A 221,817-nucleotide genomic window follows, 5' to 3' on the forward strand; every position below is an offset into this window, starting at 1 on the left:
CTAATTGAGGAACACATCTTTCTTCCGGGACCAGAGTCGGGGAGGAAGGTGGGCATCCTGAAGCAGAAGGGGTGTTCCTGTCCTTGTTAGTCCTGCTTCACACCACTTCTGCCCCCACCCCCCACCCTCGGAGTCCTCAGGGACTCAACTGCCCGTGGCACATTACCCACAGGCCTGCTTCTCTTCTCAAGGGGGGCATAGGGCTCGGGCAGCGAGGGTGGGGGAAGCTCAGGAGCTGCAGGAGTGGCGCAGGTGCAGGCACAGGGCGGGGTCTTTGTTCTTTTTTTCATCCCTCCCCTCCCCCTTCCTCCCCGGAAACCAGAGACTTTGCCACCACCAGTATTGGGGATGCTGAGCTGTGGGGTACAGGCCTGAGGAGGGGTGGGAGTAAGAAGGGCTGTGGAAACTGTCAGGCCATGAACCAGGCTGACCCTCGGCTCAGAGCAGTGTGCTTGTGGACTCTCACATCAGCAGCCATGAGCAGAGGTGACAACTGCACGGATCTGCTGGCACTGGGTGAGCTGGGCGGGGCAGGGGCTGGTGGGGGAGGGGTCATGTGGCCCCAGGTCCCACCTGCTGGGCCCTGGGGATTGGGCGGGACAGTTACACCCCCCTTCCTTTCACATCCACAGGAATCCCCTCCATAACCCAGGCCTGGGGACTGTGGGTCCTCTTAGGAGCTGTGACGCTGCTATTTCTCATCTCGCTGGCTGCACACTTGTCCCAGTGGACCAGGGGCCGGAGCAGGAGCCATCCAGGGCAGGGACGGTGGGTGAGGGACAACAGGGATGGGTTGACTGAGAGTTCTCTCTTACCGAGAAGTCCCCACTCATCCCCTAAACTGTGTTGCAGCTCTGGAGAGTCTGTGGAAGAGGTCCCGCTGTATGGGAACCTGCATTATCTACAGACAGGTAGGGAGCTGGCAGAGAGGAGGGGCGCAGAGGCCAGGTCCTGGGTGGCTGGGATGGGGGCGTGCAGGAGGAGGGACAAGTTGCTGACCAGATTCCTGTTCCCTGTCCCAGGACGGCTGACTCAAAACCCAGAGCCAGACCAGCAGGATCCAACTCTTGGAGGCCCTGCCAGGGTGAGTCAGCTGCGGCTGGAGAAAAGGGGGAGGGAAGGAAGTGGGGGGCTTTTCGGGCTTTTCCGAGAGTCCAGTGAACTTCTAACAGCCTTGCATCTCCAGGCTGCAGAGGAGGTGATGTGCTATACCAGCCTGCAGCTGCGGCCTCCTCAGGGTCGGATCCCCGGCCCTGGAACCCCCGTCAAGTACTCGGAGGTGGTGCTGGACTCTGAGCCAAAGTCCCAGGCCTCGGGCCCTGAGCCGGAGCTCTATGCCTCAGTATGTGCCCAGACCCGCAGGGCCCGGGCCTCCTTCCCCGATCAGGCCTATGCCAACAGCCAGCCTGCAGCCAGCTGAGATGGAGGGCCTGGCACAGCGGGGCGTGCACTGCCCCAGCCCCCCGTAGCAGGGGCATGACTGTTTCCCAACCAGCACCCAAAGACGGGCGCCATTGCCAAGTCACAGGATGTGATCTACCCCGGACTTCCTATCTGAGCTTCAAGGGAGACATCTCAAGGCAAAGCTTTCGTGATGGAGGAGGCAAAGACAGTAGCCCCCTCCTCATTTCTTTTTTCTATCTGTTCCTCTTAGCCCCCAAACTCCCAGGTTCTCACTTCCTTCTTCTGGAGTTTAACCAGATCCTCCCCACCCCCGCTCCCTCATAGTCTACCCCCACGCCTCAGTGTCTCCTCAGGCACAGGAAGTGGGCAGTGGGGGAGGGGTAAGGGCCTGACAGTGGGTGGGTGGGTATATTCCTCGGGAGTCCACAGACTGGAGCGGACCTGGAACTTAGAGACGGGAGGGACCCGAGCCTGGCTTTTGACCTAACAACCCTAGCAGGAGAATATAGTCTCCATCCTGCTGTCTCTGTCCTGTCCCCAAGTTTTCAAATAAAACTTTCCAAAAAGTGTTTAGATTTTTACCTAGAAGGCTGAAGACTTGCAAAGGGCCCCGCAGACGGGGGTGTGAGCTTTGCTGTCTGCACGGAGCTCTTTCTGGGGGTGTCTAGCTGGGGATGAGGGGCCAAGAGGGGCCGCGGCATCAACACTGCAGAGGTGGGCGCAGGGGTGGAGGGCCAGAGCCCAGCTTGTCGGCTGCTCTTGCTGCTGCTAGAACACCCCCAGGATCTGCACTCAGAGCCACTGCATTCCCCCTGGGGCTGCAAGCTCACAGTCCTGAGCTACTCTCCCCTTGACCTCTATAACTGCCATCACCTCCACAACCTGCCAGCCTGGTTCCTTCATCAAGTCCCCTAACCTGACCTTCCTCTGTCCGCTATGAGTCCCACCTATACCCCTGTTTTGACATCAGTAGCCTTATCTGCACTTAGTCATCGTATACCCCTAGAGGCCTTCTCCTTACCCCATCACTATGGCAGTGGTCCATCTCCACTCACTCTCTCCCACCCTGGCCTCCCAAAGTGCTGGGATTACAGGCATGAGCCACCGTGCCCGGCCTTCACTCTCTCAGTTGTCACCTGCAGTCTTGGCAACAGTTTTGCTTGTCACCACTTTCATTTTAATCCCCATCTAATTTGTCCTGCCTGTCCACCCATCACCTGCTGATTCTTAACCCCAGCCTCCTGCCCCATATAGCATGCTACATCAGCCAGTTGGCACAGAGATTAAGACTTTGGGCTCGGGAGCCGGACTGCCTGCATTCAAATTCCATGTCTACCACTTACCAGCTGTGTGTTCTTGGGCAACTGTGCCTTGGTTTCTGAATCTGTAAGATTGAGAGGATATTAATGGTGTTTACTTCAAAAAAAGGTAGTTGTGAGGCTAAATGAGTTACCATTTGTAAAGCACTTAGAAAATAAATGCTCAATAATGCTAGGCATTATTAAAATAAGAGAAATACAGGATCCTCTATGGGAGCTCATAGGTGAAGTGACTTCTAGGTAGAGACATGACACATAGTAGGAATCTGCCAGGAGAAGCGAAGGACAGAAAATGCTCCAAGGCAAAGGGAATCACAGGCAAAGGAGAGGCTTATTCAGAGGACCTGGCAGAAGTGCATTAGGCACAGCCGGAGGGTAGAGTGAGATGGGGGCAATGGTAAGATGAGGCTGGAGGGGCAGACAGAGCCAGATCACACTGCGCCCGTAAGTCATGCCATGGAGCTTGGGCTTTATCCTGCAGGGGAGGTGAAAGGGAGTCACCGAAGGTTTTAAGCGAGGGATGAACACAGTGAGCTAAAGGCTCTAACTCCACGGGCTGCTGTGCTGATCTAGTGGTCAACAGTCTGGAGTCAGGTGGCACCTTTCAGAGGCTGTTGCAAGATTTAAGTGACAGGGGATGGCAGCAGTAGCGGTGGGGATGCAGAGGAGGGATGGATTACAAAGAGATGTTTAGGGTTTTCTTTTTTTTAAAAAAGGCCCCACCTATCACATCTTCCAGATTTCTGGTTAGAGCCTGTAACATCCCCCAACCCAAATCCTCATCATAATAATACAGCATAGCTCCACGTTGGTTTCAGCTCATCACCTTCCTCACCTGGCAATCTCTCTCTCTCTCTCTCACACGCACACACCCTCCACCCCTTAAGCCCATCTGCGATCCACCTCTCTAGCAAAAGCTCCAACTTGTCAAACCTCTTCTAGGATATTTCAAGGTCTAGACCATCTCCCCAGGGCCTCTGTAGAGGCGGGCAGCGCTTGACAGATCTTTCTGAGGTTTGAGGGGCTGAAGAAAGAAGCTGAGGCTTTCACTTCCAAGCTTCTCTTCTTCGCACTTGGAGTGCCACAGGAAGCCACAGAGGAGGAACCCGTGCGCCTGATTCCGGCCTGGTGGTCCCAATTTGAAAGGGACCACCATTCCCTTAAGCCCACCCCCCTACACACCCCACAAATGCCCCTGGGTCCCTGGACCTCTGAGGACCCCACCCTGGGCCTCCCCAGGAGAGGCCCAGGTCGCGGTTAAGGGCAGGTAGCTGGGGCTGCGGGGGAGGGAGGGAGGGAGGGAGGCTTCGGGGGCGGACACCGGATGCGGGGAACCACCGGCAGCGGGATGTGGGGTTCTGAGGGCTGCGGTGCTTCTGAAGATGGCTCAGCGTCGCGCCAGGTGGACGTGAGAGCTTTACCCTGGAGGAGGCGGGGGTTGGGGTCCCGCCTACCCACTGGGACGAGCCAAGGGCTCAAACGCCCCCAACCCTGCCCGCAGATCTCCCCGAAGCACCCGGTTCTCCCGGCCCGCCCAAACCCACCGCACTCGCCGCCTTCCCCCGCTTAGGACTGAGCCCGCAGCGCCGCCTCCTGGCGAGGGGCGGAGTTGCCACCACGTCTGCGCAGGCGGGATGCAGCCTGGCCCGCGGCATCCCGGGAGTTGTAGTCTCGACGCTTCGGGGCCTCCCCAGGGTCTGGTCCCTGACCACGCGCAGTGAGGGCCCCGCCGCTCCCCCAGCAGTCGCCTCCCAAGTTCGCAGAACGCAGCTGACCAGCTCCCTCTGGAGTGGGTGACACGACTGCTCACAAGCAGTCGTTTGTAAACTGAGTTTCTGTAAAGCAATTTTATTTTTCATGTGTGACTGTAGCGGGGTATGATTTGAACTTTGTTTTCCGTCCCCCAGCCCGGATTCTCTGTCTTCTCCTGTACCGCCGTTCCGTTTTCTTACCTTCTTACCTCGACTCTGTCACGGAGGCCCTCAGCCCTGAACACTAGGACTGGGCAGCTTCCCTATTGATTCCTGAACCTGGAACTTAAGACATCTTCCGAGGGCCCCCCTCGCCACACCCTCTAGCTGATCGACTCACAAATACCTGTGATTTCTCTCCCGGTCTCCACCTCCAGGTACTTCCCTAGTGGACTCCTTTCCCTCACCGGTGTAGCATTCCAGCCAGAAGGAGTGCCCGTCCCAGCGCCCCGTTCCCAGGGACAGACCTTCAGGGGGAGCCCCTAGGGCCCCAGCTGTCCCCCCTCTTTCTTAAAGCCCAGCTAGGAGGATAGGGACACACTGAAAACGGAAGAGGGAGGGTCTCTGGGACAGTCAAAGGTTCAACAGCAGGAAGTTCTTTTTTTTTTTTTTTCTTTTTTTTGAGGCGAAGTCTTGCTCTTGTCGCCCAAGCTGGAGTGCAATGGCACGATCTCGGCTCGCTGCAACCTCCGCCTCCCAGGTTCAAGCGATTCTCCTGCCTCAGCCTGCTGAGTAGCTGGGAATACAGGCGCCCGCCAACACGCCCGGCTAATTATTTTTGTATTTTTAGTAGAGAGGGGGTTTCGCCATGTTGGGCAGGCTGGTGAACTCCTGACTTCAGGTGATCCGCCCACCTAGGCCTCCCAAAGTGCTGGGATTACAGGCTTGAGCCACCGAGCCTGACGAGGTTCTTAAGAAATTACTTATAGGTGGGGAGGGTCTTTGGAAGCCACCCGGGCAGGGCCCCTCCATCTTTGGCCCTGCTCTGTAGCCTCTCAAAGATGGGTTTAAACTTCCAGCTTGGTTTTGTTACAAGGAGGGAAACAGCTGGGATGTGGAGAGAGACCAAGTGTTTTTTAATTCTTAATTTTTATGGGTACATAGTAGGTGTATGTATTTATAGAGTACATGAGATATTTTGATATACGCATACAATGCATAATACAGACCAAGTTTTTTTTTTTTTTTTGAGACGGAGTCTTGCTCTGTTGCCCAAGCTGGAGTGCAGTGGTGCAACCTTGGATCACTGCAACCTCCACCTCCCGGGTTCAAGCGATTCTCCTGCCTCAGCCTCCCTAGTAGCTGGGATTACAGGTGTGCACCACCATGCCCTGCTAATTTTTGTATTTTTAATAGAGACGGGGTTTCACCGTGTTGGCCAGGCTGGTCTCCAACTCCTGACCTCAAGTGATCCACCCGCTGGGATTACAGGCGTGAGCCACAGCGCCCGGCCCAGACCGAGTCTTAATGACTTCATTTGAAACCTTGAATCTAGACATGCCCATAGCTATATTTGCCTTCTGAACTTTTTGGCTATGTAAGCTAATGAATTCCTTTTTTTTTTGAGACGGAGTTTTGCTCTCGTTGCCCAGGCTGAAGTGCAATGGCGAGATCTCGGCTCACTGCAACCTCCGCCTCCCGGGTTCAAGCGATTCTCCTGCCTCAGCCTCCCGAGTAGCTGGGAATACAGGCATGCTCCACCACCCCCGGCTAATTTTGTGTTTTTAGTAAACGGAGTTTCTCCATGTTGGTCAGACTGGTCTGGAACTCCCGACCTCAGGTGATCTGTCCACCTTGGCCTCCCAAAGTGCTGGGATTACAGGCGTGAGCCACTGCACCACTGCACCCGGCCTTTTTTTTTTTTTTTTTTGGCTTAAGTCAAAGTTATGTTTTCTATCTCTTGCAATCACGAGTTCTGACTAATTCTGTGGGGGAAAGATGAACAGACCAGAGCCAGCTGAAGATGCTGAACCTCTGATGTCTTCACTTATTGCCCAATTCCTCCATGAACCACCCTCCTCTGACTTAAATGTACTGTCATGCCATTTGGCCCTAAGATATTTCTCCTTAACGTGTGAGTTAATCAGATCTCTTGTCTAGCTTATAAATTTCTAGAATCATATAGCCAAAAGGAGGCTGACAGATCTGGCCCAAAGTTACACCCACTGCAGGAACTGCCCTATGATTTCTTCTTGAATACTTCCAGAAGCTGAACCTCTCCTTGGTAAGGACCTCACTACCTTTCCAAGGACTCTCTTCCAATCTTTCTTATTGATAGAACTTTTAAAATTTGGAACCAAAGTCAGCTTCCTTTTTACTTGTCTCACTGGTTCTGTCAATACTGGTCTGACAACCCTGGAGGAACTGGGAGCCAGTCCTTACAAATAACCTAGGTCTTTTTTTTTTTTTTGAGACAGAGTTTCACTCTTGTTGCCCAGGCTGGAGTACAGTGGTGTGATCTTGGCTCACTGCAACCTCTGCCCCACCCCCGGTTTCAAGCGATTCTCCTGCCTCAGCCTCCAGAGTAGTTGGGACTACAGGCGCTCACCACCATGCCTGGCTAATTTTTTGTATTTTTAGTAGAGATGGGGTTTCACCATGTTGGCCAGGATGGTCTCAAACTCCTGACCTTGTGATCGACCCACCTCGGCCTCCCAAAGTGTTGGGATTACAGGCGTGAGCCACCATGCCTGGCCTTTCGTTTTTTTTGTTTTTGTTTTTTTCCTTTTCAGGAGAAGCTTTCTAAAGTGCCTTCTACAGTTTATTTGTTTGTTTTGAGACAGAGTTTTTCTCTGTCACCCAGGCTGGAGTACAATGGTGTGATCTTGGCCCCACTGCAACCTCCACCTCCAGATTTAAGCAATTCTCCTGCCACAGCCTCCCAACTTCTGGAGTAGCTGGGATTATTGGGGCGTGCCAATACACCTGGCTAATTTTTGTATTTTTAGTAGAGACGAGGTTTCACTATGTTGGCCAGGCTGATCTTGAATGCCTGACCTCAGGTGATCTGCCTGCCTCCGCCTCCAAAAGTGTTGGGATTACAGGCATGAGTTACCGAGCCCGGCCTCTTCTACAGTTCTTTTACAGACTTTATTTGCAGCTTACTCATCACTCCCTTTCAGCTTGATCCTTAACGTATGGCACTAAGAAGTGAATCTAGTACTGGGAACACATAGTGGGGGGCCATCTCTTTGACTCGGCGCGCTAAGTCTACCAGGCCTTTGTTTGTAAGGAATCAACTCTTTAAGTGAAGCGGTGTTTATTGTAAGGACACATGGGGCAATCAGGAGGCCTAAATGGAATGGGAATCCCAGAACAGTGGCTATGGTGTGAGTAGACCTCTGCAGACTGTTATTGGATCTCAGATCTCTGCAGTGCTGGGGACTGTCACGTGCGTCTGTGATGGTCCAGGGGGCTTCCAAGGCGATTGGGCAGTGTCAGTCTTCAGCTGCTAAGCCGAGGAGATGTGGGAAGGAGTCAGCCAAGGAACATTGGGTTTGAGCTCCAGGAGCTTTAGGAATGGCGGCGATGTGAGTCGGACAGTCCGACCTCCAGTGGGGGCCCATACAGACAGGGCACGGCCTAGGAGGAATCCTGGGCTGTGGGCATTCTGAGGCCCAGTGGCCAGGCTTTTGGCATTTGAAGCAAGGTCCACGAGGAGGTTTTGAAGGAGCCCCTGGGAACTGTGGCTTGGATGTTCTGAAGTTTTTGTATGCTGGAGACGTGGTTGTGGGTTGTCTTACAGCGGAGGCAAGTAGCTGTAACTCAGAGATGTGTTGTCACTTGGCTGCCTCTTCTCTATTATTGTACACCTTGAAGGCAAGGTTAATTAAGTCCTGTTGTGGGGTTTGAGGGCCGGAATCCAATTTTTGGAGTTTTTTCCTAATGTCAGGAGCAGATTGGGTGATAAAATGCATATTAAGAATAAGGTGGCAACCCAAAAGCAACTAAGAGCGTTCCTTGGCATAACAGGCTTCTGCCGAATATGGATTCCCAGGTACAGCGAAATAGCCAGGCCATTATATACACTAATTAAGGAAACTCAGAAAGCTAATACCCATTTAGTAAGATGGACACCTGAAGCAGAAGCAGCTTTCCAGGCCCTAAAGAAGGCCCTAACCCAAGCCCCAGTGTTAAGCTTGCCAATGGGGCAAGACTTTTCATTATATGTCACAGAAGAAACAGGAATAGCTCTAGGAGTCCTTACACAGGTCCGAGGGATGAGCTTGCAACCCGTGGCATACCTGAGTAAGGAAATTGATGGAGTGGTAAAGGGTTGGCCCCATTGTTTACGGGTAGTGGCAGCAGTAGCAGTCTTAGTATCTGAAGCAGTTAAAATAATACAGGAGATCTTACTGTATGGACCTCTCATGATGTGAACAGCATACTCACTGCTAAAGGAGACTTGTGGCTGTCAGACAACCGTTTACTTAAATATCAGGCTCTATTACTTGAAGGGCCAGTGCTGCGACTGTGCACTTGTGCAACTCTTAACCCAGCCACATTTCTTCCAGACAATGAAGAAAAGATAGAACATAACTGTCAACAAGTAATTGCTCAAACCAATGCCACTCGAGGGGACCTTTTAGAGGTTCCCGTGACTGATCCCGACCTCAACTTGTATACTGATGGGAGTTCCTTTGTAGAAAAAGGACTTCGAAAAGCAGGGTATGCAGTGGTCAGTGATAATGGAATACTTGAAAGTAATCCCCTCGATAATGGAATACTTGAAAGTAATCCCCTCACTCCAGGAACTAGTGCTCAGCTGGCAGAACTAATAGCCCTCACTTGGGCACTAGAATTAGGAGAAGGGAAAAGGGTAAATATATATACAGACTGTAAGTATGCTTACCCAGTCCTCCATGCCCATGTAGCAGTATGGAGTGAAAGGGAATTCCTAACTTCTGAGGAAACACCTATCAAACATCTGGAAGCCATTAGGAGATTACTGTTGACTGTACAGAAACCCAAAGAGGTGACAGTCTTACACTGCCGGGGGTCACCAGAAAGGAAAGGAAAGGGAAATAGAAAGGAACCGCCAAGCGGATATTGAAGCCAAAAGAGCTGCAAGGCAGGACCCTCCATTAGAAATGCTTATAGAAGGACCCCTAGTATGAGGTAATCCCCTCCAGGAAACCAAGCCCCAGTACTCAGAAGAAGAAATAGAATGAGGAAACTCAAGAAGACATAATTTCCTCCCCTCAGGATGGCTAGCCACTGAAGAAGGAAAAATACTTATGCCTGCAGCCAACCAATGGAAATTACTTAAAACCCTTCACCAAATCTTTCACTTGGGCATTGATAGCACCCATCAGATGGCCAAATTATTATTTACTGGACCAGGCCTTTCAAAACTATCAAGCAGATAGTCAGGGCCTGTAAAGTGTGCCAAAGAAGTAATCCCCCGCACTGCAGGCCATACATTTCAATCCATGTATCTTTAACCTCCTTGTTAAGTTTGTCTTTTCCAGAATTGAAACTGTAAAACTACAAATGGTTCTTCAAATGGAGCCCCAGATGCAGTCCATGACTAAGATCCACCGCGGACCCCTGGACCAGCCTGCTTGCCCATGCTCCAATGTTAGTGACATCGAAGGCACCCCTCCTGAGGAAATCTAAACTGCACAACCCCTACTATGCCCCAGTTCAGCAGGAAGCAGTTAGAGCGGTCATCAGCCAACCTCCCCAACAGCACTTGGGTTTTCCTGTTGAGAGGGGGGACTGAGAGACAGGACTAGCTGGATTTCCTAGGCCGACTAAGAATCCCTAAGCCTAGCTGGGAAGGTGACCGCATCCACCTTTAAACACGGCAATTAGGCAAAAACAGGAGGTAAAGAAATAGCCAATTATCTTTTGCCTGAGAGCACAGCAGGAGGGACAAGGATTGGGATATAAACCCAGGCATTCAAGCCGGCAACAGCAACCCCCCTTTGGGTCCACTCCCTTTGTATGGGAGCTCTGTTTTCACTCTATTAAATCTTGCAACTGCACTCTTCTGATCCATGTTTGTTACGGCTCGAGCTGAGCTTTTGCTCGCCGTCCACCCCTGCTGTTTGCCACTGTCGCAGACCTGCCGCTGACTCCCATCCTGCTGCTGACTCCCATCCCTCCAGATCCGGCAGGGTGTCTGCTGTGCTTCCGATCCAGTGAGACTCCCATTGCCACTCCCGATCGTGCTAAAGGCTTGCCATTGTTCTTGCATGGCTAAGTGCCTGGGTTCGTCCTAATAGAGCTGGACACTAGTCACTGGGTTCCACAGTTCTCTTCCATGACCCAGAGCTTCTAATAGAGCTATAACACTCATCACATGGCCCAAGATTCCATTCCTTGGAATCCGTGAGACCAAGAACCCCAAGTCAGAGAACATGAGGCTTGCCACCATCTTGGAAGCGGCTCACCACCATCTTGGGAGCTCTGTGAGCAAGGACCCACGGTAACACTAAGAGGGTCATGGGAATCACCAAATTTATAGCTAGTTGTTCAGAAGTGTGGGTGACCTGGGGACCCCCAAAGTACAGCTGGAATCTGAAGTAAGAGAAGATTTGTGAAGGATTAAGCCCTTAACTTATGGAGTCTGCACTAACTGTAGATGGTCAGTGCCAGAAATGACTTTTAGTACAGCAATTTTGGTTGAAACAGAAAAATGTCACAGAATGAAAACCATTTTAGTAAACAGCAATAATTCAGTCATTTTTGGTGGAAATTCTTTGATGTGATCTAAACCAAAATGAGATCAGCTTTGCTTCAAAAAGATTTTGCCAAATAAGAGAAACTGCTGAATATTTAACGTTTAAAATATCAATTTCTATGCATTTTTTCCTTTTTCATAGTGTTCAGGAATTAATTTTGTTAGCAGTCAAGCTTGCTTAATCCTCAGAGTTACATTTCCATTTTGCAAAGTAACAACTGGTTGGTTTTTACTCTTAGTTTCCCTTTCCCCACCCAGCATGTAAACAACCTGCCATATTGTTGCAAAAAGGCAAATAGGGTTAAAATTAGAGACAAGACTTCCATCATTTTTGCCAAACAGAGAGGGAAGAACTCAGCAATCACATAATTCTGCTCAAACTAAGTGTATCTGAGAACTATTCAAATGTTCACAGGAGGACATATGACCTCTTTCTTCCCCATTTCTCTTTGGATGTTACACTTTGTCATTTGTCATCAAAATTGGCCTTTTCCTTTATCTCTTTGTGGTAAAGCTTGATGGCATCTGAATTTACACTGTCTCCTTGACAGTTGTGCTGCTTCTGCTTCTTTCTGGCAGTTTCTACTTTTCCTTTCATTTTATTATCCTGCTTTTTATTTCAATTTTGTTTTTATAGTCTCTGTGTACTGTCTTGACCTTTAGATAGTCTTACCTTCAATACGGCAAGGATGTCACACTACCACGTACAAATAACAATGTGCTTTCTTAGCTCATTTCCCTAGCATGACTTTTTTTGAGACGTCAAAAGCAAGTTTTTGAGAAACCAATTGCATTTTTATTTTGCTCTAAGGGTTCTTAACCCAATGTCTCTTCTTTTATTCTTATTTTATTACCCAAGGGAAAAAAATTTACTTAGTTTATTTGTTTAAAGCCAGTACTTTGCTCATCAATTAATGTTTGTTGAATTTATTCCCACTGGATGAGTAGTTGTATTCTTTTGAAATAATGTGTCAAATCTTTGTGCCTAAAGATTAAAAAAATAAAAGTAAAATACATCTTAAAAAAAAAAAAAAGAATAAGGCGGCCTTCTGGCCCCTCCGGGTCTAGGGCGGTAGAGCATCTAAGGGTTGCTGCTAAATGGGTCATGAACTGGGCTGGGTTTCTTCTTTACCTTGGGTAGCTTCCTTTAGCTTGTCATAATTAACAGCTTTGTGTGCTGCCTTTTAAAGCCCTTCAACTAGGCAGGAAATCATGTAATCTTGCCTAGCTATACCTGGGGAATCTGCCTGATAGTTCCAATGGGGATCCTCTCGGGGAACTGCTCTAATGCCTTCATGGAGGTCTGGCTCATGAAGCCGGTGGTTATCAGCGTGAGATTGGGCTAGAGAAAAAACTCCTTCCCATTCATCTGGGGAGAGAATAGAAGTTAGGATGACATTTAAGTCACTCCAGGTTAAATTGTAGGACAAAGTTAGATATCGGAATTCCTGTATATATTTAGTGGGGTCTGATGAGAAAGAGCCCAAACACTGGCTGATTTGGGAAAAGTCTGATAGAGAAAAAGGCACATGTACTCAGACTATGCCTTCAGCTCCAGCCACTTCTCTAAGAGGAAATTGTTGGGCAGGTAGGGGAGAGCTAGTCACAGAACGAAACTATAAGCCAGACCGGGTGTGAGGAGGGGAGGTAATAGAAGGGTTATAGGGTGGGGGAGTGGAGGCTGAAGAAGAGTTGGAGCCTGATTAGCCTGGCGGGGAGCGACCTGAGGAGGAGCAGTCTGGGGAGGAGGGGAGAGGTCAGATGGGTCGGTAGAAAAGGAAGATTCAAAAGACTCAGCGACACTTGGGGTTGGGACTGAAGGGACAGGTGGGAGGGAAAGAAGGAGGATTTGGGACAAGTCGCATTGGGAACAGAGACTAGGGAGGGAACAAAGTGTGAAAGATGCCCGGATGTACGGCACCTCAGACCATTTGCCCATTTTTCGACAAAAATTATCTAGGTCTTGTAGGATAGACAAATTGACGGTGCCATTCTCTGGCCACTTGGAGCTATTTTTGAGTTTGTATTGGGGCCAAGCAGTATTGCAGGAGAAAATAAGGCATTTAGGTTTTAGGTTAGGTGTGAGTCAAAGGGGTTTTAGGTTTTTAAGAACACAGGCTAAGGGAGAAGATGGGGGAATGGAGGGCGGAAGGTTGCCCATAGTGAAGGAGGTAAGTTTAAAGAGAAAGGTAGAGACACGGAGCAGGGGGTGATGAGCAGCCCTGGGCTGCAATGTCGGTGAGCAGCCAAAGCAGGCGTCCCCGCAATTGACTCGCCACCAAGGGAATGTGGGTGAATGACCAAGGCAGGTGTCCCCATGGTGATCAGACACCAATGAAATGTGGGTGAATAATCAGGCAGGCGTCCCTGCAGTGATTAGACACCAAGGGAAGGCTGTCTTCCCGAGTCAGTGACCAGCGCCAGAGTTTTGGGTCCACAGATAAAATGTGTCTCCTTTGTCTCTGCTAGAGAGGAAAAAGAACTGGAATTGGAAGGACAGGGAGATTGAAGGGTAGCAAGAGAGGGAGATTGAAGGGTAGCAAGAGAGGCTGGAGAAGAGAGTGAAAAGACTGCTTACCCAATTTGAAATTGGTGAGATATTCCTTGGGCTGGTTGGTCTGAGGACCCGAGGTCATAGGTGGATCTCCTCACAGAGTTAGGGCGAGGACAGGGGACCCGTCTCCCAAAGAAGTCCTCCTGTCCCGGGTCTTCAGCACCAAATGCCATGCACGTCCGTGTGAAGAGACCACCAAACAAGCTTTGTGTGAGCAATAAGGCTGTTTATTTCACCTGGGTGCAGGCGGGCCGAGTCCGAAAAGACAGTCAGCAAAGGGTGATGGGATTATCATTAGTTTTTATAGGTTTGGGATAGGCGGTAGAGTTAGGAGCAATTTTTTGCAGGCAGGGGGTAGATCTTCTTACAAAGTACGTTCTCAAGGGTGGGGAGAATATTACAAAGTACCTTCTTAAGGGTGGGGAGGGTGTATCGTACAAAGTATATTCACAAGGGTGGGGGAATATCACAAAGTACTTATCGCAAGGGTGGGGAGGGTGTATTTTCACAAAGTCAATTGATCAGTTAGGGTGGGGCAGGAACAAATCACCATGGTGGAATGTTATCAGTTAAGGCAGGAACTGGCTATTTTAACTTCTTTTGTGGATCTTCAGTTGCTTCAGGCCATCTGGATGTATCCGTGCAGGTCACAGGGGATATAATGGCTTTTCTTGGGCTCAGAGGCCTGACAGGGACCTCAGTGACAGGAGTATGTGGGACTTCAGGATCCTGCTCTTCTAGTTCCAAGACTCAGATACTCTCTTCATTTCTGACCTCGTGATCCACCCACCTAGGCCTCCCGAAGTGCTGGGATTACAGGCTTGAGCCACCGAGCCTGACGAGGTTCTTAAGAAATTACTTATAGGTGGGGCGGGTCTTTGGAAGCCATGCGGCCAGGGCCTCTCCATCTTTGGCCCTGCTCTGCAGTCTCTCAAAGATGGGTTTAAACTTCCAGCTTGGTTTTGTTACAAGGAGGGAACAGATTTAAGCGATTCTCATTTCTTCATTTCTACTTCTTTTATTTATATTCAATTTCTTCCCACTTTGCTAACTTGCTTCCCTACCCTTTACTGTATATTCTCTACTTAGTTGTTCTGGTTCCTTATAACAGCTTCATATTTCCTCTTCTGTCTTGTGACCTCAGTTAAATGTTTAATTATAGAAATAACGTGCACGTGGTAAAAAAAAAAAAAATCAAATAGAACCAAAGGCTACACAACAGTGGTTCTCAACCAAGGGTGACTTTGCCCCCCACCCCCTGCAGGAAACATTTAGGGCATGTCTGGAAACATTTTTGGTTTTCACAACTGGGGAGGGGGTGGTAGTGGAAAGAGGTCAAGGATGCTGTTAAACAACCTACAAAACTCAGGTCAGCTACTCACAATAAGGAATTTCTCACCTAAAATTTATAGTGCTGAGGGTGAGAAATCCTAGCATGGGGAAAAAATAAAAGTAAACGGCTCTCTCCCCCAATTCCAATTCCTACTCCCAGTCATAGTTCCCAGAGGTAACTACTTTCAACACTTCCTGGCTTTAAGTGTTTTGGTGACTTGGTATTTGTTAATAGTGATACTTAGACCTCTCAGAGCAAGGGAATTCTAGGAAACTCAAGTGAGGTTCTCCATTCCACACCCCCTCTGACAACTCCAGCTATAGGTGACAAACTTTAAGTGGGCTCCTCTGGGCTCCAAGCAGAGAGAATTCCTTATAGACAAGTTCTGGAAAACAGCCTCAGAGCCAAAAGTAAGGACTTTCAGGAAGAAAGCAAGTCTGAGAGACAGCCTGCTTCCCAAGGACAATCATGACTCTTCTGGGTCTTAACTCCCAGCAAAACTAATAGTGGATTTAATTTCTCAGCCCTTGAGGCTGGGAGAATGCAGAAAAACCAGAGGGCAGAGGAACCTGCTGGCAGAGACAGCTGAATCCCTGACAGAAAAAATGAGAACCTGGAAGAGATATGTGTGAAGCTCAAACACAAAAGATTTCCTTGAACTAGAAAATGTGATCTCAGAACTAAAAATTTCCATTGATAAATCAAAGGAGAGGACAGTCATTGCTGAAACCCCAAAATAGGTCTAGAAAATTAAATAGAAAAAAAAGTGTCAAAATCTAGCACAAAAATATAGAATTGCAAATATGTGGTAGAAGGTAGAAGCCTGGAACAGATACAGTAGACTTAACCTGCAAATGCTGTGGGTTCCAGGAGAAAAAGGAACAAGAGAGGAGGGGTCATAATTAAATAATAGATGAAATTTTTCTAAACTGAAGAAAGACTGATTCCAGCTCCAGTTGAAATGAAAAGACACACACTCAGCTACATATAGGCAAAAATTCTAAAACTCTAAGAATATAGGAAATCTTACATACTTTAAGGCAGAAAGCAAGTTATTTTTTCTCATCTGCAACCCTGAAAGTTAAAAGAACCCCAAATGGAATGTGGGCTAATGAAAGAAAAGGCCTGCAACCTATACCCAGCCAAGGAAGAAAAAAAGATTTGCAAAAATCACTGAGTAACTCATCTGAGAAATACTTTTGAGAAGAGACTCTAATAAACAACAAATGAACCCTAACAGAGACTTCAAGACAGGGGAAGAGAAGAGGCAAGAAACCAGTGGGGAGCAACGAACCATGTCTGTTTATGAGGTGTAACATACATGCTAAATAAGGACTCTTGAAACAGATGGAACACACTATAAAGGAAATTCTAATGAGGACTAAATTATCTCATGAAAACTGTGGAGTCAGGCGGTGGGGATAAGGGGAAGGTAAAAGTGTTCCAGAAATCTAAGGCAGGGAGAGGTGGGGAGGAAAAAGGGGAGAAAGGAAGGGACGTGAAAGTAATCTAAAGATCACATTTTGGCCAGCCGCGGTGGCTCACGCCTGTAATCCCAGCACTTTCAGAGGCCGAGGTGGGCGGATCACCTGAGGTCAGGAGTTCAAAACCAGCTTGGCCAACATGGCGAAACCCTGTCTCTACTAAAAATACAAAAATTAGCTGGGCCTGGTGGCGGGCTCCTGTAATCCCAGCTACTTGGGAGGCTGAGGCAGGAGAATTGCTTGAACCCAGGAGGTGGAAGTTGCAGTGAGCCAAGATCGTGCCACTGTACTCCAGCCTGGGGAACAAGAGTGAGACTCTGTCTCAAAAATAAAAAAGATTACGTCTCAAAAATAAAAAAGATTACATTTTATTGGGATGGGGAGGAAATAGAAGATAATTAAAGTATTCTGGAAATAGTAGCTGTTGTTTTCATACACTAGAAAAGTCATGTGTATCTATCTGAGAGCAGGGACAGGGATGGTAACTATTAATAGAATGACAAACTCCAAATTAATGAGGAGAAAAATTGAATGAGTAGTAATTTATTTAATCTAGCAAAGATTAAAAAAAGAAGAGTTAACAACAATATAAAAAAACTTTAAAACAAGTAAGATGGAAATAAGAAAATCAAATACATCACTCATTACAGTAAATACAAGTGGACTGAAATCTACCATTAAAAGACTGTCAGATTTTGTTATAAATCAAATTTAGGTACACATTACTTAAGAGAAACACACTTAAAGTGATAAAATTTTAAAATAAAGACATGGAAAGAGATACCAGGCAAATATTAAATATTATTTTAAAAACCAGAGGCTATATACAGACAATGCCCGACTTACAATGGTTTAACTTAGGATTCTTTGACTTTACGATGGGTTTATCAGGGTATTAAATGCATTTTCGACTAACATTACTTTCTACTTATGATGGGTTTTTCGGAACGTAGTCCCATCGTAAGTCAAGGAACATCTGTACTGATATCAAACGAGAAATTTAAGTTACGGGCTGGGGGAGGTGGGAGAAGAGTGCCTGCAAAGGGATAGGAGGATTTTGGGAGGGATAGGAATGTTTTGTATCTTAATTGTGGTGGTAATTACACAACTGAAAACACTTGTCAAAACTCATAGGATTGTACACTTAAAATGGATCAATTTGTTGTATATAAATTACAATGCAATAAAACTGGTTTTTAAAAAAAGAATGAAAATACTATGTTCACAAAATAAAAATGTGAAATGAGAAAACAGCATAACATGAGAAACTCTCTCAATTACCCTGTATTATATATTATACTGTCAAAAAGATAGCAAGCTTTAAACAACACATGCACAGGAAAAATAAACGGAGCACTTATTTCAAGAAATTATAAAAAGAATAAGAAAAGAAATCAAATCAGAAAATAATAACTAAAGCTAACACTAATGAAATGAAAACAAAAAACACAAAAAACAAAAATACTAAAAAGGCCCAGGCACAGTGGCTCATGCCTGTAATCCCAGCACTTTGGGAAGCCGAGGCGGGAGAATCACTTGAGTTTAGGAGTTTGAAACCAGTCTGGGCAACATGGTGAAACCCCATCTCTGAAAAAAAAAAAAAAATTACAAAAATTAGCCAGGCGTGGTGGTGTACGCTTCTAGTCCCAGCTACTTGGGAGGCTGAGATGGGAGGGTAGATTGAGCCCAGGAGGTGGAGGTTCCAGTGAGCTGAGATTGCACCACTGCACTCCAGCCTGGGCAACAGAGCCACACCCTGTCTCAAAAAGAAAGAAAAAAAAACTAAAAAGGATAAATAAATCCAAAAAAATTGTATTTTAAAAGAGCTAATAAGGCTGGGCACAGTGGCTCATGCCTGAAATCCCAGCACTTTGGTAGGCTGAGGCAGGCGGATCACCTGAGGTCAGGAGTTTGAGACCAGCCTGGTCAACACGGTGAAAACCTGTCTCTCCTAAAAAATACAAAAATTAGCAGGGTGCAGTGGCGGACATCTGTAACCCCAGCTACTTGGGAGGCTGAGGCAGGAGAATCGTTTGAACCCAGGAGGTAGAGGTTGCAGTGAGCCGAGATGGTGCCACTGCACTCCAGCCTGGGCGACAGAGTAGGGCTCCGTCTCGAAAAAAAAAAAAAAGAGCTAATAAAATAAACCTCTTGCAAGCCAAATTAAGGGGGGAAAAAGAGAGAAAGATTAAATAGACAAGATTAGTTATGAGAAACAAAACATTCTTACAAATAGAGGAGAAGGCCGGGCACAGTGGCTCACGCCTGTAATCCCAGCACTTTGGGAGGCCGAGGCAGGCGCATCACGAGGTCAGGAGATCAAGACCATCCTGGCTAACACGGTGAAACCCCATCTCTACTAAAAATACAAAAAATTAGGTGTGGTGGTGGGCATCTGTAATCCCAGCTACTCTGGAGGCTGAGGCAGGAGAATGGCGTGAACCTGGGAGACGGAGCTTGCAGTGAGCCAAGATTGCGCCACTGCACTCCAGCCTGGGTGACAGAGCGAGACTCCGTCTCAAAAAAACAAAAAACAAAAAACAAAACAAAACAAAAATCAGAGGAGAAAATGGAAGAATTATAAAACAGTACAACTGAAAATCAACCAATTTGAAAATTTAGAGGAAATGGATATCTTTCAAGAAATATATAAATTACCAAAATTGACCCAGGAGAAAGAGGAAAGCTTGAATAGCCCAACTTATTTTAGAAAAGACTACAATAGGAAGGTGATGAGAGACTCCTTTTGGGAAATACTGCATTCACGTGGCACCAGATATGAGTTTTTTCTAACCTTAAATAATAATTTCTATGCCATTTATTTATTTATATTTATTTATTTATTTTTTTGAGTGTAGTCTGGCTCTGTAGCCCAGGCTGGAGTGCAGTGGCTCGGTGATCTTGGCTCACTGCAAGGTCTGTCTCCCGGGTTCACGCCATTCTCCTGCCTCAGCCTCCTGAGTAGCTGGGACTACAGGCACCTGCCACCACACCTGGCTAATTTTTTTTTGTATTTTTAGTAGAGACGGGGTTTCACCATGTTAGCCAGGATGGATCTCGATCTCCTGACGTCGTGATCCGCCCACCTCGGCCTCCCAAAGTATTGGAGTACAGGCATGAGCCAACGCGCGCAGCCGTTCTATGCCGTTTAAACTGGTCAAGAGTATAGAAAACGAAGAAAGGCTCCAAGATTTAATTGTAAAGCTAGTACAACTTGATACTATTCCCAATAAAAACTCTAAGTAAAAAAGAAAAAGAGGAAAACTGCTTAAATATAATAAAGACTAGTTACTAAAACCTAAAAGCAAATATGGTTCTCAATGGTGAAACACTGAAACCACTTCAATTAAAATAAAAATTTAGACAGAAATGCCTGCTATTATCCTTATTATTTGACATATCTTGGAAGTTTTACCAAATTCAGTAAAACAAGACAATGAATTGTTACGCTCATCTGAAAAGAAATTATAATATTATCTTTTTTGCTGCTGACATGATTGTACCAGAAAAACCAAAAGACTAGTAAAAATAAAAAACCATAGTAAAAAGCAATATAATTTGGAGGGCTGACTGGATACAAGATAAATATAATGAAAAAAAATTGTTTTTACTCTAGCAATAAGCATATTGAATTGAAAATGGAAGCAGTTTCAATTTAGAGTTACAAAGTTATAAAATTCTTAGGATAATATATAGATAATGAAGCTACTCAGAAAAAAAAATTCTTAGGATAATAATGATAGCCACCATAATTCCATGAACTATTCTGAGCACTTTGTATCAACTCAATCAAGCCTTACAACGTCCTCTTGAAACAGATTACTATTATTATTATTATTATTTTGTATTTTTTGTAGAGACGGGCGTTTTGCCATGTTGCGCAGGTTTATCTCGAACTCCTGGGCTTAAGCAATCCACGTGCCTCAGCCTCTCAAAGTGCTGGGATTACAGGTGTGAGCCACTGCATCCAGCCACTATAATTATTCTTATTTTATAGAAGAGAACACTGAGGAACACACAGATTAAGTGATTTAGCCCCAGATTACTATTAATAGCTGGTAAAATCTCAGAGCTGGGATTTGAACCCTGGCAGTTTGGCAGATACTTCCCTTGTAACCACTATGATATGGTACATACATTTATTCATATTTAATCAAGAAACACATAAGTATTCATATGAATAAAGTTATACAGTAAAATATTATTAAACACTATAAAACAAGATGGGAACAAACAGAAAATTAACCATATCCTTTTGGGAAGAGAAAATATCATAAAAAGTGTCAGTTCTCAAAAAATTAAAGTGTATAATTCCAATTAGTAAAACAAAGAACAAGCAAAAAAAAACTATTTTTTAAAAATACAAAGATTTTGATAGGGAAAATAGTGAGAAAAAAATAGAGAAATTCACTTTAGTGGCCGGATGCAGTGGCTAATGCCTGTAATCCCAGCACTTTGGGAGGCTGAGGCGGGTGGATCACCTGAGGTCAGGAGTTCAAGACCAGCCTGGCCAACATGGCGAAACCCCTTCTCTACAAAAATACAAAAATTAGCCGGGCGTGAAGGCACATGCCTGTAATTCCAGCTACTCGGGAGGCTGAGGCAGGAGAATAGCTTGAACCCGGGAGGTGGAGGTTGCAGTGAGCTGAGACGCACCACTGCACTCCAGCCTGGGCGGCGACAGGGCAAGACTCCCATCTCCAAAAAAAGAAAAAGAAAAGAAATTCACTTTACCAAATATGATAACATATTTTAAGGCCACTTAATCAAATGAATAAAGCAAAGGGGAAAAATTAGTCAGTGGAATAAAACAGAGAATCCCAAACGAGGTGATTGTATATACAAAAACATGACAATTCAAGTCATTGGGGAAAGTGGGCTGACATAATCAATGGAACTGAACATCCAGCTCTCCTTACTGAGTGCTACCATGTGATGGGACTGTGCACTAGCAGGGCTTGCATACTCATGTAGCAGCAGAGCATGGTGGGTAAAAGCACACCTTCTGTGGCAGGACATTCGCGTCATCAGAGGTGGAAGCGGGGAGAGACTGACTTGGGTTCCAGTCTATGTTCACGGGTTCTGGCTTATCCTTTTGCCCATCTGCCCTTCCTGGCTGCCTGGCCTGCAGAATCCGAGCTCCAGCAGCAGAAGCAAAGACAACACCTTTCAGAGACTGTTGAGCTTGCTCCCACAACTGCATAATTGAGCAATTCTCTGTACCAAATAAGAGCAATTCTGTGTACTAAATCTCTTAATTGAAAAAATATGTATGTGTGTGTATGTATATATAAACATACATACATATGCATATGCTAGTGGTTTTACTTCTCTGATGAGCCTTGACTGACATACTAAATGAAGGATATACAAGTGTTCATGATATTCTTTCAACTTTCCTTTAAGCTTAAAATGTTTCAAAATAAAATTCTGGGGGGATAGAAAAATATACACAAAGGATTCTAACCTCAATTGAAGAGCTAATCCAAATGGTTAAGAAACGTGAAAATATGCGCAAATTTACTACGAATCAGGGACATGCAGCTTAAAGTAAAAATGAGATGCCTGCCGGGCACGGTGGCTCATGTCTGTAGTTCCAGTACTTTGGGAGGCCCAGGCAGGAAGATTGCTTGAGCCCAGGAGTTTGAGACCAGCCTGGGCAACTAGAGAGACCCCCATCTCTAAAAAAAAAAAAAAAAAAAAAAAAAAATTAATTAGCCAGGCATTGTGGTACATGCCTTTAGTCCCAGCTACTTGGGAGGCTGAACTGGGAGGATCACTTGAGCCCAGCAGGTTGAGGCTGCAGCGAGCAGTGATCATGTCACTGCACTCCAGCCTGGGCAACAGAGCAAGATCCTGTCTCAGAAAAACAAAAAACAAAAAAAGATACCACTTACATGCATGGTGAAAAACTGGAGCTTAAAACCAGTGGGGAACTCTGAGAGCCAGTGTAGATACATGTGCCCTCACAGTTACTCTCCCACTCCCGGGGTGAGGTTGCTGGTGTATTCATACACAAGTTCCCACCAGTCTTTGTTTGAGAGCTGCTTTGTTGGGGGAGGCATGGATTCTCCAGCACTCCTGGCCCTCTGCTCTGCTCACCCACCAGAGAAAAGCTTCAGGCAAGGAGCTGCAGGCCTGCCCTTAGCCTCTGGGCTTATGTGCAGCCAGCGGTGAGGCCTGAGGAGAAATGGCTGAGGCACTGACAGTATCTGCCGAGCAGCGAGCATCGCTCAGATCCACTAATGTCTTGTGTTAAATTCATGCTGTCACTGTTTCTTACCACAGGCGCCTGCCACCATGCCCAGCTAATTTTTTTTGTATTTTTAGTAGAGATGGGGTTTCACCGTGTTAGCCAGGATGGTCTCGATCTCCTGACCTCGTGATCCACCGGCCTTGGCCTCCCAAAGTACTGGGATTACAGGCGTGAGCCACCATGCCCGGCCCAGGTCATAGTTTCTTTAAAAAGGAGGAGGAAGAAGAGGAATAAGCTGGCCCTGGTAGCATGTGCCTGTAGTCCCAGATACTTCGGAGGCCAAGGCAGGAGGATTGCTGGAGCCCAGGAGTTCAAGTCCAGCCTGGGCAACATAACAAGACCCCTGTCTCTTTTTTAAAAAAGAAAAAGCCAGGCAGAGTGAGTCATGCCTGTAATTTCAGTACTTTGGGAGGCTGAGGCAGGAGGATTGCTTAAGGCCAGGCATTCAAGGCCAGCCTGGTCGACATAGCGAAACCTTGTCTCTACAACAACAACAAAATTAGTCTGGTGTGATGGTGAGTGCCTGTAGTCCTAGTTACTTGGGAGGCTAAGGTGGGAGGGTCACTTGAACCCAGGAGTTTGAGGCTACAGTGATCTATGGTCGAACCACCGTACTCCAGCCTGGGTGACAGAGTGAGACTCTGACTCTGATTAAAAAAGAAAAAAAAAAAGAGGTACAAAAACTTATCATAGGAGCATCAGTGGAACAAGCTAAATCCCCAGTGCTGTGGTTGGTTCTGAGACTGCAACTGACATTCTTCATTTTCCTCCCCTTCCGTCCACACTAGACTCCCCTCACTCTCAAGCAGTACTTCTTGCTGGACTGAATTACTTGCCCAGTGGGTGAGCCAGACCTTCATTTCTGAGCCTTCTGATAACTGGGTTCTTGCCAGGCTGTGGTGGTTAAAGTTGCCCAATATATCACTGAGCATGGAACACCAAGGGGCACCCATAAATCCCCTAACATGCAGATACAGGCATACTTCAGAGATATTGTGGTTTCACGTTTGAGATCACTGCAATGATCACAGGATTTTTTTTTGTTTCCCAATGTGTATAAAAGTTATGTTTAGCCGGGCGCAGTGGCTCTTGCCTGTAATCCTAGCACTTTGGGAGGCCGAGGTGGGTGAATTGCTTGAGCTCAGGAGTTTGAGACCAGCCTGGGGAACATGGTGAAACCCTGTCTCTACTAAAAATACAAAAAAAATTAGCCAGGCCTGGTGGTGCATGACTGTAATCCCAGCTACTTGGAAGGGTGAGACAGGAGAATCACTTGAACCCAGGAGGTGGAGGTTGCAGTGAGCTGAGATTGTGCCACTGCACTCCAGCCTGGGCAACAGAGTGAGACTCCATCTCAAAAAAAAAAAAAAAAAAAAAAAAAAAAGGCCAGGCGTGGTGGCTCACGCCTGTAATCCAATCACTTTGGGAGGCCGAAGTGGGCAGATCACGAAGTCAGGAGATTGAGACCATCCTGGCTAACACGGTGAAACCCTGTCTCTACTAAAAATACAAAAAGATTAGCCAGGCATGGTGCTGGGCACCTGTAGTCCCAGCTACTCGGGAGGCTGAGGCAGGAGAATGGCATGAACCCGGGAGGTGGAGCTTGCAGTGAGCTGACATTGCGCCACTGCACTCCAGCCTGGGCGACAGTGCGAGACTCCGTCTCAAAAAAAAAAAAGTAATGTTTATACTATACTGTAGTCTATTAAGTGTGCAGTAGCATTATACCTTAAAAAAAGTAATACCTTAATTAAAAAATACTTTATTGTGAAAAAATGTTAATGATCATCAGAGCCTTCAGTGAATCATAATCTTTTTGCCAATGGAGGGTCTTACCTTGATGTTGATGGCTGCTGACTGATCAGGATGGTAGTTGCTGAAGGCTGGAGTGGCTCTGGCAATTTCTTAAAATAAGACAACAATAAAGTTTGCCACATTGATTCTTTTCACAAAAGATTTCTCTGTAGCATGCAATGCTTGGTAGCATTTTATGCACAGCAGAAGTTTCAAAATTGGAGTCAATCCTCTCAAACCCTGACACTGCTCTATCAACTAAGTTTATAGAATATTCTAAATCCTTTGTTGTCATTGCAACATAATCTTCACCAGTAGATTCCATCTTAAGAAACCACTTTCTTTGCTCATTCATAATAATCAATTCCTCATCTGTTCAAGTTTGATCATGAGATTGCACCAATTCAGTGACATCTTCAGACTCCATTTCTAACTGTAGTTCTCTTGCAGTTTCCATCAGAGCTGTAGTTACTTCCTCCACTGAAGTCTTGAACTCCTCCAAGTCATCCATGAGGGTTGAAATCAAGTTCTTCCAAACTCCTGTTAATGTTGATATTTTGACCCCCTCCCATGAGTCATGAATGTTTTTAATGGTATCTAGAATGGCGAATCCTCTTCAGAAGGTTCTCAGTTTACTTTGCCCAGATCCATAAGAGGAATCCCTATGGCAGCTGTAGCCTTACAAAATGTATTTCTTAAATAAGGTCAAAATTACTCCTTGACCCACGGGCTACAGAATGGAAGTTTGTTAGGCGTGAAAACAACGTTTATCTCCATCAGAGATCTTGGGTGACTAGGCACATTGCCAATGAGCAGTAATATCTTGAAAGGAATTTTCTTTCTGAGAAGTAGGTGTCAACGGTGGGCTTAAAATATTCACTAAACTATGCTGTGGACAAATGTGCTGTCATTCAGGCTTTGTTCTTCCATGTATAGAGCACGGGAAGGATAGATTTACCATAATTCTTAAGGGCCCTAGGATTCTGAGGATGGTAAATAAGCACTGGCTTCACCTTAAAGCCACGAGCTGCATTAGCCTCTAACAAGAGAGTCAGCCTGTCCTTTGAAGATTTGAAGCCAGGCACTGACTTTTCTTCTCCAGCTATGAAAGTCCTAGATGGCCTCTTCTCCAATAAAAGGCTGTTTAGTTTGCATTGAAAATCTGTTGTTTAGTGTAGCCACCTTCATCAATGATCTTAGTTAGATCTTCTGGATAACTTGCTGCAGCTTCTACATCAGCACTTGCTGCTTCATCTTGCACTTTTATGTTATAGAGATGACTTCTTTCCTTAAACCTCATGAACAAACCTCTGCTGGCTTCAGATTTTTCTTCTGCAGCCTCCTCAATTCTCTCAGCCTCCAGAGAATTGAAGAGAGTTAGGGTCTTGCTCTGGATTAGGCTTTGGCTTAAGAGAATGTTGTAGTTGGTTTGATCTTCTATCCAGACCACTCAAACACTCTCCATATCAGCAATAAGGCTGTTTTGCTTTCCTATCATTTCTGTGTTCACTGGAGTAGCTCTTTTAATTTCCTTCAAGAACTTTTCCTTTGCATTCGCAACTTGGCTAACTGGCATAAGAGGCCTAGCTTTTGGCCTATCTTGGCTTTGGACATGCCTTCCTCACTAACCTTAATCCTTTCTGGCTTTTGATGTAAAGTGAGAGATGTCCAACTCTTCCTTTCACTTATACACTTAGAGACTATTGTAGGGTTATTAACTGGCCTAATTTTAAGATACTTGTGTCTCAGGGAATAGAGGGACCCAAGGAGAGGGAGCAAGACAGGGAACAGCCAGTCAGTGGAGCAGTCAGAACACACACAACTTTTATTAAGTTCAGTGTCTTATAGGTATGGTTCATGGTGCTCCAAAACAAGGACAATATTAACATCAAAAATCACTGATCACAGATCTCCATAACAGATACAATAATAATGAAAAAAGTTTGAAATATTTTAAGAATTACCAAAATGTGATGACACAGAGACACGAAGTGAGCACGTGCTGTTGGAAAATGGCACCAGTAGACTTGCTTGCCACAGGGTTGCCATAAACCTTCAACCTGTAAAAAACTCAGTATCTGTGAAGCATAATAAGTGAAGTGCAATAAAATGAGGTGTGCCTGGACATTCCTACAGTATGTAGCAGCAGCCCTAACCCCTCATGATAATCAGGCAATCAGGTTCAGTCACCTCTGCCAGGGTAATCGCTCCCCACTAAGTATGTGAGCTAGGAGTAGCCAGGCATGATCGCTAGGTATGGAGAACTCTGTGGGTCAAGGTAGACGCTCTCTATACATCCTTTCATCTTTAACTCCCACTGCCAACTCAGCGGTCATCTCCATATTTTCCCACTTAAATTCCTGAAAATTGGCATTTGATAAACTCATCCTGATGTCCATCCAGGTCACTGGCTTGTCCATGGACTGGCCAGCCTTAGGCAGAGGCCCACTTGCTCATTTTATATTTTTATTAAATTAAATTAATTATTATTATTATTATTATTTTTTGAGACAGAGTCTCCCTTTGTCACCCAGGCTGGAGTGCAGTGGTGTGATCTTGGCTCACTGCAACCTCTGCCTCCCAGGTTCAAGTGATTCTCCTGCCTCAGCCTCCCGAGTAGCTGGGATTACAGGCATGTGCCACCACGCCTGACTAATTTTTGTATTTTTAGTAGAGATGGGGTTTCATCATGTTGGTCAGGCTGGTCGTGATCCACCCATCTCGGCCTCCCAAAGTGCTGGGATTACAGGCATGAGCCACTGGGCCTGGCCTTTATAAATTTGTCTTTTTAACCCATTTTTTTTTGAGACGGAGTCTTACTCTGTCACCCAGGCTGGAGTGCAGTGATGGAATCTCGGCTCACTGCAAGCTCTGCCTCCTGGGTTCAAGCTATTCTCCTGCCTCAGCCTCCCGAGTAGCTGGGATTACAGGCATGTACCACGATGCCCAGCTAATTTTGTATTTTTAGTAGAGACGGGGTTTTGCCATGTTGGCCAGGCTAGTCTTGAACTCCTGACCTCAGGTGATCCGCCTGCCTCGGCCTCCCAAAGTGCTGGGATTATAGGTGTGAGCCACTGTGCCAGGCCTCACTTGCTAATTTTAATCAGCTGAGGTCAAAGGGGTTGGAGGTCACAAGACACAATTTCTTGGGACTAGGGCTGCCTCATCAGCAGGGGTTTGCCTGCTTAAAAAGGGCTATAGGTAGTATTTAAGTATGGGATAAAAAACACAAAGTAAAAAACAAAACAAAAAAAGGGCTATAGGTGTGGCTGGCACAATGTTTGATGTATTTGGTTAAGGGGGCTACATTTCTATGTGGCAGCCTTTTGTCACAAGCTTCTTTCCAGTCACTGGGTCAGTTTATAAGGCGCTTACAGCCTGCTGAGTCCAGTTTCCCAATTTGTAAAATAAGCAGGCTGGGCTCTCTAAGATCCCTTCAAGTGTAAAATAATAACTGCCTTTCTCCTCAAACTTTTTTACATAAACAATTGTTAACCCAGGACTCCCTCCATCCTATGCTTATGCAATTTATTTTTTTAATTCCAAATTTCATTTTTCAATAAATGCTTGCTGTATTATCTTTTTTTAACTTTAATTTTGGTTCATTTATTTTTTGAGGGAGGGTTTCACTGCTGCCAGGCCAGAGTGCAGTGGCACAAACATGGCTCACAGCAGCCTCGCCCACCTGGGCTCAAACAATCCTCCCCACTCAGCCTCCCAAGAAGCTGAGACCATAAGCGTGTGCCATCACATCCACCTAATTTTTAAATTTTTTGTAGAGATGGGGTCTCGCTGTGTTGGCCAGTGTGGTCTCGAATTCCTAGGCCCAAGTGATCCTCCCACCTCAGCTTCCCAAAGTCTTGGGATTACAGGCATGAGCCATTGTGCCTGACTTTGCTGTTATTATTATTATTATTATTATTTTTTTGAGACAGAATCTCGCTCTGTCACCCAGGTTGGAGTGCAGTGGCACCATCTTGGCTCACTGCAACCTCTGCCTCTGGGTTCAAGCGATTCTTTTGCTTCAGCCTCCCGGGTAGCTGGGACTACAGGTGCACGCTGCCATGCCCGGCTAATTTTTGTATTATTAGTAGAGACGGGGTTTCACCATATTGGCCAGGCTGGTCTCGAACTTCTGACCTCGTGATCTGTGCACCTTGGCCTCCCAAGGGATAACAGGCATGAGCCACTGTGCCCGGCCTGCTGTTATTATTTTTATGACATTTCATTCTGTGGTTTGGAGCCATCATTTTGCCTTGTTGCAAGGCTTGAATCTTGAGTTGGCCTTTTGATGTATTTGCTTTTCAGCTCTGTGCCATTAGCACAGAGAACGTGCTTTCTGTGTCACCATTTGAGGCAGGACCAAGGAGAGGCCTGGGGCAAGTCACCGAAGACCTATCTGTACTCTTTGGCTTCAGTGATCAAAGAAATCCAAGTCTCCCTCATGGTGCAATCAGGTGACCCATTTTTCTCCCTCCTGACTCTGAAGCCTTTGTGACAGACTTTTAAAGAGGCCTTTGTAAAGTCCACACCTAGTGTGTCTCCAGCAATCATACTCTTGATTGAGGTCAGACTATCTTGTATTTTACAGATGGAAAACTGTGACTTGCCCAAAGTCACATACAGTGGCAAGGCTGGTCTCTTTAACCAGAGTCTCCCTATTCTTTCTATTACATCATGCTTCCTCCACAGTTCACAAAACTCTTGCTGCTCTAATAAATTACACACTTGGTGGCTTAAACAATACAAATTTATTATCTTACAGTTGTGGAGATCAGGTCGACACAGGTCTCACTGGGCTAAAGTCAAGGTGTCTGCAGGGCTGGTTCCTTTCTGGATGCTGAAGGGGAAAATCTGCTTCCTTGCCTTTTCCAGCTCTCAGAGGCTTCTTTCATTCCTTGGCTTATGGTCCTTTTCGTCCACCTTCCAAATCAGGACCTATGAGTTGAGTGTTTCTCCTGTGGCATCTCTCTGGCCCTCCTTCCCTCACCGAATCTCTTTCTTCCCATGATGGGAAAGGTTCTCCCTTTCAAGGACTCATGTGATCAGAGTGTGCCTACCAAGATAAAACAGGATAATCTATCTAAAGGACCTTAATTAACATAGTCACATCTACATTTTGTCAGGTAAAGCGACATATTCACAGGTTCTGGGGATTTGGGTGTGAACATTTTTGGGAGGCCATTATTCTGGCTACCACACCCTGTCAGTAAACTAGGGCTTCCCGGAGGCCAGTGGGTTAAAGTAATGAAGACAGATATGGCCTGACTTTCAGAGTCTTAGGAGATGCTCCCGATGTCCTGACATAGACTGTATCAATGACACAAAGTTGATCAGGTGAGCCCCCTTCCACATGGCAAATTCTATCTGACGCCCTCATGGTTGGGCCCCCTCCTCTTGTCAAACGTAAATACCCATTCCCTGTAATGAGTAGTGGGAAGGCCAGGAGAGGGCAAAACATGGGTGTTGGTGTCTGCCCTCCAGGCTCTCAGATGATGATATTATGGTTCTGGAAAAGCTGAAATGTACAGCACTGACCCCTCAGCTCTTAAAAGTTCCCTGATATTTGGGCAGTAGAGGTACAGCTTGGAATTACAGGTATATTTTCTGATGTCCAGCCTCTAAATGTAATGTGAATGTCAAAACTGTAAAGACCCCAAGTGACACACATGGGGCAAGGGGAAGGATCCTACTCTCTTACCCTGTTCACAAAGGAAGGCTGCAAGCTGGCCTAAGACAGAAGCGAATGTGGCCTGTGATGAAAAGATATGTAAGCATCACCAAAAGAGCTAAAGAGGAGAAAAATATAGAACAAGCCTGGTTAAGACATTCAGGATAATGGGGTGTGCAGTTCCATCTGGGGATCCCTTTCTTTTTCTTTTTTTTTTTCTTTTTGGAGACAGAGTCTCACTCTGTGGCCCAGGATGGGCACAGTCTCGGCTCACTGCAACCTCTGCCTCCCGGGTTCAAGCAATTCTCCTGCCTTAGCCTCCCTAGTAGCTGGAATTACAGGCACATGCCATCATTCTCAGCTAATTATTGTATTTTTAATACAGATGGGATTTCACCATGTTTGCCAGGCTGGTCTCAAATTCCTGACCTCAGGTGATCTGCCCACCTCAGCCTCCCAAAATGCTGGGATTACAGGTGTGAGCCACCATGCCTGGCCAGGAGATCCCCTTCTTAAGCCTCTCCACAGGTCAAGTTAGGCAGCAAGCCCATGTATTCCTTTTTTTTTTTTGAGATGGAGCTTTGCTCTTGTTGCCTAGGTTGGAGTGCAATGGTCCGATCTTGGCTCACTGCAACCTCCACCTCCTGGGTTCAAGCAATTCTCCTGCCTCAGCCTCCTGAGTAACTGGGACTACAGGTTTGAGCCACCACACCTGGCTAATTTTTTTGTATTTTTAGTAGAGACGGGGTTTCACTATGTTGGCCACGGATTCCTTTTTGAGTGCAGACTAGAAGCTTGGTTTTGGCATTTTACCTGGCATCTACATCATGTTCACCTGTGTATTGGATCTGAAAACTGGGACATTCTACAGTTTGTGGAACTCCTGCAAATGTTCCTGCAATTGATCTACTCACACACTGCCCACACCCACCCCCTGTACACCACAGGTTCAAGTATTTGACTCTTCCCACCCCACCCACCACTGCCACCAGCTGCTCTATACCCTCCCACTCACTCTCAGGGCCCCTGAGGCCCCCAGGGAGTCACCACCACATACCACTCTCTGTATCTGGGGGAAGGTCTAGGTTGTTGGAAACTTTAATCAAGCAAGGACAGTTAACAGCTGCAGAGGCACCTTAGGAAACAGTGAGCTTCAAAAAGGAAATACTTGTAGGATCTCTTGTGATGACCTTTGACGACTTTTCTGAAAATGACCCGTCATTCTCTGCCATGGAAAATAACAGTGATCACAGGCAGCCTTCAGCCCACAGAAGGCTTCCTCCTCCAGGCAGGCTCTGACATAGCCGCTCACCTCACAGATGCCCTAACAGGCTGCAAAGTCCTGGGAACATGTGTATCCATGCACACACATGCACACGTGCCTCTCTACAGGTACATTTTTGAGGTGACAGCTTTGCCTCAGTGGCCACTTCCTCTAGGGCTGGCTGGGCGGAGCTATTGGCAGAGCTCTAGGGTCCCTGGCAGTGTCCTGCCACACACCACCAATCATCCGAGCTGTTGGCATGTGGTGAGGACCTTTTCCCCCTTCCTTTTTCCTCCCCACAGCTGCAGGAGGGGGATTCTGTGGGGCGGATGTCACTTTGCTAGGGGTGGGTTCTTCCCACCCCCACACTACATCTTGTTCTAGCTCCTTCCTATCCCAGATGTAGGCCATTTTGGGGTTCCTATTAGGGGTCACATCCTGGTAAAAGAACATTAGGGAGCACCTTTGGGCACCCCTGCTCAGCAGCCCCCTTTCCCCCAACTGGTTCCCTCTCTCCTCCATCAGCCAGACCCCACCACCTATGAGGGTCACACAGTCCCTGGGTCCTCCGCCACAAATGCCCCCTTTTTCCTTGGGGCTGGGTGTGAAGGGACAGCTTTGGGACTTTTTAAAGAAAGAACTTTGCTAGGAAAGTAAGAGAAGAACCAAAACCAAACCAAGAAAATGTCAAAACTTCTGCTGGTCCAGAATCTGCGCTCGGCCTCTGGCTCTGTTCTGCTCCTCTGCCTTGCCTTCACCTAGGAAGCTGCAGCCCTTCTTAAGCCCTCTGCAACTCCCTTGCTCACCTGCTCCCTGGCTCCCCATGAGGGTGCATGGGGGGCAGTGCTGCTGCTTGCCTTTCCAGGGGTGCTGCAGCCATGGCTGTTCATTACCTTCACCTCTGGCCCAGGCCTGTTCCTGAACCCCCAGTTACTGGAACCCCCAGTTACTGGAAACCCCAGGATGATGAGAAGCGAAGGATGCAAACCAGGAACCCCCAGTCTCATGGGGAGAATGGAGCCTCACCCTGGAGCTGGGGAGATCGTCTGGGTCAGTGCAGCTCCAGCTACACATCATAAGCCCCAGTGGACAAGGCAGCCAGGAGGAGGGTGGGGCAGATCAGGGCAGATAACCAGAAGGACCGAGTTTGGGGCCCAGCATGGCCCATATGGGTCTAAGATGCATGGAGAGGAAGCACAGGGAGGACATGGGGACAGGCCCAGCCCTTACCCCTGTGCTCTGGACCTCAGTGTCCCCTCCGTGGCCCCTCTGGCCCTGGCCCAGGGATACCTTCTGCTTCATTGAGCCCATCTGTTTGAGACTTGCTAACACCTTCCTCTTTTGTGACTGAAAGTCACCGGGCCAACTGCTAAGCCGTGCAGTCACAGAGGGAACACAGAGCCTAGTTGTAAAGGGACAGAGAAGAGAGGGGCAAGGGAGGACGGTGGATGACAGGGAAGACGAGTGGGGGCAGAGCTGCTCGGGACCATGGCTGAGGCCATCACCTATGCAGATCTGAGGTTTGTGAAAGCTCCCCTGAAGAAGAGCATCTCCAGCCGGTTAGGACAGGGTAAGGGGGATGAGGCCTCCCCTTGATCCTACATCCCCACTCCCCACCCCACAGATCCCATTCCCAAACCCCACCTTGGTCCGTTTTCTCTTCTCTCCAGACCCAGGGGCTGATGAGGATGGAGAACTCACCTATGAGAATGTTCAAGTGCCCGCAGTCCCAGGGGGGCCCTCAAGCTTGGCTTCTTCTGTACTAGGGGACAAAGCAGGTCTGGAGAGCCTGGGGGATGTGTGTTTGTTGGGGGGCTGTGTCTTGAGCTGGGGAGTCCACAATGTTTTTGTTGTTGTTCTTGAGACAGGGTCTTGTTCTGTCACTCAGGCTGGAGTGCAGTGGTGTGATCATGGCTCACTGCAGCCTCGACCTCCTGGGTTCAAGTGATCCTCCTGCCCTGGCCTCCCAAAGTGTTGGGATTGCAGGCTTGCGCCCCCACACCATGGCCCACAGTATTCTTGAGAGCACAATACCCTGGGGAAAGGAGGAGGGCGGTTCTTAGGAAACAGAAGAATAGAAACAGGATAAATGCGACCCAGGGGAGGAAGAAAGATTCCTCCGGTAAGGTGGAGACCCCAGTCGGGGAGATAAGGGCTGCGGAGGGATAGGGCAGCCCTGTGGGGGATGAGTTCTATGGGAAACGGGGAGCCATGGGAGGGAAAAGAGGTGATGTGAGATGGATGAGAGCAAAGGGGGAGAGAGTTTGGAGCCGACAGATAAGGGGCCTCTGAGGAAACGATAAAGGGAGAACTAGGAGAGATGAGGGGGTCCCGGGAAAAGATACAGTGAGACCCAGGAGGAAGCCGAGAGAGTCCCGGTCAGAGGAGGAACTCAGGAGAGTGACACGGTGTCCCAGAGCAACTCTAGCGGGCAACGTGGGGCAGACTGGAGTTTCCTGGTGGCGAGGGCGAAGCGGGTGCGCAGGAGGAGAAGGGGCAATTCTCGGGGCTTCCCGTCTCACACTGGATGCTCCCCTCGACAGCGGTCAAGTCGGAGCAGCCAACTGCGTCCTGGAGAGCCGTGACGTCACCAGCTGTCGGGCGGATTCTCCCCTGTGAGTGCCTGTGCGGGGCGGCCGCGGGGCCACGTGCTCGCGCCTGTCCCGGCTGCGGATGGCGCTGGGCCCCGCGGGGTGCAGCTCTTTCCGGGATGAGCCCGGGCGCAGCCCTTCCAACCGCCCGGGCTGCCGTGCCACATTGAACTTCAGCCGGTGCGCCCGAATCCGACGTGCACCGCCCCCCTGCGGATGGTCCCAATTCACCTACCTGCCCCCCTTCCCTTCTCTCAGTCTGATATTTCCTTCCCCTTCTCCCAGGTAACGCCCCCGAGTCCTCACCAGCACTGATTCTGGAACACCCTCTCCCCTACCTGCGAAACACCCCGCTACCCAACAGAAACCACCATGCTTGCCCCCTCAGCTCTGCACCGCCTTCCTCTTAGGGATGCCTTCCCCAGGGGTCTCCCCCACCGACCTGTTCCCTCCTCTCTACATTTTTTACGGAGGCTGACTGCCCGCATCCATCCCACTGTTCCCCTAAGGCCGCACAGCCTGCCTGCGATATCTCCTGCTCGGCCTGTTCCTCACCTGCCTGCTGTTAGGAGTGGCCGCCATCTGCCTGGGAGTGCGCTGTGAGTAAGGCTGTCCCCACTTCCCACTTACACCGAACGACTTTCGTCCCGACTCTTGCCCCAAAGCTGATCTTCCTCAGCAGGGATCATAGTCACTACTACCACATCCTTAGCTTTGGGTTTGGTTTCCAGCCAGGGCTGTTGTCTTCCTGAATTGTCCTCACCTAATCCAGTACCTCCTTAGGCTTTAGGCAGTCAAATCTTGTATTTTAGCCTGTGATGCAAAGAAGCAGAAAAAGGGCTGATGCTGCAGTCTCAGGGCACTAGGGCAGGGCTGGAGTAGACATCCACCAAATCTCTGTGGCCAAACAGATCTGCAGGTGTCTCAGCAGCTCCAGCAGACGAACAGGGTTCTGGAAGCCACTAACAGCAGCCTGAGGCAGCAGCTCCACCTCAAGATAACGCAGCTGGGACAGAGTGCAGAGGATCTCCAGGGGTCCAGGAGAGAGCTGGCGCAGAGTCAGGAAGCACTACAGGTGGAACAGAGGGCTCATCAGGCAGCCGAAGGGCAGCTACAGGCCTGCCAGGCAGACAGAGAGAAGACGAAGGAGAACTTGCAAAGTGAGGAGCAACAGAGGAGGGCCTTGGAGCAGAAGCTGAGCAACATGGAGAACAGACTGAAGCCCTTCTTCACATGCCGCTCAGCAGGTGTCCGCTCTGGGGAGAGGAGAGAAGGGAGGGATGGATTGGAGCAAGGAGATACTAGTGGCAGGGGTCTATCACCCAGGGACCTGTGAGGTGTTCAGGAAAGAGGCAGTGAACCAGAGTGGTGGCTGACATGAGCTGTTCAGCCTTGGCCAACAGAGAGAAGGACCAAGCTGCATACTAGATTTAGGAGGACCCACCCAGCTCCAAGGCTCATCCTGTAGGGGAGAGGAGGATGGCAGCCAGTAGTCCAAATCACATTGTCCAAGGTTTCTTCTGGTTGATATCAGTGACAAGGATCTGGGAATGCCCCCAAATTTGGATGTGAACTTGGCGGTTTGCACATCTTTCTAAAGACAGGGACCTCATTTTTAATTAATTTTCGTTATAGCTGAGATCTCCCCAAAGGGTAAGACTTACTGGCTGACATGGAGTGCAACCTGGTGGTGGGGCAAGGCAGTGAGGCGCTCAGCACTCACAGTGAGGTGGAGCTGGGAGTTGTGGTGTAGGGAACTAGGATGGGGTGTCCATTCATTTTGAAAGCAGGACCCCAGCCAGTAGGTGGAGATGGGTAAAGGGACACATAAAAGAGGCAAGGCTGTATCAAAACACGCTGAGGGTCTAGGCAAGGTGCCAGGCCCAAGGGGACTGGAGTGTTTTAGGTCTATGATCAGGTTTAGGCTCTGTCTAGCTTGGGGGTCATCTGGGTGATCTCCCCAGGCATAAGACAGCAAGATTATGTGCAGACGCCCCTTGCCCTCATTTCCTTAACCTTACCCTCTGTGACCATCAGTTCCATGCCAGGACTGCCCATTCTCTTGGCAGCACCTTAGACCTCTACCTCCCAAACTGCTCTTCTGGTGAAAGGATGGTTTCAGACTTCCACTCTGATCACAGCTGCCCACCACTCCTGCAGGTTTTCCCCACACTTTTTTGATCTCATTGAGGCCTCCAATCTGCTGACTCCCCTTTTTCTCCTTTCCCATCAGCTGAGGCCTCCAATCAACTGACTCCCCCTTTTCTCCCTTCCCATCAGCTGTCTCCTGTCCACACTTCTCTCCCTACCTATCATGGGTTTGAAGCCCATCACTTCAACTACTCACTTATTTTTTTAAACAGAGACAAGGTCTCACTATGTTTCCCTGGCTGGTATCGAACTCCTGGGCTCAAGCGATCCTCCTGCCTCAGCCTCCCAAAGTGCTGAGATTAGAGTCGTGAGCCACCACACAGGGCTCACTCACTTCTTTGTTCCATTATCCTTCTAGTGTACCTGATGGGCAAAATTTCAACTCTGGATGAACCCAACTGCCCATGGTCAGCATCAAGGTGTGACAAATTGTGGAATCATTCTGCTCAGTGCCACTGAGACTCTAGTCTCTCAGCACTGCCTGGCAACCTCTGCAGTGGTCAGCTTGCTCTCCATAGTAACTCCTTCTCCCTCACTTTCAGCAGATGCCCTCATCTTCCACTCTTTCAGAGAGGAATTCCCTTCACTTTCCATCACCAAGTCTGTATATCCATTTGGATTTTTGCCCATCCTCATCTTTTGCAAGGATACTTGCAACAGCTTTCTAAATGTTTTTCCTACTCACTCCTCTCCCTGCAGTCCATTCTTCATATTGGAGCCAGGGTAATCTTTTACAAACAAAAATCTGACCATGTCACCCAATCTAGAGCATTCCAGTTAATTGATTACATAAACAGTTATGGAATACATAACATATAATATGTCCTAGCACTGTGCCCAGGCACTTGGGATATAGCTAGTGAACAAAATTCCTCTATGTAAAACCCTACACTGACTTTCTCTTCCTCATAATATAAAAATAAGAATCCTTAACATGGCTTCCAACACCCCTGCCTGCCTTTCAGTGTGCCACTTATCTCCTCACCCTCTTCCATTTGGCCATACGGATTTCTTTTTTTCTTTTTTTTTTTTTGAGGTGGAGTCTCACTCTGTCAGACTGAAGTGCACTCCCAGGCTGGAGTGCGGTGGCGTGATCTGGGCTCACTGCAACCTCTGCCTCCCGAGTAGCTGGGATTATAGGCATGCGCCATGGTGCCTGGGTATTTTTTGGTATTTTTAGTAGAGGTGGGGTTTCACCTTGTTGACCAGGCTGGTCTTGAACTCCTGACCTCAGGTGATCCACCCTGCCTCGGCCTCCCAAAGTGCTGGGATCACAGAAGTGAGCCATTGTGCCCAGCAGGGATTTCTTTTTGTTCTTTTAAGTTGCCATAGGACAGTAGGTCAAGGGAGTTAGCAGGGTGGGGACATGAGGATATGTAGAGAAAAGAGAGGGAGCTAGTGGAGAGGGAATGATTTTTGAGTGATGACGGTAGGACTGATGGAACAAAGCAATGGAGAGAGGTGGCCTGGGATCAGAAGTGCAGATTGGGATGCAGGATATCGAAGAAAGAGGGATATTTATGTCTTATGGATAGTCAGGAAAAGAAGAACAGAGAAGAGAAATGTTGAGGTGGAGAGAAGGGAAAAGGAGAGAGCTCAGTTTCTGCAAAACAGGACCCAACATTTTCTGCTTGTAGGAAATTGGAGAGGGAAGGAGGGGGCCAGTGCTGGAGGAGTGGAGGATGTGCAGTGGGGGGTGCTTTATGGAGTGGAGGAGATGGGCCCAAGAGATGTTAGGTAAAGTGTCAGGGTGGACTGCAATTGTTCAGAAATTGGGGTAATAAAATCAGCCCTATTAAGACAGACCTCCCAGATTGCTGAGAAGTAATGTTGTTGAATGTTAAAGTCTTTTTACTAAGTAAGGACAGGTATGGTGTTTCCAGGAGATGCAAAAGAAAGAAAGATTGCAAAGATAATAGAAGTCCATGAAGGTGCTGAGATTAGCTCTAGGGGAATATTGTTAGCAAAAGATTGCTGAGTAGTCACTTTCATCCCAACTGTTGCTGCTATCACATTCTTTCTGCTTTTTAGACACCTGCTGTCCGTTGGGATGGATAATGCATCAGAAAAGCTGCTTTTACATCTCATTTACTTCGAAAAATTGGCAGGAGAGCCAAAAACAATGTGAAACTCTGTCTTCTAAGCTGGCCACATTCAGTGAAATTTCTCAACAATCAGTAAGCATATCCTTACTCACAGACTGCAGTGTGTACTATTAGGTAAAGGACATATGTCATCAAATCAGGAATGGCAGTGCACACATGGCTGGGGTGGCCATTCCTTTTCCATGGAAGAAACTGAGAATCACAATACTCTTGACCTCTGAGCTTGGAAACAACCTCTGCATCTTCTCAGCACAGTGGTCCAGGCAGCCCCTAGTAACTGATTAGAGTTGGCATGAGAGTGGAAACTTAGGAACCATATCTACATTTTTTTTTTTTTTTTTTTTTTTTTTGAGACAGAGTCTCACTCTGTCACCCAGGCTGGAGTGCAATTGCATAATCTTAGCTTACTGCAACCTCCGCCTCCTGGGTTCATGCAATTCTCCTGTCTCAGCCTCCTGAGTAGCTGGGACTACAGTCACATGCCACCATGCCCAGCTAATTTTTGTATTTTTAATAGAGACGGGGTTTCACCATATTGGTCAGGCTGGTCTCTAACTCCTGACCTCAGGTGATCCACCTGCTTCAGTCTCCCAAAGTGCTGGGATTATAAGTGTGAACCACCACGCCCGGCCTCTACTTTAATGTGTATCTCATCTCAGCTTGCTGGTCAGCTCCCTGGGCTGCTTGACAGGTTCCTGGACTCTTGTGGCCTCTCAGGCAGAGAGGTCCCACATCTGGTGGGCTGGATTGTAGGGATTAGTTCCTTGGGGCCAGAACAGCACACAGAATGACTCCCCTCCGAAGGCTGGCAAAGATTCTTACTCAGCTGGAAGGCAAATTTAGCAGTGAGCCTGCATCTGCAGGGTGGCACTTGATGGATTCAGGGACAAGTTACCAAAGAGCTGTCATATATACAGCCCCCTTGCCAAAGCTGAGGCCTCCCTAGGGTGTGCATTTTCTTCCATATTTCTCATCACTCTCCACGTATCTCTGGTCTCTCTGAATCTCCCCTCAGCACTCTTACTACTTCTTAAATTCGCTGTTGCCAAATGGTGGTTCAGGGAATTCATATTGGACTGGCCTCAGCTCTAACAAGGATTGGAAGTTGACTGATGATACACAACACACTAGGTAAGTTTGTTAGGACTTCTGGGTATTTGCAACTCCATAATCCCCTCCATAAAGACATGGTAATCAGATTTCCTTCCCACCTGGTCCCCTCAGAACTCTCCCATAAATCAACACTGTAATTGCCTATTTGTCTGTTTCCTCTATTTGATTAATAACTTCTTAGGGCAATCTTATTCTCCATTCTTTTTCCACCTAGAAGTCCCTGGCACATGCTTTTTTGTTTCAGTAACTACTAGGTTGGGACCTACGCTATCTTTTAGGGGGAGACATTAAGGATTTAGTTAAGGCTCCACAGCTGATGACAGCAGCGTTTCTCCATCGTTCGACAAGGCCACCCAAACTGAGATTGTACTTTCTCAGTAGCGGCCACTTGGGGCACTAGAGCTGCCTCAGTGAAGTAAGCAAGGGAGCAGTGGGGGTATCATCAAAGCTCCACTTCACTGTGATCAAGGGAGCGGTGGGGTACCATTGAGGATCAACCCTAGGGACCCTGAAACAGGGTGGCAACCTCCTTATGTTCCCCAATTGGCCTTCCCTTTTTTTTTTGAGATGGAGTCTGGCTCTGTCGCCCAGGCTGGAGTGCAGTGGTGCAATCTCGGCTCACTGCAAGCTCCGCCTCCCGGGTTCACACCATTCTCCTGCCTCAGCCTCCCCACCAGCTGGGACTACAGGTGCACGCCACCACGCCCGGCTAATTTTTTGTATTTTTAGTAGAGACGGGGTTTCACCGTGTTAGCCAGGATGGTCTCTATCTCCTGACCTTGTGATCCGCCCCGCCTTGGCCTCCTGAAGTGCTGGGATTACAGGCGTGAGCCACTGTGCCCAGCCTGGCCTTCCCATCTTTAAGACCTCGAGTGACTTTTCCCTCTGCTGGTTCTAAAGCCTGTTTTAGTTGAACTCCAGACAGCTGTCCTGAACCATGCCCAGATGTGGCCTTAGGCAGGCAGGGCGAGTTAGGACTTAGGTTTTATGCAGGGAAAGGGGAGAGAAGGGAGGGTGGGATATGTCCAGAGCATATCCCAGCTCTACCTTACTACTTTTTAGGACTTACACTCAAAGCTCAAAATGTACCAAGGTACACAAAACTTGGTCGTGGACTTGGATGGCAGAGTCAGAGGCATGTAGAAATTCTCTTCCCTACATCTGTGAGATGACAGCTTTCAGGTTTCCAGATTAGGACAGCCCTTTGCACTGAGCTGGTAAGAGTGAGGGATGGGGCCGAGGCATGGGGAGTCCAGGGGCAGAGGGACTCAGAGCAGGGGCCCAGGGGCCCGAGAGAAAACTTGTACCTGGGATGAAAGTTCCTCCACAGCTTCCAGTTGCTTGGTCTGCTTGTTAGGGTGGGGTGGGCAGGGAGGGACAGGTAAGGCCTACAACTTATGGGAGGCTGGTGGTGTGGCTGTCAAGAGCTGAGGAGGAGATGGGGTGAGTGGGATGAGGGTTCAGTTAAGTCAACCGTGGAGCTCACCGATACTTTACTTTTCCAGACACTCATGCCAACGAGAACCTGTGCCCCTCCTTCCTAACCTGAGGCCTGCGGGTCCTCAGACCATCTCCCTCATTCTGGGCAGTGCCCAGCCACCAGCTGATCCACACCTGACACTTCCAGCCAGCCTGCTGCCTGCTCCCTCTTCCTGAGACTGGACTGTTCCTGGGAAAAGGGTGAAGCCACCTGTAGAAGGGACTTTGGCCTGCCCCCAAGAACCTCCCATGGTAGAATGGGGTGGGGGAGGAGGGCGCACGGGCTGAGCGGATAGGGGCGGCCCGGAGCCAGCCAGGCAGTTTTATTGAAATCTTTTTAAATAATTGCACGTGTTAGTCTCATGTGTCAGCAATGCTGTGTCTGGTTCAGTGATCCCCACGGGAACGCGAGCCGGGGGTCGACTGGAAGTGCTCTGTCCCTTGAGTCCATGCTGGGGCTCCCCTACACGGGCAGAAGAGCCGGTCAGCCCATCTGGAACTGGCACTGTCCAGCAAGTGTGCTCTGTTCTTACAGGGTGTCCTGAAGGCCAAAGTTGGAGGCCTGAGACCACAGGCTCCACTGCTAAGAGCGTGCCCCAGGCAGCTGCAGGCTGGGTGTGGGTGGCTTGGCGTGGTGCCCTCGGTGGCAGAGGAGACTGCCCGCCTCACAGTTCAGGTTGCGGTAGCGGGCAACAGCTGGTGTGGGGCGGGGGCACATGGACAGGAAGCCAAAGCTGAAGGGGCCGAGGCAGCAGCCAGGACAGGGCAGCCCCTCATCGGGCTCCCGGGGAGCTGAAGGGGGTGGCGAGGGTTCTGTCCGCTCCAGGGCTGCCGCCCGGGGCAGGCTATGCTGGGCCCGGTTCCAGGGTTCCCCAGCCCAGCCTTGTGGGGAGTTCACCACCACAGCTGGGGGATTGTTATTGAGGACGGGTCCTGATCTAGGGGACCAGGGTTGGGAGGCCGAGGAACAGGTGCTGATGAAGTTGTCTGTGGCCACAGCCAGAGGCAGCTGGGGCGCTGGTCCTGGAGGTTCCGGCTCAGGGCTGCTGCCCTCGCACTCCATCTTCTCTTCAGCCGAGGGGCCCACGGGGGGAGGGCCAGGACCTGGCAGTGCTGTCTCCATACGGCGGGGGAGCTCAGGGGATGAGGGTAGTGAGCGGCAGCGGCGGGCAGGTGTTCCAGGCTGGACCAGGGTCTCCGGAGTGGTCACCAAGGGCAGCTGAGTGGATGGGAATGGTGATGGTGGCACAAGAGGCAGGACTGGCTTGCTGGGTGTGTCCAAGAGCTTGATCTTGCCACCCCTGAGGTCTTCCCGTAGTGAGAAGGGGTTGACTCGAGTCAGATTGTCCCCCCAGTTGGGGGGTGATTCTGGTGATGGGGGCAGGAAGAGGTCTGACCGGCTTCGGGAAAGCCGGGGGTCTGGCCTGGGAAGCGTGGCAGAGGGACCCCCTCTTGGAACAGAGCCTGTAGACACAGAAGTCTGGAATCACTGTCCTCAGCATTTGATCACAGCTCCTTGAGGACCTCATTATTCTCCAGGAGGCTGGTGGGACTAGAGCTTGAAAAAGGGAGTCCCACCTGGTGCTTTCAAAAGGGGCGATGTCATCTCCAGGCCCCTTTTACTTCTTTCCCCTCCTCTCCCTCAAGCTTTAGCATTAGGAAACTGTCTTCTTGGAGATGTCCTCCCATCCTATCCCAGCCCGACCCCCAGCCTTTTCAACTAATAAATATACTTAGCCTCCCCCATGTCACCTCTGAGTTCTAAGGAGGAGAAAGGCCAAAGGACTCAAGCTGGGTCAAGGTCATGCTCACTTACCCTGATTGTGTATCTGCGCAGTCCTGGTGAGTGGGGCTGGTTCAGGCAGCTGCTCCAGGATCCATTCCAGGTGCTGGGTAATTTCGGTGAAGGGGGCACGGGTGCTGGGTTCCAGCTGATGGGTAGAGATGGGAACGGCTTCACTCAGTGCTCCGAAAGAGGGTCTCTGAGTTTCTTCCCATCACCTGGGTCCCATAGGGCAGCCATGGCAGCTTATGGATGGGGGCAGGGTGGGGCAGGAAGGAGTGTGAGGCTCTTACGCTGCAGCAGTGGATGGCCAGAAGCAGGAAAGGCAGTGGGCAGTCATCCCCCACCAGAGTTCGGAAAGCAGGCACATCCAGGCCAAAGTCCTGTGGGGACAGAAGGAGGGACCTCCAAGTCAGCTTTTCTTGGGTTCTCCTTCTGCTCCCCAGTCAGAACCTCAACCTCTAGGGAATCCTCCTTGGTTATGAGCCAGCTAGTCTGGAGTTCTTTCTTTGCAAACCTAGAGACATTCACCTCAGTGCGTGGTAGGTAGTCAGGGTCTGCAGGTACTCGGGCGATGAGCTCACAGAGGACAATCCCGAAGGCAAAGACATCAGCCTGGAGGTCAGAGATAATAGTGTTGGGGAAGAATTAACAGTTTTCATTTCAGAATTTTGACAGAATATAGCAGAATTTGGTTGAGGGTGGGGGATCTTGACAGTTTTCATGTGTTGGAAGGGTGCCTGTGAGGGGCAAAGGGATCCTGGGGACTCCTGAAGATCTGGTAGGGTTGTTTTGGGGATGGATGGGGCTTTATGAGAATACCTCAAAGGTCTCGGAAGGCCTTGGGGATCTGAAGGGTTGATGTCTCACCTTCTCATCATACAGCTCACCCCGTAACACCTCTGGAGCCATCCAGTACGGGGAGCCCACCACGGCCAATGGCTCCTTCCTTGCCCCCTCCCTGCAGGGGCAGGGGTAGGGTGGTCAGAAACATCCTATTCAGGCATCCCCCCCCGGCAAAAGGGGATGAGGTGAACTCCCTCCGTTCCCCAAGGGAAACATCGCTGGGGCTCTGGGGACATCAGATAGGGGCACTCTGGGAGATGTGGGGGGAACAGGGACATTCATCTCACCTATACACAGGAATCTTTTCAGCCAGCCCGAAGTCACCCACGACAGCGGTGAAGCCTCGATCTTCCCGTCGGACTAGACAGTTCTGACACACACACACATAGTATCCCCACGCACTCATCACCTTCTGCTCTCTGGCCTCCCAATGTATAACCCAAAGCCCTGTCACTCCAGCATAACTCCAACCCTCTCTGCTCTCTCAGTTTTTCAAGGCACTTCAATATTGCAACATCATCCAACACTCCAAACACAGGGTGCTACTCAGTCCCTCGGAGCACTCCCCTCACCCTGGTCCCCCAATATTCTCCAATGCCTTGCCACTCCAACATCCTAATATATCTGTTATCCACATTCCAACATCCACAGCCCAGTTACAACCTAATAGTCTCAAACCCTCTTTCATGCCTCCACCCACCCTGCTAGCCTACCTTGGATGTGAGGTCGCGGTGAAATACACCTTTGGAGTGCAGGTACCGCAGGCCTCGGGCAATGTCCAGGGCCAGGCGGAGCCTGACCGACCAGGATAGGGGTTCAGGGGAGCTGAGCAGCTGTTCCAATGTCCCCCCATTCATATACTGGTGCATAGGAGGAGAATGGGAATAGATGTCAGACTTCAGTCTGTATTCTAGGTCCCCCAGTTACACGCTAGGGGACACTCCGGAGGATCACAGAGGTCATAGGGGTAAGACTGTGCTGTAGGACCCCCCCATCCATGTTCTAGGGTTGCCCTGTTCAACTCAATAGCCATTAGCCATGTGCAACAATTTAAATAATTTAAAAAATTTTTTATTTAATCAAGTTGACCCACAAAAAATAATCTAAACAATGAAAATAATTTAAATTTAACCACATGTGGCTAGTGGCTACTGTATTGGACAGCACAGATAGAGAACATTTCCGTCACTGAAGAAAATTCTATTGGACAGCACTGTTCTAGGGGATACAGAGAATAAGACCAGTTGAGGCCTTTTATATGTGGTTTGCCTAAAGGGAAGTTCAGGAAAGCCTCCCCTGGGAGGAGATCCTGTTGCCTCTCACTAGTCCTCCGTAGATCCACCAGGCCTGTTGACTCCCTTTTCCTTGGGGGTGAAGGGGGGTGGGGATCCCTCCTTCCTGGCCTATTCTCACCTCTGTAAGAGCGTGCAGCTGTCCCTGGTGCACACAGACCCCCATGAACCTGCAAGAGGATGGGGAAGATAGAAGGGTAGGCTGTTAAGGGCCTCAACTCCTCCTCAGTTCCACTTTTCCCGCGGGATCTTTCCCTTTCTCTCCCGCCCAGCAAGCTGCCCAGAGACTGGGGCCGCTCACCTTAGGATGTTGGGGTGCCTGAGCCGGTTCATCAGCTGCACTTCCCGTAGTGTGTTGCCCCGGTTACTGGGGAGCTTGTTCATCTTCAGCACCATGACTTGCCCTGACTGTCGGTGCCGAACCTGGGGGCAGGAGCAGCCGGCGAGGGCCGGGCAGGTCGGGCGGGTCGTCGGAGTCTGGACTCTCTTCCCCGCACTCCCGGCCCCCTAGTTTCAGCCTCTGGTTGAAGCCTAGGTCCCGCCCCTCTGCCCTCTCGGCCGGTCCTACCTTGTAGACCTCAGAGAAGAAGCCGGCCCCGATCTTCTCCGCGCAGTGAAAATCGTCCACACGCGCCAGGCTAGACACGGCGCTGCGGAGAGCCCGGTAGGAGGAGGGGCGGCCCCGGCCCGGGCCTCCGCCCGTGCCCCCCGGCCCCGGGGGCCCCTCCCCCGGCACCTCTCCAGGCCCGGGCCCAGGGCCCCGCAGTGGGGGCCGTTCCCCGGCCATGGCCGGGCCCCCAGCCCGGGCCTGCCTCACATGGCAGGGTCCCCGGGGCCCGGGCAGGCCGCGCTTGCCATGGGCGCGGGCCCAGCCCGATCCCGGGCGCCCGTAGTCCCGCTCCCGCCCTGAGAATGGAAGATCCGCCGAAGATCCTGGACCCGCCCCCGCCGCGCCGGCTGGCTGGGCCCGGGTGGACGCCGCGCCGCTCCGCTCCGCGCAGGGCCTGGGCTTGGGCCTGGACCGGGCGGTGGCGGCGACGGTGGCGGCAGCGCTCCGGGGCGCCGGCGGGCTGGCTTGCCGCGGGCGGAGGCGGGCGGGCGGGCGGCGGCTGCTCGGCTTAGCCGCCGGGGCTCAGGCTCCGCGGCCTGCCGGGGGCGGGGCTGGGCCGGGCCTCCGCTTAACTCCTTCCAGCCCGGCCTCCCGGCAGCGGCCACGCCCCCTCAGGTGCGCACCCCCGCCTCCCCGCTTTCCGGCCGCGATGCCCTCGGCCGCCCGGGTCAAATAAGCTCAGGCCTGAGCTTGAATAACGGAAGGGAATTAAGGGCTGATGGTGCACATGCGAAGCTTAGCTGCCCAGGGAGTCCCCTCTCCTCCCTGGGTTACTGTCCGTTGAGGGTCGGGCTCAGAAACCTGCGGGATTCCTGGGCTCCAGGGACCAACGGGGCAGAAAGGTAGGCCCCTCAGGCCCAGCCGCAATCAGAGGCAGCCTAGCAACCTGTCCACCTTCCTGGCCTGCGCCCCGGCCCAGCCTGCCCATTTCCCAGGTCTCTTCGACTCCGACACCTTGAACCTCTGGCCTCCCTAACACCTTCTACCTTCACGGGAGGTTGTGATACCCCGGGGCTATAGGGAGCCTTTGGCCGGCCCATACCCAGCTTAGCCCCGACTCCTCCTCACTTCATCCTGCCGCCTCCCAATAAAAGAAGAGAGTCCAGGTCCTCCGCCCTGTGACCACCCAGCCAGGACCTCCCTCTTACTACTTTGTCCAAAAGACTCTAAGAGAGAAGCCTCCACCTGCAGGGAAGACCCTCCTTCCGCAGGGAAGCCCCTCCTTCCGCAAGATCCCACCCCCTCAAAGAACGCTGTCCCTCGGAGACCCCTCCCTTCCTCAGTGAGACACCTGCCTTTCGGGGGCACTTTTCCCCAGTGTGGCACTGCCACCGTCAGTGTGTGTCAGAACCCCTCAGTGCCGCACCCCCTTGCTCTGTGTTCCTCCCACGCAGTGAGACCCCACCTCCAAGTGACTCCAGTAGTCATTGTGACCCCTCCTCTCAAGGTGACTCCTCCCCTCAGTGTGACCCAGCCCTCCTCAGTGTGAGGGTTCCGCCCTCCACGTAGGAACACTGTCTGCCCCCTCAGGCCGGAGGAGGGGCTGCAACTGGCCTCTTTAAGTCGGCGCGGTGCCTGTGTGCGCACGCAGACTGAGGACTCCGTGCACTCGCCGTACCAGACGCTTCCGGTTCTGCCGCTGGCTCCTCCTCCGGCCTCGGCGAAATAGCCAATCATCGCCAGGGTTGGGTGGTGACACGCGACGCCGGCGGTCCACTCCGGGGCAAACGGTTTAAAAGGGCGTCGTTGCGCCGCCTGCCACCTAGCGGCGGAACGGTGGGCGGCGGGCGTGAAAGGTGCGTTCTCGAGTGCGGAGGCAGGCTGAGCGCTGAGGAAACGAGGCTGAGTCCTTCAGGAATTCTCAAGTACTGTATTAATATTTCTGTAGTAAGCTTAAAAGAAAATGCATACAAGCACAGTCCGTATCGCGTGGGGTTACTGTCTTCCAATGGAATCTGGTTACACGTTTATGAGACTTGGAGCCGAGAAATACTACTCGCTTGTCGAGGGCTACTGAGAAAAGAATAAAGACGGTCATAAATGATACATAATGCCTTAGAGTCAAGAGAAGGCCAGATGCTGTCTTGGTGCGCCGTACAAGGGAAGGTATTGCACAAGTTTGGAGCGAGAGGAACGGGAGACTTTCGCAGTCCTTCCACAGCCGGGGGAGGCAGGCCAACTTCACAGAATTGCCCGGGGCACGTGCATCCTGTTCTTTTTTCTGGAGGCGTTTGGTCTTAGCACACGCTCATTCATCACATTAATGTTAACATCTACAACTAATTTGTGAATTTGCTTTTTATTGTATGACATCTGTAAACACTAGGAATTTATGCCTCATTTTGTTTAATATCATAGATCTTTTAACCGACACTGGGTTCTGGCCCTTTATCACGTTTGAGAATTACTGTAGTAGTTGGTGATGGTAATTCCAAGCCAAAGAGCCAGGTGCCTATTTTTTGTAAGATGATTGCGGTGGTTGTATGGAGGCAGGGAGACTGATTAGGAAGGAGGCTGTGGCTGTGGTTCAATCAGGAGATGAGACCAGCCTGGCCAACATGGTGAAACCCCGTCTCTACTAAAAATACAAAAAAATTAGCCTGATGAGGTGGCGAGCGCCTGTAATCCCAGCTACTCTGGAATCTGAGGCAGGTGAATCGCTTGAACCCGGGAGGCGGAGGTTGCAGTGAGCCAAGATCGCGCCATTACACTCCTATCTAGGCGACAAGAGCGGGACCCTGTCTCAAAAAAACCTTTTGTTGTTGTTTTTCAAACTTTTTATGGTGGAAAATGTCTTAACGCATACACACATACACACACACACACACACACACACACAGAGAATAGAATAATGAATGTTTATTTACCTTGGATTAGTAAGACCATTTTGTTGGAAACCCATAGTGCAAAATTGGCTTGCCTTTGCCTCAGTTGTACTGTTGCCATATTTGACCTGGCCCAGGTGAAAGTACCTACTTTCATTTACCCTTCTATGCCAGTGATTCTCCAATGAGCAATTCATGGCCAATCTTGTTTCATCTACACCCGTGCCCTCTTCCCCACTCCATATTTGTGTATATTTCTGACATTTCATCCTGTAAATGTTTCAGTACGTTATCTCTAAATGATAAGGATTCTTCTTTAAAACCAAATCACAGTATTGTCACACCAAAAAAAAACAATAGTTCCTTCATATCATCAAGCATCCAGTTGTTTACATTTCCCTCACTGTCTTACGTTTGATTTTTAGAAATTGTTTATTTGAATCAAAATCTAAATTAGGTCTGTACTTTGCAGATGATATGTCTGCCTGTCTGTCTCTCTCTCTTTTTGTGAGACAGGGTCTGGCTCTGTCACCCAGGATGAAGTGCAGTGGGTTGATCTAGGCTCACAGCAACCTCCACCCCCGAGGCTCAAGCAATCCTCCTGCCTCAGCCTTCTGAGTAGCTGGGACTACAGGTGGGTACCACCACACCTGTCTAATTTTTGTATTTTTGTAGAGATGGGGTTTGCCACATTGCCCAGGCTGGTCTCAACTCCTGGGCTCAAGCATTCCATCCGCCTTGGCCTCCCAAAGTGCTGGGATTATAGGTGTGAGCCATCACACCCAACCATATGTTTCTTAAGTCTTTACAGATCTATGCTTATTCTCCATCTTTTTTCTTACTATTTTTTTAAACTGGTTCAGTTGTCCTGTAGAGTTTCTTAGAGTCTTGATTTCTGTTGTAATTTAGTATGTTCCTCCATCCTCTGTATTTGATATAAATTGGTAACTTAATCAAATTTGGATTTATTTTGGCAAAACTAATTTGTAGATGGTTTCAGCACTTCTATCAGGAGGTATACAGTGGTGGTCTTTTTGTGATGTTAATAACTGATATTTGTTTCTCAACCGTGGCACTATTGATATTTTGGACTGGAAAATTCTTTATTGTAGGGGGCTTTCCTGTGTATTGTAGGATGTTTAGCAGCATCCCTGGCCTCTACCTAATGGATGCCTGTAGCACCTCCTCCCAACTGTAACAATAAAAAAATGTGTCTAGACATTGCCATTTGTCCTCTGGGGGACAAAATTGACCCTGAATAAGAACCACTGGTTTAGGTTCATTAATAGAGGAGTTAAAGCTGGGCATGGTGGCACGCGACTATAGTCCCAGCTACTTGGGAAGTTGAGCCGAGAGGGTTGCTTGAGCCCAGGAGTTCGAGTCCAGCCTGGGCATCATAGCAAGACCCTGTCTCAAATAAAAAGTTAGAAAATAATATTATCTTTCCTTCTTTGAATGAATTCCTATAGAAGTATCAGATAGAGTAATTCTATAAGGAGAAACTTTTCCACATTAACTCTTTGTTACACAGAGATACATTTCCTAGGAAAGGCATCTCACTTATTTTACCAGCTTTCAAAGTAATGAGTTGGTTCCCCAGCATCTTCCAAAGTTGACCGATGAGGTTTTTTTAAAGTACCATTATGAACTCATAATTTAACACATATGTGATGTACTCAATTATTGCTAGTTATCTTTTTTTTTCTTTTTGAGACGGGTCTCACTCTTTCAGGCTGGAGTGCAGTGGCACAAAGCTCACTGCAACCTTGACCTCCTGGGCTCAAGTGATTCTTTCATCTCAGCCTCCCAAGTAACTGGGGCTACAAGCACGTGCCGTCTCACCCGGCTAATTTTTAATTTTTTTGTAGAGAGAGGGTCTCACCATGTTGCCCAGGCTGGTCTCAAACTCCTGGCATCAAGTGATCCTCCTGCCTTGGCCTCCCAAAGTGCTGGGATTACAGACATGAGCCACTGCACCCAGCCCAGTTATTGATCGATTGATTGATTGAGATGGAGTCTTGCTCTGTCACCCAGGCTAGAGTGCAGTGGTGTGATCTTGGCTCACTGCAAACTCTGCTTCCCAGGTTCAAGCGATTCCCCTGCCTCAGCCTCCTGAGTAGTTGGGATTACAGACACCTGTCACCACGCCCGGCTGATTTTTGTATTTTTAGTAGAGACAATTTCACCATGTTGGCCAGGCTGGTCTCAAACTCCTGACCTCAGGTGATCCTCCTGCCTTGGCCTCCCAAAGTGCTGGGATTACAGGCGTGAGCCACCGTGTCCAGTTACCATTTTTGATGTTTGTCCTGTTGTTACGGGATCTTTGGGGTGTCCTTTTTCTGGCCAGAAACCTCTGTGGCTGGTGGTGCCTTTGCCCCAGTTTTGCTCAGGCCCTCTGGGCTCGTTTCGCCCACCCAGCCTGGCAGCCTGTGCTTGGCTCACGCTACCAGCCTGGGTCCCATGCCTGCCAAGGGTGAGACAGGCGTGGAACAGTTAGGGGTATGTGAGTGAGCATTGGATCCAGCCACTGTGCATGGTCAGATATTCCGGGTGCTGCAGCGGGGCGGGCAGTTCCAGGTGCCAGCATGGCACCAGCTCCCTGCAAGCCTGCGGCCGGACCAGGCACATGGCAAGCAGCTTCCACAGCTGGCATTGGGGGACACATTGGTGCCTGGAAGCTTGGAGATGCCAGGAACAGCAGGTCCTCAAAGAGGAAGTCACAGCCCTGGCTTGGGGAGCTCCCAGGGCTAGGCTTCCTGAAGGGCTGCAGCTCTTCTTTCCTTGCCTTCACTCACAGTGTGGCAAGCAAGGGTCATGTCTCACCCCTGTTTGTTACAGCTCTTTTAGCCTCACCATTTGGTGGGTCCTGAGTTCTTGTCCTGCGACAGGAAGAATGAGGTACGCAGACAAGTGAAGAGTGAGCAAGACAAAGAGTAGCTTTATTGAGCAATAGAACAGCTCAAAGGAAACCTGCAGGGGGCAGCTCCTTTCCCTAGCAAGGGTGTCCTGAGGAGTGTTCAGCTCCTAGCGGAGAGGGTAGCTCCTCTCTGCTAGGCAAATCGTCCTGACAAGTGTTCAGCTATCAGCAGGGAGGGTAGCTCCTCTCTGCAGCTGGTTGTCCTGTCATCTGTGCAGCTCTCAGCAGAGGGGAGGCCCTAGAGTGGGTGGCTTCTTTCTGCAGGTATGTCATCCTGTAGTCTCTGCAGCTGTCAGCAGAGAGGAGGCCCGAAAGCTGGTTGCTCCTCTCTGCAGCTGGTTGTCCCAACATCTGCAGCTCTCACAGAGAGGAGGCCTTGGTGTGGGTAGCGCCTCTCGGCAGCTGATTGTCCTGACGTCTGCTCAGAGCCTGGGCTTTTATGGGCCTTAGAGGGGAGGAAGTGCATGCCAGTTGGTCCGTGGGCAGCCATGGGTGGGCCTGGAAGTGTCACCACAAGTTCCCATTCCCATAGTGGGATGGGCAGCCCGGTCCCCAGCCTTCAGGCCCTCCCTGGCCTGAAAGTGGGGCCTTACCAGGGACCTGGCCCGTCCACCCAGAAGCCTGTCTGCCTCCTGCTGCCATTCATGGTGCCCAGGCTGTAGGTGCCAAGAGGCACCTGCAGGCCAGTGCTGAGCTGCCTTCAGACCCCACTTGGCTTCCCTCCTATGCTCACTGGCACCCAAAATCTGTAGGGCACCGAAGCAGCAGGGGACTGGTGTGTTAGCACTGCTCCGAGTATGTGCACACTCGGCCAGGCTGTGACAGTGCCTAGGCTCTGCTCTGACTTTGCTCTGAGATTGGAGTGGGCACCAACAGCAGGAAGAAGCCAGGCAGTGGGAGCAGGAATTTCTGAGCCTGTGAGGCCTTCTGGGGCCCCAAGAAGGCAGGGATTCCTGAGTCTGCAGCCACTCTTTGAGTGGCTGCACCTACACCTGGCGGGGGCGGGGCTCCTGCCTGCTCTGCTGAGCAGGAGCCTGAGTCTGCAGCTGTGGTTTGGGTGGCTGCAGCTGTGCCTGGAAAGGTAGAGCTCCTGTCTGCTCCCGGCCCTGAAAGCACAGGGATGCCTGGGTCCATGGCCATGGCTTGGGCGGCTGCAGCAGCACCCAGGGAACTCCCACCCCAACTTGGAAGGGACAAGGATGCCGCTTGTCCCCAGCTCCTATTGGCTCCATGGAATGTGCAGCCCTGGCCATGCCTCCCTGCTGCAGCTGGCATGATGGCAGCAGCCACTGCAGACAGTCTGCTGCTGCCATCACTGTTTTGTTCCCACTGGCCAAAACTGTCCTATTTTGGCCAGTGGGAACTTATTCAAGTTAGTTCCTGAGTCCTTCTGACATAAATTTCCAGTTTTCTTGCTATCTAATATGATAAAATGTTCTGGGCTCATTTTGTGCATATCTAGACCAGAGCTGGTATCAGCTACTTTTTTTTCCCAGTGATTCATGGTCTTTTTTAGTGGGAAATGGTGTTTGGATACCACAACCTGGGTATTAGAGGAATATAAAGTTATTGACCTTAAAAGCAGTTAAATGAATGTGGTTGATTACTCATTATTCTCAAAATAGTATCCCCAGGTTGGGCATGGGTGCTTATGCCTGTAATCTCAGCACTTTGGGAGGCTGAGGCAGGAGGATCACTTGAGCCCAGGAGTTTGAGACAAAGTTGAGCAATGAAATGAGGACCCTCTGTCTACAAAACATCAAAAAATTAGCCAGGAGTGGTGGTGCATGCCTGTGGTCCCAGCTACATGGGAGGCTGGGGTAGGAGGATTCCTTGAGCCCAAGAGGTTGAAGCTGCAGTAAGCCATAATGGTGCCACTGCACTCCAGCCCAGGCGACAGAGCAAGACCCTGTCTCAAACCCTCAAAAACGGTCACCCTAATCTCTTATTATGAAAAAATTCAAACATGCAGAAAAGTTGAAGGAATGCATAATGAACACCTGTACATCATTCATCTAAATCCAACAATTGTTAACATTTTGTCCTATTAGTTCTCTCTAATATAGAATAGGTATAATATATAATAGTAATAATACAATATAATTTTTTTTTTTTTGAGACAGAATCTTGCTCCGTTGCCCAGGCTGGAATGTGGTGGCACGATCTTGGCTTACCACAACCTCCGCCTCCTGGGTTCAAGTGATTCTTCTGCCTCAACCTCCTGAGTAGCTGGGACTACAGGCACGTGCCACCATGCCCGACTAGTTTTTGTATACTTAGTAGAGATGGAGTTTCACTATGTTGGCCAGGCTGGTCTCAAACTCCTGACCTCGTGATCTGCCCGTCTCAGCCTCCCAAAGTGTTGGGATTACAGGTGTGAGTCACCGCACCCGGCCTATAATATAAATCTTATTGTAGCATTTGAAAATATGTTGAGGCCAGGCGCGGTGGCCCACGCCTGTAATCCCAGTTACTCCGGAGGCTGAGGCAGGGAATTGCTTGACCCCGGGAGGCAGAGGTTGCAGCGAGCGGAGATTGTGCCACTGCACTCCAGCCTGGGCGACAGAGCAAGACTCCGTCTCAAAAAAAAAAAAAAAAAAAAAAAAAGTACGTTGAAGGTGTCATCCTCATTTCAAAATCATTAGCAGTGTCTCCTAAGTTCATTTTCTATGAAAACATAATACCATATCTTGAATCACTTTCTTCATTTGGTTTCTTGATTCTCCTCATATTTCACTGGCTCCTTCTCCCAGGTCTCTTTTGCTGGTTCTTCTTCAGCTTCCTGACCTCTAAACAGTGGAATACACAGGGCTCTGTCATTGGACCTCTTCTCTTCTCCCTCTACGTACACATTGTGGGTCATTTCATTAACTCTAAGGCCTTAAATGCTATCTACTTGCTGATGACTTCCATTTTCTCTCCCTTGCCCAAACCTTTCCTCTGAACTCTAGATTCCTGTATTCAGTTGCTTACTCATCATTTTCTTTTTTTCTTTTTTTTTTGAGATGGAGTCTCGCTTTGTTGCCCAGGCTGGAGTACAGTGATGTGACCTCGGCTTGCTGCAACCTCTGCCTCCCGGGTTCAAGTGGTTTTCCTGCCTCAGCCTCCTGAGTAGCTGGGATTACAGGGGCTTGCCACCATGCCTGGCTAATTTTTTCTTTTTTAATTGTTAGTAGAGACGGGCTTTCACCATGTTGGCCAGGCTGGTTTTGAACTCCTGACCTCAAGTGATCTGCCTGCCTCAGCCTCCCAAAGTGCTAGGATTACAGGCATGAGCCACCGCTCCTGGCCATCATTTTCACTTGGATATATCTAATTGGCTTTTCAAAATCAATGGGTAGAAAACATAATTCTTTTTTTTTTTTTTTTTTTTTTTAAACATTTTTGGAGGTGGTCTTACTTTGTTGTCCAGGCTGGAGTGCAGTGGTACAATCACAGCTCACTGCAGCCATGCCCTCTTGGGCTCAAGCAATTCTCCCACCTTAACCTCCCAATAGGTGGGACTACATGCATGTGCTATCATGCCTGGCTAATTTTTAAATTTTTGGTAGAGACAGGGTCTCCCTATGTTGCCCAGGTAGGTCCTAAACTCCTGGGCTCAAGCCACCCTCCTGCCTCGGCCTCCCAAAGTGCTGGGATTATAAGCATGAGCCATTGCACCCAGCCCAAAACAGAACTCTCGATTCCTGCCCCTCTTCTCCACCTTTTTCTCTCTCTTCCCTATCTCAGTAAATCCAATGCAGCGGCCGGGCATGGTGCCTCACGCCTGTAACCCCACTACTTTGGGAGGCCGATGTGGGAGGATCACCTGAGGTCAGGAGTTCGAGACCAGCCTGGCCACAGTGGCAAAACCCCATCTCTATTAAAAATACAAAAAATTAGCCGGGTGTGGTGGTGGGCACCTGTAATCCCAGCTACTCAGGAGGTTGAAGCAGGAGAGTTGCTTGAACCTGGGAGGCGGAGGTTGCAGTGAGCCGAGATTGCACCATTGCACTCCAGCCTGGGTAATAAGAGTGAAACTTTGCCTCAAAAAAAAAAAAAAACAATAAATAAATAAATCCAATGTATTAGATGCTCAGGCAAGAAAATTCAGAATTATCCTTGACTCTTTTCTTTCTACCCCATAGCCAGCCCATCAGCAAAGCATATAGCTGTACCTTTGGAATCTATGCATAACCTGACTACTTCTGACATTTCCACTACCTCTGACCCAATCTAAGCCATCAGGTCTTTTGCCTGGATTGTTGCAGTAGCCTCCTTTTTGGTCTTCCTGTTTATGCCTTTGCCCCCATTCAGCCTATTCTCTACACAACAGTCAGAATACTCTTTTAAACATGTAAGTCAGATCATTTTACCTCTGCTCAAAATCCTCTGCCGTCACAGAATCAAACGTAACATCTTTCCTGTAATTTTATTTCTTTCATTCTAATTTTTATACCTTTAATTTCCATTTCTTTGCCTAAGATCTTCAATATAATTTTGAGTGAATGTGGCAATAGATACTCTTATCTTGTTATATTTTGAGACAGGGTCTTGCTCTGTCACCCAGGCTGGAGTACATTGGCATGATCTCAGCTCACTGCAACTCCCACTTCCCAGGCTCAAGTGATCCTTCGACCTTAGCCTTTCAAGTAGCTGGGACTATAGGTGTGTACCACATGCCTGGATAATTTTTTTTGCTAGAGAGAGGGTTTTACTGTTTTGCTCAGGCTAGTCTCGAACTCCTGGGCTCAAGTGATCCACCTGCCTCAGCCTCCCAAAGTGTTGGGATTACAGGCATGAGCCACTGTGCCCAGCCAAATGTTTTTAATGGTTTACTATTAAGTATGATGTTTACTGTTTCTTGGTCACTACCTATGCCAATTAACTGTTACCACAAGAATGCCACATAACTAACCATATCAAAACTCAGTTGGCTGGGTGCAACGGCTCATGCCTGTAATCCCAGCACTCTGGGAGGCCAAGGCCGGTGGATCACTTGAGTTCAGGAGTTAAAGACCAGCCTGGCCAACATGGTGAAATCCTGTCTCTAATACAAAACAAAAAAAACAAAAAAAACACACACACACCAAAAATTAGCCGGGTGTGGTGGTGCATGCCTGTAATCCCAGCTGCTGGGGAGGCATAATGCTCAGGAAAATCACCTGAACCTGGGAGGTAGAGGTTGCAGTGGGCCAAGATCATGCCACTGCATTCCAGCCTGGGTGACAGAATGAGACTCCATTTCAAAAACAAAACAAAACAAACTCAGTAATATGAAACAATCATTTATTCTTATAAATCTGCAGATTGACTGGAGTTGGCATTCTAAATGAGAATTGGCTAGAGAGGTTTTGCTCTGCTCCATCTGTCTGTCATCCTCCTCCTGGCACCAGCAGGATAGCCGGGAATGATCTTACGGTGATAGAAGAAGGGAAAGAAGATAAGCACAGTTGTGCAACTGCTTTTCATGTTTTTGGGTCACATCATGCCTGCCACCATTCCAATGATCAAAGCAAGTCGTGTGGCCAAGCCCGAAATATACTCTCTCTATAAGGTGTTGGAAGGGAGAAAATATTTCTAAACTATGGTACATTACATTTTCTCAATTTACATCTTTTTATGTTGCCTGTATTTCTAACCTATGGTACATTACATTTTCTCACTTTACATCTTTTTATGTTACCTATCTCTTAGCAGGTTACTGTAGTTATTATTTTGGATATATTTGTCTTTTAGTCTTCCCACTTAGAGGTATGAATGGATCATACATCACAATTATGAATTATGATGTTAAAGTTTTTTTTGTTTTTTTTTTTGAGACAGAATCTTACTCTGTTGCCCAGGCTGGAGTGCAGTGGTGCAATCTCGGCTCACTGCAACCTCCCCTCCTGGGTTCAAGCGATTCTCCTGCTTCAGCCTCCCAAGTAGCTGGGATTACAGGTGCATGCCACCACGCCCAGCTAAGTTTTGTATTTTTGGTAGAGGCAGGGTTTCACCGTGTTGGCCAGGCTTGTCTCAAACTCCTGGACTCAAGTGGTCTGCCCACCTTGGCCTCTCAAAGTGCTGGGATTACAGGCGTGAGCCACCCTGCCTGGCCACAATATTAAACTATTCTGAATGTATCTATGTACTTACTTTTACCAGTGAGTTTTTTGCCTTCAAATGTTTTCTTTTTGCATGTTAGTATCCTTTTCTTTCAGATTGAAGAATTCTCTTTAGCATTTCTTGTAAGATGGAACTAATAGTGATGAATTCTTTCAGCTTTTATCTGTCATATCTGAAGGAAAGTTTTGCTGGGCATAGTATTCTTGGTTGACAGTTTTTTTTTTTTTTTTTCCCTTCAGCACTCTGAATGTGTTATCCCACTCCCTCCTGGCTTGTATGGTTTCCTCTGTGCACCTGGGTATATCTTTCTCTAGGTTTGGCAAGTTTTGTGTTATCATTTCTTTGAATAAGCTTTGTACCCCTTGCTCTTTTTAAACTCCCTTTTGAACACCAATGACTCTGAGATTTGCACTTTTGAGGTTATTCCTTATATTCTGTAGGTGTTCATTGTTCCTTTTCATGCTTTTTTTTCTGTTCTGTGTATTTTCAAATAGCCTGTCTTCAAGCTCAATTATTTTTTTCCTCTACTTATCCATTCTGCTGTGGAGAACCTCTAATGCATCTTTCAGTTCAGCAAATATATTGGTCAGTTCCAGGATTTCTGTTTATTTATTTATTTATTTATTTGAGACAGTTTCGCTCTTTTTGCCTAGATTGGAGTGCAGTGGTTTGATCTTGGTTCACTGCAACTTCCACCTCCCAGGTTCAAGTAATTCTCTTGCCTCAGCCTCCCAAATAGCTGGGATTACAGGCATCTGCCACCATGCCCGGCTAATTTTTTTGTATTTAGTGGACATGGGGTTTCACCATGTTGGTCAGGGTGGTCTCCAACTCCTGACCTCAGGTGATCCACCCGCCTTGGCCTCCCAAAGTGCTGGGATTACAGGTGTGAGCTGCTGCACCCAGCCTCTGTTTAATATATTAAAAAGTATTTTTTTTGTTGTTTTTTCAAATCTTTATTTTATGTACAAAGAACTATCATGGTCTTTCATTGAGTAGATGCCTTGGATAATCCTTTGAAGGAAGATAATTTAGTCCAACTTAATGAAACTGATATCCTTCGCGTACTGACAGAAACACTGGCGGCACATATTGAGGCCTTATTTCCGGATCAGACCGTGCTGGTTTGAACAGACACGACAAGAGCGAGAACCCTGGCCGAATTTTCGCGGGTGGCTCCAGTATAGCTGCTGGTGACCCATCTTGCTCTCAGGAGTGCAACGAGGTAAAAGGTTAAAAAGTCTTTCTATCTTTTAAGTTTCTCTGATAAATTTCTGAATTGTTCTTCTGTGTTATCTCAGAGTTCACTGAGTTTCCTTAAAACTGCTATTTTTAATTCTTGATCTAAGAGTTCAACATTGCTGTCCCCTTAGGGTTGGTCACTGGCTCCTTTCTTTGTTTGGGGAGCTAGGGGTTCCCTGTTGGCTGTTGTTTTTTTTGTGGATGTACATCTATGGCTTTGCATTAATGGATTGTTATTTATTCTAGTCTTCACTGGCTGACTTGTTTAGGTCTTTCTAGGGTATGTTTGCTTAGAGGTTCTTTGCAGTTGCCCAGTGAGTCCCCTTATTCCTAGATCACCATCTCCTTTTTGGTAATAGATGGTGCCTTAAGCCCAGGTTTGCCTTGGCTCTTGCAAACATTCAGAGCACTGCCTGTCTTAAATGGGGTTGTGGGGGGAGGTCCCAAAGGGGATGTGGGAAGGCTAGCTAGGTGTTTGTGACCGGAAAACCTGTGGAGTATTTCTCTAACAGTGTGGAGCTATTGAGAAGTCACTTTAATTTGGCATCTCCTTTGGCTGAGATGAAGAACAGAGTTACATGGGCTAGGGTTGCTAGTCCTATCTCCTCTCTTTGTTTCTAGCTGTTCTTGGGGATTTTTTCTTCCTACAGGCACTTGAGATGCCTCCTGTGGGTTGAGGCAGGAATGGTTTTCCTGCAAGGGAATGCAAGATGATGGGAAGGCTGGTTGTCTACCTCAATCTCACATTTTCTGGTGTAGAAACTGTGAACCTAGGAGCAATTTTCCACGTGTGGTGCCTGGAAAACTGAGTGAGGGTTGTCACAGATAGAGAAGTCTGTTTCTCTTATTGTCTGCTCAAAGTTTTTTTCCACTTCTGTGTCCCTGGGTATTGTCTCAGCCTCATGTTTGAGTTCTGGGATATTGCTGATGATAATTTTGGTCCTGGATATTTGTTTTTTGGTTTTCTGTGGGAGGGAGTGAAGCCAGATTACTTCTACTCTGCTATTTTGGTGGCATCAGTCTTCTACATTAATTAACTTTCTGTTAAACCAACATTGCATTTATAGGATAAATATATCGTTATATATATTTAATAACTTCCTTAGTGGTTGCTGTAGGGATTACAATAATAATCACTGGGTGGGGTAGCTCATGCCTATAATCCCAGCACTTTGGGAGGCTCAGGTGGGAGGACTGCTTGAGCCCCGGAGTTCAAGACCGACCTGGGCAATGAGAGTGGGACCCCCAACTCTATAAAACTTAAAAAAAAAATTAGCCAGGTGTGGTTGCATGCACCTGTAGTCCCAGCTCCTCAGGAGTTTGAGGTGGGAGGATTGCTGGAGCCCAGCAATTTTAGGCTGCAGTGAGTTATGATCCTGCCACTGCACTCCAGTTTAGGTAACAAAGCGAGACCCTGTCTCTAAAAACAAAAAAAGAATAGATAAATAAAAATTAAAAGCAATCAGTCAGACAGTTGAATTACAATTTTTTTTTTTTTTTGGTCGAAATGGGGTTGTTCTATGTTTCCTGGCTGGTCTTGAACTCCTGGGCTCAAATGGTCCACCTGCCTCAGCCTCCCAAAATGCTGGAATTACAGGCATGAACCACTGCACCTGGCCAAAGATAAGATCTTGAAAGTAGCAAAAGAATAATGACTTATGATCTACAGGGGAACAACAATATGATTAATGGCTGACTTCTCAGGCCAGGAGGCATGTATGTTTAACTTTTTGAATGAATACCAAACTCCTTTTTTGTTCACTTAATTTCAATTTCTGTTATTTATTTTTTTTTATTTCAGTAGGTTTTTGGGGAACAGGTGGGTTTTTTTTTTTTTTTTTTTTTGTTACGTGGGTAAGTTCTTTAGTGGTGATTTCTGAGATTTTGGTGCACTCATCACCTGAGCAGTGTACATTGTATCCAATGTGTAGTCTTTTATCCCTTGCCACCCCCTACCCTTTCCCTTGAGTCCCCAAAGTCCGAAGTATCATTCTTATGCCTTTGCGTCCTCGTTGTTTAGCTCCCACATGTAAGTGAGAACATACGATGTTTAGTTTTTCATTCCCGAGTTACTTCACTTAAAATAATAGTCTTCATTTCCATCCGGGTTGCTGTGAATGGCATTATTTCATTTCTTTTAATGGCTGAGTAGCATTCCATGGTCTATGTATATATATATATATATACACACACACACACACACACACACACACATATGTAGACACATGTGTATATATATACACATACATAGACATATATATACACATATATACATACACATATACATATATACGTACATATAGGAGTGTGTGTATATACACACACACACACACACACACACGTATCACATCACATTTTCTTTACTGGTTGATTGATGGGCATTCAGGCTGGTTCCGTATTTTTGCAATTGCAAATTGTGCTGCTAAACATGCATGTGCAAGTATCTTTTTCATATAATGACTTATTTTCCTCTGGGTAGATACCTAGTAATGGGATTGCTGGATTAAATGGTAGTTCTACTTTTAGTTCTATAAGGAATCTCCACACTGTTTTCCACAGTGGTTGTACTAGTTTACATTCCCACCAACAGTGTAAAAGTGTTCTCATTTCACTGCATCCATGCTGACGTCTAATTATTATTATTATTATTATTATTTTGAGACGGAGTTTTGCTCTTGTCACCCAGGCTGGAGTGCAATGGCATGATCTTGGCTCACTGCACCCTCTGCCACCTGGGTTCAAGTGATATCTCCTGCCTTAGGCTCCTGAGTAGCTGGGATTACAGGTGCCCACCACCACGTCCAGCTAATTTTTGTATTTTTAGTAGAGACGGGGTTTCACCATGTTGGCCAGGCTGGTCTCGAACTCCGGACCTCAGGTGATCCACTTACCTCAGCCTCCCAAAGTGCTGGGATTACAGGTGTGAACCACCACACCAAGCCCACATCTATTATTTTTTGATTTTTTAGTTATGGCTATTCTCGCAAGAGTGAGGTGGTATTGCACTGTGGTTTTAATTTACATTTACCTGATAGTTAATGGTGTTGAGCATTTTTCCCTATGCTTGTTTGCCATTTGTATGTCTTCTTTTGAGAACTGTCTATTCATGTTCTTAGCCCACTTTTTGATGGGATTGTTTTTCACTTTTCTTTTTTTTTGAGACGGAGTCTTGCTCTGTCACCCAGGCTGGAGTGCAGTGGCACAATCGGCTCATTGCAATCTCCGCCTCCTCGGTTCAAGCCATTCTCCTGCCTCAGCCTCCCCAGTAGCTGGGATTACAGGCACACACACCACTAGGCCCAGATAATTTTTGTATTTTAGTAGAGACAGGGTTTCACCATGTTGGCCAGGCTGGTCTCAAAGTCCTGACCTTGTGATCTGCCTGCCTTGGCCTCCCAAAGTGCTGGGATTATAGGTGTGAGCCACCGTGCCCGACCCTGGGATTGTTTGTTTTTTTTTTCTTGATGATTTGTTTGAGTTCTTTGTAGATTCTAGATATTAGTCCTGTGTCAAATGTACAGACTGTGAAAAATTTTTCCCACTCTGTGGGTTGTCTGTTAACTCTGCTGATTATTTCTTTTGCTGTGCGGAAACTTTTTAGTTTAATTAAGTCCCATCTATTTATCTTTATTTTTGTTACCTTGGCTTTTGGGTTCTTGGCCATGAAGTCTTTGCCTAAGCTAATGTCTAGAAGAGTTTTTCTGATGTTATCTTCTAGAATCTTTATGGTGTTAGGTCTTAGATTTAAGTCTTTTATCCATCTTAAGTTTTTTGTATAATGCGATTTTTGTATAACGTGAGAGATGAGAATCTAGTTTCATTCTTCTACAGTTGGCTTGCCAACTATCTCGGCATCATTTGTTGAATAGGGTGTCCTCTCCCCACTTGATATTTTTTGTTTGCTTTGTCGAAGATCAGTTGGCTGTATTTGGCTTTATTTCTGGGTTCTCTATTCAGTTGCATTGTTCTGTGTGCCTATTTTTTTTTTGAGATGGAGTTTTTGCTCTTGTTGCCCAGGCTGGAGTGCAGTGGCACAATCTCGGCTCACTGCGACCTCCGCCTCCCAGGTTCAAGTGATTCTCCTGCCTCAGCCGCCCAAGTAGCTGGGATTACAGGCACCTGCCACCACGCCTGGCTATTTTTTTGTATTTTTAGTGGAGACAGGGTTTCTCCATGTTGGCCAGACTGGTCTTGAACTCCTGACCTCAGGTGATCCACCTGCCTTGGCCTCCCAAAGTGCTGGGATTACAAGCATGAGCCACCACGCCTGGCCATATGTGCGTATTTTTATACCAGTACCATACTGTTTTGGTGAGTATGGCCTTATAGTATATTTTGAAGTCAGGTAATGTGATATCTCCAGATTTGTTTTTTTTTTTTTTTTGCTTAATCTTGCTTTGGCTACGCAGGCTCTTTTTTGGTTCTATATGAATTTTAGGATTTTTTTTTTTTTCTAGCTCTGTGAAGAATGATGGTGGTGTTTTGATGGGAATTGCATTGAATTTGTAGATTGCATTTAGCAGTATGGTCATTTTCACAATATTGATTCTACCCATCCATGAGCATGGGATGTGTTTCCATGTGTTTGTGTTATCTATGATTTCTTTCAGCAGTGTTTTGTAGTTTTCCTTGTAGAGGTCTTTCACCTTCTTTGTCAGGTATATTTATAAATATTTTATTTTATTTTTTTTGCAGCTATTGTGAAAGGGGTTGAGTTTTTTATTCTCAGCTTGGTCACTGTTGGTGTATAGCAGAGCTACTAATTTGTGTACATCAATTTTGTATCCTGAAACTTCGCTGAATTCATTTACCAGTTCTAGGAGCTTTTTGTATGAATCTTTAGGGTTTTCTAGGTATATGATCATATCATCAGTAACAGAGACACTTTGACTTCCTCTTTACTAATTTGGATGCCTTTTCTTTCTTTCTCTTTTCTGATTGCTCTGGCTAGCACTTCCAGTACTATGTTGAATAGAAGTTGTGAAAGTGGGCATGCTTGTCTTGTTCTAGTTCTAAGATGGAATGCTTTCAACTTTTCCCCATTCAGTGTAATGTTGGTTGTGGGTTTGTTGTAGATGGCTTTTATTACCTTAAGGTATGTCCCTTCTGTGCCAGTTTTGCCGAGGGTTTTAATCATAAAGGGATGCTGGATTTTGTCAAATGCTTTTTCTGTGTCTATTGAAATGATCATGTTTTATAAATTTGGGAACTCCAATGTTAGGTGCATATATATTTAGAATTGTGATATTTTCCTGTTGGACTAGTTCTTTTATCATTATATAATGTCCCTCTTTGTCTTTTTAAACTGCTATTGCTTTGAAGTTTGTTTTGTCTGACATAAGAATAGCTATTCCTGCTTGCTTTTGGTGTCCATTTGCATGGAATATCTTTTTCCACCCCTTTACCTTAAGTTTATATGAATCCTGTGTACTAGGTGAGTCTCCTGAAGACAGCAGAAATTTGGTTGGTTAATTCTTATGCATTCTGCCATTCCGTATCTTTTAAGTGGAGCATTTAGGCCATTTACATTCAATGTTAGTATTGAGATATGAGGTACTATTCTATTCGTCATGCCATTTTGCCTGAATACGTTTTTTTATTGTGTTATTGTCATACAGGTCATGTGAGATTTATGCTTTAAGGAGATTGTATTTTGGTGTATTTTAAGGATTTATTTCAAGATTTAGAGACCCTTTTAGCAGTTCTTGTAGTGCTGGCTTGGTAGTGGCGAATTCTCTCAGCATTTGTTTGTCTGGAAAAGACTGTATCTTTCCTTCATTTATGAAGCTTAGTTTTGCTGGATACAGAATTCTTGGCTGATAATTGTTTTGTTTAAGGAGACTAAAAATAAGACCCCAATCCCTTCTAGATTGTAGGGGTTTCTGCTGAGAAATCTGCTGTTAATCTGATAGGTTTTCCTTTATAGTTTACCTGATGCTATTGCCTCACAGCTCTTAAGATTCTTTCCTTTGTCTTGACGTTAGATAACCTGATGACTATGTGCCTAGGTGAAAGTCTTCATGCAATGAATTTCCCAGGTATTCCTTGAGCTTCTTGTATTTGGATGTCTAGATCTCTAGCAAGGCCAGGGAAGTTTTCCTCAATTATTCCCTCCAATATGTTTTCCGAACTTGTAGTTTGTTTTGTGTTATTTTGTTTTTGAGACGGAGATTTGCTCTTGTTGCCCAGGCTGGAGTGCAGTGGTGTGATCTTGGCCCACTGCAACCTCTGCGTCCCAGGTTCAAGCAGTTCTCCTGCCTCAGCCTCCCGAGTAGCTGGGATTACAGGCATGCACCACCACACCCAGCTAATTTTGTATTTTTAGTAGAGACAGGGTTTTACCATGTTGGTCAGGCTTGTCTCAAACTCCTGACCTCAGGTGATCTACTTGCCTTGGCCTCCCAAAGTGCTGAGATTACAGGTGTGAGCCATCACACCTGGTCTCTAGAGGGTATTTAAACCCCAGAAAATTCTGTAACTGATGCTCTTGAGCCACTTGCTTGAGCCCACTCCTACCCTATGGGGTGTGCTTTTACTTAAAATAAGTCTCTGCTTTTACTGCCTTGCTTTGTTTGTGTGTTTTGTCTGATTATTTGTTCAAAATGCCAAGAACCTGGACAACTACCCTCAACCAGTAACACTACTGCTCATTTATTTCTGGTGTTCTTGGGTCTTACGGGGTTATAGACTGTGTGACTCCTGGAGGGGAAAGGGTGGCCAACATACAGTCACCTCTGTTTCATGTTTTTGATATACAAGGGAAAGCTACTCTTAAAAGAACAGGTGACTCCCCAGGGAGTCAGGAGTGGTTACAGGGCATGACTTCTTCCCACTCATGGCCACAAACAAAAACAAGCCCAGTTGGAGCACAAACAGGGGCCCTATGGGGTGTGATGCCTACCCTTTGCTGTCAAGTTATGTCTATAGAGATATTTTTCCCTGTTCTAATTAGGGTGGTTGAACAATCTTTGTTTTCCAAAAGGGGAGGAGGTACTCCCACCTTCCCAGACTAAATAGTTGTTTTTCTCCCATGTGTTCCTTTTTTTTTTCTCCTGTATGTTCTAATCCAGGAGAAGGAACCATAGATGGTCTCATTGCTTACAAGTTCTATCCCATTTACTTTGCTGTGGCATTGGGAACTTGGCAACTAAGGCTGGATCAGAGCATTGCAGGAAACGTGGCTTTTGTGTCATTAACACAACACTGGGTGCCAAAGATAGACTCATTAGTGCACTAGAAGTATAGATACCCAACTTTCCAGGTACACATAATAGCAGTGAGGGGGTTCAGGTGGAACCCATTAAGTGGGGGAGAGTTCCACCTAACAGGTAATAGTCTGGGGAGAGGCAGTGAGATTTTTCCGGGTAGGCCTTATGGACTTGCTTTTCAGTCAGCTGTAACTCTGCCTCAGCCTCCTTTGTTAATTGTTGAGGGCTAGTGAGACTAGGATCTCCTCTAAGGATAGAAAATAGATTACTCATGGCATAGGTAGGAATGCCTAGAGCAGGTCGTATCCAATTAATGGTCTTTAGTCATTTTTGAAAGTAATGTTTTCAATTGATCTCTACATATGGTTACTTTTTGTGGCACAATTGAAGTGTCATTTACTAAGGTCCCCAAGTAGGAGTAAGGAGTAGTAGTCTGAAATTTGTCAGGGGCTATAATTAAACTGGCATGAAAAATCAAGTTTTGCAAGTGATCATAACATTGGAGTAATATTTCTCAAGTGGGGGCAGCACAAATTATATCATCTATACAATGAATAATGTAACACTGTGAAAATTTTTTACGAGTAGGTTCAATTGCTTGCCTTACTTAAGTCTGGCAAATTGTTGGACTGTTTAACATGCCTTGAGGCAACACTTTCTAATGAAAATGCTTAGCAGGCTGCAGGTTATTTACTGCAAGAATTGTAAATGCAAACCATTCAGTCTTGCTTAGCTAAGGGGATAGTAAAGAAACAGTCTTTTAAATCTATGACTACTAAAGACCAGTTTTTTGGAATCATAGCAGGAGAAGGCAGTCCTGGCTGTAATGTCCCCATAGGTTGTATAATTGAATTAATGGCCCTTAAGTCAGTTAACATTCTCCATTTACCTGATTTTTTCTTAATTATGAAAACTGGAGAATTCCAAGGGGAAAATGTTGGAGCTATGTGTTCTTTTTCTAATTGTTCAGTAACTAAGTCCTCTAAAGCTTCCAGTTTCTCTTTACTCAGTGGCCATTGGTCTATCCAAATTAGCTTATTCGTTAACCATTTTAAAGGTTTAGGTTCTGGAGGCTTAAAAATGGCCACCATCAAAAATGATAATCCTAAACCTTGGTGGGAACTTTGTCTTTCCGCTTGAAGCGGTTCCTTCAAACTTTGCAAATTTTTTCCTAGTCCCGTACCAGGAACATACCCCATTTTATGCATCATACGTTGACTTTGAGGGCTGTATAATTGCTCTGGAATTAGAACTTGTGTTCCCCACTGTTGTAATAAATCTCTCCCGCATAAATTTATAGGTACAGAAGTTATAATTGGTTGAATAGTCCAGGTTGTCCATTGGGCCCTTTACAATGCGAAATATAACTACTTTGATATACTTCAGGGGCTTTATGTTAACTCCAACTATGTTAAATTGAGTGGGTTGAACTGGCCATGTGGACGGCCAGTGCTGTAGAGAAATGATTGAAACGTCCACTCCTGTATCTTCCAAACCTTTACATTTCTTTCCCTGAATAGTTATTTCACAGGTAGGATGTTTATCAGTAATTTGATTCACCCAATAAACTGCTTTGCCTTGTTTATTTGTGCTTCCAAATCCTCCTGTTCATTTAATTTCACTTTTCCCCATTTCTACATATGGTACAATCAGGAGTTGTGTTATATGCTGTCCTGGCTCTGCTTTCCAGGGAACAGAAATAGATATAACAATGTGAATTTCCCCATTGTAATGTGAATCGATGACTCCTGTTTGTACTTGCACTCCCTTTAAATTTAAACTAGACCTGTCTGAAAGTAATCCTATTGTCCCCGCTGGCAAGGGTCCACAGACCCCTGTTGGAACTTTTTTGCAGAGGTTCCTCAGGCAGAAGGCTCCACAGCTTTTGTGCAGCATAAATCTACTGCGGCACTACCGGCTGTGGCAGGGGACAGACATTGTATAGGGGTGAGGGAATGGACTGAGCCGGAAATGCCCTGGTTTGGAAATGGACCCCTCATGGCATTTCCCGAAATTAGGTTTCCATCCTTATCAAATTTAGAATGATGCTGATTGGCCCAATGTTTTCCTTTTTTACACTTGAGGCATATACCTAGTTCATACTGATTGATAGCCTGTTTAAACTCTTTAAGTAATTTAAAGGGAAGAGGCTCAAATATAGCTATAATATTCCTCTGTTGATCTAGGGGGTATATCCTAACAGGGAACTGCCAAGCCTCTATATCACCCTCTTCTTTTCTTTTTTTTTTTGAAACGGGTCTCACTCTGTCACCCAGGCTGGAGTGCAGTGGCACGATCTCTGCTCACTGCAAGCTCTGCCTCCCAGGTTCACGCAGTTCTCCTGCCTCAGCCTCCCGAGTAGGTGGGACTACAGGCACCCTCCACCATGCCCAGCTAATTTTTTTAGTATTTTTAGTAGAGACGGGGTTTCACTGTGTTAGCCAGGATGGTCTCGATCTCCTGACCTCGTGATCCGCCCACCTCAGCCCCCCAAAGTGCTGGGATTACAGGCATGAGCCACCACTTCCGGCCTATATCACCCTCTCTTCTAGCTTGCTGGATTCCTGCCTGAATAGAACTGACAGCAGTCACTCGAAGAGCTGCTCAAACAGTCACTGGGGCAACTACTTTTCGCCCAGTGTCCTCCAGAAAAGAAAGATCTGGAGGGTCAGGCCACTCTTTTTCTTCAAAATAAGGAGGGGGTGCAGAAGGGTAGGGATGAACTCTTCCTCCTTTGCCTCTTTAGCTGGCAATTAGACCTGCTCTGTTACCTCTTCTGTTACTTTGTTATACTCTCCTTCCTCCTCCTCATCAGTGTGAAAAGGTTCCAAGGTGGAACGAACCAGAGCCCACACTTGTCCCATTGTTACCCTGATGCTTCTGAGCTCCTCTTCTTACTCACTACAGGGATTGCTTAAGAGTACTTCGGTGTCCTCCAGCTTAGTTCCACACTCTCCAACCATTGCTCCGGCGACCCTTTGACCTAGGTTTGAGCCCCACTTGCTGAGACCAGCTCCGTCGTGGAGACCCTAACCCAGCGGTGCTAGAGGAATTAAAGACACACACACACAAATATATAGTGTAGAGTGGGAAATCAGGGGACTTACAGCCTGCAGAGCTGAGAGCCCCAAACAGAGTTTGACCCACATATTTATTGACAGCAAGCCAGTGATAAGCATTGTTTCTATAGATTATAGATTAACTGAAAGTATTCCTTACAGGAAACAAAGGGATGGGCCGAAACAAAGGAATGGGCTCTAGTTAGTTATCTGCAGCAGCAACATGTCCTGACACGGATTGCTATTGTTTGTGGTTTAGGAACACCTTTAAGCAGTTTTCTGCCCTGTGTGGGCTAGGTGTTCCTTGCCTTCATTCCAGTAAATCCACAACCTTCAGTGTGGGTGTCATGGCCATCACGAACATGTCACAGTGCTGCAGAAATTTTGTTTATGGCCAGTTTTCGGGTCAGTTTATGGCCAGATTTGGGGACCAGTTCCCAACACATGGCTGTAATCCCAACTGCTCAGGTGGCTGAGGCACAAGAATCACTTGAACCTGGGAAGAAGAGTTACAGTGAGCCAAGATTGCATCACTGCACTTTAGCCTGGGCAACAGAGTGAGACTCTGCCAAAACAAAACAAAACAAAACAAAAACAAAGAGTACCTGAGACTGGGTAATTGTAAAGAAGAGAGTTCAATTGACTCACAGTTCCACATGGTTGGGGAAGCCTTAGGAAACTTACAATCATGGCAGAAGGCAAAGGGGAAGTAAGGCACATCTTACATGGCAGGAGAGAGAGAGTAAGGGAGGAAGTGCTACACACTTTTAAATCATCAGATTTCGTGAGAACTCACTATCGTGAGAACAGCCTGGGGGAAATCCGCCCCCAAGATTCAACCGTGTTTCTCCCCCAACATTGGAAATTATAATTCAATATGAGATTTGGGTGGAGATACAGAGCCAAACCATATTATTATTATTCCGCCCTGGCCCCTCCCAAATCTCGTGTCCTCCTCAAATTTCAAAACACAATCATGCCTTCTCAATAGTCCCCCAGAGTCCTAACTCATTCCAGCATTAACCCAAAAGTTCAAGTCCAAAGTCTCATCTGAGACAAGGCAAGTCTGTTCTGCCTATGATCCTGTAAAATAAACAAGATAGTTCCAAGATACGGTGGGGGTATAGACATTGGGTAAATGCTCTTATTCCAAATGGTAGAAATTGGCCAAAATAGCCGAGTGCAGTGCTTCATGCCTATAATCCTAGCACTTTTGGAGGCCAAGGTGGGTAGATCACTTGAGTCAGGAGTTTGAGACCAGCCTGGCCAACATGGTAAAACCCTGTTTCTAGTAAAAATATGAAAATTAGCCAGGAGTGGTGGCACACACCTGTATTCCTAGCTACTTGGGAGGCTCAGGCAGGAGGATCGCTTGAACCTGGGAGGTAGAGGTGGCAGTGACCCAAGATCATGCCACTAGATTCCAGCCTGGGTGACAGAGTGAGACTTCATCTCAAAAAAACCCCCCAAATAATAACAACAACAAAAACACAAAGGGGCTACAGGCCCCATGCAAGTCCAAAACCCAGCAGAGCAATCATTAAATCTTAAAGCCCCCAAATAATTTTCTTTGACTCCATGTCTCACATCCAGGGCACACTGATGCAAAAGGTGGGCTCCCAAGGCCTTCGACAGCTCCACCCCTGTGACTCTGCATGGTACGGCCCCCTTGGGGGGCTTTCATGGGCTGGGATTGAGTGCCTGTGGCTTTTCCAGGCACATGGTGCAAGCTGTCAGTGGATCTACCATTCTGGAGTCTGGGGGACAGCAGCCCTCTTCTCCCAGCTCCACTAGGCAGTGCCCCGGTGGGGAATCTTGTGGGGGGGGCTCCAACTTCACATTTCCTCTCCACACTGCCCTAGTAGTGATTCTCCATGAGTGCCCTCCACTGCAGCAGAATTCTGCCTGGACATCCAAGCATTTCCATACATCCTCTGAAAACTAGGTGGTGGCTTTCAAACTCTTGCCTTCTGTGCACCCACAGGTGCAACACCACATGGAAGCCACCAAGGCTTGGGGCTTGTACCCTCTGCGGCCACAGCCTGAGCTGTACCTTGGCCCCTTTGAGCCATGGCTGGAACTGAAGTGGCAGGGTACCATGTCCTGAGGCTGCACTGAGCAGTGGGGCCCTAGGCCCAGCCCATGAAACCATTTTTCCCTCTAGGCCTCTGGACCTGTGATGAGAGAGGCTGCTGTGAAGATCTCAGAAATGTCCTGGAGGCATTTTCCCCATTGTCTTAGTGATTAACATTTGGCTCTTCTTTACTTATGCAAATTTCTGTAGCCAGCAGCTTGAATTTCTCCCAAGAAAATGGGTTTTTCTTTTCTACCACATAATCAGGCTGCAAATTTTCTAAACTTTTATGCTCTGCTTCCCTTTTAAACATAAGTTCCAATTTCAGACCATCTCTTTGTGAACACATATGACTGTACACTGTTAGGAGCAGCCAGGTCACATCTTGAACACTTTCTTGCTTAGAAATTTCTTCCACCAGGTATCTTAAATCATCTCTCTCAAGTTCAGAGTTCCACAGATTCCTTAGAGCAGAGGCACAATGCCACCAGTCTCTTTGCTAAAGCATAGCAAGAGTGACCTTTGCTCCAGTTCCCAGTAAATTCCTCATCTCCATCTGATCATCTCCATCTGAGATTACCATCTCAGATTTCCTTGTCCATATCACTATCAGCATTTTGGTCAAAACCATTCAACAAATCTATAGGAAGTTCCAGACTTTTCCCACACGTCTCTGTCTTCTTGTGGGTCCTCTAAACTGTTCCAAACTCTGCCCATTACCCAGTTCTAAAGATAATTTTCAGGTATCTTTATAGCAGTACCCTACTCTTGGTACCAGTTTTCTGTGGTCTGTTTTCACAATGCTATAAAGAAACTACCTGAGACTGGGTAATTTATAAAGAAAAGAGATTTAATTGACTCACAGTTCCACATGGCTAGGGAGCCCTCAGGAAACTTACAATCATGGTGGAAGGCAAAGGGGAAGCAAGACACATCTTACAATGGTGGTATGAGAGTGAGTTAGCAAAGTGGGGAAGTGCTACACACTTTTAAACCACCAGATCTTGTGAGAACTCAGTCACTATGATGAGAACAGCATGGGGGAAATCCGCCTTCATGATTCAGTCACCTCCCATCAGGTCCCTCCCCCAATATTGGAAATTACAATTCAACCTGAGATTTGGGTGGGGACGCAGAGTGAAACCATATCAGGAGGGTAGTGGGGAACTGATGGGGGAGGGTGGGGATGGTGAATGGGTACAAAAATAGAATGAATTAGGCCCATTATTTGATAGCACAATGGGGTGACTATAGTCAATAATTTAATCGTATATTTTAAAATAAAGAGTGTAATTGGATTGTTTGTAGCTCAAAGGATGCTTGAGGGGATGGGGACCCCATTCTCCATGTTGTGCTTATTTCACATTGCATGCCTGTATCAAAACATCCCCTGTACCCTAGAAATATGTACACCTACTATGTACCCACAAAAGTTAAAAAGAAATTCTGAAATGCCCACCAGACATTGGCATTCAATAGATGAGAACCATTCCACCATTTTAGGATTTTAAACCTCACATTAAGCTCACTATTTAAGCATGTATTCCATTCATATATACTTAACCTTTTTACTTTTAACAATTGTATGTAGCCCACCTCCCAGAACCAAGATACCATGCAAAGCTAGTCACTATTTAAAGCCATTTTAACCATTTTAAAGCCTATGAACATCAGTGATTTACCTATGTAAAAATTCTTAAATTTTAGAAGACACAACATTCTCTTCAAACTAATAAGCTTAGACTAGTCTTGTTTATGAGTGCTTGTTTATTTATAAGCCAATTTGATAGCATGCTAGACACAATGCTCATCACAATACCTGTATATACACCTAAACAAACACATTAAATAAAACGACTTATATAAGACAGCTGGATTCAAGTTATTTACACAATTGGAACCCATCTACCTAGCCAAATGTTGTTTGCCCAGATAGGTTTGGAAGACAGGAAGAGGCAGGGAAGGGGATCCTATAGCATCAAATAAGGAAGGGACGGTGCAACCTGCATTGCTCAAGGGGAGATTCTGGAGTCCCTGAGCTGCTGGAGAGCTCACCCAGCAGCCAACACACCAAAGAAAAATGTTTGGGCAGCCACTTATCTGCCACTGTGGGAAGCTGTCAGGCCAAGGGGCTGAGAACTTTAGTAACCTTACTTGAGCAAGCAGCTTGTTGGGGCTAGTGGAAGAAGGTTAGCTCTACTATTGATAGAGAACCTTTTCCTCTCTCACCAGGGGATGGTTAGGATGCTGTGATTGCCAGTGGCCTTTTTGCTTATAGTAGACACACTGATCGTGGCCCAGGGACCAGTGAGTCGAGGGATCTTTTCTGGGCATCCCAGATGCCGTTCTCGCAACGCTTTCTTGGGATGGGTAATTCTGAGATGGCAGGGGGCTTAAAGCAGCTGTTAACAATTGCACTTTTTGGCTCTTTCTTTTTCTTTTTTTTTTTTTTTTAACCTCTTTTGCTTCATCCCTATTGTCGTAAACTTTAAAGGCCAAATTTGAGTTGGCTCATAGGGATTTGAGGTCCCATTGCTGCTTTCTGTAGCTTCCTCCTAATGTCAGGGGCAGATTGAGTAATAAAATGTAACACAGGAGAGCTTGCCCTTCTGGGGAGTCTGAATCTGCATTAGTATATTTCCTGAGTGCCTCAACAAAACGACCCTGAAACAGAGTGGGATTTTTATCTTTTCCCTGAGTTATTTTTCTAACCTTGTCATCATTAGCTGGCTTAACCACATACTTTTTTCTCCACTTTTTTTTCCCCATGGCACAACAAGCAGATGACAATACTTGCAAGTCATGACAAATTAAATCAAAGAACATGGTCAACTTAAAACTCCTCTGAAAACTGGCCAAAGTTCTCCTTGTATAAAGCCAAATTAGGCATAAAAAATGGCACATGCGCTCCAGGTGTTCCCCCATTTCCATGGGCTACCTCCCACAATGGACACAGTTTGACTTTAGGGGCAGCCCCACTCCTGGTGGTACTGGTTGGGCGTACTTTCTTGGGCAGTTGGGGGTATAGGCTGAGGCTAGTTGGAAAAGGGGGAGAGGTACCTGATGACCTTGGGATGGAATCCTTTGTTAGAGAACTGGTGGGACCCCCTCACAACTGGGGGACTGAGGAAATTCCAGGGAGGGCATAGACCTCCTAGGGGGAGCAGCTAGGAGGAGATCCCTTAGATGCGGCTTTCTGGTGCCTTAACTAATGTGAGCCAGTAAAGGGTCATAATAGCCCTTTACTGTACATAAGGGACCTGTTCCGTTTTCTTTCTTTTTTACAGAATAAGTCCAATTGTAAAATATCATAGCATATAGAACCATGTTTAGGCCATATTTGTTGGTTTTATAATTTGTATTGAACCCAAACAGTTTTGCAATAGAAAATGAATTTTTCTTTAAGCTGAATTAGCCTGAAGGGTGTCCTAATGCTGAGTTATCTGGAATACTCATCATTGTCCCCATGACACATGGATTTTTACTCGCACAAATTTTTCTAAGCAAGAGGGAAAGTAACTAGGCCCTTGTTATTTTTCCCTTTTAGATTCCCACTCCCTGTAGAGAAGGTGTAAGTATAGGTAGGAAGGCATTACAAAAGTGGATTACAAGCCACAAAAGGGCAGTGGAATGTTGAGCTTCAATTCCACAAAGAGTGAGGGTTGTTCAGAGAAGGTGGCTAAACACATGGAGACTGTGGAAGAGAGGAAGGGAAGGGGATAAGCAGCATTGCCCGAGGAGAGACCGCAGAGGCCCTGACTTGCCAGAGACCCTTCCCAGTAGTGGAGACACCAAAAAAAAAAAAAATAATAATGTTCAGGTGGCCACTCGTCTACCGCTGTTGAGTGGTTGTCCATCAGGCCAGGGGCCTGGGAACTCCTGGTCCGTTTGATGTAGAGGGGCTTGAGCAAAGCATTTCTAAGACAGAACACAGTAAGGGGCTTGCAACTGGCTGTCAGGAAAACAATAACTTCTAACTTCAGGGCAGAAAAAGTTGATACCAATATTCCCGTAGTGGGTGGGGCTATAACCTATAATCCTAGAGGGAATGTCAATCCTGAAAACCCCAGAGCATCTGGGAGTGGCCTACCATACCAGTGCTGGAAACCCAGAGTGTCTGTTTCAGCCAATGAGGGTCCCCTCACCAAATGCCAAAAACCTGGGGGCACCAAGGGAGTGGCCAACAGTGAACCCAAGACCAAGTTGGGGTCATAGAACAATGTGACTTTGGTGTCCCAGAGTTGATGCAACAGAGCACAACTAAACGTCCTGCCTTAAACAATTGCTCAACTACAGTTAACAGAAAGTCAAAAGGAAACATAACACTTCAAATGAAACGTAAATTTTTGGACTCGAAATAAAAATAAAATGGTGGAACAATAAAATGGAGTCAGAGAAGAAAGGACAGGGGGAAGAAGTCACAAGGATGTGCCTCAGGGCACTCAAACTGTGGGAGACTTTTAACCACTTAGCCGAAGGCTTTTTATTCCCCAGCTCACTAGATGTTATGGAGTAGGGGGAGAAGGGACACTTACCCATCCATAGGAGCCAAATGGCACCAGCCAGTCTTTCATATGGGACCCTGGTGAAGGTCCCTCCAGGACCCCCCAGCTTGGGTGGGCTCAGCTGTCACACAGGGGACAAGCATAGGGACTGGTAACCCACTGGCCTGCCATGGTTGGAGCTCACATGAGGCAGTGACATTATGGCCATTAGTGTGTCTGCTTGGCCCTGCCGCCTGCCAGGGAAAATGATGGCTCTGAAAAGAGCCTTTGGTTAGTGTTAGCAGCTCTTTATTGTTACAGCCTCAGTGTTATAGCTCTTGCAGCCTTGATCACAGACTGCTTTGCGGTCTCTCGCTGTCTCTGCTTGGTCTTGTCAGTCTCTCACTGTCTTGCCAGTTGCTGTCTCTCACAGTCGTCACCTCTCCACTGACCGCTGATTGCCACCATCTCTGCTGTCTCACCATCTCACCTGTCTGCTGACTGCCATCGTCTCCACTGACTTGCTGCCTCTTGCTCATTGTCTTTTTCCTTTCATTGATCACCAGATGATGGGAGGGCAGGTGAGCCCCCAAATTGGGGCTTAGCCTGGGAAGGTTCTTAGCTTTGCCCAGGAAGGAAAATCCAAGGATGAGCCAGTGGTGTTAGCAACTTTTATTGAAGCAGCAGTGTATACTTAAAAAATTTGGTAACAGAGTACATCTTTGTTTTCCCATTATGCTCTTCTAAGATCCTAATAAACCTGCAGAGGTACTGGTCCTTGTGGAGCAGGGCTATCCCATAGGCAGTATGCTCAGAGCAGCACCTCAAAGGCAGTGCTGCATTCAGATTTATACCCACTTTTAATTACATGCAAATTAAGGGGTGGACTATGCATTAATTTCTGTATGTAAAGGGTGGTAACGTCCAGTTCATTGGGTCATTGCCATGGAAAGGGGTGGTAACTTCTGGGTGTTGCCGTGGCAGTGGTAAACTCACATAGCACACTGGTGGCCATGTCACATGGAAAACCACTTCTGCCCCATCCCTGTTTTAGCTAGTCCTCAATTTGGTCCGGTGCTGAGCCCTGCCTCTGGAGTCCAGTCCCACCTCCTACCTCATTATCTTGATAGTATTTCAGACTACTCAGGTAGAGTGAATTCCATCTGCAAATCACGCATGAGCCAGCTTGTAGTTATGAAGTTTTAGGGGAAATATGTCCCCCTTTTTCACTTGGTACCAAGTTTTGAGATAGGCAGTTTTCTTTGTAGTCCCCTGAGGAAGGAGTTGGGGGGCAGATGGATTTCTAGTTCACTTTAAGACTAAAGGGGCAAGGTGGGTTGCGGTGACTCACGTGTGTAATCCCAGCGCTTTGGGAGGCCAAGACAGGCGGGTCACTTGAGGTCAGGAGTTTGAGACCAGCCTGGCCAACATGGTGAAAGTTAGTCTCTACTAAAGTAAATACAAAAATTAGCTGGGTGTAGTGGTGGGCGCCTGTAATCCCAGCTACTCAGATGGCTGAAGCATGAGAATTGCTTGAACCCAGGAGGCGGAGGTTGCAGTGAACCGAGATTGCACCACTGCCCTCCAGCCTGGGTGACAGAATGAGACTCCATCTCAAAGAAAAAGAAAAAGAAAAAAAAGACTAAAGGGGCGTAACTTGATGCATGCCAGTTTTATGCAAGAAAAATTTTCTGTTAGACTCTCCATCTTGGGTGGTCACTGAATTTTATCTCCTTTTCTCTGTACTTCATGAACCTGTGAAAATGAACCCTCAAGTTCATGTGGCTTGGCAAATGCCATTAAGCCAAAAGTGCCTTCTATCCTTTGCCTAGTTTTTGGCCTCTGATGATTTCCCTTTTTTAAAGATCACTTTATTGACATACAAAAAGTTGTACAGCAGGTTCTCAAATGATGTTTCACTCACTGTTGTTTCTTTATAACATTGATAGGAAAAAATATTTTATTTTTATCATTTTATTTTTATAGAGACAGGGTCTCTGTCACCCAGACTGAAGTGTGGTGGTGTGATCATAGCTCATTTACAGCCTCAAACTCCTGGGCTCAAACAGTCCTCCCACCTCAGCCTCCTGAGTGGCTGGGACTACAGGTGTGTACCACCTTGCCCGGCTAATTAGTCCAGATCATTACTTTTAATTAAATTAATTTTTTAAATTTTATTTTTTATTTTTGTAGAGATGGAGTCTCCCCGTCTTGCCTAGGCTGGTCTTGAATCCCCGTGCTCAAGTGATCCTTCCACCTCAGCCTCCCAAAGTACGGGGATTACAGGCGTGAGCCACTGCACCTGGCCAGGGGACAAAAAAGGTTGATTCAGGCCAGGACCACTGTCTATATGGAGTCTGCATGCTCTCCTCATGTACGGTAAACTTTCGTACACATCATTTCACATCATTTCGGTACACATCATTTCACTGAAAGTTGCAATTTCCAAGAACCTATTGACAATACTGAGGACTTACAATACATATTTAGTGTATACAGCTTGAACTTGGAGGTAAGTATAGAACCATGAAACCAGCACTGTAGTCAATGCCGTAAACATATCCATCATCTCCAAAAGTTTCCTCCTGCCCAATTTATTTAGTGATAAGAACACTTAATATAAGATCTACCATCTTTTGGTTTATTAGTATCTTAGAAGAGCATAATGGAAAAAAAATCTACCCTGTTAGCAAATTTTTAAATATACATTTTTCAGTATAATTTAAAAAAATATTTTATAATAATACAATATTACTAACTATAGGCTCTAGGCACAATGTTGTACAGTAGATGTCTAGGACCTACTCCTCTTGCATAACCAAAACTTCACACCCTTTGACGAATATCTCCCCCTTTCTATCTCTCCATAGCTTCTGGTAATGGCCATTCTGCTCTGCTTCTATGAGTTCGACCTTTTTTTTTTTTTTCCTTTGAGACAGTGTCTCACTCTGTCACCCAGGCTGGAGTGCAGTGGCGTGGTCTCGGCTCATGCAACTTCCACCTCCCAGGTTCACGCAATTCTCCTGCCTCAGCCTCCCCAGTAGCTGAGATTACAGACATGTGCCACCACCCCCAGCTAATTTTTGCATTTTTAGTAGAGACAGGGTTTCACCAGTTTCACCATGTTGGCCAGGCTGGTCTTGAACTCCTGACCTCAAATGTTCCGCTTGTCTTGGCCTCCCACAGTGCTGGGATTACAGGCGTGAGCCACCACATCTGTCCACATTTTATTGATTTGTTTTGTGTTATTTTTGAGGGGAAGGTATGTTCTTGAAGACTCCTTTCTTTGTGAGAGCTGCAATACCTCACATGACCTGTGTAATATATAATTGATTGCTGCAGATAATCTTCTGAACTATTCTGCTATAATGCTGGAAGTGGAAGTCCTCCAGTGTGTCATCTAACTGGTAATGCTGCCTAATAAAGCTATTGATATTTGAATATATTTTTCAAGTAATAAGCATCTTACAGTACTCTTATTAGTTCTCATTGTTCTTCAGTTGCTTCTCAGGATTTTGTAGTTAGGCCGATGATGATTCTTTTCTTTCTTTCCAATATTTATGGTTCTTATTAATTATTTTTGTTTTATGCATTGTCTATAGTAACTTTGAATAGTAAAGGTGATAATGAGCGTTCTTGTCTTGGTTCTGACTTTTATAAAGTGAAGGACTATGACTCCGACATGCTGGCATTCATCTTATGCCCATGGCAAACAAACATAGTTGATCCTTAGTACCTTTTCCTGCTAAGCTATGACCCTGTTTCAGAAGCTCCTCAGTAACATTCCCATAAGTGACTATAGCTGATTTGATTTGGTATAACAGATAAGATTTATTTCCCAGTCCTGTCTCTGATGTTTCTCCTGGATGTAGTTTGATATTGGCTATTCATTTCAAATATTCTTTATCATGTTTATATTCCTGGTTTACTAAAAGTTCTTTTTAAGGAGAATCACAAGTGGATATTTAGTTTTATAAAATACCTTTCCAATATCTGCCAAGGTGATCAAATGGCTTTTATATCCTTTGGTTTATCATATGTTAATTGCACTAAGAAATTTTCTAGTTTAATCACTGTGGTAGTTCTAGAATAAATCCTACTAGTCTCTTTTTTTTTTTTTTGAGGGTCTCGCTCTGTTTCCCAGACTGGAATGCAGTAGCACAATCATGGTTCACTGCAGCTTTGACCTCCTGGGCTCAAGCAATCCTCCCACCTCAGCCTCCTGAGTAGCTGGGACTGCAGGAATGCACCACCACATCTGGCTAATTTTTTATTTTTAGTAGAGACGAGGTCTCACTGTGTTGCCCAGGCTGGTCTCGAATTCCTGGGCTCAAGTGATCCTCCTGCCTTGGCCTCCCAAAGTGCTGGGATTATGGGCATGAGCTACCACACCTGGCTCTACTAGTCTTAATGTATATTATTCTTTTACAATATTACTAGACTTGTGTAGTTCATACTATGTGCCAGACACTTGTGCTTGATGCTGAGGATATAATCATGAACAAGATAGACAGACATAGTTTCTGCCCTTACTGAGCTGTCAGTCAATTCGGGGTGATAAAGAGCAGAACATTGGCCACCTCTCCCCTCATCTGAACCTTTGGCAGAAATCACTCAAAACATGCTGTCTTGCAGAGTCTTAGAAGATCTCAGAAAGGGGACTGGGATCCTTTATTGGCATCTGCTATGAATTGGAGGAAAGATGACAGTGATAGTAAGCATCCTGCTTTTTTGCTGTTGCTAGTTTGATGTTTTATTTGGTGGCATTTTTTTATCTGTAGAACTTGTGTGAGGTTTGTTAGGTATTGAATTTGTTGTCTTGAATTAAGTTCTTGCTAATTTTGTAAATCAAGTGAAGTGTGGGTCTTTTGGTAGGGGCATCTACTTGACCACTTTTTCCATTCTTTCTTTTTCTTTTTGAGACAGGGTCTCTGTCACCCAGGCTGAAATGCAGTGATGCAATCACGGCTCACTGCAGCCTCAGCTTCCTGGGCTGAGGTGATTTTCCCACCTCAGCATCCTGAGTAGCTAGGACTACACGCCACCATGCCTGGCTGATTTTTAAAAAAATTTTTGTAGAGATGAGGTCTTACTATGTTGCCCAGGCTGGTCTAGAACTCCTGGGCTCAAGCAATCCTGAACCTTGGCCTCCGAAAATGCTGGGATTACAGGTGTGAGTCACTGCACCTGGCCCAATTCTTTCTATTGTTATTTTATTCAGATGTTCCATCATTTTGAGTTGATTTTGATTTATATTTTGCAAGACAATATTCAATCTTATTGACATTTTCTAGTTTATTTATATATAGTTTCACTAGTATTCTTTTGTAGTTAAAACACGAATTCCCGGCTGGGTGTGGTGGCTCATGCCTGTAATCCCAGCACTTTGGGAGGCCGAAGCAGGTGGATCACGAGGTCAAGAGATCAAGACCATCCTGGCCAACATAGTGAAACCCCGTCTTTACTAAAAATACAAAAATTAGCTGGGCGTGTTGGCGCACACCTGTAATTCTAGCTACTTGGGAGGCTGAGGCAGGAGAATTGCTTGAACCCGGGAGGCGGAGGTTGCAGTGAGCCGAGATTGCCCCACTGTACTCCAGCCTGGTGACAGAGCGAGAGTCCGTCTCAAAAACAAAAACAAAACAAAAAAAACCCCCACAAATTCCTATGTGCCTGTTTTTAGCCACTTCCTCAATCTGTTAGGGGTGTTGCATAGTCTTTCTCTTGGCTAACTTTGCCAGCAGTTTGCTTATTTTGTTGTTGTTTTAAACAACTCTTATAACAGTTCAATTGTTTTTCTGTTTTCTGATTTATTGGTTTCTGTCAGTTTCATTCTCCTATATTTATTAGCTTTATGACGTTCTTCTTTTTCTAGCTTCTTGAATTGACTGCTTAGTTATTAGCTAGTTAATTTAGTTAGCTGGCTAGTTGCTTTTAGACTCATTTGCCTGGCTAGTCTGTGTGCAGCCTGTCCTGCTGAAGCCATCATGGTCTGCACACATGCCCTCCTCCCTCCCCAGCTGCCTGGTTGAGGTGGTGGCCTCTTCATCTGCAGTGAGGCCAGGCTGAGAGAGATGAGTGAGGTCAGGATGATGATGCTCACCTGTGTCTGTTTCTTCTTCCTTCTGGGACGCATGGGAGACTATACTTCTGAGTTGCAAAATGTGAACAACTGGTAAGTCAGGTAAAAGTGACATTTGTCTTGCAACTTTTCTATAGGTTCGATATAGAAACTCTGGGTAATTCTGCAGCACACTCTGCTTAAGAAATCACTATTGTAGAGATGATGGGGGATGTGGGGTGTAGAGGTTTCCTGATGAACACATGCATACCAGAGTTATCAGGGAGTAGAAACTAATAGTGACAAATCCATTTGGAAAAGGGAGCGAGAGACAGATAGAGACAGATGGAGTTGAGCGGATGTGCAGAGAGAAGCACCTGGCCCCAGGTGAAAATAGCTGCCTCAGCTCCTGTTCACTTGCACATTCTCAATTCCACTTTAACGAGGCCTTGCTATATGGCAGGCTGTACAGTGTACAGTTCCTTCCTTGGATACTCAGGAAATCTATCCGTCCTTAAGATATCCTCTCTTCCTTCCACTCTTGGCTCTCTTCTTTTACTTGGACCAGCCAAAGTAGGCAATTGTTTCTTAGAGCAGCTCCCACTAGAACATTTGTTAGTAATGATATTGATAGTTTATTTATTATTGTGCTTTACTGTACCGTTTAAGTTAATCCTTACACTATTAGCATTTTCATTTTATAGAGGAGGGAAAAAGAGATACGGAGGGGTTTGCTAACTTGCCCAAAGTTGTACAGCTCATAAGTGATGGAGCCAGAATCAAGCCTATATTTTTTTTAAAATTTTTTTTTTTTTTTTTTTGAGACAGAATCTCTCTCTGTCACCCAGGCTGGAGTGCAGTGGCGCGATCTTGGCTTACTGAAGGTTCCACCTCCCGGGTTCACGCCATTCTCCTGCCTTAGCCTCCCCAGCAGCTGGGACTACAGGCGCCCGCCACCACGCCCAGCTAATTTTTTATATTTTTAGTAGAGACGGGGTTTCACCATGTTAGCCAGGATGGTCTTGATCTGACTTCGTGATCTGCCTGCCTTGGCCTCCCAAAGTGCTGGGATTACAGGTGTGAGCCACCGTGCCCAGCAGGATCAAGTCTATATTCTTAATCATGAGGCCAGTATGTGTTTGAGGCTAAAAGTTGCCTCTGAATTCATCTTTGATTGAATTCTCATTTATTTATAAATAATTGTGTATAACTGGAATTTTTTCTTTGCCCCAAGGGTTAAGGTGGTTTTTTTTTTTTTTTAATTTTTATTTTTATTTCTTTAAGAGACAGGGTCTCGCTGTGTTGCCTGGGCTGGAGTGCAGTGGCTATCCACAGATGTGATCATAGCGCCGCCCTACAGCTTCAAATTTCTGGGCTCAAGCCATCCCCCTGCCTCAGCTTCCCAAGCAGCTGGGATTACAGGAATGCACCACCACGCCCAGCTCAAGGGAGTATTTTTAAATGTCTAAGTGTTAGGTTAGTTGTTTGTTTAGCCTATTTTAAAATTTTAAAATTGTGTTTGTGTGAGGAAATGTGGTTTATTTGTGCTTCTTGGAATTTTTGAGATTTTTCTTCATGGCCTATTATAAGATCAGTTGTTTTTGTTTAAATCTTCATTGTGGTATTTATTTTATTCTGCCTTTCTCTGTACCTCTGTCTCTTCTTTAAAGTGGTTCAATCATTGAGGTCAGGCATTGTCTGTATTGATCTATAAGGCAACTGCCTAGTAGAAATATTTAATAAGTAGGCTGAATAAATGAATATTGATCCTTGTGGATTTGAGGAATGTTATATACATAAAAAATCCAGGCCAGGTGCGGTGGCTCACGCCTGTAATTCCAGCATTTTGGGAGGCTGAGGAGGGTGGATCGCTTTAACCCAGGAGTTCAAGACCAGCTTGGACATGGTGAAACCCTGTCTCTATAAAAAAAAATTACAAAAATTAGCCGGGTGTGGTGGCATGCACCTGTAGTCCCAGCTACTTTGGAGGCTGAGGTGGGAGGATCACTTGAGCCCAGGAAGCAAAGGTTGCAGTGAGCTGAGATCATGCCACTGCACTCCAGCTTAGGTGACAGAGTGAGACCCTATCTCAAAAAAAGAAAAAAAAAAAAATAGAAAAAGGTAGAATAGAGGCCAGGCCATTTCCTTTCCTTTGATCTCTCCAAATGTCATGATTCCTTGTCATTTCTACTTGGATTCCCTCCACCACACCTCTTTGGACCTCAAAAGCATAGATTTCAATTGTCATAATCTTTGATTTGGCACATTCTCATCATTAGTTCATACTTTGTTATAATGTATGCATTATAAGCATTTTTTTTTTTTTTTGATACAGTCATGCTCTGTTACCCAGGCTGGAGTGCAGTGGCATGATCTCAGCTCACTGCAACCTCTGCCTCCTGGTTCAAGTGATTCTCCTGCCTCAGCCTCCCAAGTAGCTGGGATTACAGGTGTGTGCCACCACACCTGGCTAATTTTTGTATATTTAGTAGAGATGGGGTTTTGCCATATTGGCCTGGCTGGTCTCGAATTCCTGACCTCAAGTGATCTACCCACCTCAGCCTCCCCAAGTGTTGGGATTACAGGCATGAGCCACCGCACCCGGCCCATTATAAGCGTTTTTGAAAACATCATCCCAAACAAAAACTGAAACTTTGACAATAACATACATCTAACTATGTGGTTCCCCCTTTCCCACCCCTTTTGTTTCTCACCATCTGAGGTGAGCATTTGAAACCCATTTTTATTATTCCCTTGCTTTCCTTTTTATGCAGTTTTATGCATCTGCATGTATTTTTTAAACTAAAAAAGGTTTTGTGTTGCATGTAATCTTTTGGAGTTTATTCAATTCTTGTTTCAATTTTGGTGGACTGTTGATTTCAGGAATTTTTTCAAAGGTCCTATGATTTTCTTTTTATTCATCCTTGCAGAGGGGATTTATGCTTGCCTAGGGTTGACATACAATCAAATGATTGATTTGGGATCTGTATGAAATTTTATAGCAGTTCCTGGTCAGAATCAAAGGCAGAACAGAAGGCTGTAGGCTGCCATTGTGGGGACCCAGCAGGCTGTGTGGACTGAGTGGGGCGCTGTCTCCAGTTAAACATTTTCTCTCCACTGCCACATCCCACACTGGCCACTGGGTGTGGCAGCTCCCATCAGAGCAAGTTGTGGTCGTGTTTCTGTGATGTCTGTCCCTGGAAGGAGGCACAGAGGCAGCAAGCATTCCTGTGGTGCCTCAGCTGGCCCCGTCACTCCTTTCTCAGATGAGAACACACTTCAGGGATATAGAAATATTCTTTATTCAGATGGAAACAATCATAGTAACAGGCCATTCTACCAGTTGGATAGAGCTGTTTCTTCATAAGCCATAAACCTAAGACTAATCCTAATCTGTTTCCTAACTTGTGTTTTAATGCATACCCGGATTCTAACTGCCATGGTCTTTTCTGCAGAATGTGTTCTAGTCCCTACATCCTAATTTATACCCCAACTTCCATTCAAACCTTTCCCTTTTTCAATTTCATGAACTCTTTCCCCTGAACCTCTAACATCTGTGACTGCTCCCAGCTCCTTTCCTTCCTCCCATTCCTGCCAGATGCTAGCCATGAACTGCTATTTAGTTAGCACTTACCGTAAGCTACACGCTGGGGTCATTGCTCATTATGTATCATCTCAGCTAGCTGATATCCTACTCTATGAGATGGTAACATTAGTTTTTCCATTTTACAGATGAGAAAACTGAGGCTCAATGAGATGAATTTGGACAAAGTCCATATCTCTGGTGAAGCTAGGATTTGATCTAGTGGTGTTTGTTTGTTTGTTTTGTTTTGTTTTTGAGACGGAGTGTCACTCTGTTGCCCAAGCTGGAGTGCAATGTATGATCTCAGCTCACTGCAAGCTCCACCTCCTGGGTTCATGTGATTCTCCTGCCTCAACCTCCTGAGTAGCTGGGACTACAGGTGCCCACCACCACGCCCGGCTAATTTTTGTATTTTAGTAGAGACAGGATTTCACTATGTTGGCCAGGCTGGTCTCGAACTCCTGACCTTGTGATCCTCCTGCCTCGGCCTCCCAAAGTGCTGAAATTAAGGATGTGAGCCACCGTGCCTGGCTGTTTTGTTTTTTAAAGTTATGATGCCTTTGGCTCTAAGTGAAAGAAAAGTTAAAGTGGCCTTAATAATGCAATTTACTATTTCACATAAAAAGGCTGGTTAATTCCATGGCTTTACATTACCCTCAGGACCCTGGCCTTTCTCCTCTACCATCCATCCTTGATGTGTCCAGGACTTGTCTCCAGGTTAGCTTTCCACAAGGCTTCCACATGCCTGCCAGCATTCCAGCCTCACATCCCCCAAAAGTCTAGGCGCAGGAATGGACATCGTTTCGTCTTGTGCATCTCTGTCTCTCACTTGCTCTAATTTGATGTGAATCTTTTCTTTAAGAGCAAAGAAACTTTTCCCAGGACCCTCCCCTGCCCCAGCAGATTTCCCCTCATATTATCCAGAATGCTGGAAGCCCGTGCCTAAGCGGCCATGGGGAAAGAGCATGGGACCACGCTTAGACTAATCCAGCTCATTCCTCCAGGCTGGCTCTCCAAGCCTCCCTGATGAAGTTTCTGGCTCCTCGGAAGAAAGGAGATGGGGGTCAGGAATAGGTATAAGCTGTGATAGTGTCGTCTGTCACAGAATCCCAAGTCTGGTTGTTAAGCTTGACACGCTGCTGCTATTCTGGGCTTGCCCCTCGGCTCCCATCCTTACTCTAACATATTTCCTCAGCTGTGAGGTAAGTCCCTACAACTCTAAATGACACATTCTAAGGCCGTCCTTGGCAGAACAGTGAGGAACATGAAATGTGTGCCTTGGAGCCCAGTGCTCTTATGTAATTCCCCTGGGATGTCAGTGCCGTCCTTGGTCAGCGCATGCATGGTCACTGGAGGTGGGGAGAGGAGCAGAGCTCTGCCTCAGAAACGTGGACCCTGAGCCCTCAGCCTGGCCCTGACCCAGCCCCAGAACTGTTTGTTTTGTTTTGTTTTGTTTTTTGAGGTGGGGTCTGGCTGTGTTGCCCAGTTTGGACTGAAACTCCCGGACCCAAGTGATCCTCCCACCTCAGCCTCCTCAGTACCTTGATGTGAGCGTGGCTGCACCCGGCCCAGAGTTGGGTTTTAATCATGTTTCCCCCTCCTCTGAGATCTCATCTTCCTGGTCTGTGCTTTTTCTTCTTTTAGAATCCGAATTTTTTTTTTTTTTTTTTAACAAATTCTAATTTGCCCCCTAGTGTTACCGCCCCCCCACAACAACTTTATCCTGTTTCCTTCCCTCAACCCCCACAGCTTTTCTGGCTCCCGTGGAGCGCACACTCGGCCACTGTGGCCGGAGCCTGGCAGAGCCTGGCTCATTTGTTGAATGGATGACTCTGATTATAGCAGGTATTCAGTAAGCCACTCTTGTTAAATTATTGAAAATAAACGATGTTACTCCCTAGAGGTGTCTAGGTTCCTTTTTTTTCCCCATCACCTGTCCTCTTTCACCTCCCCTCTGGGCCCTGGCTTCCCTCAAAGATCCTTTCTCCAGGTTCCCCATCTCCTTTGATGAAGACTCATGAGGAGCACAGTGTCCACCTCTCAGGCAGGCGCTCAGGAAGGAAGTCGCTGAGACAGAGCTCAGTGGCCCGAATGGTTTCTGCTTCCTCACCTCCCACGTCCCACCTCTGGGCTTCCTTCGGTTCAGGCCCTGCCCCACGATGCAGGACCACCTTTGTCCTGGACAGACAGACCTGCTAGCCTCTGCTCTACAGTTCTGCCGGCCTTGGCCCTGGCTGTCCTCACACGAGTGCCCCCTCCCTTCTCTCCTCCCTTAGCCCCGCCTCCTCCTTCTAGCCCCGCAGCCCTGGACACGGTACACACAGACCAGAGCCTTGGCTCAAAGGCAAACAAAAGGAAATGCCCGGCTCCCCATGGCTGTGGCCAGCACCTTCATGCCGGGGCTCAACCCTCAGAACCCTCATTATATCCCTGGGTAAGACTCCCACTCAGCGCTCCCCGCTTGCTGCTGGGAGTAGGGGTATAGGGTGGAGGAATTAAGCTGCTTAGAGCATGGGGCCAAGCGGACAGGTTGGTTTGGGAGGCTGAGGTCTCTATGGTGTTGGATGGAAAAGGAGAAGCAAGGGACTAGTGAGACCCTGGGTCTGCCCCAAAGCTTTGTGGTGTTCTCTCCATGGGAACAGGGTAACAGCAGAGGAAGGATTGAAAGCCCAGGCAGAGAACTTAGAAATGCCTGCTCCAAATATATACACTGCTGAGTCCAGAAAGATCAGGGCTTCAGAGGTCTCTGCTTCTGCCTCTGGGGATGGCGGGGCAGGGCGATTCTGGTGAGTGGGAGAGTCTGTGCTGCAGGTACACTGGACACTGCCCACTACTTCGGTTCAGCATGGGCCAGACCTATGGGCAGGTGACTGGTCAGCTACTTCGAGGCCCTCCTGGCCTAGGCTGGCCCCCTGTCCACCGCACACTTCTGCCTCCCATTCGGCCTCCAAGATCTCCTGAGGTTCCCAGGGAGAGCCTACCTCTCAGGCGTGGGCATGAAAGGCTCAGCTCCAGCATGATCCCTGGGTACACAGGTTTGTACACAGGTATGCACAGGTGCCCCCTCCCAGGAGCATGTGTTCCAAACACTAACGAGTCTTCCTTGTCCCCGCCTGCCCAGGTTTTGTACCCCGGGCACAGTTCATCTTTGCCAAGAACTGCAGCCAGATCTGGGCCGAGGCTCTGAGTGACTTTACTCACTGTGAAGAGCTGCCAAAGGAGGCCAAGGGAAGGAAGGACACAGAGAAGGAACAGGTGCCAGAGCCGGAGGGGCAGCTGGAGGAGCCAACACTGGAGGTGGTGGAACAAGTGAGACCAAGAAGCTGGTGGGGAGTGCAGAGGGGTGGGAGTGGGGGCCTTACTGTGTGTCTGGGCGGTGGGGGCGGCATGAGTAGTGTGGCTGTGGGTTCAGGGGATGTGCTCTTGATTGTCAGCTCCACCTTCCTGGGAGATTGTGTGAGAGCACAGGGGCTTCTCTCACAGGCATCTCCCTACTCCATGGATGACAGGGACCCTCGAAGTTCTTCATGTCAGGTGAGAGCTGGGGGGTCAGGATCAGAGGCGTGGGGAGGCCCCAGGATGCCTTGGCTCAGTGTCCCCATCCCCAGGCTTCACCGGCTACGTGCCCCGCGCCCGCTTCCTCTTCGGCTCCAGCTTTCCTGTGCTCACCAACCAGGCACTGCAGGAATTTGGGCAGAAGCACTCACCAGGCAGTGCCCAGGACCCCAAACATCTCCCCCCGCTTCCCAGAACATACCCTCAGAACCTGGGTCTTTTACCTAACTATGGGGGCTACGTGCCAGGTGAGAAGAGCCCCCGGGGAGGCTTTGGGGACTGGAATGTTTGTATGGGTATGGGGTGGGTTGGGTGGTTTGTGGGGGTTGAAACTAATAGATATGGGAGGGCTCAGATCATGTGGTTCCGCTTTATTATTAGGCAGAAAAGGAAACCGAGGTAGCTACCCACAGTGGGGAATTAGGGCCAGATTTTAGAGGGCCGTTTGGAGGTCTAGCCAACTGGCTGAGAATTAAATGGCTTTGCCATGCTGCTTGCTACACGTGACAGACTCTCTTGGCCATACAGGGTATAAGTAAGTTCCAGTTTGGCCACACATTTGGCCATCTCACCCATGATGCTCTGGGCCTCAGCACCTTCCAGAAGCAGCTCTTGGCTTAGGCCGCTGGACATCAAGTTCCCTTCCCTTTTCATCCTATCCCAGCCATCCTTTTGGAAGGGAGAAAGGTGGGTGGGAGGGTGGGGGAGCACAAAGAGGAAATGGTCTGGAGGCTGAGCACCTTTTTTATTAATAGGTATAATAAATAAATAAATAAATACATAAACAGACGCCTGGGCTCCTCCTCCCTCTTCTGATGACCAGGCACTGGCCACAGCCTATTTACATACAGCTGGGGGGCTTTAGGGATCTGGCCCCAATACTGTTACCCATCCTCATCTCCACCTGGCCTAGGGAACCCTGTGGATGGCTTTCTGGGCCACCCGCCTCCAGGGGGACTTGCTTGTCTTCACCCATGGAAGGGTTGGCCCAGACGGGCCAGGGGAATCCTGGCAGCCCGGTGCTGCGTCCCGTCCCTCCTTTCCTGGGTGGAGGTCTGGACGAGGTCACTGGGACAGTTAAGGGGGCGTAATTAATACTGAGCACAGGGAGCAGGTGCCAGCACAGGGATACATGGCCCCAGCTCTCAGTCTACTCTGCAGCCAAGCCAATGGCTTGGGAAGGGCTCTCAGGCTCTGAGTCTGGGGGTTATGAGGGTCCCTGAGGCCACCAGCATGCACAGGGCCTCAGTTTTGGCTGCTTCCAGGGGTTGGACTTGGAGTTGGGGTCAATGTCACGTAGGCCAGGGGCACCAGGCCAGAGTCGGGGCCGTGGCTGCAGCGCAGCCAGTCTCCTCCAGCTCGCCCCAGCACTCGTAGGATGTCTCCTTTGTGGAAGCTCAGCTGTCCAGGGCCGGTGGCCAGGTGGTGGCACAGTGTCTGCACCTCACTGGGGAAACAGCACATGGAGGTCAGAGAAACCCCATCAAAAGCCAACTGCAGCCCCTCAGCCCCTCAGCCCTTCCGTTTCCCCAGGCTTACTACGGAGGACTGGAGGGCAGGGCTGGAGAGAGTGGCTCCTGCAGGCTCTCCTTGGGCTCTGGCTCCCGGCGGGAACCCACTGTCTGTGCCACTAGTTGGAACATGGACTTGTCCAGGCTCAGCCAGTCCGAGGGGAGCCTAGGGACAGCAGCTGGACTCAGGCTCTGCCCAGGATTGGCTCTGCCCATGCCCTGGCACAGCAGGCTCCCTACTCCCTCCATCCCTACCGTGGGCAGGCTCTCACCTGTTTGTGGGCCGGGGCTCCCGCTGGGCTTTTCGGGAGCCAAAGAGGTGTCCCCACTTGATGGCTCCAGGTGAAGGCTCTGAGGCCCCTTCCTCATTTTCTGCTGGCGGGGCAGCGGGCCCTTCCCTCTCCCGACTGCGCCTCAGCTCAGCCAGCACAGAGTCAGGGGGGCTCCCCATCCAGAAGGGCCAGCCCCTTTCCCGGCCCAGGGCCTCCTCAGAGGCAGGGCAGGCCTCAGCCCCCTCCACTACTCCCTCTCGGGGTGGTGGAGCCTGGGGAGGCCCCCCACCTCCTGCCCCTTTCTTTTTCTCGCTGCTGCTATTGCTGCTACCACGAGGGAACCTGGAACCCTCAATGGAGCCATCGATGTAGACCTGGGAGCTCTGCATGAGCTGGTACCACCAGCCGGCCTGCCCACCTCGGGCCCACCTGCCACGCCCTGAGCCCCCGGCTGCCTCTGCCACCTCTTCTGTCTCCTCTTCTTCCTCTTCCTCTTCTCCACCTTCTGAGGCACCCACACCCTTCACCCGCTCCCCTTGGGCTGCCCTGTCCACGTCTCCAGGGCCCTCCTGGCCCCGGGCCCGGGCCAGCTGCAGTGTGGAGTGGGCAGACAGCAGCAGGTCCTGGGACACCCGCAGCAGTTCCTTGTGCTGCCGCTGCTGCTGCCCACTTTGCAGCAGCCGGTGCTGGAACAGCAAGTCGAGGCTGAAGGGCAGCAGGGCCAGGGGCTGTAGCAGCAGCAGCAGCTCTTCAAAGAGGCCAGGACACACAGTATGAGCTGCACTCAGGAAGCCCCAGGGCTGGTAGTGGGTCTGGATGATGTCTAGGGGAAAAGAGAGAGGGACTGATCCACACAGAGAAGCAGAGCCTGGCCCAAGTGGGACTTTGAAAGACAGCCTGGGCAGAGCTGCTGCAGACAGCGGTGCAGGCTGTGCACTAGTCAGCTTGCATGTACTAAGTATAAACGCTGCTGCCCACAGCTGTGCAGTGCCTAAACTCTCCAACCCCAGGCAGTGGCCCTGAGTTTAGAGGAGTGAGATGCAGGGATTCCTGGCCACCCTAACTCCCAGATTTCTGGAGTATCCTGCTGGCTCCAAGGTTTTTTGTTTTGTTTTTTGAGACTGAGTCTCACTCTGTTGCCCAAGCTGGAGTGCCGTGGCATGATCTCGGCTCACTGAAACCTCTGCCTCTCAGGTTCAAGCAATTCTCGTGCCTCAGCCTCCCGAGTAGCTGGGACTACAGGCATGTGCCACCACAGCCGGCTAATTTTTGAATTTTTAGTAGAGACGGGGTTTCACCATGTCGCCCAGGCTAGTCTCGAACTCTTGACCTCAGGTGATCCACGTGCCTCGGTCTCCCAAAGTGCTGGGATTACAGGCATGAGCACCGTGCCTGGCCCAAGGTTTTAACTCAAGCAGAGGCTGGGGAAGGCCTTGGGTGGAAGCCTGAGGCTCTGAGGATGAACACTTGTGTGGCCCCCCTCCCCACCTCCAGCAATGAAAAGACAGCTCTTCCTTCCTCTTTTGTGCCTCTGAATTCTGACCCATTGAGTTTGACCTGCAGGGTTCTGGGCATTACCTTCGTGGTTATAGAGGTGATTAAACCAGAACTCCAGGGACCGGATGCTGTAGGGAGACAGGTGAAGAGAGTTGAGTCTTGTGTGAATACAGCCAAATAAGGAGACAGATCCAGGCGGTCAGGCACAGGAAGAATAGGTGAACGCGCCCTTCCATGGCACGATTCATTTCACCTAATTCCAGAGAGTCACTGGGGATGTGTGGAGGGAGATGGACATGTGATTTACAAGCCAATTGCTTCCTCCTGGAGTGGAGTCAGCCTGCAGTAGACCTAAGAAATCAAGTCAGCTACTGTGTAAAAGTACAGGCAGCTCAGGGCCAAAGGGAATGGCCTGGGCGCATACCTGAGAAAGCATGTTACTAGGATGTGGGTCCCAAGGTGGATTTAGGGTCAAGCAGGATTTGGAAGTAGTGCTGGAATGGAGAGGATCAGGGTTTACAAGGTCCAGAGAAATTAAGAAACCCAACTAATTTCCAAATAAGCCAGGTTACAGATTTGTAAAAGCAGACCACGTTGGTGACCAGTGACAGTCATGGGCACAGTGGGAAGGCAGTGACCTACTGAGAGGCCATAGCGGGCTGGGGGGACCCTCCAGATCCACCCTTTCTGTCTGTCCAGGGAGTTGTTTCCTTGGTGCAGGCAGAGCCCGGGGATGGGGGGCAGGGCAAGTTGTTTAGGGGATCTTGCCGCCCTGTGCACTCACTTGAGCAGGCCGAGGATGAAGGCGTTGAAGCGCATGGTATGACTGGTGAGCTCTGGGAATTGGCTGACTTTGTTGTAGAGGCCATGCAGGACCTTGGTGGATGGGCCTGGGAGGAAGCCAGGGTTGCAGGTCACATGACCAATTTCTGGAACCCTAAATTCAGCCCCGGGTCCCAGTCTGGCACCCAGCACCTACCTAGCTGTGTGGAAGCCTCAACCACACTCCATGGCATGTTCTTACGCTGCCCGATGATGACGTCCAGTACAAAGGCCTTGAGCCCATCCTCCAGCACGGCGCGGACAGCAGGGCACAAGTACTTCAGAACCAGGTGGCCCACATTGGGGCTCACAGAACTGTTTCCCAGCTTTGCCTGTAGGTGTGGTAGGGAAGTACAGGAAACCCCCTCAGGCCTGACCGTGGTCCTCTCGTAGTGGGCCCTCATGGTTCCCCTCTTGCCATCCCCATTCCTAAGTACCCACCCCTGGGCTGTAAATGCAAGACAGCAAGGGAAGGTGGCAGTACAGGACAGGTGAGGGCTTGCAGGCAGAGCTCAGCTCTCCACATTTCCTTGCCTACCTTCACCCCGGGATCCCGGCTTGTGCCAAAATGAGCCACAATGAGGTCCACAGCAATGTTAACAGCTTTTACCAGCCCTGCAAGGAAGAATGTGATGTGACAGGTCCCTGAGCAAGTCCTTAGCCAACTCAGCTGGGGCTGAAACCTCAGCAGGGGTGGGAAAGGGCTCTCACACTTACTCAGTCTCCACATCTGCACGTGGGTCTCATCAAAACATTCAGGCCTGGCCCTTTTCTGGTTCTGCCCAGTTCTTAAGCTTTTCCTGTCTTTACTTCCCAGCCTGGAGCCACCTCAGTGATGCCATTGTCAAGCCTCTCAATGTCCTCACCTCTCAGCCCTTATTCCAATCCTGGGTCAGGCCAACTGTCGGTTTTCTCCACTCTGAGAAACCAGGCCACTGACCTGAAGAAAACCCAAGTCCCTCACCCCAGTGCCAGTGCCAGACAAGGGCGGTTCTTTGACACGTGCCTTGTCAGCACTCTCTGCCATACCCTTAAGTTGCCATGTGAAATCGACACCCCTCCTCTCAAGCCCTTGGTTCTGCTTCAGAGAACAAAGGCCCCTAGTTATAAACTCCTTTAACTTCCCTCTGCCTCCAAAATCCGTAACAATCTCATATGTACATCCCTCACTCCCCTGCCCACTTGCATCTCCTTTGCGTCCTGGAGGAAGGTGGCTGTTTCCCTTCTTGCCTGAGTTCTTTCTCCCTGAGCTCTGTTTCTCCCCTTTCTGCCTTCGCAAGGAACTTCAGCTCTCTCTCCGCAGGCTCATCTTCAGCCCACAATTATGCTCAGTTCTCTCCATCTCACTAAAAATGTTCTTAGTTCAGTGGTCACTTATTTGCTAAATACTGTGGGTCTTGTCAGTCTTCATCTTACTAGATGTCACCAACACGCTTACCCAAGCTGCTGGGCCCTCTAATACCTTCACCCACCCCTCCAAGAGCACTGAGGCATTTTTTGATGACATGGAAGCCTCCTCATGAGACTTTGCTCACTGCAGGAAGGGACTGGAGCGCGACTCTGAAAGCCTCTGATGAATGACCCTTGCTCCCTCACATGCACTCATGATACAGAGCACACAGCTTCCTCCTCTGGCCCCAGAGCCTGTGTGCTCCAACTCCTTCCCAGCACCTGGAGATTTGTTTGTGGTTTTCTTTTGAAAAGGAGTTTTCAGTTTTGTTGCCCAGGCTGGACTGTGACGGTGGGATCTCGGCTCACTGCAACCTCCACCTCCTGGGTTCAAGTAATTCTTCTGCCTCAGCCTCCCGAGTAGCTGGGATTACACGCGCCCACCACCACGCCCAGCTAATTTTTTTTTGTATTTTTAGTAGAGATGGGGTTTCACCATGTTGGCCAGGCTGGCCTCGAACTCCTGACCTCATGATCCACCTGCCTTGGCCTCCCAAAGTGCTGGGATTACAGGCGTGAGCCACTGGGCCCAGCCAGCACTTAGAGATTTAAGCCTGGCTAGGTAGTAGGGCAAGTGTGAGGAGGTAGTGACAGCAGAGTCCCTGGCCTGAGCTGGGGGTTATATACACCTTTTTTCTGAAGCAGGTCAATGGAAATGGCCTCTGAGCTGCCATCTGGGGATAGACAAAACTCAGCTGGAGGCTTCTCCGTCAAGGAAAAGGGGTCCTGGAAGTCAGGGCAGGTCAGTGGTAACGGCTTCACTGCTTGGCCTGGAAAGAAGAGAAAAATCAATCCTGAGCAACTCTCAGTGCAGGAGTTCCAGCCCAGTTCAGTGCCTCGTACCGTCTGAGACACGTTCCTTTGGGACTGACCCCTTCTCTAGCCCTTTCCAGCCATGGCATAGCCTGCCCCGGGTGTACTGGGGACCCTGCTCACACACCATTCAGCCGGCAGTTCAGATGGCTGGCAGCACTGAGGGAGCCAGGGAACTCAAAGATAGGGTTTCTTCGGGCCAGCCGAGCTTCTTGTGATCTTCGGTCTAGGCTCCCTGACAAACCAGGTGGCCCTAGTGGGTTCTTCCTCCTGTATTCCCGCCACTTGAGGGCTTGAGGGGATAGGTGGTTGGCTGGAAGCAGAACAGATTAGCAGAAAGACAAGAGTTGGCAGGAGACAGCGAGACAGTTTCACATCCACCCAGTGGGCCCATATGAAACACTAGATTATCTGTGGATATTATCTACAGATGCTGGGGAAGGGATGCAGACATCCTAACCTCTGGCCCCAGGTGAGAGTGGAAGCAACCACTCAAAGGGGAGGTGGTGGAAGTGCTTGCGTGAGGTGGCGGGTTGGGTAGGGAGATGCTGGAGCTCGTACCATTACTGGGCCTGGTGGCCATGCTGCCCTCACCACCTCCCCGGGCCAGGCTCTCTGCTCGGCTGAGGCCAGATCGCCAGGAGCCCAGAGGTGGCAAGCTTCCTGTTCCATGGAGCCGGTACTCAGTCAAGGTCAGTATCTTCTGATCCTCCTTCTGTGGCTGCTGGGAGGTGGCAGGCCGGACAGCAGGAGGACAGGAGTGGCTCCATGGGGGCAGGCTTTCTGTGGCTGTGGGCTGCTCTGGGGGAGGGGAGCACGAAGTGGAGGCAGAAGAGTCAGTGCTGGGCCCAAAGGGGCCAACACTCCGGATGGGGGAGTAGCTGCCCAGGGGCGATGGCCGAGAGGTCTCTGGCTCAGGCCCAGCTTTCCTGGCACCTCTGCCAGTGACTCGGGGAGTGGATGCCTGCGGTTCCCCTGAGGGAGCTGGGACTGAGACTTGAGCAGCAGGGGCAGCCAGTGGGGCAGGCTGCTGTGTACGGCTGCAGCCTGAGAGGCTGTAGAGCTGGGAAAGGCTGTGGAGGGCCCGGGCCTTGGCCAGCTGCTTGGGGAAGTGGTGCTGGAACACGAAGGGCTGGATGGGCAGCGTGGTTGGCCTCTGTTCCTTGCTGTAGCGAAGGACTGGTCGGCTCTCGGTGCCACCCCCTGTAGCAAAGGGATGGAGAAGAAATCAGTAGACAGACACTGGAACCCACATGAGAGAAAACCCAGAAGCAGAGATGGGAGAGGGGAGAGGGGCAGGGACCTGGCTGGCAGGAATTGAATGGGGTAGAAGTTCGTGGAATGGGACACTGCTCCCCTCTTTTGTAAAACGTTTCCTATTGTTTTTATGGTGCTGGACTGTCTTGTACCTCTCTGCTGTTCAGTCCCTCTTCATTTTCTTGACTCCAAAGGTGAGTGTATCTTAAGGCTAAACTCTTGCATCTCACCTTACACTTTATTTATTGCACAGTTTGAGTTCAGACTTCTACAGGATGACTCCCAAACCCACAGCTTTAGCCTGGACCTTCTTCTTGATCTCCAGATCATTCTGCTTTATAGTTCTGCTTTCACTTAAAATGTGCTATAAGAGCTCATCCATCACCTTTCTCCTTTTTTCCGATGACTTCCATTTCTGTCAACGGCAGAACCATTTTCTTTGTTTCTAAGTCTTGGAGTCACAGTCACACACATTTTCAGTGATTAAAATGTTTCAGATGTTATTGACTTCAAGCTTTTGCTCATTATCCCATCTCCAGTCATGCCGGCACATTTCATTCTTGAGCATATCTAACCATAGTAAGATATTTCTTTACTTCCAGCCTTCCTGTTATCCGTATCTACCCCCACTCCCACTCTTCACGATCCTGGCATTGGAACCTCAGAGTCCACATTTGCTCCCCCTGAACGAAGGTATGTTCCCCAAGGCTGGGCCTCTCCTGTTCTTTCAGGCAGTCTTCAGGTCAATGTCCCTTAAAACATGGTGCTCAGAACTAAACACAAAACTCCAGGACACTGGAGTGGGACAGTGGATGGACTGCACTTCCAACAAAACACTGTAGATCTCCGAATAAACGCAAGATGGCGCTATAAGCACGCACCCGGCCTAAAGCCCTGGTGAAAGCTCACCAGCAGGGGGGCTCACTAGCTCTGTGAGGCAGGAATTAGTTCTTACTTGACATATTAGGAAATGTGAAATGTAGACAGATTAAAGCACTTGCTCAGGGTCAAACAACTAGGAAGTGGCAGAGCTAGAATTCTGCCTAACCCAGAGTCTGATTTCGGAGCCACTGTTCTTTTTACCACATTGTACTACCCGTGAAATTGTATCAGGCCAGGTTTTCCTATCCCTCATCTTATTTACATCAAAGAGTCGCAGGGGATGGGGACCACAATCCCATCAGGGAGGTGCTTCTGAATCACTCCCAGGGGACACTTTCAAGCTCCACCCTCCTGCTATCCCCAGTCACTGCTTACACAAACTCTGCATTCTCCCTGGCCCACTGTGCTCCAGCCACACTTCCCCGTCCTTAAACACACCAGATGCATGAACATCTCCGGGCCTTTTGCACCTGCTTTTCTTCCTGCCTGAATCTTCTCACCATTCAGGCATCAGCTCAAATATCACCCCCTCAATAAGACCTTCTCTGACTACCTCAGCCCCTCTGGCAAGTTGCTCTCTATCCCATTACCCTGTTTCATTTTCTTTTCAGCATTGTTGAACTTTCCAGCAATTAAAAGTTGTCCTTTTAATGTGTTTATTGTCCATTACTACTCCTAAGAGCTCCAGAAAAGTGGGAATTTTATATTGTTCACTGCTGGATCCATAATGCCTGGAACAGAGGCTGGCACACAGTATGCAGTGAATAACGATCTGTTAAATGAGAGAATCTCCACGGTCACTCTTGATTCAAGCCAGTCTCACTACAACCAGAAGCTTCTTACATACACCAACTAGCTTCTGAGATACAAATTTTATCTCCCAGAATAAAGTCTAATCTTCTCAGTGAGCTAGGTGCCCACACCTGCTACAAGCTAGGCTGCTCTCCCTTCAGACTTCCACACCTGCCCCCACTGACCCTACTCTTCCCAGTCCATCCCTGTCGTGAAGCCCACTGCTTTTCCTATCAGGAGTGTGTTCTTCCTTTCCGCCTATTTAAGTATCAGTTTTCAAGGCTGAGCTGACTCTGGCTATTGGATTAGGTCATCCCAACCACAGCTTTATTATACCCCCTATACAAAGTATGTCTGAATTAGACTGCTTATTCCTACCCTTTTAAAACTCCTCTCTGCTAAGTTCCCAGGATACAGATTGAGGCAGAGGAATAAGATCAGGTAAGAAGGGGGCCCCTGTGGGGAATGGGTCTTAGTTCTACCCTCAGGGAATACACAGAATAAGTTTTCTCACTTTTCTATGTGACATTCGTTAAGAAAACCAGAGACAGAGACCGTATTCACCCGAGTCAGTTTTTCTCTAGGTTAAATAGCCCCAGTCCCCCAGTTCCTCAGTTCCTTCTTAAGATGTGGTGCCCAGAACTCAATGGAATACCACTGAGCACTCACTGGTTCGGAGGAGTGAGAGACTATCCACTCTTTCTTTCTGGAGTCTATGAATGAATCCAGTCATCTTAACTTTTTGGAAGCTCTTACCAACTGCTGACTCACTCTGAGTTTGCAATCAAATATTCCAAATCAACTCAAGTGCAGGTTACATATCAAACTTCACATTGGTCTCTGCTTTATTAGTTTTGTTCTTTCAAGATTCAGTAAGATCCCTTTAAATCTTGATTCTGCTGCTCAGTATCTCAAAGAGCCGTCTCAGCTGCTTTTTATTTTTATTTTTTAATTTACTTTTTTTTTGAGACAGAGTCTCACTTTGTCATCCATGCTGGAGTGCAGTGGCGTGATCTCAGCTTACTGCAACCTCCGCCTCCCGGGTTCAAGCGATTATTGTGCCTCAGCCTCCCGGGTAGCTGGGACTACAGGCGTGGGCCACCATGCCTAGCTAATTTTTGTATTTTTAGTAGAGATGGGGTTTCTCCATGTTGCCCAGGCTAGTCTCGAACTCCTGGCCTCAAATGATTTGCTCACCTCAGCCTCCCAAAGTGCTGGGATTACAGGCATGAGCCACCACACCTGCCCTACTTTAATTTTTTTTAGAGACAGTATCTCACTTTTTGCCCAGGCTGGGATGCAGTGGTGCAATCATAGCTCACTGTGCCTCAAACTCCTGGGCTCAGGCGATCCTCCCGCCTCAGCCTCCCGAGTAGCTAGGACTACAGGTGTTTGCCACCACTCCGAGCTATTTTTAAATTTTTTTTTCTTAGACACAGGGTCTCACTATATTGCCCAGGCTGCTCTCTAACCCCTGGCTTCAAGTGATCCTCCTGCCTCAGCTTCCCAAAGTGCTGGGATTATAGGTGTGAGCCACCATGCCCACCCGACCTTCTCAGCTTCCTATACTGTCATTCCTAGATTGGATCAACCTGTCCCTTCTTTTGTCATTCAAAGCTTGATGAATTGTCATTCGTTTTTGATTTAGAAAAAAGCTGTACAGAATCAAGAGAAGACTGGAGACTTATGGAACAGAGCAGCATCTTGATATGTCTTAATCTGATAGAGAAAACACTTTTTAACACCTCTCCTCACATCTCTGACCAGGATATTTCTTGCCCTCCAAACGCCAGTCATAGTATCCCATGAGATGCACCCAGCAGACAGACACTGCACTCTAAGGAAGTGGGTTCAAAGGACCCAAGCAATCCTTGCTGTTTCTGATCCTGCCCCTTCCCTAGAGATCTCCGTTCCATGTCCACCCCAAGGACAGCTCTTCCGTGTATGTTAGGAACATGAAGTCTTCTGATGGACTGTGATCTCCCTGACAGCATAGATATCATTTATGGTTTTAAAACATTTTCTTTTGTGAAGCCAACAGACCCAACCTAAGGCTACAGCACAGCTGTGAGCCTCTGCTATCCCTGCTTTACCTCCCTTTCCTTCTAAACCCTCTGAGATCTGGCTTCCACTCTCACTACTCCCGAATGTTGCCTTCAGGATTCTTCATTATCTTAGGTGATTTCTCTTTAGAACTCTTTTGGTTCAAACTTTTTTTAAACTTTCTCATCCTTTGGTTCCTGTGACTTCACTCTCTCCTGTTTTTTCTTTTCTTTTTGAGACGGACTCTCACTTTGTCACCCAGACTGGAGTGCAGTGGCATAATCTTGGCTCACTGCAACCTCTGCCTCCCAGGTTCAAGCGATTCTCCTGCCTCAGCTCCCATGTAGCTGGAACTACAGGCACCCACCACCACACCTAATTTTTGTATTTTTAGTAGAGATGGGGTTCACCATGTTGGTCAGGCTGGTGAACTCCTGACCTCAGGTGACCCGCTCACCTCGGCCTCCCAAAGTGCTGGGATTACAGGAATGAGCCACCATGCCCGGCCCCTCCTGGTTTTTCTTCTGTTGTCCTAATTCTTCTGTCTCTTTTGAGGGTGCTGCTCATCCCTTAAGTCACAGTATCCCCTTCTTCCCTTTATAACTCCACACATTCTCCCTGGATCCTCTCTCAGCCACACACATAGCTTCAGCTACCACTTTTGTTTTTTATTTTTGAGACAGAGTCTCACTGTTTCCCAGGCTGGAGTGCAGTGGCGTGATCTAGGCTCACTGCAACCTCTGTCTCCTGGGTTCAAGCGATTCTCCTGCCTCGGCCTTCCACATTGCTGGGATTACAGGCGTGTACCACCACACCTGGCTAATTTTTGTATTTTTAGTAGAGATGGGGTTTCACCATGTTGGCCAGGCTGGTCTTGAACTCCCGAACTCAGGTGATCTGCCTGCCTCAGTCTCCTAAAGTGCTGGGACTACAGGTATGAGTCACCACGCCCAGCAAGTGCCAGCTACCACTTTCATTCCAATGACTTTCCAATCGACACAGTGCTTTCTGCTGATTTCAGGGAAGACACCCCTTCCAGTCCATCTTCTACCCAGACAACCAGTGGTCCAATTACTTTTTTTTTTTTTTTGAGGCGGAGTTTCGCTCTTGTTGCCCAGGCTGGAGTGCAGTGGCGTGATCTCGGCTCACTGCAACCTCCGTCCCAGATTCAAGTGATTCTCCTGCCTCAGCCTCCGGAGTAGCTGGGATTACAGGAATGCGCCACCATGCCCAGCTAATTTTTGTATTATTAGTAGAGGTGGGGTTTTACCATGTTGGCCAGGCTGGTCTTGAAAACCTGACCTGAGGTGATCTGCCCGCCTTGGCCTCCCAAAGTGCTGGGATTACAGGTGGGAGCCACTGTGCCCAGCCCAATTACTTTTTTTTTAAAACAAGGCCTGAAGGAACAACCAACCAGTGATCTTTCTAAAATGCAAATCAAAACATATAATTAAGCAGACAGAAAAACCAAACCAAACAAAAACAAACAAATGCCAAAAGCCATTTCTCTGACTAAAATCTTTCAGTGGTTCCACCTGTGTTCCACTATGGCTACACCAAATTATATGCAGTTCCTAGAAAGGGTCAAGCTATTCTGAGCCTTTGTGGTTTTGTACAGACAATCCTGTGAGTCTAGAACATTCTTCTTACAAGTCTTCACAAAGCCTAATCCTCATCATCTTTCTAGATTGGACTTAACTGTAACTGCATTAGCAGTTCCTCCACGACATTTCAGTCTGATTTAGATACCCGTCTCACTGGTCAGTACGGAACACTGCCATCTCTGCATTTTAATGATCAACTATGTTTTCTGCTTCCATCCTTAGTTGGAATCCTTGAAAACAGAGTCATCCCTCTCATCTCTCTGTCACTAGCACCACCTTAACACACTGGTATAAAATATTTATTTAAAATGTAACAAAATAAATAGGGAAAGAGCTGGCCTAGGGAGGCCACTGCGCTCCAGCCTGGGAGAAAGAGCAAGACTCCGTCTCAAAAAGAAAAAAAAAAAAAAAAGTTCACTGACGCCCAGTGCGTGTGTGTTGTTGTTGTTAGACATATCCCTTGGTTGCCCCTTAGGCACTGCAAATTCCTAAAGGTCCGAAACTGAACTTATGTCTTATCCCTCTTCCAGGAAATCTCCTGTGATTACAGCCCCTATCCATGGCCTCATCTTTCCCATCATCCAGGTTCAGAATCAGTCTTCTGAATCCTTCATTTCCCAATATGTCAGCCTAAGTCCTGCTGATTTTGTCTCCTCAGTGTATTTTTTTTTTTTTGAGACAATCTCACTCTGTCTCAAAATCAGCACTCACCCAGGCTGGAGTGCAGTGATATGATCTCAGCTCAGTGCAACCTCCGCCTCCTGGGTTCAAGCGATTATCCTGCCTCAGCCCCCTGAGTAGCTGGGATTACAGGTGGGTGCTACCACTCCTGGCTAGTTTATTTTTTATTTTAGTAGAGCTGGGGTTTCATTATGTTGGCCAGGCTGGTCTCAATCTCCTGACCTCAAGTGATTTGCCTGCCTCGGCCTCCCAAAGAGCTGGGATCACAGGTGTGAGTCACTGCACCGGGTCTGCTCAGTGTATTTTTGAGTCCTCTTTCTCCAGTGAGCCCATTCCACTGTAGCTGTGGGTCCTGCCCTGGCCTAGGATAACAGATCTAGGATGTGGAACCTCTAGTGGTATGGATGGGGTGGTCTGGCAGGGACCTGTCATGGAGGTGGCCATGCATATCCTGCTGGTGAATAGCCACATATTTGCTAACCCTTAGGCTCCTTACCGTCAGCTCTAGCTCTTGCATCCCTCTGGGTATGGCTGTTGGCTGGGCTCCCTGGGAGAGCAGGCCCTGGATCCATCAGCTGAGCCAGGGGGCCTTGCCCAGTAGCTCTGAGGCCAGCAGGAGGCATCTCACTGGAGTGGGGTCCCTGACAGACCTGGGTGGACCAGGGTGGACTTGGCTCTGGGCCAAGTAGGTCCATGCCTGGCCCCAAGGGCATGGGTGGCAGGCTATGGCTACAGCGAGTGCCCTCATCCAGTGGGGCCCCCCGATCTTGCTGGGCTTCTTGGATGGGTGAGAACTCCTGGGAGGAGTCCCCAACACTCACACGAAGTGGGGGCGAGCCAGAGCCTCCAGTTTTCTTCCGGCCCTTGGCCAGCTCGGCAAAGGAGGTGACCCTCCTGGGTGGGGAGCTAGGCCCGGCCATGGCTGCAGGGCCCTCACTCAAGCGCACTGGGCAACTCAACATGCGTTCCAGCGAGCCCAGGCGGACAGGAGGGCTGCGCTGCAGGCTGCGATCATAGCTGCGGGAGCGCTGACGTCCAGTGCTGAGGTTGGGGGGTGAAGTATTCGTGTATACTTGCCCCTCAAGCACAGTGGGGCCCACAGCAGCTGCTGCTTGGGTGGAGGAACTCACTGCTTCTTGTTCCTCTGGCTGGACTTCTGGCTTCTGGAATAGGTAATACTCAGAGGGCTGGCTGGGGCCTGGGTCTGGGCCAGGGCCTGGTGGGGGACTTATCTTGGTGTGTTCCTCAGAGCAGCTAGTGATGGAAGAGCCAGCAGGGCTTGGGGATGATTGGGAAGATAGGTCACAGGTGACAAGTTTATAGTAATTTTGTGTGGCCACAACAAGACGGGCCTGGCTTTGGAAGCAGGCTGTGAGGTCAGCCACTGCTGGGCACGGCTCACAGTGTGGGCGGTAGGAGTTGCAGTTGGCATCAAGCTCAGGAGAAGAGGCATGAGGGCAACCATAGCCCCCTTCCCTTCCTCCACTTTCAGGGTGATGGGACTCATAAGACATCTTAGACTCAGCTGGGGAGGGCTGCAGATCCAGGTAGAAGGCGCCAGGGTCTGAGTGGCTGCAGAAGGAAGAGTCGCTGCAGGACTGTGGGGCAGAGTTGAGATTGGCACGGGGGGTGCCATGCATCTTGTTGTAGAGGGTGCTGAAGGTGACCAGCACACCATCTGAACTGTTGCAGGAGGAGTCGCTCACATAGCCCATGGACTGGTCAGCTGCCTCGGACTGACTGGATGTGCTACTGCAGCGGCAGTGCTGGGCCCCTGAGCCGGAGCATCCAGGGTTCCTTGGGGATTCATCTGAACTGAGCTTCCATTCCTGGTCAAAGGAAAAGCCAGAGGTATCGCTGGCTGCACCCCCACTGCCACTCCCACCAGGTCCCCCACACTCATCCAGCTCCATAGTCTCTGCTTCCAGCTCTGGCCGGCAGCAGTGGCTGGTGCCGCACTGCTGAGTATCCAAGGTCATCACTGGCCCCTGTTCCTGTCCTTCCACCACTCCAGCCCGACTGCGTGTTGTCCCCCATGGCCTGCCCACTCTGGGGCCAGATGGTGGCAGCTGGAAAGAGGATAGATGAAAGTTGGGCTGGCCAGTGCCATGCAGGTGGAAGGACTGCTGGGTGGCACTGTCACCAATGCTGTCATCATACAGGTCACCAAGTCCTGGCTCACCCACACCCTCCTGCAGCAAGAAGGGGTTGTGTCGTTTGGGGGCTCCAGGGCCTCTTCCATCCCGACTCCTACTCTTGGTGCTGTCTATAGACCGTGCAGTTCCTCCTGGAGCAGAGTGCAGACTGCTGAATAGCAGGGAGTCAGCTTGTCCTAGGTCTTGATCGGGCTGGGTGATGCCCAGCTCAGGTGGGCAGAAGGGATTAGGTCTTGTGCTCCCACTACCTCCACCTGCCCCTCCACAGCACTGCCTGTCTGGGACTTGGCAGTGCACCAAGGGGATGTGATGAACGATGAGGGTCTCTCCAGTCAGCTTTGGGGGACTATCCATTCTGGAAAGTTCGAATAAGGGCTTCAACAGCACCAGACACTGTCCCTGGAGCCCAGTGGGGCAGAACACATTTCATCAGGAGAGCTTGGCACCTGGAGAGAGAGGGAAAGAAAGGGAACCTAATGTCACCTCCCTGGAAGTCAGGGGCATGCCCTTCCCTACATCATTTTCAGACGGAGAAGAGCCCAGGAAGAGAAAAGGCTTGAGTCAAGATGGAGCTTGACCACACAGCCCAATAGGCAGGTGGGGACATAACCATGCTTTCTGCATTGCACAGGTGCAGCACCTGAGGTACCCCTTAATTTTAAGGTCACCATGCATCAAATTATGACAAAAGGCCAAGTCCTTCTAATGCCACATATGAAGGTTTGGGCAGTACTTCCCCTTTCTCTTTCAAGGACCCTGTCCTTGGCAGTAAACAATGACTAGTCCTTAGCACAAAAAAACTATGAATAATGACAATTAAGAAAAAACCATCTAGGATGTCTAAGGCTTAGACACAGCTATAGCACACAAGTTTACAGACAAGAGGGAAAATCATGAATAATATGAACTCATAGCAATAAGCTATAATTTTGCAAGAAGCATTTTAAAATATACGGTATCATCTGACCAAGTGACTGTTATCTCTGATCCCCTTTCTCGTCCTACGAGCCCCAGAATATTTGTCCCTTTCTGATGACTGTGGGCTAAGTATCCTTACTATCGTCACTGCTGTACTAGAACTTCTTGAATGCAGAGACTGAGTTGGGCATTAGGGTGACTGCAAGTATGACTGATGTCAACCTCTTCCTCCTCAATGGGGGTGGGGGGGACCTAGTTTTATGTCTTTTGTATCATTCTAACACATCACATAAGATAAACGTGAAAGGCATAATACATTCTTAACATGTGTCTAGCTCAGGATACAGACATCCTGAAGTGCCCAAATGCTGCCCAGTTTTAGCTTAGAACCTTCACTACTGGGATCCACTAGAAAGTCTTCTCTTCCCAGTTTTACCTCTTATAGGCTAAAGCAAAGTTCTCTCTTGTTCAAGGTCTCCTGGTGCCAAGGACACAGAACCCATCCTGAGCTTCTCTGGTCTCTTGGCTGCACCGTGGCAGTGTGGCCTGCTCAAGTTCTAGTCTCCTGTGTTTCCACGTTCAGGTCGCAACAGTCTTCATTCCCTTCGACTCCTCACATGTAGTGTTCCAAAATTCATTCATTTCCCTTCTCTTTTTATTCCTATCATTTCCTTTTCACTCACCCTGAGTCTAAATCCCCCATTGCCTTTCTCTTATTCATCATTTAACTGAATCCTTGACATAATCAATTTCTTAAAATTTAACTCATTTAGAACACAGGGTCTTAGCTCGTCATGTGGAATGTGGTAAAGGCTGAGGCAAGTCACATATACTCAAGGACATGAATAAACAATGCATAAAAAATATGACTAATAAGTATACGTATGAGGGACAAGGTATTAAAATATAATTGTGTTAAATTTAAGCAGCAATTATTTACAATCTTGCTTCCTCCTCCCCTTTCTGAGAGGAAGGTAGGCTCCTCTGTTGAACTTCCAAGCCTTTGTGTCTTTAATGGGCTAATGGGTAGAGATGTAGAAGGGCAGATATTAAGAGAGTCTGAGCTACAAGATTAAGGATTACAGAAGAAAACATAGGAGTAAATCTTTGTTATCTTGGATTAGGTGATGGTTTCTTAGATATGACACCAAAGGCACAAGTGACAAAAGAAAAAACATAAATTGGACTCCATAAGAACCAAAAACTTTTGTGCTTCAAAAGATACCACCAAGAAAGTGAAAAGACAGTCCATAAAATGGGAGAAAGTATTTGCAAATCATATACCTGATAAAAGACTTCTAATCAGAATATATAAAGAACTCTTACAACTCAACAATAAAAAGACATACGAGGCTGGGCACGGTGGCTCACGCCCATAATCCTAACACTTTGGGAGGCCAAGGCGGGAGAATCACGAGGTCAGGAGATAGAGACCATCCTGGCCGACATGGTGAAATCCCATCTCTACTAAAAATATAAAAATTAGCTGGGCGTGGTAGTGCATGCCTGTAATCCCAGCTACTTGGGAGGCTGAGGCAGGAGAATCGCTTGAATTAGAGAGTCAGAGGTTGCAGTGAGCTGAGATCATGCCACAGCACTCCAGCCTGGCGACAGAGTGAGACTCTGTCTCAAAAAAAAAAAAAAGACATATGATCCAGTTTAAGACAGGGCAAACAGTATGAATAGGCATTTCTCTGAAGAAGACATACAAGTGTCTAACCAGCACATGAAAAGATGTTCAACATCATTAGTCATTAGAGTAATAAAAATCACAATGAGATACTACTTCACTCCAGCTGCGATGGATAAAATAAGAAATACAGACAATAACAACTAGCAAATGTTGATGATGATATGAAGAAACTGGAACCCTGAAACATTGCCAGGGGCATTGTAAAATGGTGCAGCTACTTTGGAAAAGTCTGACAGTTTATCAAAATGTTAAACATAGTGTCATCACATGACCCAGCAACTGCACTCCTGGGTATATACCCAAGAAAAATGAAAACATATGTTCACACTAAAGCTTGTACACAAATGTTCATAACAGCATTATTCACAGTAGCCAAAAAATTGGGCATAATCAAAGCCAGTCACAAAGGGCTTTTATGATGTTGTATGATTCCATTTATATGAAATGTCCAGAATAGGCAAATCCATAGAAATAGAATGTCCTGAAATCGGGCCAGGCATGCTGGCTCACGCCTGTAATCCCAGCACTTTGGGAGGCTGAGGTGGGCGGATCACTTGAGGTCAAGGGTTCAAGACCAGCCTGGCCAACATGGTGAAGCCCTGTCTCTACTAAAAATACAAAAATTAGCTGGGTGTTTGTCACCATTTTTGTAAATAAACATGTCTGTATGCATAGAAGAAAATCTGTAACATGCGACAAACTGTTACCAGTGCCTATCTCTGTTGAGTGATTTGGATTATTTTTAATTTTATTCTTTTTGCTTCAGCTGTATTTTCTAATTTGTATGTAATAAATACCCATTTTGTGCATAATTTAAGCAATTTTTTTTCTTTTTTTTGAGACAGGTTCTCACTCTGTCACTGAGGCTGGAGTGCAGTGGTGCGATCATGGCTCACTGCAGCCTCAGCCTCCTGAGTAGCTAGGACCACAGGTGTGTGCCACCACGCCTGGCTAATTTTTGTATTTTTTGTAGAGACATGGTTTCTCCATGTTGCCAAGGCTGGTCTTGAACTCTTGGGCTCAAGTGATCCACCTGCCTTGGCCTTCCAAAGTGCTAGGATTACAGGTGTGAGCCACCATGCCGGGCCTAAACAATTTTTTTTCTTTGAGGGGGTTTCTCCTTTCATACATACTAGGTTTCCCCTGGAGTCCTGGCCATAATCCCGAGTCCTAGACTAAAAGGAGCATGGAGAACTTTCTTACATAGATAGCAGTAATTTTAGGAGTACCTATGGGTTGCAGCCATCACTGACCTTCAATGAGTACCTTTTCTTCCTTTTTAAAGCATTTTCAAGAGGCATTCACAAGTATCACATAAAAGAATGTATGATTCTGCCCACAAAACCATTACTAGGACATACATGCATTAATATGGAAAAACTGATGTACAGATACAGAATGCAGAAAGCTGACTCTCTAAATCAGAGATGAAGGACACACGAGCGTGGGGGATGACGGAGCCCTTGGCTGGAGGGCACTGACAACTGTATTGTAATGTGATGTTGACATATCTATCTCCCAGACTGGAGCACAGTTCTGAGGTTGGAGACTGCAATACAGTGAACTCTGTGCTTGGAACACAGTAGGTGCCTGGTTATTTGTTGACTACTTTTCCCATTAAAAGAACCTGAGTTGTTAGTCTTTTTATGATTGAATTATAGGAGTTTTAACATTTATTCTGGATACAAGTCCTCTGTCAGATATATGTCTCATGAATATTTTCTCTCAGCCTGTGGTTTGTCCCTGTTTTCTTAACTGTGTTTTTTGATAAATAGTTTTTAATTTATTAAATTTAAATTGATCAGTTTATCAGTTTGTTTCTCTATGGTTAAATCTTTCTGTATCCTAAGAAATCTTTACCTGTCCTAAGACCATAAAGAAATGTACCTGTGTTTTCTTCTAAAAGCTGTATAGTTTTAGCTTTTACATTTAGGTTGTATTTAATCCTACTTTAACTGTCAAGCTCTTTCACTGATTGATTTCATTTTATTTTGTACTTTTGTATCTCAGAGAAGATCTTATTCCTTTCCGATCTCCACACAACCAAGAGAAAGGCCCAGCAATGGCTCCTCCATAGACGATTCCAATTCAGCCATCTAAGGGGAAGTTCTCCAGGCATCTCATGAGATTTTGTACTCATGCTTTGCCCACCCCGTTCACATTTACTTACAAGGCACTTTTTATGTATGTCATATCTTACTGATCCTTACATCAACTTACCAAAGGAGGCAGAGCCATCTTCATTTTTAAAAATAAGGAATTATTTTTATATTTATAAAAATTTTTAAAAATGTTATATAATATAAAAATAATTTAAAAAATTTTTATATTATATATATAAAATTTTAAAAATAATTATACACCCAGAAAAATTAAATGACTTGCCCAAGACCACTCAGTAAATAAATAACAGAATTAAGATGAGACTCAGGAATCCTAACTTTTGACCTTTTTTCTTGATCAGTTAAGAATATAATGAGAGTAGACCTAGCATGGGGGCTCACACCTGTAATCCCAGCACTTTGGGAGGCCGAGGCAGGTAGATCATGAGGTCAAGAGATTGAGAACATCCTGGCCAACATGGTGAAACCCTGTCTCTACTGAAAATACAAAAATTAGCTGGGTGTGCTGGCACGCTCCTGTAATCCCAGCTACTTGGGAGGCTGAGGCAGGAGAATCACTTGAACCCAGGAGGCGGAGGTTGCAGTGAGCTGAGATCGTGCCACTGCACTCCAGCTTGGGCGACACAGCAAGACTCCGTCTTAAAAAAAAAAAAAAAATGAGAGTAAACTGTACATATGACACCACAGAGGACATTTACTGAGAGTGTATCTCAGGCTCCTTTCCTGGGAGTGACTTTTTCTACATCAAGACAAATGGCCCATCCCCTCTAATGATGATGAAGAGAAAACACTGAGCTGGAAGAGCTCATTTCAGACTTTTTCTGCCCTGACTAAATGGAGAGACAAGGAAGATGAGGATGGGGAAGAAACAGAGGATCCAGAATAAGAAAAAAGTAGAAGACAGCTCTTTCAGAAGATGAGCCCTCTAGCTATGCCTACCAGGTAGAGTGGAATGGTGGGCTCAGCCAGTATAAAGTTATGAGGTCGTGCTCTCCAAAATCAGGAAAAGCTTTCTATTAGAGCCCTTTTCCTGGCCCTTGTCCCAAATGGGTGTCTCTTGTCCTATTATAATACTAGAAGTGATCATTTATTAAACACTTATATGCCATTAATTTACATATATCATCTCTAAATGTACTGTAACATTTTTAAGTAGGCATAATCCTTCCCATTGTAAAGATGAGAAAACCAAAGCTTAGAGTGTGTAAGTAATTTGGCCACATTTACACATCTGAGATGGGATTCAATCCCAGGTCTGCCCAATTTGTAAATTATTTCCACTACAACGGCCTTCCAAAGAAAATGATCGGGGCCACACCCTCTTCCAAAAGTCCTTGCGATTACTCTGCTCCCAGAGCAGCTGCTTCCTACCTGTCCTGGGCAGACCCACATTTCAGCCTCCATTTACACAGGTTATGTCTACCTGCCTCTCTATTCTATGAACCTACAGTCCCTTTCATACTGTCCCCAGGCTATGATAACACTTGCCAATCCTACCTCCTGCCCCAGTTCCCAGCCCTCATCTCCCTGCCCCATTCATGGTCTCAAGGCTCATTTTTCCCTGCTCTTGTGGTTCACATTCCTAGACACTTCCTGGGAACAAATACACTCCCATAACTATCCAGCGTATTCCTCAACCATATATTTGCACAACATGGCACTACTGTCTCCTATTATCCTATGTTTTTGAACCCTCTACCAAGGTGGTTATTAAAAATGGGAATTTTTTTACAATTATTTTTTACAGACAGAGTCTAGCTTTGTTGCTTAGGCTACAGTGCAGTGATGCGATCATAGCTCACTGCACCTTGAAATCCTGGGCTCAAGTGATCCTCCCACCTCAGCCTCCTTAGTAGCTGGGACTACAGGTGCACACCACAATGCCTGGCTAATTTTTAAATTTTTTGTAGAGACAGGGTTTCACCATGTTGCCCAGGCTGGTCTCAACTCCTAGGCTCAAGTGATCCTCCCACCCCAGCCTCTCAAAGTGCTGGGATTACAGGTGTGGAAATGGGAATTTAGGGAACTCTTTCTACCTGCTCAGCAATGGAGCAACTCTGGGAGGGAAAACCCCAGAAAGAAGGTTTCCTCTAGCTTTGGTCATCAGTGTCTTTCTGCCAGTCATAGAACCCCTTCCCTCTTTTTTGGCCTTCTGAATAAAGATGGGGAACACAATGGTCTTCAATTACTCTTCTCTAGCAATCTGACCTTGACTTGAGATCCTGATAAGGTGCCTCTGTAGGACTGATAACCCTTTTCCTGACTGGTCCTCTCCTGGGTAGGATCAAAGGGAGAGGGGCAGGAGGGTAGATTTGGGAGTGTTAGCTTATGCTTAGGTCTCTTCTTGAAGGCTTATTATAACAGATCAGGTGCCCTAGGCATTACAATGACTGTCCCTGCCCCTGCCATACACTGTGGGGCACCCTGGCCAATGTTTTCTTACTCTACCCTTATCTGGAGCCTGGTGGCTCCCATAGCACCAGAAGATATGGTATGTGTGTCTATGTGCATGTATAGCTATGTGCATGTATGTATGTATGTATGTATGTATGTATGTTTGTATGTGTGGAGAGAAAGGTTTCCCAGTCCTCCTCTTGAAAGCTGCGTGGATCCTTGCATGTTCTCCATCATAAACTTACAGTAGCTGTAGGGGTGTCTCCTCCTATTAAGCCTTTGTTTCTAGATCTGACTCCCCCATCGCTGACCCATACTAGAAGCTTCATTAGAAATGCCCAAAAAGGAAGAATGAGATCTGCTTCTTGACAAAATAGCATAAGTGGCATTAGCCCAAGCCTTGGCTTTTCCCCATCTCTGCACCATAGCCCAGATGTATGCAATGAGCTTGTCTAATGCTTGTGCTCCCGCACGTTCCCCCCTTTATCCCCCCTGCACTGCCCCCCTCTCCCTTTTGGAAAGACAAAGCCAACCCTCAGAAGCCAGGGCCCAAATGTGCTGATCGGTATCCTAGCATCTCTGCCCTGCCCCTCCCCCAGCTCCCTGAGCCATACCTCTGTCAGGAGCCTTGAGCTGGACCCCTGATGCGTCTGTCCCTTTTGCACTCCGACCAAGCTCTACCCCGACAGTTCCAGCTGAGACACTGTTCCACGGGACCACACAGGGGAACTGGACTGATTTCCTAAGATCTGATTTCTGCTAATACAATGGCATCGTTGCTAATGCAGGGAGGCTGCGCAATCCCAGCCCCAGTCTCTGTGCTGCTGCCGCGGCTGCTGGTGCTGCGGTGACGTTGCTGCTAAGGGAAGGGGGAAGGGAAAGGAGCAGGCAGGCCCACAGCACAGCCACTCAGCCTCCCTCTCTTCCAGTCCCTGTGGGCCCTTTAGCCTAGGGAAGGGGGAGGGTAGAGAAAGGAGCCAGCCACAGAGGGCAGTCAGTGCTGGAAGATGCAGAACTCTTAAGACAGCAGAGGAAAAATGGGGAGAGTTATGTCTAGCTCCTCTTTTGTCCTTAGGCATCTCAGGGAAGATGTCTGGGCAGAGCCTTGGAGCTTCCTTCCTTCCTTCCTTCCTTCTTTAGGCTCCTCCTTTTATATCTTAACCAGAAACCTCTCCCTCCTCTTTTTGCCCATTGTGAATGACTCTCTGTTTTCCAGCTTTTTCCTCTAACCAGGATTCCAGACTAGCCTCAGGGTGGGGCAGTCAGCCTGGGAGGGGATTCCTGAAGCCCAGAAGGGAGGCTGCAGGGACCAGTCACCATTCTGCCAGCAGTAACTTGAACTCAGTCCTGGTGGATGGCCCACGAGTCTTAGCACTGGCCTTCCTAGAGAGACGGGGCGGTAGGCAGGCTTCTGTACACTGGGTGGTGGTAAGTCTTAAGGACCATGGAGGCTGCAGGCCCTCTTCCTAACACAGTATTCAATTCAGTTCCCTGGGTCTTCAGAGGTCTACTCGCTGTGGCTGAAGTAGAACTGGCCCCTCTCACATACATCAGTTCTCGGTCAGTGCTCAGCTGGGTCCAACTGGGTTTGTGTGAAGACAGAATCCCTCTAGCCAGGCTGAGAGGCCAGGAAGCTTATCTTCCCAGGGAAAGGGAGGCAGGGAACAGGGAGTGGTCTCTCCTAGGCCACAGAAAAATCTCAGTTCCGCCTGGAGACCTACAGAGTCCTCTGCTCCTTCCCTGCTCCACCCTCCTCAGGTTCTGGGCCAATTCTGTGGGAAGAAGGAAAAAAGGGAGAAACTGCAGCTAGAGCCAGTTGTACAGGAAGTAGCGGTGAGGTCTCCGTCCACTTTGTGCCACTGCTCCCTGCTGCTACGCTTGAACACAGAGATAGTCTCAAGCAGGGCTTGGTCCCCAAACACTAGCCCTGCCTAGGGTTCCTCCCAAGGTGACTACTATCTGGATTCCACAGCCGTGCTCTTGGATTTAAGGTCCTTAGGAAAGAAGCCTTTGGAGAAACTACTGGCCAAGACCGTAACAGCTATCCCTCAGGATCCGGAAGAGATGTAACTTTTCTTTTCCTTTCTTGTTTCTCCTATTCCCCGTGACACCCATGTGTGCACTGACACCATGCTGAGCTGAGTCAATTGTAGAGAGAAAAACAAAAACACACAAAGACACAAAGACCCATCTCCAGCCTTGACTTGTTTGAGCAGCCATGGCCCCTTGATCCTATAAAGCAAGAAACAGTGAGGAAGGGAAGGAAGGAGGGAGGCTGCTGTTCATAGCCAACCATTAGCGGTCCTCTCAAGGAGGCTGAAAGGTGAGGAAATGGTGTCACTATGTTTTCCTCTCACCTAGCTGATACCACAAAGCGGGGTTGGATAAGCATCTGTAGGTTAGGGCAAAGTCAATCTTCATGACCAAGCATTTGGAGTTCGAGCTTCTTACCATGAGAGCTCTGGGCCCAGGGTCTTTGACTCTGAAATTTCTGTGGGGCTAAGTCATGCATTGTGCTGGACAGCCAGTGTTTCCAGTTGCCTGTGGAAGGTGGCAGCTCTCAGACCTCTAGTGCTTGGCTTAATTCACTACATCACAGACAACCTTGCCACTTACTTCCTAACCACTACTGCCAAAGATCTAGGGTTTTGAGGAAAGATCAAATTATTTTCCAGCCAGAAACAAAACACAAATACTGTTACATTATAAACCTCGGCCACCTCCTATCTAGTCTCCCCACTTGCAATTTACTTTTTAGTACTACCAGATTCATCTCCCTAAAGCACCACCTTTCTTCAACATGCCACTCCTCCTGCCCCTTTTAATGGTTTTTCATTACCCAGAGAATCAAGTTGAGCCTCCTCATTTTGGCTTTAGAGGTCATCCATCTTGGCTGTCTATTTTTTTTTTTTGAGTTTCACTCTTGTCATCCAGGCTGGAGTGCAGTGGCGTGATCTCGGCTCACTGCAACCTCTGTTTCCCAGGATCAAGTGATTCTCCTGTCTCAGCCTCCTGAGTAGCTGGGATTACAGGCACCCACCACCATGCCCCAGCTAAGTTTTTTATTTTTAGAAGAGACGGGGTTTCGCCATGTTGGCCAGGCTTGTTTTGAACTCCTGACCTCAGGTGATCCACCCGCCTCGGCCTCCCAAAGTGCTGGGATTACAGGTGTGAGCCACTGTGCCCGGCCTTGGCTGTCTACTCTACTCCACTCAACCTTGCCTTCCCATCATGCAGTCCTTGAAACATGTTTCAGAACCTCATTTCCACTCTGCTGTATTTGTTCATTCAGACTCTCCTTCCTGTTACACTTGGCCCTGTTCAAAATTATCCAAACCTACCAGGCCCAGAGCAACTCCTCCATCAAGTCTTCTCTGATTACCCCAGAGCCAGAAATAATCTGTTCTCTGAACCAGTGGTTGCAGGTTGTTGATTTTACAGACAAGAAAACAACTTCCACAAAAAACAGGGGGATCAATATTGGATTGCCAACTTCTTATATTGTCAAGTAGCATCATTACAAAAAACTTTACATCAATGATCATCATTTTATAAGAAAAAGCATACTGTACTTTTCTCGTTGCATTGCATATTGATGGCAAACTTCATCAGCAACTAGCATCGGTCCCTGAGAAGTTTTGATTAAGTAAATCATGTCACTTAACATGGTTATTGTTCTTTTTTGCATATCTGCCTTAACGTCTCTTCTAGACTGCAAAGTCGGAGTTATAGTCATCTGTGCATCTCCATTATCCAGTATATAAGACAATATCATTTTTATTTTGTATTTCCCATAAAACCTAGCATACTGCTTGGCATATAGAAGGTGTCTTTTGCTTGGCATATGGAAGTCTTGTTGAACAAGAATAATCTGAAAAGAGATGCTCGGCCGGGCACGATGACTCATGCCTGTAATCCCAGCACTTTGAGAGGCCGAGGCGGGCGGATCACGAGGTCAGGAGATTGATACCATCCTGGCTAACACAGTGAAACCCCGTCTCTACTAAAAATACAAAAAAATTTAGCTGGGCGTGGTGGCGGACGCCTGTAGTCCCAGCTACTCCGGAGGCTGAGGCAGGAGAATGCCGTGAACCCAGGAGGCGGAGCTTGCAGTGAGCCAAGATGGCGCCACTGCACTCCAGCCTGGGCTACAGAGCAAGAGACTCCGTCTCAAATAAATAAATAAATAAATAAATAAATAAAAAACAGATGCTGCTTGTGTGTAAATCAGAATAAGTGGTGGGCAGACTTGACTCAATAGGCTTGAAAGAGAAGACTGTTTTCCATGTGAAAAAAAAAAATCTATTAAAAAGAAGCTTTGGCGGCCGGGCGCGGTGGCTAATGCCTGTAATCCCAGCACTTTGGGGGGCTGAAGCGGGCAGATCACCTGAGGTCAGGAGTTCAAGACCAGCCTGGCCAACATGGTGAAACCTTGTCTCTACTAAAAATACAAAAATTAGCCGGGTGTGGTGGTGGGCACCTGTAACCCCAGCTATTCGGGAGAATCGCTTGAACCCAGGAGGTGGAGGTTGCAGTAAGCCAAGATTGTACAATTGCACTCCAGCCTGGGCAACAGGAGTGACACTCCATATCTAACAAAAAGAAGCTTAGGCAACAAAGAAGTAATTCTTCATAACCTAGGGTTAGGCAACACATTCTTAGACATGATATCAAAAATACAAGTGACAAAAGAAAAAAACAGAAAAACTTTGACTTCCTGCTGGCAAAATGAAAAAATAAAAAAAAACATAAACTGACTTCATAAAAATTTAAAACTTTTGTTCTTCAAAGGACACAAGATAGTCAAAAGACAACCCACAGAATGTGAGAAAATTCGCAGATCATATATCTGATAAGGGATTTCTATCCAAAATATATTTAAAAACCCTTACAACTCAGTAATAAAAAGACAATCCAATTTTTAAATGGGCAAAGGGGGCCGGGCATGGTGGCTCACACCTGTAATCCCAGAGCTTTGGGAGGCCAAGGCAGGCAGATCACTTCAGGTCAGGAGTTTGAGACCAGCCTGGCCAACATGGCAAAACCTGTCTCTACCAAAAAAATACAAAAATTAGCTGGGTGTGATGGTGCACACCTGTAATCCCAGCTACTCGGGAGGCTAAGGCACAAGAGGTGCTTGAACCTGGGAGGCAGAGGTTGCAGTGAGCTGAGATCGCACCCCTGCACTCCAGCCTGGGGGACAGAGTGAGAACCTGTCTCAAAAAAATAAATAAGTAAATAAATAAATAAAAATGGGCAAAGGATTTGTGTGTGTGTGTGTGTGTGTGTATTATTTGTAGAGATGGGGGTCTCACTATGTTGCCCAGGCTGGTCCAAAACTCCTGAGCTCAAGTGATCCTCCTGCTTTGGCTTCCCAAAGTGCTGGGATTACAGGCATGAGCCACCATGCCTGGCTGGGCAAAGGATTTGAATAAACATTTCCCCAAAGACGACACACAAATGGTCAACAAGTACTTATATAAACAAATGCTTAACATCATTAATCATTAGGCAGTACAAATCAAAACTAAAGTGAGATACTACTTGACCCCACTAGAATGGCTAAAATAAAAAAAGGCAGGCAATCACACATGTTGACAATGATGTGTAGAAATTGGAACCCTCACACATTGCTTAGGGCACTGTAAAATGGTGCAATCACTTTGGAAAACAGTTCTGGCAGTTTCTCAAAAAGTTAAAGAGTTACCATATGACCCCAGCAATTCTGCTTCTAGGTATATACCTATGAGAAACAAAAAACATCCACACAGAAGCTTGTATATGAGTATTCCTAGTAGCATTATTCGTAATAGTCAAAAACTAGGAGCAACCAAAATGTTCATTAACAGAAGAAGGGATAAATAAAAGGTGGTACACACAATGAATTATTTTTGAGCAATAAAAGGGAATGAAGTCCTGATAAATGCTCCAACATGGATGAACCCTGAAAACATGCTAGGTGAAAGAAGAAACACAGAAGGTCACATATTGTTTCATTCCGTTTACATGATATATCCAGACAAGGCAAATCTATAGAGACAAAAAGTAGATCAGTGGCGCTGCCAGAGGCTGGAGAGGCAGAGAGATGGGGAGTGCCTGCTAATGGGTGCGGGGTTTCTTTTGGGAATGATGAAATGTTCCAAAATTAGACTACAGTCATAGTTGCACAACTCCGTGAATATACTAAAACAATTGAATTATATACTTTAAACGGTGAAATGTATGGTATGTCAATTATATTTCAATAAAGCTGTTAAAAACAGTGGCAGTTGCTGTAGGAGCTTGAGTGGTGTTGCTCAGCTCCACAGAGGCTGAAGTCTTTGAGAACCCCTTAAATGGGGGTATGGGTGAGAGGTGGAATGTCAGGGTACCAGAAAGCAGAGGCTATCACTGCATGTCAATCCAAGGACGTCAGATAGTCCTCTCTTTCTTCAACACCAAATTCTTCTTTTTTTTTTTTTTCTGAGACAGAGTCTCACTCTGTCACCCAGGCTGGAGTGCAGTGGCACAATCTCGGCTCACTGCAACCTCTGCCTCCTAGGTTCAAGCGATTCTCATGCCTCAGCCTCTCGAGTAGCTGGGATTACAGGCATGCACCACTATGCTTGGCTAATTTTTGTATTTTTTAGTAGACACGGGGTTTCGCCATGTTGCCCAGGCTGGTCTCGAACTCCTGAGCTTAAGCGATCTGCTCGCCTAGGCCTCCCAAAGTGCTAGGATTACAGGCGTGAGCCACCACACCCAGCCTCGACACCAAAATTCCTTAACAAATGGACTCTTAAAATTCTCTCTCCACTCTCTCCTTCATTGTTTCTTAACCACCAGAAATCTTTTTTCTAATAACATTTGAACTGTGTGAAGCAGTTATAATTTTTAACTTATAATATTGGAATCATCCAACACTATCAGCAGTCATCCTTTCCTATTCAACTCCTCTTTTCCCTTTGGCTTTTTTTTTTTTTTTTTTTTTTTTTTTTTTTGAGACATTTAAGACAGTTTCGCTCTGTCACGCAGGCTGGAATGCAGTAGCTGATCTTGGCTCACTGTAACCTCCACCTCCCAGGTTAAAGTGATTCTCATTCCTCAGCCTCCCAAGTAGCTGGGATTACAGGTGCATGCCACCACGCCCAGCTATATTTTTGTGGTTTTGGTAGAGACGGGGTTTCACCATTTTGGCAGGCTGGTCTTGAACTCCTGAGCTCAAGTGATCTGCCCACCTCGGCCTTGGAAAGTGCTGAGATTATAGGCATGTGCCATCACACCCAGCCCCTTTTGTCTTCTATAAACCAATCCTCCTAGTTCTACTTCCTAGATAATTCTTTCTTCGTTGTTTAATAAAACAATACCTGGCCCATATTTAAATGCAAATTTACAGCAAGGTTCAGATCTGAAGACTTTTCAATCTGAACAGTCTTTAGTACTTCCTATTACCTTTGCTATTGATTTCCAAATCTTACATTCTTCCTGAACTTCCAGAATCAAATCTCCAATAGCCTATCAGATACTGATTACCTCAAATTCAACACATGTAAAACCAAATCGATTTTTAAAATTTCAAATTAGGTCTCTTTGGACTGCCTGTAACACAAACTTGAAAATAAGAGTCATCTGGACTCTCTTTACATCGAGACAATTACTAAGTCATGCTGAGTCTTCCTTCCAATGTTTCGGGCATTGACTTAATTTCTTATGTTTTGTTTTGTTTTGTTTTTAGACAGAGTCTTGCTCTGTCGCCCAGGCTGGAGTGCAGTGACGTGATCTCGGTTCACTGCAAGCTCTGCCTCCCAGGTTCATACCATTCTTCTGCCTCAGCCTCCCAAGTAGCTGGGACTACAGGCGCCCGCCACCACGCCTGGCTAATTTCTTTGTATTTTTAGTAGAGACGGGGTTTCACTGTGTTAGCCAGGATGGTCTCAATCTCCTGACCTCGTGATCTGCCTGCCTCAGCCTCCCAAAGTGCTGGGATTACAGGCGTGAACCACCACGCCCAGCCCAATAATTTCTTGTTTTTACTATGTTTCCGCTACTATGCTAAACACTTACTTACATTATCTCATTTAATCCATATAACCACTCTCTAAGCTAAGTGTTATTATCCTTACTTCATGAATGAGAAATCTGAGGCTCAGGGATATTAAATAATCTTCCCAATGTAACTCAGTCAGTAAATGTTTAAGCTGGGACTCAGATAAAGACCTGTCTGATTCCAGAGTCAGTATTCTTAACCACTTCCTCTATTGCCTCTCCAGTTCCTATCCCTACTCTATCCTCCAAATTCAGGCCTGTATTACCTCTCCTCTGAATTATATAGTCTTCTAACTAGTTTTCTTACCTTCATTGTCTCTTGGTTCCCAGCTATCACATATACAGGCACAAGAGTAATCTCAACTTCCTTCAACAAGTCACTCTACTACTAAAACATCTTCAGTGGCTCCCTGCTGTCTACAGGATAAATCCAAATTCTTTTTTTTTTTTTTTTTTTTGAGATGGAGTCTTGCTCTGTCGCCCAGGCTGGAGTGCAGTGGCGTGATCTCGGCTCACCGCAAGCTCCGCTTCCCAGGTTCATGCCATTCTCCTGCCTCAGCCTCCCGAGTAGCTGGGACTACAGGCGCCCGCCACCACGCCTGGCTAATTTTTTTGTATTTTTTAGTGGAGACGGGGTTTCACCGTGTTAGCCAGGATGGTCTCGATCTCCTGACCTCGTGATCCACCCGCCTCGGCTTCCCAAAGTGCTGGGATTACAGGCGTGAGCTACTGTACCCGGCCCCAAATTCTTTAATGTGGCGTTCAAAGTTCCTTTCTACCAGCCAGGCGCAGTGGCTCACACCTGTAATCCCAGCACTTCGGGAGGCTGAGGCAGGCAGATCACTTGAGGTCAGGAGTTCGAGACCAGCCTGGCCAACATGGTGAAACCCTGTCTCTATAAAAATACAAAAATTAGCCAGGTGTGATGGTGTGTGTGTGTAATCCCAGCTGCTTGGGAGGCCGAGGCAGGATAATCGCATGAACTCAGGAGGCGGAGGTTGCAGTGAGCAGAGATCGCACCACTGTACTCCAGCCTGGGCGACAGAGTGAGACCCAGTCTCATAAAAAACAAAAACAAAAAACAACCAAAAAACCCCCAAAATTCCTTTCTACCTATCCAACCCCATTCCCGTCACATGCTGAATATCCTCTGAGTTTTGGCTTTACTCACTGGGAAGATATCTGGAATGTTTTCCCCATTCCCTCCCACCCTTCATTTTAAGGATGTGGCTCAAATTCTACCATATCTGGAAGCTTTTCTTTATCATGGAAATCCTTCTCCTATACTTCTTCAATACCAATTATACGTACAACTCATTTGGTATCAAGACTTGGCCATTTTATTATCTCTTGATGACAGTACATTTCTAGATGGTGGAGCTGTGTCTTATGCATAGATAGGTAATTCTGAGCACAGGGCCTTGGCACGTAGTGGAGGACCAATGATGTTTGATAAAGCTACTGAATGGCTGGCCAGGTAGGGTGGCTCACACCTGTAATCCCAGCATTTTGGGAGGCTGAGGTGGATGGATTGCTTGAGCTTATGAGTTGAGACCAGCCTCGGCAACATGGTGAAACCCTGTCTCTACAAAAAATACAAAAATTAGTTGGGTGTGCTGGTGTGCACCTGTAGTCTTAACTACTTGGGAGACTGAGGTGGGAGGAAGGCTTGAGGCCGGGAGGCAGAGGTTGCGGTGAGTGGAGATTGTGCCACTGCCCTCAAGCCTGGACAACAGAACAAGGCCCAGTCTCAAAAACAGACAAAAACAAAGCTACTGAATGGATGGCAAGCACAGCAGGCTAAATGGAGCCCAGCTGGCTTTAAGAAGGTCAGCCTCTTCCGAGAACAGCATATTTGATGAAGAAGAAGGTAAGGAAGAAGAAAAACTGAAAGCTAAGCCTTAGTAAAGTGCTTAGTAAATAAATCTTTAATGCCAAGATCTTAAACCCTTCATTACATGCCATGCTCATTCTGAGGATGGAAACATGACTGAGCAGATATGTCTTCAGTGAGTACATTCCCTCCCATTTATATCCACAGTCATGACCCTGGAGCAAAGGCTGTAAAGGTTGCAAAGTGCCAGCCTGACTGTCACATCTAGTGTGTCAATAGGTTTACATGGCTTGCACAGTAAAAATGCCATCATAAACATTAGCAAAGGCTGCAAAGTGACAGACTGACTGTCACATCTAGTATGTCAATAGGTTTTATGTGCTTTGCATAGTAAAAATGCCACCATAAACATTTTGGAGATTTCTAGAAAAAAATCTAGATTTCCAGCTTGTCTTGCTTGAAAAAAACCAAAAGAACTGGCTACACTAGGCCCTCATTCCTACATGATTAACAATCAGCTGGAGCTGAGAAGTGGTTCCCTTCATCAGATGAGCATGTGACCTTCAGTTTGCCGTGTTCCCAGCACTCCTCATGGCAGCTTCACTGGTTCATTTTACTTATTTGCATTATTTGTCTGGCTCCTATAAGGCATCTGAGTTTGCAACTCTTGCCCCAGAATAACAGTTATGCATTTTCTTTATATTTCTACCCTCCTTGATTTGCCTCATATTTCCCCAATGATGTTCACTGCAATATTACTTGCAACAGAGAAAAATTGAGAATATTCTAAATATCCAATGAAAAAATGGCTAGTGAGCTACCCATGTAATGGAATATAATAGAACAATTAATATTGGGTATACAAGGTATATTCAATGGCATCGAAAAAGTCTTTTAAGCTAATTTATTTATTTTTTGTTTTCTTTTTTAAACTTTTTACAATTCTTTTTTTTAAAAATTTTTTTAAAGATGGGGGTCTCATTATGTTGGCCAGGTCTGTCTTGAATTCCTGGCCTCAAGTGAGCCTCCCACTTTGGTCTCCCCAACTGCTGGGATTACAGGTGTGAGACACCATGCCTGGCCCTTTTAACCTAATTTAAACAGTAAAATATCAGTGCTTTGAGAGACTGAGGAGAGAAGACTGCTTGAGCCTAGAAGTTCAAGACCAGCCTGGGCAATAAAGCGAGACACTGTCAACACAAAAATTTAAAAATTAGCTGGATGTGGTGGCACATGCCTATGGTCCTAGCTACTTGGGAGGCTAAGGTAGGAGGCTGACTTGAACCCAGGAATTTTGGGCTCCAGTGAGCTATGACAGCGTCACTGCACTCCAGCCTGGGAGACAGAGCGAAACTCTATCTCAAAAAAAAAAAAAAAAAAAAGGGGTATCAAATCGCATAAGGAGAATTCTGCTTCCCACATTATGGTAATCAAGACATTACAGGGCCCCTTTCACTGCAAAATATGAGAAATATGAGATCCTGTATAATATATACTTTTTTTTTTTTTTAAAGGAATAGGGTCTCACTCTGTCACCCAGGCTGGAGTGCAGTGGCCCAATCATAGCCCGCTGCAACCTTGAGCTGGGCTCAAGCAATTCTGCCTCAGCCCCCACAAGTAGGTGGGACTACAAGCATGTGCCACCATGCCTGGCTAATGTTTAAATTTTTTGTAGAGATGGCATCTTGCTATGTTGCCCAGGCTGATCTTGAACTTCTGGCCTCAAGGAATCCTCCTGCCTCAGCCTTCCAAAGCTCTGGGATTATAGGCATGAGCCACAGTGCCTGGGCAATATATACTTTTAAAAGCATTTCAGGTCTCTCAGTATATAGGAGACATCTCTGTGACTACTCTACCCAATTCACCAAAAAGGGAAAAATTCATGAGCTATGCAGTAAGCAAGGGGGAGGACCAGGATTCCTTGTGGGCCAATTCCCAGAGCATCACTGCAGCCAAGATGACCATACTTGAGCCACTGCAAAGGTGAGGGAGCTAAACCTGAGAGTTCTGCATTAAGCAGAAACAGGGAAGCCTGAAGGAAGTTCATCATGATCCACGGTAGGTGGTGTTCCACAGCTTTTGGTAGAAGCAGATATGAATCTTCTCTGGGGGAAAATATTTCCCAACCTAAGTCAACAGAATTCTCAAAATTAAAGAACAAAAATTAGTTTATAATTAAGGATCACAAAGATGCCATGAGCAAATAACAGAGAAAACAATAAATAATATATTTAGATTGCAAGAACTTCAGATACCAAAAATGTCAGTTACAGAATATAAATCAGCTATGTGTGAAATGTTTTAAAAGATAAATCTCAAAGGTAAGTGAGTGGCAATGAATTATTAGAAATAACCAGGCAGATCTGAAAAAGAATGAAATATGTTTAGAAGTTAGAAATATAATTATTAAAATAAAATAAAAACTCAGCCAGGTGCAGTGATTTACACCTGTAATCCCAGCACTTTGGGAGGCTGAGGCAGGAGGATTGCTTGAGGCCAGGAATTTGGTAAGAGCCTGGGCACCATAGCAAGACTCTGTCACTAGATACATACACATGTACATACATATGCAAGCAAGCAAGCAGAGTGTGGTGGTGCACACCTGTAGTCCCAGCTACTTAGAAGGCTGAAGTTAGAGGACTGCTTAAGCCTGGGAGATTGAGGCTAAAGTGAGCCATGCACTCCAGCCTGGGTGACACAGTGAGACCTTGTCTCAAAAAAGGAAAAAAACAAAAAACAAAAAACAATGAAAGGACAAATTTAACAGCAGAAAAGACAAAGTTGAAGTGAGAATTAGTGAACCGGAAGATCAGTCTGAAGAAATCACATAGAATACAGCACAAAAAAACAAAGGAACAGAAAAGTGAATGAGAAGTTATGAGATAAGATAGAATGAAAATGTTTAATATACTTAGAATCTTTGGTAGAGAATCAAGGAGAGGTAATATTTGAAGAGATAATGACAGATAATATTTCAGAAGTTATTAGAAAACATGAATCCATGGATTCAGGAAGTAAAACTATCTCAGGATAAAGAATATCAGTAACAAGTATCTAAACTGTACATCAGTAAAAATTTTTTGTGTGGCTTTTATTTTGTTTTGAGACAGGGTCTCTCTCTTTTGCCCAGGCTGCAGTGGCACCATCCTAGCTCACTGCAACCTTGAACTCCTAGGCTCAAGTGATCTTCCTGCCTTAGCCTCCCAAAGCTCTGGAATTACAGGCATGAGCCACTGTACCCTACCAAGTAAAATCTGAATGCAATAAATTTAATAGTCACAAGATGAGGTAATATCTGTTTGAGTGTTGTGTAATCCTAGGCCAGTTATCTTGCCTTTCCCTGCCCCCATTTCCTGTAGAATGGTGATGAAAATACCACCAACATTAAGTGAATTAATACTATGAAGCACTTAAATTGTGCCTGACATACAGTAAATAACCAGTAAGTGTGATACTATTATCAAGTGACAAGATGTTGGTTAATATCCAAAACCCCCACAAAGGAGATTACACAACTCTGACCAAAATAGGACGGTAACCTTGGAGAAACATGAAAAGACTGGATATGGATACCTTTCCCCACTCCTCAATCCCAGCATCCTCCAGAACTCAGTAGTGGTCTGGGCAGCTTTCATAAGCAATAGAGAGATCCAGGAGTGCTCAAAATAAAGCAGGCATGAATATAAACATTGGTTACTGAGTCTTCCTGTGCCTGGACCAGGCTACTTTATGGGGAGTTGAAGGCTAGGGGGAAACATATGCCCCCTACTATAGATCTGAACAGTGGTCTATTCAACACAGTACATGAAAGTGCTCTGTAAACTGACCATTTTATAGAAATATAAAGCACTGTTAAAATGCTAGGAACTCACTCTGCATGGCTACCACCCAAGTAGTTGGGACTACAGGCACGTGCGATCACACCCAGCTAATTTTTGTATTTCCTTTCTTTTTTTTGGTAGATAGGGTTTCATGTTGCCCAGGCTGGTCTCAAACTCTTGAGCTCAAGCAATTCGCCCACCTAGGCCTCACAAAATGCTGGGGTTACAGGCAGAAGCCACCACACCTGGCCTAAAAAATATGTTTAAAAGCTGGCTGAGGCTTGCTGGAGTGCGGTGGTGCGATCTCGGCTCACTGCAACCTCCACCTCCTGGATTCAAGCAATTCTCCTGCCTCAGCCTCCCGAGTAGCTGCGACTGCAGGAGTGCGCCTCCGCGCCAGGCTAATTTTTGTATTTTTAGCAGAGACGGGGTTTTGCCCTGTAGGCCAGCTGATCTCGAACTGCCTCAGCCTCCCACAGTGCTGGGATTACACGCATGAGCCACCATGCTCAACCAAAAATTCTTTCTAAAGGAAAAAAAAAATAGGGATGTTGGTTAAAGTTTGTAGAAGAAGAAGTAATTAGACGCCCAGTCCCCACCAACAACCCTACACTGTCAGGAGACCACTGGTCTCCTGCTCCTCAGGATTACTGGAGATTTATTTCTGGAAAACTTTGAGTGGAACTGCATTCGACTCAGGAAAACAAGGCATGGAAGAAAGCAGGATGATAGGCCAATCTGAAAACTGAGGGGTTAAGTGAAAATCTCCAAAGAATTGCTAGACTTCTTCCATCTATTTCAGGATAATACCAACAGCCAGACTTATTTATCCCACCCTACCCCTGGTAAGATTATTTCTCTGCAGAAACTGAACTACCTCAGAGAAAAGAATGTCAAATTCTCTGGGGGTTTCCTCACACAAAAAAAGGCCAGCCTGTTCCACCTGCCCACCAGACAAGTTTGCCAGTTGATATATCTTTCCACTCTCACAGAACCTCCAGTGTTTTTAAATGGCTCATTTTTAAATCAGTAGCCAAGGGATTACCAGACTTTTTTTTTTTTTTTTTTGAGATGGAGTCTCGCTCTGTCCCCTAGGCTGGAGTGCAGTGGTGCGATCTTGGCTCACTGCAAGCTCCGCCTCCCGGGTTCACGCCATTCTCCTGCCTCAGCCTCCCCAGTAGCTGGGACTACAGGTGCCCGCCACCACACCCGGCTAATTTTTTGTATTTTTAGTAGAGACGGGGTTTCACCTGTTACCCAGGATGGTCTACGATCTCCTGACCTTGTGATCCGCCCATCTCGGCCTCCCAAAGTGCTGGGATTACAGGCGTGAGCCACTGCACCCGGCCTGGGATCACCAGACTTTTGAGGACAGCCTCCAACAGAAAACAGAGTACAACAAAAACATAAAATAGGAGTCTGGGAGAAACACACAATGCAGAACAAAACAAAACAAGACAAAACCCAACACATGAGGTCGTTTTATCACTTTATTGATGATGCTGATTTTGAACTAGTCCTTCATTAAGATAGTGTCTGTCAGGTTTCTCCATTGTAAAGTTATCATTTTCTCCTCTAATTAATAAGCAATCTATGGAGAGATTACTTTTAGATTAGATAACCTGTTCCCATCAAACTTTCATCCAATCATTTTAGCATCCATTGATGAGTTTCATCTGAATCAGTTATTTACTATGATGGTTGAAAAATGACAGGTTTGTTTTGTTTTTTTGAGGCAGAGTCACACCCTGTTGCCCAGGCTGGAGTGCAGTGGTGCAATCTTGGCTCACTGCAACCTCTGTCTCCCACAGCCTCCTGAGGAGCTGGGATTACAGGCGTGTGCCCCATGCCTAGCTAATTTTTTGCATTTTTAGCAGAGACAGGTTTCACCATGTTGGCCAGGCTGGTCTCAAACTCCTGGCCTGAAGTGATCCACCCACCTCAGCCTCCCAAAGTGCTGGGATTACAGGCATGAGCCACTGCGCCTGGCCAAAAGATGACAATTTTCTATTATTCCTTCTACATTTATTAGTTGGCATTCTAACATAATAAAGATTTCCCTTTTCCTTCCTTTTTTAATTTATTGATTTAGTATAAATATGGACCTCTGGATTTTAAGAAGTCAGTGGGTCATAATCCATTACTGATTTTGATGTTCAGACTGCCCCAGATTTGGCACTATTTGGCTTAAATTTTTATTTAATTTTTTTTTATTTTTTGAGATGGAGTCTCCCTCTGTTGTCCAGGCTGGAATGCAGTGGCCCTATCTCGGCTCACTGCAACCTCCGCTTCCTGGACTCAAGCCATCCTTCCACCTCAGCCTCCTGAGTAGCTGGGACTACAGGCACACGCACCACCATGCCTAGCTAATTTTTGTATTTTTTGTAGAGACAAGGTTTCACCATGTTGCCCAGGCTGGTCTCAAACTCCTGGGCTCAAGGATCCAGCCACCTCAGCCTCCCAAAGTGCTGGGATTATAGGCATGAGCCACCATGCCCAGCCACTATTTGGCTTTTTTTTCATTGTGAAGACCTTTATTGCTGTGTATGAATTTTTAAAAGCTAACTACTTATTTTGGAATAATTTACAGTTATAAAAAGTTGCAAAGATAGTTCAGAGTTCCTGTACGTCTTTCAACCAGTTTCCCTAATGTTACCGTCTTACATAATCAAGGTACATTTGTTAAAACAAAGCAATTAACATTGAGTACATTACAATTAACTGAACTTGCAGACTTTATTTGAATGTGGCTGCTTTTTTCACTTATGTCCTGTTATTTAGCTTTATAAAAAACATTATAATTTTATAAAACATATAAGCTAATTAAAAACAAAGCCACCCTCACAAAAGATATGCAGATGTATAATGCAGGCTGCAGATAAACAGTTTAGATGTTGTTAATAAGTATAGCTTAGCAGAGAAAAGTTTTGCATTTCCCACAATCAAGACAATGAGTAGTTTTGGGAACTGTCCAAGAAGGTAATTTTTAGCAAAAGTAAGCAGCACTAATCAATAGACAGGACTATATGATTTTAGTATACCTCTATGCCTGGCCTTCCCAATAATCACTCTGCTGACCTTTCACCTCAGTACACCAGGGACAGAGGTGGATTGAAATCATACAAATCTTTGGAAATCAACAGAAGGTACTTTTGTTTGTGCTGACTTACCTAGGTATCCTCTCCAACAGCGACAACCTCAGTTAGGGTAATTCCTTTTGGCTAAGTTTTCACCTCAGACTGCATGATTGATTCCAGTAGCAAAGGTCAGAAATGCTCAAACCATAACAAATCAAAATAAATTATTACATACTGTACTCTATTCTCTGATCTAGAATTATCCTGAGGCTATCAATTAATATCTTGTGAGCCAATTAAGCAAGCAATCAAGCCACAAGCATCTGCTGTACTCTTCCTGTGTATAAGGAGCTATGCTGGATGTTCAGGGATAATAGCCCAATTTGAGGGGCTCATAATTTTGTTAAAATAATTGCCAATATGCCTCTGGAGAAGGCCAGAACAGCAAAAAGAAAGTTTCAGGATGTAAAGTTTAGAGCAATGCTTTTAATTTTTCAGCCCCAATACACAAAACAGCTACCCTGGTTGAAGCAGAGGAGGCCTAATGCCCCATGCACTCCAATTCCCTCTACTTACTGTGGGGGCCCCAGAGGCTCCTCCAGGGAACCCTAGGCAAAGGCAGAACTGACCATGGTTTGTTGGGAGTTAGAGATATGGAGAGTGAAATAATTAACTGACAGAAACATCTATCTTTTTTCATGTCTCCCAAATCAAATGTTTGTAAATAGATGTTGATTAACTTCACCAATAGCAAACCTAACTTCCCAGAACAGAAATAAACTTTGTACATGAATTTGGAAAGTCAGCTTGCATAACTACCCTCCACCCTTGCCATGAGATTAGATGGAGGCTCTGAGTTTCCTATAGGACAAGTACTTCTCTGTGAAATGTGTGAGAGAGGCTCAAAGAATTTGGAGATTTCAGAACTGGTGGTAACAGTGATTCCTGTGGGTGTCTAGGACTGAACTGTAAAGAGAGAATAAACAAGTTGTTAGATGCTGAGAGCACCTGGCTATGGCATCAGGAGTCTGATTCCATAAATGGAATAGCAGCCAACGCCCAGGAGGTCATCTGTCTTTCCTCCAAGTAGAGTGTAGCTGCTGCTAGCTGAGAAGGCCGCTGTTTCTAACTCATATCATGTTATTTTGGACTCCAAGTGAGGCCAGACAGCATGCTGGGAGTGTGTTGGAAGGGGCCTGGCCTGAAGGGCTGTCCCAGACACACCAGTTGCTGCCTTATTAGGCTTCCTTAATATAGAGTCCTCTTTCGAAGCACAGAACTTGGTTTGCTTTTGGCTTCTCACATATGTTGTAGAAAAGTTCAGCTAAACGTCCACCCCCAAAAGTCAAAGACAAACATTCCAGAAGAGGCTTGGCTCTGAAGTAGAATGGGCTTAGCAGCCTAAAAGGTAAAAGACCCCAAGCGCCCAAGGCTCCAATTCAATAAATGGAGATTGCAGCATTGGGAAAGTATACCCAGGAAAAGAATAAGCTAAAGCCATTGAACCTCACTGAGCTGAAAGAGTTGCTTTTCTTTATTCCATTAAAATCTGATGATAATAAACCTAGCTTTGCCCCTAGGGTCTCTATGCTCAAAAGGGATTCAATCTAGAAAACAAAAAATTATTTTCTTCTGCTGATCCAGCCAGCAAAAGTATACACCTTTCTCCATTAGGCCAACCATTTGATTCCCTCCTTAGCTCAACTTGTAGCACCTGTTTGGAAGCAGCGGGCTCAATCAGATGACCTCTTAAGGTCCTTTTCAGGTCTAATTATAACCTAAGCCAAATTAAAACCTGGAGCCCAAGGGAAGGTTCTTATGCAGTGTGTTAAAAAAATGACCTCCTGCATTCCAACATGAATACAAATACACATAAACACACCTATACTCCCAGGTGCCTGGCTTCTAACTGCTAGCTGTAAGTCTCTAGAGACTGGAAATTTGTTGTCACCCCTATTTGAGAATGTATTAGGGGGAGAGAGGAAGACTATAGGGAATAAGGAAAGATTTGGTTCCTACCTTGACAGACCGAGTTCTTCAGATGAGGTGATAGAGAGAGCAGCAGTGAGTAAGGCCCACAGGCTAAAGCCTCTCAATGCTAGGTGTAGGTGAGCAGCAAGGGAGCAGGAAGCCACCAAGACCAGAGACAGTGTACAAGGGGTGGATGCTGAAAGCCCCAGCACAGACTGCTTTGCTTGGAGGATGGCCCTCAAGTGTGTATTTGCAGGAGCAAGTTAGCTGGAACAAAAAAGGCCCCTATGCTGCTCTTTGACTGCTCAGTGTGGTCAGTCCTTTGGCTGTGTGGGCAGCCCTCTGGCTATTCCTTTTCGCTCCTGGGCTTCAGGAAGCAAAAATCAAAGTGTGCTCTGCTCCCCCACCCCACAGGCAGTAGACTGAAGCACGCAGGCTAGGAAGCTGCTGTCCAATCAGAATGCCCAAAGCTGTAAATAAAAGGCCACATATGCACAGTAAAGTAGGCTATGAGAAGAATCTAGATTGAATTACAGAAGCCAGTTGTGGGGCCAGGGTGGAGGAGGTTGGAAAAAGAGACGGGGGGAAGCCTAGTTGTCCTTCAAGGAATCTTTTTATTCAAGTACACGCCTCCCTCAGCATGACTGCCAGAACCATCAAAGCCTTGTTCCCCTGGGGAACCATGTTGTAAACCCTATTTCCAATCTGGCCATGTTCTCTACAGAGGAGTCATGGTCTGAGACTCCTCAGGCAGAGTCAAAGCGTTTCTCCGGGAGGCATCTCATCTTCCAGGAGGCTTGCCCTGCTAGTCTCTGGAGTCCAGCTCACGATGCACGGTAAGAGCACTGGGACTGGCTCACTCACAGGTGGCAGCAAAAACCATTTCTGTGTACCAGTAACTATTGCTTTAGTTGTAAGACTAAAGTGAGAGTAACTTATATATTTTTGTTTACTTAAGCCCCCAAATTTAAAAAGCAGGTAGCTGAAGCCTGGCCTGGGTCCTGAGTATTCAGCAGCCTGGGTTCTATAATGATTCACAACATGGATTTTGGTGTTAAGACAAGTCTGGGTCCAACTCTGACACATTACTTGCCAGCTGTGGAATTCTGGGTGGTCACTCAACTTCACTAAACTTCAGCTTCCTCATTTGTAAAACTGTCATTTTCCCTGAAAAGCTTGAAGTAAAAATAAGTAAGATATTGTACATGAAGTACCCGACACATGGTAGGTGCTCAGTAAATAAGTCATTATTATTATTATATCTTTGGCAGATGACCAGTGGAGCTCTTTCCTCTCTCCTGTCCCAATTTCCCAGAAAATCTGAAGTCTTCAGGTCAGGGAAGTGGCAGGCAAGATCTCTTTAAAAGAGCCAAAGGAAATGGAAGAGTCACATTCCTTTTTTTCCTCCCCTACACTAGGACTGAATCAGTCATCCTGTCTGTGCCCATCATACTCCAGGCTGGTAGGCTGGCCCTGGGAGCCTCAAGCCTCTCCAAAACCAAAGATACTAATCCACCGCTAGTATTACCTGTTGTAGGGCATGCTCCTAGACTGATGGTGCTTCTCCTGGGGCCCCAGATCATATCCCAGTAGGTGAAGGGGAGAGAGTGTGATCCCAAGTTGGCAGGATAGGTTTTGTCCAGGCTGTTGTCTGACCATCACAGCTGTCTGTGAGGCCTATGGGTTAATAATAGCAACTCTGATGCCAATGGATTAAGACAGAACTGTAGGAGGTGTTTATTTTTACACTCTGGCGTCAGTATCAAGTTCTACTGGTTACTGCCCAAATCTAGGGCAGCTTCCTGCTCCAGGAGTGGCCTCAGGCTTCTCCAGGTTACTAAGTTGGATTCTATGGGAAGCAAGTCTTGTTGAAAACAGTTCAGCATTAAACAGGACAGGGAAGACGAAGGGGAACAAACAGAGCTTTCATATGTCCAGCTGTCTAGTGCCAAACCTCTGGGACCAGATGGACCTCAAGTTGAAAGCTGTTGCTCATAATACTCTCTTGAGTCAGGTAGGCCCTGTTGTTCTGGACAGGTACACACATACACACACACAAATTGGCTGCATTGAAATCATCTGAATAAAAACAAAGAAAGACTGCCACTCAACTACCCAGAAGCTCAGCCTTATCAGTCATAAGTCCCAGACTAGGGCACTGAGTGCTGACATTGTAAAGAAAAAGAAAAAGCCTGTTTGGGAGGGTTTTATAGGAATTTGAGACAGAGGATGGGTTAGGCCAGTCCTCAACCGATCTGTATGGTTTTTAGCACATACATCAAATTCCTTGAAAATCTGCCACCAGAGATTTTTTCCTAGACATGACACACTAGGATAGAAATTTCGTTGGGCCAGGAGCTGTGCCTAGATAATCTCCTGAAAGCTTCTTCATCCCTGCAAGACCTAGAGACTGGGGTCCTAGGGACTTTATACTTTGACTACAGTATCTGGAACTCTGTGGATATCCTGCTAACCTCCCTGAAAGGCAGCTCCTGCCAGAGTGTCTACTTGCCCCATCAGGCAGACAGGAGCATGAGGAGGCTGACAGCTGGAAAGCTGATGTAAATAGATGTAGACTAGCTTACTCTGGAGCCAGGAGCACAGCAGACTGCTGTGGAATGACAAAAATGTACCACACACCAGGTAGGAATGCTGAAGTGCAAACAAAACAGCCGAGCAGCCAAGCACACAGGAACAGTGACTCCGTCATCTTCCTGCAATCGTAGGTCATCGTCAGTGACACAACATGTTAATACCTTAAGAAGCCAGGGTGCTGGCAAGGAGACAGGCTGGTGAGGGACTCATTTAATACATTTTTTCCCTGTCATTCAAGGATGATCCACTCAGTCATCAGAACAACAATGCAGCCTTAGAAACAACCAGATTTGATCACTAGTGATAAAGGAGTTTGATCTTAGCTCCACCTGGAAACTACCCATGCCTAGGATAGTGGCAGGATGCCCAAAGACAGGAACACTGCTTTCATTCTTGGGTTTTCCTCCAACTTGTTGGGTCATCTGGGGCAGGGTACCTGTTCTCTCAAAGCTCCATATTTACCATCTAGTAAAAGGACTAACTGTATCCATCTTCTGGTGTGTGGTAGGAAAAAATATTTGAAAAATAAAAAGAATAAGGGAAATGTAAATGTTGTAGTCTTTGGACTAAAGTATTTCAGAAATATAATGGTCACCCACGCATGCAGGCAGAGCGCCCTGGCCTGCTCCTGTGTCCTCCCTCTTCTAGGGTCACAGTGGCCGCATTAGGAAATAGGCCTGGTCTGTGCCCAGAGATGCAGTGCCCTTCTTTCAGGCCTATAATCCCCACCTCTGGTTTGAGGAACAGATGAAATAGGAATGTGCTTACCTAGACGTAAGGTATTAATTTCCACTAACTTATAATAAGGAATTTAGAAATACACAATCAAAAGAAACAATTTCACTTACTCTCTTGTCTATCTAGCAGCCACAAAGCTAATTCTCCCCTGTTTGTGGGCCCAGGACACTGATCTGGGGCCTGTATCCCACTGATGTGGCATTCAGCAGCAGGACTCACTGGAACGTAGCCTAAAAGGCCTGAGAGAGCAATATTAATGAGGGATGTATTCTACTGCTCAGTTAGAACAAAGGCAATACTGTATTCTAAACCCAACACAAGCCTTCACTCTTTCTAGCCCAGCAATCCGTGAGTATTGGGTTAGTTTGCCAGGTCTCCGGAACTCCTGAAAAGGAGAACTAGAAATCTATTCTTTGTTGATGGTGACACCTATTTTTTCTGTAAAGTCCCTACCCTGGGATTCAAAACAGATGTTCAAACCTCCTGCAGCCTCTGGTGAGACCCACTTCCTTTCAGAGAAGAGGCCTCAAAATCAGGGATCGGCAAACTCTTTCTGTAAATATTTCGGTTTTGTGGGCCATATAGTACTGCCACATCTTTTTACAAATTTTTTCTTGGAAATTTACAACTTATAATTGTATGTATCTATGGATCACAAAGTGATACTATGATTTATGAATATCGTGGAATAATTAAATTAAGCTAATTAACATATCCATTGCCTCAAATACTTACCTTCTTTTGGTGAGAATATTTGAAATTTACTTTCTTAGCAATTCCCTTTTAAAAAAACAAACAATAACTCTTTAAAAATGTAAAAGCCATTCTCAGCTTGTGAATGAAAACACCCTGGCAGGGACCATAATTTGCCAATTGACTCCTACTCTAGACCTTAAAGGCCTCTCTATTCGAGGTCTATATCTTAAAATTCTGACCCTGGTGGGCCTGCCTAGAGATCCTCTTTCCACAGGGCTGGCACGGTTCTGAGACAACTCCCCTCCGAGGAGCCACTGAGCAATGCGAGGGAAGAATCCTGAGGTTATTTGTATTGGAGCTGACAGACTGGCTAATTTCCCTCACATAAAACACTTCAAAAGCATCTATAGAATTTAGCTTATTGCATTATCATTCTGCAGTGTAGAATGAACCATAAACCATCTTTATCTTTCTGTTTCTGCTTAATACTATCCCATACCCCTACAAGGCCTTTTTTTCTTCTTTCCCCCAGGTTCCAAATCCACACTTGAATTGGCTCAGGCCTGAACTCACTCCCCATTCTATATGTGGTATGGCTGTGGATAGCAAGGAAACTATCAACAGACAGATGGATTTGGACACAGTAAATATGGATGAGAGGCATGAGGGTAGGGGTTAGTTCATTTTGAGCAAAAATTTAGGGCTGCCTTTAATCTAGGCACCATCACAAATAGTTACAGGTTCTGTAAACAGGTGGCAAACTGCTATAGAGGCATCCTAAGAATGATGTAGAAATGGTTAGGAATCTTTGTAGTTATACCTCCCCACACACCAGAAGCTAGAGGAAACAAATGACTTATTGCTAAAGAGTAATTCTTCTAATATTATTAGTAAGTATTTATTATCTACTACATTACTTACCATGCTAGATGTTTGTCATAAGCGCATTTTTTTTTCTTTTTTTTTTTTTTTTTGAGACAAGAATCTCGCTCTGTCGCTCAGGCTGGAATGTGGTGGCGCGATCTCGGCTCACTACAACCTCTGCCTCCCAGGTTCAAGTGATTCTCGTGCCTCAGCTACCCAAGTAGCTGAGATTAGAGGTGTGCGCCACCATGCCCAGCTAATTTTTGAATTTTTCGTAGAGATGGAGTTTCCCCATGTTGGCCAGGCTGTTCCCAAACTCCTGGCCTCAAGTGATCCCCCCATCTCAGCCTCCCAAAGTGCCGGAATTACAGGTGTGAACCACTGTGTCCGGCCCATAAGTGCATTTCTAATCCTCATGATAACCGTGCAAAGTAGATATTATTATCTCTATTTTACAGTTGAGGAAACTGAGGATCTTGCAGAGATAAACTTTATCTAAGATCACAGAGCCAGAAAGTAGAGGAGTTGGGCTTGCAATTTTTGTCTGACTCAATCTAAAGCCCTTGCTCTTTCTACTATAATATACAGCTAATATCCTTGATAGAGAAAAACAATAAGCAAATCCCTTAATTTGGGTCTTGTTTGACTTTGTTCCAAATAGCAGCAATTGATGATGTTAGCTGTGGGCTTGAAAAAAAAAAAATAGCAGCAATCTGTTGGTCTGCCTTTTTCTATACTCTGAATATTAATGAATGACAAGGTACTAAAAATCACAAGTATGACACTTCTACATGGTAGTGATTCAGGTCAAATACATACAGCTGTATTCCTACCAATGCTGGAGACGTACGTGAGCTAACACTTGTTTACTCTTTACAAGAAAACAGGATTTTTAATGTTAAATCTTTGCCTCATAGCCAAATAAGTCTCAACAGTGGTATATGTGTATCTTTGTGTGAGCTGTTATTTTGTAAACAATTTAGCTGAATTAAATTAGTTCCCCGCTTTCCCAGGCCCCAGATTATTAGTTGCCAATCAAATATTTATTCTCCCTTTATCTTTCAAATTAACAGAAGCCTGATATTCGGCTGGGTACAATGCTGCCCAAGTAAAATTCCACATTTCTCCCTCCCTTGCAAGTAGGGGTGGCCATTTGATCGAGTTATGGTGGAATTGTTGTGTGCAACTTCTGGGTAGTCTCTTTATGATGAACAGGGTGCAACCTTCTTCATCCCTTCCTCCATCCTGCTGCTAGGAGGGTAGCTGTGATGACTAGAACTATAGTAGGTCATCTTGTGCCATAAGGATGGCCTAGAGATAGCCGAGCAAAAAACTGGAAAGGGTGTGGGTCTCTAATGACTGTGGAGCTGCCATACTAGCCCAGGACCATCTACCTCTGTACTTCCGTTGTTGATGAGAGAAAAAAATCTCCATCTTATTTAAGTCACCAATGTTGGGTTTCTGTTACTCATATCTATTGCTACTTTATACATCCTACCACACTCTCCATCTCTACTGCTACTAAAGACCAACCTATATTTATCACTTACCTAAGTTCCTACATCAACCTCTAACCTGGTTTCCCTTCCTAGAATCATCTTAATAGACATCAAATGAAGTCTATTTATATCACTCTCATGCTTAAAAACCCTTCGAAGGCTTTCCATAAAATCCAAATTCCCTAAAGGTATATCCTAGCCTTGATAAATCACCTCTTCACTCTCATCTTTTGCCCTGTAGTCATACTATCAACTCGAATCAGCTCGGTACTGATTGGAACACTGCCCCTCCATTTGTCTAACTCCTAATCATCCTTTAGGTTTTTAGTTAAAATATTCCAAATCCAATGGCCCTTCCCAGACTACTGGTTGTATTTTCTCAAAGCACCTTGCACTTCTCTATATTGTGTTTTATACTTGTTTATTTGGCTTCTAACACTAGACAACAAGTTTCATGGGGCAGGAACCCTGTCTACCATTATTTGTTGGTGTATACTCAGAACCTAGCAGTGTCTGGGATACATAGATTAATATTTTCAAATGAATTAATGAAATTTTCAAGAGGGCAGCCAAGCAGTATGTAGCAAAATTTGAAATAAGCATACTCTCCAGTCTACTTCTATGAAACGTATTTAAAAGAAATAACATTATAAAGACACATAAAGTTATATATATATATATATAGATATATATATGTTTGTTGAAGCACTATTTACAAAAGCAAAAAAATACGATTTAAAACAATTTTTTCTAGAGACAGGGTCTTGCTATGTTGCCCAGACTGGTCTCAAACTCCTGGGCTCAAGCAATCCTTCTGCCTTGGCCTCTCAAATTGCTGAGATTACAGGCATGAGCCACTGCACCTGGCCAAAATTTAAAAATATTTTTAAAATCCCCTCAGTAATGAATTGGTTAAATAAATTATGATGCAATCCATGCAATGAAGTATTCTACAAAACACAAAAAGATGTGTCAGAATTGTTGTCAAGATGAAACTATGCTCATGATACAGTTTTTTTTTTCTTTTACATAAGCAATTTACAAAGTACAACTCTCAGGTTGGGTGCAGTGGCTCATGCCTGTAATCCTAGCACCTGGGGAGGCTGAGGCAGGTGGATCACTTCAGGTCAGGAGTTCGAGACCAGTCTGGCCAACATGGCAAAACCCCATCTCTACTAAAAATATGAAAATTAGCTCAGCATGGTGCCACGTGTCTGTAATCCCAGCTGCTCGGGAGGCTGAGGCATGAGAATCACTTGAACCTGGGAGGCAGAGGTTGCAGTGAGCCGAGATCGTGCCATTGTACTCCAGCCTGGAACATCTCTTCAGGTATAACTCTTCTTTTACAAGCGAGACTCTGTCTCAAACAACAACAACAAAACAACAACAACAACAAAACAAAGTATAATTCTCAAGTCCAAAATCCATGGTTGAAAACCTAAGAATGGCTGCTCTTTCAGTTCCCTTTGATTTGTGCTTCTGCTTCTTAGCAGTCATCATCATCGTCATCCTAGTAGTAGTAGCATTTAATATTTATAGTCATTAGTGAGTACCTCACTGCCAGACATTATGATAACTGCATGTGCATCATCTCATTTAATGCTGACAAAACTATACAAGGAGGGAACTGTTAGGGTGATGTGAAATGGTCAATATGCATTTTTTTTAACCTGCAAAAATGCCCATTTCATAAGGTTAAACTTAATGTTATTATTTCCCAGGGGCCCAGAGGTTTTACAAAAATTGTCCATGTTTTTATAATTGGGGAGTGGCTGAGCTGAGTTTCATACCCAGGTGTGTTTGGTACCACAGTAGCTGTGCTCTTTTGCTTGATGTATAAAAGAGGGAGGGGTGGAGGAAGGAAAAACAAAACAGAAAACAAAGTATAACTCATGGTATGATCCCATTTTTATTTTAAAAAATGCATACACATCTTCTTTTTGCTCATCTGTATTTTCTGGCAATAAGTGGGATGATGGACTCTTTTGGGCCATCTGGGATCCTCACAGGCCTGAAAGCCTGGACCTCATGAAACATCAGCATAGGAGACATGAGGGACTACCCACTTACAGCCTCAAAGAGGACAGCTACCTGTACTGGAAGAACAAGTATCTAATGAGTGCCCACTAAATGCCTAATACCTTAATTCAGAGAAGAAATAAAAGCTACAGGCATGCATAGGGCAAATTATAATTCATTGAGAAAGCTAAATGTTGTTTTAAAAGATTCAAATTATATTCAAAGTTCTAAAATGCCTTATATCAGCTTGAGAAAATTATGAAAATAAAAACAAAAAATTAGATGAAAATATTCTTGAAACTTGTGCTTGCTCCTTTCATGAGAAACTTGTAAAAGAAGAGTTATACCTGAAGAGATTTTCCTATTTTTTTTTTCTTTTTTTGAGATGGAAGTCTCGTTCTGTCGCCCAGGCTGGAGTGCAGTGGCGCGATCTCGGCTCACTGCAACCTCCGCCTCCCGGGTTCACGTCATTCTCCTGCCTCATCCTCCCAAGTAGCTGGGACTACAGGCGCCAGCCACCACGCCCGGCTAATCTTTTGTATTTTTTAGTAGAGACAGGGTTTCACCTTGTTAGCCAGGATGGTCTCGATCTCCTGACCTCATGATCTGCCCGCCTCAGCCTCCCAAAGTGCTGGCATTACAGGCATGAGCCACCGCGCCCGGCTGAGATTTTCCTATATTTTTATCTTGAATTAGCACATTAGTTTACAGGTAGATAACATAAACCTGATATATATCTTCTAGGAGAGTTAAAAATAGAAGAATTACAAAAAGCACTAAGGTTTATAAAGCAAGGAAGTATATTATAACCATTTATATACACTTTCTATTTCCTTCTTGGTTGCATGCTAAGGACAGAGGCTATCTTCATCTTTGTAGTCACTGAACCTAGCCTAAAGTCCGGCATGGGGTAGATGATTAAAATGTTTACTGAGTTGAACTAAGGAGGAACTGAAATCTTCACCAAATAAACTGGAAACATTTCTTCAGAGCAGAATTTGGCTCATTATAGATGTGGACATATTTACACATACTTAGTTCTAGCCCTCCTTTTTGGGATGTGGGGTGCTGAAATGGATCTAGGGAATCCAGTGATGGGCTTCTGGAATATGCAGGGGAGTATCCTTGTGACAGCTCCTCTCTTCATACCATACTTGTACTCAGGTATGAGTTTCCTTCATACCTGGCAATGCGCTCCCTCTACTGCCAGTGGGAGCCACAGCAGGGGACCCAGAACAGCAGGTTCCAGACAGAATGACAGACATCCTGCCCTCCCTTTCTCCCCCTTTAACTTCACAGTCTTCAACTCTGTCCTATTAGCTGCTTCCAATAGGGACTGCTGAGTAGCTAGGAAAGAATGCAGGATATGTTTCAAAAGTCCAGCACTAGCTGAGGGCAGTGCTATAAAATTACACTAAAAAGGGCAGTCTATAAAGTTACATAAGACCCAGCTCTGCTCGCTGGGAGCTTTTCCAACTCCATCTGAAGAGACTCCTCAAGCTGTTTGGAGTTTCAGGAAAAGGGTTTGGAATTTCCTGCTTGGCCAACCTATACTGGAGCTATCTCTGGGTAGATGTTGGGAGGTTCCAGCAGAAAAAGTAGTAACTCTGTGCTCCCATTGTCGGCTGCTGCCCCATTGGGTTCAGTGGGGACAGCAAATAGCATAGTCCATTTATAGTCAAAATCTCAGAATAAGAACAAGCCCTTTGCCAAAAACACAGCCCATCTGGCATCAAGCCCTAGGGGCCCACCCAAAGGAGGCAGGACCTGGGAAATCTAACAGCCCAACCCAGTAGTACACAACAGTGCTCTAGAAGAGTTTCCTTCTCTGCTTTGGGCAAACATTTGAAGGAATCTGTGGCCCTGAGAACCTTAAATCCCAAAGTCTCACCCAAGGACTAAAGGAATTACTCAATAAATCTTAACTGAGTACCTCCAAAGTGCCAGACACTGTAGTGTGTGAAAGAAACAAACCTGATGCCTGCCTTCATGGAGTTTATAGTCCACCCAGGGAGACTAAACAAATAAATAACTATGACTGTATACTCGATTAAGTAGGCCTTTGGAATGTGCTGCATTCAAAGGAAAGATAGTTAAATCACGAAAGCCAGCTCCGTCCAGGGAGGCCAATTAGCGTATTTATTAAACAGGGTCCAGTTTACACTGTATTGGCAACTAAAATTATCTTTTTTCTTTTAAAAATTTTTTTTGTAGAGACGGGGTCTCACTATGTTGGCAAAGCTGGTCTTGAACTCCTGGGCTCAAGCGATCCTCCCACCTCGGCCTCCCAAAGTTCTGGAATTACAGGTGTGAGCCACCACATGCCCAGCCAATTACTTATGCCTGAATTGAAAACCCTTGAGAAGTCACCGGAATCTATCAATAACATACTCTTGGTTAAGCTCTACTTTTATTCCCATTCATTTTTTGGGAGTTCAGTACCTATTTTGATATTACATATTTTTATTTAAGGCATAGGAACTCACCTCACTTCAACTACTGTCCATTACACTGGAGAAATAGAACCCTGATTTGCTCTTTTCAGCATCAAGCCATTCATTTTTGTTTCTTTCTGGTCAATGTAAAGAGCTAAGAAAAGGTAGGTATAGAACTCTGCTCTTCAGGACTAATTCTGTAGCACCTGGCAAGTTATTTGATTCCCCTCAGTCTCTGTTTCATTTTAAAATGGGGATAATACCTTTCCTACAGGGTGATGGTAGGAGTTACAGAGAAGATACATAAGACATCTAGGACAGAGACTGGTATTTAGGGAGGGCTCAATAAATGACAACTATAATAAATGTGAATCAGGAATCTCCTCTTTTCTTTAACCTGAATTCCTCCTATTGCCTTTTTGAGACTGTACTACCATTCAATTTAGCAGTTTACAACAGGGAACCATGTCATGGTCATAGCCAGTGTTTTCTTTTCAATAGGAATACTACCTCAAATTCTTTAACTTGTCTTCACGGCTTTGTTCTTTGTCCCCCTGTAAGTTGTAAAGTAAAGCAGCTCTAACCTAGGCAACATCTCGGGAAAATATATAGAAAGGAGGTTAGCGTGAATTTATGTTAACTGTAAATCAAGAATTTCCTACCCAATGAACACACGTAGGTACAGGTCTACTTGAATTGCTCACTGTCACCAGAACACAGCAAAAGCAAATCTTCCACGTAAACTCATGGGCTGACAAGATTCTCCTTAAAAGATCTAATTATTTCTAGACATGTACACCATGTGACCCTCCCTAAGTTCCACAGCTTCTGCTTTAGAAAAGTTTCTCTGGACAAGGTGGTGTGCCTCCGGGGCTCAAGTGATCCTCCTGCCTCAGCATCCTGAGTAGCTGGGACTACAGGTGTGCACCATCACACTTGGCTAATTTTTAATTTTTTTTGAAGAGACGAGGGTCTTGAACTCTTAGCTTCAAGTGATCCGGCCTTAGCCTCCCAAAGTGCTGAGATTATAGGTGAGAGCCACTGTGCCCAGCCTCATTCTGATTCTGATTCCTGATATTTTTCTAACTTTTTTTTTAAAAGAATAGTTTAGGAATTTCTCTTATCCTTGGTTTTCCAAATTTTCAAGATGAAGGACCCTGGGATAAGTTATTTCTATTTGTTATGTTGGGTGCTCAGTGGACTCTTTCAATTTGTAGGCTCATATTCTTCAGTTCTGGGAAATGTACTTGTATTCTTTCTGTCTTTTCTTTTTGTTTTTGTCCCCACTGATGTGAAAGGTTAAGAAAAGAGGTTAAATGATGGAATAACATACCTGAGAAGCTGTAGTGGCTCCAGAATTTTGCTATAGGTTGAATTTAGGAGCAGCAAACAGATTAAAAGGGATAGGCGGGAGTGGAGTAGCATCAGGGAATTGTCATAAAGTTCCATTTGTATGGCAATGACAGTGTTTGTACTTGGAATATAGGTTTATTTGGGATAGCTTAAAGAGTATACCATTTTGGTATGATATTCTCTGCATATGGATTACAACAATCTCAGAGTGGCTTAAACAACAGAGGAAATTTATTGTCACACATATCAAGAAGACCATAGGCACAGTGACTGCCAGGTTAGTGAATTCAGAGGTTCAACATGTCATTTAAATCTGCCATCCTTAGGTCAGAGCATGGCTCCAGTAGTCATCTCAAACATTACACTGAGATATGTTCACATTCACAGGCATGTGTGGAGGAAGGTGGATATCTAAACAAACTGTTACACTTCAAAGGAGGAATAGAGAAGTCATTGCTGGGTAAGCAACCAATTGTGATCAAGTAGGAGGGTATGCAATCCAGAGCGCCAGGGATTACTTAGCTTTTGTTAGGAGGTGGAATATTTCCTCCAACTAGAGAGGAGAGGATGGCTGTAGACACGTTTGCAGATTGGTGGTAGGAGGTAAGAGAGTTCACATGTGATGGCTTCCTTTTTCCTTCTGAGGTATGAGTCAAGACTACCAACAGCAGAGGGAAGGAGACAGGGAGGGTGAGAGGTAGAAGAGAGTAATGAAGGGATGAAACATTTGTTGCAAAGAGTAGAGTAGGATACTTGTTAGAGAAATATAGTAAGACTGCTGCCAATATTAACTTCGGTAATGATGAATTTATTTTTAAATTTTTTGGAACATAAACTCAAGATTTTATTGTCTTCATAACAAAACAAAAGATGACACTTAAAACTAGATCACTTGGCCTTTTCACTTATCTCCTCCCAGTTCAAAATGCTTGCATCTCTTAATAGCTGCATTTTCTCACATCTGAAATTGAGCTGAACACACTCAAGCCTTAGCACAATCTTCTTTGTAGTTTTAGCTTTTTTCTGGAAAATCGGCTTACTCTGCCCACCATAGCCACTATGCTTCCTGTCATAATGCTGCTTTCCCTAGACACACAGAGAATCCTTGCCCTTCTTGGACTATGTCACTTTGTGGAGTTGGTGCTTGCGATACTTCTTACAGAAAGTCTGGTGGGTTTTAGGAACATTCACCATGTTTGCTGGAGCGCTATCAGCTGGTAATGATGTATTTGGAGTGATGCTAAATATGCTGGCCTGTACAATTTTCTCCAGCAAAGCTGAGCTATTTGAGTACAGACATGGAGAGGGTAAGGGGTTATATTCATTCAGGGTTGGGGTTTTATCAGGCAAGTATACTTTTAAAAGAATGTAGTATCAGTGAAGTTTTATTGAAGTTAAAGGACTACTAGTGAGGATACTTCAACAAGTGAATGGAATACACTAAGCTATAAATCAAAGTCTACGTGGCAACATGGATAAATGCTTAGGAACTAAATTAAAGCAGAATATAAAATAATCTTAATGCTACAATTACATCCATGCAAAATTTATATATGCATGTAAACAGAAAGGATAGGAAAGTGGGATTATAGGTGATTTAAATTTATTTTGTGATTACTCTTATTTTTATTTTTTTCTTGAGATAGGGTCTCCCTCTGTTGCCCAGGCCAGAGTGCAGTGGTGTAATCACAGCTCACTGCAGCCTCACCCTCCTAGGCTCAAATGATCCTCCCACCTCGCCTCCCAAGTAGCTGGGACTACAGGCGTGCACCACCACACCCAGATAATTTTTAAATTTTTTTTGTAGAGACGAGGTTTCACTATGTTGCTCAGGCTAGTCTCAAAACCCTAAGCTTAAACGATCCTCCTGCCTTGGGCTCCCAAAGTTCTAGCATTGATTACAGGTGTGAGCCACCATGCCTGGCCCATTTTTATATATTTATTTTGATTTTTAAAATTCCTACTTAGATGCTTTAGATCATGTTCAGCTTGGATCACAGATTTTTTTGTATGAGCTTTATCTAGTCAACCAGTCAGCACTGACCACTCTGTCTTCTGTACTTCTTTAAAACTTGTTCATAGGGCTAAAATCATACTCATCCTGGGGGCCAGGCTATAATCTCTGTGAATGTTACTAAATTAATCAGATCTTTTGTGAAAGCAAAGCAACCTAAGAAATGTAACAGATTTGCTGAGCTAGGCTTAATGTCAGTTCAACCCCTGTAATTCATTCATTCTCTATTCATTCTACCAATATTTACTGAGCTTATACCATTTGTCAGGCATTGTGTTAGGCACCAGAAATGTATAGTGGAAAATAAAGCCTATCACGAATTGTGGGGAAGGGGGACAGGAAGATCTTAGGCTCAAGCCTGAGATACTTACAAAGGACTTCAAATTTAGCTTTTCATCCTTACATTCAAAGTTATAAGTATATTTTTAAAATAACAGCTTTATTAACATGTAATTCATATAGTATAAAATTCACCTTTTTAATGTATACAATTCAGTGGTTTTTAGTGTGTTCACAGAGTTATGCAACTCTGACCACAATCTAACTTTGGAATATTTTCATCACTCCTAAAAGCAAGCCCGTCCCCATTGATCTTGTGTCCTACAATCTTGCTGAACTAGTTTATTAGTTACGATAGTTTTTATGGACTCCTTAAGATTTCTATATACAAGATCGTATCATCTGCATATAGCAATAGTTATATTTCTTCCTTTCCAATCTGGATACCTTTTATTTTTCTTGCCTAATTGTTATGACCAGAATTTCCAGAACAATATTGAATAGAAGTGTTGAGAATGAACATCCTTCTTTTATTCCTGATCTTAGAGAGAAATTTTCAATCTTTCACCTTAAGAATGATGTTAGCTGTGGGTTTTTTGCAGATGCCCTTTGTCAGGTTGAGGAAGTTAGATGCTATTCCTAGTTGAGTGTTTTTATCATAAACTCGTCAAATGTGTTTTCTGCATCCACTGAGATGATCATGTTGTTTCTGTCCTAAGTACAATCATTACAGTATTAAAATTAATTTGTTAAGGTAAATATTTAAAATATACTAAAATTATTATAATAGTGGTTTGGATTTCAATCATTTTCAATATATGAAGAATTTCATATATTAAATGAAAGAGGTCAATTTCTCTCTAGATCTCTGAGAGACCCTGGATTCAAAGACTCTATTCTTGTCCTCATGGAGTTTATGGTTATATAAAATAATTTGTTAATTATTATAATGGAGCTCCAGACAAGGTCAAATGAAGGCATAGTGGAAATCATACCCAAGTTTGCATGAGGTAATCAAGAAAGGTTTCAGGAGGGTCAAATGACTGAACTGTTAGAGGAGGAGTAGAAATATGTGGTGGGGTCGGGGACTAAGGAAGGGATCTCAGTTAGAGAAAACCATGTGCATACAAACAGTTCCTCAGAAAGATCTGAGCTCTACAGTCCCAGACTCAAGACATAGACTCCCAGGGCATTTGCTGAAAGGAGTAATGAAATTACAAAAGAAAACTAAAGACTTAACCATATAGATATTATGAAATTCTGTATGTCAAAAATCACAAACAAAATTAAAAGGCAAGCAAATATTTGCTATAATTATAACAAAAGGCATATAGGCATATATCTTTAATGTGTAAAGAACTTGTGTGAATAACTAAAGACTAAGATTTAAAAAAAACTGTGGTGAAAACACATAAGATCTAACTTCCTAACAAGTGTTTAAGTGTACAGCACATATTGTTAACTAACTGTAAGCACAGCATTCTACAGCAGATCTCTAGAACTTATTCAGCTTGTACAACTGAAACTTTATACCCATGAAGGAGCAAATCCCCATTCCCCCCCACACCCTACCCCAGGCCTTGGCCACCAGCATTCCTTCTATTTTTGCTTCTATGATTTTAACTATTTTTGATAACTAATACAAGTGGAATCATGCCATATTTGTCCTGTGACTTTCTTACTTCACTTAAAACTAAGGTCTTGGCTGGGTATGGTGGCTCATGCCTATAATCCCAGCACTTCAGGAGGCCGAGGCAGGTGGATCACTTGAGGTCAGGGGTTTAAAACCAGCCTGGCCAACGTGGTGAAACCCTGTCTCTACTAAAAATACAAAATTAGCTGGGTGTGGTGGCGCACACCTGTAATACCAGCTACTTGGGAGGCTGAGGCAGGAGAATTGCTTGAACCTGGGAGGCAGAGATTGCAGTGAGCCGAGATTGTGCCATTGCACTCCAGCCTGGGCAACAAAAGCGAAACTCCGTCTCAAAAAAAAAAAAAAAAACAACAAAAAACTAAGATCTTAATAGAAAAATTGCCAGGATATGAACAAACATTTCATAGAAGAGGAAACAAAATATACTTAATGAACATACAAAAAGTTTGAACTTTAAAACAATAAATTACCACCTTTTGGCTACCAATTATCAGACAAAATAATAATAGTTAATTCTGGTGAAGGCAAGTACAACAGGCATTTTCATTCATTGCCAGTGTATGTATATTTTGGTACAATCTTCATAATGAGCTCAGAAAAATATATATCTCAAGTCTTAAAACTGTTCAAATCATTTAACTCAGTAACTCCACCTCTAGAATTCTATCCTAAGGAAATTATCAGAGATGTGGACAAAGATTTTTGCATAAAGTTAATAATTAAAAAGTATAAAAATGGCCAGGAGCAGTGGCTCACGCCTGTAAACCTAACACTTTGGCAGGCCGAGGCGGGCAGATCACTTGAGGCCAGGAGTTTGAGACCACCCTGGGCAACATGGCAAAACCCTGTCTCTACTAAAAACACAAAAATTAGCTGGGCGTAGTGGCACGTGCCTATAATCCCAGCTACTCAGGTGGCTGAGTCAGGAGAATTGCTTGAACCTGGGAAGTGGAGGTTGCAGTGAGCCGACATCATGGCACTACACTCCAGCCTGGATGACAGAGTGAAACTCTGTCTCAAAAAAGAAAAAAATAATAATATTAGATGTTGTTGCTGTGGATGTGGTGAAAAGGGAACACTTATACACTGCTATTGGGATGCTATTGGGAATGTAAACTAGTACAACCACTATGGAAAACAGTATGGCGATTCCTTAAAGAACTAAAAGTACAACTACCATTTGACCCAGCAATCCCACTACTGGGTATCTACCCAAAGGAAAAAAAGTCACTATATGAAAAAGACACATGTACACACGTTTATAGCAGCACAATTGGCAATTGCAAAAATATGGAACCAACCTACATGCCCATCAACCAAGGGGATAAAGAAAATGTGGTATATATACACCATGCAATACCACTCAGCCATAAAATGGAATAAAATAATGGCCTTTTTAGCAACTTGGATGGAGCTGGAGGCCACTATTCTAAGTGAAGTAACTCGGGAATGGAAAACCAAATATCTTATGTTCTCACTCATAGTAGGAGCTAAACTATGAAGATTCAAAGGCGTAAGAATGAGATAATAGACTTTGGGGACTAGAGGAGTAACAGCAGGGGTGGTGGTGAGGGATAAAAGACAATATTTGGGCATAGTGTACACTGCTCAGGTGATGGGTGCACCACAATCTCAGAAGTCACCACTAAAGAACTTATCTGGCTGGGTGCGGTGGCTCACGCCTGTAATCCCTGCACTTTGGGAAGCTAAGGCGGGTGTATTACCTGAGGACAGGAGTTTGAGACCAGCCTGGCCAACATGATGAAACCTCATCTCTACTAAAAATACAAAACATTAGTTGGGCATGGTGGTGCATGCCTGTAACCCCAGCTACTCAGGAGGCTAAGGCAGGAGAATCGCTTGAACCTGGGAGGCGGAGGTTGCAGTGAAACGAGATTGCACCACTGCACTCCAGACTGGGCAGCAAGAACAAAACTCCGTCTCAAAAAAACAAAAAACAAACAAAAAAAAAACTTATCTAAGTTACCAAAAAAACCACCTGTATCCCAAAAACTATTGAAAAATTTTTTAAAATACTATAAAACCACAAATGTCCATTTGGGGTAAGCAAGTTATGGCTCATTCAAACATAGATTTCTTATACAACTATTAAAATTGTGGCCTCTAAGAACTGTTCAATGATATGTTTTCATTTTATACTTGTCTTTTGTAGATTCTCTACAGTGAGCATATATTTCATCTATATTCAGAAAAAGAATTTTTTTCAGAAAGTATTTTTAAACAAAAAAAATTTTTTAACTTTCAAGGGAAAATGTACACTTTTAATCTTTCTCCATAAAAAGGAACTTCAGTTTAAGGATTTTCGAGGTTAAAGTCTGGGCAGCTAAAAGTATTTCCTTAGAACTCTTCTTCACAATCCCTTAATCTTGAGGGAGTGAGAGATTTATAACCCTAATCTCTAGAGGAAGAAAACCCACGATGATATATCCCACACTCTTAGACAGTGGCACTATTTGACTTTCAATTTTTGGGTCTGGTGCACCAGGGCTTTTTCTTAGGGGGTGGGGTTTGGGGAAAGCCTTTACATTTTGAGAACCACTAAGTAAGAGGCTGAGAACAGAGTTTAGATCTAAGAGTCATGCTACTAAAAGTGTGGTCTGCAGACCAGCAGAATCAGCCTCATGTGTGAACCTATTAAGCACAGATAAATACTTGGGCCCCATGCCAGATGTACTGAATCAGAATTTCAGGGGTGATCCGGGTGATTTTTTTTTCCATCAAGTTTGAGAAGCACATGTGTAGAAGTATTGGACAAAGAGACCAACAATACTCAAAGGGAAAGAGGTACAGAGCTCTCAATGTTCAGTGTATATTTTTTAAAAGTATAAACATTATTAAATATTCTAAAAACAACTATTGTTTTCATATTATAAACTAGAAAGCATGGCTAGAAAAAATATCTTGACTCAGGACTAGAATGGATAAAAAAACTAGCATAGGTCCTAAACTAAAGGAGGAAAAAAGGATCTATAGTTCATTTCTGGTTCCATGAACCTCATTAAATTAATTAAGGCTAAGGATTTCACATAGGAATTTGGAGACTGTATGTATGCAGCACATATTTTGGTTACATGTCTCTCGAGCCATGGTTGGCTACTACTGGTGCATGGTCAGTTGAAGACTATATATATCCCAAACCCAACCATTTATCTTTATCTCTTTCTACCTTGGAGTCATAACTCAGTAGAAGAAATATCTGTATCAGTGACATTTCTTTTGAGATGGAGCCTCACTCTGTCACCCAGGCAGGAGTTCAGTGGCACGATCTTGGCTCACTGCAACCTCTGCCTCCCAGGCTCAAGCAATTCTTGTGCCTCAGCCTCGGGAGCAGCTGGAACTATAGGTGCCCCCCACCATGCCTGGCTAATTTTTTTTATTTTTGGTAGAGACAGGGTTTTCCCATGTTGCCAAGGCTGTTTCAAACTCCTGAGCTCAGGCAATCCACCTTCCTTGGCCTCCCAAAGTGCTGGGATTCCAGGTGTGAGCCACTGTACCCAGCCTGTATCAGTGACTTTTGAACTATTCTTTACAGAGCTCCTTCAGGGGACTTTGAAAAGGAAGTGAAGGGGATGTAGATGAAAAGAGGGAAACCTGAACAGGTTAGACTCTACTTCTCCCAACTCCATGCATTCAACCAAAACAGCCCAACTTTTATCTTTTTGAGTCTCTTTCCTGTAGAATATATTTGAACAAAAGTCTGTTTTAAAAAGTTTGAAATCCTTTATTCTCTACTATAGATTCTCACAGGCCAATAAAAAGCCACAGCTGTCTTTTTTTCCTCATAAGATAAATGCTCCTTGTTAGCTATTCATCACCACCACCTGGTTGTCAGAAAGGACTCACAAATGTATAATGAGGCAGGTGATCCTGCTTCCAGTCCTCCTTTCTCCAGCCACTATCATTAAGGATGAATAAACGAATACGGTTGCAGGTTGCTGTGTTGGATATCAGGCAAAGAACATTATATAAACTGAAAGAGACACTATGCTATCTAAGAAGTTAACTATAGCTATAAATATAAAACTAAAGAGAGTAATATTTTAAAGAATAGCTCTTGTATGACCAAATAAGATATGTCCTTCAAAGTGGTCACATTGGTTATGAGGGAATAATTGGCAAGAGCAAAGAATTTTTAAAACTCCAAAAAACAAAGTAGCCACCTTGAGAAATTTAACTCATTCCAGTAGTGCTCCTAGTAAAAGCATTCTTAGAACTCTTTTTAGAAGTACAAAAAACCAGCAGCCCACCCACAAAATTGTGAAATAACATCAATTGTTGTTTTAAGTCACTAAGTTTTGGGGTGTTTTGTTATACAGTAATAGATAAGTGATATGGTCTGGCTGTGTCCCCACCTATATCTCATCTTGAATTCCCACTGTTGTGAGAGGGACCTGGTGGGAGGTAATTGAATCATGGGGGCAGGTCTTTCCTGTGCTGTTCTTGTGACTGTGAATAAGTCTCACAAGATCTGATGGTTTTATAAGGGGGTTTCCCTGCACAAGCTCTCTCTCTCTCTGTCATCCATGTAAGATGTGACTTGCTCCTCCTTGCCTTTAAGTCCTTTATACCTCTTTCTTTTGTAAATTGCCCAGTCTTGGGTATGTCTTTATCAGCAGCATAAAAACGGACTAATACAGTAAGGCAGAAATGTCAGAATCACTAGGCTTTGGGAGATGTTTAAAAGGAAATCATTAGTCTTATAGAAAAACTCTAGCTATCCGGAACTCTAGAAAAATAAGCTGTTCTGTTTGGCTATAACTTTAAATAAATAGAATACAGCCAACTTTAACAAAGTTTGACTGTATCTTTAAACAGAAATAAACAACTTTCAAAAAACAAGTAAAGAACATTTTGGAAGAGAAACAACTTGAGGATGAATGGGACTAGCAGTAGGTTCCCAACTTTCTCCCCTGCAGTTTTTGCTTTTTACCTTGGGTTCATCTAAATCCTATCTATGCTGCCTTTAGGAGAACTTTGCTCTTTTTCTTTTGCCTGGGCATGGATAAAAATAAATGTCCATTTTCCCTAAGTACACTAAATACAAGGGTGCATTTTCTTTTTTTTAAAAGAATTATACAGGAAAAGAAAGGAAGCACAAAGTATAAAAACAGGTAAATACAGATTTTTTTGGATCCTAAGATAAACAAGTTAAGTATAGACTTTTGATCCTAAGATAATCAAACTTTAGCCAGAAGTTGGCTGGCCCTATTTTTCTTTCCACCCAGTTATCAGTCTATTGTCCTTGTCCGCAGGAACTCACACAAGAAGCCAAAAATACAACACATACCTCAGAGTTTACCATCTCATCTTCTTGAAGATAAAAGACTTTTATTAAACCAAGAATTCCAAGGAACAGAGGGTTTCTTCCTAAAGTATCAAAATTAATTTTTTAAAAAGACTTTAAGTGTTTTGGTAGAACTTTTTAAAATGTATTATGTAGGCTATAATTTAACTTTTCCTGATGACTCACTACTATTTTGGGTTTTTTTTTGTTTTTGTTTTGAGACAGAGTTTCACTCTGTCGCCCTGGCTGGAGTGCAGTGGCACAATCTTAACTCACTACAGCCTCTGCCTCCTGGGTTCAAGCAATTCCTGTGCCTCAGCCTCCCAAGTAGCTGGGATTACATGTGCATGCCACCACGCCTGGCTAATTTTTGTATTTTTAGTAGAGCTGGGCTTTCACCATGTTGCCCAGGCTGGTCTTGAACTCCTGGCCGCAAGTGATCTGCCTGCCTCAGCCTCCCAAAGTGCTGGGATTACAGGCATAAGCTGCCACGCCCGGCCTCACTACTGTTAACATTAATAATATACCAGGCTAAAATAATGTTTTCAGTGTCTATTAAGGACTTGCATACCAAATCAACAATCCCATAAGGATCGTGTGTTAAGAGAAATGGTTCACTTTTGCCATTTCTTTTTTTTTTTCTTTTTTTGTTGTTTTTTTGAGATGTAGTCTCACTCTGTCACCAGGCTGGAGTGCAGTGGCGCAATTTCAGCTCACTGCAACCTCTGCCTCCTGGGTTCAAGTGATTCCCCTGCCTTAGCCTCCTGAGTAGCTGGGACTACAGGCACGCGCCACCACACCTGGCTAATTTTTTTTTTGAATTTTAGTAGACATGGGGTTTCACCATGTTGGCCAGGATGGTCTTGATCTCCTGACCTTGTGATCCACCCACCTCGGCCTCCTAAAGAGCTGGGATCACAGGCGTGAGCCACCGCGCCTGGCCTTTTTTTCTTTCTTTTTTTGAGACGGAGTCTTGCCCTGTCTCCCAGGCTCGAGTGCAGTGGCATGATCTCAGCTCAGTGGCATAATCTTGGCTCACTGAAACCTCTGCCTCCTGGGGTCAAGCAATTCTCCTGCCTCAGCTACCCAAGTAGCTGGGATTACAGGCAGGCGCCAAGATGCCTGGCTAATTTTTGTATTTTTAGTAGAGACAGGGTTTCACCATTTTGGCTGGGCTGGTCTCAAACTCCTGATCTCACGTGATCTGCCTGCCTCAGCCTCCCAAAGTGCTGAGATTACAGGCATGAGCCACCAAACCTGGCCTTCTTTTGCCATTTCTATTTAACAGTCCTGGAAGTCCTACCTGAGCAATTAGGTAAGAAAAAGAAATAAAAGTCATCCAAATTGGAAAAAAAAAATTATCTCTGTTCCAAGGTTACATGATCTTCTATGGAGAACACCCTAAAGATGCCACAAAAACATTAGACTAATGATTAGTTGCAAATACCCTAAGCATTTTTTAGTGTCAGCAATGATGCAGGGTACAAAATCAACACATAAAAATCAGCTTTTTTATTTAATTAGCTGAGAATATAGGCAAAGTTGTTCTACTGTCCTGTAGTACATGTATAATTTTCCTATGGCAGTTACAACAAAAGATAGGAGAAACAAAGTTCCGTCTAAGTGTGACAGATGTAGATACATATCTTTCACAATGTTCCACAGGGACAGAGAAGTGATAAATCCTGCACCAAAGGAGTGAAAGGAAGAGACTGAATCTGCAGGCCCAATGATCTCATGTTTAATAGCCTCTACATCTACTAATGGGCCCACTGCCAATGCAAGAGGGTCAGTTAAGTGGACATGAACGTGCATATCATTAATAATATCAATGTCTTTAATGTCTGTAGTTAATGTTTTAATCACCCTAGGTCTGGAGATCTTCCTGGGGTATAATGAAGATCTTGTTGTCCTAAGATAGCTTCCCACAGATGTGTTTATTAGGATATACAATCTGCTGCCGACTTCAGGAGAAGTAGCATATAGTATTCAGGTATATGGCTGGTAATACATAATTGTGATGTTCTTATACATGGCCAGGGGATAGAGAGTTGTTGACCCATGGAATAAATTCTACCCAAACGGGTTTGCAACACCAAAACAAAACAGTTCTCCAGTTTACTAACCCAATTAAGTTCTTTTCATCCACAACATGCTCAACAAATGGGGTCACATCAGTAAGGGGTTGTACAGTAAAGATCTGCAAGAAAAGACTGAATGGTGCTTCTCAGTGATGGCTGCACTATCAATTAATGGATTCAACATATCCACAATGTACTGCTGTGCCATATCTCTCTTCCCTCAATGAGAAATCATCACGACAACTTGGCCAGATGCATCTGAACAGTCTACACTGAACCTGTCATCTAGAAACTCGTACTCACTATCTAAGGGGAAGGACAGGAGAGGTGCAGATCGTCAAATTTTACATGGTTTGGGTGCTCAAGTACTTGCCCGTTAAGATGCTTGACTGTGTAGTCACTATTCGTTTTGCGAGGGTTAAATGATAACTTGCTGCCAGATTCAAGTATACATACTCATAGTTTAATCTCAGCTATGCCACATGTGCTCGGTATAAGTGGGGAAGATGAGCAATAAAGATGATTTTAACCTTAGCGTCCTCTAGGCAAAAACATAACTGTCTTTTGTACAGCTGTCAAGTGAGTGGCCATATGTCAGGGCCATTTCCACAATACCACCATGTAGTGCATGGATCTGTTACATATTGTTTTACTATAGTACATCCAGCTTAATCAGGTGCAGGGCGACAGTTGAAGGAGTACTCCTGGAAAATGCCTAAGATATGTAGATCTCTAGGATCTTGCACCTTCTGGTGGTTGCATGAAATTCTTCAGAGGAATCATCAGTGGTAGTAACTTTACATTTACATTCATAACAACTCTTGTGGGAAATTTAGGATATTCAAATAGGACAACACCAGGAATTGACATATCACAGAACTTGGTTTACAATAGTCTGAGCATGGATCCCCATGCATCACCTTTCAGCAGGAGGGGCAGATGGGCTGGCCAAGTGCAAGCTTGATAGATCAGGATAAGTGACTGCAGGTGCAAGAGACATAGCATCTCTAAGGTTAGCCAACCCTTGGGGAGCCTTTGTAGAAACAAAAGAAGATTTAATGCACCAAGTTTTGTTTCTGTGGAGATGAGCCTGTTATTTATGGCTCAATTTGTGATACTGCCTGACTTAATTTTAAGTCGAGTTTCTCTAGAGACTTCTGTTTCCTGTTGATTCTCTGTGATCCTCTCCGAGAGCTTCCTGAGAACCTGCTCGATTGAAGTTTGGCTCTCTCATGCCTCAACCTCTGCAGCCTCGAGGTAGGTCTCCACTTGTTGCATGCTTCTCCTTCGGACTCTGTCTAGATCTAAGCCCTCCTCCTCCATTGCTAAGTCAACCACTGACTCGAGAGTTTCTCTGGTTACTAGCTCGCTCGTCACTCTCTGATGCTTCTTTTGCTTTGGTGTAATTTTCTTCATCTGTTTTGTAGCAACTTTGTCCAATCAGCTGTATGCCTAAACACTAACAATGAACAATCTGAAATGGAAATTAAAACAATTCCATTTACAGTAACATCAAAAAGAATAAAATACTTAGGAATGAATTTAACCACGGAAGTGAAAGACTTGTACACTGAGAAATACAAAACATTGCTGGAAGAAATTAGACATAAATAAATGAAAAAATATCTGGTGAACATGAATTGGAAAACTTGCTATCATTAGAGGTGTCAGTATTACCCAAAGTCAGCTAAAGATTCAATACAGTCCCTATCAAAATCCCAACAATGTTTTTTGCATAAATAGTAAAATCCATCCTAAAATTCATATGGAATTTCAAGGGATCCTGAACAACCAAAACAATCTTGAAAAAGAAAAACAAAGTTGGAGGACTTACATTCTTGATTTTCCAAACTTACTACAAAGCTACAGTAATCAAAACAGTGTTTTATCAGCATAAAGATAGACATAAAGACCAATGGAAGAGACTAGAGAGCCCAGAAATAAACCCTCACATATCTGGTCAGATGAGTTTTGACAAGGGTGTGAATACCATTCAGTGGGGAAAGGTCAGTCTTTTCAATGAATGGTGTTGGAAAAACTGGATATCCACAAGCAAACGAATTAAGTTAGACCCTTATCTTACATTACATACAAAAATTAACTCAAAATGGATCAAAGACCTAAAGATAAGAGCTAAAACTATATATATAAAATATATAATTATATAAGATATAATATATATTATACATAAGATATAATATATATTATACATAAGATATAATATATATTATACATAAGATATAATATATATTATACATAAGATATAATATTATATATTATATATTACATATATTACATATATTTTATATAATATATAATATATATTATATGTAATATATATATTATATATTATATATTATGTTATATATATTATAATATATATTATATAATATATATAATATATTATATATATTTTATATATAATATATATAAATTGTATCTATTATATATTATATATAAATTTATATAATATGTATAATATATATAATATATATAAAAAAGAAAACAGAGGGAAAGCTTCATGTCACTTAATTTGGCAATGATTCTTGGGTAAGACACTAAATGCACAGGTAACAAATGAAAAATTAGATAAATTAGATTTCAAATTTAAAAACTTTTGTGCATCAAAGGACACTGTTAACAGAGTGAAAGACAATCCATGGAATAGGAGAAAATATTTGCAAATCATACATCTGAGATGGATTAATGTCCAAAATGTATTAAAAAACTCTTACAACTCAACAACAACCAACCCAATCCAAAAATGGGCAAAGGACTTGAATAGGCATTTCTCCAAAGATATACAAATGGCCGATAGGTATGAAATACATGAAAAAATGCTCGATATCTTTTCATTAGAGAAATATGAATCAAAATCATGAGATATCACTTCACACTGCTTAGGATGGTTATATTACTATTATTATTTTGAGATGGAGTTTTGCTCTGTCACTCAAGCTGGAGTGCAGTGGCATGAGCTCAGCTCACTGCAACCTCAGCCTCCCCGGTTCAAGCCAATCTCCTGCCTCAGCCTCCTGCCTCAGGGATTATAGGTGTGCGCCACCATGCCTGGCTAATTTTTGTATTTTCAGTAGAGATGGAGTTTTACCATGTTGGCCAGGCTGGTCTTGAACTCCTGACCTCAGGTGATCCGTCCGCCTCGGCCTCCCAAAGTGCTGGGATTACAGGCGTGAGCCACCATGCCTGGCTTAGGATGGTTGTTATTTTTAAAAAAAAGAAAACAAGCGTTGCCAAGGATGTGGAAAAATTGGAGCCCTTGTGCATTGCTGATGAGAATGTAAAATGCTATAGCCACTGTGGAAAACAGTGGTTCCTCAAAAAAATAAATAAACATAAACATAAAATTACCATACAATCCAGCAACACCACTTCTGGGTATATACCCACAAGAACTAAAAGCAGGGACTCAAACATATCTGTACACTCATGTTCACAGCAGTATTTTTCATAATAGCCAAAAGATAGATGCAACCAAAGTATCCATCAAAAGATGAATAAACAGAATATAGTGTATACATACAATGGAATATTATTCAGCCTTTAAAAGGAGTGAAATTCTGGCCAGGTGCAGTGGCTCACACCTGTAATCCCAGCACTTTGGGAGGCTGAGGCTGGTGGATCACTTGAGGTCAGAAGTTTGAGACCAGCCTGGCCAACATGGTGAAACCCCCTCTCTACTAACAATACAAAAATTAGCCAGGCGTGGTGGTGTGCACCTGTAATTCCAGCTACTCAGGAGGCTGAGGCATGTGAATCACCTGAACTGGGAGGCAAAAGTTGCAGTGAGCCAAGATCGTGCCACTGCACTCTAGCCTGGGTGATGGAGGGAGACTCTGTCTCAAAAAATAAATAAATAAAAATAAAAGGAGGGAAGTTCTGATATAGGCTATAATGTGGATGAACTTTAGACATTATGCTAACCAACTGCCGCACTATTTACAATAGCAAAGTCACAGAATCAACCTAAATACCCATCAATGACAGACCAGATAAAGAAAATGTGGTATATATACACTATGGAATACTATGCAGCCATAAAAAAGAATGAGATCGTGTCTTTTGCAGAAACATAGATGGAGCTGGAGGCTATTATCCTTAGCAAACAGAAACAGAAAACCAAATACTGCATGTTCTCACTTATAAGTTAGAGCTAAATGATGGGAATGTATAAACACAAAGAAACAAACAACAGACACCAGGGTCTTCTTGAGGGTGGAAGGAGGGAGAGGAGCAGAAAAGATAACTATTGGGTGCCAGGTTTAATACCTGGGTGATGAAATAATCTGTACAACAAACCCCTGTGAAACGAGTTTATCTATATAACAAACCCTCATATGTACCCCCAAACCTAAAATAAAAGTTAAAAAAAAACCCAAAAAACAAAAAAAAACATTACGCTAACCGAAATAAACCAGTCACAAAGAGACAAATAGTGCATGATTCCACTTATATGAGGTACCCACAGTAGTCAAATTCAAAGATAGAAAGTAGAATGGTGGTTGCCTGGGGCTGAGTAGGGAGAAATGGGGAGTTAGTATCTTACTGGTACAGAGTTTCAGTCTGGGAAGATGAAAAAAAGCTCTGGAGACTGATATCAGTAATGGTTGTACAATAATGTGAATATATTTAATGCCACTTGAGAATGATTACAATGGTAAATTCTATGTTATATATATTTTACCACAATAAAGAGTAAATATGGTACAGCACAGGTTCTGCTGAGTTATTTTGTTGTTGTTAGGATTCCCTTCTACCCCATCACCTAGCTCTCTCAGAGCAATGTTGACATCTGGCTACTCAAAATGATGCTCTCGTTTTGTATGATGGACTCATTTGACAAAAATTATATTAAATGCCAATGTCTGAATGGGCTTTTTTTTTTTTCCTGGGTAACTTCAACACTAATCAATCAAGACCATCTCTAGATAGTTCACTTCATGTTAGGGTAAGGGCAGGCTATCTCTTCAGTCAAGTGACTTTTAGCAGGGTGCATAGTCATTGTGTATGAGTAACAGGAAGAAAAGGGTGAGTTATAATCCTAAATTTGCAGATAAGCCCAGAGAGAAAAATAGAACACATAAGCCTTCCCATGAACTTGCCAGATTTAGCAAGTAAAAATACAGGACTCCCTGTTGTTTATCTGAAATTCAAATTTAACTGGGCACTCTGCGTTTTATCTAGCAACACTGAAGTATTGGAGGTGAGGAGAAAAATAACCCAGGGTGTTCTGGGGTAACTGAGGTCTTAACAGGAAGCCTAGACAGGAAAAAGTAGAAAAGGCCATTAAAAAGATACTGTTAAAAAAAAAATTGTATTGCTTAATCCATCCAGCTCAGGAGCCCCTCCCCACACTGGGTTTCTATGATCCAAGGCTTTATTTTGAGACAGAGCATTGCTCTGTCACCCAGGCTGGAGTGCAGTGGCATGATCTCAGCTCACTGCAACATCTGCCTCCCAGGTTCAAGGGATTCTCCTGCCTCAGCCTCCCGAGTTGCTGGGACTACATGTGCACACCACCATGCCCAGTAATTTTTGTATTTTTAGTAGAGATGGGGTTTCACCATGTTGGCCAGGCTGATCTTGAACTTCTGACCTCTAGTGATCTGCCCACCTGGGCCTCCCAAAGTGCCGGAATTACAGGCTGAGCCACTGTGCCTGGCCTGATCCAAGACTTTATAAAGACATGTCAGAGGGTGGGAGACAGACAGTGGAAAAGGATACATCAAAACTAGCAATGGATGAATGAGAACATATCCAGCCTCCAGTTATGGCAACTGTGGCTTCAAAAAGGAATCTTAAACACCAGCACAGAAATCACAGGGATCCTAACCTGGCTCAAAACAGAAGAGAAACAGTGGCTGGCCATACAGCAGGAGGGGCGTAAGCAACAGAATACCAGGTATACTGTTTGGATCTGCTCTTCCTTCTATTAAGCCATCCACCACTGCTTAGTATCTAAGGAGCCGGCTAAGAAAATCCAGTCACTACTTTTATTTGCTAATACTTTGAGCCCCAGTTACAATAATGCCACTACTAATTAGGTAACTACTTTCCAGCTTATCAACTCCTACAGCTTTCCAGCCATTGTTTCATCCCTCAGCGATACCACCTGCTTCCCCGTGGAACCCAAACCCCCAGGAAACTAAATCTGCTCAGGTCACCCACCTAGGAATAAACAAAAACAGGTTTCAGGCCCTTTGTCCTTTGTAAATTCCGCCTTTTTTTTTTCTTTTTTTTTTAAGGCCTGTGTTCTTTATCACGGACACTGTTCACATAGTGGTAATCCTTGCTTGACTCAGGTCTACTCGTTCCTGCGTTTCATTCCTCCGCTGCTCAATTCTTTGTTCAAAACGCCAAGGACAACTGGTAGTGAAGACCCTCCACCGGCAACACTACCATGTGCCAGGCACCCTGCTGGGGACTGGGGATACAAAGATAAGTAGTGTACCGTCCTTGCCCCCAGGACAGTTCCCCGTGTCCGCAGGGCCGGCCTGGAGGGCCACAGCCAACTGTGGGCAACAGGATCATCGTGCCCTTCGCGGCAAGTGAGTGCAGTAGTAGGGGACGGGTACTGCCAAGCCAAAGGTTTTCTCCAGGTAAAACTGGATGACAGAGAGACAGAGACTGAAGCGACGCCGGCGCCGGGCAGATAATAAAGGGAGGCAGGGACTAAAAGGGTGGAGGGAGCAGAGGACCCGGCCGGGAACTGGCAGTAGGGAGGCCCCCGCTGCAGTTGCGGGCCTGGATGCCGGGCGGCCACGCTTCCCCAAAGCCATAACAGGGACTTGGGGTACCAAGGGGACTACTGGGCGCGAGTCGTTTTGTGGGGGAGGGTGTCCCCAAGGGGGCAGTTTGAGGAGACGGTTGGGGATGCATCTAGGGTGGCGCCCAAAGGGACGGTGGGTGCTGGGTGTTTGAAGGTCCGGTGGACGCAGAGCTGAAGGGTCAGGAGAAAGCCAAGGGTCAGAAGGGCTGGGGACGAGGTCTGCCCAGGGGGTCGGGGCGGACGCAGAGGGCGGGTGCAGCCGAGGGGGAAGGGCTGAAGGGAAGGGCAGGCGCTGAAGGCACATAGGTGGGCAGACAGGCCCTCCCCTAAGGGAGTCCTTGGAACGCGGGGCAGTGGGTCTGTGGGACCCTGCCCGCCTCCGGAGAGGCGTTCCTACCTGGTTTCTCGCCTCAGCCTCGTCCTTCCGCGCCGGCGGCGGCGGCGGCGTGTCGCGCCCTCCAGGGGTCGCGTTGCAGGCTAGAGGCGCCGGCGGCCCCTCCCTCCGGGCGAGTTGGAAAGGCCGGCCCCTGTCGGCGTGGCGCGATGGTCCGATCTGGGTTGCCCTCAGGCCGCCCCTCCGGGCGGCGCGTTGGTTCGGTCCGCCCAGCCCAAGGTGCTCGCCCCCTCCCCGGCTCCCACAGCGATGGGCGCAGCCGAGTCACGCGCAGAGCTTTCCCGCTAGGGGAGCGGAGAGGCTTCCGCCGTGGCCCCACCTTCTGCGGCCCGCGCCCGCCCCCGCGGGGTGGTGCCTGGCGACGCGCGGCTCCCGGGTGCTGGAACCCAGGGAAACCTAGGGCGCGGGTCCGCGGGCCTCCAGGGCCGGTGGGTGTCGGTCCCAGCTTCGCCTGAGGCGGCGGTTCTCAACGCTGGCTTCCCAGTAGAACCTAGTGTGGAAACTAACCAAACAACAGCAAACGGAGGGCTGACCTCACGCTGGACCGACTCAGAATCACTGGGGTGGAGTGGGGTGGGGTGAGGTGGGGTTGGCCTCCCGTGCATAGCCAGGGTTCGGAAGCCCTGGTGAAACGCAGAACCCATGCGCCCCCTGCCCTTCAGGGCCGGACGTGTGGGGGACATGGAAGATGCCTGTGTGTGACTCCTGCTGTTTACAGCCAGAGGGGGATGGGGCAGGCAGTCCTGCAAATGTTATGGGAAACCCACTGTATTAGCCCGTTCTCACACTGCTATGAAGAAATACTATGAAGGAAAGAGGTTTGACTCACAGTTCCGCGTTGTTGGGGAGGCCTCAGGAAGCTTATAATCATGGCAGAAGGCAAAGAAGTAGCCATCCTTTTCGCAGGGTGGCAGGACAGAGTGAGTGCAGGCAAGGGAAATGCCAGACGCTTATAAAATCATCAGATCTTGTGGGACTCACTCACTGTCACAAGAAGGGCACGGGGGTAAACCAGCCCCGTGATCCAATTACCTCCACCTGTTCCCGCCCTTGACACAGGGGGATTATGGGAATTACAGTTCAAGATGAGATTTTGGGTGGGGACACAGCCAAACTGTTACAGGTAGTTAGGCATGAGCGGGGCAGGAGAGGGTTCTCCCCTGTTACCCACTAGGGATGTCGGGTGATGGTTCTGAGGCAGGAGAATAGGGACTGGAGGCAGGGAACCTAAGACTGGTTCACGCCAACTTCCTGGAACTAAATTGAAAGGAAAACCCTAACTTTCCACACCTAAGTAACAAAACCCCCCACCTTTTCTGCCCAGCAGATGGGAAATTGGCTATCTGCAACCAATTAGACTGACTGCAGCCGAGTCTAACTTTGCATAGAAGTGTAACTTTGTAACTTCACCCTAGCCTCTGATTGGTTGCTTCTTGCAACCAATCAGATGTTTGCACAGGTGTGCGACCTTTGTAACTTCACTTCAGCCTCTGCTTGGCTGCTTTCTGCAACCAATCAGACTGATTGCGGGCTACGACTTCATTTACATGAGGTAAGCATGAAGTGGCGGGTAACTTCTAGGGGATATTTGGACCCAAGAAGATTCTGTTTCCCGGCCTTTGAGCCGCTGCTTCGGCTGCTCCCACATTGTGGAGTGTGCTTTCGTTTTCAATACATCCCTGCTTTCCTTCTTTTGTTCCTTCATTCTTTCTTTCCTTTGCTGGGCGTTTTGTCCAATTCTTTGTTCAAAACGCCAAGAACCTGGACAACTTGCAGTCAGACCCTCTAACGGTGACAGTTCCATAATTATCTCATTGCTTCTTTAAAAAGGATAATTCGGCTGGGCCAGGGAGAGGCCATTTCCTGATGGTCCACACCTGTTAACATCAAAATGCTAATTGAATGCAGGCCTCAGGGAGAAGGAACTTTCTGGGCATGCGTGTTAAGAGACAAAAATGGTGACGTATGATCTCCTGGGGGGGGGGCACCCTCCACTGGAAAAGGGGAAGGAAAGCACTGCGCATTGGGGAAGCCCACTCTAAGGGAAGAATCATGGGAAAGAGGCGAGCCTGTAAAAGTCCTAGGATCTTGGTTAGGCACTTGACCTTCTCTCTTTAACCTTCACGTTCCCGCTTGGGTTTCTTCCAAGCGCACCTTCCTTTCTTCCCTGTTCTAAGGCCTTTTTAAATAAACTTCCATTCCTACTCTGGAACTTGCCTTGGTCTCTTTTTCTGCTTTATGCCCCACAGTCGAATTCTTTCTTCTGATGAAGCAAGGACTAAAGTTGCTACAGACCCATAAGGATAGGCTGCAGGTAACTTGGGGTAACTCAGATCTCTTCCATCACTAACAAAACCGTATCACCCATTGAGAAGACTCTGTTAGGCTAGACGCGGTGGCTCACGCCTGTAATCCCAGCACTTTGGGAGGCTGAAGCGGGCAGATCACCTGAGGTCAGGAGTTTGAGACCACTAGCATGGTAAAATCCCGTCTCTACTTAAAATACCAAAATTAGCCGTGTGTGGTGGTGCATGCCTGTAATCCCAGCTACTCGGGAGGCTGAGGAAGGAGAATCACTTGAACCTGGGAGGCGGAGGTTGCAGTGAGCTGAGATTGCGCAATTGCACTCCAGCCTGGGCAACAGAGCAAGACTCTGTCTCAAAAAAAAAAAAAAAAAAAAAAAAAAGACTCTATTCTAGGTTCCATACTCACTGAAAGAGTTAGAGACTGGGGTCACGGTCAAGGAAGCAGATAAATGTCACGATGTGTAGCTTATCTTCAGGCTTCACAGAAGTGTGAGCTGAATTTTGAAGAATGAGTGGGAGGTAAAGGGAGAATTGGCATGTGCAAAAGAACTGAGGGGCAAAATGACCAATGTGATTGAGAAGTGTGGGAGGCAACAGAGACAGCTGAGGACAGCTGGTCAGGGTTTGGTGATGAAACGCCTATGACTACTAAGGAGTTGGGAGAGATACTGAAGGGCTTTATTGCAGAGGCAGGAATGACAAGATCAAATATGAATGTTAGAAATAAAGTTCTGAGGGCTTAAATAAGGGTGACGTGGACAGGGCTAGCTAGCATTGCCAGTGGGGAACCAATGAGGACTTGCATGTTTGCATAGTGTGATCCCCCAGTTAAGTAGTCTGGGTTGGGGACTTAAGCCAAACCAGGCCAATTAGAATTACTTCTCTAAGAATCTGGAATTGGGAGACAAAGAGCTACATCTCTGCTCAGACTTAAATTGGACTTAAGGGTAATTTGGGAGCTATGCAGTAGCCATCTTCTACTTGCCCATTTGGCCTGAGCAGCATTGAAAACCAGTTTGCTGAGAAGGAAGATCAATCAGTTGCACACAGAGAAGCAAGTCTAGACACAAAGAGACTACTCCCTAGGTTCTTGGGACCTTCCAGCAGCTGGTTCCACTTCTTTCTGAGGCCCAGCAGGATTCCTTCCCCAGGATCACAATGCATCCTTCTATCCATTCATAGGAATCTCATTTTTGGCTTCAGCGAGTGTGGGTTAGTTCCTGTTGTTTGTGTTAAAGAATAACTTTCAAAAAGGTAAAATAATGAGCCTTATGCAAGTATTTTTATTTTTTATTTTTTGAGACAGGTTCTCTGTTACCCAGGCTGGAGTGCAGTGGTGTGATCATGGCTCACTGCAGCCTCGACTTCTGGGCTTCAGTGATCCTCCCACCTCAGCCTCCAGAGTAGCTGGGACTAAAGATATTTTTTGCATTTTTCTAGAGGCAGGGTTTTGCCATGTTGCCCAGGCTGGTCTTGAACTCCTGAGCTCAAGCAATCTGCCCACCTCCACCTCTTAAAGTGCTGGGATTACAGACGTGAGCCACTGCGCCTGGCAGGGCCTTATACAAATATACAATGAACATATTTCAAATATTTTATTTAACTAATGAGGGAACCAGTAAGCTATTAAAACCACTTCAAATGAAGATTTGACTTAGAAATGTCTTTTCTCTAATGGACAAAATTTATTTGCATCACCTAGAACAGGAATCATTTGCATTGTTATGGGCAGAAAATCTTTTGTATTATTTATTATCAGTATTCTGAAGTTAACTTCTAACTCCAACGAGTTAGAAAATAGCTTACTTGTAAAATAGGAACCTAGTCAAAGGAAATCAAAGGCTCTCAACACTAACATAATCAAATAATTCCCAAAGATCCTTAACAGCACCCAACATTCCATTAAAAAGACACCCATTTCAAAGTATTTCTTAAGTTTTCCAGACACTTGCAAATCAAAGAATATACGAAAACAGAGACATAAGAAAGCATGATGCTGGCTGGGTGCGGTGTCTTACACCTGTAATCCCAGCACTTTGGGAGGCAAAGGCAGGCAGATCACCTGAGGTCAGGAGTTCAAGATCAGCCTGGCCAACATGGTGAAATCCCGTCTCTACTAAAAATACAAAAATTAGTTGGGCATGCTGGCAGATGCCTGTAATCCCAGCTACTCAGGAGGTTGAGGCAGGAGAATCGCTTGAACCCGGGAGGTGGAGGTTTCAGTGAGCTGAGATCGCACCATTGCACTCCAGCCTGGGCAACAAGAGCATAACTCCATCTCAAAAACAAACAAACAAAGAGGCTGGGCACGGTGGCTCATGCCTGTAATCCCAGAACTTTGGGAGGCAAAGGTGGGTGGATCACCTGAGGTCAGGAGTTCCAAACCAGCCTGACCAACATGGTGAAAAGCCCATCTCTACTAAAAATACAAAATTAGCCAGGCATGGTGGCACATGCCTGTAATCCCAGCTACTTGCCTCTCTGAGGCAGGAGAACTGCTTGAACCTGGGAGGTGGAGGTTGCAATGAGCCGAGATCACGCCATTGCACTCCAGCCTGGGCAACAAGAGTGAAACTCTGTCTCAAAAAAAAACAAAAACAAAAAAAGCATGATGCCTTAGGGAAACTCAAGTAGTATGGGCATTAGTTAAGCATGGGCAAAGTGTAGGAGGGAGGCAGCAGCAAGATTAATAAGGGCCTTGTATGTGTGTTTGGGAGTTTGGATTTTATTTTCTTGAGATGCAGTCTTGCTCTGTCACCCCAGGTGGAATGCAGTGGTGTGATCTCGGCTCACTGCAACCTCTGCCCCCCGGGTTCAAGTGATTCTCCTGCCTCAGCCTCCCGAGTAGCTGGGATTACAGGAGCCCGCCACCACGCCCAGTTAATTTTGTATTTTTAGTAGAGATGGGGTTTCACCATGTTGGCCAGGCTGGTCTTGGACTTCTGACCTCAGGTTATCTACCCGCCTCAGCCTCCCAAAGTGCTGGGATTACAGGCATGAGCCACCATGCCCAGCTGAGTTTGGATTTTATTCTGAAGGCTGTTGGCACTATTATTTCATGCAGGGGAGTGATGTGAACAGATCTGAGCTTTAGAAATCTCACTTCAGTAGGAGTGTGGATATTGAATTACAGGAAGGTAATCAATCAACCAGTTAGGAGATTGATAATTATGATGAGAACTGAGAGAGTCTGAATTAGGGCAGTGGCTGAAGGCTTAGATAAGAGGAGATAGATTCAAGGATGATTTAGGGTATAGAAATCTGTAGAATTTAGTGATTAATTGAATGTGTCATGGGGGTGGGTGGGGTAAGGTATAGCAAATAGTCTTGAATGACTCCCAGGATCCTCCAAATGATGTGTCTTTTCCAAAATGCTTTGCATGAATCTTAGAAGATTTGGTAGATGATTTGGAGCTGGAATCACAGGGATATGTTGGGGTTAGGACAGTGTTCCTTGTTCATTTCTTTGGGGCACCATGAACTGTGCCCATAGAAGATGCCAAACTTAATAAATGCCTGTTCTGACTGCTCCACCAAGCTGTCATTCCCATCTTTACCTCTCCTCAGGCCTCCCTATTCCCTGAGACACAACAATATTGAAATCAGACCAAGTAATAACCCTAAATGGCCTCTAAGTGTTCAAGTGAAAGGAAGAGTCACATGTCTGTCACTTGAAATAAAAAGCTAGAAACGATTAAGATTATTGAGGAAGGCATGTCGAAAGCCAAGACAGACTGAAAGCTAGGCCTCTAACACCAGTTAGCCAAGTTGTGAATGCAAAGGAAAAGTTATTGAAGGAAATTAAATAACTATTCCAGTGAACACACAAATAAGAAAGCAAAACAGCCTTATTGCAGATACAGAGAAAGTTTGAGTGGTCTGTATAGAAGCTGAAACCAGCCACAGTATTCCCTTAAGCCAAAACCTAATCCAGAGCAAGGCCCTAACTCTCTTCAATTCTATGAAGGCTGGGGAGGAAGTTACAGAAGAAAAGTTGGATGCCAACAGAGGTGGGTTCATGAGATTTACAGAAAGAAGTCGTCTCTGTAACATAAAAGTACAACATAAAGGAACAAGTGCTGATGCAAAATGTACTTAGTGAATGGTCCTTTTTAATAGCAACCAGTACTTGTCACTTTAAGTTTCACTTTAGTAGTTAAAGTGATTTAATGAAATAATTTTTAAAAACTTCAACTTTTACAATTAATGCTTTTCCTTATCTTTCAGCTGGGCCGCTGCATGTGGCCAAGTTCAGTGGGCTTTGTAGATGTCTGTTTTTCTACTTACCCCTCCTCCTCCTTCAGCTTGCTAATTCTTTTTTCTCCAGGGCTTGAGCAGGACAGGAGAGGGAAAAGATGAAGAAAGTCTTTACTTGACTAATACCATCACAAACTAATTTTAAGGCTTGGCAGATAAGTTAGGCATGGTGGCTCACGCCTGTAATCCCAGCACTTTGGGAGGCCGAGGCGGGTAGATCACTTGAGACCAGGAGTTTGAGACCAGCCTGGCTAACATGGCAAAAACCCGTCTCTACTAAAGATACAAAAATTAGCCGGGTGTGGTGGTGCGTGCCTGTAATCCCAGCTACTCGGGAGGCTGAGGCAGAATTGTTGGAACCTGGGAGGCAGAGGTTGCAGTGAACCGAAATAGCGCTACTGCACTCCAGCCTGGGCGACAGAGTGAGACTCCATCTCAAAAAAAAAAAAAAAAAAAAAAAAAGGCCTGGCAGGTATCTAAAGTTGACTCTTTTTCAAGAGGTCCTTTTATAGGTTCTTCAGAAATTCTCTCCCCATTGGTGGAGATATCTCTTCTATAGCTAGTTACTTCAATGTGGGTGAATCTGGCTCCTGTAGTTGGTCACTTACAACTCCATTAAAAATTTCTAGACATTAAAAAACTCAACTTTATTGAGATATAGTTTACGTAAAATAAAATGTATAAATTTTAAGTATACAGGTCAATCAATTTTGACAAATACATACCCACGTAACCACCTCCAAAATCGAGATAAAGAAAATTTTCCTCATGCCCCTTCCTTCTTTCTTACTATAAATCCACAGGCATTTGACAGCATATCCCCTGCTTCTTTCTGCCGAAGTCTCCTCAAAATTTCAGATAATTTATCTAAGAAGATCAAGAAACCCTAACGACATGGCCCATATCCAGTCTATGGGTAGCACTCATGCATCCCTCGCCTATAAATGGGAAGTCATTGCCACTAAATTATACATTTTTAAATGGTTGATTTTATGTTATGTGATGCCTCGATGGGAATATGTTTGTGTAGGGCCCTGGGAAGGTTTATGCTTGCTCTGAGTATAGGAGATAGGGCCCAAAGTAAAATTCTTAGGTCCCATCTTCTTTTCCCTTCCCCATACTGTCCCTTGTCACCCTCTACCTCTACATATGCTTGTCTGGATTAAAACTTGCAAGAGATGGTGGGAGCAGGCCTGAGGTTGCTTTTTTTTTTCTTTTTCTTGAAATTCTGCAACTCTGGCAGATATCTGGGGGCTCTTTCCTTACCCCTCCTTGCCTTTCTGGGCATAGCCTTCTGGACAATTAGGAGGCTTAGTCCCTAGTGAGAATGAAGGAGCAGGTTTATGCTGGTTTCCCAGGGACTCTAATTCCTCCTAAGTTGCATGAGTACGAGGGAGGAAGAGCACTGACTGCCTCCTTTGGAATTTCCCTAGGGCCTCTATCTTTTTGAAAAAAGGGTCTTTCTCTTGGACATCCTGGGCTTCACTGTCTTGCCAGAAGCGATGAGGGCCCCAAAGCCACGTTTATGGGAAAATGCATAGGCAGAACGTCGAGTGCTTGAGTGTTTCAGTTTGGTCTGGACTGGGGACTGCCGTGGAAGTCTCCTGCACTCTTGAATTCTGTCAAAAACCTATAGCCAGAGCATGGGGGATAGGGTTTTCATCCACAGAGGCAAAGGCAAAAGAAGGTCATGGATTATATCTGGGTAGATTTTCTGTTCCACTTACCTTGTCCATGCTGATAGGCCAGAATAGTGGTTTAAGAAATGGGTACCCAATCACAGGCAACATACAGAGGCTCACACTGAGGATAATGCTCAGCAGCATTTGTGGCTGGTTCAGAGAATTCCTGACCACACCTGTAAACAGTGAGCCAGGAGGGGAAAGGCTGAAACAGAGCCTGGAGGACAGGGGTGGGACCAGGGGTAGGAGTTACCAGCCAGAACGTAGACACCTCTCTAGTCCAAAGAAGGAAGTTATTCACTTGGCGTTAGTTTAGGCTCCTGAGAAATAATATAAATACAAAAGAGTTGCAGTTGGTTCCTTTGCGCAGCTAAAGTCACTGTGAATCCATGTGCCCCTCTCTCCCTCTAAAGGCAGGGCTGCGTAGGGCAGGATAGGAGAGCAGGAGTAAGTTGTGAGGGAATCCTGGAGCACTGGCTTGCATCCAAAAATGGGAAAGAAAGCTTTGGAGGAGAAAAAAACAAAAAATAAAAATAAAAAAGGTAAAAAAATAAAATAAAATAAAAAAATAAAAAAAAAAGATTTGAAGGAGAAAAATGAGTTAGTGGCCTGACAAAAGGTGAGAGACAGCCAGGTGCGGTGGCTCATGCTTGTAATCCCAGCACTTTGGGATCCCCAGGCAGGCAGATTGCTTGAGGCTGGGAGTTTGAGGCCACCCTGGCCAACATGGCAAAAGCACGTCTCTACCAAAAATACAAAAAAATTACCAGTGCATGGTGGTGCACAACTGTAGTCCCAGCTAGTGGGGAGGCTGAGGCACGAGAATCGCTTAAACCCAGGAGGCAGAGGTTGCAGTGAGCCAAGATTGCACCACTGCACTCCAGCCGAGGCGACAGAGATAGAGCAACAGAGTCTCAAAAAATTAAAAATAAAAACAAAAAGATGGGAGCCAACTACATCTACATATCTACTCTCTATATTTTGTCTTCAGCAAAGTGGAGATGAGAGAGAGGGAAAAATTATGGGAGACAATAAGGCAATATGCCACAGCATAAAGGACTTTGAACTGGAACCAGGAAACCTAGATTTGAGTCCTTTAATTCAAAAAAAACCCTCCAGCGTCTAAAATGGCTCTAAAAATTGTTGCACTGCCTACCTCTTAGGATGCTGATAAATAGCAAATCTCATAAGACATTTGAAAATACCTTGGAAACTCAAATAAGGTAACTTATTTCCCTAGCTACATTTTGAGCCCTTTTAGGGCAGAGACCGTGTCTTATTTATATCTCTAGCCTAGCACATAGTAATGGCTTCTCGGTAAACATTTATTAAATAAATATACCTGGTTCCCCACCCTCCGCCCACTGGGCAGGGCCTTACCTAGGAATTGGAAGACGTCAGGGAATACTAGGCACCAGCCATTGCTGTACAGGAGGAATGACACCCAAAAGTAGAAACCCAGGGTACCCCAGATGATGACATGGTTTATCGTTGTCCAGTAGGTTGTCCTCAGGGCGATCTGAAAAGTACCCTCTTATGGGACCTGTAACCTGGGACCTGTCAGCTACCTCCCTGCTCCAGTTATGTAATGAAGGTTGCTCCCTTCCCACACTCCCTCCCTCTATTCCTCCCACTCTTTCAGAGAGGCCCCCACCCAATCCTCTTACCCCCACTGCCACTGGCCACACCTGCATTGTGACCACCCAGATCAAGGAGGTCTGCACCACCAGGGAGAAGGACTGGTAGTCGGAGATGTCCTTCCTATCATTTCGTTCTGCATTGTAAAGAGTCCCCATGGGGACAAAGAACAACACGAAGGAACTGTAGATCCCATGCATTAAACACTTCACAAATTCCTTCTTGTTGAAATAGAGGTTTTGCTGGCCTGGCTCATACAGCTCTGGGAAATGGAGGCTCCATGTCTCATTCACATCTTGGAAACACCAGAGGGTAAGGAGGGAGGCTCAGGGTCTCTCCATAGAAGGTCCCATCTCCATCAGAGTAGAGGCTTCTCCCCTCACCAGGTCTGCTGCCAGGCTGCCTAGGAGCTTCCTTATGGGTTACTTGAGAAGTGGAACCAGAGAATACAGCAGTGACCACAGACCCTTCCTGAAGTCCTACTCTCTAGGCAAGGATCTGGGTAGTGGAAGGAAGCTGGGAGAAGGTCAGGATGCTGGGAAGGACTTGGAGGGAGTTAGAATTGGGGAGTTATGAAAGGGAGCAACTAGGCTTGTGGGTAGCTGGGAGGGAGGACTGGAGCTTGAGATGGGGGAGGCAGCTGGGACATAAGTCCCCAGGTGTAAGAGTTCTTTCAGCTGAGATGGAGTCTTGCTCTATCACCCAGTCTGGAGTGGAGTGGCACCATCTCGGCTTATTGCAACCTCTACTTCTCAGGTTCAAGCAATTCTCTTGTCTCAGCCTCCTGAGTAGCTGGGATTACAGGTGTGTGCCACCACACCCGGCTAATTTTTATATTTTTAGTAGAGATGGGGTTTCGCCATGTTGGCCAAGCTGGTCTCAAACTCCTGACCTCAAGTGATCCACCTGCCTCGGCCTTCCAAAGTGCTGGGGTTACACGTGTGAGCCACCGTGCCCGGCCATAGTTGAATATTCTTTATGTCAAAAGTCAATGTGGGAGAAAGCGACATCAATGGGGAACAGTCTTTTAGAGGTATTCATGTTCTGTGAGGTTTCTCCCATCGCATAGCTACTGGTGAACTGAAGGTGAAAAAATTACTCTAAGTGGATGTCATTGGATCATCTTCATCTCCTAAATCTGAAACTTTGGATACAAAGCTTGGGGCTGGCTTCAGAGATGGATCCCTAGCATTAGGCCACTGAAGCTGGATGGACTGTTGAGTAATACAACCCATCCCTCTTGTTGTTCTGAGGTTAGCAGTTACTTCCTGGAGAATTTCCTTTAGAGCTATTTCCCATGGAGATGAAGAGCCATGATCCCATGATGTCCTATTTCAGCTACTTTATTCCTTTTTGGAGACTCATTTTCTACTCCATGTGCCCAGGACTAGAGGTTGGGGTAGAAGACAAGGGAGAGGTAGGGTACCAAGACCCTCAATACCCAGGGAATTTCTGACAGAGACAGATGGTATCCCTTAGTCTGGCTCCTTATGATATAAACTTTCACACCCATGCTCCCATGCCTGGACTTCAGGACTCCCACCCAGGCCTTCTTGCATTGGCTTATCTCATCCTCATTATCCCTGAAGGAGTCTCTCCTTTTTGAAGTCGCATACGTTACCCAGTCCTACCCCAATAACTCTATTATCTTTTCTTTATTTTTTTCCATTCATATTCTGCTTATGTTATTTAACTTTTCATTATTTTTTCCATATATATTTTAATTACTTTTATATATACTCAATTTACTGTACAGCACAATTTCCATGTTTCTCTCTACAAAGATAAAATTGATACAGGAAAACTTGGCTTTCTAAAACTGAGGATTATTCTCTGTTGAGGAGGATTTTTTACTATATCTCATGATACCTATCTAGATGATGAGCTCTTTTCCCCGCTCTGGAAATTATTCCCTTTACACTGGATTTTGTAGAGCCCAGCTCTTGCTGTATTCTTCATTCTTAGGGATATTCCTCAAGGGCCCAGGGGCTTCAACTCTGACCAGGGGCTTGCTGCTAGATCTTACCTGATCAAACAGACTCATGCACACGACAGGGAGGGAAGTGTAGACCAGATTGTAGCACGTGATAAACCAGGTCTCATAAACTGTCTGGAAGAATACCAAGGAGATTTTGTAGGCTCCTCTCTTCTCTACAGTCCCAGCTCCACCTTCTGGGTCCAAGATAGCCACCTTCATCCCTCAACCCCTGCCCCCCCGCCCCACCCCCACACACATTAACCTACAGCAGGAGAAACCTGACTGAGAATGTTGACCCCAGTCTCTACTTGATCCTACTTTATTAGAACCCTAGGTCCTAGGATAGAGTAAGCCCACACCAAGCTTTCAAGGTGGATCTGGACCAATCCCACCATAACCTATACAGCCCCGCACAGAAACAACACAGAGTGATTGCTAGGGAATGCTAGCTGTACCCCTGCATTCCTAGGCATGTAAACCTTTGTACTTTTTTTTTTTTTTTTTTTTGAGATGGAGTCTTGCTCTGTCACCCAGGCTGGAGTGCAGTGGTGTGATCTCAGCTCACTGCAACCTCTGCCTCCTGGGTTCAAGCAATTCTCCTGCCTTAGCCTCCAGAGTAGCTGGGACTACAGGCGCCCACCACCACACCCAGCTAATTTTTGTATTTTTTGTAGAGATGGGGTTTTGCCATGTTGGACAGGCTCGTCTCAAACTCCTGACCTCAGGTGATCCACCTGCCTCGGCCTCCCAAAGTCTTGGAATTACAGGTGTGAGCCACTTTGCCCAGTCTTTGGACTCTTTACTTGCTTAGTGGCATTCAGTGGCTTCTGTAGCACTGCATACCTCCTAATATTGGCAAGCAGAATAGACCCAATGACCCTTCCCCTGGCTGGACGCTCCATCCTGGGGCCTAGAGAGGGCTTTTTCTTTATTAGCCACAAGAGGTCAGCAGCAACACATGCATACACATACACCTCCCACAAAGCAGACTGGCTTCGCTAGGGCTTGGGAGAATACAAATCTGCTACTATTTGCTGACTGGCCTGTTATTCCTGGACTCTATGGCAACAAAAGTAGGACTCCCAAGATAATTGTTTCTGAGGTTGTTTCTCTTGGGAATCCTTGAGATGCTTCTGAAAAACTTCTCATAGGAAAAGGGACTCCTCTTAGAACATCAAAATCCAGGTGTTGCTTCTTCCCACTAAGGTGGGGGAGGTTTCACATTCAAATGTGGAATTAATTCATCAAAGTAACAATTGTGTATGTGTTGGGGTCAGGAGTACAGGCTGTCTGAGTGGGGAAGCAGAAGCAAAGGGAAGCTGTATTTCCAAGTATGGCTAGAGGTGAATGCCATATCTGGCCTATCTGGCATGACTCAGAGGCTCCTTGAGGCTTAGCCTGTTCCAAAAAGATGACTTTGGATGCTAAGAAAACTCCAAGATCCAGGAATTTGTTCCCATTACATATGTGTGGAAATTCTAAGTCTCAATGTCAGTGAAAACAGCTTAAGGGAAAGTTTAACCCAGGTATGGTGGCTAATGCCTGTAATCCCAGCACTCTGGGAGGCTGAGGCAGGCGGATACCTCGAGCCCAGGAGTTCAAGACCAGCTTGGGCAACATGGTGAAACCTCATTTCTACCAAAACTACAAAAAATTAGGGTGTCGCAGTGCACACCTGTAGTCCCAGCTACTCAGGAGGCTGAGGTAGGAGAATCATCTGAGCTCAGGAAGTCGAGGCTGCGGTGGGCCATGTTCACGCCACTGCACTCCAGCCTGAGTAACAGAGCAAGACCCTGTCTCAACATAAGTAGATACATAAATAAAAAGAAAGTTTAAAAGTAGAAGTCAAGGCCAAATCAGAGCCAGGCTAGAACAGTTATGGCTTGGAAATCTAAGGTTAGTGTAGGTTTAGGAGATGATCAGCATGGGGTGAAGGGCTTCATGAATGGATGGAAGCATGTCATACGTTGGTCTCTAGAGGTGAAAAAAGATCTGAGCTAGCTGAAGTGAGAGATGACTAGAGAAAACCCAGTTGACCAGAGTGAAGATTGCCACTGATCACCTACCTGTGCAGAGAACCCACTAAAGAAGGCATACCAGAAGTGCACCAGCGTGAAGGTGAAGTTCTTATAAAAGAAGTAGCTGAGAAACTTGCACATGCGATTATAAGACCAGCAGCCGTGGACCAAGAGTAGACGCTGAAGATAGTGGAACTGGGAGAAGGCGAAGTCACTGTTGAGCATGGCCTGCAGTCCCTCATAGCCACTGATGCCAACCCCAATGTGGGCAGCTGCAATAAAACCCCAGAAACTTCTCAGCCAGAAAGCTTGTTTGCTGGGCTCCCAGCCTGGGAAGTGTAAAGGGAAAGCTGAGATGATGTTGTACAAACCCCTTCATTTTACATTTGGAAAATGCTTTTAGGCTCAGTGCAAACTGTCTCTTACTCAGTGGAGTCTTTTCTCCTTAGTGGATTGCCCCTCCCTCACAATCTGGAAAACAGCTCCCTTTTCTGCACTTTTTTGTTTTTACAGAGACACTGTCTCCCTGTGTTGCCCAAGCTGGTCTCAAACTCCTGGACTCAGGCGATCTTCTCGCCTTGGCCTCTCAAAGTGTTGGGACTACAGGTGTGAGCCACTGTGCTGGGCATCTCTTCTGTAGCTTGTTTCGGACACTGCCACTCTAGAATGCCTGGCATGGCCAGTACTAGAAGCTGTCCTGAATGCTCTTTGCCAGTACTCTAGCCATCTGGGCTCTTTCCTACTGTCCAGATGCTGAGGTTAAAATTTCTTGCTATCTCTGGAACCCACTTAATTGAAGATGCAGGATGGATGCCAATCCAATACAATATTTAATTACCTAAGTTTACTTAAGGGGCTAAAATCCAACTGTATGTGATGTACATACTTTGTTAGTGAGAAACAAGTTCTTCAAGATGCCTAAAGGTGACTTTTTCTGGATAAAGCAATTATTATATTTGATGGATGAGAAGACTGAAGTTCCTAAAAGTTTTAATTAGTTTGTGGTAGTTTGCCATTTTTCTGGTATATACCAAATTCACTGGTCTGGAATATGCCTACTGCATCACTTGATGGGATAATTCAAACCTCTAAACTCCTAAATACCCCTAGGGTCTAGAAACTGGGGAAGAGAGCAAGAATATTTCCTAGTATTAAAGCTGAAGCTGGAATATCTGCTGGAGTTTCTTGTATGGGCAGAGAGGTTGGACTAGAGGACCTCTAGATTTGTCCATATCTCATAGACCTACATGTTGCTGGAGGCTGGTAGGTCAACATTCACCTGAACTTGAAACCAGTAAATTTGGCCAGGTTTGGTGGCTCATGCCTGTGATCCCAGCACTTTGAAACTGAGATGGGGGGATCATTTGAGGCCAGAAGTTTGAGACCAGCCTGGGCAAAATAGTGAGACCTCACCTCTCCTAATAATTAAAAGATAGCTGGGCATGGTGGTGTGTGCCTATAGTCCCAGCTACTCAGGAGGCGGAGGCAGGGGTATTGCTTGAGCCCAGGAATTCAAGGCTGCAGTGAGTTATGATCACACCACTGCACTCCAGCCTGGGTGACAGAGCAAGACCCTGTCTCTAGACAAAACAAAACAAAAAAACCCTAGTAAATGTCAGCCATTTGCTTCTACTGGTCCAAAGTGACCAGTAAGTCACCTATTCTCCTCCAGCCGGGGGAGCAGGGCAAGCTCTTGGGAACATAGACTTGGGAAAGAAAAGATCTCTGAATTGGGCATCACAGCCTACAGCCTTCAAAAAAAAAAAACAAAAAACAGACTATGACTCCTGCCCAGGGGTCCTTTCTGTGGACCTTGAGTCATCTCAGAAAGGAGGTGTGGTAGTTGCACAGCCTGTTGTTCTGTGAATGTAAGCATGTGTTCTTGTGGGAGCCATGTGTATCTGTGTGTGTGCTTACACTCATAGTGTAAGTGCATGAATCTGAATGTGTGTGCATGCCTGTGGATATGGGCTGATGCCTGCATGTGTCAATAAGTGGGAGTGCAGGCATAGAGGAGTATGAATGGAGTTGCAAAACGGTATAAATGTGTAACCCATATGAGAGGCAGGAGTGTGAGCCAGCAACAGAGTATCACTCAGATCAGTTTTGCCCATGGAGGAAGGAAGGGGCAAGCCCATGGCTGGAAGCTAACTGCCCCCCTCCCCTCACATGCCTTTGATCATGCTGACATCATTGGCCCCGTCCCCGATGGCCAGTGTCACCACCTTCTTGTACCTCTTCATCAGCTCTACCACCTGGGCCTTCTGAAGGCGTGTCATCTGGCAGCAGATCACCCCCTTGCACATGCACGCTGTTCGCAGAAGATCACCCCCTTGCACATGCACACTGTTCGCAGCAGTTCCAACTCCAGGTTCCCTTCTAGAACACAGGCCTGCAGCACCAGGACACACTCACTCTTCAGGTTGCTCAAAAAAGCTCTCAGAGTATGACCTTCCCAAATGGTTCCCTTTCCCTCCACACTCTCCTGTCCTTCACAGGGCAGGCATAGCTGCTCCCAAGACACTCCACCCCCAAGGGAGGCCAAGTCCCCAAGTCAGTTCTAGGCATCCTCACATCTGACTCAGCCTCCAGTGGAAAGCTGGTCGGGACCTCTCGTTGGGCCAAATCCATTGATGGGGCTATGAGGCCAAGTGACTTCTTGGGGGACCTGTTTCTGCTTGCTTCCCTCTTCCCCTAAGTGACAGGCCACATCAGTGGAGAAGAATTTGAATTTGGATAAGGAAGAAATATGCCCTTGGCTTCTTTCCTTATTTGCTTCTTCCTAGAGAAGCCTAGGGAAAGGAGTCTTTCAGGCAAGGGCACCTGAAGGGAAGGGGAATAGGGTGACTCATGGAATAGGAAAGGGAATCTTGAAATTTCCCTGAAGTGTGTTGGACCTAGGAAGAGGGTTCCTTGGAAGAAGAGAATAGAGTGTAACTCTGTGTTGCCCACCAGACTGTAGCCATTGATAATCAAGCCAAAGTTGCCATTGGCCACCTCCTCAGGTATTTCGAAAGGTAGTTTGGGCTTTGTGGTGAGGTAAATGTTTATGGGGTCTGAATCCAGTAGAGACTCGGGTTTCATCTTGTTCCTTGCTGTCCTGAAAGCCAAGAGTAGTGGTCAGAGTCTGACCTGAAGGCTCAGAATTTAGGAGGGAAAATGTGTCCCCAGATGAAAGTGGGCAAAGGGGATACAGGAACTCTGCAAAGCACCAGCCAAGAGCTCAGACTTGACAGCCTCTCAAGACCTGCCACTGCCATAGGTCCCTGACCATCCACATGCTACACTTCTCCATCCCACACACTCCAGCCCCATTTAGCCCAAATGCTGCTTTACAAAATTTTTTCAAATATTTAAGTTTTTTTTTTCCCTCCTATATGTCTTATCTGTTCCTTCTGGTGGTGTGGGAGCCACACTAAGGGAAGAGATGGGTGGGAAATTTTGGGTCCAGGGACTGGCTGTGGCCAATCTCCCATCTATACGTGAGTTCTTTCCGAATAGTCTCATCATCCCTGCCTTCCACGATGAAAACCTCATCCATGTCGTCCTCAAATAGATGACAGGCATAGGCAATGTTCACAGCAGTCTCTGTAGCGAAGGGGGAGCACAAGTCTCATTTTGGCTGGTGTTTAAGACAGAGACAGTCTCTTCACTGTGTACAGGTACACAGGCTGCAGAGCCCATTCATCCACATTTGCCATGGATGCAATCAAAGCGCATTTTTAATGAATCACTGGAGATCGTGTTCAAACATCCATGGATGATTATCTACCTGTACAGACTTGTGGGTTATTTATCAGTAACTACGGTCATTCTGGCCTTCTCTAGAAAGCCTTACCCTATTTCTTAGAATAATTTCAGTCTTTTTTTTTTTTTTTTTTTTGAGACGGAGTCTTGCTCTGTCACCCAGGCTGGAGTGCAGTGGCACTATCTTGGCTCACTGCAAGCTCCACCTCCCAGGTTCACGCCATTCTCCTGCCTCAGCCTCCCGAGTAGCTGGGACTACAGGTGCCCGCCACCGCGCCCGGCTAACTTTTTGTATTTTTAGTAGAGATGGGGTTTCACCATGTTAGCCAGGATGGTCTCGGTTTCCTGACCTTGTGATCCGTCTGCCTCGGCCTCCCAAAGTGCTGGGATTACAGGTGTGCGCCACCACGCCCAGCTACAATTTCAGTCTTTATCCACCTCTCCAGGCAATCAGGATGTGTTTCTTTGAACAGCACTGTGCCCATTTCTATGCTAGATTTTGTGCCCCCATAAAATAGTCTGGAATTTGGAATAAATTCATACTAAGAAAAAAATCAAGCCCTGAATCCTGGCTACACATGGTATCAGAATTCAGAGGAGAGTCTGCAATTGTCACAGAAACTTTCTTGAAGGAAGTCCTTGGAGGATGAATAATACTTGAAGGAAAAGGCATTTTAAGTGGGGAAACAACCCAAACCAAGGCCCTAGAGTAGGAATTGGTTTGTTTGGGGGGCATACTTAAGATAATGGTAACATTAGGATGCAGATGAGAATGTGAAGAGCAATAGATTATCAAAGTCTTGAAGGCCAGATAGAGGAGTTCAACCTTTACAACATGGAGTCACTGTAGGTCCCTGAACAGAGGAGTAACATCATAAAATTAGTATATTTGAGGAAGATTAAACTGATGGTTGTATGTTGGCTGTACTGAAATTAATAAGGGCAAGAGACAGAGAGATGAGTTCAGAAGTTTGCATTAAGTACAGCCAACAGAAAATGAGGTTGAACTGGGAGGGTAACATAGGAGGATTTTCAGACAAATTTGTGGGATATAGTAAGAGAGTAACTCTATGGGACAATACGGTACAGTCAAAGACAATTTTAAAGTTTAGCTTGTGAGTTCCTGGGTGACAGGTCATGTCTGATTGATTCATCTGTCTTCAATGCCTAATGTATCATCTGGCATAAAGTATATGCTCAGCAAATTGTATACAAGATTGAGAAGAAAGTTGTCCTCTAAGGACTTGATTTGACTTACAAGATATTTGTCAAAAAATGGCTAAGAAAAAAAAAGGAAAGAGGAGGAAAATAAATGGCTAAGGTGGATAGGGAAGAGGATCAGTCAGTCTAGGGGTTTTACCTTGCTTATCTCCAGTTAAAACCCACAGTTTAATTTTGGCTTTGTTCAGGATGTTGATTGGCTCAGGTACTCCATCTTGTAGCTTGTCTTCTATGGCTGTGACCGCTAACAGCATTGAAAAGATGTATTAGTGAATGAGGAAAAGGGAAAGAGGCAGAGCATTTAGTGCTACCTAACGAATGAACTGGCACCTCAGCACTCTTTTTAGTGAGCCGGCTCTGTCCTGGTGTGAGGATCTCAGTGGTATAAAAATCAGCATCTTCTGCCTCACAACACACACAGCTTTTCAACTAGATTACTTAGCTTCTGTGAACAGCTTTGGGATTAGAAACACTGCCAGAAAGATAAAAATTACAACCAGTGCATTCTTCCATTATGGATTGAGAAGGTCCAGGATATACTGAATCAGCTGGGATTCCAGTATCCAGCCTCCCTAGTACAAAGCTATGGAGCTCTCCTGCCCAGCCTTCCATCCTTCCTCCCAGAGAGAACCTGCATCTGTCAATCGTCTGGGAGCCACTTTCAGAGCCCTTGCTCAGTCTGCTGACTGCCAGGCCCCATCACTGCCCCCAGTTTATCCCTGGCTTCCTCACTAACCATCAAGTCTTTTTTGACTTCTTCATAGACACTTGATAATTTGCTTTCCTGATTCTCCAAAGACAAGCAGGCTTCACCGTGCCTCCTGCTCCAGTCCTGGAAGAATGCTTCATACAACTCTCGGTAGGCCACCATTAGGGTGTGAAGGCCTTCACTGGCATAATCCTGGAAGACATACGTGTGTGCACTGAGTGGGCCTGGGCTGGGTTAAGGCTGAGTTAAGAGAGTGGCAGACCAATCCTACAGGCTTTATCTGCCTGCAAAATAGGGTTTAATTATTAGCAACATGGGGCTAGTTCCTAGCCTAAGCAGAAAGCAACTGATGTGCTTTTTCAGCAAAACCTCCCAAAGATGGGGCCAGCATAGCTGGAAGGTTGAGAGTAATTCTGAAGGATAGAAGGTTCTAGCTTTTACTTGTAGTTAGGCAATTTGCTGTGTGACTCTGGGAAAAACCAAGTCTAGATCTCTTACTTGTAAAAGTGGGATGATAATGTACCCTCTACAGAGTGGATAATGATGACTATGATATGAGAATGAAGGGAATAATAAAGTAAAAAGAAGCAGTTGTTATAAAAAATAATCAAAGGTGTTACTAGATTTACAAGCACACATTCATTTCCATTTTCCTCTCTCCCTTCTTTCCTCAAATGTTCACTGGGCATCTTACACAGCACATACTTGTGTATTTGTCTATAGTTGGTTGGTTCGGTTGATTAGCCATCGCCAGCATGTTAATGAGGGCACTACTGAAATGCTCTTTGGGTGAGTTAGCATCGTTTTGCTCCTTAGCCACTGACACATCCTAACTAACCATAGCTAACCATCTTGCAGGAATAAACTCTTGGTCATAGGAGGGCTGGATGAGAGTGTGCGTGGTTTAGGGCAGAATTCATATCCATCTAAGGGTGGCTTAGAAATGGATTTTGTATATCAAGAACTGCACATGACAACAATTCTACATGATCGTTGCTATAGTGAGTGGCAAGCTAATTCACTTTGGCATTACAAGAGCAAAGAGAAACAGAATTTACTCTCAGTTCCCTGTGTAACTCCGGAGTGTTTGATGCTAGCTGTCAGGTGAAATTAACATAAGACAATATATGGACAGAATGTCATCTCTTAAACCTCTATGCTGTTGGCAGTCTAAGAAGCCCCAGAAAAGATTTCAGGAGAGTTTCTAAGAAGGAAGTGACAGTGGCAGAAACTGGTTTTGTATAGGACACAGATAAAATAACTTGACAAGCTTAACAATACAATGACAGATTCATTAATCCATTCAACAAATAACTTAGTAGTATGTGTTAACATTATCTTTTATCCCTACTTGTGTGTTTTTTCTCTTAGTGCTGGTATGAGGCAAACTAGGGCCTAGGAGCCAAATCCTGCCCGCTACCTGTATGTGCATGACCTGTTTGCTGATCCCTGTCTCAGAGGGCCTGGAGTTCTGCTTTTGCATGAGCGGGTTGTTAGAGCTTGACTCTTACAGATTTGCCATCAGTGGTGAATACACTGTAGTATAGTCAGGCCTCACTGTAAGTGTCTGTTGAGGATGGTAAGCAGGAAGCATGTCAAAAGATCTGAAACAGTGTTCTGACTTCCTTTGAGGCTGGTCTGTGGAAATGCTTTCAGAAAAGGTACCCTAACTCACATGTTCTGAAAGGTTAAAAGATAAAAGTCTAGTCCACAAAAAATACTATGGCCTCTGGGAACCAGTATAAGCCATAAGAGCTGTCTTGTGTGGGACATTTCACTGACTTAAAAAAAACTTGAGATATAATTCATATACTATAAATTTCACCCTTTTAAAGTATATAATTCAGTGGCCTTTTGAAAGTCTATTCACAAAGTTCATGCACCCATTACTAATATCTAATTTCAGAACATTTTAATTACCCCAAGCTGAAACCCTGTATCCATTAGCAGTCATTCCCATTCCATTTTCCCCTAGCTCTATCATGGCCACTAATTTACTCTCTGATTCTGTAGATTTGCGTAGTCTGGACATTTCATATACATGGAATCTTTGTGGCCTTTTGTGACTGGCTTCTTCACATAGCATAATGTTTTCAAGGTTCATCTATGTTGTAGCATTTATCAGTACTTCACTCGTTTTTATTGCCAAATAACATTCCATTGTACAGATAAACCACATTTTATTTATCCAATCATCTGTTGATGGACATTAGGGTTGTTTCACTTTTTTGGCCATTATGAACAATGCAGTTTAGAACATTCGTGTACACGGTTTTTTTTTAATTTTTAATTTTTGTGGGTATGTAGTAGGTGTATATATTTATGAGAAATATGAGATATTTTGATACAGGCATACAATCATCACATCAGGGTAAATGGGGTATCCATTACCTCAAGCATTTATTGTTTGTGTTACAAACAATCCAATTATACTCTTCTAGTTACTTAAAAATGTACAATTAAATTATTAACTATAGTCACCCTGTTGTGCAACCAAATACTAGATCTTATTCATTCTTTCTATTTTTCAATACCCATTTGCCATCCTCACTTCCCTCCCTCTGCCCCACTACCCTTCCCAGCCTCTGGTAACCATCCCCAGCCTCTGGTTACCATCCCCAGCCTCTGGTAACCCTTCCCAGCCTCTGGTTACCATTGTAACCAGAGAGTAGAACCATCATTCTACTCTCTGTCTCCATTAATTCAATTGTTTTAATTTTTAGCTCCAACTAAGTGAGAACATGCAAAGTTCACCTTTCTGTGCCTGGCTTATTTCACTTATTAATAACATAATGATCTCCAGTTCCATCCATGTTGTTGCAAATGACAGGATCTCATTCTTTTTTTATAATTGAATAGTACTCCTTGTGTATATGTATCACATTTTCTTTATTCATTTATTTGTTGATGGACACTTAACTTTTTGCCTCCAAATCTTGGCTATTGTGAATATTGCTGCAATAAACATGGAAGTGACAATATCTATTCAATACACTGATTTCCTTTCTTTTGGGTATATACCTAGCAGTGGGATTTCTGGATCATATAGTAGCTCTATTTTTAGTTTTTTGAGGAAACTCCAAACTGTTCTCCATAGTTGGGAATTTACATTCCCAACAGCAGTGTACAAAGGTTCTCTTTTATCCACATCCTAGCTAACATTTGTTATTGCCTGTCTTTTGGATAAAAGCCATTTTAACTAGGGTGAGATGATATTTCATTGTAGTTTTGATTTGCATTTCTCTGATGATCAAAGATGTTGAGTACCTTTTTATATGCCTGTTTATTATTTGCACGTCTTCTTTTGAGAAATGTCTCTTCAGATCTTTTGCCCGTTGTTAAATCAGATTATTAGATTTTTTTTCCTATAGAGTTGTTTGAGTTCCTTATATATTCTGGTTATTAATCCTTTGTCAGATGAGTAGTTTGCAGATATTTTCTCCCATTCTGTGGGTTGTCTCTTTACTTTGTTGATTGTTTCCTTTGCTGTGCAGAAGCTTTTAAACTTAATGTGGTCCCATTTGTCCATTTTTTGCTTTGATTGCCTGTGCTTGTGGGGTATTACTCAAGATATTTTTTGCCCAGACCAATGTGCTGGAGAGTTTCCCCAATGTTTTCATTTAGTAGTTACAAAATTTGAGGTCTTAGATTCAAGTCGTTAATCTATTTTGATTTGATATTTGTTTATGGTGAGACATAGGGGTCTAGTTTCATTCTCCTTTAAAATTTTTTTTTAATTTACTTAAAAAAATAGAGTCAGAGTCTTGCTTTGTTGCCCAGGCTGGTCTCAAGTTCCTGGGCTCAAGTGATCTCCCTGCCTCGAATTTCCAAAGTGTTGGGATTACAGGCGTGAGCCACTATGCCTGTCCTAGTTTCATTCTTCTCCATATGAATAATATTGTTTTCCCAGCATCATTTATTGATGAGACTGTCTTTTCCCCAGTGTATGTTCTTGGCACCTTTGTCTAAAATTAGTTTACCGTAGGTGTATGAATTTGTTTCTGGGTTCTCTATTCTGTTCCATTGGTCTATGTGTCTGTTTTTATGCCATTGCCATGCTGTTTGGTTACTATAGCTCTGTAGCATAATTTAAAGTCAGGTAATGTGATTCCTCCAGTTTTGTTATTTTTGCTTAGGATAGCTTTGGCTATTCTGGGTCTTTTATGGTTCCATATAAATTTTAGGATTGTTTTTTCTATTTCTGTGAAGGATGTCATTGGTATTTTGATAGGGATTGCACTGAATCTGTAGATTGCTTTGGGTAGTATGGACATTTTAACAATATTTACTCTTCCAACTCATGAATATGGAGTATCTTTTCATTTTTTGTGTCCTCTCTAATTTATTTCATCAATGTTTTATAGTTTTCATTGTAGAGATCTTTCACTTCTTTGGTAAAGTTAATTCTGAGGTATTTAATTCTCCCTGTAGCTACTGTAAATGGGATTATTTTCTTGATTTCTTTTTCAGATTGTTTGCCGTTGGCATATAGACATGCTATTGATTTTTGTATATTGAGTTTGTATCCTGCAACATTACTGAATTTGCTTATCAGTTCTAACAGTTTTTTTGGTGGAGTCTTTAGGTTTTTCCAAATATAAGATCATATCAACTGCAAACAAGGATAATTTGAGTTCCTCCTTTCCAATTTGTATGTCCTTTATTACCTTCTGTTGTCTGATTGCTCTAGCTAGGACTTCCAGTACTATGCTGAATAACAGTGGTGAAAGTGGGTATCCTTGTTGTGTTCCAGATCTTGGAGGAAAAGCTTTCAGTTTTTCTCGATTCAGTATGATACTAGGGACTTGGGTGTTGTGATCTAAGTCGTATCTGCATTAGGAGGCACGGAAGCCCAGGAACACTGTCATTTTTGCAGACTTGTAGCAGTACAAGTGGTCTTGGATAAGATGGTGGTCTTGGATAAAATCTGGAAGAATTCTCTGGATTACCAGGCAAAGACTCTTATTTTCTTCCTTTACTTCTCCCAAACAAATGGAGTCTCTCTTTCTCTCTCTGTGCTGAACTGCCTCGAGCTGGGACACAAGCAACCCTGTGACCACTACTGTGACTGTGCTGGGTCAGACCTGAAGCCAGCACAACTCTGGGTCTTGCCCAGTGCCCTCGTAACCACTACTTGGTTACGACCCATGTTCACTCAAGGGTCTAGAGCTCCACAATCAGCAGGTGGTGAAGCCAGCCACTCTTGTGTCCTTCACTTCAGGGTGGTGATTCTCCAAGGCTCTAGACTGGTTCAGACATGTCATTTGGGATCCAGGACCCAGAGTCATAAACCCAAAAAATCCACCTGGTCCTTTATTCCACTGCAGTTAAGTTGGCATTGAAACCACAAGACAATAGTCTTTCCCACTCTTCCCTCCCTTTTTCCCAGGTAGTGGAGTTTCTCCCTGTGTCCACCATCATCACAGCCTTATGGGGAGTACTGCCAGGGTACTGATGATGTTCACTTAAGGCCCAAAAGCTCTTCAATCAGCTTGTGGTAAATGCTTCCAGGCTTGGAACTCCCCCTTCAGGGCAGTGGGCTATCTTCTGGCCAAGGGTAGGTTTAGAAATGCCATCTAAGAGCCAACGCTTGGAATTGGGGACCCCTAGAGCCTGCTTGGTGCTCTTCCCCACTGTGGCCGAGCTGGTAGCTAAGCTGCAAGATAAAGTCCTCTTTATTCTTCCCTCTCCTTTTTTCAAACAGAAGGGGTCTCTCCTTGTAGTCACCACAGCTGTGAATATGCTGAGTGACACCTGAAGCCATCACATCTCACAGTCTCACCCAAGGCCCATGGCATGTATTACCTGGTTAGTGCTATTGATTATTCAGGACCCTAGGGCTCTTAGGTCAGGAGGTGATAAATCCTGCCAGGACTGGGTCCCCTTCAAGGTAGTGGGTTCCCTTTGGCCCAGGGTGTGTCTAAAAATCTCACCCAAGAGCTAGGGCCTGGAATGGGGACCTCATGACTCTGCCCAGTGCCCTGTCCTACCATGGTTGAGCTGGTGTCCAAGTTGTAAAACAAAATCCTCTTCACTCTTCCCTTTCCTCTCCTCAAATGGAAGGAAGGGGTCTCTTTTGGAGGTATGTATTGTGCTGCCTGGGGTTGGGGGAGGGGTGGCACTCCCTTAGCTACCCGGGCTAGTGTCTCACTGGGTCTCATGACCCTCCAAGTCCACTGGCTCTGAACTCAGTACAGCACTAGGACTTGGCTAGGAGTTGCAGTCCTTGCGGCCTTGACAGCCTGTCAAGTTTATTTAGGACCCCAGAGCACTTTAACCTGTGATGGTGAAGCTTGCAGAAACTCAAGGTCTTTTTTCTTCTTTTTTTTTTTTGAGACGGAGTTTCGCTCTTGTTGCCCAGGCTGGAGTGCAATGGCACTGTCTCAGGTCACTGCAACCTCCAGCTCCCAAGTTGAAGCAAATCTCCTACCTCAGCCTCCCAAGTAGCTGGAATTACAGGCATGCACCACCATGCCTGGCTAATTTTTTGTATTTTTAGTAGAGACAGGTTTCTCCATGGTGGTCAGGTTGGTCTCGAACTCCCCACCTCAGGTGATCCACCCGCCTTGGCCTCCCAAAGTGCTGGGATTACAGGCGTGAGCCACTGTGCCCAGCCAGAAACTTAAGTTCTGACTGTTGGGATGGGCAATTCCCCTCTGGCTAGGGCTGGTCTAAATGCTCCCTCTGTGGGCACTGGTTGTGTTTTGATTGGTGTTAGCAGCACTGAGTTCCCATAATTGCTGCACTCTCCCTGCCCCAAATTCACAGATACTCTGCACGATGTGGCCACTGCTGGGGGATGGAGGAGGGCTGATGCTAGTGATTCAAGACTGTCTTTCTTACCCTCTTCAGTACACCTTTCAGTGATATGAAGTTAACATCAGATACTCTGATTGCTCACCTGTTTTTGGTTCTTTGAAGGTGATTTTTAATATAGATAGTTGTCAAATATGGTGTTCCTGTGGGGAAAATGATCAGTGAAGGATTCTATTTATCCGTCTTGCTCCCATTCCTCCACCTGTGTATATGTTTTTGTATGGGTGTATGTTTTTATTTCCCTAGGAAATATACCTTGGAGTGGAATTGCAAGGTTATATGATCACTTTATGCTTAACTTTTTAAGGAAATGCCAGACTGTTTTCCAAAATGGCTGTGCTATTTTACTTTCCCATCAGCAATGCAGAGGGGTTACAATTTCTCTGCATCCTTGTCAATGCTTATTATTGTCTGGCTTTCTTTTTTTTTTCCTTCAAATTTTTGATTTTAGCCATCCTAGTGGGTGCAAAGTGGGTTTTGTGGGTTTGATTTTTGTATTTCTCTAATGACTAAAGATGTTGAACAGCTCTTCATGTGCTTATTGGCCATTTGTTCTCTGGCTTCTGGCTGTGTGTTAATGGAGAGTCAAGTTGAGGTAGCTTAATAAAATAGCATATTCTCTGATTTATCAAACACTTTTGTGATCTATCTTCATTCTTATTCTGTCCCTTGTTCTCTCCCTACTCCCCTCAACCCTTTGCATATACAGATTTAGAGGTGAAAACCTCAGAGAGTATGGATCTGGTTTTCCTTTCTTGTGCCAGATGGCTGGAGCTACTCTCTCTTTTTGGTACATCCCAAATCCTAGAGTGTAGAAGTAAGGTAGGGTAGGGTAGGGTAGGGAAGGTGCCTTTGATGATTCCAATCCTGTAGACAACACAGAAAGGTATCGAACAGTCCAGGCCTGATGTTTTCTATTCTAGGCAGTCTGTTCTCATCATGGCTGGTGGAGTAGGGCCTCCCATAACAACAGGTCCTATTTTTTTATTATTATTATACTTTAAGTTCTGGGATACATGTGCAGAATGTGCAGGTTTGTTATGTAGGTATACATGTGCCATGGTGGTTTGCTGCACCCATCAACCCATCATCTACATTAGTATTTCTCCTAATGCTATCCCTCCTCTAGTCCCCCACCCTGACAGGCCCTGGTGTGTTATGTTCCCCTCCCTGTGTCCATGTGTTCTCATTGTTCAACTCCCACTTATGAGTGAGAACATGCAGTGTTTGGTTTTCTGTTCCTGTGTTAGTTTGCTGAGAATGATGGTTTCCAGCCTCATCCATGTCCCTGCAAAGGACATTAACTCATCATTTTTTATGGCTGTGTAGTATTCCATGGTGTATGTGTGCCACATTTTCTTTATCCAGTCTATCATTGATGGGCATCTGGGTTGGTTCCAAGTCTTTGCTATTGTGAATAGTGCTGCAATAAACATGCGTGTGCATGTGTCTTTATAGTAGAATCATTTATAATCACTTGGGTATATACCTAGTAATGGGACTGCTGGGTCAAATGGTATTTCTGGTTCTAGATCCTTGAGGAATCACCACACTATCTTCCACAATGGTTAAACTAATTTACACTCCCACCAACAGTGTAAAAGTGTTCCTATTTCTCCATATCCTCTCTAGCATCTGTTGTTTCCTGATTTTTAATGATCACCATTCTAACTGGCTTGAGATGGTATCTCATTGTGGTTTTGATTTGCATTTCTCTGATGACTAGTGATGATAAGCTTTTTTTCATGTTTGTTGGCCACATAAATGTCTTATTTTGAGAAGTGTCTGTTCATATCCTTCGCCCACTTTTTGATGGGGTTGTTTTCTTCTTGTAAATTTGTTTAAGTTCCTTATAGATTCTGGATATTACTCCTTTGTCAGATGATTGTAAAAAATTTTCTCCCGTTCTGTAGGCTGCCTGTTCACTCTGATGATAGTTTCTTTTGCTGTGCAGAAGCTCTTTAGTTTAATTAGATCCCATTTATCGATTTTGACTTTTGTTGCCATTGTTTTTGGTGTTTTAGTCATGAAGTCTTTGCCCACGCCTGTGTCCTGAAGGGTATTGCCTAGGTTTTCTTATAGGGTTTTTATGGTTTTAGGTCTTATGTTTAAGTCTTTAATCCATCTTGAGTTGATTTTTGTATAAGGTGTAAGGAAGGGGTACATTGACTTTAAAGGATGTGATTCATTTGGTTGTCTAAATTCTTTTTTTTAATTTGAAATGGAGTCTTGCTCTGTCACCCAGGGTGGAGTGCAGTGGCACGATCTTGGCTCACTGCAACTTCCGCCTCTTGGGTTCAAGTGATTCTTCTGTCCTCAGCTTCCCGAGTAGCTGGGACTACAGATGCGTGCAACCACGCCTGGCTAATTTTTGTATTTTTAGTAGAAACAGCATTTCACCATATTGGCCAGGCTGGTCTTGAACTCCTGACCTCGTGATCTGCCTGCCTTAGGCTCCCAAAGTGCTGGGATTACAGGTGTGAGCCACTGTGCCTGGCCTGGTTGTCTAAATTCTTATTTTTCAAGGGAAAAAAGTCTTCTTAATTAATTAATTTATTTTTTGAGACAGGGTCTCGCTCTGTCACCCAGGCTGGAGTGCAGTGGTATGATCTCGGCTCACTGCAACCTCTGCTTCCAGGGCTCAGGTGATCCTCCCACCTCAGCCTCCTGAGTAGCTGGGACTACAGGTGCACACTACCATGCTCAGCTAATTTTTTTTTTTTTTTTTTTTTACTTTTTTTTACTTTTTGTAGAGACAGAGTTTCATCATGTTGCCCAGGCTGGTCTCGAATTCCTGGAGTCATACAATCCACCTGCTCAGCCTCCTGCTACTGGCATGAGCCACTGCACCCTGCCAAGTCTTAATTTATAATCAGTCATTTCTCATCCATTGTTTCTAAAGCGGTTCGGATAAATTAATGGATGACATAGCCACATTACTAAACAAACTAGGATAGTAGAGATATCTTCAAATTGTGAAGCAACAAGAGGATGACTACTCATCTTTTAGGAGGCCTTGTCAGAGAGAGTGGGGCTGATCTAGAGGGCAGAACATCGCAGAGTTTCAAGATCAGAAGCTCCCAAGGCTATGCTTTCAGGGACCATTCTTTTTTCTTTTTCCTGCCACCCTCCTCAGATAATTTTTTTTTTCCTAGAGACAGGGTCTCTCTCTGCCACCCAAGCTGGAGTGCAGTGGCATGAGCATAGCTCATTGCAACCTCAAACTCCTAGGCTCAAGCCATCCTCCTGCCTTAGCCTCCCAAGTAAGTGGGATTACAGGCCTGCAGCACCATACCTGGCTAATTTTGTTTTGTTTTCTTTTCTTTTCTTTTTTTTTTTTGAGACGGAGTCTCACTCTATTGCCAGGCTGGCGTGCAATGGCACTATCTCGGCTCACTGCAACCTCCAACTCCCTGGTTCAAGCAATTCTCCTGGCTCAGCCTCCAGAGTAGCTGGGATTACAGGCACGCGCCACCACACCCAGCTAATTTTTGCATTTTTAGTAGAGATGGGGTTTCACCATGTTGGTCAGGATGGTCTTGATCTCCTGACCTCATGATCTGCCCGCCTCGGCCTCCCAAAGTGCTGGGATTACAGGTGTGAGTCAATGCGCCCAGCACCTGGCTAATTTTTTTATTTATTTTAAAATTATTTTGTGTAGAAACAGGGGTGGACAGGGGGAGTCTCACTTTGTTGCCCAGGCTAGTCTCAAACTCCTGGCTTCAAGCAATCCTCCTGCATTGGCCTTCCAAAATGCTGGGATTGTAAGTGTGAGCCACTGCTCTCAGTCTCAGGGATCATTCTATAGTTAGTTACTAGAGAAGCTTCTCTGAAAATGTAGAGCACCATAAAAAATTAAAATAAATAAAAATAATCTGAAGCTCCCCAGAGAGCACCAAGTTTGACTCCTATTGAATGAATGAATCTCCTTTTAAACCAAGAGTTTGTTTTCTACTTGAATACCTCTGGTATTCATAGGAGCTCACACTTATCTTGACTATCCATTCCATTGCTGGACAGAGCTACCTGGTAGAAAGTTCTTTCTTAGATTAAGCCATTGCAAAGCATATCAAATCACCCCTACCTCCAGCCTAGACTCCATGACATATTCTCAGTCCATGAAGCTACCTTAGGCCTCTCCTCACCTTCTACTTTTTCTTCTGACATCACGGTATGACACAATGAGAGTGAGCGGAAAAACAAGTGCACCCAGTGATCTCCCTTTTTCACTGCTTCCACCAAAGTCTTGTCATAAAATGAAAACTCAGGATCAGCCAGTTTGTTGTAGGAGAAGTCGACCTTTTCTTTCTGGAACACATAAGCCAGAACAAACTTCTCGGCAGCAGCTTGATACTTTTTAGATCAATTTGGAGGCAGTTTCTGGAATGTGATGAGAACTCCTAGGAGGATGGGAAGGAAGAGCAAGATAAATGAAGGAGATCCTGTGCTGGTTTCTAAGGCCCTTGTAGCTCTGACCTGGGGCCAGAAAACATCCTTCTTACAGGAGACAAGCTGGGCACTGCTCGGCAGACCCCTCTTGGCCTCATTCACTCCAGCTAGTCTGAATGGTTAATGTATCTTCAAACTCTGCTCTTCTAGGTCCCAAATCTATGATAATCATACCTGAGGATAATCAAAACAGAGGGGGTAATTGCTCTGTATTTGTAGGTGGTGTCTGGAAAGAGCATTGTTTCTGGTTGTCCGTTGCCTGATTTTGGGAATTGAGTAGGGAGTAGAGTCCTAGATACAGTGGTCTCATTGTGTTACACTATTCCTCTCTGGCCCCAGCAGAGTTAAAAGGAGGCTAGGGAGGAATATTGCAAGATAGAGCAAGGCCACATGACAAGGAAGCTTCAGTACGTGCTTGTTGTTCACAGACTTAATTCCTGCTTGACCTGTCAGCATACCTGATTCTTCCTGCCTCTAACCCTCATGGTCACTGACTTTGCTGCTTGTATCCCTATTTCAGTCCTTCCTTCAATCTTGTGGACCTAATACTCACTAACCATTTTCCTGGCTGACCTTGGCTCCTTTAGCCATTGACTCTGATTCTCCATTTCAGCTAGGCTGCTCGTAGCCACCTTGGGCAAACACTTTTTTCTGGCTCAGCTTGGCCCTAAGACTTTTTCTTTCTCTTTTTCTTTTCTTTTTTTTTTTTTTGTTGTTGTTGTTGTTGTTGTTGAGATAGAGTCTCAGTCACCCAGGCTGGAGTGCAGTGGTGCAATCTTGGCTCACCACAACCTCCACTTCCTGGGTTCAAGCAATTCTTGTGCCTCAACCTCCCAAGTAGCTGCAATTACAGGCGCGTGCTACCATGCCCAACTAATTTTTGTATTTTTAGTAGAGACGGAGTTTCACCACGTTGGCCAGACTGGTCTCGAACTCTTGGCCTCACATGGTCCATTCACCTCAGCGCCCCCAAAGTGCTGGGATTACAGGCGTGAGTCACTGCGCCCAGCTGGCCCTAAGACTTTCTTTTCTCCACCCTGGAGTACAATGTTATGAACACATTTCTCCAGCTCATACCAGAACTCTCAAGGATCTTTCTCCAGTTCTTTGAGTATGTGGTGTTACTTGGGCTGGGCCCTACTATGTCAAGTAAGACACAATTTTGTTGCTTGGTGCTGTGTTGGGGAAAGGGAAGTTTGTAGTGAGGTATATTGGCTCTTTTCTATATCTTACCTAGAGGAAGTTTGTCAGAGCAGCAAGGAAGTATGCTCAGGTCCAGAACCAAGCCCTAGACTTGGCCAGCCATAGAGTTATGAGCTCTGGGAAGTTCATGGCTTCAATAAATTAAGAAGACCCATTATATAGCACATATATCCTAAGGCTTTCCTAGAATTGGGCTCTTACAGTGACACATTCTTTGAAACTAGAGGCTCGTGAGTAAGGAGAGACAAGGATGGAGAGGAAGGCATGAGCCAGATCCTGCATTACTATCTTATTACCAATAAGGTGTCATAGTGATTTTCCACTGGAAATGACATGGATTCTTGTCAGAGAAAGTCCTCTGGTAGCAGCATGAAGAATATACTGGAACTAGCAAGATAAGAAGCAGGGAGACCAGTTAGGAGACCACTCGGTGATTCACAAGATAAATGATGAAGTAGTGACAATAAATATTAAATTAAGGAGATGCATTTGAAAATATAGAGAGCTAGAATTGATAGGACATGGATATAAGGAGTAAAAGAGAAGAGTTAAGAATAATTTTATATTTCCTAATTGGACACCTGGATAGACAGTGAGACCATTCACTAAGATAGAATACCCAGCAGGAGATTTTTTGACAGACTGAATTGGAGATCCTGAAGACATATAGGTAGTAATGAAAGCAGGCAGTTGTACATATAGTTTTGAAGCTCAGGAAAGAGGTATGAGCTAGTTTATGATCTCCCCTTTCATATAAGTAATGTTTGAGAACACCGAACCTCGCTGGGTTAGGACTGAGGCAGGGCTGGCTGAGAGTTGCAGAACAGCATGATCTGAGAGTCAGCACTCATGAATAACTCTGAAACTGAAAGCAAGACAACCAGTCAAACAACGCTGAAAAGCAAGTCCAAGAACTAGACAAAAGGACAGAAACTGAGGATGACACCTGAGAGGAAGTGGATTCAGAACGGAGGGTAGAAGGTAGCAACTGAGGAAACTCTTGAGTTGTTGTGGTATAGCTATAACATAGTCTTTATAGGATGTCTTTAGCTTTGGCCATGGATTGGAGGGAGTTATCCAGGTTTCCTTGGATATATGGATTTGGAGGTTATCAGTAGTAGTTAAAGCCACGTAAATATATAAGATTACATGAGGAGACTATACAGATGGAGAAGAGGTTAAATAATAGAGCCCTGAGGGAACATCAGCACCCAATGCAATGAGATGAGAAAAAGCAATCAGACAAGAAGGAAAAACAAGAAAAAAGTTGTTATTTAACAGAAGTCAAGGGACAAGAGAGCTTTAAGAAAAAGGGGAGTTTAAGAGTGTTAAAATCCACAGAGAAGTTGGGTCAGGATTTAATAACAAGGTAGTCATTCATGACTTTGGCTAGGATAGTTTCAGTGGATATGATAGGACAGAGTCTGAATACATAAAGCAGGCTGAAGAATGAATGAAAGGTGAGGAATTAGAGACTCCTATAATAGCCTGTTTACTTCTGTGACTCCTCCTCTAGGATGCCAACTCTGAAGGTAGGAATCAAGTCTGTTTTGTTTTCCCTGAATGTTTTGTACTTACTCAGGGTCTGACATATGGCAGACACTCAATAAATATTTTGGACTGACTGATGGAGACAGATAATGGCTAGAGGGGAATGCAAGAACAAGGTGAGGTTCTATGTATTTTTAAAAATATGAATAAAAATAAAATATTAAAAATGTATTGTTAGTGGTTACTTCTGGTTAAGAAGCTGTGGCTTTTAAAAGGCCATTTATTTCATTTAAAATTATTATTATTATTTTTTGAGACAGAGTCTCACTGTGTTTGAGACAGAGTCTCGCTGGAGGGCAGTGGTACACTCTTGGCTCACTGCAGCCTCAGCCTCCCGGGTTCAAGCGACTCTCGTGCCTCAGCCACTGGAGTAGCTGGGATTACAGGCATGGCCACCAAGCCCAGCTAAGTTTTGTATTTTTAGTAGAGACAGGATTTTGCCATGTTAGCCAGGCTGGTCTCAAACTCCTGGCCTCAAGTGATCTGCCCGCCTTGGCCTCCCAAAGTGCTGGGATTACAGGCGTGAACCACCATGCCTGGCCTAATACTCTTTTTTTTAAGAACAATTTTAGGTTTACATAAAAACTGAGCAAAGTACAGACAGTTCCTGCATACTCCCTCTCTCACCTCCACCCTACAGTTTTCCCTATCAACATCTTGCATTATTGTGGTACATCTGTTACAACTGATGAGCCAACATTGCTACATTATTATAAACTAATGGCCATAGTTTACATCATCTTTGACTCTGTGTTGTGTTTCATGGGTTTTGACAAGCGCATAATGTCATGAATCCACCATGACAACATCATACAGAATAGTTTCACTGCCCCAAACATGCCCTGTACTCCACTGCTTTATCCCTCTCCCCACTCTCTCCAAACCCCTGGTAACCACTGATCTTTTTGTTTTTACTGCCTTTATTGTTTTGCTTTTTCCAAAATGTCATATATTTGAAATCACACAGTATGTAACCTTTTCAGATTGGCTTCTTTCACTTAGTAATATGAACTTAAAGTTCCTCTGTGGTGTGTGTGTGTGGCTGGATAGCACACTTCTTTTTACTGCTGAATAATATTCCAATGTATGGATGTACTAATGTAGAGTTGAGGTGAGGCCAGGCATGGTGGCTAATGTCTGTAATCCCAGAACTTTGGGAGGCCGAGGTGGGCGGATCACTTGAGGCCAGGAGTTTGAAACCAGCCTGGCCAACATGGCGAAACCCCTTCCCTACTAAAAATACAAAGATTAGCTGGGTATGGTGGCCACGCCTGTAATCCTAGCTACTTAGGAGGCTGAGGCATGATAATCACCTGAACCTAGGAGGCGGAGGCTGCAGTGAGCTGAGATCGTGCCACTGCACTCCAGCCTGGGGGATGGAGCCAGACTCCGCGGGCTGGGGGGGGGGGGGGAAGACTAGCTGAGGGGAAAGAATCATATAAGGGGATATTCAGATATTAAGAGAGAGAGCATACAGGATTGACTGAGGTTCCTGAAGAAGTAGGAAGGGATGGAATCTAGAATATATAGATTAGTACTGAAGGAAAAAGTTATACTTCTTTTGAGACTGAAGGAAAGGAGGTAAAGGCGGGTTAACATATATGTACAGAGGAGGATATTTAGCGGATAGTTTGGATTTTTCTCAGTAAAATAGAAGGCAGTATCATTTGCTACATACTGGGGAGCCAGGAGAGTGTGGCAGAAGGTCTGAGAATGGTGATTGTTTAGAAAAGCTGATACGGAGAATAAAATATGAACCCAATTACAAAATGGTGAAAAATTTGCCAAGTAGCACTGGGACAGAGGACAGTGGAGTCTCTGAATTTGTAATGGTTTTCTGATCTCCAAAATAGTGCTTAACACTCTCAAATTAGAAACAGAGCAGGGTCGATGGTTTGGTTAATTCAAGGTTGAGATTTGTTCCGTGATTAAAGAGAAGAAAAGGAGAACTAGTAAGGTACTGAAGATGCTTATGATCCCAGGGTACAGACAGACAAGCTAGGAAAGGAAGTAAAGTCATCAGGAATTGATAGACTGGAGAAAAAGGAAAGCCAAGGGTTTATAAATCTCCATGAGATAAAGAAGCAGGAATACTTTTAAAAATCTCAAGTACAAGCCATGTACTGAGAATATGGAGGAATAAGGTTTGTGATCAAAGATTGTGAAAAGAAAGTTTATAATTCCACATTAGTACAACTCTGGGCAATTACATGGTAACATGGAAATGCGTAATACAGATTTTTTTTTTTTTTTTTTTGTCCAAGAGATCATCTGAAGGATTCTTTCAGGGACCTGAAAGAGTCTACAATGATAGGTCATCCATAAGGATGACAATACCACCCAAAACAATAGCAGTGGTTGGGAGGGGAGGGAGAAGTTTCAAAGCCCTCAATGAATGGGGTGTAGAAGCCAGGAGCTTCCTAGATATCAACAACAGGAAGAGTTACAGATGAGTATAGCCAGAAGTCATAAGCATCACAGGAAGAAAGATTGTGTAGGAGAGAAAAACTAATGGTTAAACATGGCACAGGATAATTAGGGCAACACCTCTGGGCTTATTGTATCCAGAGTTTATGGTATGCAGAGTATGAAAGAGATGGAAGAAAAAGGAATGTTCTCAGGGAAAATCATGTTTCAATTAATTAAGGGATTGAGACTATAGGTAAGTTTGTTTATAAGAGAACAAAGATTCCAGTGATTTAGTGAAAAATGTGTTATGGTCAATCAGTAGTGGACAGAAGAAGGAGAGGAAAGAAACTCCAGGAGGGATTTACTCCCTAGAAGCTATAACTTTGCCTATATTGCCAAGGTCATTAGCCAAGCCCCTGGAAGATGATTTAAGGCAAATCACTGAATTTCCTTCCCCTTCCCAATCTCTTTGGATGGACAGGGGTAAGGCAACAGTTGAGAAATGGAGTCAGATGTTTGGTACATAAGCCAAGTGGCTGAGTTTGGAATTGGGTCTAGCAAGACAGAGATAAGATGAGGAATACCCTGAAGGCAACAGAAGAACTCCTGTGAAGGGACACTTAAAAACAAATCCATAAACAAAAGCTGGGTCCAATACTAGAGAAAACAGTAAAAATTAACCAGCTAGAGATAAGAAGAATGAATAGGAAGATATTTTTATAATTTTATAAAGACGAATATGTCACAAATCCTTAAGTTATAAAGGAAAATGACTGATAGATTTGATTACATGAATTAAACACTTCTACACAAAATATTATTTAACAAATTAAAAACCAAAAGACAAAATGGGAAAAATAATTGTAACATATGCAACAGACAAAGGAAGAGCTGGTATTTTTACTGTATAAAGAGCATTTTCAAATAAGAAAAAAAGGCCAAAGAATATAAATAGACAGTTCACAAAGTAAGTGTAAATGGGCAATAAAGAGATGATAAGGGGAAGAAAAATAAGCACATAAAAATGATTCAACCTAATTAGTAATCAAAAAAGGTAAATTAAATAATTAGATACCATTTATCATCAATTAAATTTCAACAGATTAAAAATTGTTAATACCAGTTCTGACAAGCATATGGGGGAAAACAAATTGTCATATATTTTTGGTGGGATTATAAAGTTATGCGAATCTACCTGGAGGGCAATATGGCACTATTTAATGTATTAAAACGTGGCTACCTTTTGACCAACGAATTTTACTTCTAGGACTTTATTATAAAGAAATAATTATCAGAAAAGTAGACAAAATGTATGTGCCCTAATGATTACCAAAATGTCATTTGTAATCACAAAGGAAAATGGAATAAAAATAAGAAATTAAATAAATTAAGGTACAATGATAAAACTGAATAGTAGACACTCATTCAAAATGATGATGTAGACCTAGACCTACCAACATGGAAAGATGACGACAATAATAGTGTCAAGTGAACAAAAGGAAACTGGAAATAGCATGCATACTATGATTTTATCTCCCCCCATCTTCTAGATCTAGATGTACATATGTGTGTGTGTATACACATATGAAAAGCATAGGATATACTCCCCAACTTTACACTGGCTATCTAAATGGGATGGAATAATTTTAACTGTCTTCACACATTTCTGTATTATTTAATTTTTTTTTTTACAATGAGCATGGATTTTTTTTAAAGAGAAAAAGCCAATAAAGCTATTTTTGTTTAAAAAGAACAAACGAAGATCTTCAGAATTAAACATAGGTAATTTATATAATGCTTTCTGATATTACGGGACCAGTAAAAGCTTTAATATTTCAGTGGCTAAGGGAGTCTCGATTTGTATTAAGGATGCTTCTCTGAAGCACAGCCTCACTCAGCTCCCACATGCATTTCCCATGAAGCTGTAATCACTCACCTCAGAGACCGTCGCCCTCTGTCCATACTTGTCATAAGTATCACCTGTTGGTAAGTGAACACAGCAGAGACTTGGCAAGGGTTTTAAAGGAGGGTTTGAATTTCTTTAAATTGTAGTTAAAAAAAATACATACATATCACATAAAACTTGCCATTTTAACTATTTTAAATGTAAAATGCAATGACATTAATTATATTCACAATGTTGTGCAACAATCACCACTATATATTTCCAACATTTTTTCAGCACCCCAAACAGAAACTTCCCATTTCTTCCCATCACCAGCCCCTAGTAACCTCTAATCTATTTTCTGTCTCTACAAATTTGCCTATTCTAGATAGTTCACATAAGTAGAATCATAAAATTTTTGTCTTTTTGTGTTTAGCTTACATCACTTAGCATAATGCTTTCAAGGTTCATCCATGTTGTAGCATGTATCAAATTTCATTACTTTTTATGTATGATTAACATTCCATTGTATGTATATGCTGTACCACATTTTCTTTATCCATTCATCTGTGGATGGACATGTGGGTTATTTCTACCTCTGGACTTATGTCAATAATGTCACAGTGAACGTTGGTATACATGTATCCGAGTTCTTGTTTTCAAATTTTGGGGGTATATACCTAGGAATCAAATTGCTGGGTCATATGGTGATTTAAAGGAGGGGCCTTAAAAGCTTATTTATTCTGATTCCTTTATCCTAGACTCGCAGTCAAGATACCTGCCCCCCGGTCTCCTCAGGCCACCTAGCTCCCAGTGCCCAGTAAGCTCCTTTCCCTAAGGCAATGGTAAGAAGAGGTTTGCTTGGGCCTCAACTCTTCTCCCCTAAGCGAGAATAAGATGAAGCTAGAAGTTAGTCACTGGATCTGTGATAGATTTCACACCTCAGGAAGCCCTCCAATCATAAGAGTTACCCAGAAGAGATGTGGACATAGTTTTAGAGTGTTTGGGATTCTTGACCAGTGGATGACAGACCGAATCGTGGTAGAAGACATGTCTGATGCCAAGCATGGAAACACTCATGGTCCTTTTCAACTTTACCCAGTATATGGTCAGGTCAGAGAATTAAGAGGCTCACCTAAATCAGCTCATCCAAAAATAAGCCTTCAGAGTTTATATAAGTGAAGATTTGTTTGACATGGTTACCAAACAAATAATAGGAAGCATAGGAAATAATAGGAAATATTAGAGTGCGCTAGTCTTTTTTTTTTTTTTAGACAGGAGTTTCACTCTTGTCACCCAGGCTGGAGTGCAGTGGCGTGATCTTGGCTCACTGCAACCTCCACCTCCCGGGTTCAAGTAATTCTCCCACCTCAGCCTCCCAAGTAGCTGGGATTACAGGCATGTGCCACCATGCCTGGCTAATATTTTTGTATTTTTAGTTGAGATGGGGTTTCACCATGTTGGCCAGGCTCGTCTCGAGCTCCTGACCTCAGGTGATCCGCCTGCCTCAGCCTCACAAAGTATTGAAATTACAGGCGTGAGCCAATGCACCCGGCCTAGCTTTTTTTTAATTCAAAAATTTCAATTATTTATTGATATGAAATTTACTTAACATATAATTATCCATTTTAATGTGTACAATTTAGAGGCATTTAGTGCATTTACAACATGCAACTACCACCTCTCTCAAGTTTCTAAACTTTTTCGTCACCCCAGAAAGATTATTCCATGTGTTCTAGTTTTTTAGATGTGATTACCTTCTTCTGTTAGCTAGGACACTGGGTATGAGTGTTCACACACATGAGGACTTAACTCTATCACAAAAACAAGCTTATGCTTAAGGCATAAGATAAATAAGGGATTGGGCCTGGGAGACACTGATCAAACTCTGACTACCCTTTGATGGTTTCTCTCAATAATATTTATTGCTCTAAAGGGGAATCAAGAAATTAGCAGCTTCAGTAATACATTGACTGCTCCATTTAATTTATTTTTAATTTTATTATTAATTGACAAATAATAATTGTATATATTTATGGATACAATGTGATGTTTTCATATATGTATACACCATGGAATGATTATATCAAGCTAACTAACATGTTTATCACCTTGCATACTTATTTTTTTGTAGTGAGAACATTTAAAACTCTTTTAGTAATTTTGAAATATGCAATACATTATTATTAACTAGGATCAACATGCTGTGCAATGGATCTTGAAGACTTATTCTGCCCGCCTAACTGAAACTTTGTACCCTTTGACCAACATCCATCTGATTTAAAATGGGAGTGAACTGAGTATATACACATTGGGGACTCCTTGAGGACAGAGACTAAGTCTTGTACATCTTGGTATTCTCAACGCTCAACACAATAGATTGTACCTATAAGATGCTAAATAAATGCTTTTTGGTTAGAACTGTTTGGGCTGGGTGGTCTTTGCTTAGAGAATAGACAGTTGTGAGAATAGGAGGTAAATGTGAATTCCAGAGGCTTATAGATTTAGAGCTAGATTAGTCTTGAAAACAATTTGCAAAGTAAAAATTTCCCAGGACTTGGGGAAAGCAGGAAGACACGCATATCATAGAGCTTCCCATTAATAGAACATTTGTTGAAAATCATAATGTTCTGAGTCAGAGTCCCTGTTTTGTCAGAGAACACATGTTTGACTTGGCCGAGCTCCTCAGTAAGGGTGGTAGTACGAGCCTGTGCTGGTGTGTTCCCTAGTGCATAAAACATCTTCCAATCCCAGTTGATATATAAACTGTTGCCCAATCTTATTATTTCAACACTAAGGAGAAAGCAGAAAAAGAATGGTTCTGCGTCAGAACAGGACAAGCAAATACATCATCCTGGTTTCTTTCTTAGCAGGGCTAAGCATCTGAAAATCAGAGTGTCTTCCTTGGGATTCACCCTTCTGAAGAACCCTTCCCACCAGCCAACCCATGGTAATGCTGACTTTGGCCATTATCACTCAAGGCTTTACCACCTGGACCCAGATATACTTGATTAACTTTTTTGAGTCATACCTGGCTTTTATTCTTTTTTTTTCCCATAATGTATCCAGGAAAAGTTACAATTTTGGAATTTCTGCAGTAATGCAAGGTGTGATAGAGTAACAGTTAACTTATAAAAGGCTGTGTTGGCCCAATTGGAGGATTATTGCTCCTTTCACATGGGGAAGACAGAGAAACTTGACACACTCAGAGTTTATTTCAGAAGAAGGAAAGAAGCTATGAAAATCAGGAATAGTTTATGGGCTGACCCTCTGATAAATTTCCAGGCAGAGCCAGCCTGCCTGTGGTGTGTCTCCTCCCACAACAACCTCTTCTCATTTTATATGAGTTTTCCCTATTGCCTTTGTCATACTCCTCTTCTGCTCCAAATAGCGTCCATTATAGATTCTTTATGGCTAACAAGCATGCTCATTTTAAAACAGTGAAGACTTTTAAGGGGTCTCCTTATCATCATTCATACTTAATGTGTGTTAGTCTGCTTTATTATAAGAGTGACTATTAGTAATCCCTGTCTGAGACAGCTGCACTGACAGATGGGGATTTTTTCCTTTGAGGTGAGGAAGGAGGCGCTCAGGTCCTCATCATTGACTCATTACTGATAATCTCTATGCCTGGAGTTGGGACTCCTCCCATCCTTTACCATATCAGCCACCACAGCAATCCCTCTAAACCTTAGCATATAGTAGATACTCAATAAATATTACTAAATAAGGTAATCTATTTACATAGGGTCCTTTTTTTTATTGCCATGAAGCCTCGGTACAGGGTTTAGAAAGCCTGGAAAGGAGGAAACTAAAATGTGTTTGGGTGTGTGTATGTGTAAGGAAATGCAGAACCTAGAAAAGGATGATCACAGTAGGGTAAATACTTTTTTCAGCTATTTCAAATTTTCATCCAAGGTGCTTATGAAAAAGAGGAAGGGAAACCCTTCCTCTTCTCTTCCACAACTTTTAGGAATTGAACTTAGGTCACAATTACACCTATCTACCATCTGTCACATTGTTTGTGTGGCAAAATGGATTCTGAATTCTGATTAATTGACTTACAAGTGAATGTTTGGACCTTTCTCATTGGTAAACTATGGGCTGCCTGGCCTATCTTCCTGGGGAACCTACCCATGCTTTAGCATCACCAAATTTGTATGTATGTTTTCTAGTTATTTCATGTGTTTGTATGTCTTATTTAGCCACTTACTTTATAAGTTATTTGAGGGCAGGGATAATTGTCTTTTTGTATAAACCACATAGTGTCTTCCTAGCACAGTATTCTGGACATGGAAGGCATTTATGCAATCTCTAGATATATCTCAGAGCATTTTGTACACCACCTACTGTGGAGAGTGAGGGGTTAAAGAGCACAAGTGTATGCTTTTTAAAAGTTCACACTCTGGTTGGGGAATTAAGTAGACAGTATGAGGTCAGCTCCTCCCCCACACCCCAAAGTGATCAAAGAAGCCTACCTGACATAGAGGGAAATGGGCACTATGGTATTGAGAATAATGAAGTAGGACTAGAATATGAGGATGGCAGAGACAGCTGATGAAGAGACATATTTTTCCCATTGCAGAAAAATCTGGAAGTAGTAGCCTTTCTTGTTCTGCCAAATGCCATGCCCAACTGCTAGGACAAAACACATGATGCCTAAAACCAGGAAAATCTATAAATGAAAAAAAAAAGAATTAAATGAACATTTTATCCAACATATGTGCTGCTTCAGTTCTACAGTCTAGAGCCTTATCTCTCAACAAAGCGTCCCTCTCCTAGGAGGGCAGGGAGGCCCTATAGTTCATAGGCTCTAGGCAGCAGTACATAGGACAGAAAAGAAAGTCCAGCAGAAGCCCTCCTTGGGATTTTCAAGGGAGATAATAGTAATAAAACATAGTAATAACTAACTAAGTGCTAGGTACTATGCTAAGTATTTATACATATTATTTAATATTTACAGTAATCCTCTTTTAATAATAGATGAGGAACTTAAGAGTGAGAAAGAATTTTGTCTAAAGTCACTTAGCTACTGAGTAGAAGAAACAGGTTTTGAACCAGTTCCAGAACCCAAGCACTTAATCATTCCATTATTGAAGCTGCTTTAACAGAAGTCTAAAATGTGTGGGGCTTAGCAGTTAGGGGGTGGGTGATAAGGAAACTGATATAAAAGGCTGAAAATATGGTAGTCATGTTAACATTAAAGAATTTGGTAAAACTGAAAGGTAGACCATATGCCTACTGAACCTGCAGCTCTAAGAGAGGTGGTTAAAAAGAATCAAAATATCATTGTGTATTGGCTGCCTTTGATAGGTATTAAAAGAAAGAGTTGGTTGGGTGCAGTCACTCATGCCTGCCATCCCAGGATTTTGGAAAGACCAGACAGGAGGATTGCTTGGGGCCAGGAATTTGAGACCAGCCTAGGCAGCATACTGAGACCTCATCTGTACTAAAAAAATTTTTAAAAGTTAAACTAGGGAAAGAATTAGCCAATTTGTAGGCAGAAATAAGAAGGTACAGAAATTTGGGGCATCAAAGAACTACGACTTCTAGACACTAAACAGGAAGAGATAAGATTGAGACCTTAAGCAAAAAAGGCCCAATAATTATTTTCAACTGAATAAAGTGACTCAGCCTTCAGGCAAAGTTCAGGTTAAAGGTGACACCATCTTACCCATGACTATTATTCCACATAAGCCTCAACTTTCTTGCCAGTAAGTTGAGAGAGAAGGGCATGGAGGGGCGAGGAAGCAAAGAAATAGGATAAACTCGAAAACTATGTCTAGGAAAGAATTTTCGGGGGCAGGGGGTTACTGATACATGAAACTAATTGGAAACAAACAGATGAGAAGCCTTATGGGTTTTGGAGGAATGGTATTACTAGGTAACTATGAGCCTGGTCTAAAAAAGCCTGTGACTGTTTGGAAATCCTTAAAACCACACTGGGCAGGAAGCAGGTTACAAAAACTGCAGTCCCTAAGAAGAGCATACTCCCCAACATCCACTTCAGGGTTGATCAGCAAGGATAAAGAATGAGGGAAAACTCCTCAGGAGTGGAGCCAGAAATCACTGACAGCAATGAATAAAGGAGATCCTCTCACATCTCCAGACCAAGAGGAACCTCATTTAGATCCGATGGAGAGGACTGTGCATCAGTGAGAGATCTTGGACTCTGATTTGGATGCAGTGACTGGTTAGGATTTGGGGGAGATGATGAGGGTGTTCCATATGTGGGAGGAAAAGTGAAATGGTATGATGATCAGAAGGGTAGATTGTGGCAGCGATAATGATATGTATTCATTGAATTCTATTTTCTTTTCCTTCTGAGCACATATCTAGAGCACATTTCCCAAGCTCTCTTGCAGTTACATGGGTCATGTAACTCTGTTCTAGCCAATGCAATGTAGGTGGAAGTGATTATGCTACTTACACCCTTGGCCCTAAAAATCTATTCTGTGTGGCCAGGTGCAGCGGCTCACGCCTGTAATCCCAACACTTTGGGAGGCCGAGGCGGGCGGATCATGAGGTCAAGAGATCGAGACCATCCTGGCCAACACGGTGAAACCCCATCTCTACTAAAAATACAAAAATTAGCAGGGTGTGGTGGCAAACACCTGTAGTCCCAGCTACTCAGTCCTAAAGGCTGAGGCAGGAGAACTGCTGGAACCCAGGAGGCAGAAGTTGCAGTGATCCAAGATCGCGCCACTGCACTCCAGCCTGTGAAACAGAGTGAGACTCCGTCTCAAAAAAAAAAAAAAAAAAGAAAAAAAAAATCATGTATGAGTCTTCCTATTCTCTCTTCTTCCCCATTTGCTGGTTGAATGCAGGGAATCCAGTAGAAGATCCTGAAATCCAAGAGGTTGGTGGGGCCATTAGCTAGAAAGAGTGTTCTTGAGTTATTGGTGGAGCAAGCTTCCCCTCCCCACAACATCCTTCATTGTATTGTCACATGTCACTGAGATTTTAAGACTGTTTTTTTATTTTGGTTATCTTACTTTGACTAATACAACTATACTACTCATAGTTCCAGATTAATCTGATGCCCTCTATTTTTGATTATTTAACATTTAATTATTAACACACATAAAGACATATGCAGAAATCACAGATATATGTTGATGAATTTTCCCAAAGTAATCACACTAATGGAACAAATACCCAGAACAAATAAATTGAATATTCTCAGCACCCAGAAACCACCCTATGTCCCCTTTCAGTCACTATCCCCCTAAAATCGCACATATTTAAAGTATACAACTATATACTAGACATACACACACACGCATACACACACATATCTGTGAAACCATCACCATACTCAAGTTAATGAAATATTCATTATTCCTAGGTTTCTCGTGCCCCTTTGTAGTTCCTCCTTCCCACCTTCCCACTTCTCCCTCCCTACTCCTCTTGCATAACCAAAACTTCGCACCCTTTGACGAATATCTCCCCCTTTCTATCTCTCCATAGCTTCTGGTAATGGCCATTCTGCTCGCTTCTATGAGTTCGACCTTTTTTTTTTTCCTTTGAGACAGTGTCTCACTCTGTCACCCAGGCTGGAGTGCAGTGGCGTGGTCTCAGCTCACTGCAACTTCCACCTCCCAGGTTCACGCAATTCTCCTGCCTCAGCCTCCCCAGTAGCTGGTCCTCAGGCAACCACTAATCTGCTTTCTGACACTTTAGAATATTTGAAATTTTTAGATTTTATACAAATGGAATCATATAGTATGTACTCTTCTTTTCTGGCTTCTTCTACTTAGCATAATGACTTTGGGATTCATCCATGTTTTTGCATCTATCAATCATTCATTTTTTTAAATACTGAATAGTGTTCTATTGTATTGATATTGCACAATTTGTGTACTAATTTTTCTTTTATTGAACATTTGGGTTGTTTCCAGTTTTTGGCTATTGTAAACAAGGCTGTATGGAACATCTGTGTACAAGTCTTTGCATGGACATAAGCTTTCATTTCCTTTGTACATATCTAGGAGTAGAATCACTGGATCCTATAGCAAATTTATCTTTAACTTTTTAAGAAACTGCCGAATGTTTTCCAAAGTTATTATGCCATTTTACATTCCTACCAGCACTATATGTCCACATGCCTCTAGAGACAACATGATGTTATTGCACCACCTCGAAGTCTACCCAACAGTCTTCACATCTGTGACCTTGATCATGAAGTATGGCTGGCTCAAAGCAACCCATCCCCATTGCTAGATAATGGGAGGTCTCATCTTTGTGCCACTGATGGGAAGGTCTTTGAAGACAAGACTAGAAAAGTAGGAGGAACAGGTCTAACTGGGACCATTCCCAGAAACTGAGATTTTAAATTATGTTTTATTATGGAAAATTTAAAACACCAATTAAAGTATATAAATAGGACAACAAACCCCCATGCACCCATGTACCCATCACCCAGCTTCAATAATTGTCAATTCATAGCCAGTCTAATTTCATCCAAACCTTCTCTTCCCCTGCCTTCCCAGAATGAATCCGTCACATTATGCAATTTCATCTGTAAATAGTTTAATATATGGTTCTAAATGGTAAAGTTCTTATTTTAAAACATAATCAAAACCAGTATCACTTAAAAATTAACACTAAATGCTTAATATCATTCAGTATCAAAAACTGGTATTTGAGAGTTGAGTGAGGGGCTGGGGAACAACAAAACAAAGGAGAATTGGGATAAAACACATAAAATCTGCTTTTATTCCTAGCCCAATCCAGATTCACACTGAGTAGCTCAGCTCTTTGTGATAAGGGTTTCTCTGGGGCCATGCAATCTTTCCTTCTCAATCTTATTCCCACTTCTTATCTTTCTCTTCAATTAATCATGTGAAAACAAAGCTATTCTCATGGTTCAGATAAAGCCTCAGTGAATTATTGATCTGAGTTTGAGTTCTACTGCTCAAACTAAGCCACCAGAAAGGAAGACCACTTCTTAGCAGCCCGAGCCCCGGAAAGCAGGGCTTCCCCGACAGCCTGAATCCTGAAGGTGTAGGGCACAGTGTTTTCTTTCTTCATTGCTAGAGCTTTTCCTGCCATCATGAGGCCTTCAAAGCCCTTGCAGATGTTCTACATTTCTTTTTATTGTGATAGGGTTTTTTGGTACTTAATCTTTTTTTTTTTTTTTTTTGGAAAAGCAAAACATTTTTATTTCAACAAGACATTTGACCACTCATATCTCATGATATTCTTAAGCATTAGATGAATAAATGTTGATTGAGTACTAAAGGGATTATGCAAGATAACATTGGATGGAAGCTCCTATTCGCTCCCACTCAAAAACTCTCTGTTGCCAAGTACCTCTCTGGAACCTTTTAAAAATCTACTCTCCATTAAGTTTCTCTCGCTGCTACCCATGTTTCAGCTCTCAGTGCCTCTCGTCTGAGTCTGAGCCATTGCATTAGAATGAGCTCTCAATAGACTTCCAACCAACCGTCCAATCTTTTCATATGCCTATCCATGTTTATAGTTGCTACCAGGTGAATTTTCTCGTGATACAGTGTTTCTGCTGATCAAAATCTTTCACAGCCTCATTACCTGTAAAATGTTCTCTTTGCCTATAAAATGACAAAGTGTTCATTACAAACTTCTTAATTCTAAGGGCCCTCTGATCTGCTCCCAAACTACCGTTACAACTGTACAGTCAATTTTTCCCTATATGTATTAAACACTCAGGCCAGGGTGAGCTATCTGGTGTTTTCCTAACAGCACTTGAATTGTCCTGACTCTGAGTCTTTGCAGGGTCTCTTCCCTAAACTTAAATACTCCCCTTACCCTTCACACCCATACTGACATTGAGACATTTCCAAATCTTTTTTCTTTTCTTCTTCTTCTTCTTCTTATTATTATTATACTTTAGGCTCTATGGTACATGTGTGCAACGTGCAGGTAAGTTACATATGTATACATGTGCCATGCTGGTGCGCTGCACCCACCAACTCGTCATCTAGCATTAGGTGTATCTCCCAATGCTATCCCTCCCCCCTCCCCCCACCCCACAACAGTCCCCGAAGTGTGATGTTCCCCTTCCTGTGTCCATGTGTTCTCATTGTTCAATTCCCACCTATGAGTGAGAATATGCGGTGTTTGGTTTTTTGTTCTTGCGATAGTTTACTGAGAATGATGATTTCCAATTTCATCCATGTCCCTACAAAGGACGTGATCTCATCATTTTTTATGGCTGCATAGTATTCCATGGTGTATATGTGCCACATTTTCTTAATCCAGTCTATCAATGTTGGACATTTGGGTTGGTTCCAAGACTTTGCTATTGTGAATAATGCCGCAATAAACATACGTGTGCATGTGTCTTTATAGCAGCATGATTTATAGTCCTTTGGGTATATACCCAGTAATGAGATGGCTGGGTCAAATGGAATTTCTAGTTCTAGATCCCTGAGGAATCGCCACACTGACTTCCACAAGGGTTGAACTAGTTTACAATCCCACCAACAGTGTAAAAGTGTTCCTATTTCTCCACATCCTCTCCAGCACCTGTTGTTTCCTGACTTTTTAATGATTGCCATTCTAACTGGTGTGAGATGGTATCTCATTGTGGTTTTGATTTGCATTTCTCTGATGGCCAGTGATGGTGAGCATTTTTTCATGTGTTTTTTGGCTGCATAAATGTCTTCTTTTGAGAAGTGTCTGTTCATGTCCTTCGCCCACTTTTTGATGGGGTTGTTTGTTTTTTTCTTGTAAATTTGTTGGAGTTCATTGTAGATTCTGGATATTAGCCCTTTGACAGATGAGTAGGTTGCGAAAATTTTCTCCCATTTTGTAGGTTGCCTGTTCACTCTGATGGTAGTTTCCTTTGCTGTGCAGAAGCTCTTTAGTTTAATTAGATCCCATTTGTCAATTTTGGCTTTTGTTGCCATTGCTTTTGGAGTTTTAGACATGAAGTCCTTGCCCATGCCTATGTCCTGAATGGTATTGCCTAGGTTTTCTTCTAGGGTTTTTATGGTTTTAGGTCTAACATTTAAGTCTTTAATCCATCTTGAATTAATTTTTGTATAAGGTGTAAGGAAGGGATCCAGTTTCAGCTTTCTACATATGGCTAGCCAGTTTTCCCAGCACCATTTATTAAATAGGGAATCCTTTCCCCATTTCTTGTTTTTGTCAGGTTTGTCAAAGATCAGATAGTTGTAGATATGTGGCGTTATTTCTGAGGGCTCTGTTCTGTTCCATTGGTCTATATCTCTGTTTTGGTACCAGTACCATGCTGTTTTGGTTACTGTAGCCTTGTAGTATAGTTTGAAGTCAGGTAGCGTGATGCCTCCAGCTTTGTTCTTTTGGCTTAGGATTGACTTGGTGATGCGGGCTCTTTTTTGATTCCATATGAACTTTAAAGTAGTTTTTTCCAATTCTGTGAAGAAAGTCATTGGTAACTTGATGGGGATGGCATTGAATCTGTAAATTACCTTGGGAAGGATGGCCATTTTCATGATATTGATTCTTCCTACCCATGAGCATGGAATGTTCTTCCATTTGTTTGTATCCTCTTTTATTTCCTTGAGCAGTGGTTTGTAGTTCTCCTTGAAGAGGTCCTTCACATCCCTTGTAAGTTGGATTCCTAGGTATTTTATTCTCTTTGAAGCAATTGTGAATGGGAGTTCACTCATGATTTGGCTCTCTGTTTGTCTGTTATTGATGTATAAGAATGCTTGTGATTTTTGTACATTGATTTTGTATCCTGAGACTTTGCTGAAGTTGCTTATCAGCTTAAGGAGATTTTGGGCTGAGACAATGGGGTTTTCTAGATATACTATCATGTCATCTGCAAACAGGGACAATTTGACTTCCTCTTTTCCTAATTGAATACCCTTGATTTCCTTCTCTTGCCTAATTGCCCTGGCCAGAACTTCCAACACTATGTTGAATAGAAGTGGTGAGAGAGGGCATCCCTGTCTTGTGCCAGTTTTCAAAGAGAATGCTTCCAGTTTTTGCCCATTCAGTATGATATTGGCTGTGGGTTTGTCATAAATAGCTCTTATTATTTTGAGATACGTCCCATCAATACCTAATTTATTGAGAGTTTTTAGCATGAAGGGTTGTTGAATTTTGTCAAAGGCCTTTTCTGCATCTATTGAGATAATCATGTGGTTTTTGACTTTGGTTCTGTTTATATGCTGGATTACATTTATTGATTTGCGTATATTGAACCAGCCTTGCATCCCAGGGATGAAGCCCACTTGATCATGGTGGATAAGCTTTTTGATGTGCTGCTGGATTCTGTTTGCCAGTATTTTATTGAGGATTTTTGCATCAATGTTCATCAAGGATATTGGTCTAAAATTCTCTTTTTTTGTTGTGTCTCTGCCAGGCTTTGGTATCAGGATGATGCTGGCCTCGTAAAATGAGTTAGGGAGGATTCCCTCTTTTTCTATTGATTGGAATAGTTTCAGAAGGAATGGTACCAGCTCCTCCTTGTACCTCTGGTAGAATTCGGCTGTGAACCCATCTGGTCCTGGACTTTTTTTGGTTGGTAAGCTATTGATTATTGCCACAATTTCAGCTCCTGTTATTGGTCTATTCAGAGATTCAACTTCTTCCTGGTTTAGTCTTGGGAGGGTGTATGTGTTGAGGAATTTATCCATTTCTTCTAGATTTTCTAGTTTATTTGCGTAGAGGTGTTTGTAATATTCTCTGATGGTAGTTTGTATTTCTGTGGGATCAGTGGTGATATCCCCTTTATCATTTTTTATTGCATCTATTTGATTCTTCTCTCTTTTTTTCTTTATTAATCTTGCTAGCGGTCTATCAATTTTGTTGATCCTCTCAAAAAACCAGCTCCTGGATTCATTTATTTTTTGAAGGGTTTTTTGTGTCTCTATTTCCTTCAGTTCGGCTCTGATTTTAGTCATTTCTTGCCTTCTGCTAGCTTTTGAATGTGTTTGCTCTTGCTTTTCTAGTTCTTTTAATTGTGATGTTAGGGTGTCAATTTTGGATCTTTCCTGCTTTCTCTTGTGGGCATTTAGTGCTATAAATTTCCCTCTACACACTGCTTTGAATGCATCCCAGAGATTCTGGTATGTTGTGTCTTGGTTCTCGTTGGTTTCAAAGAACATCTTTATTTCTGCCTTCATTTCGTTATGTACCCAGTAGTCATTCAGGAGCAGGTTGTTCAGTTTCCACGTAGTTGAGCGGTTTTGAGTGAGATTCTTAATCCCGAGTTCTAGCTTGATTGCACTGTGATCTGAGAGATAGTTTGTTATAATTTCTGTTCTTTTACATTTATTGAGGAGAGCTTTACTTCCAAGTATATGGTCAATTTTGGAATAGGTGTGGTGTGGTGCTGAAAAAAATGTATATTCTGTTGATTTGGGGTGGAGAGTTCTGTAGATGTCTATTAGGTCTGCTTGGTGCAGAGCTGAGTTCAATTCCTGGGTATCCTTGTTGATTTTCTGTCTCGTTGATCTGTCTAATGTTGACAGTGGGGTGTTAAAGTCTCCCATTATTAATGTTTGGGAGTCTAAGTCTCTTTGTAGGTCACTCAGGACTTGCTTTATGAATCTGGGTGCTCCTGTATTGGGTGCATATATATTTAGGATAGTTAGCTCTTCTTGTTGAATTAATCCCTTTACCATTATGTAATGGCCTTCTTTGTCTCTTTTGATCTTTGTTGGTTTAAAGTCTGTTTTATCAGAGACTAGGATTGCAACCCCTGCCTTTTTTTGTTTTCCATTTGCTTGGTAGATCTTCCTCCATCCTTTTATTTTGAGCCTATGTGTGTCTCTGCACGTGAGATGGGTTTCCTGAATACAGCACACTGATGGGTCTTGAGTCTTTATCCAATTTGCCAGTCTGTGTCTTTTAATTGGAGCATTTAGTCCATTTACATTTAAAGTTAATATTGTTATGTGTGAATCTGATCCTGTCATTATGATGTTAGCTGGTTATTTTGCTCGTTAGTTGATGCAGTCCCTTCCTAGTCTCGATGGTCTTTACAATTCGTTATGATTTTGCAGTGGCTGGTACCGGTTGTGCCTTTCCATGTTTAGCGCTTCCTTCAGGAGCTCTTTTAGGGCAGGCCTGGTGGTGACAAAATCTCTTAGCATTTGCTTGTCTGTAAAGTATTTTATTTCTCCTTCACTTATGAAGCTTAGTTTGGCAGGATATGAAATTCTGGGTTGAAAATTCTTTTCTTTAAGAATGTTGAATATTGGCCCCCACTCTCTTCTGGCTTGTAGGGTTTCTGCCGAGAGATCCACTGTTAGTCTGATGGGCTTCCCTTTGATGGTAACCCGACCTTTCTCTCTGGCTGCCCTTAACATTTTTTCCTTCATTTCAACTTTGGTGAATCTGACAATTATGTGTCTTGGAGTTGCTCTTCTCGAGGAGTATCTCTGTGGCGTTCTCTGTATTTCCTGAATCTGAATGTTGGCCTGTCTTGCTAGATTGGGGAAGTTCTCCTGGATAATATCCTGCAGAGTGTTTTCCAACTTGGTTCCATTCTCCCCGTCACTTTCAGGTACACCAATCAGACGTAGATTTGGTCTTTTCACATAGTCCCACATTTCTTGGAGGCTTTGCTCATTTCTTTTTATTCTTTTTTCTCTAAACTTCCCTTCTCGCTTCATTTCATTCATTTCATCTTCCAGGGCTGATACCCTTTCTTCCATTTGATCGCATCGGCTCCTGAGGCTTCTGCATTCTTCACGTAGTTCTCGAGCCTTGGTTTTCAGCTCCATCAGCTCCTTTAAGCACTTCTCTGTATTGGTTATTCTAGTTATACATTCTTCTAAATTTTTTTCAAAGTTTTCAACTTCTTTGCCTTTGGTTTGAATATCCTCCCGTAGCTCGGAGTAATTTGATCGTCTGAAGCCTTCTTCTCTCAGCTCGTCAAAGTCATTCTCCGTCCAGCTTTGTTCCGTTGCTGGTGAGGAACTGCGTTCCTTTGGAGGAGGAGAGGTGCTCTGCATTTTAGAGTTTCCAGTTTTTCTGCTCTGTTTTTTCCCCATCTTTGTGGTTTTATCTACTTTTGGTCTTTGATGATGGTGATGTACAGATGGGTTTTTGGTGTGGATGTCCTTTCTGCTAGTTTTCCTTCTAACAGACAGGACCCTCAGCTGCAGGTCTGTTGGAGTACCTGGCCGGCCGTGTGAGGTGTCAGTCTGCCTCTGCTGGGGGGTGCCTCCCAGTTAGGCTGCTCGGGGGTCAGGGGTCAGGGACCCACTTGAGGAGGCAGTCAGCCCGTTCTCAGATCTCCAGCTGCGTGCTGGGAGAACCACTGCTCTCCTCAAAGCTGTCAGACAGGGACATTTAAGTCTGCAGAGGTTACTGCTGTCTTTTTGTTTGTCTGTGCCCTGCCCCCAGAGGTGGAGCCTGCAGAGGCAGGCAGGCCTCCTTGAGCTGTGGTGGGCTCCACCCAGTTCAAGCTTCCAGGCTGCTTTGTTTACCTAAGCGAGCCTGGGCAATGGCGGGCGCCCCTCCTCCAGCCTTGCTGCCGACTTGCTGTTTGGTCTCTGACTGCTGTGCTAGCAATCAGCGAGACTCCGTGGGCGTAGGACCCTCTGAGCCAGGTGCGGGCTATACTCTCCTGGGGCACCGTTTCCTAAGCCCGTCGGAAAAACACAGTATTTGGGTGGGAGTGGCCCGACTTTCCAGGTGCCGTCTGTCACCCCTGGAAAGGGAACTCCCTGACCCCTTGCACTTCCCGAGTGAGGCAATGCCTCGCCCCTGCTTCGGCTGGCGCATGGTGCGCTCACCCACTGACCTGCGCCCACTGTCTGGCACTCCCTAGTGAGATGAACACGGTACCTCAGACGGAAATGCAGAAATCACCCGTCTTCTGCGTCGCTGGCACTGGGAGCTGTAGACCGGAGCTGTTCCTATTCAGCCATCTTGGCTCCTCGCTGTGCCACATTTTCTTAATCCAGTCTATCATTGTTGGACATTTGGGTTGGTTCCAAGTCTTTGCTATTGTGAATAATGCCGCAATAAACATACGTGTGCATGTGTCTTTATAGCAGCATGATTTATAGTCCTTTGGGTATATACCCAGTAATGGTATGGCTGGGTCAAATGGAATTTCTAGTTCTAGATCCCTGAGGAATCGCCACACTGACTTCCACAAGGGTTGAACTAGTTTACAGTCCCACCAACAGTGTAAAAGTGTTCCTATTTCTCCACATCCTCTCCAGCACCTGTTGTTTCCTGACTTTTTAATGAATGCCATTCTAACTGGTGTGAGATGGTATCTCATTGTGGTTTTGATTTGCATTTCTCTGATGGCCAGTGATGGTGAGCATTTTTTCATGTGTTTTTTGGCTGCATAAATGTCTTCTTCTGAGAAGTGTCTGTTCATGTCCTTCGCCCACTTTTTGATGGGGTTGTTTGTTTTTTTCTTGTAAATTTGTTGGAGTTCATTGTAGATTCTGGATATTAGCCCTTTGACAGATGAGTAGGTTGCAAAAATTTTCTCCCATTTTGTAGGTTGCCTGTTCACTCTGATGGTAGTTTCCTTTACTGTGCAGAAGCTCTTTAGTTTAATTAGATCCCATTTGTCAATTTTGGCTTTTGTTGCCATTGCTTTTGGTGTTTTAGACATGAAGTCCTTGCCCATGCCTATGTCCTGAATGGTATTGCCTAGGTTTTCTTCTAGGGTTTTTATGGTATTACGTCTAACATGTAAGTCTTTAATCCATCTTGAATTGATTTTTGTATAAGGTGTAAGGAAGGGATCCAGTTTCAGCTTTCTACATATGGCTAGCCAGTTTTCCCAGCACCATTTATTAAATAGGGAATCCTTTCCCCATTTCTTGTTTTTGTCAGGTTTGTCAAAGATCAGATAGTTCTAGATATGTGGCATTATTTCTGACGGCTCTGTTCTGTTCCATTGATCTATATCTCTGTTTTGGTACCAGTACCATGCTGTTTTGGTTACTGTAGCCTTGTAGTACAGTTTGAAGTCAGGTAGTGTGATGCCTCCAGCTTTGTTCTTTTGGCTTAGGATTGACTTGGCGATGCGGGCTCTTTTTTGGTTCCATATGAACTTTAAAGTAGTTTTTTCCAATTCTGTGAAGAAAGTCATTGGTAACTTGATGGGGATGGCATTGAATCTGTAAATTACCTTGGGAAGGATGGCCATTTTCATGATATTGATTCTTCCTACCCATGAGCATGGAATGTTCTTCCATTTGTTTGTATCCTCTTTTATTTCCTTGAGCAGTGGTTTGTAGTTCTCCTTGAAGAGGTCCTTCACATCCCTTGTAAGTTGGATTCCTAGGTATTTTATTCTCTTTGAAGCAATTGTGAATGGGAGTTCACTCATGATTTGGCTCTCTGTTTGTCTGTTATTGATGTATAAGAATGCTTGTGATTTTTGTACATTGATTTTGTATCCTGAGACTTTGCTGAAGTTGCTTATCAGCTTAAGGAGATTTTGGGCTGAGACAATGGGGTTTTCTAGATATACTATCATGTCATCTGCAAACAGGGACAATTTGACTTCCTCTTTTCCTAACTGAATACCCTTGATTTCCTTCTCTTGCCTAATTGCCCTGGCCAGAACTTCCAACACTATGTTGAATAGAAGTGGTGAGAGAGGGCATCCCTGTCTTGTGCCAGTTTTCAAAGAGAATGCTTCCAGTTTTTGCCCATTCAGTATGATATTGGCTGTGGGTTTGTCATAAATAGCTCTTATTATTTTGAGATACGACCCATCAATACCTAATTTATTGAGAGTTTTTAGCATGAAGGGTTGTTGAATTTTGTCAAAGGCCTTTTCTGCATCTATTGAGATAATCATGTGGTTTTTGACTTTGGTTCTGTTTATATGCTGGATTACATTTATTGATTTGCGTATATTGAACCAGCCTTGCATCCCAGGGATGAAGCCCACTTGATCATGGTGGATAAGCTTTTTGATGTGCTGCTGGATTCTGTTTGCCAGTATCTTATTGAGGATTTTTGCATCAATGTTCATCAAGGATATTGGTCTAAAATTCTCTTTTTTTGTTGTGTCTCTGCCAGGCTTTGGTATCAGGATGATGCTGGCCTCATAAAATGAGTTAGGGAGGATTCCCTCTTTTTCTATTGATTGGAATAGTTTCAGAAGGAATGGTACCAGCTCCTCCTTGTACCTCTGGTAGAATTCGGCTGTGAACCCATCTGGTCCTGGACTTTTTTTGGTTGGTAAGCTATTGATTATTGCCACAATTTCAGCTCCTGTTATTGGTCTATTCAGAGATTCAACTTCTTCCTGGTTTAGTCTTGGGAGGGTGTATGTGTTGAGGAATTTATCCATTTCTTCTAGATTTTCTAGTTTATTTGCGTAGAGGTGTTTGTAATATTCTCTGATGGTAGTTTGTATTTCTGTGGGATCGGTGGTGATATCCCCTTTATCATTTTTTATTGCATCTATTTGATTCTTCTCTCTTTTTTTCTTTATTAATCTTGCTAGCGGTCTATCAATTTTGTTGATCCTTTCAAAAAACCAGCTCCTGGATTCATTTATTTTTTGAAGGGTTTTTTGTGTCTCTATTTCCTTCAGTTCTGCTCCGATTTTAGTTATTTCTTGCCTTCTGCTAGCTTTTGAATGTGTTTGCTCTTGCTTTTCTAGTTCTTTTAATTGTGATGTTAGGGTGTCAATTTTGGATCTTTCCTGCTTTCTCTTGTGGGCATTTAGTGCTATAAATTTCCCTCTACACACTGCTTTGAATGCATCCCAGAGATTCTGGTATGTTGTGTCTTGGTTCTCGTTGGTTTCAAAGAACATCTTTATTTCTGCCTTCATTTCGTTATGTACCCAGTAGTCATTCAGGAGCAGGTTGTTCAGTTTCCACGTAGTTGAGCGGTTTTGAGTGAGATTCTTAATCCTGAGTTCTAGCTTGATTGCACTATGATCCGAGAGATAGTTTGTTATAATTTCTGTTCTTTTACATTAATTGAGGAGAGCTTTACTTCCAAGTATATGGTCAATTTTGGAATAGGTGTGGTGTGGTGCTGAAAAAAATGTATATTCTGTTGATTTGGGGTGGAGAGTTCTGTAGATGTCTATTAGGTCTGCTTGGTGCAGAGCTGAGTTCAATTCCTGGGTATCCTTGTTGATTTTCTGTTTCATTGATCTGTCTAATGTTCACAGTGGGGTGTTAAAGTCTCCCATTATTAATGTGTGGGAGTCTAAGTCTCTTTGTAGGTCACTTAGGACTTGCTTTATGAATCTGGGTGCTCCTGTATTGGGTGCATATATATTTAGGATAGTTAGCTCTTCTTGTTGAATTAATCCCTTTACCATTATGTAATGGCCTTCTTTGTCTCTTTTGATCTTTGTTGGTTTAAAGTCTGTTTTATCAGAGACTAGGATTGCAACCCCTGCCTTTTTTTGTTTTCCATTTGCTTGGTAGATCTTCCTCCATCCTTTTATTTTGAGCCTATGTGTGTCTCTGCACGTGAGATGGGTTTCCTGAATACAGCACACTGATGGGTCTTGAGTCTTTATCCAATTTGCCAGTATGTCTTTTAATTGGAGCATTTAGTCCATTTACATTTAAAGTTAATATTGTTATGTGTGAATCTGATCCTGTCATTATGATGTTAGCTGGTTATTTTGCTCGTTAGTTGATGCAGTCTCTTCCTAGTCTCGATGGTCTTTACATTTCGGTATGATTTTGCAGTGGCTGGTACCGGTTGTGCCTTTCCATGTTTAGCGCTTCCTTCAGGAGCTCTTTTAGGGCAGGCCTGGTGGTGACAAAATCTCTCAGCATTTGCTTGTCTGTAAAGTATTTTATTTCTCCTTCACTTATGAAGCTTAGTTTGGCAGGATATGAAATTCTGGGTTGAAAATTCTTTTCTTTAAGAATGTTGAATATTGGCCCCCACTCTCTTCTGGCTTGTAGGGTTTCTGCCGAGAGATCCACTGTTAGTCTGATGGGCTTCCCTTTGATGGTAACCCGACCTTTCTCTCTGGCTGCCCTTAACATTTTTTCCTTCATTTCAACTTTGGTGAATCTGACAATTATGTGTCTTGGAGTTGCTCTTCTCGAGGAGTATCTTTGTGGCGTTCTCTGTATTTCCTGAATCTGAATGTTGGCCTGCCTTGCTAGATTGGGGAAGTTCTCCTGGATAATATCCTGCAGAGTGTTTTCCAACTTGGTTCCATTCTCCCTGTCACTTTCAGGTACACCAATCAGACGTAGATTTGGTCTTTTCACATAGCCCCACGTTTCTTGGAGGCTTTGCTCGTTTCTTTTTATTCTTTTTTCTCTAAACTTCCCTTCTCGCTTCATTTCATTCATTTCATCTTCCAGGGCTGATACCCTTTCTTCCATTTGATCGCATCGGCTCCTGAGGCTTCTGCATTCTTCACGTAGTTCTCGAGCCTTGGTTTTCAGCTCCATCAGCTCCTTTAAGCACTTCTCTGTATTGGTTATTCTAGTTATACATTCTTCTAAATTTTTTTCAAAGTTTTCAACTTCTTTGCCTTTGGTTTGAATATCCTCCCGTAGCTCAGAGTAATTTGATCGTCTGAAGCCTTCTTCTCTCAACTCGTCAAAGTCATTCTCCGTCCAGCTTTGTTCCGTTGCTGGTGAGGAACTGCGTTCCTTTGGAAGAGGAGAGGTACTCTGCTTTTTAGAGTTTCCAGTTTTTCTGCTCTGTTTTTTCCCCATCTTTGTGGTTTTATCTACTTTTGGTCTTTGATGATGGTGATGTACAGATGGGTTTTTGGTGTGGATGTCCTTTCTGTTAGTTTTCCTTCTAACAGACAGGACCCTCAGCTGCAGGTCTGTTGGAGTACCTGGCCGGCCGTGTGAGGTGTCAGTCTGCCCCTGCTGGGGGGTGCCTCCCAGTTAGGCTGCTCGGGGGTCAGGGGTCAGGGACCCACTTGAGGAGGCAGTCAGCCCGTTCTCAGATCTCCAGTTCCGTGCTGGGAGAGCCACTGCTCTCCTCAAAGCTGTCAGACAGGGACATTTAAGTCTGCAGAGGTTACTGCTGTCTTTTTGTTTGTCTGTGCCCTGCCCCCAGAGGTGGAGCCTGCAGAGGCAGGCAGGCCTCCTTGAGCTGTGGTGGGCTCCACCCAGTTCAAGCTTCCAGGCTGCTTTGTTTACCTAAGCGAGCCTGGGCAATGGCGGGCGCCCCTCCCCCAGCCTCGCTGCCGACTTGCTGTTTGATCTCAGACTGCTGTGCTAGCAATCAGCGAGACTCGGTGGGCGTAGGACCCTCTGAGCCAGGTGCGGGCTATACTCTCCTGGGGCACCGTTTCCTAAGCCCGTCGGAAAAGCACAGTATTCGGCTGGGAGTGGCCCGATTTTCCAGGTGCCGTCTGTCACCCCTGGAAAGGGAACTCCCTGACCCCTTGCGCTTCCCGAGTGAGGCAATGCCTCGCCCCTGCTTCGGCTGGCGCACGGTGCGCTCACCCACTGACCTGCGCCCACTGTCTGGCACTCCCTAGTGAGATGAACACGGTACCTCAGATGATAATGCAGAAATCACCCGTCTTCTGCGTCGCTCGCGCTGGGAGCTGTAGACCTGAGCTGTTCCTATTCGGCCATCTTGGCTCCTCCCCCGTGGTACTTAATCTTTAAAGTTTCACTTTACTTCCTTTCCATAAGGAGAAAGAAACAGGAAATCATTAGTTTGTTTGGTTATTGCTACAGACCCTAGAGATTAATACCAGAGCTAGTCAGACCAAAGAAGCACAGACAGCCTCCCATTTAGCAAAAAGTGGCTTCAGTAAAGAGTGAAATAAATAATTTTGTCACTCTTGACAAAACTGACCTACAATCAAGGCGATTGGTCTCATAAAGGTGCTCCCTGGCCTCATAGGCAGGCTGTCAAAAGAAAGCACTCCTTGGGCTTTTGGCCCTTCACATCTGTGTTTTACATTGTGCCTTACCCCAGAAGGAGATCTTGGATCTCTGGCACCATTTCAATTTCATGCACTTTGCTCATTTGTCTCACAAATACACTCCTAGTTAACAGATCATGATTTAGAAGGCATTGTCACTGGGAGTTCTGGTCACTGGGGAGAGAGAAGGGATCTAACCCCCAGCTCAGCTGTGGGCTCATCAGGAAGGAGCTTTGCTAAACGTGCTTCCTGTGTCTGCCAGATTTTCTTCTAAGAGGCATTTCCAAGAAATGGGGGAAAATGAAGTGTTTAAATCAGGAAGGATTTCTGGTTCAGCTTACTTCAAGAAATGGAAGTGTTTTACATATGACTAATTGACAATGTCCTGGCACAAATACCACAGAAACAAAACTGCTGAGCTGATAAGAACCTAGATAATTCAGGAACATTTCTTCATTTAATAATTCAATAGAGATTTACTAAGCACTACTTTGTGTAAGGCACTTCCAAAAATATGAAGATGAGTATGGTGTAATTTCTACTGTAGAGGCTCATAATCTGGTGGCTAAGACGTTCATTCACTTTTTTCACTCACTCAACAAATAATAATGAAGCTCCCATTATATGTCAAGGATCGTTCCAGGGACTTAGGGACACAGTAATGAAAAAAGACAACATCCTTGTGGAGAGAGGTAGACAACAAACAAGAAATGAAAAAAATACCATTTAGTGATAAATGCTGTGAGGAAAATAAAACAGGTTAATAGAATAGAGGGTCTTGATGGGGGTGTTAGAGACCTTTTATCTGAAAAGGTAGCATTAAATGATGAAAAAGAAGCAAGCCATGCAAAGACTTGGGGGCAGACATTGCCAGCAAGGGTAAAGGTCCTAGGGTAGGAACAAGTTTGCTCTCTTACTTGACTTGTAGTTTTCCTGGGTACAGATTTCTAGGTCAAAATATTTTTCACTAAGAACTTTGAAGGTATGACCCTACTGGTTTCTAGGACCCAATGGTGCTTTTGAGAAATCCGATACCAATCTAATTCTCATTTTTGTTAATATCTTATTTTTATCTCTATGAGAATTTTCAAGGGATTTCTCTTCTCTGTAACTAAACCTTTCTAATTTGATCCTCTGTTTAAAAACAAATTATTTCTCTAATATTTTCTATCCCTGTGTCTTTTTGTTTTATGGTCCAGGAGAGATTTTAATCCT

The 221,817-nt window shown here is 45.0% G+C and overlaps 5 protein-coding genes, 1 long non-coding RNA gene and 1 pseudogene across 14 annotated transcripts; 3 read left to right on the top strand and 4 right to left on the bottom strand.

Annotated features, from left to right (window-relative positions):
• The first annotated feature begins 314 nt into the window (after positions 1-314).
• SIT1 (signaling threshold regulating transmembrane adaptor 1) lies at positions 315-1,973 on the top strand. 2 transcript variants are annotated; one of them, XM_002819650.6, is made up of 5 exons: positions 315-516; positions 633-768; positions 853-911; positions 1,023-1,084; positions 1,187-1,973. In XM_002819650.6, the coding sequence occupies exons 1-5, from the start codon at positions 417-419 to the stop codon at positions 1,418-1,420; spliced, it is 591 nt and encodes a 196-aa protein (XP_002819696.1). In that variant the 5' UTR covers positions 315-416; the 3' UTR covers positions 1,421-1,973. The 2 variants fall into 2 exon arrangements, with proteins under 2 accessions (XP_002819696.1, XP_009242571.1); XM_009244296.3 differs by having other exon boundaries at positions 318-516; positions 633-911.
• Positions 1,974-29,315: 27,342 nt separating this feature from the next.
• Positions 29,316-34,298, bottom strand: LOC129048054 (uncharacterized). Of its 2 annotated transcripts, XR_008510069.2 has the most exons (4): positions 34,041-34,291; positions 33,220-33,553; positions 30,285-30,372; positions 29,316-29,639 (listed from the first exon to the last, which is right to left on the bottom strand). It is a non-coding gene; the product is annotated as an uncharacterized LOC129048054 (long non-coding RNA). The 2 variants fall into 2 exon arrangements; XR_008510068.2 differs by having other exon boundaries at positions 33,220-34,298.
• CD72 (CD72 molecule) lies at positions 32,861-41,302 on the top strand. Its single transcript, XM_002819651.6, has 9 exons — positions 32,861-33,088; positions 33,189-33,296; positions 34,062-34,133; positions 34,619-34,708; positions 35,021-35,356; positions 38,292-38,437; positions 39,381-39,496; positions 40,541-40,695; positions 40,984-41,302. The coding sequence occupies exons 1-8, from the start codon at positions 33,007-33,009 to the stop codon at positions 40,671-40,673; spliced, it is 1,083 nt and encodes a 360-aa protein (XP_002819697.3). The 5' UTR covers positions 32,861-33,006; the 3' UTR covers positions 40,674-40,695; positions 40,984-41,302.
• TESK1 (testis associated actin remodelling kinase 1) lies at positions 41,251-46,020 on the bottom strand. Of its 4 annotated transcripts, none has more exons than XM_024252648.2 (10): positions 45,447-46,020; positions 45,180-45,301; positions 45,000-45,048; positions 44,300-44,446; positions 43,874-43,956; positions 43,611-43,701; positions 43,272-43,355; positions 43,034-43,123; positions 42,774-42,888; positions 41,251-42,421 (listed from the first exon to the last, which is right to left on the bottom strand). In XM_024252648.2, the coding sequence occupies exons 1-10, from the start codon at positions 45,663-45,665 to the stop codon at positions 41,541-41,543; spliced, it is 1,881 nt and encodes a 626-aa protein (XP_024108416.1). In that variant the 5' UTR covers positions 45,666-46,020; the 3' UTR covers positions 41,251-41,540. The 4 variants fall into 4 exon arrangements, with proteins under 4 accessions (XP_024108416.1, XP_054376952.1, XP_054376951.1 ...); XM_054520977.2 differs by having other exon boundaries at positions 41,251-42,176; positions 45,447-45,983; XM_054520976.2 differs by having other exon boundaries at positions 41,251-42,437; positions 45,447-45,977.
• Positions 46,021-46,112: 92 nt separating this feature from the next.
• On the top strand, positions 46,113-89,248 carry CIMIP2B (ciliary microtubule inner protein 2B). The gene is given in 9 exon segments (XM_024252489.3): positions 46,113-47,353; positions 58,392-58,542; positions 87,305-87,462; positions 87,840-88,063; positions 88,150-88,337; positions 88,512-88,542; positions 88,545-88,562; positions 88,705-88,831; positions 89,112-89,248. Coding segments are annotated over 6 exon segments (630 nt in total). The 5' UTR covers positions 46,113-47,353; positions 58,392-58,542; positions 87,305-87,400; the 3' UTR covers positions 88,812-88,831; positions 89,112-89,248.
• Positions 58,330-58,543, bottom strand: LOC112134930 (small ribosomal subunit protein uS14-like; annotated as a pseudogene).
• A 56-nt stretch (positions 89,249-89,304) lies between the features above and the next one.
• Positions 89,305-161,433, bottom strand: RUSC2 (RUN and SH3 domain containing 2). 4 transcript variants are annotated; one of them, XM_063713925.1, is made up of 13 exons: positions 160,935-161,218; positions 159,937-160,192; positions 102,703-104,808; positions 95,509-96,150; positions 95,075-95,260; positions 94,764-94,904; positions 93,224-93,300; positions 92,843-93,017; positions 92,648-92,753; positions 91,945-91,991; positions 90,367-91,189; positions 90,123-90,260; positions 89,310-90,030 (listed from the first exon to the last, which is right to left on the bottom strand). In XM_063713925.1, the coding sequence occupies exons 3-13, from the start codon at positions 104,714-104,716 to the stop codon at positions 89,829-89,831; spliced, it is 4,551 nt and encodes a 1,516-aa protein (XP_063569995.1). In that variant the 5' UTR covers positions 104,717-104,808; positions 159,937-160,192; positions 160,935-161,218; the 3' UTR covers positions 89,310-89,828.
• Between the last annotated feature and the right edge of the window lie 60,384 nt (positions 161,434-221,817).

This window comes from Pongo abelii, chromosome 13, assembly GCF_028885655.2.
Source record: "Pongo abelii isolate AG06213 chromosome 13, NHGRI_mPonAbe1-v2.0_pri, whole genome shotgun sequence".
NCBI lineage: Eukaryota > Metazoa > Chordata > Mammalia > Primates > Hominidae > Pongo > Pongo abelii.

Bases quoted from the DNA above. Each gene is read 5' to 3' on its own strand.
- SIT1 (XM_009244296.3), top strand. From the start codon at position 417: ATGAACCAGGCTGACCCTCGGCTCAGAGCAGTGTGCTTGTGGACTCTC. The intron at 912-1,022 runs GTAGGGAGCTGG...TCCCTGTCCCAG, and splicing joins CCTGCATTATCTACAGACAG to GACGGCTGACTCAAAACCCA. The intron at 1,085-1,186 runs GTGAGTCAGCTG...TTGCATCTCCAG, and splicing joins CTCTTGGAGGCCCTGCCAGG to GCTGCAGAGGAGGTGATGTG.
- CD72 (XM_002819651.6), top strand. From the start codon at position 33,007: ATGGCTGAGGCCATCACCTATGCAGATCTGAGGTTTGTGAAAGCTCCC. The intron at 35,357-38,291 runs GTGTCCGCTCTG...TCTGCTTTTTAG, and splicing joins CTTCACATGCCGCTCAGCAG to ACACCTGCTGTCCGTTGGGA. The intron at 39,497-40,540 runs GTAAGTTTGTTA...ACTACTTTTTAG, and splicing joins GATGATACACAACACACTAG to GACTTACACTCAAAGCTCAA.
- TESK1 (XM_024252648.2), bottom strand. From the start codon at position 45,665: ATGGCCGGGGAACGGCCCCCACTGCGGGGCCCTGGGCCCGGGCCTGGA. The intron at 42,889-43,033 runs GTAAGAGCCTCA...TCTACCCATCAG, and splicing joins TGGCCATCCACTGCTGCAGC to CTGGAACCCAGCACCCGTGC. The intron at 42,422-42,773 runs GTAAGTGAGCAT...CTGTGTCTACAG, and splicing joins TGCGCAGATACACAATCAGG to GCTCTGTTCCAAGAGGGGGT.
- RUSC2 (XM_024251805.3), bottom strand. From the start codon at position 104,716: ATGGATAGTCCCCCAAAGCTGACTGGAGAGACCCTCATCGTTCATCAC. The intron at 92,754-92,842 runs GTAGGTGCTGGG...GCTTCCTCCCAG, and splicing joins TGAGGCTTCCACACAGCTAG to GCCCATCCACCAAGGTCCTG. The intron at 91,992-92,647 runs GTGAGTGCACAG...GTCTCCCTACAG, and splicing joins TTCATCCTCGGCCTGCTCAA to CATCCGGTCCCTGGAGTTCT.